At 38.1% G+C, this 287,836-nt stretch overlaps 7 protein-coding genes and 1 long non-coding RNA gene across 27 annotated transcripts; 4 read left to right on the top strand and 4 right to left on the bottom strand.

Annotated features, from left to right (window-relative positions):
* The first annotated feature begins 9,054 nt into the window (after positions 1 to 9,054).
* Positions 9,055 to 15,437, top strand: LOC104605231 (protein WALLS ARE THIN 1-like). 4 transcript variants are annotated; one of them, XR_016085659.1, is made up of 7 exons: positions 9,055 to 9,357; positions 9,445 to 9,507; positions 11,293 to 11,611; positions 11,703 to 11,861; positions 13,958 to 14,106; positions 14,219 to 14,341; positions 15,080 to 15,146. XR_016085659.1 is itself a non-coding variant. In XM_088903793.1 (6 exons), the coding sequence occupies exons 1-6, from the start codon at positions 9,158 to 9,160 to the stop codon at positions 15,198 to 15,200; spliced, it is 894 nt and encodes a 297-aa protein (XP_088759919.1). In that variant the 5' UTR covers positions 9,055 to 9,157; the 3' UTR covers positions 15,201 to 15,437. The 4 variants fall into 4 exon arrangements, 3 of the variants coding, with proteins under 3 accessions (XP_088759919.1, XP_010268212.1, XP_019054607.1); XM_088903793.1 differs by lacking the exon at positions 14,219 to 14,341 and having other exon boundaries at positions 11,410 to 11,611; positions 15,080 to 15,437; XM_010269910.3 differs by lacking the exon at positions 14,219 to 14,341 and having other exon boundaries at positions 15,080 to 15,437.
* An 8,880-nt stretch (positions 15,438 to 24,317) lies between these two features.
* Positions 24,318 to 30,766, bottom strand: LOC104605232 (uncharacterized). Its single transcript, XR_736559.3, has 4 exons — positions 30,363 to 30,766; positions 25,286 to 25,345; positions 25,140 to 25,206; positions 24,318 to 24,841 (listed from the first exon to the last, which is right to left on the bottom strand). It is a non-coding gene; the product is annotated as an uncharacterized LOC104605232 (long non-coding RNA).
* Positions 30,767 to 48,613: 17,847 nt separating this feature from the next.
* LOC104605234 (WAT1-related protein At3g30340-like) lies at positions 48,614 to 52,706 on the top strand. 3 transcript variants are annotated; one of them, XM_010269911.3, is made up of 6 exons: positions 48,614 to 48,897; positions 48,985 to 49,047; positions 49,272 to 49,590; positions 49,682 to 49,840; positions 51,063 to 51,211; positions 52,366 to 52,706. In XM_010269911.3, the coding sequence occupies exons 1-6, from the start codon at positions 48,698 to 48,700 to the stop codon at positions 52,484 to 52,486; spliced, it is 1,011 nt and encodes a 336-aa protein (XP_010268213.1). In that variant the 5' UTR covers positions 48,614 to 48,697; the 3' UTR covers positions 52,487 to 52,706. The 3 variants fall into 3 exon arrangements, with proteins under 3 accessions (XP_010268213.1, XP_010268214.1, XP_088743019.1); XM_010269912.3 differs by lacking the exon at positions 48,985 to 49,047; XM_088886893.1 differs by lacking the exon at positions 51,063 to 51,211.
* A 4,479-nt stretch (positions 52,707 to 57,185) lies between these two features.
* LOC104605235 (DNA mismatch repair protein MutS, type 2) lies at positions 57,186 to 165,838 on the top strand. Of its 6 annotated transcripts, XM_088895898.1 has the most exons (21): positions 57,187 to 57,560; positions 57,659 to 57,787; positions 64,117 to 64,284; positions 64,378 to 64,461; positions 69,933 to 69,983; positions 70,944 to 71,000; positions 71,078 to 71,160; positions 76,136 to 76,259; positions 76,345 to 76,404; positions 90,531 to 90,782; positions 91,814 to 91,894; positions 92,021 to 92,168; positions 99,210 to 99,337; positions 105,305 to 105,352; positions 128,471 to 128,601; positions 128,753 to 128,835; positions 129,886 to 129,989; positions 130,784 to 130,854; positions 139,667 to 139,971; positions 140,248 to 140,328; positions 165,434 to 165,838. In XM_088895898.1, exons 1-21 carry the CDS (start codon positions 57,330 to 57,332, stop codon positions 165,595 to 165,597), a joined length of 2,583 nt encoding a protein of 860 aa, XP_088752024.1. In that variant the 5' UTR covers positions 57,187 to 57,329; the 3' UTR covers positions 165,598 to 165,838. The 6 variants fall into 6 exon arrangements, with proteins under 6 accessions (XP_088752025.1, XP_088752024.1, XP_019054630.1 ...); XM_088895899.1 differs by lacking the exon at positions 64,378 to 64,461 and having other exon boundaries at positions 57,186 to 57,560; XM_088895900.1 differs by lacking the exon at positions 140,248 to 140,328 and having other exon boundaries at positions 57,189 to 57,560; positions 165,388 to 165,503.
* A 3,838-nt stretch (positions 165,839 to 169,676) lies between these two features.
* On the bottom strand, positions 169,677 to 178,941 carry EMB1687 (ribonuclease P family protein / Rpp14 family protein). 8 transcript variants are annotated; one of them, XR_016080944.1, is made up of 6 exons: positions 178,589 to 178,941; positions 172,660 to 172,841; positions 172,410 to 172,547; positions 170,895 to 171,103; positions 170,207 to 170,619; positions 169,677 to 170,126 (listed from the first exon to the last, which is right to left on the bottom strand). XR_016080944.1 is itself a non-coding variant. In XM_010269916.3 (4 exons), the coding sequence occupies exons 2-4, from the start codon at positions 172,835 to 172,837 to the stop codon at positions 170,955 to 170,957; spliced, it is 465 nt and encodes a 154-aa protein (XP_010268218.1). In that variant the 5' UTR covers positions 172,838 to 172,841; positions 178,589 to 178,940; the 3' UTR covers positions 169,677 to 170,954. The 8 variants fall into 8 exon arrangements, 2 of the variants coding, with proteins under 2 accessions (XP_010268218.1, XP_010268216.1); XR_736560.3 differs by having other exon boundaries at positions 169,677 to 170,619; positions 172,660 to 172,846; positions 178,589 to 178,940; XR_736562.3 differs by lacking the exon at positions 170,207 to 170,619 and having other exon boundaries at positions 169,677 to 170,151; positions 172,660 to 172,846; positions 178,589 to 178,940.
* Positions 178,942 to 200,122: 21,181 nt separating this feature from the next.
* On the bottom strand, positions 200,123 to 207,118 carry LOC104605237 (putative disease resistance protein At1g15890). 2 transcript variants are annotated; one of them, XM_088896755.1, is made up of 3 exons: positions 206,877 to 207,118; positions 206,428 to 206,560; positions 200,123 to 203,321 (listed from the first exon to the last, which is right to left on the bottom strand). In XM_088896755.1, the coding sequence occupies exon 3, from the start codon at positions 203,308 to 203,310 to the stop codon at positions 200,377 to 200,379; it is 2,934 nt and encodes a 977-aa protein (XP_088752881.1). In that variant the 5' UTR covers positions 203,311 to 203,321; positions 206,428 to 206,560; positions 206,877 to 207,118; the 3' UTR covers positions 200,123 to 200,376. The 2 variants fall into 2 exon arrangements, with proteins under 2 accessions (XP_088752881.1, XP_010268219.1); XM_010269917.3 differs by lacking the exon at positions 206,428 to 206,560 and having other exon boundaries at positions 206,877 to 207,117.
* A 2,722-nt stretch (positions 207,119 to 209,840) lies between these two features.
* LOC104605238 (mitochondrial ribosomal protein L51/S25/CI-B8 family protein) lies at positions 209,841 to 239,236 on the bottom strand. Its single transcript, XM_010269918.3, has 4 exons — positions 239,097 to 239,236; positions 237,604 to 237,723; positions 213,050 to 213,156; positions 209,841 to 210,242 (listed from the first exon to the last, which is right to left on the bottom strand). Exons 2-4 carry the CDS (start codon positions 237,681 to 237,683, stop codon positions 210,070 to 210,072), a joined length of 360 nt encoding a protein of 119 aa, XP_010268220.1. The 5' UTR covers positions 237,684 to 237,723; positions 239,097 to 239,236; the 3' UTR covers positions 209,841 to 210,069.
* Positions 239,237 to 266,302: 27,066 nt separating this feature from the next.
* On the top strand, positions 266,303 to 277,859 carry LOC104605239 (uncharacterized). Of its 2 annotated transcripts, none has more exons than XM_010269919.3 (8): positions 266,303 to 266,650; positions 274,079 to 274,185; positions 274,987 to 275,051; positions 275,150 to 275,232; positions 275,385 to 275,493; positions 276,278 to 276,291; positions 277,291 to 277,392; positions 277,615 to 277,859. In XM_010269919.3, exons 1-8 carry the CDS (start codon positions 266,606 to 266,608, stop codon positions 277,735 to 277,737), a joined length of 648 nt encoding a protein of 215 aa, XP_010268221.1. In that variant the 5' UTR covers positions 266,303 to 266,605; the 3' UTR covers positions 277,738 to 277,859. The 2 variants fall into 2 exon arrangements, with proteins under 2 accessions (XP_010268221.1, XP_010268222.1); XM_010269920.2 differs by having other exon boundaries at positions 266,313 to 266,650; positions 275,008 to 275,051.
* The last annotated feature ends 9,977 nt before the right edge of the window (positions 277,860 to 287,836 follow it).

Genomic DNA, 287,836 nt, shown 5'->3' with positions numbered 1-287,836 from the left:
GCTCGGGATTTGTTAAAAAAGCCCGGCCCAAGCCTGGCCCGACCCAACTTTTGTATAAGTTAAACCCTAACCCTAAATATTAACCCCTCTCTTATCACTCATCTCTTTTTCTTAGCCGAACAAACTCCCTTCTCGGTCATAGCCTCACATAGCCAAACATTATCAGGAAGACAAAACTAGCACAACCAGTGAACTCCAGTGGTGACTGGTGAGTCCTCTCTCTCTCTCTCTCTCTCTCTTCATTGTTCAGTTGTTCCTCTTCTCATTTCTCCTTCTCACTCTCAGAATCTAAGCTCAGTTCATTTATCAGACGTGAACTCATGCATCGGCGCACGAGTCCTTTCTCTTTGCCCTTTTGTTCTATTCCTCTCTTCTTGTTTGGTCGGCGACGAACACAGACACAAACACAGGCATCGACGGCAAACACAGACACAATCACCGATCTATCTTTTTGTTAGGTTGGGCTTTGGGCTTTTTATTAGGATCGGGCTCGGACCCAAGTTGTAGGCCCGTTAGTAGGGCCGGGCTCGGGCTCAGGCCTAACAAAATCTTGTTTATGAAGAGTAAAAACCCGACCTAAGCCTGGCCTGGCCCAGCCCATGAACATGTCTAATTACAAGGGGGTAGTTAGGCCAAGGTGGGTGGGCTAGGCAGGGGGTGGGCTAGGTAGTAGGTAAGTTCAAGCAAGTGAGCTAGGCAGTTGGGTAATGATGCTAGCACAGTCTGTATGAGTGCTTGTGTGCACTGGGTAGGTTGTGGCATGCGCCTATTCAAAGGTCCCATTTGAAACTTTTGTTGAACAAATAGGGCTCGTTTATTGCTAATGTTGTCTATTTCAAAATTGGTCCATCATTATCATTATTGTTTTTTAGGTTCTTTGTTGAGGAAAAAAATAAAAAGTAGACCAATAAATAAAACAAAAAGAGAAAACATAAAAAATCCAAAGAATTTATAAGTTGTATATCAAATCTATAATTTCTTTCTTTTTGTTATTCAAACTTCTTCCAACATATTGAATGAAGGAATTCCAGTCTGTACAGAGAGACAAATTAACAATGAAAAATTAGAAAAAAAAAACAAAAACAAAATCAGTCTTAAACCCCTCTAATCAATTAGTTACATGATAAAAATAAGTTAAATAACTTAAAAAAATTGGAAGAGATTCAAGGTAAAAAAAATTACTATTTGCTTACCATGCACTTGTGTAGTCTACCAATCTCTGTAATCAATTCAAGACTTTAAAAGGGGGAACTCTATGATGTTAGAAACCAATCAAAGCTCCGATGAGATAAAAACCCACCTGATTAGTTACCACTTTTATGATCCTGGTTGATTGGTTATAAGGTATAAAAACCCACCTGATTAGTTACCACTTTTATGATCCTGGTTGATTGGTTATAAGGTATAAAAACTCACCTGATTAGTTACCACTTTTATGATCCTGGTTGATTGGTTATAAGGTTTTTTGGTATCATGTCCTTCTGGCATCATAGTGAAACCCTTTAAAAAATTCAAAAATATTAACAATTTGTCAGTTTAAATAAACGAATAATCAAATTCATCCAATTCAAGTATTAAACAATTTATCAGTTCTAAACCTTTTGAAATTTGATTCTTCTAGACATTGTTGGCTGTTGGGCAGTGTTGAATCTCCCCCCCCCCCCCAAAAAAAAAAAAAAAATCTAAAAAAAAACTGGTTCTTCATACTTGTAACCCTGGTTCTACAGTTCCAGGTTTTTCTTCTAGGCAATGTTCAAACTGATTCTAAGTGGTTTTGGATCGGGTTCAGGTCCTTTTTTTTTATCCTGACCGTGGCATTTTAGCTAGTGTTAGTGTGCTAATATGGGACAGGTTGGGTCGGGTTCAATCCTTCTAATGTGGGTTCCATTCAAGATCTGAAAGCACTTGTTTCATCCTTCATTTTTCAAGGTGAAATTGAAGGAAGGGGGGTATATCCTTCTTTTTTTAATTGTTGGTTAATTTGTCCTTTTGTGAGAGCTTTTGTTTTGCTAGATTGTCTTTATTTTTTTCAGCTGAGTTCCACTTTGTTCTTCTTTTTCTCAATTTTTTGATTTATTATTCTCCGGTGTGATCAAGATTTAAAATTTTGATATGATACAATGTGTATCATATCATATCTTTGAAGACTTGACATAGAATACAATGGAAAATATGCATGTAGTATCATCTTTTTTCCACTGTACCGTACCCATACTAATGGCATATCAGGCATATCAGAGGGTGTATTGATGGCATATTGGGCATACCAATGGATACACTGCAAAAATATAAGGTAGAAAACTAAAAAAATAAAGGGGCCAAGAAAGAAGGCTTCTTTCTCCTGTAATAAGTCTTTTTTCACCCCCAACAATTTTAAAACTCGAAACCTCATTCCTAGAGTGCAAGATCTGCAAAAATAAAAAATAAAAAAAAAACGCAAGAAACCAGTGTGGATCATCAAAGTTTTTGAAGATTTTTCAAGTTTTAGAAAATATTGAAACTAGAATTTTATAAAGAAATTTAGAAAAATATAAAATAAAAAATTGAATAATGTATCTTTTATTTACCCATAAAGACTTAATAAATTTTAAATCTATGCATGCATGATCTATCATATCCATAGAGCAATTAAAATTTCTTATTTAATTAGTTATTTTTTATGTTTTATATTAGTTAGAATATTATATTTTTATGATCTAATCATATGGATTGAATATCTATATTGTAGACCTATAGATAATCTATCATATCTAGAAATCAATTTAAATTTATTCTTCAATAATTATTTTTTGAATATATTGTACAATATTTATTTATTTTTGATTTTTTGTAATTTTTGAAATTAAAAGATAGATAGTAATTATTTAAATAAGAAACAATTATTAACTATATTTTTGCATAGAACTTGTGCCAATACATATTTTCTGGTTGAATAGGATAATTGGGCCTTTCTCGTCCCTTAAAATTTAAGAATTATAATTTATAAATTATACTTAGACATAAGTTTTTTTTTATGAAAATTATAATTGACTATAATTTATTTTTTCATAATTTCCATTAAAATATATTAATTTAATGTATGCATATCTTATTAATGCCTCATATTTAATATTATTGATGTATTTTTATGATTTATTGAGTATTTATAGTGTTTTCATGTGTATCTTAATTTTTCTCTAATAGATATGTGTATTGAAAGCGTATCCTGATAAGTCTTAAAATTGTCTGTCCAATACTTTGAACATTGGGTGTGATTAATAGTTCTTGGCTAGGTGAGTTATTATGTTGGTTGTTTGCAGATTGGTATTTTATTGAGTAGGCTAGAAATGAAAAATATTTTGATAATTCTAACCCCTCCCCTACAACACTTTTTAGGAAAATCAATGAATGTAAATGTTTTTTTTTTTTTTGTCGATACTGATGTGAAGGGCACTAATGTTCCTATCTGGTTGATTAATTTGGAATTTTTTAGCACAAGGTTTTAAAATTTTGCAATGTGATGGAAGTGTTTTAAATAATTCTTTAGATAGGTTTCTATGGTTTGTGTTTTGGATGGTAGGAAATCCTTTTTTATGGCTGCAAGAGGAAATATAGGTAGTGTGGATAGTCCCTTGGAAGCAAAACCATGGGAGTTGGGAGAAGATGGTGGTGGTTTCAAATTCACAAATTGCTATGAGAATTATGTTTTTGGTTATGTTAGGAAAAATTGAATGATAATTTGAACTTGCTTAAAGGGCAACTTTTTTTTTTTTTTTTGCTAATGATGGATGCTATTACTCAAAGGGAAAAATAATAGAATTGCTATCTCACCGTCTGGTTTGAACAGTTAGCTTGTAATACTTCTGCTTGATTAATGATTCTTCTTTTCCTTTCCAAAAAATTAAAAAAGAGTTATTAATCACATTCACATCCATATGAGCCCCATCTATATTATATATAAAAATGGAAAGTGCAAAGTTGTACTTTACTTATTTTCGGTTGTTTTTTAAAGACATTTATCTCATTTCATTAAACTAATCTTCATTAACTTTTTCTCCTCTTTCTCATTAATCTCTTTACGCCTAAATTTCTTAAATTATCTTTATGGTTTAGTTAATTGACTAACTCTATCCTTATTGTTTGAAAATTAACCATAAGGATAGAGTTAATTGACTAACTCTATCCTTATGGTTTAGTTAATTTTATATAAGGTAAATTGCCCATTAAACCCTTATATAAAATTACATTTTTATCCCTGTTTTAAACTTAACTCAATCCATCACCATCGTCACCGACGGCGGTTGCTGCAAATACCGAAAGTTAACTCGGCAGAGAGGGGAGAAGGCACTCTCTATGCAATGGATTATGGTGCATGAGATGCCACATCCAAGTGGCTTTGTTTTATAGGATTAATCAACTTGAAACAGAGAAATCGATCCTTAGCCACGTTCGTCCGTACAAACTGGAGGAGGTGCAGATGTTTCCTGCTTCCTTCAACAGTGTTACTGGTAACGCCGTCTCGTTCACCGACCATGCCATGTTGGGGGAGTGGAGAAACTTGACCGGTGACTTTTAACTCCAAACAGGAGACTACTCCCTCATCTTTGTTCAACTTTCCTCCTTTCTTTATTAACTGTTGCAGCAACATCCAAGACGATGGCAACGATGGTGGCATGTTTTTTCAACGCCACTACGAGCTGCCTTTTTGTCCCAACACCATCGTAGCTGATCCTGTGATTGCCACCGTAGCCACCCACAAGTACGACAACCATAATGTCAACAACAAACCGATCGACAATGTCAATGCCTCGAACACAAACAACAACGCTGGTCGCAACTCCCCTGAGAGGCAGATACTGCGGAAGAGATCCAGCAAGAAAGATCATCACAGTAAGATTTTTACTTCCCAGGGCCCGGAGACACCACAAGTTCGTCTCTCCCGAAAAACCAAAAATCAGACCGAAGCAAACACACTCTTGTGATATAATAAAACGAACCTGCTAAAACTAAAAAAAATCGACAACCCTATTTTCCGATTGAGCTTCTGATCTGATCGACTGGGTTTATAGATTCGATCTGAAAGAAATTGTATAGCTTAAGAATCGAAAAAAAACTGGGAAAACTAAGCGAGGATTGGTTAAAGAAGAGCTCCTTTCTTTTTCGCTCTACCAGATCTGAAACTCGAAGCCTGGAGCTATGACAAAATCTGGGTGCCATTTATTAATTCGTTTCTGTAGGGCAGTGAAGAGGGGAGGACGGGAGAGGAACAGATTCAACAAGGAATCCCTCTCTCAACAATCGCCATTGCCGTACGTTTCTTTAGCTCCTTTTCTTCTTTGCTCTACCAGATCTAAAATTGGAAGCCTGGAGCTATGATAAAATCTGGGTGCCATTTATTAATTCGTTTCTGTAGGGCAGTGAAAAGGGGAAGACGGGAGAGGAACAGATTCGACAAGGAATCCCTCTCTCAACAATCGCCATTGCCATACGTTTCTTTTGCTTTGGTTGTGGTTTGGTGGACGAGAAGGAGAGATTAGATATAAAGGAAGAAACGACTTTGAAAGAAAGAATAGAGGAGCAAAAAACTCACCGACCTCCGGTGGAAGTCCGTGATGGTTCCAGCGGCATTCGTCGTCGGCTGGAGTCGACTTCCGCCAGACCTCCGCCGTTCGGTATTTGTAGCGACCGCCGTCGGTGACGATGGCAGCCTTCTGAGTGGGACTGAGTTAAGTGAAAAATAGGGATAAACATGTAATTTTGCATTGGAGTATAACTGGCATTTTACCTTTTCCATCCATATTTAACGGTTATGAGTACATTTAGTCAATTATAACAGTAAGAATACAGTTAATTAATTTTTAAATAATAAGGATACAGTTAATCAATAAGAAATTCACCTTTTTTTAATTATTTCTCTTTATTAATTATGTTATTAACTCCATTAATTTGTTTAAAATTCATTCGCTTTATCTATATCTATCTTCATTTCAATTATTTATATACAGTAGAAATATTTATATTAAAATTATAATTATTAACAAAAGTAGATAACTATATCGAAATGAAGATGTTCAATTATACTAACCAAGCATTGAATGTTTGTCCAACCACATATTCTTCCTTTTTGGCAAAGAAGGTAGACTGTTTGGGTAAATTAATCAGAGCTAGAGGGCATATTAGTTGTGATTGTAGTTGCAGTATTTACTTGTGACGCCCTGAATCTGTGGCATCACAAAAACAGTTTCGTTAGTTTTATTGCTTGTGAAATTCAAGCAACTCGGCCCCTCAACCAGGGGCCATGGACCCTCACCAATATACTTGACTCTGCCCCTGGTTGGGTCTATCTAATGGATTTGAATCGATCGAATAATGGTTCTAGTTCTATGATTTTGTCTTAATTAATAATTAAGTCAATTTCGATTTAAACTTGATATTGATTATTTATTAAATTTATATTATTTTCTACTTTTTATGACTTTTATCATATTTTATATTTGAAATGGTAAAATGGACGGATAATATTAGTTAAAAATATTTAATTTATTATATAAATAATTTAATATTTTTTCAATTTTATTAAAGTTATATTATCAAAATTTAAATTTTAAGTTATTATAATCGGGTCAATCAGGTATGGACCCAATAGACCCAACTATTAACTGGGATGGTTCCAAGACTATGATTTTATCCCATTAATAATCTGTTTAGAATTGATTCTATCTAAACCTGACCCGTTTACAGCCCTCTAATCCACTTCGGATCTAGTGCGTTTAGACTCAAAGGAATCTTCTCTTTGAGTCTATTAAAACTTTGCCACGTTATTCATTGTTCAAGTGATCATCACCTACTACCGATTGAAATTTTATGACTGATAACAAAAGCTAATACCGACAGAAAATTTTAAATCCCTCACCGCCTCATGTTCTCGTTCTCAGACTCAAACCTGCTCCCCCCAGCCCAACCATTAATCCTCATCAATGGTGTTCAAAGTTCAAACTGAAACAGAATGGCGTTCAAAGGAAACATGCAACGATCCGGCCAGAATGATAGATCTACATTCTACTTCCTGATTTGTAGAGAGAGAGAGAGAGTGAAGACTCAAACGGAAATAATACATAATTTTCTTGATCTTAACTGGTGAAACGCAAATGGGTTTCTGCATATGGGTCTTCTGGGGATGAATTCATCTTCTGTGAGAGTTGTGTAGTAACGTGAATGGACAGCCCGAAGAACTGAAGCACCGAGTAGGTGCAAAAATGGATGGCTGAGATCTTGGCATACCAAACCTGCATACAAGGAGAAAAAGAGTAGCTGCACAATGTAGAATCCAAGACACCTATCTCTCAAACAAAATGCAAGAGAGAACTGTCAAATCTGGATGGGGCCAAAATTTAGAGATTGCTTGACATTCCAAATTATCTTGATTTGCACACATTTTTGCTATCTTTGTGATAGCCATATATATATATATATATATATATATAGGTCTTTCCCTTCTTTGTTTTGAGGAGGGAATTTAACCCAACTTGTAAGATTAGAGGGAAGACCAAGTTAAGGCCTCTCCAGATTGAGACAAATGTCTCATACATGATCATCCAGTCTAGATTAGGTCAAATGGATATCCATTGACCCAATAAGAGCTGGAATTTTGATCCAGAATAATTCAACAATATTGGCATCCCCATGCATGGAGATAACCATAAAATAATAATCTTCCATCAACATGTGGCTTGTTACATGGCCATTGGATATTCCAACATGTTGAAGATTAAATGAGGGCCTATGGCCACTCTACCAACAAGAACTGCTACCCGAACTCTCAAAAGGCCTTTTCTATCTTGTCCTAGCTATACTTCTGCATATAATTGAAAGCAAGAAGAAAACCAAATTGAACAAAAACCAATATTGAAAAAGAAAAAAAAAAAAGAAAACATTTTGAATTAAACAAGCTTGAACTGACTCACTTTAATGCGAATGTTAGTTAAAGTAGTAGGACTAAATTCGTGTTAACATCAGAGGCATAAATACATAAATATGAAGACTGAAGTATAAAAGAAATACTTGACTGCACTCCTTATCGATTCATCAACGAAACAGCCAATATATAGACTATACAACCAACAGACTTAAAAAAAAAAATAGCATCACATGAAACCACTAACCAATAACAACCTAGCCACTATCTGCAACAACTAAATCCTAAAGAATAAGTAAAACAATACGTGAATAACAAACTGAAACAAACTCCTAAATACTATAATAACATAAATCATCAACAATTCGAAGGATGGCACGGGAGACCCAATAAAGAATTCTTGGATCAGATTCATGGCTGGAGCTGGTATCGGTGCCGGAGATATTTGCGGCATATGAGGATTGATCTTTCTGTGATTAAAATGGGTAATGGATGAATTGAAAAAGGTGGTGATGAGGTTTTGTTGATTAATGTTGACCAACGTGGAGTACACCTTGTATTTATCCCCTGTTATCCTTGTATTTATCCTATTCTTATCTCTACTTAATTACTGTATTTATCCCCTGTTATCCTTATCCTCTGTATCAACTCTATATATATCGGTGGAACATCACTCAATAATACATTGAATTCAAATAAAAAACTCTGATTTCTATAATTAAACAAACAAAAGTAGAGAAGGAAGATGGGAAGAACACCATTGAAGTTGCCGTTAAAATTGTATAACAACGAAAGGTTAATGGTTGGGTCAGGGGAGCAAAGCCTGAGTCTGATAACAGAATGTTTTAGAATTTTGTCAGTATTAGCCTTTTATTAACAATTTTTTTATTTTTATTTATCATTTATATATAAAGCTTCAACGGGTCGTAGGTAATGGCCAGTGGAGCATTGGATTAGTGGACTCGAAGGGATTTTACGCACTGGATCCGGAATGCCTCTAATCAATGTTGGACGGTTGGCTGTTCAAACTTCAAACCGTGTGTAAACCAAAGCATTCTTGTGGAAAGAGGAAGAACCTAACGGTCAAAATAGAAAATCAGAATACCTAACGGCCATTCCTAGCTGCCATGAACAATATAAACTACCGTTTGCTAGTTCTTCACCCCCGCAGTATGGTGAGTGATGAAGAATTAATTGTAGGAACTAAAAAACCATCACTAGCTCTTGAACTCCCCGCTTGTGGAGTTAGAAGAGTGAGCAAAGATGTTGACTTCGTCTCTGAAGAATTGTGCCACAAAGATAGGTCCACATGCTATTATGATCTTTGTTCAGCTAATAGCTGCAGGTTATATCGTCTTAAGCAAGGTTATTGTGGTAGATGGAATAAGCTCCAGTGTATATCTTGTCTATCAATTCATATTAGCCACCGTTTTCATGGCAGTCTTGGCATTTTTCCTTGAAAGGTAAATGCAGTTAATTGAGTAGAGAATTTAATTAGTTTTTGAATTGAAGTTTCACTGATCTAATTAACAAGATGTTGATCATTTCAGAAGGACTAGACCTCCCTTTACAAAATCAATTGCAATGTGGATTTTCTTACTTGCTTTTGCGGGGTAACTCTCTCTCTCTCTCTCTCTCAGACCATCAGAATTGAGAACCGCCAGGAAGTGAAAACAGTTTTTAGCTGGGCATTGCACTTGTCAAAAATGTACAATACGATTATTCCGATATATACAAAGGTCGAGGTTTTAAAATGTAATATACCATGTGCTTTTTTTATTATTTTTTGTTTAATTAAGTCGGAACAATCAAATCAGACAGAAACCGTTAAACCCATCACCTAGTCAGCTATGGAGTCTAGAATTGTGAGGAAGATATAGGCGTCGGCAACATTGCTTGTAGTTTGTTTGAGCTGTGAATTCTACCAGCAGTACCCTCTGGTGAAAAACCAAAAACAGCCATTGATCGAAAGCTAGATTAACGGCTTTCCATGTTCATTAATTAGTATATAGTATGCTTTCTATAAAGCAGCTCAATGAAAACAAGTCAACCAAAGCTTCATCCCTCCCAATGTCATTTTTTAGCACTTTATTTCTCAGAAAAATGAGAGAGAAAAAGAGTGAGTAATGAAAGAAAGAAAATCTACTGAATTCGAAGTTTAGAACCTCACACTCTCAGTGACTTACACAAATGAGGTTAAAATGTCAGATTTGGACATAAATGCATGCTCTTGGAGAGTGGTGTTTCATTTCGTCAAAACCTTTGCTGGAGACAATAAAAAGAATGACTGAGCTTCCAGCCATTAAGGGGAAAAACATGGGGTTGGGGAAGAAAGAATTATGAACTGAAAAAAAAAAAAAACAATAAAGGGTAGAATAGAATCGCTAGAGAGAGCTATTTGTGGATCTTGTGTTACCTTTCAGAGAGATGGTCAGAGTAGCTGCCGAAGATTCAATCATTAGATTGTTACTTCCAAGGGAGATGAGACAGTCGATTTCTTGCTCTGACAAAGCCTGACAAATTTTCTTAGCTTTTTCTTTACCCACCGGGGTCGCACTGTTTTGGTGCAATCCCGCTCACTTTATTTTGGGATCCCACACCTCTCTTGTTTCTCATCCAAAACGCTGTATACAAACAAACAAACAAGGTAAAAGGAAAATCATTCGGGAATATTCCTTATTATCATCCCTTTCTCGGTAAACAAGCAGATCCTAAGAAACCCATTCGGGAAGGCTTTCCTATGTCTTTTGGCTTTGCAAGGTAGACCCCACGTGAAGAATCTATAAGCAATGTCGGGCGAAAATACAAGAAAGTCGAAATTTGCTCCTTTCTAGCCAAAACGATGGTTTTTCTATTGGAACTTCCTTTAGTAGCTTCTCTCATTAAAAGTAGTTAGACAAAAGCTTCAGCACTCCCAAACCAGCCCTAAATTGGGGTGTCGCCCTCCCAGGCCTGATCCCAAATGGCAGCCTAAGGTAGGGAGCGTGCAACGAATTAATGAAGATATATGATACCCTTGGTCTCTTGTCAATAGTTTAAGAAAAGTTTTTCTCAAATTCTTGAAAATTTTGTCAGAACAGATCAAATAACATTTTTCTCACCAAAAAAGAAAGATCCAATAAACAGTTGAGAAGAGAATCACAGAGAGAAAAAAGGTGGAGTTAGAGTGAAATTAGAAGACAAATTTCTTCACAATTAAAAGTTAAGGACATATAGAAATTGATTCTTCACAATTAAAAGTTAAGGACATTTATGGAAGAATGTGGATGAATAATACTTGTTCATTATGTTGTAGTTAGAGTGTAATTAGAAGACAAATTTCTTCAAGTTAGTTTTCCTAGAAAGGTTATTCTTTAATTTTCTAATTTCCTAGAACTCATTCTCTTTGTACTATCTAGGATAACAATTCCACAAAACCTTCTAGTGGGATGCTTAAACTTCATATCCAGCACAATAGAAGCTTCAGTTTTCAACTTGGTACCTGTGTTCACATACATCTTGTCTGTAATCTCAAGGCAAGAAGCACTTGAACTCAACAGATGGTGGGGTAGAGGCAAGATATTTGGAACCCTTTTATCTGTTTCTGGGGCACTCACCCTCATGCTATGGCGTGGATCATCTGTTTCTTTTCTTACTTCAGCTTTGGGTAATTGGTTGCTTGGCTTCTTTATGGCTGTTTTTGGCATCCTTTCCTACAGTGCATGGATTTCGATGTTGGTGAGTCTTTAATACACCAGCTAATTAAAGTAGAACAGTAGAACTCCTCTCTCTCTCTCTTTGTGTGTGTGATGGTAGCTTGCATTTGCAGAGGCCCATTTTGGAAATATATCCAGCTGAGTTCTCGTTGACTGCAATCATGTTCTTCTTTGGAACATTACAAACAAGTGTAGTGGCTTCAATTCTAAGCCGTGAAGCATCAGATTGGAAGCTGAAATGGGATTTAGAGCTCTTAAGCATAGTCTTTGGAGTAAGTATGATATTTCCGAGTTGATAACTAGTTTTAACCATATTTTGAACAAAAAAGGCTGATTGGATCTAGATATGTTAGGTAAGTATAATGAGTGAATACGTAATAACTGTGTGATACATGTTCATTCAAACGTTTTTGTTTCATTAAACAGAAATTATCCATTATTTTATTATTTTTGTCAAAATAATGAAAACCTAAACATATTGGAAGTTGAAACTCATTTACATTTTCCTTTTTCATTATTTTTTATTTTTAATTATTTTGATAAAGATAATAAAAACATTTGGATGAAAAACATTAATTGGGACATATATTACAAGTCTGTTACCTACATCGACACCTTGACTGACTACAAAGCATGATTGTCCTCGTACATTTGCTCCGTTTTTTTTTTTTTCTAATGGTCATTCCAAATTTTTACTTACATCTGTCTATCTATCTGTCAGTCAGACCTACCTTCGAAGAAAAATCAGTCTGACTCATAGACGAAAAGTTTCAAAATAGAAAAACAAAAATAAGAACAAAGAAAAAAAATCTTTGCCAATTATTCTACATTAGAAGATTTAATCCATGACTAAAAAACTTCGTAGTTATAGAGTTGATTAATTTGAACAAATGGGTCACGTGATTTCCTTCCCATGTGGTTACTAAGATTTTGATACAGTTTGTTCAGCCTCTTCTTGCCATAGTGTATAGCTTCTATAATTAAGATGTGAACTTGAAAAGATTCCATTCACATTTTTGACTTTTGAGATTGATGTAAAACACTACGGAAGCTTGGGCTAGCAACGTAGCACATCCATAGAAATCCTTAAAGCCTTGTTTGGTTTGTGAAATTCCTTAATTTTCTCTCAACCTTTTATATTTTTCTTATTTTCCGTCAAACCAAAGGGTTTTTTTATAGTTCACTTCACCTCAGAAATCTTAACTCCACCGTAGAGGTGGATGAATCATGACCGTAGATTGATGATAAATTCACAAGCAGGATGCTGTTTATATAGAGCTATTAGTAGAATAGGAGGAGACTGTAATTTCAGATTTCTGAGATATACTGCAGTCTATTTATTCCAAATAAAAATATATTTGTGATTGAGAACAAATTGTCTTCCTACAGTCATACAGTCATTTAGGCAGCTATCGGGACAAGCCTCTTTTGGTAGCTTGTTAAAATCAACTGAACCAAAGAAAGTACCGGTAGGGTGTCAATTGGGCCAATTTTAGTCCAATCTGATTCAGTCCAATATGAGACCATTACAAATGGTCCACGTCCAATCCAATCCAGTGAATATTCAGGATCATTTTGGAGCAGTCTAATCCAATTCAATGTCTGGACCACTCGATCTTTTCAAATTGATCTTAATTTAGATTGATTCCAACCTAAACTTTGTCCATCAACATCTGTATTTTTATCTTCTATCAATGGACCGGATATGATTGGCTCAATCCAAATCAACTCAATATATATAAATCCCTTACAGATGAACCAAGTCCAATCCAATCCAATAAATACTTTGAACCGGACTGGTCCAATTCAATATGTCTTATTAGTCCATTTAATCCATCTAAAGCAAAATCAATTTGGGCGGGGTCCAACCCCAAAACCAGTCTATTGATAATCCTAAATACGGGCCTATATGGGGCCTGAGTGCTGAAAATAAAGCTTTGGTTCAATTAGGCTGGTTCAGCTGCATAAATGACATAATCCATGCTTATTGACAAGTGGCTTAACTTCCAAAGAAGTTAGAGAAATAATAAAACCGGACAGCCCTTCAACTGGCTGACCGACAGCCACCTCGGCCCCTGGATTTTTCACCAAACATAGCTGTCCAGCAATAAGTTATACTGCACTTGAGCCCTCCCAATGAGGCACTAATTATAAAACTAAGCCCTCCCAAATGAGCCTTAAAACACCTGCGTCCATTTGATTGCACTGGACCCAGATGTAGCAAATTCAGGGCATATGCTGAAGCAATCAAATATCAGGCACTTAGGCTTTACGTGCATTGAGATCAAGTTCCAGTGTACATCAGCAAACTAAAATATTCATTTAAGTGGTGACCAGAATATGGTTTATTTGATTGTACGTGATACAGGGAGTTTTAAACAGCGGGCTGAGTTGCGCCTTGTTAACATGGGCAACGTCTATCAAGGGACCAATTTTTGTTGCTGCATTTACACCGCTAACCTTCGTTTTCGCAGCTATCATGGAGAAAATTTTGGGGTCCACTTTGTACCTTGGAAGGTAATTTCCCTTTTCTTTAACTCGAACATTCAACTCCATGTTTGGGAAGTACTTTTGTTTTGGGTACTCTTTATTTTGTTCTTTAATTCAGGCATTTTCGTTGAGGTCTCAGACACAGTGTCTCTTGGTCCATCTGAAATAGTAAATTTGAAGACCAGAATCAACCCTATTTTGTTAGCATTTACACAGAGCTACAAGTTGAAACCATGGGCAGACCAAAGTAGGACTACCTCAGGTTATTGTTAAGCTTGACTTCTCATCTACACCCTTAGCCAGTCATACATAGATTCTGTTTATGCCTTCTTCCTCTAGTATATAGGTGCTTATGCAGTACTGCAAATCTGAATCAGATAGAAATTTTGCACCGATTCAGTTTTGCATCCGTTTGTTTATATTTATGGTTTGCATTTCTATCTAATATAAAATGTATACTTTTTATCACTAGCAACAGTGCAGATTTTGTCTCATTTGCACCACATCCTTCCTTCTATCAATTCTCTCTCACATAAAATGGGGACTGCATCATCCTGCTTCTTACTTCACTCCCAAACAACACATATTTTTTTGTTCTCACAAACAAATGAAACAAAATCAAGTCTAAGGCAAAAGTATACCAGAGTTTACACCCAGCCTATTTGCCCTCTTATACGTTCACGGCAAACAAACTTCGAAAAGAGTACAAATACAAATACATACAATATTGCAAAATCTTATATATAATATTACTAAATCTTGTATTTGCATTGTATATATTTACATTTGCAATCTTCCCAAACTGACCCAACTACAATTTGAAACACTTTTTTAGTGCAATTACGTACAATGCTTGCTTTCCCATGTCCAGAGACCTTTAGCTCATTTTGTTTCCAATCACATTCATACCTAGAAATCTTTGCCAAGAATAGGCACATATATGAGGATACAAAACAGTTTAACATATTTAAAACTTTAACCTTTTTTTTTTTTTTTGCAGTGTTATTGGATCAATCGTGATAGTTCTGGGGCTCTACATATATTTATGGTCAAAATCAAAAGAAGAAGCGCACAGCTCTATGGAAGGGGACGACTGTATTACATCTTCTCTTCTTCCATAATTTGCCTTCTAACTTTTGTCTGTCCTTAATTAGTTGGGATTGGGATTGGGATTGTTACGTACAGAAGCAAATAATCAGTGGAAATAATTCCTATCATGTAAACTTATGGCAGAATTTGAGGGAAACATTCGATCAAAGGTTTTTTGAGTAAATATGTAATTATATTAAAGGTCTAAGCACGTCATAATCCCAAATGTATGGCCCATATATTTTCTAATGGACCAAAGATATTCTCCACGTCATGGAATTTTCTTTTCTTTGCTTGTCTCTGTTTTTGGAGAAGAAGATTGCATCAATACATTAAAAATTTTGTAAAAATAAAAAGTAAAAAATGAATCTCATTTGTTTTGTAGAGGCAGCATTAGACTAGTAATAGACTGACACAAGGAAGAATAGTTGCGCTGAGTAATACCATAAATCACTTACCTTAAAATCACATTTGCATCTTATAATAAATTGGAAACATGTGAATTTCCAAGATAAAACAATCCAGAGGGTTTGGTAGTGGTGCATTTACTTAATAGTTTTTCTTTGAATCATATAGATACTTAGGGTCTGTTTGGTTTGTAGTTGGAATCGGAATCAAAATCCTTCAAAATTGGAATTGAAATGGTCTATTCTTATAGTTTGTTTGGTTCAGAAAGGAATCGAAATAGAAATTGAAATAAACTGGAATGAGATTTAATTTCCAAGGTTGGGGGAGGCAATGACTACTCCCTTTGTAGATGAGGGAATGCCATTCCACCAAGAATGAAAATGGAATTCCAATTCTCCCCAACCAAACAGTTGGAATCAGAATGACCCATTCGGATTCTCATTATAGACTCCTATTCTCACAAATCAAATGGGACCTTAGATCTGAATATATGTAGGGAAACATTTTGAAATTATAAAAGGAATCATGCGTCTTTTAAATTGACTGCAATGTTTTAAAAAATGACCTAGAATCGGAACCGTTCTAGACACTAGTTTTCAGACCGATGGTTTAACCATCTGGTTCAAACGGATGGCCCATTCTAACAAAAAAATTCAAAAAATAATTAGAATAAAGAAGGGCTAAAACCGTTGAGCGGGTTAACGGTTCGACCGCCTGAGTCAACGGATCATTGACTAATTCAATGGTTTTTTACTAAGGACCGGGTTTGGGGTAAATGGAACCGGTTACCTGTATAGTTTCCGGCCACCCAACTCAACCCTCCAATGATCGCACTTGAGCCGAACCTGAACCACAGTTTTTGAAATGTATTTTTTATAGTATTATTTTGAAAACCCAAGAGTAATTATTTTAATGTCCGTTTTTAATTTACATTGGGATCAGAATCAAAATCCATCAAAGTTGGAAATCAGAATGGCCTCTTCCTCCCATCTGATTCAGATGAAATCAAAACCGGAATCAGAATTAGTTGGAGTTGATTCTTATTCGTAAGGGAGGGGGAGAATTTTGATTCCACCTAACCAAATTCTGATTCCAGATCCTATGAACCAAGCCAACCCTTAAATTGGAATTTGATTAATAGGTTTGAGAGTGTCACTTCCTCCATAGTTAAAGAAGAAAAACCAAACAAAACCCTAAACATCAAGATTATAGTTTAGAATTCAAACCAAATTGCAAAGAATATCCTTTATATTATATGTAGGGGTATTATGACCAGTGGGCCAGATCAGTAAAACCTGAACTCGACTCAAGTTGAATTTATCAAAACCAGCCAAGTAAGCCTGACCCTAACCCAAACCTATAAGGCCAAGTCAAGTTGGGTTTATCGTTTAACCCAACCCATTTAACATCCCTACTTGTTATAGGTGCCAAGCCCTGTCCTATGGTCAATGTTAATTAATGTAAATGAATCAAATTCAGATTTATGATTTACATATCCATCGAATATTTGATAAAATTCAAATATGACATATTCTTATCCAAGGTTCAAAATATCGTAATGTATCAATTGATACGTATCAGATTTCAAAGGTCATCAATAAACTAAAATAGAATAATTGATTTCAATTGTGAGACGTTAATGGGTGATGTGATAAGATCCCTATCAAATTATGAAACAAAAAGAAAAAAAAATAGAATTTCGGTCAAAAGAAACTAGGAATGGCAACAGGGCAGGGTGGGGACTGGGGGTCATTCCCCATCTCCATCCCGATAGGGATCCTCAGTCCTCACCATTTTTTATAATGTCATATTCATTTTATCTTTTATTTTTGTTTCATTCAAAAAATTAAAAATAAAATAATTACATTTTATGATCCTATCAAAATATATCCAAATATATTCAAATACATTCTTACATATTCAACCATATTTTTTAAAATATTAACACTAATTCATGAGAGAAAACAAAAATACTTCATATAAATCCCAAGTTTTGGACCTCAAAGCCTTAAGGTCATTTATTAAAATCCTAAATACCTATGGTTTATATATAGTTTAAAATACATATTTTACCCTCAAAACTAGAAAAGGACCAAATTGAAAAGTAGGGTGTTTTAATCAAGAAAAATATAAAGCTCATTTATTTAATATATAGTAAACATAGGATTTAATAAGAGGGGATAAATATAGGACTTAGTAAGAGTGAATTGAATGAATTTAATATAAGTAATAGTTAAAGTTATGTTTTTTCCCTTATAATAAGGAAGGCCAAATTCAACCCCATGGGGAAGGGAGTGCTCTCCTCTTCCTTGCCTTGTCCACGTCAATGGGGATTGGATGCCTTTGAAATTAAATGTAAAGAATGTTGTTCTGAAATCCAAATATTGAGTTATAAAAATTATAAGTATTTAAATATGTTTAAAGATTTGAGCATTTAAAAATTAATTAATATTTAAAATAATCAATTACTCAACTAAAAAATTTAACTCATAATTCTGTAATTATGTAATTGATAAGTTGAGACTATAATTCATACCTATGTCATTAATTAATTAATAATTATTTTAGTAGGTTCATAACTTGTAAGTAGTACAATACTACTAATTATTTTAATATGTACAATAATACTAATTATATATTTAATTTATTAATAATCAATAATATTTAATTATTGATTATTAATTATTTATAAATTAATACATAATTTCTTTTCAATTAATGAGAATTTAATAATTTAATTAATTAATTAACTAATTACATGCTTAATTAATGAATATAAAAATATCAAAAAATAAAAATAATTACATAATCATTAATGAATTTATTATTAATTATTAGTAATTAATAATAATTATTTATACGCATAATAATTATTATTATCATTAGATATTTATTACATAATATTTAATAAAAAGTGAATAAATAAATAATAATTATTAATAATTGAGAATATAATAAAATGGCCATTAATGGATAATTAAATAATTAAATAATACATATATAATTAATAAGATAAGAAAATGAAATTATAATGATTTCTAAATAATACTTTATTTATAAGTATATAATTAGATAGCTAAATAATTAGGATTAAATATTTAAAGCAACAATTAATTAATTATTCTACTAAAAACATATCTATAAATTATTAATTAAATAATGAATAAGAATACTTAAATATTAATTAGAATTAGATAATAATTGTAATTAAATAAATAACTGATAAAATAGTAATTATTATTAATAGCATCTTTCTTATTTTATTATGTTGTTAATCTTTTTCTTTATTTTAATAATAATTTTAAATTATGCTAGCAAGTCAACTGTTTTACACTTAGGGGGCATTATTTTTTTGGATTTGGAGGGGGAGAAAGTTGGTCAATGGGATTTTGGTTCCCATTGACTAAGAATCTCATGTTCATTTTTCAAATTAATTTGGGGACCATGGAAAGTTTGTTTTCCTGTGTATCACTTACCCAGGAAAGTAATACCCATCTCCTAGGTGGGTAAATAACTTTCCCACATAGGGGGAAAGTTACCAACACTTGAATGGGACAAAAATGCCCCTTTTAATAATAGATTTCTATGGATAAAATGGTCACTGCCTTATTTACTTGAGAAATAAAAGAACATGGATAAATGCACTTACCTAGGTAAATGTTTCCCAGGAAAATCTTACCCAGATAATTGCATTTACCGGGATAAGTAACTTACCAAAAAACCAATGGGGCCTTGATGGCCAGGTGTCTTAAATGGCTTCTTGTTCTTTGAATATTCTGGTATAAATTTTAGTCCAATCAAAAGTCATGATATCATTCAGAACATGTGTAATAATTTGGTCACACCTAAAGCTGCAATTTAGGTGGACCCAATCCAAGCCCATTATGTTTATATAAAATATCTTTTTTCTAATTATATACATCTTTGTATATATAATAGATGTATATACATGTACATTTATAAATAAAAGAGGACGGATCTTGAAGCTTTGAATTAGTTTAAAAGCCAAGAGCTTCTAGAGCCAAAAGCAACGAGAAGTATAAGAAAATAAAGCACGAAAGGAATTAAAACAACTTTTCTAACTTTCCAGAATTTCAATGAAAAACAAAGGTCTTTCTAATGCAAAGCTATATGAAAAGATAGTGGCAATAATCATCTATATTTAACTTCGGCTGTTTAGAAAAGCTTGCGAAAATCTGAAAATCTAAGAAATTTCCCCTTCTGAATTTCTGGTTACCTGCATCTTTGAATCGTCAGTAAGTGGGTGATTTAAAACACCACCTCACAATCAAAGCACCAATGGAGGAACAATAGTAGACAATTATACAACGATATCTCCAGTTTTGCTCCAGTCTGAGAAGTGGGATTCATTTATTTTGAACAAAGTAAAAATCAGATTGTTTGTTTCAATGGAAGATTTCTCAACTGAAAAAGACGTTTGGTGCAACTATTACTTAGTCTTGAACTCATCAATTGAGGGGGAGTTCTACAACATGAATGCTTTTATTTTCATTTGTTCTTGAAATCACCATATCAGCTAAAAACAAGAACATGTTCTTGAACTCTGTTTTTGTTTTAGAAGGAAAAAACAATTTGGTTTTGTTTTAAAAAACAGTATAGGTTTTTGAAACCAACAAAATATTGATTTTTAAAACAAAAACAATTTATTTAGTACAGGACTTGTATGATTTAATCAAAAAACATATTTTTGATTTCAGCTTTGAAAACAAAAAACACACACGATTGAGAACATGTTTTTGAAGTTTTTGTTTTAAGAAACAATCTAGTTTCAAACAAGTTGATTTTGATTTGTTTTTTTGAACCAACAACAACATTGTAGAACACGCCCTAAATTTGCAGGTTGATGTCAATCAATTGAAGATTAACTATTAAGAGTACGCATTAGAGGATCTTATTATATCTTTTAAGCTTTCAAATTTGGATGCACATGTTGCCTTGAGAAACAAAGCCTAATTCAGAAGTCATACAAAGAATTCTTTTTTTTTTCTTTTCTAATTTCCTTCATTTTTCTTTCTTCTCACCGTTCTCTACACATAGACTAACCGGCAGCTATAATATCGATATAACATCATGTTGGACGTCTTCTCAAATTTCCTCTTTGGTCGCAGCCAAGACAATGATGGTAGCCTTGATACTACGGTGGAGGCTCTCGGCTTGGGACACCAAAATGTGTCTCTCGATTTTCAAAAGGGAGGAAGGCAGGTTAAGAATCATGGTACAATCATCATTCCTTTTTCAACACATTTTGCTTGTGTTTGGTACCATTGCCACTTATACTTAGCAACATTTTGTATTGATAGAAATCATCTATCTCATCACATCACATAACCACTACGACTAAAAAAACTAGTCACTTGACTAGGCATCAACATTTATAGTAGAAACACCAAATTTGAAGTTTCCTGAAAAGCAACAATGATAACCAATGTTGTATTGAAAACTCAAAGCATTTGTGGTAAAAAAATATATTCTCATAAAATTTGTATTGACCAACCATTCTGATATATTATTCTATATCTCATGAAATGGCATAAAAATTGGCTTAGGAGATGACAACCATCCTTTAGAACCTATGTTCTCGAGTTTCAATATCAAGTCAGATGACTGAAGTCATGTCATTCAAATCTGTAATCAAATTATGAGTTTCAATTTTAGAATGATTTGAAAATTGGATTAAAAACCATATTCTGATACTATATCTGCAATTAAACAAAATATTACAATCTGAGAGTTGGCAAGGTGACACTTGGATTTCCAACAGAAAAAGACCCAATAGTTGTTTGTCTCTCCACTGGTGTGCCCTCTGTAAAGTTAATGGTGAGTGTAGATATCATTTACTAATTTACTGTCAATTTACTAAAGTCATTTGGGAATGGTTTACTTATTTGTTTGGGTGCAGGTGGACCCTCCCCCGCCCTTTGAATGTGCAAAGCTTATTCACTTCCATGCTGAACTGACCAACAAAAAGGGTTAAGATTATGTGGAAATGTATTAGGGCTGCAGTTTATTGGACTGTTTAGGAGGAGAAATTCACGGATTTTTTTTCAAAAAAGGAGAGAAGCTTGGAAGTAACTTTGGAGGTCATCCATATTAGAGTGATATATTGGTTTAAAACTTTGGCCCTGTTTGTAGAATTCTCAATTGATGAATTGCTAAGAAACTGAAAGGAGATCGCAGAATTAGCTTCAGCTAAGAAGGCCTCAAGCTCTTGTTGGATTCCTCTACCTCACGGTTTTACTAAACTGAATTTTGATGGCAGCAATATGGGTAATCCAGGGCCATCTGGAATAGGGGGAACAATAAGAGATGAAAAAGGGAATCAGTTAGCTATGTTTGCTGGATCAATAGGGGTGGAAGATTTCTTGAGGGCTAAGATACTAGCAGCTCTTGAAGGGGTACAAAAGGTCAAGGACATGTGTATTAATAAGTTGTTCATAGAAGGAAATTCTAAAGTTATGGTGAACTGGCTAAAAGAGGATAACTCTAGGCTCTGGAATTACAGCAATGAAAAGAGAAAATTTAAGTGGCTGACTAAGGACATTGAAATAAAGAGAAGTGCAAACACATTGGCAGATGGTCTAGCTAGGCGAGGGGTGAATAGAAACTCTATTTTTTGGGTCGTGTTGTAATTGCTTTACTTTTGGTGTTCACTGGTTGTACTCGGGAGTTAAGATTGTTTAGCTCCCTTGCTTTGTAATTTTCATAATCTTAATTCGATTCACCGTTATTGATAAGAAAAAAAAGGTGACACTTGAATTTCAAGAATATTCAAGGATTTTTGCAAAGCATACCTAAATAATTTATCCAATACAAGTAACCATGCCGGTTGAACTCTTTGTGCAAAGGAGTGCAATATTAGCTTACCTTGAAATAGGGAATTGTTTTCTTGAAATAATCTGATCCTGGTTGAAAATCAGCATCAAAAATTGCAACAAACCCATAATCACAGCTCATTGTAGATTTCAGGTTCCCTTCCCTTATAGCCTTCGAATAAGTCAGTGTCTATATACGATCCTCACAACCTTCTGTTGCCATTTCTGTACTTCATTCTTGATGAGGAGGAGATAGACATCCAAATCATCAGAGTCATCAAGGACTTGTACAAGCATTCGGTTTCTTGGCTAATCTTGGAAGCATGTTGCTGCAATTGATAGTTGATAAACCCGTGTGGCACCATAGTGAAGCCCATCATCAATATTTAGAAACTTTAAAATTAAAAGAAAATAAATAAATAAAAATTGATCCCTTGAGGAGGTGAATATATGCTTCAACCTCTATACCTTAACTTGTACCTTGAACCATTGCCATGGAATTATTTTTTATCGACACTAAATGTTTCTCTAATATTTTAAATTCCATATTATCCCTTTCCTACAAACATGTTAGCAATTGAACAATAGCATTAAATCTACTTGGAACACTCTATCTCTAGCCCCCCTCTGATCTCCCAATCATTGATCTACCCCCTAAAAGTTGGACACCAATACATAGAGCTTTTGTTCTACTGAATCTGTTCGGCCACTAACACCTCACTACTTTCTATTCCACTGAAGCTTGGAGACCAAACCACAAAGTTTCTTTGGCTCTTTTTCAATTTGCATCAATAATTCAAAACTCACAAAAGCTTGGTAGGATTCTCTTCACCGCCATAACCAGATTGTTGGAACATAGTTTTGGTGGTTAAAGTAATGGCAATGGTTGTATCTCCACTCCATCTATCAAAAAAATGACCGTATCTCCACTCCCTATCTGGTTTTTTTATTTTTTTTTCACTGTTAATATTCTTTTCTTTTTCAACAAAATTTCTTATGAACATAACATAACAAACTAGATAATGACCCTTATTAAGTACAGTAAAGCTATGGTTACATATTTTGTTTCAGACATAGCTACTATCCAAGTGTTAAGTTCACTGAACCTAACCTGTAGGTTTGTCCTAGTTATAGACATAGTAATTAAGTCTAGCTAGAAGCCTGAACCTATCTTGTATGATCCTAGATGAACCCACTTTGTCCTAGCAATTCTTGAGAAAGTACCATTTTTCCACTCTTGTATAGCAATTCTTGAGAAAGCCTAAACCTATCTTGTATAGCACTTTCAAAAGATCAATTTTTACAGCACCTTTGCAACTTAACACTTGTTGTGTTTATTTTGTGGTAGGGTTCCATTAGTTGATGGGAGTTTGATTCTTTATTGATTATTGTGCCTTCATAGGAAAATGGACTAAAGTCACTAAAATAAAAATTAGTGTGGTTTTGAAACCATTAGTTGATGGAGTGCGTTAGAGACAACTACATGATATATGACTACTACAAAGATACTAGAAGATTCAATGAAGAAATGCCCCCTGAGTGTTTCAAACAACAATTTTAATAAAGTTCATCAAAGGAAATATAGTTTCAAAAAGAAAGGACATATTAGTGTGGTTTTGAAACTATTAATTCATCAATTTTGAAAACATTCAAGTCATTTGCCCTACCCCATATGTCCAAGGTCATCAATCGTGCATTAGACTCACTAAAACCCATAAATATTAGATCTAATAACCAGAAAGCTTTCTGATGTCATTAACCAAGTCGGGATTACCTCGTATAAAAAGGAATATATTTCACTTCTGATCATTAACCTAGATAAATGTCATAACAGCCTTTGGAGCACCAATAACAAAAGAACCATCTAACAAGAATAATAGCATCAACGAGGGAGGGTAAGGGAACAAATTGGTTCAACATTAGACCTACAGTACTTAATATTTGTCTTGGGTCATTAGTAGGAGACATTTACAACAACCTCACCGTGAAATCATGTTCATTCTCAATGCAAAGCACAAGTAGAAGGTACAGTCCTAAGGCAAAGCTAAGTTTACTTTCCTCAATGTACTTTCATGTTAGAATATTATATTAGAGCAAAAATGAAACATATATATTGTGAGAAAAAATAATGCAATGGAAAACAGCCCTGTTGGTATCAGGAACTTCAAGGAATTATATAATGAGCATCTTTATCCCTACGACAGCTTGCACCTTCCATTTGATCTCATCATGGTACAATCAAGACATATTGGAACAAAAAAGGGATTCCCAAACTTAACCAAGGGCCGCCTTGATCTTGGTTTTCTGGTCTTCTATTAAGGAACTAGGGAACAGAACCTCGAAGGTCACATATAGATCTCCTTTCTTTGTGCTAAGATGCAACGGCATTCCTTGGCCTTTGAATTTCATCACTTCTTTAGGTTTAGTAATTCCTTGAAGGCCAAAACAGAAAACATGAAAAGAAAAACATTTAGATAGAGTGTCTATCTGATGAGTATGTCAGCAGGACAACCATGGGTTAGGGCCCCATGGGCATTAAGATGATGCTGCCTACCAGCAAAAAATCATCACCACACGTAAAATGTAAAAAATCTAGAAGCTTGAAAAAGGAAATCATAATGTTGTTTATCCTGCTCCCTACAAATATTTTAACCAGCAATAACCATACGGAATGGACTGAGAATGAAGCCAATGAAAAAAAAAAAAAACATAAAAAGTAAAATTGTTTACCAGTGTTATTGTAACGATCATTGCCTTCCTTTCTGAATCGCTCATGTGGTGTAGTACAAATGTGGAACTGCTCAGAAGACAGAAGCTACTATAAGTACATAGTCTATTTCCATATGTTACAAACAGAAACAAGGGAAGATTCAAACCTTCAGATCTCAAGATTTTCCATCTATTATAGGTTCACCATCCTCATAGAATACCACTTCCTGTAAAATGGGGAAATTTAGGTCAAGAGGTAGATTTGTTACTAGACACAATAGCTAGATTTCATAGATGAAACCGATTAACCAATGGAGAATAATTTCAAGCAGAAGTCAGAAGATTCTTAGGATGTTGACATATACAACCAGTAGCTTGAAAATTATGGACATATGAAGATTCATAGAAGGCAGAAAATAATTTTCTCATGATGATGATGAGAAAGGAGATTTAGATACTAAAGGCAACTGAAGTAGAAATCTACAAAACAACTAGTGAGACGGTGACAAACCTGCAATGAAGCCTAGGTTGAAGATATACCTGTGCTTGTCATCGCCGGTGGGTGTCGTCAAAAGAGAATAAAGAGAAAATCAAGCGTGAGCTGAATTTTGAAGGCTAGACAAAGCTGAATTCTGATGGTAGCAACCAAGGAAATCCAGGTCCATCAGGGATAGGAGGGGTGCTGAGAGATAAAGATAGTAATATCTTAGCTTTATTCTCAGGCTTCGTGGGTATAGGAGACTCTATTAGAGCTGAACTTCTAGCGGCAGTACAAGGTATTCAGATTGCAGACCAGTTAGGAGTTTAGAATTTGCTTATTGAAGGAGACTCCAAAGTTATTGTGGGTTGGTTAAAAAATCCAGTTTCAGTTATTTGGTGCTATAGGTTTTCAAGGAACATGACTGTTAATTGTCAGTGGGTGGATAGAACAGCTAATACCATAGCGGATGGGTTAGCTAAGCAAGGGGTACCAAGGGAACATTTATTTTGGGCAGCTCTGTAAACTCCCATTTCCTAGTCTGATGTAGTACATTGTTGTTGTCGAGGAGAGGTACCAACTTGTGACTCTCCTTGGGCAGTCTGTATTGTAATATCATATTGCTTCTTTTGAATAAGATATCAATCATTTATCAAAAAATAAAAAATAAAAAATCAAGTGTGAGACCGATTATAGAGAGAAAGCGAGACAGAGAGAAGTCGATAGTGTGAAGTTCGACTAAGAGAGATAAAGAGATGACAGAGAGAGGAGAGAAACAAAGAGGGAGGGAAAAAGAAAGAAATGAGAAGAGGAAGAGGCACAGGGAAAATTTCCTATTAAATTCGTGCAATTTTTCTAGAGGCAGTTACCTTTTTTCCATTTAGAAAACTGCCGCTAGAAACGATATTTCTTGTCAATACTTGCCCATTCCATTCCAATTTAAGCATCGAGTTTTTCCTCTTTCTCCCATTTCCAACAGTTCACAAAACATTTGCAATGTCTAAATTTTTTTTTAAGATATTCTCTATAAATTTTCATTAACTTCACAAAAAAAAAATCATTGTTGAAGGGACTAAAGTATAGATAAATAAGTTATACTTGACATAGATAATTCCTAAATAAGGTCTTTATCTTCATTAATGAAATCAAGGAAGTAGCATCAAACAAAATTCAATACTAAATTTGCTCTTTTTGCTTTTGGAACATCAACTTGTGGCATATTTTAGCTATAAGGAAGTGTAAACAAGGAATTGTGATAACAAAATATACAAATGCCTACCTTTAGAAAGTTAACAATATAATATGGATTCGCCTGAAACTCTTCAAAAGGAGGCAAGACCAATGGGGTTGAATTAAGAATGGCACTAAGAAATTCTTGTATATGGTCAATAAAACTGACTGAAGTCCTGAACAGTAAAACTTCACCACCAAGTAAGGTAAACAATTCTTGCATAAAAAGCAGTTCAAGAGACCTGGAAAAGTGTAAATAAGTTTATTGAAAATGAACAAAAATGAGAAATGCATTTGATGAAGGGTGGACATTAGTTGAGACTCAAAGTCATTTTTGTTGAAAAGTACAGAGAAAATTCCATTAAAAAAAATGAAAATTGATTACAAACATCACTGAGGTGTTAAGATAACACCCAATCCAGCTACAAAAGACAATAAGGAACACAAACACGGAAGAGGAAATCATAAGAAACCTCCCCAGCTCAAGAGCAGCTAGTCATCTTCAAACATTTCATCTTGCTTGTCATCTTCCTCATTCCATGCCTCTCCTCCTTCCCCTATTATGGTCCTCTTCATTCTCTCTTCCTTCTCCCTTCCTTCTCCCTTCAAAAGCTCCAAAGGCCTGCTAGCAAACTCCTCACTCCCCAATAAAATAGACCTAAACTTCTGCCAACCCTTACACATCCCCATTGATGTGGAATATGTGGAAGCCATCACTATTCATAAAGCTTTTCGGTTTGCTAAGGCTCAAACACAAGTCAATATGTGTGATGAGTAATTGTTTATCTGTTATTAGTTGTTTGACAAATCTGGGTAATCCATGTCCTCGGCAGAGTAGCTCAGCACTTGATGATGCCGGGTTGCTTTCTATTATGAAATTTGATCATTTATCTGAAGGGATGAGAGATCCATCGTATGGACGCCCGAATCTTGCGGAATAGAATGGACGAATTTCAAAAATTTATCTCCTTCCTACTAGGAATCGTATTTCCTATTTCAAAAAAATCTTATTTTTTAAGGATCAATCTTGAACCAAAAACCGAATCAGATCTGAACAAAACAGTAGGAGAGGGATGTACCTGATACGGAGAAACAATATCTCCCAATGAAAGTGTTCACGCCCAAGGAAGGAACCAAAGACTGCTCCCATTGAATATGGCGCAGTGTGGGATGGAGCAGAAGCAGCAACATTTTTCCAAAGAACTAGATCCTTCGCAAGAATCAGCTGGACAGCACGTGAGCACGACTTCCAATCAGCCTTTTCACAAAGAACTGATGTCAAGAACCGTTCTTGATTTCTCCTACTTTGGTGGAGATGCATTGGCAATGGCAGCGGCAGAAAGGAGGCGATAGGGAGAAATTAGCGCAGTCTCAATGGAAGCTGATTTTTCTCTTCTGTAATATTTTCTCTGGAGGTGAGAATGTGAATGTCTGATATCTTCCAGAGGCTGCTGCCCCTTCCTCCTTTTATAACCTTAAAGGGATCAGCTCTTAATCCCATTAGGAGTTGCTGATCCAAATCATATTTGGATCAGAATTCCCTTTAAGTGATAAGGATAAACCCTTATCTTATCTACAGATTAGATCAGCCATCTCCTAATCTTATCAGGAGGTTTCCATATCTAAATCTTATTTAGATATTGGACTCTCTGAGTGGATAAAGATAAGACCCTATCCTATCTGTTGATTTAATCTCAGATTCGCCCCCTTATTTAACTGATCAAATCAGCCTAGTTTGAAATGAGCTTTAGGCCCAATAAGTATATGTGCTCACTTAGCTTTCCAAACTACTGCTCAGTTGGGCTTCCTTGTATGGCGTGAAACCCAAACATTGATCTACACATCAGCCACATGGGTTCGGTCCAGCCTTTATTACAAGGCCTGACCGAATACATTGTTATGGGCAGTGCACCCATTGAAACCCATCACATGGGCTCCTAATGAGCCCAACACTTACACTAAGTGGTCCCTGGGCCAAGCCACCTTGTAACACCCAGGGACTGTAGGCAGATGTAAGATTAGCCCATCAGGCATAACCCTCAATGTCCTTACACTTAACCTCTCAGCCCATAATGATCAAACACTGCCCGACAAGAGATGACCTCTCCCTCGGCTGCAAGGGTTAGTGCTGCACTCTCTGCTCACATGGATCCCGGGAATTAAAACCTTTTGCAAATATATATCAGTATATAAATATATTTTGCAAAACAAAATTTCAACGATTGAAATCGGCTGTCAACAGTCTTGGTTTCCATCAGAGATAGTGCATCCCCGATCATTACCTTTGTCCGACAAAGGGGCTGATCCCGTCACTATGATCACCCACTGAGATGAATTCTCGGACTGTTCCAACATACTCAGTTTTTGACCCCCGCTAAGGATCTCACTGATTGGCATATCAAAGACAGCCCAATCTGACACCTAGTGCAGTATCATAATCGAGTCTAGGGGTCAGGTGTAACTTTCCAATTTTGTCCATCAATCTCCAAAGTCCAGGGCAATACTAAAAATCTGATCCGGTTCAAAAATTTAAGTAATCCTACACTGCATGTGCCTTGGTTCTCACCCTGATGGCTGAGACAGGCTACCCTAACATTTGGCACCACACCAGTGTCAGCCTTGACAGGATAAATCTCCCCAGACTTATCTAACGGTTGTGAACATTCTAAACTAACACGAGTCTCATAAGTGTCCAGTTTAAAGGTATTACACAGAAACACACCACAGGAACATGAATCAAATATATATTTTATTCATTTATAATAAATGTCATAATGTATATCATTCTGATTGGAACTAAGGGCATACAACTGTCTAACATTATCTATTTTATATGTTAGGATCCAAAAACTCCTTGTTACACAAAAATCTCAATCTGGGTTATCAGTTTCAAGAAGTTGTACTTTTCAACTTATTATCCATTAGTAAAAGATTTTAGTTTTGGCTGAAATAAAAATGAAGTGGTTAGGTGCACAATCTCTCTCCTCCACCTGTGTTTTTTTTTTTTTCTTTTAAACTTTTGGGAAAATAAGAAAGCATAAAACATGGAGGTATTTAATCTCACCACGACCAAGAAAACTGAATCTAACAAGTCTCTTATGGAACATGGGCATCTTTGAAGTGTGAACGCCATTCCGGGCATCGCTCAGGTCTTACTAGTAGTACCATATCCAAGCAGTCAAGCAAGACTTCATCTGAAGCTTTAAACGATATGGTAATTGCAATTCAAGTATACTTCTCCGCAAGGCATAACTGATAAGAGTGGCAAAACCTGACTTCAAAGGGCAGGGATGTCTATTGATTAGCCAAGTTTCATCTGAACTCTGAAGCTCTAAACGATTTGGTCATTTATTAAATGATTGGAACCTTCCAACTTCCAAGTTGTTCGTAATTAAATAGTTTCACTTTTCCTCAGAGACTCTATTATTAGCCAGACGGTCCACACCATGTTCATCATGCAGAATGAAAGCAGTAAAAAAGGGCATTAAACCAGTCAATAATACAAAAAAGCAAAAGAACATACGGAAAACCCTAACCTTTTGGTCTAACCAAGTTCGGATCGTCACCGCCATCCAATATGTGACGGAGACGGGAGCTGAGGTCATCAACTGCGTCCAAAATTTCGGAGAAAGTAAAACATTCGTCCCCTTCGTACACCGGAGGATACGAAGATACACGACGGCCAGCTGTGAATTCATCTGACTGATCGTGGTAGAAACCTGACTCGCCATCTTCTCGCGTAACTCCCTGAAAATCCGAGCGCCACCATAGGCGTGTATAACTGCTACTTCGAAGCTGCCCTGAAGAACTCGTGAGAAATGCAACATGGAACTTCTCTTCAATTTTTTCTGCCATCTTTTTGTTTCTGAGAGAGAATGCTGACCATGTGGAAAACCCCGCGCCACAGGGAAAGAGGAACCGAATGCCGAACGTTGGATTTGGCGTTTCGGATCAGCGGTTTTAGTGTAAATACAAACTAGTGAATGACTCGTACGGAGAGCAAGTAATTATTAAAATTTTAATAAATATTTATTTTAAAAAATAGTTTTTCAATAATTATTAGGATAAGGATAATTTTATTTTGTTATTATAAATTGAGAATTATTGATTAATTAAGATTGATAGAAGGTAGGCAGAAATGATTGTCTACGACCACTTTTGCATTTTTTTCATTTTTTAAGAATGAATTAAAAATAATAATAATGGATTATATGCTTTAGGAGTAATTTTTCAGAAAATATTATGTGTCTAGTTTTCCAATAAAATGAAAAGGCCATGCATCTGAATGGTGGGGGATTGTAGCGGGTTGTAGGCTTTAATGTGAATTTCTTAGAAATTTCTATGTATTTAACTTTCTAAAAAATGAGAATACTACTTATCTGAATGTTGATAATGTGATATTGAACTTTAACAACAACTTCTTAGAAAATGACATGTATCTAAATTTAAAAAAGCCACGTATGTGAATGGTGGACACCGCAAGCCTTCTTTACTCCCTTGGTGTGAGATGGTTACTCTTCCATTTATTATTTTACACGTTACTTATCTATAACAATTACGTCTCATATGGGTAAAATCATTAAACGGCTGATTGCCCCTACCCCTCCCCCTGTTATATTTTTATTTATTTAATATAAAAATTAAAAAGAATTTTAAAAATAGATTTGGTTGATCAATTCGATAAAGAGTATAAAAGAAACAGGAAAACCCATTGAAAATAAAACCGTAATTATTTCTTCTTCAATGTTTTTTCCTATTTCTTTTATCCTCTTTTCGAATTGATCAACCAAATCTATTTTTAAATTTTTTTCAATTTTTATATTAAATAAATAAAAAATATAATGGGAGGGGCAATCAGCCGTTTAATGACTTCACCCATATGAGACGTGACTGTTGTAGACAAGTAACGTGTAAAACAGGAGATCCCGACTCACACCAAAGGGAGTGCAGGAGATCCCGACTCCTTCCCAAATCGAGAAGTAAATAGGCTCAATTATGAGAATCCCCAGGGAGTAACTGATTGGAGGAGATGCGGCTCTACAAATGGTGATGCAGGTATGCACAACCATTTTTCCATATTGGCATGCAATTTGCTAATAAAATAATGAGCTTTGAAGATCTATTAGCCAATACGGTGTTATAGAGGGCATACAAGTCAATGGGGACAATAAATGAAAGAATTTGATATTACTGCTTGATGTGTTGCTTATGGTTCCTCTTGAGGGATGCATGCTTCTCTAACTCAAGATGTTACAAGATGTTAGTAACTTTCAAGTGAAAAGAGTTTGCCACACAATGTTTGATCTGCCACACTACATCGATCCCAAGTTATGAGTTTGCAACACCATGCCTTCTTTAAATAGAGAAGAAAATTGATCAAAAAGAGCTACTGCCCATGTTTTACTAGGGATAAGAATGATATTTGCATTTTTATTTCCTCTATATTAAATTGGTCCCAATAGATACTAAGGACAAAACTGTTATTTTCCACTTCAATCTAATGCATGGTTAAGTAAATGAGTTGCAAGGTACTATTTTAGATGTGTTTTAGTAAAATACAAACTATAGGGTAGGTTTTGATAAACCCATTAAACTATAGAAGTGTTTTAGTGGCCCTTTTCTTTTTCTACTTCTTAGAAACAGAATTCAATCAAAAGCTTTTCTAGGAGGGAGAAGGTGGGATCAATGAGGATTGTTGCTTCTACGGTGAAAGGGAAGATTCAAATCATATTTTTATTTGGTATGACTTTTCAAAGCAAATTTGGGATCTACTTTCTAACCCAGATGCCAAACCAATTTTGAGTAATAACTTGATCCTCAGATGGTGAAGACTAGATATTGGCTTTAGGTTAAGTTTGGGAGTGCTTATTTGAAAAATAAGTGTTTATTTTAATAAGAGAGCGTTTAGTGAAAAAGCATAGGGGTAGTATATGTATTTTTTTCGAGACCGGATCTGCTCCTTACACAGAGAGTTATTCACGGGATATGTTTCCAATGCATGTTGAGATGTGCGTGTGAGGTCGGTGCGAGAAGCAGATCCTAGTTCACTTTTTTCAAAATTACATGGCAGGCCAAGATAGGCCAAAAAGGAAATAAGCATTTATTATAAGTACTAAAAAAAGCACGCAAAATTGGGCATCACAAATAAGTGCTTATTCGAATGGAGGCAAAGGAGTTTTTAGATCTGAATGGGAAGAGAAATGGAAAAGAATATATATATATATATATATATATATATATATATATATATATATATATATATATGATGTGAATAAAATGGGAACCTCCTTGAAAGTTACATTAAAAAAAACTTTGATGCATCTCATAAAAATAATGGTGCATGCATGTGCAATTCATTGTGTGGCTAGAGATGTGGCAGGTTGTGTCTTTCTCACCCTTAGTAAAGCTCTTATTAATTTGATCAATGTAATGGAGGCTTGGGCAGCCTTTGTAAAGCTAGCGAAGAATTTCTCTCAAAGGACTGTCATCATTCAAGGAGATCCGAAGTTGGTTATCAATAACCTAAAAGCTTGGATCACCCCGTAGAGCATCACCTGTGATTGCTTTTCAGCCATATAACAGGTGGAAATCCTTACATTCAATTCTCCTGTATGCTTAGAGAGGCAAATTCTGCTGTGGATTTATAAATAATTTAGGTCTTATTTATCCTTTATGCCCTGTTTGCTTTTCGATAAGTCACTTATCCAGGTAAGTGCATTTATCTATGTTCTTTTATTTCCCATTTAAATAAGGCAATGACCATTTTAATCATAAAAATTCTATTATTAAAAGGGGCATTTTTGTCCCATATCCAAGTATTGGCAACTTCCTCTAGATGGGAAAGTTAATTTACCCACCTAGGAGATGGGCATCACTTACCCGGGTAAGTGCTACACAGGAAAATAAACTTTTAGTGATCACCACATAAATTTGAAAAATGAACATGGGTTTCTTGGTCAACTTTCCCCCCTCTCAAAATCCCATTGACCAACTTTCTCCCCTCTCAAAATCCAAAAAACCAACACCCCCTTAAATTCTTATGCAGATTAGTTTTTTTCTTTTCTTTGTTTCAAGTTATTGTTTGTGGAGAACTACCCCGTATTGTATAGCTCACCTTTCTTTTTATCACAACTAAAATGGTTGAAATTGAAAGGGAGATAATTAAGTGAACGTGTACGAATTTAGCATTGATGTCGAGATTGGCCAAAGACGTAATCATGCACACTAAACTAGGCAGAAATATATCAAGAGTGAACCCACATGAGCCTCATGTATCAGTCCGGATGAGCTGGAGACAAAATCATACACATCCGGCTGAACTACCTATTACGGTTGATGCCAGTGTTCACTGTAGACAGTTGTACTGAATACTTGTGTGTTTAACAGTGATAGGCATAGTTCAAAGTATCGATACTGATGCAGCGCGATCCGGTCACTCCTAGCTGGTGGGGGCTTCGCTCCTCTCTGGCAACAAACAACACCTAAGAAGGAGAAGAAGATGAAGGATTATCGGAGAGCTCGCCTAATGGGAATACTCCGATGCTTAAATTAGAACTCTGAAAGAGCTATAGAGAATGCAAAGAGAACTAAGAGTGCAGATAGCGCTAGATCAATTCAAGTCAAGTTCGATTAAGATTCCCTTTACCCCTTGGGAATCGGGACCTTTAAATACTAGTGTTCTTGCCAAATCGGGCGTAACCACCTCTGGCCCCCTGTCGCAGCCGTTTATTGTCAGGGCTACGCAAGTAACCGTTGCAGAGTACTACCCAATCAGATGAGAGACACGACCCGAAGAGGACAGACACGCCGCCACCTGTCGAGAGACGTGGGTACAATCTACTGTGCTGGCAGGGACTGCGCCGTCGGTCAGGGGTCGTGGTGCACTTTGGCGGATACGGTCTTGTCAGATAAGAAGCTTCCTGAAAACGCTTTGTCGCTCAATAGCGAACTGCTTCACAGTGAGACATCTCATTAGCGAGCTGCTTTGTAACAAGCTCCCGGAGGTATCTCGAGGTGATTCCGCCTGAGGTTGCCTTTAAGGCCATCCTTTTGTCTAAGGATTGGAGCGAGCTTATTATTATAGCTCGCGAGTTGGGATAGACTTAGCTTGGAGTGTTCCCTTTCAGCATACCGGGGTACTTGAGCTCGCGCCGTAGCAAGTTGGTTCCTAGGCGAGCTATTATGCAGCGAGCTGGTTCCTTGGGGAGCTAGCATGTAGCGAGCTGCCCTGCGATAGCTTTAGCGAGCTCGTTACACCAAGTTGTAGCCATGCTATCATGCTAAGCTATCACCTATGTCGAGTCATGTCCACGTGTCACCCTTTTAGGGGGTTGGGTCAAATCACCCTCCATCAATTGCCCCCCACTCCTCGGGCTAAGGGTCTTACATTAGCGCGGGGAGTTTATGGAGTGACGGGTGGATTTGACCCAAAATTCAAACTGTGTTGACTGATCGCATTAAATACACACGCGGATGTCAAGCGATTTCTAGACTTTTCGGTCGCCAAAAAGCACGCCAAACGACTTTTAGTTTCGGAAGACGTGCGGCCAGCATTACCGTAATCCTGGAAGACATGCAGCTAGTCATATTTCAGTCTCAGAAAACGTGCGGTCAATTGGATTGTGGGCCATCGGATTCGCCTTAATCTGAGTCGTTGGTTTGTGGGCACAGTGGCTATAAATAGGAGGGCCCCAGGCCTCATTTCTTTAAAGCCAACTTGCTTTGCTTTCGGATTTGAGGTCGCGCCTTTGCCTAGTTGCTCAAGCTCTTCTCCTGTTCACACTGTCCTTTTGGCTTAGCTTTTTTTCTGGTGAGTCCTCTTGTTCTATCAACAATGTCTGGGTATCCACACCGTGTCTTTTCTCGGGGCGGTCATCAGGGTGACGTCCCTTCGAGCTCGTGGGGAGCCTGGGGGCTCCCCAAGGGGCAGGCACCGGAGGCTCGGGAGGCCTCCGGTGATACGACTTCCACTTCCTAGGGTAGGGAACCTGACAGTTTTGGTCCTTCCTCCTTGTCGATGGAGAGACTCAGGATCTCAGTACTCCAGTTTGACCTTCCCAGGAATCTCATCTATTGTCTCCCATCCGGCAACTATCCCTAGGAACACGATCACAACGAAATCGTGATCTTCCAGGAACAGCTCATTGCTGGCCTCCGTCTCCCCCTGCACCCCCTGATAATGGAAGTTTTGAACCACTTTAACGTTACTATAGACCAGTTTCATCACAACTCAATCCGAAATGTGGTTGGGACAATTTCTTTGTTCTATGAGTATTGTCTTCCTCTCGACCTCGCTACCTTCTCCTCCATTCTTTCCATCAAGAATGCCTCCCCCGGAGCGCCTCCAGAAAGGCGTTCTTACTATTTCTCCCCTCGTCCCAGCTTCAAGCTCCTCCACGAGCTGCCGAACAGGATCCCAGCCTGGAAGCGGGATTACTTTATAGTTCGCAACCCCGAGGGGTGGCCCTTCCCGACCCATTGGAGGTGTGCCATTCAGGATTCGGGTGTTGAATTGGAACCCAAGGTCCGGAAGACGCTGCAATCCTGGGCAGCAATTGGCTTCCTTTGCTCGGACTACTTGGCCGAGGATAAGCTCGAGCAAGCCGGCCTGAGCCCCGATAGGTTGCCTTTAGGTCGCGCTCTTTGTTTTTTTTTTTGAGCTGGACTAATGCCTTGTGGTTTTTGGCAGCCAACATGTCTGGTGTAGATGCACGTCACCTTCTATCGAGCAACTAGAAGCGCAAGGCAAAGAGGTCGAGCCCTGACCGAGCATCCACTTTCGAGGGTGCCGAGTTCGAGGCTGCGGACCAGGCCTTCGTTCCACCACTGTTAGAGGTCCCACCGGTCCCATTTGAGGGACTAGCCACGGGAGGTGGCGAACGAGAAAGGGAGGTCCTACCCCAAGAGCAGTACCCTCCGTCTGTGCAATCTCGTCCCATTGCCTTCCCGCGGTTCCCTACCGAGGGAAAGGAGGAAAGCGTCACCAATTACATCGTGGCCACTCGGAGGAGCCGGAAGGCTGTCACTCATGACGAGGTTGCTGACTGGGGAGGGATGGACCCTAGGCAGCTCGCCAGGCTGGCCTCAGCTCACTGCATGGTGGTAAGTAGCTGCTTCTTCCCTTCCTTTCCCTCCTTCTTCTTTCTTTTTTTTTTTTTTTGCTTACCTCGGCTTTTTATTGGCAGTTGAACTCCGCCATCCACGCCATGGGCCTCCAGACTAACATTCACTCCAAGGATGCTCTCACTCAGAGGTCGAACATGCAGAAGCTCCAAGGTGAGCTCGACCCGGCCCGAGATGAAATTCTCCAGGCTCGAAAGGGGGGCGAGGCCCAGGAGCTGCTCCTTCGGGACCAGGAAGCACAAATCGCCCCGCTGTCTGAGGAGAGTGCTCGCTACAGAGAGGAGTCGTCGAGGGTGGCAGCGGAGAGGGAGCTCGTTCGCCAGCAAGTCCAAAATTTGGAGTCCACGCTCCTTGATCGGACTCGGAACTTTGACGTCGCGGTGGAGGCAGAGCAAGCTAAGGTAGTGTGGGACTTTAAGGACTCCCAGGAGTTCCATGACCTCCAGGTGGAGTACGGCTCGAGCTCCTACCATTCGGGGTTCAGACTCTGCCGATGGCTGGTCCGGAAGAAGTCCTCCGGGCTCAACCTTGAGGGCATAACGATGAAGGTCCTGGCCCTAGAGACGACGGACGTGGCGGAGGAGGAGGAGCCCGATTCTCCAGAGGATGATGGGGACATGGAGGCGGGGGAACCTTGAAGGTGGTTGTTCTTGTATTTTTCTTCTGATTTTGGAATGGTTGTTCCTGGGTGTCTGAACCTGGTTTTATGCACTTCTCGATGGACTTCTTTTGGACTGTTAGGACCGATTTTTCTTTTGTTTCTTTTGACGAACTTCTCTCGGGTTGTTAGGCCCATTTTTTTTTTGTTATGAGAACTAGTAATGAGATATTTCTTTCTACTGCTAAGTGTTGTGTGCTCTTTACTTTTTTCCGTTGTGACTTTATCACTTGAAATGTTAGAGCTAGATACGCGAGGTGGGGTTTCTTGGTCATTGTCACCCCGAACTGTTTCCCAGCACTTGGGGAGATTTTATGATGTGCCCCGAGGTGGTTAATCAGCATATGCCCGACCTGCATACATTTGGTTTCACACCCGAACTGCCTGTGCCTTCGGTACTAATACTTAGCTTAAGTTGATGAGGCGACTGAGTTTTATTTGGTGTTGAGGTCCTCGTTAGCTCAGTGTTTTAGCCCTTAGGTTGGGGGAGTGACTTATAGTCCACTCGTGGTGTTCGCCCATGCCATAGAGGCGACTGGGTCTTGTTGTGCCAAGGTCTTCGTTAGCTCAGCATTTTGGCCCTTAGGCTCTGGGGGAGTGACTTATAGTTCACTCCTAGAGTTTGCCCATGCCATAGAGGCGACTGGGTCTTGTTGTGTTGAGGTCTTCGTTAGCTCAACATTTTGGCCCTTAGGCTCAGTGAGCGACTCGTGGTCCACTCAGCTCACTATTTTATAGGTAATATTGCCTTAAGTTGACAATATTCCATGCTCGAGGTACTTGTTTCCCTTCTAGGGTCTCGAGCTCGTATGTTCCTTCTCCGAGCACCCGCTTTACTCGGTAGGGTCCTTCCCAATTTGGCATGAGCTTACCAACACCGGGCTTAGGCACCATAACTTCACGAAGAACCAAGTTGCCGATGCGAAGGTTCCGCTTCTTGACCCTGATGTTATAGTACCGAGCTACTCTCTGCTGGTAGGCCACGGTCCTAATATATGCGAGGTCTTGTACCTCGTCAAGTAGGTCGAGGTTGGTGCATAGTTCGTCTTCATTTGCCTTGTCATCATACGCTTCTAGACGTAGCGAGGGAACCTTGATCTCGGTTGGGATGATTGCTTCAGTGCCGTAGGTGAGGTTGAAGGAGGTCTCAATGATTTTCATTGTGGTCCGATAAGCCCATAGAACACTGGGTAGCTCGTCTGCCCATAACCCTTTAGCTCGGTCCAGGCGTGCTTTCAGTCCGGAGGATAGCTCTTTTCGTGACTTCTGCTTGGCCGTTTGCTTGAGGGGGTGCTACCGAGGTGAAGTTTTGTTGTATCCCCATGTCTTTGCACCAATTTTGGAATTTAAAGTCCTCGAACTACTTACCATTGTCGGAGATCAGCACTCGGGGTAGTCCGAAATGGCATACTATACTCTTTCAGAAGAAGTTTTGTACATTCTGAGCTATAATCGTTGCGAGAGGTTCAACCTCAATCCCACTTAGTAAAGTAGTCGACTGCCACCACTAAGAACCTCATCTGCCCTGTTGCTGGCGGGAATGGTTCGAGTATATCAATCCCCCACTGTGCGAAGGGCCACGGGTTGGTGAGATACTTGAGGTCGGCAGCGGGATGATGGTGGATGTTGGCGTGCTTCTGGCACTTGTCACATCTTCTGATGAGCTCGATCGCGTCTGCCTTCATTGTTGGTCAGTAGTATCCCTGTCGTAGCGCTTTCTGGAAAAAGGCCCTACCCCCCAAGTGTTCACCGCACAGGCCCTCATGAGTGTCGCGGAGCACAAGCTCGGCCTCGGAAGGTCGCAAGCAGCGCAGATAGGGGAGCGTTTAAGATCTTCGGTACAGCCGTTCGTCTATTATGACGTATTTGGCTGCCTGACACTCTACCCTTCTGGCGGCATTGCGATCCACAGGGAGGGTCTCGTGCAGCAGGAAGCTTGCGAGTAGATCGATTCAGCTCGGCTCTGCTTGCATGACAGGAGCGACCTCCTCTGCCCCCCCAAGAATGTTGGGCTGAGGCAGGTTCTCTATGTACACGGTTCTCATGGTATTATCACTGGTGTTGGCTAACCGGGACAGGGCGTCGGCCTCAGCGTTCTCCGATCTCGAGATTTGCTTGATGAAGTGTGATTTGAAATTGAGCAAAGCCTCGCTTACTTTGGCTAAGTAGGCGATCATGGTTGGTTCGCGAGCTTCGTATTCACCTGTAACTTGGTTGACCACGAGCTGAGAATCACTACAAACGACAATGTGCTTGGCGTTTACTTCATTCGACAGGGCCAGCCCGGCTATTAACGCCTCGTACTCCACTTCATTGTTGGATGCTGCGAACTCGAAGCGTAGTGCAAACTCCAGTTTTACACCGCTTGGCCCATACAGAACTATCTCAGCTCCGCTGCCCTGCTGGTTTGACGAACCCTCTACGTGAAGGATCCATGGCTCCTCATTCCAGTTCGTGCTTGGTCTAACTAGGAGAGATGCCGCACTGGTTGCTACTTCACGGTGTTCGAGCTCAACCGACCTGGGAACCTCGGGCTCGACCAACTCGGGAGCCTTTGGTTCGACCGCCGTAGGGATTTTGGAGCTGAAGGTGCATTCTGTGACAAAGTCTGCTAAGGCTTGGGCCTTGATAGCAGTTCGCGGCTTGCACTGGAGGTCGTACTCGCTGAGCTTGATGGCCCACTTTGTCAACCTACCTGAGACCTCGGGCTTGAGCAAGACCTGCCTCAGAGGCTTGTTGGTGAGGATGACAACGGTATGAGCTTGGAAGTACGGACGAAGCTTCCGAGCTGCAATGAATAGAGCGTACGCTAATTTTTTGATCTTCGGATGCCCTATCTCAGCTCCCTACAACACTTTACTAACATAGTAGATAAGTCACTGGACCCGGTCTACCTCTTTTATTAGTATTGAGCTGACTATCTCGCCATTCACCGAGAGGTACAGCTCCGAAACATCACCCTTCTTGGGTCGGGTTAAGACCGGGATACTGACGAGGTACTTTTTGAGCTCGTCAAATGCGAGCTGACACTCTTCAGTCCATTCAAAGCCTTTGCTCTTAATTGCCTTAAAGAAAGGCAGGCAGCGATCTGCCGATTTGGACATGAAGCGGCTTAGAGCGACTATACGACCATTCAGTCTCTGAATCTCCTTCAATTTCCGGGGTGGTCTCATGTCTAAGATTGCCTTGATTTTGTCTGGGTTGGCTTCAATGTCATGCCGGTTAACGATGTACCCTAGAAATTTACTCGAGGTGACACTGAAGACGCACTTATTCGGATTTAACTTCATATTAAACTTGCGCAAAATTTCAAAAATAGAATGCAAGTCTTGTATTAAATCATGCAAAAACTAGGTTTTGACGACCATGTCGTTTACATAACATTCCACTTTTTCGCCGATTAACCACTCAAATAACTTATTTACATGTCTCTGAAAGGTTGCCCCAGCATTTTTTAATCCAAAAGGCATGACCTTGTAACAGTACAGGCTGAGTTCGGTTATGAAGGCAGTATTTTCTTCATTAGCGGGATCCATTCTAATCTGGTTATAGCCTAAGTAGGCGTCCAAGAAACTCAACAACTCGTGCCCTGAGGTCGCGTCCACCAGGTGGTCAATCTTGGGGAGCAGGAAGCAATCCTTTGGGCAACTTTGGTTTAGGTCGGTATAATCAACACACATGCACCATTTACCGTTGGCCTTCTTTACCAGGACTGGGTTGGCTACCCAGCTCGGGTAATGGACTTCTCTGATGAAGTCGGCTACGAGGAGCTTCCCGACCTCCTCGTCAACTGTTCTCCAGCGCTTCAGAGCTAAGTTGCGTTTCTTCTGTCTAATGGGCCTAACTACAGGATCAGTATTTAGCCTGTGAGTTATGATGCTTGGGTCTATGCCGGGCATCTCTACCGCGGACCATGCAAAAACATCTAAATTTTGAAGTAGAAAACTTACTAGTTGAGATCGTAGGGGCTCCTGGACTGAGGCGCCGATCTGGAGTGTTCGGGCTGGGTCCTCTACCAAAGTTGGAACGGAGATTGTTTCTTCTGTGGATGCAGCTCACTCCTCGCATTGCTCTGTAAGTCGCTCCAGCTCGAGGTCGTCGGCCACCTTGGCTTTCCCTTTGAGGGCGGCGACGTAGCATTTGCGGGATTCAAGTTGGTCACCTCGCGCTACCCCAACTCCGAAGTCCATGGGGAACTTCATTGCCAAATAATAAGTGGAGACCACCGCACGTAGGGCATGGGCGATCGGCCGACCTACTATGGCATTGTATGGAGCGGGAGTCGCGACCACTAAAACGTCATAGTGGAGCCTTACTATGCTGGGCCAAGTGCCGACTTCCACAGGTATTGTAATTCTTCCCAGGGGCCTGACTTCCTCTCCGCTGAAGCCTACCAAAGGAGTATTTGCGGGCTTCAGGTCGTTCTCTTGGAGCTGAAGCTTGTCGAATGCGGCCTTGAAAAGGATGTCTACCGAGCTGCCAGAGTCGACAAGGACACGCCTGACTTCAAAGTCATTAATCTTTACCTTTATGATGAGCGCATCATCATGGGGGTAGTGGACTCCGCACGCATCGTCTTCTATGAAGAAGATCGGGTCTTCCGTCCTTGGCTACTTCAGGGGATTTTGTCTTCCCTGGCGGCCTCATGAGTTGACGTCCGAGCTGCAGCCAAGGTACAGCCCGCAACAATCGAACCTCCAACGATCACATGGATAGTTCCCCGAACTGGTCTCTCTTCCGGGGGCTGCCTCGGAGGCTGCTTTGCCTGCTTGTTGCTGGATTTGGGAGCATCTCTACTCTGCTCCCCCTGCCGACCTGCTTTATTATTATTATTACTCTGTACAAAATTTCTTAAGTATCCGCGACGGATGAGCTCCTCTATCTCGTCACGAAGGTTTTTTCTGTTTTCGGTGCTATGACCGTGGTCTTTATGGAAATTACAATACAAATTCTTATTTCTTACACTAGGGTCTGCCTTTAGTCGAGGCGGCCACTTCACATACGGGGCATCCTTGATCGCCATAAGGATCTCGGCCCGCTTTGCATTCAGGGGTGTGTAGTCAGTCCGTTCTGTTGTAGGAGCTCGGAAAGGTTGACCTGGCTTTGCCCCCCAAGCTAAGTCTTTCTTCTTTCTGTTGTCCCCTTGGTTTGAGAGCTCACCTTCCCTCTTTCTTTTCTCGGGCACGCCTTCATTTTTTTGGTTGATCTCCTCTTCCGTCCTTATAAACCGATCCACAAGCTTGAGGAACTCGGTTATAGTCTTCGGTTGGTTGACAGCCACGTGCCACTTGAACTCTTTGTGCATGATGCCTCTCTTGGTCGTTGTGAGCCGTACTGCGGGGTCCAGGTGCGGTATCTGTAGACAAGCATCATTGAACCACTTGATATAACTCCAGATTGACTCCTCTTCTCTTTGGACTATGCTGAGAAGGCTCTCTTGGGTTCTCAGGCACCGCTTGCTGGTGACAAATTGAGAAGTGAAGACTTGCACAAATTGTGCCCAGCTTTTTATTGATCCGGGTGCGAGATTCCTGTACCATGTGTGGGCTACTCCTTTGAAAGTGGTGGAGAAGGCCACGCACATGCAGGATTCACTGGCCCTTGCCAAGTGCATCTGGGACTGCAAGGCATCAACATGGTCATTTGGGTCGAATGACCCATCATACTTGTCCAGGGGAGGAAGCTTGAAGTCCTTTGACATAGGAACAACAAGAAGTTTTGGAGTCAGGGGGACAGAACTGAAAGGAGAGGAGTAGCTTTTACCTCACCTGAGCTTACCTCCTCCTTACCCTTGAGCTCGAGCAGGTTGCGCGTGGCGGTCCGGCGAGCCCGTCAGCGCCTCCGCTATTGCTTCGCCGGCTCAGCGTTGTTACTGCTTGCTTCAGTATTACCGAGCTCGATGGGCCCAGGGAGAGGCTCGGACTGCTGATGATAGTTGTGAACTGAAGGGCCTTGCCTGTAATCCGCGACCAGGACCTCAAACTGGTTTTCGGCGAGTGGGAGCTCGAACTGTGAGTGCTGAGGCGATGCGGGCTTAGTTGGCTGAGAGGTCCCCGACTTGACTACAGGCTTCGAGGCAGGGGTAGCTGGTCTCTCCTTCCTACCGTGGGATGAGACTTGACTCTTTGAAGGATTTTGAGTCTGAGAGGTCTCTCCTTGGCGAGAAGGACGCTCGTTCCGACGGCGAGGCTTGGCCTGCTGCGTGGTCGGGTGCCGAGGAGGAAGCGGTTGTTGAGTCTGAGGCAGCGAAGAAAACTGCTGCTGGTAGTGGTACTGAGAAACTTGATGCAACACTTGTTGCTGATAGAGCTAGAACTGCTGGAACTATTGCATTTGGGCTTGCATGGCCCGCATGCACTGCACCAGGTCCTCGAGCTGGTTTTGGTTGGTCGCCAGAGGAACAATAGAGAGAGGGTTCGGCGAAAGTTGTTTCAACCGAGAAAGGGAGCAGAGTATTCACGGGTGCAATTGTCTGAGGCACATTCAGGATAGGAATTTCGTCCGCAGAGAGGGGAATGGTAAACTGTCCAATACACACCACGGGGACCTGGAGTTGCTCCCCGATAGTGTTCATTTCTGCACTGCGTGCGGCACTACTGGAGGAAGCCATGAGAAACTAAGTCTGTAAGTCTGTAAGTTTGGTGGAAGAAGGCTTTTGGAAGCGTTTCCCACAAACGGTGCCAAATGATATAGCACGATCCGGTCACTCCTAGCTGGCGGGGGCTTCGCTCCTATCTGGCAGCAAACAGCACCTGAGAAGGAGAAGAAGGTGAAGGATTCCCAGGGAGCTCGCCCAATGGGAATACTCCGATGCTTAAGTTAGAATTTTGAGAGAGCTATAGAGAATGCAGAGAGAACTAAGAGTGTCGATAGCACTAGATCAATTCATGTCAAGTTCGATTCAGATTCCCTTTACCCCTTGGGAATCGGGGCCTTTAAATACTGGTGTTCTTGCCAAATCGGGTGTAACCGCCTCTGGCCCTCTGTCGCAGCCGTTTATTGCCAGGGCTGCGCAGGTAACCGTTGCAGAATACTACCCATTTAGATGAGAGACACGACCCGGAGAGGACAGACACGCCACCACCTGTCGAGAGACGTGGGTACAGTCTACTGGGCAAGCAGGGACTACACCGTCGGTCAGGGGTCGTGGTGCAGTCTGACGGATACGGTCTTGCCAGATAAGAAGCTTCCTGAAAATGCTTTTTCGCTCAATAGCGAGCTGCTTCACAGTGAGCCATCCCATTAGCGAGCTGCTTTGTAGCAAGCTCCCGGTGGTATCCCGAGGTGATTCCGCCTGAGGTTGCCTTTAAGGCCATCATTTTGCCTAAGGATTGGAGCGAGTTGATTACTATAGCTCGCGAGCTGGGATAGACTTAGCTTGGAGTGTTCCCTTTCAGCATACCGGGGTACTTGAGCTCGCACCGTAGCAAGCTGGTTCCTGGGCGAGCTATTATGCAGCGAGTTGGTTCCTTGGCGAGCTAGCGTGTAGCGAGCTGCCCTGCGATAGATTTAGCGAGCTCGTTACACCAAGTTGTAGCTAGGCTATCATGCTGAGTTGTCACCTATGTCGAGTCATGTCCACGTGTCGCCTGTTTAGGAGGTCGGGTCAAATCACCCTCCATTAGATACGATATGCCCGATACGAGGCATATCGTATCGTATTTTTTGAGAAAGATACGGTTCAAAACGCCTGTTTTCAGGTATTTCGGACCCTCAATTTTTTTAATAATAAAAAGCATGCTAAAAGCTTTCCAAAAAACAAAAATTGGAAAAAAAAACTAAAAAATATAGAGTTTCGGCAATTTCTAAGTACCGATACCATACGATCAAAACTCATATCGTATCGATACTTTGAACCTTAGCGATAGGTAATTCAGCTGGACGCACATATTTTTGTCTCTAGCTAATCCGCTCCCCTCATGTATATGGAACACAGATATATTCACTGTTGATAAATTGCCCAGCCTAATTTACAACGTTTTGTCTCCAACCCATCCGGTCCCTTAAGCAGTGTTTGGTTTGAAAGAAAAGATAGGAAAAGATAGAAAAAGATAGAAAAAGATAAAAAAACCATACAAGGTCTGCACAAGTTTCCTGTCTTTCCTTTCCTTTCCTTTCCCTAACTTTTCCTTCAAACCAAACATAGCCTTAAAGTCCATCCTATCTGTTCTAATTTGTCTTATGCCCTGCTTTTGTTGTAAAACTGTTATGTATACTTCAACCGTAATGTGCACTGTTATTTCACTCTTTGACTGCATTTGGCATTTCTTATTCTAATAACTTAGTTAAAATGTAACATTGAATTTGTAACTGCAAATATAGATAAATCCTTAAAACAAATAATACCAAATGCAGCCTTAACAACACTGTATTAACAACTGTTGAACCAATAATAATGCCCATATCAGCCATCAAATGCATGCCCCACAACCACTCCAATATCTCAATTGTCGCTGATATGAGGCGTTAGAAAAAAAAAGGGACAAAAAAAAAAAGCTAAGAGAGGATCTGTTAGTAAAAGTTGAGGGGCGGCCAGTACCTTTTAAGTTTTATAAAAAAGGAACTTATATTAAACATCTAATCTGTTCAACCAATTGCTATATGTTTTATATGACTACTTTTGGTCAATTGATCTTTGCTTCTTTGTACGTTTCGCTTGTGATGGTGTAGGATCGATGGTCAAACTAATTCAGAAATTAATTACTCGAGTAGCCACCATTGTGATGATAACTTGAGAAGGATATACTGGTTACATATCACAGAAGACTTTTAGTATTCAATGTGGTATACGGTCATACTCCTTTCCACGGAAGCCGACTTATTTGAACCCACACTGCATGTCTTACGTAGGAATGGTTGGTTTCAACCCCCAGAATCCCACATGCATCGACAGCATCGTGCATGTTCTAATGTAATGCTTAGCCTATTTTTTTTTTCTTTAATATTTAATACTTATATAAACAAATTGTTTGATTGACGGTTGCCTGAGAATCTGAGATTCATATAATGTTTTTAATAGGGTAGGGGTGATCATGCAAAATCAAAAAATCGAACGGAATCAATGAGAGAGAATAAAAATTTTTGGTTAATTCGATCAATTCGATTTTTGAAAAATCAAATGTATCTGTTCAGTTTCAGTTAATTAATATAAAAAACCGGTGATTAATATATTATTTATTAATATATTTATATATATTATATATTTTTTATATTATTTATATATTATAAATAAATATATATGTGCATTATATATTATTTATTAATATACTATTTTATATCTATTATATAATATTATGAAAATATAAAAAATTGAAAAACTAATGAACCAAATCGATGATTAATGAAAACCGATCAATCGATTAATTGATTGGCTTCATTTCAGTTTCGATTATCGGTTTTTCAAAAACCAATACTATCAGTTTGGTTTGAAAAAAAAAAAAAGCCTTACACCGAACTATACCCCTACAATATGGATGTCAGTGGGTTGGGAGTTGGGTCAAGTGGTAAATCTGCATTGTCCTGACACGGGTGATGGTTGGGTTAGTCTTAAACCAAACCGTGACATTGCAGCTAGTGTCGGTGTGCTAATATGGGACTATTGGAACACAGAGACGGTCGGGTCGGGTTCAATCCCTTCTAATGTGGGTTCCATTCAAGATCTGAAAGCACTTATTTCATGTTTCATCCTTCTTTTTTCAAGGTCATGAAATTGATCAGGGGAGGGGAAGGTCCCACCTAGTTATATCTTCGCTTCCATCTTAGATCAACCATTCAACCACGTGCCAGTTGGTCGATCATGGCCCTCTATATTGGGGGTGACAATTAATGGATCAGGGTGGTACAATTTGGCTCAACCTAAATCCGCCCCAACCTAACTTAATGCATCAGGACTATGGATCCTAACCATCGTTTTTAAAATTGGACCAGATTGGATGGTCGGACAGGAAAAACTGGGAATCTGTTAGGTGATCGGTTCTATTTTTCCTTAAAATTGGATATTTGCAAAAAAACATTGATTTGATTAGTAAACCATTGACTTGGTCGTTCAAATCATTCAACGGTTTTAACCATTTTTAATTTTTTATTTTTTATCAAAATAGGCCGACCATTCAACCCAGAAACCAGACCCCTGACCAATTCATTCTCCGGGTCAGTTTTAAAAACCTTGATCCCAACCCTCTCCATCCCATAATAAATTATATACACCCATGATCTCAACCTACTTAACTTGTGTGTACAGTTGTACACAGATATTTCAATTGATGCAATGGCAACAGAACGGGATTAGCATGTGTGTGGGTTCTTGTTCAACTCAAATCAATCCAAAATCCAATTAAGTCTGACCCAACACAATATTCTGAATGGGCCTATTGACATATATCTTTGATGCCTTTTATTTCTATTTTAATATTTTTAACAAATTGATTCAAGTGTCAGTAGTTTATCCCCTGAAAGTCAAGCCCCAAAACATTCACTATAGGGGCAAATCTAAGGGTCGCTGATACAATATATATTGGCCGATACACCCCGATACATTGCAAAATTTCAATGTTTGTCCAATACTAATCCAACAGGGTCTCAAGTTTACCTCTTAACCTGATCCGCTGACACCCCTACCATCAATCAATGTTGTAAAACTTTCGACAACTGTTCAATGGGATGGATCACAATTAATTTGACCGCTTAATTGAACGGTTGGTCTTTTCAAACCGCGAAAACCGTCACTTAACTGTATGTCATCAGTTCCCAATTTTCGTGGTTAACTGTCCGCTCCGATCCAAGTCTTACAACAATTCCTCTAATCATGGGGCTGCTACTGAGAAAATATAATGCTGCACAGACGTGATGCAAGTAAACTCCACCTCACCACAGTCAACCAGAGCATTCTTGTAGAAAGAGGAAGAACCTAACGGTCATAATAGAATATCAAAATACCTAACGGCCATTAGCCGCCATGAACAACATAAACTACCATTTGCTAGCTCTTCATCCCCGCAGTATAAGTGAGTGATGAAGAATTATTGTAGGAACTAAGAAACCATCACTTGCTCTTGAACTCCCCACTTGGAGGAGTTAGAAGAGTGAGCAAAGATGGTGGCCTCGTCTCTGAAGAATGGTGCCACAAAGATAGCTCCACATGCTGCTATGATCCTTGTTCAGCTAATAGCTGCAAGTTATATCGTCTTAAGCAAGGTTATTTTGGTAGATGGAATAAGCTCCAGTGTATATCTTGTCTATCAATTCATATTAGCCACCATTTTCATGGCAGTCTTGGCATTTTTCCTTGAAAGGTAAATGCAGTTAATTGAGTAGAGAATTTAATTAGTTTTTGAATTGAAGTTTCATTGATCTAATTAACGAGATGTTGATCATTTCAGAAGGACTAGACCTCCCCTTACAAAATCAATTGCAATGTGGATTTTTTTACTTGCTTTTGTGGGGTATCTCTCTCTCTCTCTCTCACACACACACAATCAGAATTGAGAAATCAGCTTTGAGTCTGTTTGATACTAATTTTCAAGGGCCGATTATTTTTCTATTAAAGTTACTACTCAATGCCATGTCGTTGGATGCTTATTATTCTTTAATTTTCTAATTAAAGACTACTAATCTTTAATTGTCGATTTTCTAATTTCCTAGAACTCATTCTCTTTGTACTATGTAGGATAACAATTCCACAAAACCTTGTAGTGGGATGCTTATACTTCATATCGAGCACAATAGAAGCTTCAGTTTTCAACTTGGTACCTGTGTTCACATACATTTTGTCTGTAATCTCAAGGCAAGAAGCACTTGAACTAAACACATGGTGGGGTAGAGGCAAGATATTTGGAACCCTTTTATCTGTTTCTGGGGCCCTCACCCTCATGCTATGGCGTGGATCATCTGTTTCTCTTCTCACTTCAACTTTGGGTGATTGGTTGCTTGGCCTCTTTATGGTTCTTTTTGGCATCCTTTCCTACAGTGCATGGATTTTGATGTTGGTGAGTCTTTAGTACACCACCTAAAATAGAACATTAGAACTCCTCTCTCTCTCTCTCTTTCTCTCTCTCTGATGGTAGCTTGCATTTGCAGAGGCCCATGATGGAAATATATCCAGCTGAGTTCTCGTTGACTGCAATCATGTTCTTCTTTGGAACATTACAAACAAGTGTAGTGGCTGCAATTTTAAGCCGTGAAGCATCAGATTGGAAGCTGAAATGGGATTTAGAGCTCTTAAGCATAGTCTTTGGTGTAAGTACTGATCTTTCCGAGTTGATAGTTTTGACCATATTTAGAACAAAAGAAGGTTATATGACTACAAAGCATGATTATCCTCCTCCATTTGCTCCGATTTTCCATGGCAATTCAAAATTTTTACTTACATGTGTCTATCTGGTAGTCAGAGCTACCTCCAAAGAAAAATCAGTCTGACTCGGACGAAGAAAAGTCAAAATAGAAAAAAACAAAAAATAAGAACAAAGACGAAAATTCTTTTTGGCAATTGCTCTACATTAGAAGATTTAATCCATAATTAAAAAACTTCGTAGTTCTAGATGAGTTGATTAATTTGAACAAATGGGTCCTGTGGTTTCCTTCCTAGGTGGTTCTGATTACTAAGATCGATACAGTTTGTTCAGCCTCTTCTGCCATAGTGCATAACTTCTATAATTAAGATGTAAACTTAAAAAACATTACGGAAAGCTTGGGCTCTATAGCAACGTAACTCATCCAATAGAAATCCTTAAAGCCGTGTTTTGGTTTGTGAAACTCCTTAATTTTCTCTCAATTTTCTATTTTTCTCTCTTTTTTTTCTGTCAAACCAAACACGGCCTAAAAGAAATGTATTAGTGATTGAGAACAAATTGTCTTCTTCTACAGTCATTTAGGCGGCTCTCGGAACAAGCCTTTTTGGGTAGCTTCTTCAAAGCAGCTAAAAATAAAGCTTCGGTTCAACTAGGCTGGTTCAGCTGCATAAATGACATAACCCATGTTTATTGACAACCGGCTTAGCTGCCTAAGAAGTTAAGGAAGTTGGAAAATCTTGGCAAGGTGCTCTGTATAAAGTCGAAAAGGCCGAGAGGGGACAACCCTTCAACTGGATGACTGACAGCCAATTTGGCTCCCGGATTTTTCACCAAACATAGCTATAGGATGTCCAGCCAGAAGCTTATCGGCTTCAGCTCTCCCAATGGGCACTATGTGTGAAACTAAGCCCTCCCAAATGGAACCCATGTTTCCTACTCACAGTACTCAGCAGCCGCACATCTCACAATACAAGATAGCAATATGTGGCTGCAATTCAAAACGGGTAGACTGTGAGTAGAGAACAGTGGGCATGAAATCCGGGCATTGGACCCAGATCTAGCTAGATCAGGGCATAGACTGAAGCAATATTAATATATCAGGAACTTAGGCTTTACGTGCATTGACTTAAGTGGTAACCATAATATGGTCTATTGATTGTGTGATATAGGGAGTTTTAAACAGCGGGCTGGCTTACCTCTTATTAACATGGGGAGCGTCTATCAAGGGACCAATTTTTGTTGCTGCATTTACACCGCTAACCTTCGTTTTCGCAGCCATCATGGAGACAACTTTGGGCTCCACTTTGTACCTTGGAAGGTAATTTCCCTTTTCTTTAACTCGAACATTCAACTCCATGATCAGGAAGTACTTTTGTTTTGGGTACTCTTTCTTTTCAGGCATTTTGGTTGAGGTCTCAGACACTGTCTCTTGGTCCATCTGAAATAGTAAATTTGAAGGCCAGGTTCAACCCTATTTTGTTAGCATTTACACTGAGCTACAAGTTGTAGCCAATGGACAAACCAAAGTAGGATTACCTCAGGTTATTGTTAAACTTGGCTTCTCATCTACACCCTTAGCCACTCACAAATCCTTTATAATAATATACAGTAGAAACAGCCCCAATTTTGTTGAAACTTTTCCTACATAGATTCTGTTTATGCCTTATTCCTCTAGTATAGTAGTATATATAGGTGCTTATGCAGTGCAAATCTGAATCAGATAGAAATTTTGCACCTGATTCAGTTTTGCATCCGCTTGTTTGTATTTATGATTTGCATTTCTACCTAATATTATAAAATGTATATTACTTTTATCTCATTTTCACTCGCTAGCAGTAGTGAATATTTTGTCTCATTTGCACCACCTCCTTACTTCCATCAATTTCTCTCTCATATAAAGTGGGGATTTCTTACTTTACTCAATGCAAATATATACAATACAAATACATACAAAATACAAGGTTTTGCATTCTAAATATTTGTATTTATACTCCTTTCAAACTGAGCCTAAGCAAATAACTCTCCTCCTTTCACCACTCTCTTTCATATAAAGTGGAGATACACATCATGTTTGTTCTCATAAACAAATGAAACAAAGTCAAATCTACAGTAAAAGTAAACCAAAAATTTAATTTACACCGAGCCCATGTCCTCTCATACATTCACAGCAAACAAACTTGGGAAGAGTGCAAATACAAATACACACAATGCAAAACCTCATATATGGTATTTCTAAATCGTATGTTTGCATTTGCACTCTTCTTAAAATGAGCCAACTAAAATTTGAAACATTTATTAATGCATCTACGTACCATATATGCTTGCTTTGCCATATCCAGAGACCTTCAATTTAGCTCATATTGTTACCAATCACATTCATGCCTTGAAATCTTAGCCAAGCATAGGCACATATATGAGGACACAAAACAGTTTAAGATATTTAAATCTTTAACCTTTTTTTTTTTGTTGCAGTATTGTTGGATCAATCGTGATAGTTCTGGGGCTCTACATATATTTATGGTCAAAATCAAAAGAAGAAGCGCATAGCTCTATGGAAGGGGACGACTGTATTACATCTTCTCTTCTTCCATAATTTGCAGAATTAGAGGAAATACTTCATACCAAGTAAACTTATGGCAGAATTTAAGGGAATCATTCGATCAAAGGTTTTTTTTAGTAAATATTTAATTAAAGGTATAAGCACCTCATAATCCCAAATGTATCGCCCATATATCCTTTAATGGACCAAAGATATTTTCCACGTCATGGAATTTCCCGTTTGGAAGAATTTTATTTTCTTTGTTTTTTGTCTCTATTATCGCAGAAGAAGATTGCATCAATACATTAAAAATATTATAAAAATTAAAAGTGAAAAAAATGAATATCGTTTGTTTTGTAGAGGCAGTATTAATTAGACGAGTCCCGAGATTTCCTGCACATTTTTCTGTACATCCTACCATAATGTGCCAGTCTCACACAATTAAACTCTTACACGTGTGAATTGATTAACAGATGTTAAGAGAACTTCGCTTCTTTACTTTTATTTTTTTTAATATTAAAAATAGAAAAAAACCAGTTCTCCTTCACTATTGGTTATGAGGACTATTTCTATAAGCTCTCTGTAATAGAGGAAAAATTAAGTAAAATTGATTTCTTTTGCAACAAAGTGTAAATAATAAAATTTATTGTTTATTTACATCATAGAAACAATGAGATCACACAAATATCTTTCTGTGTAAGATACCTTGAAACATGGGGTCTCCTCTACGGAAACAAAATCTATCCTAACTTTCTAAGCAACCACAATAGACAGAACCTCCCATCATATGCTTTAACTTTCTGCTGGGTTTTGGGTCTGCTCTGGGCTTTTGTATTTGGCCAAGGCCATCTCTTAAAGTGCTTGCAGTGCTTCAGGACAATGGAAAAGATAAACTCCAAAACTTGTTTAGATCATTGTTGCTACGTGTTGAGTAGGCTGTAGATATCTCCTTCTTCCCATTCCATTTTTAATGCTTTCAGCCAACCCTCTTGTCAAAAGCCTTTTCACGACAAAAATTGAAAACATGTGCTAAAAATTTTTACATAGATTTAACTTCTTAATTAAAAAGAAATGGCGGTAAACCCCTCGAAGAAAAAGAGGGTTTTCTAATAATTTTTAATGCATACAAAGAATTCTTCTAATAATTTTCTTTTCATTTTCCTCCATTTTGTTTCTTCTCTCCACTCTCTACGCACTTATTTGACTAACCAGCAGCTATATTATCGGTATAACATCATATCAATGGCACAATTAGTTTCATCATGGTGAAGCTCCCATTAGGCCTTAGCTTTACAATTAGTGATCTTTTCATCATGTCGGACGTCTTCTCAAATTTCCTCTTTGGTTGCGGCCAAGAGAATGATGGTAGCCTTGGAGTCTCTCGGCTTGGTACGCCAAAATGTGTCTCTAGATTTTCAAAAGGGAGGAAGGCATGTTAGGAATCATTGTGCAATTATCCTCCCTTTCTCAACACATTTTGTTTGTGTTTGATATTATTGTCGCTTCTATTTGTATTTTTTGTTTTGGTCATATACGAATGTTTGATAAGTTGTCTTGTCTCCGTCACATATCGTATAACCATTTCCCTAGAAAAAATAATCATTTGACTTAGTATTGACATTTATATAGAAACACCAAATTTGATGTTTTTGAGAAGCAACAATGGATATCCCATATTGTATTGAAAATTCAAAGCATTTGTGGTAGAAAAAAATATTTTCTCATAAAATTTGTGTTGACCACCTAAAACGTTGCAAGTAGAAGTGACAATGGTACCAAACACAACCACATATGTGTTGGCATTTCAAACTCAAGGAAGAAGGATCGAAGGATCACCAATGCTATGGTTTCAGTCTAAAAGAAAAAATGATGAAGAAATGCCTTTTTCAAGGGTAATTTTGAAATTTTAAAATATTTTAAGTTGTATATGACATCACGGGTGTCAAATAATTGATGAAATGTGAGCTACTGGATTAAAGTGACAGATTTTGGAAATTTAGATGTTTTAAAGTGTAGGGGTAAATTGTTGAAACCTTCCCTAAAGTTTCTGATTATTATTGAAGCATCCCCTAAAGTTTGGTAATTGCAATTGTTTCTCTTGAACTTTATGACCGTTGCAAGTAGATCCCTTCTAGTAGAATTTTCTAAAAAAAAGGCATAAAATGTCTAAAATACCCATGAATTACTTTTTGCAAAAAAGTTTGTTTTCCAAATTTTCTCTTCACATCAATCACTACCCCAAACCCTTATCTGTTTTCTTAAATTGATTTATTTTTCAAATTTGCCCTTCATATCAATTACTCAATGGTAAAGCTACAACTTTAAATTCTCTTTCTTTTTGTTGTTCAAAAAGCTTGTACTGCTTTTTGAGTAAATTACAAAGACCTTCTTATACTATGGGATTAATGACAAAACCCCTTTATACTTTTAATTTGTGACAAAGACCCTTGAACTTTTATGTTTGACAAATACCCCCTTAGTCGTTTAGTCAAAGACATTTAAATTACCAAAATACCCCACTAGATGTTTTCTATTTTCTTTATCTTCTTCATTTTCTCTTTAAACATGACCAAAAAATACTTCCATTACTTCTCGTCCAGAAATACTTCTACCATCTCACCACTGGTCATTAATGGAAAAGGAAGAAATCTCCGATAAGTTAATTAAAAAAGGGACATTCACTGTTAGAAAAGGAAAAAATCTCTGGTGAGTTAATTAAAGAGGGGCATTCACCTATTGGTCATGGATTTTGAAAACTTTAGGCAGACTTGAAAACTCTAGGCATTCACTATTGTCTTTACTATAGTCATTTCAGTTAACTTCAATGGAGAAGACAATGAATAGTACAAAATGTAAAAAAAAAAAAGCAAGATGGTTTCATAAATTAAAGAAAAATGTAGTTTGAAAATTTAAAGATTTTTAAATAATTAGATGAAAATCTTTTTCGAAGTTAACTCATAGACACTAATGGAGGGGGGTTTTGTCTAACGACTAAAGTTCAATGGGTCTTTGATGCAAATTAAAGTACATGGGTCTTTATCACTAACCCCATAGTACAAGGGGATCTTTGTAATTTACCTTTTTTTCAATAGAAACCAGCCTTAGGGGTGAGTAAAAAAAAAAAGATGAAAAGGAATCAAACCGAAAAAATGATCAAAACCGTGCCGAAAAGAACCAAAGGTACCGGTTTGGTTTCGGTTATCCAAAATAGGACACCAACAATTAACCAAACCGATCAGTATACATATATATATATATATATATATTACATATATTTAGGTATATTATATATATATTATATTTTCTATATATTATAAATTAATAAAAATGCATTAAATAAATATATGTTTTTATAATATATTGTTCAAATTCAAGAAATAAAATTCCTATTTTTTTTCAATTTGTTGTCCACTTTGTATTTTGTTAGGAATTTAAGTATTTTTTTATTTCTTTGTTAGATTTTTTATTTTTCTAATTTGTTCCCAAAGCTTAAAGGAAAGTGAAGTATTTTAGTTTTAGTGTTTACTTAACAAAGAAATAAAAAAATCAAAATGTCAAAAAAAAAACAAAAAAAAAATAAAATAGTTTGCCTTGGTTCGGACCTTGGCCCAAGGCTCGGCCTGCAGCCCAATCTGACATGGCTAGGCCCACAACACGACTTGCAACCCGCCCAACCCAAGCTCACGATACGATCTGACTTGGCATTGGCCTACATGAGCTCGGGTCGTGGGCTGTACTAGGCCTAGACCTGTTCATGGGCCGGGTGGGCCGACGGGTCGGCTCGGCCCCTAGATGGGCTTGAATAGGTATATGGGCCCGTGGGCTTAACCTCGGGCCAAAAAGCTTGACCCGTAATAAATTCGAGCCGGGCTCGGGATTTGTCAAAATAGCCCGGCCCGACTCGACCTATAATTAAACCTAAAAACCCTAGTCAAATACCCCTCTTTTTTTCACCTCTTTCTCTTATTTTTCCAGCCGAACCCTTCTTCTCCTCATCCTCTTTTCCTTCTTTATATTCTTTTTTTAATGTAAATAAATTTTTGAATTTATATTCTTTTTTTTAATGTAAATAAATTCTGATTTATATTGATTATTGAATAGGGAAAAATTCTAATTTTTTTTATTAGGTCGGGCTTCGGGCTCGGGCTCAGGCCCAAGTGTAGGTCCGTTGGTCAGGCCGGGCTTAGGCTCGGGCCTAACATATTTTCATTAATGAAGAGTAAAAGCCCGGCTCAAGCCCGGCCCGGCCTGGCCCATGAACATGTCTAACTAGGCCGACTCCCTAAAGTATCCCAAGGGAGGGAAGCATGACCCGACTTAGCTATATTGTGCTAACCCAACATGACCCGATTTACACCTCTATAACTATATTAAAAAATACAAGTAGATGACTTTAATTAGCAAACTTCAAAGAAAGTTTCAACAACGGTTAGAAACTTCTCAGAGGTTTTCAGCAATTTACCCTAAATTTCATGCACTAAACTAAATGTATCTTATTAAAGTATAGGTACTAACATGCAACTTACCCTTTTGTTTGACAGAATAATATTCCAGAAAATTTTGATAGTTTCTAAAGTCTAAACACATTCTCATGGCCGTGTCGGCCCTCCACCGCTACACGGCACAATTTACATCTCTATAATTATCAGAAACTTTAGTGAAGTTTCAGCAATTTATCCTTAATTACAGACATTAATTAAACTTACCTTAAAAATACAGTTACTAACATGCAATTTACCGTTTTGACAGAATAATCTTCCTGGAAATTTCGATCCTTTCCAAACGCATTTTCACGTTTATCCATGTCTCTGGAGTCTCGACTCCAGGCTATTTTTCTCTGCTCGTTTCATTTGTAATCTCGACCTCACGCAACAGAACTTCGTTGCCACGCCTCAGAATGCTTTCTGCAGCACTATTTGGCAATTCCGTTTCCATCATTTATACCTTGTCAATTCGCTCTGTTCGATTCAAAACACGAGCCTTTGTCAGACCATTGGACGCAAACTCAAATGGACTTACGCCGAAAGTATCCATTCAGCGCGATAGTCTCAGGGTACTGGAATGGGACCAGGTCTGTGATTCCGTAGCTTCCTTCGCCGGCACATCTTTGGGTCGAGAAGCAACAAAGGTTTACCGGAGTTACTCCACGATCTTACATTAGTATTTCTGTTACTGATGTCCTGAGTTTTTTCTTTTCTTATTTTTTAATCTTTTCTACTTTCACAGGAAAAGTTGTGGTCATTCGATCAGAGCTACGAGGAAAGCAGGATTCTTCTATCTGAAACCAATGCTGCTGTGCAAATGCTGAAGCACGGAGGTTGCGGGATGGACTTCAGTGGGATTGATGTCATTCGGGTAAAACTTTCGTGAATTCGTCAGTGGTTTCATTCTCTTTATTTTCTTTTTTAATGGCTTTGGTTTCTGGTTATCAAGAGTTGTATAATTGTCTGGGTGTTTACATCAATTCTTGGTTCAAATCTCTCAACATTTACTAACAATCTACCAAGTAACCACTAATCGATTTGCCTAACCAAAAAAATACAAACAATAATTTAACAATTTTGCTCCTGTGGGCTAATAGAAGTTTTAGCCTGGTGTTCTGTCCATTGGGTTTGCTCCTATTAGGCTTTTAAGTTGCAGGCCTACTCTCCTAACAGAAAGTTGCTTATTAGATAAGGATTGACAAATAAGTACTTACTTTTATGTACCTATTTGAATGGGTACTTATTAGTGTTTGGGAGGTTTTTTCTCAAACCACTTTATACTTATTTTAAGTACTTATTTCTGTTACAGTGTTTGGTCAGTCACTTATCCCATAATTACTTATATTTGTAGAAATGACAATTGTAGCCCTAACTTAACATAATCATATATTGGATGAGCACAAAGGCAAATAAAAAATAAAATAATTAATTAATCCATAAATAAACCTATTTCCACGTTTACTGCAATAGAAGTGTGAGGAAGAGAGGGGGGAAGGAGAGGAAGGGAGGAAAGAAAGAAAGAAGAGAGAGAGAGAGGAGGGAGAAGAAGAAGACAGGGAAATTAAAAAAAATAAATAAAAGGAGAGATAGGCTGTGGTGGTTTGAGAAAGACTCAGTTCTAATGGTGGAGGAAGGAATAGGAGAGAAGAAGAAGGGAGAGAAGGTGGTGGCGGTAGTTCTGTGGAAGGGTGCTCGATCACCGCTGCTGCTTCAGGTCTTCGCTAGAGGAAAAGTGAACAATGATCTTTTGAAGATGGGGGCAGTCCCTTGAAAATGAACAAAATATTGGGGCCAGTCTTGTCCCAAAAAAAGAAATAAGTACTTATTGAATGAGCACTTAAAAAAATCCACCCAATTCTGGCTTATTTTTTAAATGATTATTTTCAAAATAAGCACTTATGTGGGCTTTTTTTGCCAAACATGAATAAATGCTTATTTTTCCACTTATTGTGTGGGTCCACCACTTAAATTAAGTACTTATTTGAATAAGTACCTATTTTAAGTGTTCCCAAACAGGGGCCATGTGGCTTTAAGTCAACAAGGTCTAAGTTGCTTAGTTAGATAAGGCAATCCACCTTGAACCTGGCATGTGCAGTTTTAGCAACAGAAAAACAATGTTTTTGACTCTAGGGCTATAACTATTTTCTTGTTTGTAGAAATCCATAGCTAATTCCATTCTTTCCTATTTACTTAGCACCCGTATTAATGTGATAATGTCTACAATGGGTTTCAGAGCCTAAACATGGGACAAAACTTTTAGATCAGGGTATTCTCAATTGCTTTCTTTTATTGGAAATGGTAACTTCATTAATAGAAAATTAAAATACAGCTGTCAACCCCTAAAAGGTGTTGCCCCAAGTAATATTTATTACAAAACTTCCCAGAACATACTCTCCCTTACAGTCCCTTGTTTAGCCAACATATCAACTAAACCATTAGCTGATCTTTTTGTCCATTTGAAGCAAGCACCAACCTCCCTTGTTATATTGAGGATTTCTCTTATGGACTGTCTAGAAATCCAGGTTCCCAACTTGCTTGATTGCAGCCAATCATTTAACAATTTAGAGTTTCCCTCTATCTCAACTTGGTGTAACCCCAATTGTTTGGCATATCTTACATCTTGAAATAAAGCCATCACCTCCACTCTCAATGAGTCCCCCACTCCTATTGGTCCCAAAAACATAGACACAATTCTTCCATCTCTATCAAAGTTCAATTTCATTCTTTGTTGTGTTGGTGGAGATCATAATTCCTGGATAATAGGTTTTATGGAAGTTGTAGTTGCCACCATTCCCCAATTCCTGTATATGTCCTCAGTTGAAAAGTCTTTAAACAAATCCAATGTTTTTAACCATTGAATAGTCATAATGGTTATTCTTTCTATAGTTTCCTACTTGGATTTCTCCACTCCTTTAAAGGTTCTATTGTTTTTTCCCAAATTGACTAGAGGATAGCTGCTCTTGTGGCTCTCCACATTAATCTTCCACGCCTATTTGGTTGCTTGAAAAAGCTTGGGTCAAGTAGGCTTTCCATGTCTGAGGGAGGCCGGAGGTACCCACCTGCAACCAAAGATAAAGCACGCGAATGGACAAGAGATTAATAGGTGTGTGATCCTCTCATTAGAACTCAAGTAGAGTCTGCAAACATGGGCTGAAAGGCAAAAATGTGGCCTTTTTCTTTGCAACACATCTAGATTATTGATTTTGGAGAACCACCTCCCAACATAAAGCTTGAAGTTTTGGACGTACAGGGTGACACCAAACCTCCTTTGAAGGAAAGTTCCTCGCAGGGTTAGTTGACTGAAGGAGGACACCAAAGAAAGAGGAACAAGTGAACAAACTAGGTGGGGAAGGTTTCCAAATTCTACTATCCAAACAAGATTGATCCATATAGGTTGACCCTAAAAGAGTAACTAGTTCATCAACCACTGCCATTTCCAACTCTCTTAGATCTCTCCTCAATCCCAAGTCCCATAAATTATAATTAAAATCTGAAGAGATCACACTTGTTTTATTTTTTGTTAGTGAATAGAAGTAGGGAACATATCACTAAGGGGAACCTCTCCAACCCAAACATCTTCCCAAAACAACACTTTGTTTCCTGCATAGGCATTAAATTTGAAGTAAGGATGGAAGGCAATATACCATGAATAGTTTTCCAGGGAGAACACCGAGAAGCCCTAGGGTCAATTCCTGCATCCCAACCATTGTCTTCCAATCCATGAATGCTAACAATCAACTTATGCCAAAGTCTATCTTGTTCCAACGGCAATCTCCATAACCATTTACTAACAATGCGTTGCTTCTCAGTTTGATATCCTAAAGGTAGATAGGAAATACACGGGTAAGTTAGCCAGTGTTGACTTAATTAGGGTTATCCTACGGTCCTACCTCCTAGGGAAATGTAGTTTCTCTTCCAATTCGCAAGTCGCTTTATAAATCTCTCAGTCACTAGATACCAGAAGCTATCTATATTTGGATTTCCTCCCAATGGTAATCCCAAATATTGTAATGATCAATCCCCTACTTTACACCCCAATTGTCTAGCTAGCAAATCCACTTCTTTACTCCCTAAATTTACTCCTACCATGCAGCTCTTGCTCCAATTCACTTTAAGGTTGGAGAGCCTCTCAGATTTATGTACTATCCTTTTCAGGTTCATAAGTTCTTCTGCTTCCCCCTTTTGCTTCTCCCTTCTTCTAAACTCTACATATTTGTTGGCAATGAGAATTTGATCCATTATTTGTCTTCCATAAACAAAGGCCCCCTGATTTGGGAAAATCATTGAGGGAAAGACATTTTTATTCTTAGGGCCAACACCTTAGGAATGATTTTGTACATTCTTTGTTGTGGATGCTTTTATTTGGAAGAAATACAGCCGCAAACAACAGCAGTAATGGGCGTAAAATTCAGTGTTCCTATCCTATCTGTTAGCTAAATTCAGTGTCCCTATCTTATCTCTGTTCCTATCTTATCTCTTAGCTAGATTCAGTGTTCCTATCTTATCTCTTAGCTAGATTCAGTGTTCCTATGTTATCTCTTAGCTAAATTCAGTGTTCCTATTAATTAGGCAGTAGCATTATTATTATTTAAAGATAAATGTTGTTAGGAAGTGTTCCTAAAGAAGGACTCTTATCTTCTTGTAATTTTCTATTTAAAGGAGCAGATGATATTCAATAAAATTATCGATATTTTCAGTCAAGAAAGAGCAAAGGAGAGTTGGTGATCTCTTTAACAAATCACCATTAAGGCGCTAAAGATAGGTTCCTCGAGAAAAGGGATAAACATGGGAAAACAAGAAGTTTTCCCCGTTAACCGACCTGTGATGAGATCCTATTCGCGGGCCCTTAACATGCTTCCTATCAAACTTATAGACCTAACGTCCTTTGTCTGGATTACATCCACTTTCTATGGTATCAAAGCAATGAAAGCTGCATTTGCACCTGAGTTAACTTTGCCTCTCTCATAGAATTCATCAAAAACTTCCATCAGATCACCCCCAATTATCTCCCAACAATCTTGACAGAATGCCGTCGTAAAACCATTAGGCCCCAGGGCTTTAGGTCTCAACACTACATTTTTCACTTCCTTAACCTCAAACTTTTTTTCCAAGGATTTCATCAAATCTCTGTTTCCAGACCTCCATTCCAGGCCCTCTAAATCTTTTCTTGATCTCCTCGGGCACTCATAGAGTGCCTTGAAATGGTTCACAAAGGCTTGAGCTATGTCCTCATCTCTTGTCAATACTTGCCCACTCTATTCCAATTTAAGCACTGAATTTTTCCTTTTTTCTCCCATTTGCCAACATATGGAAAAACTGGTATTGCCATCCCCTTCCTTGATCCATTGACATCTAGATTTTTGTCCCCAAGTAATCTCTTTTTTTCTTAGAATCTCTTCTAGGTCCTTGTTCAACCTCCATCTCTCTTCCTTATCTTCCGAACTCAAACTTTTCTCAATTGTTTGACTTCTCTCAATCCAAATATGATTTTGTCATTGATATAGATTGTTTATCATTACCTAGGATTCTCAATTGAATCAGAGGAAAGACACACAATAGAGTTTCAAGGATAGATGGTTTCATGGGTTCTGAGATTCTCCACCAAATGGACATTCCAGTCGAGATTTGAGAACAAAATCTCCCTTGTGAATTGTTTAAATCTCAGATGAGGGACCAATCCGCGAGAAAGTTTCTGGCATCAGCACAATGCTGGGGAAATCTCTTCTTACATTCAACATCCTATGATTTCTTTCTTTCCAGATGCACCAACAAATGACCGAAGGAACTAAGTGGCCTATAAAAGGTGTTGATCAAAAAATATAAAAAAGAAGTGGCCTATAAAAGGTTACCTTTAGACTAGAACCCAAATACTAGGAGGGCCATGATGAGGTAATGCCCCTGGTTGAATGAAGAATCACCTCACCAGAACCAAAAATGCAACAGAAAAATTTCTAAGGGGGAGAAACTGCAGGACAACTGACCAATAAGTGATACAAAGATTTTTTTTTGATAATTAAATAAGTGATACAAAGATTCTTCCATGTGAAGGCCCCTATGGTTCAGGTGATCCAAAGTCAACACCTTATCTAAGAAGACTAACCACATAAAAGCTTTAACGTTAAAAGGAACATGCTTTTCCCAAACACATTCAACTTCCATTGTTCCAACCAAATCTCATGTGAGGGCAATACATATTTTCTTTTGGAAGCAAAATTTTATCAATACATACCAGTTTCAAAGGTTTTTGCAAGGATAAAAGGAAGTACGTCTGACCTTGGACCTAACAAGAAGGTAAGGAAACACACAAATGCAGTCAGAAGACAATAGGAAGATGGCAATCAAAATGAATAAATAGATTGTTGATTTGGAGTCCGTGGGGGGTGTGGTTTTCACTTTGGGTCTAGGGTGTGTGTGGTGGTGGTGGTGGTGGTGGGGGGGGGGGGGTTGCTGTGGGTATTGTATGGGTATTGTATGGGTCTTGGTTTTTGCTTAGTTATTGTTCTTGTGGTGGTTCTTCATGCTTTCTATGGGGTTTGGAATTTGAGGGTTGGCTTTGTTGGGATGATTGGCATATCTGGGTATTTTTAGCTTGAGTTGGGTGTCCTTTGGGTGTTTTTCTTTTGCATTCGTTTCCTTGTATCTTGTTGTTTTTTTGTTTTAATATAATTTTTTATTTTTCAAAAAAAAAACTCTCACTCCCAACTCCTAGTAAGTGATTCACTGATCCTCAACTTTCATTGTTCAAAGCTTCAGTACTGAAAATAATTCACAACGATCAGTCAAAATCTAAACACTTATGGTTTGTTTTACAAGATTAAAGAGTATAGTAATGTATACCTATTTTTTGTTCTTAGAAGGAGTTAAATATCCTTTCTTGTTTGTTGTGACAAATGTATGCAAATAAGTAATTAATAATCTCATTTTTCAAGCTTATCTTCTGAGTTATTGAAGAAAAATATCTAGTATCACTATTGCATCTCCATCTATAAGAAAATAAGATGCTAATCATTGGAGTACAAGGTGTACATATGTTCCCGAGTCCCCTCCCCCTCCCCTCATCTAGGTCAGGATGTTCGCATAGACTATCTGTATATCACATGCTTCTCCGCTGATGACAAAGTTACCTGCTTTCCCTTCTTATGATTCACAAGTTCCAATATGCTTATGTGTATGACCGAATAACTGTACATTTTTGTTAAGGTGAAATCAGCCATACAACATGCATCAAGGGGTTTGCCAGTCAGTGGAAATGAAGCAATTGCTGTTGCTGGTCTTCTACAGTTTGTTGAGACTTTACAGTTTAATTTGAAATCTGCACTCAAGGAAGACGTGGACTGGTATAATCACTTTATGCCTCTTACGGAAGTGGTAATTGTTTTATAAGTTTTCATCCAAGCACTTACAATATGTAATCGCCTCCCATCTATATAATTTAATGTCTTTCTTTTTCATAACTCTCAGATACTGGAATTGGTCATAAACCGCCAACTGATTAAGTCAATACATCAAGTCATAGATGAAGATGGTTCTATAAAGGATTCTGCGGTTTGTTCTTACTAATGCTGAATTTGTCTTCAGAGCACCTTAGAGATTTGGAAACAATTTTTTTCCTATAACCAATGCTAGTGCAGCTATTTAGTTGTAATAAAAAATTTGTAGAACTGATTTTTTGATATTAAACAGAAGAAAATTTTTAAAAGAAAATAAATAGAACATTAGAGAAAGGGTGATGAGCTGACACCCTAGTACACTATCTAAAAATTAATCATGACAAGTTCTGGTAGATTCAGCACCCAGTCCACTTCATCTTTTGAATGTCAGCACATAATTTATTAATACTTTCTGTATTTATGTATTTGTCCTAAAAAATAGGGCTGCAACTTGGGCGGGCTCAATCCAAGCCCACACTGACCCAGCCTGAAATTTTACACAGGCTGGGCTTGGATTTTCGGTCCTCAGGTTGAGCTCAGGCACAAGTAATGCATAAATGCGTATACATGTGTAATTTTTAGAGTGCTTCATTGACCAACCTAAGCCCAGTGCAGACTTGAGCCCAGCCTGGTTGATTTGCACCCCTACTAAAAAAATCCTTCTGTTCCTCTCCTTCTAAATACCCCAGCATATTGCAAAAGTAATGCAGTTCTAAGGACCTGTTTGGATAGACTTTTATAAAGCAATTTTGTGTTTTCGTAATTTTGAAAGCACAAAAGTACAAAAAGCATGATATAGCATTTGTATTATATTTTTTTGATAAATAAATTCATTTCCATTAAAATAATGATTGGATACAAGAAGATCCCTTTAAAGGCATGAGGTGCTGCCTCTCCTAACAGCAAATACAAGAACTATAACAGAGTTACATGAGTGTTGATGCTAAAACAAGAGTTATAGTTGTGCCCAGAACAATGTTTCCCTATTTACCCCTTGTTTGGCCAAGGCATCTGCAAATGCATTAGCTGATCTCCCAACCCACTGTACTGTTATAGACATATTTCTTGTCAGCCATTTGAATTTCTTTTAACTCATTTTTGTAGCCCCACGTGACGTACTCCGGATTATTCAACCAGTCCACCACTGTCTTAGAATCTCCTTCAATCAGAAGCTGTTCCACGCCCGCTTCTTTTGCAAGAAGTATTCCTTGTATTGCAGCAGACAGTTCTGCCCGGATAGAGTTCCCAACACCTAAGGGGCCAGAGTAGAGTAAAATAACCTTTCCAGCCTCATTCCTCAGTACACCTCCCATCCCAGAGGGACCCAGGTTACCCTGGCTACTCCCATCAAAATTCAGCTTCAAAGAACCAAGAGGAGGGGGGACCCAGCTAGTCAAAACCCTTACCTTGTGGGAGGAGCAGCTTGCTACCAATTTCCAATCCTTCCAACAATCAGTAAAGGATGAAAAACCCCAAAAGCACAAAGTCAGCTTTTTATACTTTGTGCTTTTGGCAAAATAGTGCTTTCGTTTTCGTGTGAACAGGTGATCACGTGTGACCCCCCTTTGATAAAACTCTCGATCCTACCTCCACTCACTGTTGCTACAGGTGGGCCGCCATCGCTGGTCTCAAACCGCAAAACCATCGGAAACCATCACCAGATGTACATGCTTTTGCCAAATAGAAAATTGTACTTCTGTTTTGGAAAGCATACTTTTCAAATTTTTTTACCAAAATGGTTTTCAAAGCAAAAATACCAAAGTGAAAGTATTTTATGTACTTTATACTTTGCTTCCATGGATCTTCAACAGCAAGGTAAATGTCATGCATCTACAACCTGTTGTATTTCCCAGTTTCTTCTCTATGATCTATTATCTCTGTGACTTTGCTTAATAATCCAGTAATAAAACAAGGATAAAAAGGAAGAAAGATTTCTGTTGTGAATAGGAAAAGAAAGAGAGAGACGAGAGGAAGAAGAGAAGAAAGAATGGGTCTTAGGTTAGGAGAACATGAACTGTGTATCGTCATTACTGTTGGCCCTGTTTTATTACTTCATAATAATGAATGTCAAATTACAAATATGCTCTTATTTAGGAGGCACTAAAATAGAAATAAGACAATTACTAAAAAGGTCTAACAAGATTACCCAAATACCCCTATTGGCTAGATTAACACTCCCTCTCAAGCTGGAGCATATATGTCATAGAGCTTCAGCTTGTTACAGATGTAGTCTATTCTAGTGCGACTTAGCCTCTTAGTCATAGTTTTCAAGGCGTCTAGGCGATTCTGGGCAACATAGGGGTGCCTAGTTGCCTAGGCGATAAAAGTTTTATAATATAAAAAACTAACTTTTGGTTAGTTCCCTAGTTTCATATGCCATTCAGCATGTATATTAAATGAAAAAAATAGAAACTCTCTTTATTAAGAACATTAAATTTCCTCTAAAAATGTGGCAAATCATCACATCTAAAAGATAAAAATCTTTTACATATATTAATTTCATTATTTTCAAAAATACTACTACTATAAAAGATATTTAATAGAGTAACTTCATATCAATCAGTAGCTAAAGAAGGTTATTAACTTTATATGATAAATATTCAAGATGGAAAGTAAAGTAGAAAAACAAGGATATAGTTTCCGTTTTATTTAATTAGAGAGAGATAATAAAAAAAGAACCTCTTTATAATTCCATTCTTTCTTTCCTGGATCCCACTAAGGAAGATATCAGAATTTGGAACCCCTTCTCCTTGGGTGCCTTCTTTTGTGCCTCTTTTTTTGAAACCTTAACTCATCCTCCTGCTCCTCTTAGGTGTAAGCCCATTCCTTCTCGGGTTGGTAGTTTTTGCTAGGAAATTTTCTTAGAAAGAATCAACACAAGTGACCTGCTTTAGACCAAACCTTTGCACTGCACTACTAAACTGGCCAAGCCAAGCTCACAGTGATTGTTTCAAGCCATAGATAGGCTTCCTCAATTTACACACTTTTCACATCTCCTCTTGAGCAATATACCCAGGAGGTTGCTCCATGTATACCTCCTCCTGAAGATCACCATGGAGGAAGGCATTCTTGATATCCAATTGAAAAAGAGGCCAATCAAAGTGAGCATCCAAAGAAATAATTACCCTCACAGAACCCATATTAGCAGCTAGAGAGAAAGTCTTAGAGTAGTCAACACCATAAGTTTGTGTACACCTTTGCCACTAGTCTCACTTTGTACCTTTCAATACTACCATCTTGACGGTGTTTAACTGTATACACCCAACTATAACAAACGACTTTTTTCTAGGAAGTAAGGAAGTAAGATCTCAAGTGTAGTTAGATTGGAGAGCATGAAACTTTTCATCCATTGCTTGTTTTCAGTGAGGGGACACAAGGGCTTGTTGGACAGAATGAGGAATAGAAATAGAAGAAAGAAGAGACGAACTTTTGGTGGGTGGGAGACAAGTGAGCAAAGGAAACATAACAAGAAATGAAATGGTTTGTACAAGCACGTTTACCTTTGCTAAGCACTATAGGAAGATCAAGTTCTGACTAAGAGGATTTGTCGATGATGAAAACGAAGGTGGTAGGTCGGATGTTGGAGATGAAGCTGATACTAGTGTGGTGCTGGTGTGGCTTCCAGTCTCATTTGGAATACACTCCATAAGCTCCTAAAGGGTAAGAAGGGGAATGAAGATGCCATTGGTATCAGATGGGAGGGGAACTGAGGGGGAAGGCTCCTGTCTAGAGAAGGAGGGGAGTCTCTCAAAGAAGGTGACATTGGAACAACAAAAAACCTTAGGGAGGATAGAAATCATAGCACTAGTACCCTTTTTGAGTGTGAGAGTAACCAAGAAAAACGCACTAGATGGTGGATGACCCGAGAATCAAGTTTTTCAGTCTCTCAAAGAAGGTGACATTGGGAATAACAAAAACCTTAGGGAGGATAGGATCATAACACTTGTACCCTTTTTGAGTGCGAGAGTAACCAAGAAAAAACACACTAGATGGTGGATGACCTGAGAATCAAGTTTTTCATGGATGGGTCCAAGTTGATGGACACAACAAATAGATCCAAAAACACGAGGGAGAGAAAAAGTGAAAACTCCAGAAAGGGTTATTTGCACTTTTTGGTTGCAAGTGGTCTTTGCCTTTGTAGATTCTACAACCTTTAGATGACCTAAGAGAAGGGGCAAGATCCTGTGGAGATGTGCTAGAGCTGCTTTGGTGTGGACAGCGTGGGAGGAGAGAAATGCTAGAATTTTCAATGATAAGGAGAGGAACGAGGACTCTATTTGGGACTGCATTTTAAGTAGGGCTATCCATTGGGCTATAGCTTGGAGGAATTAGGGAGCTGTAGCAAGAAGCTCAAAAATAAAGGTAAATCTGGCTATAGCTTGGGTACCTCTTTTAGAAGGTTTCATTAAGCTTAACTTTGATGGAAGCAGCTTGGGGAATCCAGGGCCCTCAGGAATTGGGGGTGTTTTAAGAAATGCAGATGGCAGTATAGTTACTTTATTTTCAGGTCCTATTGGTGCTGGGGACTCTATTAAAGCTGAGTTTCAAGCTGTTCTGCAGGGGGCGCAACTTGCTAGAGAGTTGAACATTGATAGACTGCTAATTGAAGGGGGCTCGAAGCTGATAATTGGGTAGCTAAGGAATCTGGATACTGTTGTTTGGGCTATAACCTATGAAAAGATTCAAATGGTTGACTTCCAACATGAAAATATGAATTCTGTAGGAAAGGAGATTGGCTAATGGGATAGATGACTGTTTAGCTAAGCAAGGGGTGCATAGGATCATCTTTTCTGGGCTCATTTGTAATTTGGTGCCTTATGGGAAGCTCATTGTATAAATTATTTCTGCTGAATTATTGATAAAATTTATTTCTACTACTTACCAAAAAAAGACCAGTTGGCTGATTTGTAAAACTAAATCTCTTAGTAGACCTAGGCTTGAGTTCATATCTAGCAAGCTGGGACTATATTAAATATGTTCTCCAGTCTGAGGGGGAATGTTAATGGTGTAGTTGATTGCAGCTAATCTTCTTTTATTCTATTAGTTTTTTATGTCTTTACTTGTTTGCCCTTGTCTCTTAAATTGTTGTAATTTACCCCACTTGAGATTAATATAAATCTCTTCTGGCCGTTTGGGAGACTAACTTTTCTCTCTATTTGGCAGCTAGATTTTTCTTCTCCTAGTCTATGCTGCTCTTTCTCCTCTCTTTTCTGTTCTCTATTATTTACCTCAGCTTTCAAGTTCAATTTGCACAAAACACATATGAACAACATTTATGATAAAAGTATGTAGCTGAACCACTATACCCACTATAAGTAAAAATAAACAAAAAAGACTAACCCTGACACTCAAAAAAAAATCCAAATCAATCTATACTAATTATTCTCTACATATTTCACAAAAAATAAAATCAACTGTTCTTTTTATTTATGGAACTTTTCCTTTGCATTGGAATACCACTGCTTATTGGTATTTGGTGATTAGTTTTTATTAATCTTAGATAAACATGGTAAATAATATTTTGAAAGATTCTTCTCTGCATTGTATGTCTTACTTTATTGATAAGAATTTTGACTTTTATTTCAGAGTTCAAACCTAAAACGTTCCCGTGATCAACTGCGGATGCTTGAGAGGAAGGTAATTAACAGTTTTTTTTTTTCATGAAATTGATTTTACCAAAGAAATGAAGTTGGTCTTAGATCTACTTGTTTGTTTCGGTGTAAGAATTTTGAATAATCATTTTCTCTCCAATAAAAACTAATAGGTATCTTAGTCCATCCCAACCTATCTAATTTACACCCCTGCTTTATTAGGTAGAGTGAAAACGGGTTCTAGAGTTTCAAGAATGAATTGACTAGAGCGAGTAATGAACTAATGATGATTTTTTTTTGGAGAAAATGAATGGATTGAGTAATGATGGGTTTTATTGTTACTTCTTAATTTTAATAATCTAATTTAAAAATAAATAACCACGTGTGATAAATGAGAGAAGGAGATCCATATGAGCACTGAGGTTAGAGGACTCTTGGTCTCCCTCTTTATAGAGTTGAAATCAGCCCCCCACAAGATAATTTCCCACAACGTCCCACAGCACATACCCGCCGTGTATTGGGAACATCTCTCGATGATGCCTCATCATTTTTGATACTATCCTCGGGAGATGTTCCCAATACACGGGCGGGGATGTGCTGTGGGATGTTGTGGGGGGCTGATTTGAACTCCTCTTTATATAGTATAGATTGGGAGATTTATTAATCATAGTATGTAAAGACTCATTTTATGTGAAATTGAGAACTGAGGAGAGTGATGAATATCATCTTTGAGATTTTGGTAAACTCTGGCAAGCTAGTATTTGAATTTCCACAGGTTAATACAAAACCTGCATGAGTTCAATGAGCCTTCATTTGACATATTTATAATATATTCTGCATTATAGTGTAGCATCAGTTATTGGTCTTTTTGCTAGCAAAGATACTTGGTACAACCATCCATCATGATGGCTGCTTTTAGTCTTCAAGATATTATTGCTTATATTACCCCCATATTTAAAAATTCTTACATTACTGAAGACTTGATTTGAAATCCTTTTCCATTCAGTTGCATCAGTTGATGGACAGCTTAATTAGGAATGCAATGAATGATACATATTCTCTGGTAAGTATCATCAATCAGAAATGTACTTCTACTGCTCCATGGGTTGTTGTCCTTTGTTAATCCTTTCTTTTTTTCAGGAAATAAGTAATATTAATGGAAGATTGTGTCTGAAATCTGGAACTGATCAGCTTACAGCCATTAAGGGGCTATTACTCTCCAGGTGTCTTGATTATGTTTCATCAATAATGAACTTCTAACTCAATTAACTGATAATTTTCCACATGAAAGTCTTCAATGAATTAGCTAGAATGCTGCTTTTTTGGTGTATTTTCTACTGTTTTTTGGATAAATTACTTATACCTCCCTTTGGTTTTGGTCAAATACTTTTATTATTCCTCGAGTTTACTAATAGTTTATACTCTCTTTGACCACAAAGCTACAGGGGGTTTTGTTAACAGAAGAGACAGAATCAATATGGGAATAGATATAATTTTAGTTTTTCCTCCAAGATACATATTTTGAGATTGATATAAGTACTTTTGTTTATTTTATATACAATTTTACTATCTAGAATTTTTAGTTTAATTTTCCCTAAACCTGTTTTCAACTTTTCATTCCCACCTTAACATTATGGAAAAAAGTTATCCCTTTAAGAAATTAAACAAGGTTAATTTTTGATGTCACATGAGAACTTCCAGTCACTAAAACTGATAGCTTAGTGTAGGGGTGGAATAAGAAACCCAACCCAAACTACAGGGGATGAGTAAGTTAATAGGTAAACCTGAGGGCAGGTCTTAGTATTTGATTGAAACCTGAGGGGCAGTAGAAGTAATTTACCTTATTTTTTCCCCACAGAAATCTTGTTAGATAACTGTTAGATATTTGATCAGACCTGATTTCCTTCCTAAAATAAAGGGAAAATAAGAGAAAGAAGAAGGAGAAGAAGAGAAGAGAAAGAGAGGAGAAGATGAAGAGATGGTTTGGCTGGTCTCCAAAGAGAGAAAATCAGTCTCCCCAGCCAACCAGAACAGTATATATAGATTTCTAATTAAAGTACAATGACCTTTGTGCCCCTCTTTAAGTATGGGACACTCTATTCAATCTCAAACATAATAAACAAACAACCTAGAATAAAATACTCTGAGATGACTCAAATACCCCTGGACTGTTGACTCTAACAGTAGCTTTTTCCAAATAATTTGGATTTTCTTCTTTTTTTTTTGATAAATGAATGGTAATTTTATTAATGAGAGAATAAAATGTACATTCACCCTAAAAGGGGGCACGAGATGTTACCTACCCGTAGAGATGAGAACATAACCACTGTTTTAATAGAATACAGTTATAAGGTTGCCCAAAACAATTCAACCCTTGAAACCTCTTATTTAGCCACTGAATCAGCCATATAGGATTTTCCAATTTGCCAACCCATTAAAATCTGACTGACATATTCCTTGTAAGCCAATTAACTTTCTTGAGAAGATCCCTGCAGTCCCAAAAAACTGTTTATGGATCTGACAACCAACACACACTAGCACCTTAGAATCTTCCTCAAATATCAAAATTTCACTCCATGTTGGTTTTCAACCTGTGTTCCCTGTACCGTAACTAGTATCTCAACCCTTGTAGAATCACCACTCCCATTGGTCCTGAAAATAAGGGTAGAATGTTGCTGTCCTTATCTTTCAAAATCCCTCCTATACCCGAAGGTCCTGGGTTATCTTGACTGCCCCCATCAAAGTTCAGCTTTACCACACCCTTCGAAGGGGGTATCCATTCTACTTGTAGTCTATTCTTTTTGGAGGCTGTGGAGGCCACCTCTGCCCAACTCTTCCGAAAATCATCAAAGGAATAATTCATAAAAATGTTGGAAATTTTCAGCCAAAGAGTTGTCCTTGTTGGTATGCACACCTTTACTTTGGCGAGGCTTCTTTCCTTTTCTTGGATTATTTTGGCATTCCTCTCCTCCCAAATAGTCCACAACATAGCTGCTTTGATAAACTTCTACATTAGTTTCCCCATCTTTGTTAGCCACTCAAAAGTGGATGGATCAAAAAACAGATTTACTTCAAAGGGCAAGTTCCATCCGCACCAAACAACATAAAAACCCCATTCCAAATATTCGCAACAAAGGAACAAGTAACAACAAGTGGTGATAGCCCTCAATTTGCACTTTACAAAATACACTAGTTTGGGGGCAAACGAAAATAAGGTTTCTTCTTTTACAGGTTATCCATAGTATTGATCTTACCATAATAGGCTTCCCAGTAGAAAACAACTATTTTAATGGGGATGGCCCTTGACCAGATTTCTTTACAGGGAACACCCAAGAGGAAGGAGTATAATAGAGTGACTTTGAAGAAAGAGACACAAGTGAAGGAGCCGCTTAAAGTCAAAGTCCAAATTCTTCTATCAGGTTTAGGGGGGTCTAAACAGAGTCCAGAAGAAGAAGCACAAAGAAATGCATCATCCTCTAAACCTCTGTGAAACCCAAAGTTCCAATTTAAAGTCAATGGGGGAACCCAGGGGAAAGGGACCTTAAAATCAAGCTTCTTGTTAGAATGGGAGATAGAATAGAGAGAGGGGAAACAGTCTTTTAGAGGTTGAGTACTCACACAAACATCTTCCCAAAAAAAGAACAGAATTACCAGAGAAGATATCATACAATACAAACATAAGGAATTTAGGGAGGGTGCCAACAATTGCCTTCCAAGGTGTTGTGAGCAAAGCCCATCGAGACACCCAAGCATCCCAACCACTCTCAGAGCAGTCATTTAATTAGGATTTTCTTCTTTTATTTCTTTTATGTCATTATCTTTGATTTTGAACAATATGACTGTCAGGATGTATTATGAAACTCTATTAAGTGCCATGGTTTAAAATGCTGGCATCCCCAAGAGTTTCGCCAAATCAACTTTAGTAGATGAATTTGGGAGACACTTGAAACTCTATTGAACTCCGCCTTGAACCCAACTATTTGGGTTTGGCTACACAAATCCTACTGCCATTATACTCTATGAAGAGCCATGTTTTTCTGTCAAAATGTTAGTTCTTAGATCATTCATTTGATCCATGTTGTAGAAAATAGTTGGTTATATTTGTTTTTTCCATGCTCATATAATGGGGGTTATTAGCCGACCCCATATAGTTGGTTATTAACCTATTAGAATTGGCTACACATCGAATTTTTCTTTTCTTCCCAATACTATCTTTGACACTCTAATTCCTCCTTGAGTTCAGCCCTCAGAAAGGGAGGAATCCGAAAATTAATCTTTGGAGAGATTTTCACATTCCCAATGTTACTAAAACATTTTAGAGAAGGAAGAAACCAATGGTTTTACCTAGATTTAGAAGCTAACAGCAGATTCTAAATTTATAGTTTCTAATTTTTGTGTTTCCAAAGCTGCTGTTGACAGTTTTTTTTTTTTCTTCTAAGGGGTGTCTTTTTTTGAGAAGATCTTCAATTAGTAGTTTACTATTTTATTTGAGAAACTTTTAGCTTATGCCAACTATTGTTTTGCAGTGCTTCTATTTTGAGTTTGTAGTCAGTCTCAATGTCTTTATAGGTGTTTGAGGCATACACCTGGAGGTGCACTTAAACACCCCAAGGCATGCACCTCTGGTATGCCTCATACATGTTGAAAGAAAGAAATAAAGAAAAAGAAAAAGAAAAGAAAAGAAGAGAACTCTTCTTCCTCTCCCTCCTCCTTTTCCTTTCTTCTCTTGAGGAGGCTTACACCTTGCACTTAGGAGGCTTATGTCTCTTGCATCTGAATCATGCCTCATGCCTCTTGGTGGTTGAATGCCTTGTGTCATGCCTACATGTTTAAAAATTTTGTTTTAAGCATCTAGAATATTCTACATGCCTCAATTTTTTTTGTCAATCCCCTTGCCCACTTGTTTTAATTTTACTCTTTTACCATTCAGTGAAGCTTGTTCATCAACTTCCTCCTAATCTTTAGCTTTTCCTTTCTGTTTGCAACCTCCTTTGCATGTTCTCTCTCTCCTCTTCTTCCAGCTGTTTCAACCATATCTCCAGTCCATTTTCACCAACACTGTACAGAAGGTCCATTCTTCCCTTTGTATTAGAGCCCTCAGATGATGCAACTCAATTTTTGTTGGGATGCTGTTCGTATCATTCACCTTCACCAGGATCTGCACCATGTCTATCATATCCCATTTTCTATTCTTATCAAAATATTTCAGGAATATTGTCCACATGTTTCTGGCTGCTCTAAAGGTTTGTCAACACCATGCATAAAAGGGGATCCTTGCAACACAAATCCAAACAGCTTTTTTCCCTGAAATTAATTAACAGCTCCCTGCTGTAGAACCATCTACCTAGTCTAAAAAGCAAGGGCAACCCAGTGCATGAGGCTCTTGCCAATGCGGGGTCTGGGGAGTGACATATGTACACATCCTTACCCCTTGCATATAGAGAGGTTGCTTCCGAGATTTGATCTCTGGTCATCCAGGTCCCAATGGAGCAACCCAACCATTGTGCCAAGGCCCATCCTCAAACCATCTACCTAGTCTAACCGCCATAATTCATTTTTTGTTCATTCTCATGGTCTTAAGACCTAGTCCACGTATTCTATATTATAAATCATGAATAAGAACACCACCCTGTTCAACTTCTGAACTCCCAACACCCTCTCCCGTTTTCTTCTATTCCCTGTTCTCTAGCATCTCTGTCTCTCAGTTGGCCTTTACAACTCTTCCAACCATGCAAGCTTTTAGTAATCCAACTACACAAGCTTTCAATAACCTCAAATCTTTCGAGCAGTTTACCAACTGAACTCATACTTGTGCGGGTGAAAACAAATCCATTATGGAAGCTCACCATACAACAGCCATTATACAAAAAGCTGACTAAAAATCTCTACTGCCTCTACTACCTTTAAGTCTTCCTTTGCATCCTGCATCTATTAGTTGACATCTGATGTGCAAGATGGACTCCCTTTACTGTTTATTTCCATCAGATCAAAGTCTTTGATTATCTAAATTGAATCCAGATTCCAGAATTGGTAACTTCAAGATAAGGAAAATTTCAGACCTGTTTTATGCATGTGAATGCAACTCAATAATGGTGGAAGGATTCGGTCCTTTCTCAATTTATTTGATTAGAATTTCTTCATATGGCAACCATTCAACTATTGATCATTGTATTACTGATACATAGTATTTCTATCTAGTGGTTCAGGTGTGGGAAATTTAATAGAGCCACTTGCTGCCGTTCCTTTAAATGATGAGTTGCAAGAAGCAAGGGCATTGGTAATGAAAGCTGAAGAGGATGTGCTTTCTGCGTTAACAGAGAAGGTTTTGTGGGCTCTATTCAGTTTAAAGTTTTCTTTGTTCTAGTCTCTCATTTGTTTGGTCATTTAATTTGTTTTTTTTTTCACAGATCAGAGCAGACCTTGATGACATTCATAATACATTGAATGGTATAGTTAAATTGGATGTGGTAAGTATCTTATAGTAAACTTGTCATTGTAGGTGGTTTCATGGATTTTGTGTTTTTTCAAATAATTTGCATTTGATCTTTTATAATGCTTGTAGATAAGTTTTCTGATAGATAACAGAAAGCAGCTTTTTATTAAACGAATAATGCTATTATAGATAGAAACAAAAGTGGTTAACCTCGTCTAATCACCAAGAGCATTACAATTGCAATTCCATTTGTGACCAGACCTAATCAGTTCTTAATTAATGTGAAAAATAAGAAGAAACAGTTATCCCCCTCCTCTTCCACTTCTGGGTTTGGGTGGAATTTGTGCTTGATAAGGGCTGTGAGAGACTCAAACCTTGACAGCATCTCGAGTCTTCTTCAACTTCTTGACATTATTTTCTTAGACCCTGCTAAGGTGGACTCTAGAATTCGGACTCCTACCCCCACTGGTTCTTTCTCCTGTGCCTCTTTCTTCAAAGTTTTAAGCTAGTCCTCCATTCCTGTAGCCTTCCTTTTTCCTGTTCATGGTTTTTGCTGGGAAGCCTTTCTGGAAAGATTCAACACTAGTGATCTGCTCCAAGAAGAGACCCAATACTTGTTTGTCCCCTCACTGGTGTGTTCTTTGTAAAGCTGATGGGGAGACGGGTTTTCACCTACTGGTGTCTTGCCAATATGCAAAGTCTATTTGGGAGTGGGCTCTTTCCCTATTTGGGTGTAGTTGGAACCCTCCATCAAACTTGCAAGATCTGTTTTCTCCTTCTTTTCTCAGGTGGCACATGAAAAGGGGCAGGATTATGTGGAGAGGACTGAGGGCTGCGGTTTGCTGGTCCTTATGGGAAGAAAGAAAAGCTAGGATTTTCTCGGAAGTAGAGAAAGTACTGATGAATTGAGGGCTTTGATCCTTATAAGGGTGATAAAGTGGATGAAATCACTAGAGCTATTCACAGATTATACAGTGGATGACATGTTGAGGAATTGGGGTGTGATTGCTAGCAGTACCCGGACCAAAACAGTGATGAATGTGTCTTGGACTCCCCCCTGCGGGTTTCATAAAATTAAACTTTGATGGGAGCTGCAGAGGGAATCCTAGATAATCAGGGGTTGGGGGGTGTTTTCAAGGATGAGAATGGGGTTGCTTCTGCCATGTTCTCAGGCCCAATTGGAGTGGGTGACTCTCTCCGAGCCGAGATCCATGCGGTTATGGAAGGAATCCAGAAAGCCAGGGAGATGAATATCAGAAAACTTGTAATTGAAGGGGACTCAGAGGTGGTGGTTGGATGGCTAAATAAAGACTACAGTGGCTTATGGAATTACAGCAATATGAGGAGGAAATTAGATGGCTGGCTCAAGAAATGGAGGTTAAAATCAGTTGGGTAAAAAGATCAGCTATTTCTTTTGCTGATGGGTTAGCTAAACAAGGGGTGGAGAGGGAGTCAATGTTCTGGGCACAGTTGTAATTATTTTTTCTATTTCTCCTTCTCTTTCTCTTTTTCTTTTTCCTTCTTTTGGGGCTCAAGTTATAGATGGAAGATAAGAAAGTTTGTCTTCCTCTTTGTAATTATCATTGAAAGTTTTAATGAAATTAATGAAGTGTGTTATTGATCAAAAAAAAAAAAAACAGAAGAAACAGTTCTAGAATAGAAGAGGAAAAGGAAAGAGAATGGAAGAGATGGTTCACCAGGAGTTCACAATAAAGATTCGATAAGGAAGGAAGGGTACAGTCTTACTAGTGGGCAATGCAGCTTTCTGGTTTCAAAGTTTCCTTGATGGAGCGGTGTATGTAAGCTGGCACGGTGTATGGAAAGGCACTTTTAGCTACTTGAGGAAGGAATATGTAGCAGAAAAGAAAAGAAATTCTAAAGGCTAGTTTTTGACACTGGAGAAAAAGCTTGAAAGCGAGAAGAAACAATTGATTGTCATACCAGAAGGGAGAAAGCTGGAAGGATGGATTAAGGTAGAAAATGAGATACATTAAAGAGTTGCTAGCAGATGGGCTAGAATTGAGAAGAAGCAAATAGAGAAAGAACCTGTGGAAGTTGGAGGGTTGGGAAAGAAAGAGGAAATGAAGGAATGAAGGAAGAGATTGGAATAACTGGGCACCGAAGAAGTAAATGAAATCCAAGAATCGGTGGCGTGGCTCTTTCTGCATGGGAACCAAAGCTTTTACTTAATGGGGATAGAGGAGATTGGGAGCACAGATTAGTCTTGTCTGCGAAGAACGTGGTGAAGGATTGGAAGGAGATTTTAGAGGAAGTGATGAAGAAGTTAGGGAGCAAGCAAACAGCTATGTTAATACCTTTAGATGAGAAGGAGGCAGTGTTGGATGTGGGGAGGGAAGTGATTGATTTTATTACTGTAGAGACACTGGAAGGAACTATAATGGTTGGAAATTGGTGCCCCTCTTGTAACTCGGTGACAACTAGCGATGGAAATTTCTGGCCAAAGCTCCCAGGTTTACTGTTTAATTTGTATAAGAAGCTTCTCCTTGAGAAGATAGCTGTGGCCATGGGTGGAGTCCTCATCTCCTTCAAGACCTTAGGTCTGAGAACAGTTACTATGAGGATTATGGGTGTCAAGCCTGAAGATACTCCAAGATCGATTAACTTGTTCACTGAGGGGTTCTAGACCAAGGTCTGGGTTCCCTTAAAAGTGGAAGCATTGCTCTGGTGTGGGAGATGAAAGCTCGACAGTGATGATGACGTGGCTGGCTGGGTGACACTTGGAGGAGAAAGAGAAGAGAGGAACATATACATCAGCAACATGTGGAGGAAGCAATGGTAAAAGACATGAAAAAGTCAAAGATACTTGAAGGGTTGCCTTGACTTCTAGAGAAGGAATTAACTTCAAATGGTGGTGTCGAGAAGGCGGGAGCCTTCTCTTATGGGGAAGTTGTAAAATGGGGAGCTGTATCAGATGGAGGGTGGGGTCCGTAGGGTACAAAGAAAAAAAAAGTTCTGTAAATTTAAGTGAGTCGATGGGGTGAACTGGGTGTAATTTAGAAAGACCGGCTCAAGGGGTTGGGAACTGTGGGGTGACACGGAGTTAGAAACATAAAATCTAGAAAGTCTCTTCAACATCCACCTAGATTTTCAAGACCATCTGATTAGTCAGTCGGTTGAACAAAATGTCTAGACGAGTAAGGGTGACACACTGTGCTCTAGAAAGGGGGAACCAAACTAGAGCCAGGAGCAGACACAGGGGGTTAGTTTGGTTATGGAGGAACTAGGCGGAAGAAGAACACTACTCCAAGGAAGGTTAAGGCATCAGCTTTGGGTCAATTCTAGTCCATTGCACCGGAAAGTGATCAGTTAAAAAAATACACCAAGCAGGGGGATAGGGTTGCCGTTACTGGTTGCCCTTCAAGTCAAGTTCCTGCTAACATTCTAGTCCTTCCACAATTTTGTTTTAGTTCCAAAAGCTACACTGTAGCTAATATGGCTAAAACAATGGATATATAGAAGCAATAGCTTTCCAAGGGGATGTGAGAGAACCTCTTAAGCTAAGACCTATGTTCCATCCATTAGGCTATTCATGATTGCTCTTAATGACCTCGTGCCACAATTTATCCAAATCAATGCAAAATCGCCACAACCATTTTCCTAAGAAGGATGTATTTCTTAATGATACTTTACATAGCCCCAAATCTCCAGCCTCTTTGTCCATACAAACTGTTCTCTAGTTGATTAAGTGATCCTTCTTCAAGTCCCTTGGCCCCCATTAGAAATCCTGCATAATCTCCTATTAGCCACTTACACAAGGATTTTGAAAACTAAAAGATAGTAGATAGGGAGGTTACTAAATGTGGATTTAATTAAAGTTATTCAAACCCCAAGTGAGATATAGTTCTTTTTTCAAGTTGCAAGCTTCTTGGGAAATCAATCTAAAAACTGGGTTCCAAAAACTGGAGGACCTTGGGTTCCCCTCTAGAGGTAATCCTAGATATCTTATTGGCCACTGCTCTAGTGAACAACCCAAAATCTCTGCATCTCTCCTTGCTACACTTCTTCAATGTTTGCCCCACTAAGCAACTTTTCTCCAAATTCACCTTTAAATTTGAAATCTTCTTAAAGCATTTCACCAACTGCTGAAGGTTTCTCACACTACCTTCCCCCTTATCTATGCCGAAGATTTTCATATCATCAACAAATAGTAGGTGAGATACAACTTGATCCCTACCTATCTTCCAATCCTCCACTAAACCTAACCTATCCGCCCTCGAAATTAAACCTACTAAGCTCTCTCTTAGCTAGGAAAAAATCCATTTGCTTTCACGTCACCATAATGGAAAAATCCTTTGCTTTCTCTTAGCTAAGCTCTCTCTTAGCTAGGAAAAAATCCTTTGCTTTCACGTCACCATAATGGAAAAATGACATGAATGTAGGCATCCTTGAATCCATTTCATCTATTTTTCAACAAAACCAATTTGGAGAGCACCTCATCCAAAAAAAAGAAAAAAACGATCAACTTAGTTGCAGGCTTTTTTTTCCAAATAAAGTTTGCATACCCAACTCTTCTTTCCCAGTTTTCTTATTTCCTCGACACTTCCATTAGCAATCAAGGTTTAATCTATAATTTACCTCTTATTAATAATTTCTCCTTGATTTTGTGAAATGATCAAGGGGAAGACTTCCTTTCAACCTCAAAATTAAGATCTTTGCTATTATTCTGTATAGACTTCCTAATAGACTCATTGGCTGAAAATCTTTGGGGAAAGATGCTTCTAGGGATTCAGCAATAAGGGTCACAAAGGTGGAATTGGCTCTTATTGTGAATGGTCCTTCTCTCATGAAATTCTTGGGATACTTTCATTAAATCCTCTTTAATAACCTCCCAACATTTCTAGAAAAAATCCTTGTAAATTCATCTGTCTCCAGTGCCAAAGGTTCAAAATATCGACATGATACACCCGGTAAGTCTCCTCTCTTCTCTTTGTATAATTTATGTTCTGGTAGAGATGATGTTCTTCTTCTAGTGTTTCTAGTAAGGGAGTTGTCTTTCCATCTATTGGTCTTTACATGTCTCATGTTCTTCATCTCCTTAGGATGCCTATTAATCTTCTTTTTATTAGTAGTCTTACAAAATCATTAATCTTTTTGGTGGTAGAACACATTTTCCCTTGATTCCTATGCTTTCCAAGATTCACTGATTCCCTGATGTTTTTTAATTATCTTTCTATCAGTGGTATTGTTTCATCAGCATAAAGGTCTGAATATTCTGGCTTCTTGCTGAAGAAAGTTGTTAGTTACAAGTTTCTACTAATAGCTAGGCCTCTTCTAAAATTTGTCAAGGCATGGATAACATCTTATGAAGGACTATTTTGTAATAAAATCAACAAAATGAAATTAATAAGGATATCAAATACACCTCTCATCAGTTATGCTTCTAAAGTATCTTAGCAATTGCCTATTTTTCCCAATTTGTCTACCTGTTGTGTGGAAATTGTAAATTGTCATACAATGCTATTTAGTACATTATGGTGGTGTTTGATAACTCTGCAATCTGAAATCTGAAAAGTGAAAAAGCTATTACTTTAGGTCTGAACTGAAAATCAGCATGTATACTTTTCTGCTTTTTAGAGGCTCTGAAAAGATAATATTGTTTGTATTGGAATAATTCTCCAACATCTAAAACGGTTGGATTTTACTATTTTACCCCTAAAAACAAAACATTTGCTAAATTTGAATTCAAATTAACCCTTGTATTTACTGGAACAATAAAACAAACAAGTAAAATGCAATCAAAGCACAAAAGTGGACTTAAAAAACAGAAGACAGCTTTTTAGAATAATCAACTTAGTAAAAGACCATAAAATTCTAAGAAGAATCTTGGCATCAATTGTCTCAGAAAACCTACAACCATAGGGAAAATAAGCAACCGTCCAACACAAAACATTCCAAACCAGAGAAAGAACATTAGCAGCTTAGAATTTCTTCACCAGTTCAATGGACGTAAAACATCTTTTAGGGAAAAGATTAGTGTTCTGTTGAGTCGATGTTAGTATCTGTTAGGATTGGGCTGATTACACTTGTTTTGTTTTTAAAGTTCAGTTAAGAGTTATTGGGCCTAATGCCCATTAGTTTATGTGTTGTTAAGAGTGTTTTCTTATGTTCTTTATTAGTAGCCGACTTACTAAGGGTATACTTGTCATTGTATTTAGATTTTTTTATGAGTATATAAGATAATGAAAGGGGTGGCCAGATCTGATTTTGGCTTTCTCCCATTCTTCTCTTCTTCTCTCCTCTCCAAAATCTTCTTTTCTCCTTTTCTATCACAAGATTCAAATCAGATTGCTGTTTTTGCACTTTCTACTTGGTATCAAAGCAAGACTAGGGTTTCTTGGAGTTCTTCCATGCAGCCCTAGGTTGCCAACTGCATGAGAAGATTAAGGGATGGTCGATCTACTTTAGACTGACCACTTCTTGGTTTTTTGGTGTGTTTCAGTCATCAAGAGGGTGATCTGTATTTTTGCATCAAAATCAGGAAGAACTAAAGTGCAGGGAAGAGTCTTAGTTGAGTTGGATTCTTCAATTTTGACTTGATATTGTGCAATCAGAATCTTTTGGACTTACTTAGGTTTTCTATAGGGGGCGGTTCAGTTTCTCATAGTTTTAGAGCCATCTGGAGAGATCAATTCACTTTTCTCTCTTGTGTGAGAAGGTAGGAAGAGAGAGATGTCTCCAGATAGGGTTTTCTTCCTCTAGAAAGTCCTACCCTTGTGTGTGATATCGATCTAATTTTAGAATCTTTCTACATGATTATTTCTTGTTTTTGACCTGATTGAAGTCAAAATGGAAGGTTGGAGTACTAAGCAAAAGTCTACTGATGACCTAGGTCTGGGTAGAGGAAGTATTAGTAACTTTTTTGGGTTTGGGATTATTACGATTGTAAAATTGGATGGTACATTTGAATGGGCACAATCAGCTAAGATGGCTATGAGCTCGTGGGAAATTGGGGTACATTGCAAGGTGCCAACCAACTGGTTGGTAAGGTCTCATGTTGGTCGTAGTGGAGACTTGGGATTGAATCCCACCTGCACCTGAGTTGGGGGCCATGGGTTAGGGGATGGGCTACCCCCCGTTGTGTATCCCTAAAGAAGATATTAAAGAAATGGGGTACATTACTAGGAGAAGAAGAAACCTTAACATAGATTCCCTCGGTGGGTATAGGAGAATTACATGGTGATGACTTGGCTGTGCAATTCTATGTTACTTATATAAGCAAAAACTTTTTATGGGATAACACAACCAAGGAGATTTGGGATGGAGTGGCAGAAACTTATTTACATAGTGAGAATGTTGCTAGGGCTTACCGGTTGAAGAATCGGGTGATTGCTACTAGGAAGGGTGACAAATTTATTGCAGTTTATTTTTTCAGCCCTCAAAACCTTATGGCAGGAGATAGATCGCTTGGAGGTTGTGATTTGAGAGAGTAGCAAAGATGCAACCACTTATCAGAAGTTGCTAGAGAGAACATAGTGCTTGAGTTTCTAGCTTGGACTTAACCAGAAGTATGATGTTGTACGACAACATATTCTTTCCCGGGATAGTGTAACTCTTTTTTAGGCATATGCCTTTGTGTCTAGAGAGAGAGTAGGAGGAATGTGATGATGAGAAACCTAAGCCTTGAGTAATCAGCTATGGTTAGCACAGCGAAACTTAATCCGAGTGGAGATAAGGGTGGCAATGAGCCGAGGAAGGAAGACAAGAAGGACTTGATCTGTCACTACTGTAATAAGCCTAAGCATACTAGAGATACCTGCAGAAGCTCTACCTACACCTTATACCAAGCCAATTCAGAATAAGAAGGGTAATGTTAATATGGCAATGACTGGTGTGTTAGGATCACCTATTTCAGCTTCTCTAGAGTCTGTTGCAGCAACTACAGTTATGGCCAAATTGGAGAGGTATGGACAATTTCTAAGTTAGAGAGATATAGCCAGTTCCAACTCATCATCGAGTGGCCAGCAAGATGTAGGTGGCTTAAGAGGTAGCCATTCTACTTTGTAGAGGCAGAATTTCCACAACTGATGGATCCCATGTTTCCAATGCTCGGAAAGTGTCTGTCAATGTAACCGATACCATTACCCTACCCTCTATACTCCATGTTCCTAGACTAAGCACTGACCTTTTATATGTTAGTAGTTTGACAAATAATTTGAATTGTTCAATAATTCTTTCTCTTGGCCATTGTGTTCTGCAAGATCTAGAATCAAAGAAGATGTTTGGGAGTGGTCATGAGGTGAATGGAATTTATATTCTTGATGTGCTTCGTAATCATCAGAGTCATCGTGTTAACAGGGATAATGAGTCAAAATCAGTGGGTCAGATAATGCTTTGGCATAATTGGTTAGGGCGTTTGTCTTTTGCTTCTTTGCGTTTTGTTTTGTTTTTTTTTTTGTTTCCAAAGTTGTTTGAGTTAGTATGGTTTTCCAGTTTAGAGTGTGAGGGTTATCAACTTGGAAAACATTGTAGATATTCTTTTAAAGCAAGCAATAAAAGATGTTCTTCAATTTTTGACATTGTTCATACTGATATTTGGGGACCATATCATTTTCCTTCTATGGGTGGCTACCATTATTTTTTCCAATCAATAGATGATTATTCTTGGTACTCTTGGACATACTTGAATGAGATCCCTTGGTTAGGTGCCTTTTTTGGTACAACAATTCCATTAGATGGTGTTAACACAGTTTGGAATACGTGTGAAAGTGTTTAGATTAGATAATGTCAGGGAATACTTTGAGAAAACTTGGCATCATACTTATTGGAGCATGGAGTAGTCTATCAAAGTAGTTGTGCATTTACTCCACAATACAATGGTGTAGCAGAAAGAAAGAACAAACATATTGTGGAAGTAGCAAAAAGTATGGTTGTGAGCTCTACAGTTTCAGTTCGGTTTTGGGGTGATGCAGTTCTTACAACGGTCTTCTTGATTAATCGGGTACCCTCTCGTGTTCTTGGATACACTACCCCGTTTAGCCTTCTTTTTCCTAAGGGGGAGATGTTCCATGTTCTTTTAAGGGTATTTGGATGTGTATGCTTTGTCCACATTTTGTCCTCACTGCTCAAAGCTGGATCCTAAGGCGAAAAGGTGTGTTTTCCTTAGGTATGTAGGAAACTAGAAGGGACGTTGTTGTTATGGTCCGATTTCAAGGAGTTAGTATGTCACTTTGGGTGTCACTTTCTTTGAGTCCACACCCCTTTTCTCGGGGAGTTCTTCTCAGGGGGAATGTTTTGGTGAAGGAAGTGAGCAATCTGCACCACTTCTTATTCTTGCTCCTTTGCCCACTCCAGTGTCTGACCCACCTGCTTTCCCCACTTTTTTGTCTCCACTATGTCCTACCTCTCAATTTTTTACATGACAACATCTACACTAACACAAGGAGGTTGATCCCATAACATAGGAACCCACACCACTCCCTAATGGCTCATCAGAGATTCTAGGTTCAATTGAAATAGACCTAGGTATGCCACTTGCTCCCTCTAATGGTTTAGTTCCTGTTGATGCTACCACCCCTGTTCCTAACACCATTGCACATGACCTAGACCTCCTACTACACTTCGGAAAGGGAAGAGGAAGTGTACAACTCATTGCATCTCACATCGCCTTTCCTACAGTTGGTTATCGCACTCCTACTAGGCCTTCGTTTCCTCCCTTGACTCTATGTCTATACCCAAGAGTGTTAGTGGGGCTCTCCCCAAACTTGAATGGAAGATAACTATGCAAGAGGAAATGGAAGCAATGATTAAAAATCATACATGAGAGGTTGTGGACTTACCCAATGGCAAGGAGACAATTGGATGTAGATGGATTTATACAATGAAGTACAGGGCTGATGGAAGAATAGAAAGGTATAAGGCGAGGTTGGTTGCAAAAGGGTACACTCAGTTTTATGGGATAGACTACTTGGAGACCTTTGCACCAGTAGTCAAGATGAGTTCAGTTTGGATCCTCTATCTCTATCAGCTATCTACTCTTGGCCCCCCTTCCAACTTGATGTGAAGAATGCTTTTCTTAACGGAGATTTGTAGGAAGTGTACATGGACCTTCCAACTAGTTTTTACAGTGATATGGTCAAAGGAAAGGTATGTAGATTAAAGAAGTCTTTATTTGGTTTGAAGCAATCACCTAGAGTTTGGTTTGATAGGTTTAGGAGTGGATTGATTATATTTGACTATACTTAAACCCAATCTGATCATACTCTGTTTGTGAAGAGTAGGGGATCATTGGTGTCGATGTTTATATGGATGTGGATGATATTGTTGTTAGATAGTGTATGCCCTTAGCTCCAATCAGATAGATGTATAGATACATTTATTGTAAATGAACAAGAGTGCATTGTTGTTTCATATTGATATTGGTATGTTTCTATGAAATTGCCCCTTAAGCAGGACATTTATGAGACTCGTGTTAGTTTAGAATGTTCTTAGCTGTTGGATAGACTGGGGGGTTTATCCTGCCAAGGTTGACACTGATGTGCTACCAAAGAAGTTGGGACAGCTTGTCTCAGCTACTAGGGTTAGACCCAAAGCACACGCAATGCGCATTTGGTTGAAACACTGGACTTGGACCATTTTCCAATTATGCCCTAGACCTTGGAGATTGATGGGAAAAATTGGAAAGTTACACATAACCCCTAGACTTGATTATGGTACTGCACTAGGTGTTGGATTGGGCTATCTTTGATATGCCAATCAGTGAGATCCATTGAGGGTCAAAACCTTGGTATATTGGGATAGTTTGAGAATTCACTTAAGTGGGTGATCATAGTGATAGGATCGGCTCCTTTGTCGAACAAAGTGAATGATAGGGTTTACACTCTCTCTAATGGAAACCTAAACTGCTTGTAGTGATTTCAATTGTGTTTGAGATTTGGTTTTGCAAAATATATTTATTATATATATATTATGCTTTATTAAAAAATCTTTGCAAAAGGTTTTAATTCCCGGGGTCCATCTGAGCAGAGAGTGTGACATTGCACCTTATAGCCAGGGGAGAGGTCCTTGGTCCTTCCCTGTCGGGTAGTGTTTGATCATTATGGGCTGAGAGGTTAAGTGTAAGAGACCATTAAGGGCTGATTACCTTATAGGTTTTATCTTACTTAAGTCCATTATCCTTGGGTCTTCATAGGATGGCTGAATTCAATGATCATTTAAGTGTAAGTGTTGGGCCCATATTGAGCCCATAGTGATGTGCTCAGTGGTTCATTGCGTTTAATAGTGAATTTGACCAAACCTTTTCTTAGAGGCTAGGCCAAACTCATGTGGACTTATGTGAGGTCATTGTGGGCTCCCACGCCATACAAATTAGGCCTAAGATGGCCATGCAACACCCTTGGGTCGTGAGCCTTATAGCTGATGGGCCTAAAGCCCATAATTAATATGATTAATTAAGCTGTCACATGACAACTTAAGTTGCCATGTGACATGGGGCGAATCTGGGTATGGAGCACCTAATCTTATAAGAAGATAAGGTATATCTCTAATTAGAGTCCAAATCTGGTTTAGATCTGGATTATCTCCTTATTAGATTAGGAGATAGCTCCATAATAAATTATAAAAGAGGAGGGGGCGGATCAGTCCAAGACAACTTCATATTTTGCAGTTTTTGGTCCTCTCTACACCCTTTCGTCTCCCAGTTTTTTCCAATTTGACCTCAGCTATTTGGGACTGATATAGGTAAGTTTTTTCTTTGATTTTTGCAAGAAAAATCCAAAGGAATTTCGTTCTCAACTCCCCAGTTCGAACTAAGCAGTTGGATTGCAGTTTTGTTGAAAACTGCGTTGCTGAATCGGCTTCAGGAGTTCACTGTGCCATCTTCAGTGGAGGTCGGTTTTAAGATTGATTTGGGCGTGAACTTCTACCTTGAGATCTGCATTTGTGGTATCCGTATCAGGTATACATCTCCCTCTTTGATTGGTTTCAAATCTGGTCCGGTTCAGTGCAAGGTCGATCTTGAAAACTGTAGTTTTTCAAAACACAGGGAATTCGATTCCCAGAAGGATTAGGAAATTTTTGAAATTTCGCCCAACCATCTGGCATGGTTCAGCCATCCATATGATGAATCCTAACCCTTCCTTCAATTGTAGTCTTAGGAAATGACTTGAGTGAGATTGATACCTTGAAGAGGAACCTACACTAGGAGTTTGAGATTAAGGACCTTGGGGAGCTGAAGTATTTTCTAGGCATTAAGGTGGCAAGGTCCAAGCAAGGAATCTTCATTTCATAGAGAAAGTATGTTTTGGACCTATTGTAGGAGATAGTAAAACTTGGGGCAGGGCCAGCTGATACACCTATTGATCATAACTATAGGATGAATGCTTCAAATGGTAAGCTATTGAAGGATGTTTGAAGGATCAGAGATTGGTGGGCATATTGCTATTCTTATGCATGACACGACTAGATATCTCTTACGCTTTTAGTGTGGTAAGTCAATACATGCATGCCCTACGAGTTCAACACTAGGAGGCTATTGATAGGATACTTGCCTATTTGAAGGGACACCTAGGTAGAAGCATAATGTTTGCTGATCATGGACACTTGAAGTTAGAAGCTTACATAGATGTTGATTGGGCAAGGTGCCTAGATGACAAGAGATCTACGTCAGGAGTTTGCACTCTCGTTGGAGGTAATCTGGTTTCATGGAAGAGTAAGAAACAATCAGTTGTAGCAAGGTCAAGTGTAGAATCTGAATATAGAGCTATGACACATGGTGTTTCTGAGCTCCTCTACTGGTCCATGCTAGGGGAGATTGGAATTGAGGTGGAAGAACCTATGATGCTATATTGTGATAGTCAAGCAGCAATTAACATTGCCTATAACCCAATTCCGCATGATAGGATGAAGCACATAGAAGTAGATAGACATTTTATAAAGATAAGGGCGATATCTGGAGAAGTGTGCCTACCATATGTTGCATCTGACTTACAACTAGCTGATGTTCTCATAAAAGGTGTTGCAAGAAACAAGCTTGGTATGATCTACACAAGTTGGGAATGTGTGACATCTATTCCCAACTTGAGGAGGACTGTTGAGATTGGGCTGATAACACTTGTTTTGTTTATAAAGTTATGTTAGAGTTATTGGGCAATGTTTTCTCATGTTCTTTATTAGTAGCCGACTTACTAATGGTATCCTGGTCATTGTATTTAGATTTTTTTATGAGTATATAGTATAATGAAAGGGGCGGCCAGAGCTTATTTTGGCTTTCTCCCATTCTTCTCCTCTCTAAAATCTTCTGTTCTCTTTCTTTTTTTTTGATAAATTCTTTTTTCTTTCTTTTCTATCACAGGTTTTATTTCAGATTGCTGTTTTTGCACTTTCTGCTGTGTTGTCCAAATCATCCTCCACATAGTTGAAGAATTTGACATCCACAATTTTGTTGTTGGCGTTGACAACATATTATTTGGGTTGGCATCATTGACATCCATCGTCACCATGGAGCTTTGATCATCCAAGTCTGTGAAGACTAAGTTGGTGATGGCTTTATCTTCACTTTTCTCTTTTGGAGACGGAGAAGAATAGCAATGCATGATGAATGCTGATACAACATTGGAGTTGTATCGGCGTAAGAACCCAATCAAGCAGAAACAAGAGGAGCCATTTCCCTGTTGAGATAGGTGTCGATGCTAGGGTTCGAAATGGGTACATTAAGAGCTAATATTGGTCTTTTTTGAAGTATTTAGGGGCATTTAAAACAATAGGCAACATCTTAAATTTGTCTGAGCGCGTTAAGTTACTAGGCGAGCTCTTACCACTTCAGATCTGAATTAGTGGTTTAGATCTTCTAATCAGACCTAAATCCAAAGCATCTGTCTTCTGAAAAGCAAAATTTTCAGATGTCAGACATCTGATTAGTGTTATTGACGAGGCTGAAGTCTCTATGATACTACAGGATTGAAATGTTCTTGATGTAGCTCCTGATGCTTGGTAGAAATTCTTCCATTTCTACTTACTGAGGGCTTTTTAAAGATTCTTGTAAAATCTGCTTCCCTTTGATCATAAAGGGAACTCCAAGTTCCAAAGTTATAATCATCTTAGTGCATGAAATTCTGTTGTTTGGTCACCATCTTAAATGTTGTTTGATATTTCACTATTTTAGTTGGTGATATAGTTATGTAGTATAATGTCTTTGAGATGTAGGTCAATGCTCGAGCAAAATATAGTCTTTCATTTGGAGGCACATGCCCTGATTTACTTTTCACAGAGGATCAGGGTGGATCTTTCACTTCTGAGGAATGTTACCCACAGAATAAGAGTTTTGAGGCTACATCATCATACTCCACTAAGCAGGAATGGACATTATATTTGCCTAAAGCTTATCATCCTTTATTACTTAAGCAGTATAAACAAAATTTGCAGAAGGCCAGAAAGGATGTCAATGAAGCTATTGCTGTAAGTTTTTCTTGATTTCATTTTTGTCATTGTAAACAGTAATATTTATTCTGACCTCTGGAAACTTATAAAAATGTTGCTTGTATGCCCTTCTACTTTTGTCCATGGAGAGTTCTGGCCAACCCTTTCTTCTTTGTACTTTATTTTCCATCTATTACAGAATTTTTTGTGCTTAATACAATGAAGCTTCATCCCATCCATAGTTTTCAAGGCGCCAAGGCGAGGCTAGATGACAGGGGGGCACCTTGTTGCCTAGTCACCTAGGCGATGTATTTTTTTTAAGTAAAAAGCATATATCCTAGGGTAGTTCCCAAGGTTCCATAACCATATTTCCTTTATAATTATCCATAATTTTTATAAGAAAAGTAGAAATTTCATGTCAAGTATAGAAAATCAACATATTCTTAAGAAAAGGAGGAAAGAAAAGAAAATCCAAAAAAATATGGGGGCTGAACCCCTATTTTATTATAGGGAAAAAAGAAAAGAAAAATATGTGGAAGAAGATAATGAGTTGATTAGACACGATTTTTAAGTTCTTTGAGGGTTAAATACGGTATTTAGCAATGTTTGCGTTGACTAAACCCAAACAAACAAGAAAATAATGAAAAAAAATTAGTATATAAACACAAAATGAATATTTAGTTTAATAATGTCTATTTTATAATTATAATCTCAAAACACTAAGAATTCCTAGTTCCAGTCTAAATTGGTTTCTTTGTATTTTAGGCTATAAAAGGGGCAGAAGCCTTGTATACACAATTTTGGGGTAGTAGAATTTGAATAAAGATTGAGTTTTCTTCACTTTCCTCCGTAGCCTTTTGATTATTCTTTGTTGTTTTAATCAATATTCTCCATATGGTTTCTGGTAAGTGCTCTTTCTACTATTAGTTTGCTGTTTGGAGGATCTTTTGTTGCATTAAAAGTGTACACGGTTTGTGTATAGGATTATGATTATTACTAGTTTTATTTATCCAAGCTCAAATAATTGTTCTTCCTCCTTTGTTGTATTAGCTAAACCGTTATCACTTCAGGAACTCAGGAGGAGAAAGTTTCAAGGAGAGAATATGGCATCTAGAAAACCTGATGTACATCTTGTGTCCTTACAAATGAAGGTGCAGTCAAAGATGGACTTACTCTATTGGCTTCTCTGTATAGATATTTTTAAAGGAAGCTTGTGCATTCTAAAGATTCCAACAGCTTTGTGTTTCTCAGGGATATTTTTGTTCATATTACTTCAGGTTGCTAAATTGGAAGAAGCTCATCCTGTTGCAGTTGATTTTTTTGTTACTAAGAAAACAAGAGTTCTGGTTATTACTGGCCCCAATACAGGGGGGAAAACGATTTGCTTAAAGACAGTTGGCTTGGCTGCTATGATGGCAAAATCAGGTTGAGTCTAATATCACTGCTGCTTCTTTCTTGTTCATTTTTAACTGTATTCTGGTTGGAGATTTTAGAATTCTATTTGCGGTAAATTAGTAATTTAAAAGGTGTGCCTATGCACATAGGCAAGCCAAATTTCAAGGTCTGTGTCTTGCCTAGGCGGTAGGTCCAAATGCAGCCCTTTTAAAAGGCATCTACCTTTTGTTCATTTTAACTATATTCTGGTTAGAGATGTCAGGATTTTATTTATGTTAGCTCAGTGATTTAAAAGATGCACCTACACACATAGGTGAGGTGCATTTTAAGGCCTGTGCCTCAGCTAGGCTCAAGCACAGACTCTTAAAAGCTGTACACCTGGTATGCCTTGCACCTCAGTTAAGTTTTGCATATTTTTAAGCATGGTGGCTAGACCAGGGCATCCACCTTCAGACCCCCGACCAAGCCCCTTGCTCCAAGAATCCCCTTTTTTGCTAATGCTGTTCATTCATCTTAATACAAGACATGTTTTTTTTTTGAAGATGAGGAACTATATGTTAGAATGTTAGAGGGATGTTCGGCTGATAAGAGTTCTTATTAGCCCATTCTTATGTTTAACTTATCTTGTAACTGGGCTTGTGTTAATGGGCCTAATCCTGTTTAATGATTTAAGTCATCTGGGTGTCCCATCACTAATCAGGGGCATCCCAGTAATTTCTTGTACTTTCTTGTACCTTGTACTATATTCATCTATAAATAAAGAACTGGTCGACTGGCTAGTACAGTTCGACATTTTCAGCATCTCTTCTTCTTCTCCTCTTCTCTGCTACTTCGACTACAGTGGTTCAGCTTTCATGGTATCAGAGCATTGAGCACTTTCCTGGTTACTACCGACGCCATCTCATCTTTCTTGCTGTAGTTCACCTTTTTTTTTATCTGGGTTGCTGCTGTGAAACCCTAGGGTTGCAGGAGAACAACACAAGGTTCGACCTAGGGTTTCCCTTGGTTGTAGGGCACAAGGGAGGTAAGACCCTGAAGCTGGAGTCCTACTAATTTCTAGTAGTTAGCAGCTATTCAGCTGCTAAGAAGAGGTCTGTATAGGACAGACCTAGTTGAGGACTGATTTCAGCAGTCCTAGTGTTGTCTGTAAGGAGGGAAACTCCCTTTACAGTAGCAGTACTCGAAGTGCAAAGTGGAGTCTACATAGCACAGGTCGGTTATCAGCCCAGAACATTTTTTACTGCTGTAACAGAGCTGCTTCAGAACTGTGACAGTCTTGGCAAGTCTGAAACTGTGTTGCGAGTTGTCAGGACCTGCTGAGGTTACTTCAGCTAATCAGAACCTGCATCAGAACTGGTTCAGAAAAACCTTTACAAGACTGTGGCAACTTCAGTTACTGATCATTTCCAGGTCGGTTACCAGCCCTACTCCAGCTCTGTGAACTGGTTCAGTTACAGAATTTTTTTTCTTGCTGCTGTACCCGAACTGGTTTAGTCCAAGTGAAGCCTATCCTGTGTGCTATCAGTACTGTGAACTCTGTGACTACTTCGGCCAGTCCTAACCAGAACCACCAACAGTACTGTAAACAACTCCTTGACCGAAGTTAGGATGTCATCACTATCCAGTGAAGTTTCTTCTAAAGATAACAGACCTCTTATAAGGTCTTCAAACCTGGAGAACCCTAATCTGCATAGCTTGCAGATTACAAGTGTGCTATTGGATGAGTATAACTTTAGAGAGTGGTCTGTCTCAGCAAGACTGTTTATTACCTCTCGTGACCTCACTGGCTATTTGGATGGAGACAAGAAACAACCAGAAATTGGCAGTCCTGAATACACCGTGTGGCGTAAGGAAAATGCCACAGTCATGTCTTGGTTGCTGGCCTCTATGACTCCTAGGGTGGCCAGAACTGTTCATCACTTCCCCACAGCTGCTAAAATTTGGGAGAAAGTATCCAAGACATATGGCCAGAAAAAGAACAATGCTAGAATCTACAGGCTGAACCAAGACATTGCAGCCCTAAGGCAAGGAGACATGTCCGTGGCAACCTACTTTGCAACACTGGAAGGCCTCTGGGAAGAGCTTGACCACCATTTGATTTTGGATTGGGAAAATGCTAATGATAAGGGGAGGCATGATAAGCAGATTGAGGAGGGCAGAGCCTTCAAGTTTCTGGCGGGTCTTGACCCTGTATATGAAGGTATAAGGTCACAGATTCTAGGGAGAGATGAATTACCTGAGCTTCACCATGTCTACTACCTGGTGAGGAATGAAGAAGTAAGGAGAAAGGAGATGCAAGTTGACTCCCAGACACAGTCAACAGAACAACCTGGAGAGCATTCAGCCTTAGTCTCCACTAAGGGGAATAGATTTTCAGACAAGAAGTCCCTCAAGTGTACACATTGTGGTGGTGAGAAACACACAAAGGAGAAATGTTGGGTCCTGTACCCTCATCTGAAGCCAGCTGCTCTGAGAAAGGACAAAAGGCAACAGAAGGGCCACACAGCAAGTGGGAATCTTGCCACCAACAACAGTAGTGACAACTCACAGAGTATTCAGACAGTGTCATCTTCCACCGCAAGGCAGGCTGCTGACTCCTCTGGACCAAGTACTTTGGGCTTCACAGCTAGTGAGGTAGAGATTCTCAGTCGGGCATTAGCCCGTCTGAAGAACAATTCTTTAGCTTCCACCTCTCTTGCCAAATCAGGTACAGCCTCTGCATTTAGTGCATCTAGTTCCATTAATTCTACCTCTTGGGTGATTGATTCCGGAGCCATTGACCATATGACACATATGTCCTCCTTATTCTCCACATATCATTTGTTGTCTGGCCAGGATAAGATGAGAGTAGCTGATGGGTCCCTCTCCACCATCTCTGGAAAGGGGGTGGTTGACCTAAGCAAGGATCTCTCTCTTAAATCAGTCCTACATGTTCCTAGTCTTACCTCAAATCTGTTGTCTGTTTCAAAGCTTACAAAAAACTTGAACTGCAGTATAACTTTCTTTCCTTCTCATTGTGTCTTCCAGGACAGATTGACGAGGAGAACGATTGGGAGTGGTCATGAGTATGGGGGCCTCTACTACTTTGATGAAGATGTCAGCTCAGCCATGCAAGCTTCTACTACTAGTCCGGAGAGTGTGGAGTCAATAGCTAGGCTGCCCTTGTGGCATGCTAAGCTAGGTCATTTGTCCTTTTCTTCCTTAGCAATGTTGTTTCCCGAATTATGTAAGGGTATTTCGAGTCAAAGTTTAATTTGTGATGTGTGTCAAATGTCAAAACAATGTAGATCAATGTATCCAATTTCTAGTAATGAAATTCAAGCCCCTTTTGACTTGGTTCATTCTGATGTTTGGGGTCCTTCACCCATTGTTTCCATTGATGGCTTCCGTTACTTCATCAGTTTTATTGACCATTATTCTCGGTGCACTTGGATTTATCTATTGAAAGGACGTGAAGAAGTTCCCCGGATAACTATGATGTTTTGCAAGATGGTTGAAACACAATTTGATAAAAAGATCAAGCAATTCCGTTCAGACAATGCAGCCGAATACTTTGAAAGATCCCTGAACTCATTCATGGAAGATGCAGGCATGTTACATCAATCATCGTGTGCTTACACCCCTCAGCAAAATGGGGTCGCTGAGCGCAAGAACAGACATCTATTGGAGACAGCTCGAGCCCTTCTTTTCCAGCACAATGTGCCCAAGCAATATTGGTCTCAAGCTGTTCTCACTGCATCATACCTGATAAATCGGATGCCATCTAAGGTACTGGGTATGAAGACCCCTTTCTCTGTTTTGTGTCCCACTCTTCCAGAATTTCCTCTTCCCCCGCGGGTTTTTGGTTGTACATGCTTCATACATGTGAAAGATCCAAAGAAGACCAAGCTGGATCCTAAGGCTACAAAGGGAATATTTTTGGGGTACTCTCCTACGCAGAAGGGGTATAAGTGTTATGATCCAGTCTCCAAGAAAAAATATGTCACCAGGGATGTAGTCTTTTTTGAGTTTCAACCCTATTTCGAGTCTTCTCAGAATCCTCTTCAGGGGGAGAGTAGTGGGTTGGGAGAGGATTCTCATTCTCCCTTCCTTTTTGTTCCCATTTCAGCACCTTCCACTACTACTAGCTATAACATTCCGGGTCAACCTAGTGAGACTTCCACTGTGCCAGTTGCTTCTCCAGATTCGGCTGATACTTCTGAAGGTTCCAGTAAACAAGAGAAAGAGATACTTACATACAGTAGAAGGAAGAAGGCCCCTCAACCTCATGATTGCAACCAGTTGAACTCAGATCAATCTGTCTCTGCAATCCAAGGTAATTCTGATTCACTCAATTCAGATTTGGATCTTCCTATTGCTCTCCGTAAGCCTGTTCGTTCTTGTACCACTCGGCATCCCATAGCCGATTATGTTTTTTACTCACACTTATCCCCTGCCTATCATTCCTTTGTGTCTGCTCTTTCCTCTGTATGTGTCCCTTCCAGGTATTTAGAGGCGGCATCTGATCCAAGGTGGAAAGAAGCCATGAATGAGGAGATGAAAGCCCTAATGAAAGCAAGGACATGGGAATTGGTGGACCTGCCAGAAGGGAAAGGCACTGTTGGGTGCAAGTGGGTATTCACAGTAAAGCACAGGGAAGATGGGTCAGTTTAGAGGTACAAGGCCAGACTCGTGGCAAAGGGGTTTACACAAAAGGAAGGAATTGACTACAAGGAAACCTTTGCCCCAGTAGCAAAGCTCAACACAATCAGGGTTCTACTGTCACTAGCAGCAAAATTCTCTTGGGAACTTCATCAGCTGGATGTGAAGAATGCCTTCCTAAATGGTGATCTTCATGAAGAGGTATTCATGGAACCCCCACCTGGATATGATGTTGGAAAGAAGGTATGTAAACTAAGGAAAGCATTATATGGTTTGAAGCAATCTCCCCGGGCATGGTTTGAGAGACTTTGTTTGGCCATGAAGAAAGTAGGGTACACTCAGAGCAGTGCAGATCATACATTGTTTACAAGGAGACAGGATGACAAACGTACAGCACTCATTGTGTATGTGGATGATATGGTGATTACTGGAAATGATGTGAGAGAGATGAAGAGGCTGAAGGAGTTATTAGCTTCATAGTTTGAGATCAAAGACCTGGGAAATCTGAGATACTTTCTTGGAATTGAAGTTGCTAGATCAAGAGAAGGAATCTACATATGTCAAAGAAAGTATGTGCTAGATCTCCTAGAGGAAACAGGCATGATGGGGTGTAGGCCAGCAGACACTCCAATAGAACCAAGCCATGGATTACAAGAATCAATGGGTGAGGAATACTGTGATAAGGAAAGGTACCAAAAGTTGGTAGGAAAACTGATATACTTATCCCTTACTCGGCCAGACATTGCCTATGCAGTGCATGTTGTCAGTCAATTCATGCACTCACCAAAGACCCCTCATATGAGAGCAGTGGAAAGAATCCTCAGATACTTGAAGACTTGCCCAGGGAAAGGAATTTTATTCAGAAAAAACAGCAGACTTGAAATTGAAGCCTACACTGATGCTGATTGGGCTGGGTTTGTTGGAGACAGAAAATCAACCTCAGGTTACTGTACATTCTTGGGAGGAAACCTAGTCACATGGCGTAGTAAGAAGCAGAATGTTGTGGCTAGATCAAGTGCAGAAGCAGAATACCGGGCTATGGCACACGGGGTTGCTGAACTCTTATGGCTCAGGACTCTCCTTAATGAGCTTGGTATCAAGATAAAGGGTCCTCTCAAGCTGTATTGTGATAATAAAGCTGCTATCAACATTGCCAACAATCCTGTGCAGCATGACAGGACAAAACATATTGAAATTGATCGACACTTTGTCAGAGAGAGAATTATTTCAGGAGAACTCTGTGTGCCTTATACTCCATCAGAGATGCAGATTGCAGATGTATTAACTAAAGGGCTGGCATCAACGAAGTTCAGGGACATACTTGGCAAGCTAAACATGATTGATATCTATGCTTAGCTTGAGGGGGAGTGTTAGAATGTTAGAGGGATGTTTGGCTGATAAGAGTTCTTATTAGCCCATTCTTATGTTTAACTTATCTTGTAACTGGGCTTGTGTTAATGGGCCCAATCCCTTTTAATGATTTAAGTCATCTGGGTGTCCCATCACTAATCAGGGGCATCCCAGTAATTTCTTGTACTTTCTTGTACCTTGTACTATATTCATCTATAAATAAAGAACTGGTCGACTGGCTAGTACAGTTCGACATTTTCAGCATCTCTTCTTCTCCTCTTCTCTGCTACTTCGACTACAGTGGTTCAGCTTTCACTATAATTAAAATTACAAACCAATCATTTATGTATGGATTAAGAATTTAAGACCCTGGCATGGATTTGTTTGGGCTTGCCTCATTGGGTTACAGAGTGGCTCAGAGAATTAGGGAATGCGGTTAGGAAAGAAATAGAGATTGAAAGTTTCATGTCCTTGAATTGTTGAGTGCTTGAATATGTTTTATATGCCATGTTTGATTTTATTTTTACATTTTCACTTTGAATTGTTGAGTGCTGGATATGTTTTATATGCTGTGTTTGATTTTATTTTTTGTTTTACATTTTTACTTTGATTTTAATTGAGATAATAGGATTTTTAAAATATTTAGTTCAAAACTTAAGTAAATATATATTTTTTTGTATTTATAGTTTTTGCATTTTTTTGAAGATTTTAAAATATTTGCACCTCATTTCAAATGCACGTGAATCTTGCCTTCGGCACAAAAAAATCCCTCTGCGCTTTTTTGGCACCTTGCGCTTTTAAAACTTCATTAACTCTTTATTTCCATAGTTGATTGAACATTTGAACCTTGGGTCTACACTAAGTCAAGAATCATTTACAAAACTATTCTAAGTTCCTCCATGCCAGAATGCATGGTCATTTAGTATTGCTATCGTTGTTAAGTTTTACAATTTAAACAGTGAGTTGGATTGTGAGGAAAGTATTTTCAAGTAATCTTTTGAAAAATATCTTGTGCATCATTCTGTTATGGAAAGTTTTTCATCCCACTACATGACCTTTGGTTCAATTCTCATGGTGCAGGACTTTATGTCTTAGCTTCTGAACCTGTGCAAATGCCATGGTTTGACTTTATTTTTGCTGATATTGGTGATGAACAGTCCTTGTCCCAATCTTTGTCTACATTCTCTGGCCACTTGAAACAGATCAGTGTAAGTTGTTTTTTTTCTATTATTTATTTTGAATGCCTTGTCATGAATGCTTCCTTACATCATTACATTATTGCAACAAATAATGAGTTGCCTCCTACATTACAGAAAGATGTATAGGAGCCTAAGAGAATTCATATTTGATGATAGGACCCAGTCAAGGTCCAAATTTTCAATACGATATGCCCCGTATCGGGCGTATCACATTGTATCGTATCAGTGGCTATCTAATACTTGAAACACAGGGCAAATGGCTTTTTGACCCATTTCAGGGAGTAGGAAGGCCTAAGACTTACCCCCTCACCTATTTAAAAAAAACCTTAAAAAAGCCCCAAGTTAGGTATAAAGTACCGATACACCCCTTCTGGTGTATCAGGGTGTATCAATACTTTGAACCTTGGACCCAGTAGCCCATAATGACCTATCAAATGGAGAAGACTTTTCTTGCAGTTTGACATGAGATTGGTTCGTATAACATTGTGACTATTTCATGTTATTTTGTTTGTATTTTTAACACCATGAATATTTTTATAATTTTCTCCTCATTTCTGTGGATCCAACCATTAAGTTTTGTTTAGGTCATCATTTATGTTCCTTCATGTTTATTTGGTGCTATTATGATGAAAAACAAAAATAATGTGGCATCCCAAATGCTCAGATGGGCTGTCAATTTGAAGCCTGAGATGAGATTGATTTTTAGACCTGTTCTTAGTAAGAAACAAAAGGGTGACACAAAATCATTTGGACTCATGTGGTAATCCAAAAGATCTAATGGTTTAATAGTACAACTAGAAGATATTAGATTTGTTAAAATTGTGGAACATGTTACATAGAAGGGCATATGGGATGGGACATGAATAATTCCCTTATTGTAGAAGAATGTCAACCATCTGCAATTTTGATTTTTTACACCTAGATTAAACTATGTGGAGAAAATGGAGGAATTGCTTCTCATGTGATCTGATGCTCTTGCATCAATGATTCAAAGAATGGACTGGCAAGAGGTTGCATGATGAACAAGGTAGATAGCTGACTGACCAAATATAAGAGATAAAAATATCAGCGCTCCCTTATGATGTTTCTCTAGCACAAGGAAACAACCACTCTAGAACTGGAGGATGAAGAAGGTAAAATGGAAACTGTGGTCTGCCATTGGGAATAGAGAGAAGACAAAACAGGAAGAAAGAAAGGAAGACATGTATTATGAAAGAGAAGACTGGTGAGTGTGGCAGTACTCCACTCGAATCTTTTATTTAGTGTTATTACAAGAGACAAAATTATAGATTATGCTCCTAGGCCCCAATAACTAAAGAATTACAACAGTTCTTTGTGGCACAAATTTGTTACTCTTTGTAAAGACATCAGCCGCTTTCTTCTTGGAGCCAACAGAAGGCAGACATATCTCACCCTTATCCCCTTTCTCACATGATTCTCATGTAGTACTTAATCTAGAACAACTCTTTCTTTCTTATTCCATGTCACTAGTTTTCCTTCATCAAATTACAATAACCTGTAGTTGATCTATGATAATCGATAGATCCAACCCAATTTGTACTAGCATAGACCTCCACTTTGACATGCCATGCTTAGATTAAAGGATCCTTTTTCTAAGGCGATTCTTCAAATATTTTAAGACATATTCCTTTGCCTGGAGGTGTGATGTCCTAGTAGAATTTATATATTGACAGACTCCAACAACATAACGCAATATATGGTCATGTCATGGAAAAATATAGTAGTCTCCCCAGAAGTTTCTTAAACTACATGTCATCTTGATTTACCTCCCCAGTCTTTTTAAAGTGTTGTTCGGTTGCATTTAACTCTGACCTATGAAAAACAAATCACCTCTAACAAAAGTTTTGTGAAAAGTTGGGATTCTTTTTAACTTTTTATTACATGCAAAGAATGTTCTGAAATTTGAGTGTTGAGTTCTGAGAAATGACAATTGGCAGTTTTTCCCTGGTAGTACAACGAATGGTAATAATTGAAAAACAATTAAACTGTTAATAAATAGAAAATACTAATTCATTAATAGTTAGTGATAATAAATAATAATAATAATAATAATAAAGATTAATAGTAGTAATTAATAATAATAATAATAAACAATAGTAATTTAGAATTCATAATAAACAAAAGATAATAATAAAAATACTAATTAATTGTTTTTTTATGAATGAATGGTATTTTATTAAATAGAGATGGAAATAGTACAAGCATGAAGCACCCTAAGAGGAGGCACGAGGTGTTACCTCCCCTTAAAGGTGGTTCCAAACCCAACTCTTTTCATATTACAGTTACAAAATAGCCAAAAACAGAGAATCCCTTGAAGTCCCTTGTTTAGCTAAAGAATCTGCCAAAGCATTTGCCTATCTACTAACCCACTGAAAGCTAACTGACACGGTTCTCTTAAGCCATTTGACTTTTTTGATGATGTTCCTATATCCCCAAACAACAGTTTCTGGGTCTGACATCCATCCCACTTTCACCTTAGAGTCTCCTTCAACTATCAAATTAGTCACTCCAAGTTGGTTGGAAATCTGTAGTCCTTATACCACAGCTAATATCTCAGCCCTTGTAGAGTCTCCATAACCCATTGGACCTGAGAATAAGGACAGAATGTTGCCTTCCTTATTCCTCAAGATCCCTCCTATACCCGAAGGTCCTGGATTGCCTTGACTGTTCCCATCAAAGTTCAACTTTACAACTCCTTCTAGAGGGGGTAACCAACTTGCTTGTGTTCTATTTTTCTTGGATGAGGTGGAGGTTACTGCCGCCCAACTCCTTCGAAGGTCATCACTAGAGTAATCCGCAAAGAGATCAGTAGTTTTTGCCAAAGGATTGCCCTTGTTAGTATACAATCCTTTAATTAGTAAATAATAGTAATATATAATTAATAGTTAATTACTAATAATTAATACATAATTAATAATCATAACCATTAATTAATAAATCATATAACAATAATTAGGAACAATTAATGGTAATTAGTAATAAGAAATAATTGTAATTAATAATTAAGAAAAAATAAAAAATAATACAACATAATTTAAAATGTTTAATAATTAATAACAAATACTAATTATTTTAAAATAAGTAATAAATAGATATTAATAATTTAATTAACTTATTAGTTAATTAATTGATTAATTAGATAATTAATTATTTAATATGTATATGGTTGAAATGAAATGACAAACTCTACTTTTTATGGAAATAGTTTGTGAAAAGTGATGTGTAGTACAATTTGCAAATTTAGGAAACAACCAAGGGATAAAAATGTCATTGGGTCACATTTGAAAAGATATTAAAAAGGATGTTTTGTGAAACAAGGCTTTGAATAGGGGGAGATACCGAATGTCCTGAACTTTGTGAACTTTTTTGCTTTTCAAAGTTCAATGCTTTTTCAGCACAAATGAATGAGCCCTAAGTCTATGATTAAGATCCATTGGTGCATTTTAGACCCAAGCTTCTTTTTATCCTGAAATCCTACAAAAGGTCTAGGACATACTTCCTCTAGGAAATGAAAATGCCTTTCTGTGATCTCTACCTCCTAGTATTTTATTACTATTGTCCATATACAGTCTTAAGGCTACAATCTAATCTTGTTCCTTATCAAGTAAACTAGGTTTGAACTTATTAGGGGATCTTATGTCACCAGGAAGGCCTTCTCCTACCATTCCCTACTAAGCATATTGGGTCTCACAACTTCATACTCTGGTCTAAGATGCATTAACAAGTGCACTATCTTTTGCCTATCAAAATGCTATTTCATGAACTTCATACAACAATCTATAGGGTTCTCACCCAAATGCACCAACTCATATTTTGTCCGTAGATTAACAAACTTTGCATAATACTCCTGAATCTTCTTCTCCCCTTGACAATAGGAGAATATATAATCCTCAATCTAATACCATCTAGAAATATTCAACTCTTGATAAACCTTCTCAATATACTGAAACATTTCATATGCAGTTCGATACCCATGCATGGGAATAGCAATACCCACCTCAATCGACCCAATAATCCAAGATGCAATCTTAGGTCTTGGCATTATCTACTTTTCACTGTTGTAAAGCCTTTGTATTTGATTCATTAAACTTAGAAACTGATCCATAAATAACCCCCAAGTCCTTTGCCTTCAACATGAAATTGGAAGCGAAACTTACATAAGGCATAGTTAGTTTCATCAAACTTGATGAAGAGAAAGTCGGTCTTCTCCAATGACAATGTAGCAGGAAATTAATCAACCAAAAGAGCTATAACAGCAGTGAATACCAATACATGTTACTCCACAATTATTCATGAGATCCACAACAAAATATGAACCAGCACTTGAGAGAGGATTCTCAACCGTCCAAACAGAAAAAAAGATTACCTCCTGAAATAACTTGTAGGAGCAGGTACAATAGACCCTAAACCTCTTTTGAAAAGCAACCTGAATATCCAATGGTAAAGAACACAACTAATGAAGCAAAAAAAAATCCACAACCTGTCCAAATATGGAAACTGTAATAGGATGCCTCTCAAGAAAGAGATGAAAATTCTTCTCAGATCTGATCCAAACCAGCAGCAAACCAAAGTGGTATGAAGATGATGATGAAAAGAACAGGTCTTGAGATAAGGTCCCTCTAACATATCTAATAATATGGTGCAGTGTTGATAAGTGCGGCTGTCTTGGAGAAGACAAACTGGCTTACAACTTCCATTGCATATGAGATATCAGGGCTGGTCATAGTGAGGTAAATTAAGCTGCCCACTAATTGATGGTAGAGAGTAGTGTCTTCTAAGAGAGGACCACCATCCTTATGAAGCTTGAAATTAATATCTAAGGGAGTGTAAACTAGATTAAAATTAGCGAGATGAACCAACTTAATGAGATTTGCTATAAGTCACTTGAATCAAGTCCTTTATCTTAAAGGATTTACTCAAAAGTTGCTTCAAACTAATAATCCTCTCTTGATCATACCTGGTAATGATAATATCATCAACATACAGTAAAATTTGAGTCAATTCGATGCAAGGAAAAAAAGAGAGTGATCTAAGGAACTCTGTATAAAACCAGCATTGGTAATAACTGAGCGGAATCTCTCAAACCAAGGCATAGGAGCCTATTTAAGACTATATAAGGATTTCTTGAGATGACAAACAAGTTGGGGATTACCACAGTACCTAGGACAAGGTTTCATATAACAGTTTGACATCCATTGATCCCCCATTGTTTAACTACAAAAATAACAAAAATTAAATGAATAGTAGTCATCTTTGCTACTGGAACAAAATTTTCTCATGGTCCATCCCAAACTCCTATTTATAGGCTTGAACAACAATATGAGACTTATAACTATCAAGGATCTCATTTGATTCCAACTTCATGGAATAAACCCATTTTCTACAAATGATAGATTCATTAGGAGGAGGAACAAGCTCCTAGGTACCATTTTCCATAACAGCCTGAAGTTGTGTCCATGGCATCTTTCCAATGAAGGATGGTGGCAGCTTGTTAGTAAGACTTAGGAATATTTGTAGAAGACAATACAACAAAAAAGGACCTAGTTTGAAGGAAAACTGTAGAGGTCAAGAGGTCAAGAAACTGTAGAGGAATGATGCAAGGTAGGAGGATAAGACCCCAATCCAAGCCCAACCAGAGTTGGGGTCAAGCCCCAGCCCAAGATCAAAGCCAAAATTTCTAAATCCAACTCATGCGAAAGCTCAGGTTAATCTGGGGGCTGGGCTCACTCAAAGCCTGCTCATGTGCACCTCTTAAAGTATTAGATAGGATTGCCATGCGTAGATGTAGAGACTAGATAATGATGTCAGATTGAAAAGGAATATTATCAAATGAAGAAATTATTGCTTTCTTGCTTGCGTACTAGATTTGTAAGTTGGAACCTTTGTGCTTGACAAGTGCACCTATTTTTATTTTTTATAGTGCATGCTTTATATGATCTGTACAATATTTTGCAGGCAATTCTGTCACAATCAACAAGCAAGTCATTGGTGCTATTAGATGAAGTAAGTACTGTTATGATTCAATATTTGTGATTGCTTCATTATAGTAGGAATATTGTTAATGGTCACATGACTGTTCAGTTGCTTGCCTCAGACAACTATACCATCGTGTTGTTAATATTTTAAAATGACAGATAAGCAGTTGAGACACAATCCTCATCAGAATGAAAAAATGATCAATATATGGGAAAAAGTTTCCTGATTAGTTCAACAAGGTTTCTTGTCTAAGGCAGCATTTGGTGGTGATCTGGAAGCACCTTTCTTGTCTAAGGCAGCATTTGGTTCTGTTTCCTTATGAACAAAGTATGATCTGCACCACTTTGAGTGTATCCCACTCTTTTCATGGCTCCACAGAGCTTCTCAAACAAGCTCAAGGGGACTGCTTAAGACCATATAATGCTTTCCTCAGTCTACACACTTTCCCATCAAAACCATAACCTAGTGGAGGATCCATCAATACCTCTTCATGTAGATCGCGATTTAGGAAAGTGTTCTTCACATCCAACTGATGTAGCTCCCATGAGAAGTTTGTAGCTAATGACAATAGAACCTAGATTGTGTTGAGCTTTGCAACTGGAGCAAAGGTCTCTTTGTAGTCAATCCCTTCCTTTTGAGTAAACCCCTTTGCCACTAGTCTGGCCTTGTATCTTTCAATGGACCCGTCCTCCCTATGCTTTATAGTGAACACCCACTTGCATCCCATAGTGCTCTTCCCTTCTGGTAGATCCACTAATTCCCAAGTCCTGGCTTTCATTAAGGCTTTATTTTCTTCATTCATGGCCTCTCTCCATCTTGGATCAGACACTGCCTCTGAGTACCTAATAGGGACATGCACGGAAGAGAGAGCAGACACAAAGGAATAATGAGGAGATAAATTTGAGTAAGAAACATATTCAACAATGGGGTGTCGGATACTACAAGAACGGGTAGGTTTACGAAGAGCAATAGGGAGATCCATATTAGAAGTATGAGTGATAAGATTACCTGGAGTTGTTGAGACAGATGATTCGAGTCCTATTGGTTGCTGCCATGAGTTGGAGGGTCTTTTTTCCTTCTGTTGTAGGTGATTTTCATATCTTTTTGTTGCCACTAGTGTCCTCAATTACATATGCAACATCAAAAGTGGTAACATGTTCAATGGGAGCCTCACTAGATTCACCTGGGATGCTACAACTAGGAGGATTAGGAGGAGAAGATAGAATGCCCGAAGCTGAAAGAGGCATAAAAAAAGAGGGAGAAGAAGAATCTTCTTCCATCCCACTAGTCTACCCCTGAAGAGGATTCTGGGAAGAATGAAAATAGGATTGAGACTCAAAAAATACCACATCCTTTGTGATGTATTTCTTTTTAGTAACGGGATCATAACACTTGTAACCCTTCTGTGTAGGAGAGTATAGAAAGATTCCTTTCGTAGCCCTAGGATCCAACTTGGTCTTCTTTGGATCCTTTACATGAATAAAACATACACAACCAAAAACTCTAGGTGGAAGAGAAAAGTCTGGAAGATTAAGGTAAAGGACAAAGAAAGGAGTTTTCATACCCAACACCTTAGATGACATCCGATTTATCAGATATGATGCGGTAAGGACTGCTTGAGACCAATAGCGCTTGGGAACCTTGTGCTGAAATAGTAAAGCTCGAGCTGTCTCCAATAAGTGTCTATTTTTGCGCTCAGCAACCCCATTCTGTTGAGGGGTATTAGGACAAGATCACTGGTGTAGCATGCCAGCATCCTCCATGAACAGGTTCAAGGAACTTTCAAAATATTCAGCAGCATTGTCTAAACGGAATTGCTTAATCTTCTTCTCGAATTGAGTTTCATTCATTTTACAAAATGTCATGGTTATCTGTGGTACTTCATCACGCCCTTTTAACAAGTAGATCCATGTGCATCGTGAATAGTGATCAATAAAACTGATAAAGTAACGAAAACCATCTACAAAAGCAAGAGGTGAAGGGTCCCAAACATCAGAATAGACCAAATCAAAAGGAGCTTGAATTTCATTACTAGAAATTGGATAAAGTGTTCTATATTGTTTTGACAACTGACACACTTCACAAACTAAACTAACTTGAAATACCCTTGAATAATTCAAGGAAACAACCGTTGAAATGATGAAAAAGGTAAATGACCTAGCCTAGCATGCCACAAGTGTAACCTAGCTATTGACTCCTCATTATTCTGATTATTGGCAGTAGATGATTGTAGGGCCGAACTGATGTCTGCATCAAAATAGTAGAGACCTTCACACTCATGACCGCTCTCAATCGTTCTCTTCGTCAGTCTGTCTTGAAAGACACAATGAGTAGGAAAGAAAGTTATGCTACAGTTTAAATTCTTGGTAAGCTTCGAAACAGATAAGATATTGGAAGTAAGATTGGGAACATGTAGAACAAATTTAAGAGAAAGGTCCTTGCTTAGGTCAACCCCCCCTTTCCCAGAGATGGTGGAGAGAGAACCATCAACAACTCTCATCTTATCTTGGCTAGACATCAAATGATAAGAAGAAAATAAAGAGGACATGTGTGTCATGTGGTCAGTTGCACCAGAATCAATAATCGAAGAAGTAGACTCTATAGAACTAGTTGCACTGTAAGCAGAGACAATACCTGATTTGGCAAGAGAGGTGGAAGCAAGGGAATTAGTCCTTAGACGGGTTAAGACTCGGCTAAGGACCTCTACCTCATCTGCAGTTAAATCCAAGGACTCGGATGTGTGGGAATTAGCAGTCTGTCCCATTGGAGGAAGTGTAACTGTAGATGTGTTCTTTGGGCTCTCACCACTGTGACTAGTAACAAGGTTTCCACTTGTTTGATTCCTCTGAGGCTTCTTGTCTTTCCTTAACGCAGATGGTTTCAGATGAGGATAAAGAACCCAACAAGTCTCTTTACATGCCTTTCACCTCCACAACACTTAAGATGCCTCTTGTCTGACTGCTTGCTCCCTTTTTGGTTTGAAAAAATCAAGGCTGAATTTTCAACAAGCTGTATTTGAGTGTCAACTTGCATCTCTTTCCTCCTAACCTCTTCACTCTTTACTAGATAGTAGACATGGTGTAAATCTGACATTTCATCCCTTCCCAAAATTTGAGACCTTATGCTCTCATACATTGGGTCTAAGCCAGCCAAGAACTTAAAGGCTCTACCTTCTTCAATTTGTTTATCATGCCTCTCCTTGTCTCTTATATTCTCCCAACCAAGAATAAGATGATGATCAAGTCTTCCCATAGCCCTTCTAGGGTTGCAAAATAAATTGCAACTGTCATATCTCCTTGTCTCAATGCAACAATGTCTTGGTTTAGCCTATAGATTCTTGCATTGTTCTTTCTCTATCCATAAGTTTTAGACACTTTCTCCCAAATCTTAGCAGCAGTGGGAAAGTGTTGAACAGTCCTGGCTACTCTTGGAGTCATCAAAGCAAGCAGTCAGGACATAACAGTAGCATTTTCCTTACGCCATATTGCGTACTCCACACCACCCACTTCAATCCATCTAAATAACCCGTAAGTTCCCGGGAAGTAATGAAGAGCTTGGCTGAAACAGACCATTCTTTAAAGTTATACTCATCCAACAATACACTGGTGATTTGCAAGCTGTGCAGATTTGGGTTTTCCAGATTAGAAGACCTCCCACCAGTTCTATTATCCCTAGAAGACACTTCTCCTGATATTGAAGAAATCTCCTTCCTCTTACAGTGATCACAAATGAAATCTCAGTACAGAGAACACGATTTCAGACTTACCGAAGCTGTTACAAGTCTGAGAACCCCCCGTAACAGGTCTGAAACCAAGAACAATCCACCGCTGTACTGTACTGAACACTTCTGGACCGGGCTTTGACTTCTGTTGTTGTAGCTGTAGCCGAGGGCAACACCTCTTTGGCACCTCCGGTGGTCGAACCTAGACTGTGACCACCCTTACGATCTGTACTAGGACTGTCTAATTCAGTCCTTCCACCTAGATTTGTTCCACACAGATCTCTCTTAGCATTCAAATGGCTACTACCTGTTGCAGGGTTTCTAGTAGGGCATCAACTTCTGGAACAAACTCCCCTTGGGCCCTACAACCAAGGGAAACTCTAGATACCGACCTTGTTGTGTTCTACGATCAGTGCTAGGGTTTGTTCACAGTGGCCAAGATAGGAGAGAGAAAAAAAGAAGGAATAGAGAAGTGGAGAAAAGAGGCGGTGGTGACCAATCAGACCGATTAGTGCTCTGATACCATGTTTGTTGGAGAACAGCAGTTGAAGAAGAAGAAGAAGAAGAAGAAGAAGAAGAAGAAGAAGAAGAAGAAGAAGAAGGAGATCTGAGAATGGAGGCAATAACACTTCAACCGGCCCTATAATCTTATATAGATGTTTACAAAGTAATGTTACAAGAATGAACTAGTATACCCCTGATTAGTGATGGGACACCTAGACATAAAAAAGAATAAAACAAGTTTAGGCCCAATAACTAAGAACTTAAAAAATAAATAAGACTAACTTAAACACTAAACCAATTGAACCAACAAATACCATACATTTGAGTGTATCCTTTAACAACCAAACGGGCCTTAAATCATTCAATAGTACCATTTGAATGATACTTGATAGTGAACACCCATTTACAGCCAATCGGTTCCTTTCCCTCAAGCAAATCCACAATTTCCTAGGTATTGTTCTTATGCAAGGCATGTAATTTGGTCATCGTAGCATCCTTCCATTCTGGTTTGGATAAGGCTTCTAGGACAGATCTAGGAGTCACATGTGTGGAAACAGAGGCGAGAAAGGAATAGTAGGAAGAGGAAAGAAGGCTGTAGGACAGGTGTTTGGAAATGCAACGAGTTGTACATTTCCGTTTGCCTTTGCAAAGAGCAATAGGGAGGTCAAGGTCAAGGAAGGCTGACCTGTTACCTCAGTAGTGATGGAAGGTGCAAGAGGCTCATCTGAAGGTGTGGAAAGAACTTGAACATCCCTGAGTCTTTGTCTCTGGTACCACCTTTGGACAATAGGATGGGAAGAAAATGTTGGAGCATGAGCAGGAGGAGGAAGGGGGAGCAAGAACATGAGAAGAAGACCAAATAGAAGACTTGATAGGAGGAGATTCAATAGAAGACTCAATGGGAATTGAAAGAGGGACAGATGGTGACATCACAAACAACTCCTTTGAATGCTCCTCCTTAGGAGAAGTACCAAAGAAAGGAACAAACTCAGCAAATGTGACATCTCTAGAAACAAAGCAAGTGCCACAAACCGGATCAAAACAACAATACCCATTTTGTGTGGAGGTATATCCCAAGAAGACACACTTGTGTGCTTTAGGCTCAAACTTATGTCTCTGATGACTGTGAACATGAACATAACAAGTGCATCCAAACACTCAGAGAGGAGGAGAGAAGAGATCTTCATTTGGAATTAGAAGGCAAAAGGGGGTTTTAAAACCTAGAACTCCGGAAGGCATCCAGTTTATCAAGTTTGTATCTGTAAGGACAACATCCCTCTAAAACATAACAGGAACATGAGAAGCAAAACGGAAGCTCCTTGCAACCTCAACCACATGTCAGTTCTTCTTTTCTGTCACTCCATTTTGTTGTGGAGTGTAGAAACAAGAACTCTGATGAATAATTCCAAAGGTATCAAAGTAAGAGGAAAGGCTCTTCTCAAAATATTCCTTTGCATTATCAGATCAGAATATTTTGATCCGGGTATTAAATTGGGTAAGAATAAGTTCATGAAATTTTTGTACAATATTTGGCACTTCATCCTGGGACCTCATAAGGTAAATCCAAGTGTAACAAGAGAAATCATCAATGAAAAGGATGAAATACTTGTAACCCCCCATAGCAAATAAGTGATATGGCCCTCACACATCAGAATGCACAATATGGAAAGGAGAAACTGATCTTTTATTATTCATTGAAAAAAATTGTCTACAATGTTTTGCAAGTTCACATGACTCACAATGAAGATTCGATAGGGATATTCCCTTAAACATTTCTAGAAACAAATTACTCAAAGCTGAAAAAGACAAATGACCAAATCTCAAATGACATATCATGACTCTATCAACTGACTCTGATGAGATAGACTCCAAGGCTACTCCACTAGGTGGTCCAAGACTTTGATCAGAGATATCCAACAAATATATTCCATTCGCCTCTTGGCCACTCCCAATCGGCCTTTGAGTTTTCAGGTCTTGAAAAACACAATGAGTAGGAAAGAAGGTTATGCTACAATTCATTGATTTTGTTAAGCTATTAACAAATACAAGGCTAGTGCTAAGTTTAGGAACATGAAGGACAAAGGACAAAACAAGGGAGTCAGAGGCTCTAATATTCCCTTTGCTAGAGATGGAAGCAAGAGACTCATCAGCAACTGAAATCTTCTCTCTGAGAGGAGTTGGTATGAACAGAAAAGGTGCTGGTCATATGGTCTGATGCACTAGAATCTTTAGTCCAAGGATTTCTACGATTACCTGAGGCTGTAACATGATTTGCAGAATCATGAATACCTGAATAGGCAAATGCAGATGAAGAGATGTTGCCTGAGGAGGAAGCTACAACAGTAGTCTCCAAGTGATTAATTTTTTTGATAGATATCTCCAAGTGATGAATTAACCTCCCATATCTCTCAAATCCTGTCTTCACTACTAGTTTTTCCAGACTAACCACCTTTCTTAAAGTTGTTGTTGTTCAGAAACTTCTCTAGAAGAAGATCTAGATGAAGTTTCCAACAAGTATTCTTAATATGTTTCGATTTCTTGTAGTATTCACATATCTCTTCTTTCTTCTCTGTTGATCCCTTTGGTTTTATTCCAGCATGTGAAAAATGTTCTGAAGGTGGTGGACCCTATAACTGTACCTGTTGTCTGCTGTCTTCATTGCTCACCATAGAATATGCCTGAGCAAATGTTACTTCATCTTTGGCCAGAATATTTTGCCTCGTAATATCAAATTCAGGGTTAAGTCCTGTAAGAAACTCAAACACCTTGTTTCTTTCCACAAATTTCCTAAATGTCTCTACATCCTTGGTGGTTTCCCATACAACTACTTCCATAACATCAATCTCCTACCATAGTGACTTCAACATTGAGTAGTAGACAACTACACTCTTCTCCCCCTGTTTTAGATTTTTCACACCATTCTTTAGTTTGTAGGCCCTTGCAACATTCAATTTCTGAGAATATGTTTTTGTAACACTATCCCAAATCTCCTTGCTCACCATAGAACATGCCTGAGCAAGTGTTACTTCATCTTTGGCCAGAATATTCTGCCTTGTAATATCAAATTCAGGGTTAAGTCTTGTAAGAAACTCAAACACCTTGTTTCTTTCCACAAATTTCCTAAATGTCTCTACATCCTTGGTGGTTTCCCATACAACTGCTTCCATAACATCAATCTCCTACCATAGTGACTTCAACATTGAGTAGTAGACAACTACACTCTTCTCCCCCTGTTTCAGATTTTTCACACCATTCTTTAGTTTGTAGGCCCTTGCAACATTCAATTTCTGAGAATATGTTTTTGTAACGCTATCACAAATCTCCTTGGCTGAAGTCATCCAAAGATAATGTTGACTTATGTAGATTAGTCTCTTTAGATTTCACCTTACTATTGGTGAGAAACCCTAGTTTACCCCTACTATATCTTTGTAGATTGTGCCCAAGTTAAATAATTTGTTCCATCAAGTTTGATTGTAGTCACTCTTGTGAAAATGTAATCTACAGGACCAACCTCCGACACCAAGATTTGCTTCATCTCACTTCCAAATTTCTCAATTTATCAAACGAAAATCAAAATACAATGTTTTCAAACTTCATAGACCTAACTGAGGTCAGTTTAGCACTTAAAAATCCCAAAACTAGGGTTTCACTATACCTTGCCTCTAGGGAGAAAGAGAGAAGTAGCCGCTCCAACCAGAGTTTCTTAAACTTCTTCCAACTACAACTGCCCACTTTTGGAGATCAAAAGGAACCCTCTAAGCCTTGAGCGCCACACCCAAACAGTCTCTTTAACCTGTAACTGGAAACTCTCTAGTTGGCTAGGGTTTTGTGTAAAAAATCAGCAGCCCCACTTTCTTGGCAATCTATAGCCAGATTCTGACTCTCCAAACCCTCTACCAACTAGGCATACAAGTTCTCTGAAGAATCAACAACTCATCTCTCCATACACCTTTTTATTAGAAGTGTATGGGAAAAGAAAAACAAAAGAGGAAGAGAAGAAGAAGAAGAATGGAGAAGGGAGAAAGAAGAAGTTCGATAATCTCCTCTTTCTCCACTCTAATCTTTTATTAATCTTACTAAGATTACACTAATTGCAAGTCTGCCCTTAAGTGGGCATCCACCCCATCAGCATACTTAGAAAACATAAAAAAGTATTAAAGGCCCATTAAGAACAAATAACAAGAAAGAACTAATCAATAAGATAATAATGGGCTAGGGCCCATTTGGCCCAGTCTCTCTACACAACAAACTAGGCTCCTCTCCAAAACCCTAAGATTACAGTGAGCATCATTTGTTGTGTTCACAAATACCTCCTTCATCTGCTCCCTCTATTTCATAGGTTGGGTAGCAAACTTAAAAGAATTTCTGCTGCATTGTTCTCAAATCTTCAGGCTGGGCTCCTCCAACATTTAACAAGTGTGCAAGTGAAAATGTTAAAATTTCCACATTGCCCTTAAGGTTCCATTTTTGAATGACCTAAACTATCCATCATAAAATTTTAAAATCACCTATATAATCCATAAATAAAAATAGAAGACTTAAGCTTCCTAGAAAACTCTCAGTAGGGACTTATCAAATTGGACATTTCAATAAGGACCCAGTGAACATTTTCTTGTAGTAAGCAATAATAGACATCTCTCAAGTGATCTACCCTATTTATGCTATGTGATGGGATGATTTGCAATGTTTCCACTCCCAAACCACATGGCATATAACAAAACCAGATATTGGAGCCATTAGTGTATAACTAGGGGAATGTAGTCTTTTCATTTCTTTTATCTTTTGTTGATGTTACTTAAGATCTGTCCTTTCATTTACTTTGAGAAGACTATAAATAACAGCTGCCTGGTGGGGAGAGTATTCTTTCCTCTCCCACCTTTCTCTTTTTTCTTGTCTTCCTCTTCTTTTTTCTTATTATACTCAAGTATAAAACATGGTATCAAAGCACTAGAAAGTCCTGCAATTACTTTTTGAAGACAGATTAAGACTGTTGCTTAGTCCGGAGTGTATGTTGAGAGTTGATAGAATTGATGATTTGGTGCATTCTTGATGTTTCAAGTGTGAGAAGTTTGTTTAAGTTTATTGTAATGAAGTTGAACACTCAACAGTCGTATATGCTGTTTGTTCATTACATCCTTTTATATTTTCTCCATTGAAGTGGCTGTAAATCATTTTCAGAGGATTTCATTTGTAGTTTGTGAATGAAAACTGAAAAGCATTATGAAAATGCATCTCAGATTTATTAGCTAAATTTACAAGTATGGCAAAATTCCTTGGTTGTTCCAGCGCACATGAAGTTCTTCCTCAATGTGAGCTGAATGGATAACTACAGCCAAGACATATTGTCATATAATTCTCCTACTCCCATTTGTATATGTTGGCCCACTCTCCTTGAGCTCAGCAACTCTGCCATTTAGGTACCCCAACTTTCTTGTTCCCCCTATGAACAACTTCACACCCCTGGACCACTACAAGTATTTTAATCCATCAAGAGTGATGGAAATTCGGAAACTAACATTCTCCACACCATTACTGATGATTGGCTGAACTATAGAAACCCTAGATATAGATGAATCCTCAGTTGCCATGGCCGTACAGTCAACTCACTTCAATAAGTTGCACAACAACAGTCACTAGCTTTAATAGTACAGACTTCACGTCTTCACCAGATTCAAGAATGGCCACACTACACTAAAACAAAACTCCTTGAAGTAGATCAGATGTCTATACATCTGTCCACTCTGACACTGGTATACTGTTGGCAAAACACAGGTCTACACAGGCCTAAATCTGTTTAGGTTGCTTAACTAGACCATGTGTCAGTCAGTTATCCGTTTTATCAATCAATTTCATACCTGTAACTAGTTTCTAGCACTTCATACACATTAGCATCCACCCAGAAGCAGATCTATAGTTTCAATTCCTGCTTCCTAGGGACACCCTTGCACTTTGCACATACAGAAGCAGCAGCAGTACACATCGGGTGATCTGAGGAGACAGATCAGTACCTTCTTTCTAGGCTATTATACCTCCATCTGATGGTTGAGATACCCAATAAAATGTCCTTTGCTGCCATGACCAGGGATATGAATGTTACATAAATACCCCTTATTATATGACAGATTACAAGATAGCCTATATACATCCTATTGTAATACAATGAGAAGCACCAGTACAATACAAGAATAAAATAACAATAGCATACAACTCTTTTTATCTTCCCCCTTAAACTGATGTGGAGACAACATTAGTTTTCCCACAAGGAACTCTTGGAACACAAGAGTCATGGCTTTAGTGAGGATATCATTGAGTTGAAGCTTAGATGAAATGTGTGGAAGTGTGATTGTGCATGCTACAAATTGACCATGAAATGGCAGTCAACCTCACTGTGTTTGCTGCATTCATGTAAAACTGGGTTGGAAGGAATGCAGATAGCACTCATATTATTAGCATAATATGGTGTATGCATTGTTTTAAAAGGATTAAGCCTTGAGGCGAGGCACTCAGATTTTGCCTCAAGGCTTAAGGCTCACAACTTTGGTTTGAGGCTTAAGCCTTTGTCGGAATGAGGCGTAAGCCTCAAGTCTCAAGGTGTGAGGCGTTACATAAGACGCCAAAGCCTCAGATATCAACATTATTTAGTGATTTCATGCAAAAAATATATTTTTATGTATTTTCTATAGTCCAAAATATATAGAAAAAGCACTTTAATAATTATGGGCCAAATAAAAAGAGTAGAAATGAAAAACCAATAGCACAAATCAAGTTCTATCAGTTTCTCTTAGTATTTCAGCCTAGGAGAGTTCAATGCAAAAAAAAGGGGCCAATCAAGTTATTAGTTTCTCTTGGATAAATCAAGCGGATTTTTGTTCCTAATGGATTTATTTTTCTTTTTATTGATTTTTTTGCATAAATCAAATCAACTACATTGTTTCTTTTTTTTTTCAGAATTGTTGGATGACCATAGATCTAATGCCCATCATATAGATGATTCTTCATATGAATAATTTCATAAAATTTCATTTTGAAACATAAAATGCAAAATGCTTATAATTGTTAGATGATTAATTATTATTTTATTTAATGCTCAAAAGTTAAAAGTTATTGCTTATAAACTTTTATTTTATGGATATTTGTACCTTCCATCATTCTAACTTGGTATATTATATGTTATTTTTATCATTTATAAATTTTCATTACTTTTTTTTCTTAATTGTTGAGGCTTACGCCTCACCTTTTTGGGCCACTACACCTTCAGCCTCTTAAAATCTTGGGTGTATGAACATTGAAGGGAAAACGAAGTTCCTAAAGAAGACCCCTCAACCAAACAATTTCACTGTGTGCAGTAAACATGGCCCTATATTCAATTTCAGTAGATGATTTGAACACAGTAGTCTGCTTCTTAACTTCCATGAGATAAAGGAGTCACCGAGGAAGATACTCCACCTTGTTGTAGATTGTACATCTAGACGCCCTGCCCAATCAACATCAGAATATGCATGGAGATGGAGCAAAGATGAAGGGAAAAACAATCCATAATCAAGAGTCCCATGGAAATACTGAATAATCCTAGGAACCACAATGAGAATGAGGTGAGGATGTCTAGGAGCAGATATAAATTGGCTAACCACTTGAACATTGTTAGCGTTGTTTGGACAAGTCACAATGAGATAAATTAGACTCCCAACCAGCCTATGATACATAGTTGGGTCCTACGGGAGTTCTTCATCACGAGACAGTTTCACATTGAGTTCCATAGGAGTGTCAACCTGCTTGAAGTCAGTGAGAAGAGCTAGCTGAAATAAATATCTAGTATATTTTCTTTAATTCACAAAACAACCCCAAGAAGAAGATTGCACCTCTAGAACAAGAAAATGAGTCATAGCATCTTAGATTATTCTTCTTAAATGAACATTGGAACAAGAACTTAAGCCATTGTATTCTTTCAAGATCTATGATAAGAATACCATCCACATAGACAAGAAAAATGGTGGGACCACGATCAACATAAGAAAGGGAGAGAGATGAATCATAGGCTCTTTGATGGTAACCAGCTTCTAGAAGAGCATGATGAAAATGCTGAAACTAGTGACAAGGAGCTTAGTGATTTCTTAAGACAACATATTAAGTGTTGGTTGGTGAAGTATCCAGATGGAGGTTTCATGTAAACAGTTTTCTTTGAATTGCCATGAAGAAATGCATTGGTGAGATCCATCTGAAAAAACTAGCCATCCATGAATGGCGAACAATGCAAGAATTAGATGCACAGTTGTCATTTTGACAGTTAAAGAAAGGGTTTCTTCATAATCAACTCTATACTCCTTAACCCTTGGCAACCAGATGAACTTTATATATATTAGTCCTATCATTGGATTTTAGTTCAATAAAGTATACCAATCTACTACCAATAGTTTCCACATTAGGAGGAAGAGGCATCATCTCCCATGTGTCATTCTCAATCAAGGCATAGATCTCAGTATCCATTGCTTACTTCTAACAAGGAACAAAAAAGGCTTCTCGATAATTCTTGGGAATATCTATAGCCCGAAGAACAACAAAGAAGAACTATGGTGGGAAGGAAACCCATAGCAGTCAAGAGGATGAGATATATGAGAGAAACAATGCAAAGGATGAGGTGGAGGCAGGTGTATTTACTAATGATGGAGTGATTGATGGACCACCCACAAGAGGAGTTGGAGAAGTGGCAATACGTAGACATCTCAGACAAATTTGTAGAAGGTTGGACCTTAGTAGAAACCGTTGGTTCAGCTGATTTAGTGTCTATGTTAGTCATATTTGTGTCTTAAGTCATTAGTTATTGGGCCTAAACTTGTTTAATGTTTTATTTGTCTAGGTGTCCCATCACTAATCAGGGGCATTCTAGTCCATTCATGTAACATTATTTGGTAAACATCTATATAAGATTGTAGGGTTGGCTGAAGTAGTTGAGCCGTCATTCTCAAACTTTCTTCTCTTATTCTTCTTCTTCTTCTTCTTCTTCTTCTTCTTCTTCTTCTTCTTCGACTGTTGTGTTCCAGCAAACATGGTATCAGAGCACTAATCCGTCTGCCTGGTTACAGCCGCCACCTTTCTGCTCTTCTCTATTCCTTTTTTTCCTCTCTCTCTCCTATCTTGGTCGCTGTGAAGAAACCCTAGGGTTGACCGTAGAACACAGCAAGATCTGTATCTAGGGTTTCCCTTGGTTGTAGGGCCCAAGGGGAGTTTGTTCCAGAAGTTGATGCCCTACTAGACACCTTACAGCAGGTAGTAGCCATTCGGCTGCTAAGAGAGATTTGTGTGGAACAGATCTAGGTGGAAGGACTGACTTCGACAGTCCTAGTACAGATCATAGGGGTGATCACAGTCTACGACAGCAGAAATCAGCACAGTACAGCGGTGGATTGTTCTTGGTTTCAGACCTGTTATGAGGAGTTCTCAGGCTTGTAACAGCTTCGGTAAGTCTGAAATAGTGTTCTTTGTACTGAGTTTTCAATTGTGATCACTGTAAGAGGAAGGAGATGTCTTCAATATTGGGAGAAGTGTCTTCTAGGGATAATAGAACTGGTGAGAGGTCTCCTAATCTGGAAAATTCAAATCTGCACAGCTTGCAGATCACCAGTGTGTTGTTGGATGAATACAACTTCAGAGAATCGTCTGTTTCTGCCATGCTCTTCATTACTTCTCGGGAAATCACGGGTTATTTAGATGGGCAGAAGAAGGAACCTGAAGTGGGTGGTGTGGAGTATGCAGCATGGCGTAAGGAAAATGCTACTGTTATGTCCTGGTTGCCTGCTTCGATGACTCCAAGAGTGGCCAGGACTGTTCAACACTTTTCCACTTCTGCTAAGATTTGGGAGAAAGTTTCTAAAACTTATGGACAAAAAAAGAACAATGCCAGAATTTATAGGCTAAACCAAGACATTGCTGCATTGAGACAAGGAGATATGACGGTTGCAACATATTTTGCAACCCTAGAAGGACTGTGGGAAGAACTTGATCATCACCTTATTCTTGATTGGGAGAATGCCAAAGACAAAGAGAGACATGATAAACAAATTGAAGAGGGTAGAGCATTTAAGTTCTTGGCTGGTTTAGACCCAATGTATGAGGGCATAAGGTCTCAAATTTTGGGAAGGGATGAAATGCCAGATTTACATCATGTCTATTATCTAGTAAGGAATGAAGAGGTTAGGAGGAAAGAGATGCAAGTTGACACTCAAATACAGCCAGTTGAACATTCAGCCCTAGTTTCTTCAAACCAAAAGGGGCACAAGCATTCAGACAATAGGCATCTTAAGTGCAATCATTGTGGAGGTGAAAGGCATGTAAAAGAGACGTGTTGGGTTCTTTATCCTCATCTGAAACCAGCTGCGTTGAGGAAAGACAAGAAGCACTGGAAGAGTCAAACAGCAAGTGGGAACCTTGTTACTAGTCACAGTGGTGATAGCTCGAAGAACACATCTATGGGTTTCACTGCTAATTCCTCCCATGGAATAGACTGCTAATTCCTTCACATCCAGGTCCTTGTGTTTCACTACTGATGAGGTAGAGGTCCTTAGCTGGGCTTTAACCCATCTAAGGACTAATTCTCTTGCTTACACCTCCCTTGCCAGATCAAGTATTGTCTCTGCTTATAGTGCAACTATTTCTATTGACTCTACTTCTTGAATTATTGATTCCGGTGCAACTGACCACATGACACATATGTCCTCTTTATTTTCTTCCTAACAATTGTTGTCTGGTCAAGATAAGATGAGAGTTGCTGACAGTTCTCTCTCCACCATCTCTGGCAGGAGGGGGGTTGACCTAAGCAAGGATCTCTCTTAAATCTGTTTTACATGTTCCCAATCTTCCAATCTCTCATCTGTTTCAAAGCTTACCAAGAATTTGAACTGTAGCATAACTTTCTTTCCTACTCATTGTGTCTTTCAGGACAGATTGACAAAGAGAACGATTGGGAGCGGTCATGAGTATGGCGGTCTCTACTATCTTGATGCAGACATCAGTTTGGCCTTACAAACATCTGCTGCCAGTAGTCAGAATAATGAGGAGTCAATAGCTAGGTTACACTTGTGGCATGCTAGTCTAGGTCATTTACCTTTTTCATCTTTGCATGGGTTGTTTCCTGAATTATTCAAGGGTATTTCAAGTCAAAGTTTAGTTTGTGAAGTGTGTCAGTTGTCAAAACAATGTAGAACTCTTTATCCAATTTCTAGTAATGAAATTCAAGCTTCTTTTGATTTGGCCCATTCTGATGTTTGGGGCCCTTCACCTCTTGTTTCTGTAAATTTCGTTACTTTATCAGTTTTATTGATCACTACTCACGATGCACATGGATCTACTTGTTAAAAGGACGTGATGAAGTGTCACGAATAACCATGGCATTTTGGAAAATGATTGAAACTCAATTTGACAAGAAGATTAAGCAATTCTGGTCAGACAATGCTGCTGAATATTTTGAAAGATCCTTAAACCTGTTCATGGAGGATGCTGGCATGCTACATTAGTCATCTTGTGCTAGTACCCCTCAACAGAATGGGGTTGCTGAGCGCAAAAATAGACACTTATTGGAGACCGCTCGAGCTTTACTATTTCAGCACAAGGTTCCCAAGCACTACTGGTCTCAAGCAGTCCTTACCGCATCATATCTAATAAATCGGATGCCATCCAAGGTGTTGGGTATGAAAACTCCTTTCTCTGTCCTTTGTCCTAATCTTCTAGACTTTCCTCTTCCAAGTGTTATGATCCCGTCACCAAGAGGAAATATGTCACAAAAGATGTGGTATTTTTTGAGTCTCAATCCTATTTTCATTCTTCCCAGAATCCTCTTCAGGGGGAGACTAGTGGGATGGAAGAGGATTCTTCTTCCCCCTCCTTTTTTGTGCCTCTTTCTGCCTCGGGCCTTCCATCTTCTCCTCCTGATCCTCCTAGTTGTAACATCCTGGGTGAACCTAGTGAGGCTCCCATTGCGCCTGTTACCAATTAGACTCGGATCATTCTGTCTCAGCAATTCCAGGTAATCTTATCACTCATACTTCTTATTTGGATCTCCCTATTACTCTTCGTAAGTCTACCCGTTCTTGTACTATCCGACACCCCATTGCTGAATTTGTTTCTTACTCACGTTTATCTCCTCGTTTTTATTCCTTTGTGTCTTGTTAGAGTTAGCCGAATAAGGGTAGATTAGTCAACTCACCTTTGTTAAGTTATGTGCTTATGTGGCAGTCTTATTAGAGATTCTCTATTCCATACTTAAGTAGGGGCAGTTTAGTCTTTGTACAATTAATTAAAGCCTAATCACTATTAAGAGGTCGACTGATAGGGTTTAGCTATCAGGTTCGACAGTTCTTTCATCTTTTTCTTCTTCTTCTCTTTCTTCTTCTCCTTACTAGTTCAGACTACTGTAGCAACAGTCGAAACATGTCTGCTCTCTCCTCCGTGCATGTCCCTACTAGGTACTCAGAGGCAGTGTCTGACCCAAGATGGAAAGAGGCTATGAATGAAGAAATGAAAGCCTTGATGAAAGCAAGGACTTGGGAATTAGTGGATCTACCAGAAGGGAAGAGCACTGTGGGATGCAAGTGGGTGTTCACTGTAAAGCAATTGGAGGATGGGTCCATTGAAAGATACAAGGCCAGACTTGTGGCAAAGGGGTTTACCCAAAAGGAAGGGATTGACTATAAAGAAACCTTTGCTCCAGTCGCGAAGCTCAACACATCCGGGTTTTATTGTCATTAGCTACAAACTTCTCATGGGAGCTACATCAGTTGGATGTGAAGAACGCTTTCCTAAATGGCGATCTACGTGAAGAGGTATTCATGGATCCTCCACCAGGTTATGGTTTTGATGGGAAAGTGTGTAAACTGAGGAAAGCATTATATGGTCTTAAGCAGTCTCCTCGGGCTTGGTTTGAGAAGCTTTGTGGGACCATGAAGAAAGTGGGATACACTCAAATTGGGGCAGATCATACCTTGTTCATAAGGAAACAGAATAGCAAACTTACAGCACTCATCATCTATGTGGATGATATGGTGATTACTGGGGATGATCTGGAAGAGATAAAAAGATTAAAGGAGTTCTTGGCTTCTGAGTTTGAGATCAAAGACTTGGGTCATCTGAGATACTTCCTTGGGATTGAAGTTGCTAGGTCACAAGAGGGAATCTATATATGTCAACGGAAGTATGTCCTTGACCTTCTAGAGGAGACAAGTATGATGGGGTGTAGGCCAGCAGATACTCCAATAGAATAGAACCATGGTCTACAGGAATCAGTGGGAGAGGACTACCTTGATAAAGAGAGATACCAAAAGCTGGTAGGGAAGTTGATATATCTGTCTCTCACTCGACCAGATATTGCTTATGTTGTACATGTTGTCATCCAGTTCATGCACTCTCCAAAGATCCCTCATATGAGAGCAGCGGAAAGGATTCTTAGGTACTTGAAGACTTGCCTAGGAAAAGGAATTCTGTTCAAAAAACACAATAAAATTGAAATTGAAGTGTATACTGATGCAGATTGGGCCGGTTTTGTTGGAGACAGGAAGTCAACTTTTGGGTATTGCACGTTTGTTAGGGGGAATCTGGTTACATGGCGAAGTAAAAAGCAGAATGTGGTTGCTAGATCAAGTGCAGAGGCTGAATATCGAGCTATGGCTCATGGTGTTGCTGAACTACTGTGGCTTAGGACCCTTCTTGGCGAGTTTGGGATAAAGGTCGAGTGTTCTCTCAGGCTGTACTGTGACAACAAGGCTGCCATCAACATTACAAATAACCCAATGCAACATGATAGGATGAAGCATATTGAGATTGACCAACACTTTGTTAGAGAAAGAATAGTCTCAGGGGAACTTTGGATTCCTTATACTCCTTCCGAGATGCAGATTGCAGATGTGCTAACAAAAGGACTAGCTTCGACGAAATTCTTAGACTTACTTGGCAAGCTAAACATGACTGACATCCATGCTTAGCTTGAGGGGGAGTGTTGGTTCGGCTGATTTAGTGTCTATGTTAGTCATATTTGTGTCTTAAGTCATTAATTATTGGGCCTAAACTTGTTTAATGTTTTATTTGTCTAGGTGTCCCATCACTAATCAGGGGCATTCTAGTCCATTCATGTAACATTATTTGGTAAACATCTATATAAGATTGTAGGGTCGGCTGAAGTAGTTGAGCCGCCATTCTCAAACTTTCTTCTCTTCTTCTTCTTCTTCGGCTGCTGTGTTCCAGCAAACAGAAACATCATCTACCTTTGAGTTAGGAACATCAAAATCATGAAGAATAATAGAACTATTTGGACACTTGGCTACTTGTTTAAAATAGGAGACCTATTCAAGAAAAATAAAATTTCTTGAGATACACACATGATGAAGAGTTAGATCATAACAAAGACCCTTGTGATTACAATTGTAACCTAAGTAGGCACACATAGTAGATTCAGTTGACAATTTGATGTATTCATGTATAGGGAGGTGAACAAAACAAACACAACCAAAGACATGTAGAGCTAAGTAATCTGGAGGACGATGATATGACTGTTGAAAAAGAGAAACATTGGAAAGAGTAAGAGAAGGCCGACTATTTAAAGATATATCAAGGTAGCTAAAAGATCAACCTAGAAAGTAGGGGAAACATTGGAACCCTGAAGACTGACTATTCACTTTGCTATACCATTTTGTTGTGGTATGCTAGGACATGGTTGTTAAAGAAAATTGATTGTTGGGATAGAAACCATATGAGCTCAAAAGATCTTGAGATTGATTATCCATGTAGTCTACCCCTAAACTTGAGCATGATTTTAGAAAAAAAAAAATGAGTCTCAAGCATAGACAAAAAGAAAAAGTAAAATAAGGAAGAGTTTCACTTTTCTTTCTTGAAAAACCGATTCATGTAAATGAGTATTTTACTCTTCTTTTCTTTCTCAACCATACAAAATATTTGAATCCCGTTCGAGATAAGATGAGTATTCTACTCTTGCTTATAGAAACATGTAATATAGGATTTTGTTGAGGACTCAAAAGGGGGTAATTTACTCTTCTAAAAAGTAGAACGAACAACTGCAGCTAGTTTATTGGTACAAGGGTGATGCAAACAATGATGCCAAAGATGTTAAAAGGTATCATGAAAAGTGAAAAAGAAGCAAAAAAACAATCATTTGATGAAGAGTTACAATCAAATTCCAATGTAAAGATACGTCCAACCTTTAGACTCCTCCATGTCACTCTCTCAATGAGTTAGTCCTCAATCAAACAACCACTACATGAGAAATGAGCATCATACCCATTGTCAACAAGCCGTTGAATAGAAATCAGATTGGTAGTGAGTTTAGGTACAAGAAGTGTGTGCTTTATTGACAATGAGCCAAAAGGAGTACTAGAAAGGGTCAAGTGTCAATAGCAATTTGAAGTTTATCATCATTATTAGTGACAATTTTATTATTACCAGAATAAGGAGTGTGACCTGGCTAGGTGAAACACATGTCGTGATTTGATGCTCCAGAATCAATGATCCAAAGAGGACTAACAGGAGAACTAAAATAACAAGGCTTACCAAAAAGTCGTGCTGTCAAAAGACCATAGATGCTTGAGGAATATGCCTTGAAGAGGACCAAGAGGTTGTAGAAGTTCCAGAAGAAATGCGTTTCATCTATAGTGGCCTGATATTCTTTGTATCCCTTCCTCCCCTGAAATGATTTGGCTCTGCATTCCATTCACCACTTTCCCTACCCAAAAATTCCATTTCTTATAGTATGAAGCAATGTGACCATATTCTTTGTATTCATGACATTGCACGCGAGAAAAATCTCTAATACTAGTTCCTTTGCCATTAGAAGTTTGTGCTAGAAAGGCTACATCAGGTTCCTTCAACAATTTCCTGAGAATAGCATCCATATCATCAATAACACCCCAATTGGGTAGGTGCAACTGCATAGCTTTTCATTCCTTGTTAATCTTCTAAAACTTTTGGTTAAAAATAAAATTATTAATGAAATATATCATCGGTAATTTTCTTATCCCTTTGAGTATGCATTAATATTATCATACTCCATCTTGAACTTCTTTTTATTGGAAGATAAATAAAATTAAATTAAAACCAAAAATAGGATACAAGAAAAGTTGATAAGCAATCACCTGAATGAAAAGATACAACACCCAGAGAACGTCCGACTAAAGCTTAAGACACCCAGATATGCCAAACCATCCCATCAAAACCAGACCCACAAAATCAAACCCCATACAATGCGGAATGAAACGACATGTAACAACAAACAAGCACAAACATACACCCATACAATACCCAAAGCAAAACAAAACTATCCCCAACTTATACCCATAACGAACCCCAACGAATGCTGAATCAGCAAATCTACTTGTTAGTTTTTTGATTATCATCTTCCTGTTGTCTTCTGACTGCACTTCTGAGATTCCTTACTTTCTTGTTAGGTCCAAGGCCAAATATTCCTCCTTTTATCCTTGCAAAACCTTTGAAACTGGTATCTGCTTTTGGCTTCTCTTACTCTTCTGCGTTTTGAATCTTCTAACTATATTTAAAGTTCCAACGGCTTCTTTCATCTTCCCCTTCTAATTCTGACCCCTAACCGTAATACCCTCCCTCTCCACATCCTCCTCCTTGACGTTATTCTCATCGCCTCCATCATACTTTTCCACCCCTTGATTTATTAAATTACTTGAATTGCAATCAGCCACTGTATCTTATTGATTTTCGACCTCCCCATTTCTTTCCTCCACAGACTTGAAGGCTTCCTTCGTGTATTCTTCCCCTCCTAAGAAAAATAGACCCAGAATTCTGCCAGCTTCCACTTCCTTATTCACTACTTTTTCAATGTCACAAGTACCCTCCACCTTTTGTGTCTCATCTATCATCGGATCACCCTCACTTTCCTCCCCTGGGTCCTCCCCTGAATACAATTTCAGTCCCCTTTCTCTGTTTTATTCCAAGGGAAAAGTTCTGTATCTTTTCCTTTTCAACATTCTGACCCCACCCCCGCTATTGTTTCCTATCCCCTTGCTTCCCCCTCCTCATTTCCTGCTCCTTTCTCCACTCCAGATGGAACTTCTGGGCCACATATGTTTGCTGATATACTTTCTTCAAATTATCCACATGGATCTCGCTGTCTGAAATCCCCAAAGTTGATAGGCAATAGTCATTATCAATTGAACCCCACAACCAGGAATCAGTTTGAGTATTATTAGCCTCCCACTTTTCTATTTGCTAAGCAGACTTCTCATCAGGTTGGGCCTTTGTCCCATCAAGTAATTCCCAAAGCCTTGTACTTTCACATAAAATTGAAACTGGAATAGGTACATGATATAGTTCTGTCCATCAAACCGAACTGAGATAAGTTCAGACTTGCCAGGGGTCATTTTGGGTTCCAAATCTTGCTAAACCAGGCTGAAACTCTAGTCATTAGGGCAAATATTTATCATGAGGGATCAGAACTCTCAACCTGATTGTATTTCAGTTCTTAGAACCCGGAATAGTAAGGAAACATCACAACTAGAGTTCTAAAAACAAATCTGGTCCAAACCAGAAAATTCTGGTGTCAAATATGCTTCAATGTGGAGTCTATTAAACTCCTACAACCAAAAAGTATCGAGCTTGCACAAGCGTAGGCTGAAAGGTCATAAAAAATGGCATGTAATCTAGATTTTCCCCCTGAACACTGAGATATGCAAGGAGATCAGAACTGCCCTTCTAAATATCCTGTTTCTTGGCTGAAAGAAGAAACCACAATAGAACCCCAAAGAGTACCCTAAAAATTTGACAAATATATGTAGTTTTCTTAAAATACCTCCTAATAAATCTTTATCAACAAGAAGACTTCTCACGAGGATCTAAACAGCTTCACTCAACTTGGCGTGATCAACTCTGTGAACAATAACAGCAAGAAACCTAGAGCAGAATGAACAACTTCTCTTGCTTCCTCCAAGTCACATATCAGCAAGAATCATGGACAGATTACAAGAGCCTTATCATATGGGCATATTACATAAAGAAGAAGGATACCCCCATCCCCAAAGAGCACATTTTATTGGACATGCCCAAAGCTATGTGCAATTATATATCCTTATCATATGTCATATGGACAGATTACAAGAGCCTACATGCATCCTATTGTAATACAATGAGATCCACCAATAAAATACATGAATGAAATAAAAATAAAATACAACCCTATTTACAATGAAAAAGAAAAAAAAAGTCTTCTATATGATCAGTCCAGAAAGAAATACAAAAATTCACCCAGTTTCAGTTCCCAACCAAGATGCAGATATGCAGAAAATAAAAATTTGAGGGATCAATCAGATACATCCTCTATCCTGTTCTCATACCATGTAGTTTATTATGGAAATATTAGAGAAGAGAGAAGAGGGGAGAAAAGAGAGATAGACAAGAGAATGAAAGAATCTTTGTTGGACTGGTGTTGTCCACTCTATTGTTATATTAGGGTGGCTTAATAAAAGGTAAAAAGATTACTATACCCCTCCATGCGATAAAGTACAAATTCAACAAGAACTTTTAAAATATGAAAATGATTATTACAAATTATACTATAAAAAAACTAAGTATAATTGAAATTTAATTAAACACAAATTTTGAGAAATGACTTTTAGCTTCAAGAACTCAAGATAAACTCATAAAATAATCATTACATGGGATACCCATGTGTGTATCCAGGATTTTATGAAATGGAGGGCCATATCCCCGTTTCCCATATTCATGTCCCTATCGGTATCCATATCTGGCATTATGGGTATTTACTTAGTCCATGGACTTGAGTAGGCTGGACAACAGCTGACTTACCTATCCTTTTCTTTCTTCTTTTATCTCCAAATGGAGTTTTCAATCCCTTTACTGCTATTGCTTATGATCCTTTTCATCCCTTTTTTTTGTATCACTAGGTTGGTGCTGGCACAAATCCACTAGAAGGAGCAGCACTGGGAATGTCACTTCTGGAATCTTTTGCTGAAACTCGTGCCTTATTGGCAATAGCCACAACGCATCATGGCGAGCTCAAAACTCTAAAATATAGGTATTTGATGTCAGTTCTGAAGATGGTGCTGTTGTTTTGAAAAGTCCCTGTACATCTCATTTGAAGATGCTGTTTTGAGCATTTGTTTCCAGCTGGCAGGCTATTATATAGGCTGTAACCTTGAAGGTTTACAGTAGCTTTTCTTTTACAGTAATGGTGCCTTTGAGAATGCATCTGTTGAATTTGATGAAGTGAACTTAAAGCCAACTTATAAGATACTCTGGGGAGTTCCAGGTTCTCTCTCTCTCTCTCACATACACACATACACACACACACACACAACATTGACTATGGTTAATTTGTGCAATACTGGGTGCTTTGAATGTTATAAATGCTTAAAATATCTAAGTTTTTCAATGATACTAGATTGCATATCAACTCCTCTTGTACGTATTTGTGACATCTGAACATGCTTATTGTATCTGTTATCTCTAAAATTTGTTTTATATGCAATACTATTTTCAGTTGGGAATGATCACAAGTCTAGTCATTATAATCGTGGTTTAAAATGTCCATAAGCCTCCTAGTATTTCCATGACATATTCCCAATCGATAGGTACTGAAACTAAATTTACTGGAATAGACATATTCCCCAGGGAAAGCTACCAGTGCCATGTGGAGTAGCTAAGTTATTGCCCACCTAATATACCTGATTAACACTTTGAAACAGGTCAAAATTCTTTTCTATCATGAAGTTAGATCTTAGTTTTTTATTTGTATAATATATTATTTGGTTGAGTATTTGGAACAAGGCAATAATTTAAAAGGGTCTACCTATGCCTCTGTATCATTACATAAAATAGCATAATAGCATTCTATATTTTTACATATCACAATGCTTCCACTATGTTTACAATTTTTAGAATATTTCCATATGCGTTTTCTGATATTTCTGACATGTTTTCAATATTTTGACAACTGATATTTTCCACTGATACTGACATTTTAAACCTTGATTACAATATATGCTGAAAACTTGTAAGAATCATCAAGAAGTCAAACTTATTGACGTGTAAAAACTTGAATTCATGCTATCATAAACTTGTGCAACTTGGGATGAATTTGTGACCACTGGAATTTGCATAGTTTCCAAGAAAACTAAACTTTCTGCTGTTTCTAATGTTGGTACCCACACAATCATATATTTTATATTTGCATTATACAAGTAATAGACAACTTTAAATTTATATGTTAAGTTTCTTACAGTTAGATGCTTCTTATTGAAAACAGATAGCCTCTAGCTCTCTTTTTTACGAAAGAATTGATGATGAGTTTTCACTGCAGGACGTTCAAATGCAATCAATATTGCCAAAAGATTAGGACTACCTAGCATAATTATAGAAAATGCTCGTGAACTATATGGAACAGCTAGTGAAGAGATTAATGGGGTAATGTTCAGTAGTTTATGGAAATGCTTTAACACCTTTGGTGCTTCTTAATTACGAACTGCTAAACAAACATTAGATATGAAACCATTGTCCCTCATTGCAATCTAACTTAACCATCATATTTATATTGTAGGATGTAAGGACACATGAAAGCTACAGCTATAAGTTTTTGAAATACAAAATAGTGAAAATTTTGCTAATGTGCCTTTTTTATTGTTTGCACTGATCATAGATGAATTGACAAACACATTCAAGAAGCCCCATGGTGCATGTTGTTTGTGGATGGCATTGTTTTAACTGATGAAAATAATACCAACTAATGATGACTCAGTTAGCAAGGTCCTTGGCTGATTGTATCAGAGGCATAGGATCAAATCCCACTGTTATTAAGGTTGGGGGACCATGGTTGTGGGTGACAAGCTACCCCCTATTGTTTAATGAAGGATTGAATGCAAAATTAGGTATATAACAAATACCTCAGAAACAAGAGGTTTTAAAATAAGTAGGAATAAAACAGAAAATGTGTTATGTAAATTTTAAAATAATAGGAGTACAATTCACGTCAGAGTCAATTTGGAAGAGACAAAGAAATCTGAAAAGGGTGTGTCAAGCATACCACACGCCCAAAATGATTTGAATTATATATCAGAGAATTACATAAAGGATAAAGGACCATTGTACCCTTCTCAAATACAAAAGAAAAGACTATGAAAACAAAATATGTTAAGTTACTAATCCAAAAGAAACTAGTGTTATCCTTTAATGATATGTTATGTATCCTTTACTTCATGCAGGTAATAATTGATATGGAAAGGTTTAAGCAAGATTTTGAAGAGCACATTCGTCAAGCGCAACACTATCTAAAGTAAGAATCTTATTGGTTTAATGGCATGTTTGAGAAGAAACTAATAGTGTGTCATATAATGGTGTACTAATGCTATGTGATAAGGATAATGCAGTTATTTGGAAATAAAACAAAATTGTGTTGGAAATATGCTAAGGAAAGACTATTTGACCTGGCTATTACGGAAACACCTTTGCTTGTCTGTTGATTAAAGGCATCCAATCAGCTTGTTTGTCTAGTGGGTCCTACATGGGATTTATTGTTTCACATTTCAGTTCAAATTTTATAAACCATGTCTACTTGTTCTCTCAAACACACTATATACTACAACACTTGCATTACAAAAGCGACTGAATGCTTATGGTACATGAATATGTATAGGCAATGGGTTTTTGTAGCTAGGCCATTTCATGATCTTCCCTAAATGACCTAGGAGTCATCCATGTGGTAAATTATTTTGGAGTGCAAAAGGAGTTTCCATATTCCTCTTCCCAGTTCCTACCCTTCATTCATGAAAAGAAATTTCCATAAGATACATTGCCACATTCCAAATAAACCCTCTTCCATGAACAACTTTAATTGAAAGCAATGTTCTAAGACTCAGACTGGACACAAAAGTGGAATCTTTACAGGGCCACAGGTCAAATGGTTTGACCATGAGTCACATAAAAACCATATATAATAGATTTTATAAGCTAAAATAGACTTGTAAGTGGCGACTAGATGGTCGAAGTGTTTTTTTATCTGATATAAATGACTAGGGTTCAAATCTTTCAACTTGAAATTTTTCAAAATTGGGCCCTCAACAAAACAAACCAGCCCACTCAACACTCCCCCCCAAGTTGGGAGTAAATGTCACGCATTCCCAACTTGCGTAGATCATGCTCCAGCTTGTTCTTTGCAACACCCTTTGTGAGAACATCAGCGAGCTGCAGATCAGAAGCAATGTATGGAAGTCAGACTTCTCCAAAAGATACCCTTTCTCTGATAAAATGTCTATCCACTTCAATGTGCTTAGTTCGGTCATGCTGGACTAGGTTATGGGCAATGTTAATTGCTGCTTGGTTATCACAGTATAGCATCATGGGTTCTTCTGCCTGCACACCAATTTCTTCTAACAGAAAACGGAACCAGAGAAGTTCTGAAACTCCATGTGCCATGGCCCTGTATTCGGCTTCAGCACTTGATCTTGCCACCACTGTTTGTTTCTTACTCTTCCATGAGACTAGGTTACCCCCAACTAGGGTGCACACTCCTGAAGTTGATCTCCTGTCATCAAGGCATCATACCCAATCGGCATCTGTACAAGCCTCTAGTTTCAACTGTCCATGATCAGTAAACAATATGCTTCTTCCTAGATGCCCCTTCAAATAAGCAAGGATCTTGTCAACTGCCTCCCAATGCTGGACTCGTGGGGCATGCATGTATTGACTTACTACACTCACTGCATAGGAGATGTCTGGTCTTGTCATACACAAGTATAGCAGCCGACCCACAAGTCTCTGATATCTCCCAATGTCCTTTACCGGTTCACCTTCTATTGCACTGATTTTATGGTTCTGATCAATAGGGGTGCTAATTGCCTTTGTTCCAAGCTTCCCTGTCTCTTGAAGAAGGTCCAAGACATACTTCCTTTGAGAGATAAAAATTCCATATTTTGATCTTGCAACTTCGATGCCTAAGAAGTATCTCAGTTCTCCAAGATCCTTAATTTCAAATTCCTTATGTAGGTTCCTCTTCAGACTATCAATCTCACTCAGATCATTCCCAGTGACAACAATATCATCCACATAAACAATTAGAACTAACACCAGAGATCCCCTGCGCTTCACAAACAAAGTGTGATCAGATTGAGTTTGAGTGTAGCCAAAAACAATCAAGGCCTTTCTGAATCTGTCAAACCATGCTCTGGGAGATTGTTTCAAGCCATATAGTGACTTCTTAAGCCTGCATACCTTTCCCTTTTCAGTATCATTGTAGAAACCAGCAGGAAGATCCATATACACTTCTTCTTGCAGATCCCCATTTAGGAAAGCATTCTTTACATCCAGTTGAAACAAGGGCCAAGAGTATGAGGCAGCAAGGAAAAGGAGTATCCGAACGGAGGTCATCTTTGCAACTGGCGCAAAGGTCTCTAAATAATCAATGCCATAGGTCTGTGTGTATCCTTTTGCGACAAGTCTTGCTTTGTACCTCTCTATACTTCCATTTGCCTTATATTTTACTGTGTAAACCCATTTGCATCCAACTGTCTCCTTGCCTTCTGGTAAGTCCACAATGTCCCATGTCTGATTCTTAATCAAAGCTTTCATCTCTTCCTGCATAGCCGTCTTCCACTCAGGTTTGGAGAGAGCCTCACTAACACCCTTGGGTATAGACACTGAATCAAAAGAAGAGAGAAAAGCACGGTAGGAAGGAGAAAGTCCACTGTAGGATAAGTACTGTGAAATACAATGGGCAGTACACTTTCTCTTCCCTTTTCTAAGAGCAATAGGGAGATCAAGGTTATTTGTAACAGAGTTAGTAGGATCAATGGGAACTGAAATAGTAGCAGGATCAAGAGGAATACCTGAATTCGTATTAGTCAAATCTGGAGTCTCCAAGGGATCGACAAGAAGTGATGTGAGTTCTGCTGTAGTGGAATCAACCGCCTTGTGAAGTCTCTGTCGTGAGTAATGCTGAGAAACAGAGCGCAAAGGAGGTGGCAAGGTAGGTGGCACCGGGTGGTGGTCAAGCATAGGAGGTGACACAGGGACTGGAAATGGAAGAGGGATAGACTGCTGACTTACTTTCCCAAAACACTCCCCCTGAGAAGGATTCTGTGAGAAGAAGTACGTGGATTCAAAAAAGGTGACATCCATGGTAACATATCAATTCCCAGAGACTGGATCATAGCAGCGGTACCCTTTTTGATTCTCTGCATATCCAAGGAAGACACACTTCTTTGCCTTGGGATCAAGCTTCGAGCGGTGAGGACCAAGGATGTGTGCAAAGCAGACACACCCAAACACTCTAAGAGGAACATGAAACATCTCCCCCTGAGGAAAAAGAAGGCTGAATGGAGTGCTGAATCCAAGTATACGAGAAGGCACCCTGTTAATCAGATATACTGCTGTGAGAACTGCATCACCCCAAAACCGAACCGGAACCGTAGATGTGATCATCATGCTTTTTGCGGTCTCAACAATGTGTTTGTTCTTCCTTTCTGCAACACCATTCTGTTGTTAACTGTAGGAACAGCTGCTCTGATGGACAACACCATACTCTAACAAGTACGAGGCAAGATGTCTTTCAAAATATTCCCTGGCATTGTCAGATCTAAACACCTTTATTCTTGTTCCAAACTGTGTTAGTACCATCTGATGAAATTGCCGCACCAAGGATGGTACTTCATCGTGGGATTTCATCAGGTAAATCCAAGAGTATCGAGAAAAATCATCCACAAATAGGAGGAAATAGCGATAGCCTCCCATAGAAGGAACATGGTAAGGACCCCACACATCCGAATGAATAACATAAAAAGAAGAAGAACATCTTTTATTACTAGGTTTAAAAGAATGTCTACAATGTTTTCCAAGTTGACAACCTTCACACTCCATAATTGACAGACTAACAGACTCAAAAAGTTTTGGAAACAAAGTACTCAAAGAAGAAAAGGACAAATCGCCCAAACAATTATGCCAAAGCATAATCTGACTCACAGATCCTGACTCACTGTCCTTGCTAACATGATGACTCTAGTGTGGGGGAACATCCAAGAGGTAGATTCCATTCACTTCACGACCACTCCCAATCGTCCTCTTTGAATCCAAATCCTGCAAAATACAACGTCCAGGAGAAAAAATTACTGAGCAGTTCAAATTCTTAGTCAAACTACTAACAGATAACAAATTTGTGCTCAATCCGGGAACATGAAGGAAAGAGGGTAAACAAATAGAATCATTAATCTTGAAAGATCTCTTCCCAGCAATAGGAACATGGGATCCATCAACTGTGGAGACCCTATCTCTGCTAGAGCAGAGCTGGTAAGAGGAAAAAATAGTGAGCTTTGGGTCATGTGCTCCGAGCCTCTAGAATCTATAATCCAAGGAGGTCCTTCCTTACCTGAAGTGGAAACATAATTTGCAGTGACGTGTGAACTACCTGTGTGAGCAAAGGAGGTAGAGTGAGCTCCACCAGTGCCACCCAATCTAACTGTAGTAATGGTTCCAGCACCCCCTCCCACTGGTCTCATTTCACTCCTAGGCTTATTTTCAACTCTATGGCCCTCCATGCTTCTCAAAAAGGGTAAAGAAAATAACTAAAAAATGCAGCAAGATCAAACAAGACACCCTTTGGAACCAACAACCCTTTCTTGGTGTCCTAGGCTTTCTTCCCACAAAAAAGGAATTTTTTGTGGGATGGGAGAAGAGAGAGAAAAGACAACCGCCCTCTCTAGAAGCCTCCAAACCACGTGGGACTTGAATCACCCCTTACAAAAAACTCCAAGGAACCCTAAAAAACTAGGGCGCCACTTCCTAGGTCAAAATTGAAGAGTCCAGCAAAAACAAGACTCTTCCCCTTTCTTTAGTTTTTCCTGATTCTGATGAGAAACCCTAGACCAGCTATAGGGCACACAGATCCATCAAGAAAATCCAAAAACTGGGCTTACCTAAGAGCTTCGATCAGCCTCTCATGGACGCCCGGATCTTGCGGAATAGAATGGGCAAATTTCAAAAATTTCTCCCATTCCCCCTAGGAATCGCATTCCCTATTTTTAGAAAAATCATATTTTCAATGATCAATCTTGAACCAAGAACTGAACCAAATCTGAACAAAAGCAGTAGGAGAGGGATATACCTGATACAGAGAAGTAGTATCTCCCAATGGAGGTGTTCATTCCCAATGAAGGATCCAAAGACTGCTCCCACTGAAAATGGCGCAGTGCAGGATGGAGCAAAATCAGTAGTGTTCTTCCCAAGAACCTAATCCTTCGCAAGAATTAGTAGGAAGGCACGTGAGCACAACTTCCTATCAGTCCCTTCACAAGAAACTGGTATCAAGATCCAGTCTTGATTTCTCCCATTGAACTGGAGATCGAACTGGCAGGTGAGGCGGCGGCAGGAAGGAGGCGGCAAGAGAGAATTTTCGCAGGTGTGCTGAATTCTCTCTTCTGTGATTTCAGCTCTGAAGATTTTGTGATGTCTAAAGGCTGCTGCCCCCTCCTCCTTTTATAAGCTCAAAGGGATCAGCTCCTAATCTCATTAGGAGTTGCTGATCCAAATCATATTTGGATCAGAATTCCCTTTAAGTGATAAGGGTAAACCCTTATCTTATCTGCAGATTAGATCAGCCCTCTCCCAATCTTATTAGGAGCTTTCCAGATCTAAATCATATTCAGATCTAGACTCTCTGAGTGGATAGGGTTTAGACCCAATCCCATCTGCTGATTCAATCTCAGAATGGGCTTTAGGCCCATTAAGGTATGTGCTCACTTAGCCTTCCAAACTGTTGCCCACTTGGGCTTCCTTGTATGGCGTGGGACCCAAACATTGATCTACACATCAGCCACATGGGTTCAACCCAGCCTTTGTTACAAGGCCTGGCCGAATACACTGTTATGGACAGTGCACCCCCTGAAACCCATCACATGGGCTCTATGGGCCCAACACTTACCCATAGGGCCAAGCCACCTTGTAACACCCAGGGACTGTGGGCAGATGCAAGATTAGCCCATCAGGTATTACCCTCAATGGTCTTACACTTAACCTCTCAGCCCATAATGATCAAACACTGCTCGACAAGAGAGGACCTCTCCCTCGGCTGCAAGGAACAGTGTTGCACTCTCTGCTCACATGGATCCCGGGAATTAAAACATTTTGCAAACATTTCAAAACCACAACATATATATATATATATATATATATATCTGTATATAAATATATTTTGCAAAAAACAAATTTCAGCGATTGAAATCAACTGCCAGCAGTTTGGTTTCCATCTGAGAGAGTGCATCCCCGATTATTACCCTTGTCCGATAAAGGGGCTGATCCTGTCACTATGATCACCCACTCAGATGAATTCTCAGACTGTCCAAACATACCCAGGTTTTGACCCCCGCTAAGGATCTCACTGATTGGCATATCAAAGGCAGCCCAATCCGACACCTAGTGCAGTATCATAATCGAGTCTAGGGGTAGGGTGTAACTTTCCAGTTTTGCCCATCAATCTCCAAGGTCCAGGGCAATACTGGAAATCTGGTCCGGTTCAAAGGTTCTATCAATCCTACACTGCATGTGCCTTGAGTCTCACCCTAGTGGCTGAGACAGGCCACCCCAACAATTGGCAGCACACCAGTGTCAGTCTTCGCAGGATAAATCTCCCCAGACTTACCCAATGGCTGTGAACATTCTAAACTAACACGAGTCTCATAAGTGTCCAGTTTAAGGGTATTACACAGAAACACACCACAGGAACATGAATCAAATATGTACTTTATTCATTTACAATAAATTCATAATGTACATCATTCTGATTGGAGCTAAGGGCATACAACTGTCTAACAAGGGCTGCATGAGAGAACAACTTCAAGAACCTTCAACTTGCTCTGATACCAAGTAGAAACCACTATTTGCTTATTCAATCAAGCTTCTTGCAAGAGAAAGAGGGGGAAGGTGAAGATTTCAGCAGTAGAGAAGGATGGAGAAGAAGAAAAGAGTAGGAGGTCAACTAGAGTTATGAGAAAGTTAACCCTAGCCGCCAACCCCTCATTATATTTATATTTAACTTAAAGATGAGATATTACAAGGATGCCCTTAGTAGGGCGGCTACTAAAACTGAATAGTCACAACTTTAAAAAATAAAAACTAATGGGCCAAAGGCCCAACAACTTCCTAATTAAATAAAACAAACAAAAGACAAATCGGGCCCTCAACAAAACAAACCGGCCCACTCAACAAAAGTAAAAGAGAACTTATTAGAAAAATAAAAGTAAAGCTTTAGAGTTGTACTACCTAGGAAAAATCTTTAAAACTATATAAAGGCATTAGAGAGAATACTCATACAATAACCAAAAAAATGATTCCTAAGGTGAGAATATACAAAATTTCGAAAGACACCTATTAGAACCTATAAATCATCTCAGTGGTCCAGTTTAAAGTGTTTAGAGGTTGGGAAGATTTAGTGAAGAATAAGAGGAAGAGAAGATAAGAAAAGAGAGATATGAAAGATAAAATTGTTGGGTGTAGCCCTCTGATTAGCATTTATATAAATGTACATAAATTGCAATATAACGCTTAATTTCCATAATGACTAAAATACCCTTATAGTAGTGGTTCTTAATTCTTCTCCTAAAGCTGAGCATAAATGTTATATATGCCCAGCTTGCATAGGTTATCTTCCAACTTGGACTGTTGGACACTCTAAATTCATCAAGTTGAGCTTTTGACTTCACAATAGGTATGAAGTGCTTATCTACTTCAATGTTTGATGCTATCATGTTGTACTGGATTATTGGCAGTATTTATATAGCAGTCAAATTATCAAAGTATAACTTCATTGGGACTTAAAAGTTTGCACCCAACTTAGAGGAGTTCTCAACCATAACTTAGAAACCATATGTTAACTCTATACTCAGCTTATACTTGATCTAGAAACCACAAATTGTTTCTTGCTTCTCTAAGAAATAACATTACCTCCTACAAAGGTCCATTAACCGAAAATAGATCCCCTTTATCCTTTTGTATAGGATGGAAATGCAAAGGACCTGTGCACATACAGGTACATTTTTTATATGCAATTGAGGCTCCTATCCCTACTTTCTGAATTTTATTACAATCGCTATACCATTTATAAAAAATATGAATAATGAAAAATCAGGTTTGTTCTAGATTTAGGATGTAGTGGGCATGATGTTAAGAAAATGGAAATTAGTGCAAAGAGTTCACTTTACCATCATTAGTATCATTAATTTTTTGTTAATTTCCCTACTTTATTCAAGGTTTTCAAGAAAACTTTGATGACTATGACAGTTTGCCTTCCCAGTGATTTAGAAGGTGCACCTAGGTGCACAGTTGAGGTGCATTTTAGGGTACACACCTCGCCTAGTTCCTAGGAGTAGCACTTTTGCTCACTTTGCTTGCTCACCAAAGCTCCGAGAACCCCCTATTTGCTAATGTTGTTCATTCATCCATCCTAATAAAATATCTTCTTAAAAGTCAATTAAAATTGTAAAATCATTATTTTTTGTGTGAGAATTAAAAATTTAAGACCTTGACATGGATTTGTTTGGGCTTGCCTTAAGACCTATGGTACAAAAGCAGCTCGTAGAATCAGGAATGCAATACGTTTTACATCACATTAGCTACTTGAAGTAATGCATTTGAGGGGAAAAAAACATCACATTAGCTACTTGAAGTAATGCAATTGAGGGGAAAAAAAAAAGAGATTGTGGGTTTTACATGCCTGAAAATGTTTTATATGTTTGACTTATTTTTAAATTTTCATTTGAATACGATTTACATGTTATGTTTATGTATTTTAATTTTAGATAATAGTTTTTTTAAAACATTTATTTTAAAATTTTAAGTTTTATTTTTTATTAATATTATGTTTAATATTTTATTTTTGGCAATTTTCTAAATTTTCTGGCGTTTTTTTTATTTTTTTGGCATTTTTTGCATTTTTCTGCCTTGCTTCAAAAAGGCGTGTGCCTCGCCTTGCACCTTGGGCGCAAATTGCCCCTTACACTTTGCGCTTTTCAAACACCAATGAATATGTCCATCTTTTACTTTTAGAGTAGTATGAAGTTTCTCTTAAAGCTTATATATGTAATCTGTTGTGTTTGTGATTTTAGCCTTTCAAGAAAGCTCAACAAAGATCTATTGGCAGCTAAAAAGAAGATCACAGAACATGGAATTACTCAAAGCTACCAAAAGATGCATGCTATCTCTGATGTTGCAGCAAGAGCACGCTCTCTCCTTCATAAGAAATTACGGCAGCTTCGTGTATCTACCATGCAACCTTCACAGCATACTGCAACAGCTAATGGCCAGCATACTATAGAAATTAATGATCAGCACCAGGCAGCAGATAAAAGTCAGCATTCTACAACAGATGGCAGGGAAAGACCTGATTTATGCCTCAAGCAATCCCAATTAGGTATATATCCCCACTCTCTCTCCCTCTAGGGGTCATTGCTTGGTTTTATGGTAAATCTCAATCTGACAAGCATGATAACATGAATCAATATCCAGGCCACTTCTCCCAATGCCCCAAATAGCTGGGACCAACATTGGGTAATGGTTAGGGGTGATCATGGGCTGGGCTGGGGGAGTATGCCCCAAAACAAATGATTCCTTTGAAGCTTCCTGTTTTGCTAGACCATCAACCAAGAAATTGACTGATCTCTGGATCTGTCTGTTAATTTCTGTGCAGAACTGCAGCTTTCTAGCCAGCTTCCCAATCTCCCTTATAACATGTCTACTTATCCAAGAGCCTGTCTTTCTTGCTATATAGGTACTATCTTATATAGTTGGTGAGAACAGCTTATCTTGTAGTGTAGCCATTTTAAAAGTGAAAATTGTCTGCCTACCACCAAAGTTTAAATTAAGGAACTGAGATTATGAATCAAGTTTTTAAAAATCTCAAGTTCTGGTTTGTCTTGTTCTGCGAAAGGAGAAATAGGTTCTACAATGATTTTACAATTTCTTTTGAGTATTTCATTAACCTGAATAATATCCTGAAATTTTGGACATATTGCTATAAAAATGCCATTTTAATAAGAAATCAGGAAAGAAAAGAAGGGAAAAGTGAAAAAAGTGAAAGGGGTACAGAATGTTATGGTCCTTCCACCCAAACGATTGTAATTTATATTAAAGCAAATAAAGGTATTTATATACAAAGACAAGAATCCCCCTGAAACCTATATAAAAGAAAGAAAGAAACAACCATTAATAAATAACAGCAATAAATAGTGGGACCACAAGCTTAATTAGCTACAACTCTACACTCCCCCTCAAGTTGGGAATAGATATTAGTAGTTCCCAACTTCCGTAAATCTATCTCTAGCTTGACTTTGGTAACTACTTTGGTGAAGATATCAACTAGCTACATATCAAAGGCAACATAAGGAAGGCATACTTCTTGGTCAATTGATCTAATCAAATATCATTTCTCATCATCATAATATCATCAACATACATAGGCAAGAGAGTCAAGGAACTTAATAAAGAGTGTTGTCAGGCTGAACTTATACATAGCCAAACTTCTCCAAGGCAAGTCTAAATTTGTCAAGCCATACTCTTGGAGATTGCTTCAAACCATACAAAGCTTTCTTCAGTTGACAAACTTTCTTTCTAGCATTTGTATCATGAAAGCTAGGTAGCAAGTCCATATACACCTACACATCACCATTAAGGAAAGCATTCGTAACATCCATCTAGAACAATGGCCATTAGAAATTTGCAGCAAGGGACAATAATACTTTGATGATATTCATCTTAGAAACTGGTACAAAGGTTTCTAAGTAATCAATACCATAAATCTGTATGTATCCCTTAGCAACCAATTGGACCTTGTATTTGCTTTAAATACCCATCTACACCCAACAAGATTCTTCCCTCTTGGCTGATCCACTAAACCCCAAGCATCATTTTTAATAAGGGCATCCATCTCAACCTCCATTGCTTGCTTCCACTCAGGCACCACCAAGGCTTAATGTACTGTTCTAGGAATGAGTATAACAGCAACGGATGCCAAAAAGGATTTATAAGGATGGTAAAAGATGGTCATAAGGAAGAAATTTGGGAGATGCAATGGGCAGTAGATGTGGTACAATGACGCTTCCCTTTGTGAATTGCAATAGGGAGGTCAAAATCATTTGAGGGAGGTTGAGGCTCAGTGGCGATAGGTATGCCATCTGTAGTAGTCGTGGTAGTGTGTAAGGGAGTTGTAGTACCTGGATCTAGCACTGCAAAGGAGACTAGAATTGACCTAGATTATTCATGACCGAAACCAACTTGCCTCCATTGCCTATGAAACACCCTCAACTCTTTGTACTTCTGACAATTCTCTTCACACTCCCCATCAATGACCGGAATAAGTAACGAGACTTCCAGGGAAAAAATACCCTTCTCACTACTCTCCCCCTAAGATGAAACCCTAGGATAAGTACCATTTCTTCTTTCTTAGTCCCTTTTGATTCTACTTCCAGCTTTGGGTGGAATCTAGGGTTGAGGAGAACAATAAGGGATACGGATTTGGGTTGCCTGTCGTCCTTACTATCCACCCTTGAAAATGTTTTCTTGGACCCAAGTAAGGATGACTTCAGAATTTGGACCCCATCCCCCAACGGTTCCTTTTCCTATGCGTTGTTTTTTGAGACTTTGGTCCAACCTCCTGCTCCCTCTGGGCTATCTTTCCCTATTAATGAGATTTGGAGTAAACCCCTTCCTCCTCGTGTTGGTAGTTTTTGTTGGGAAACTTTCCTAGAAAGAATAAACACAAATGACATGCTTCAAAGAAAGAGACCTAATTCCTATTTACTTCCCAATAAGTGTGTTCTTTGCAAAGCTGATGGGGAATCGGCTTACCACCTTATGGTTACTTGCCCGGTTACTAAAACTGCTTGGGAGTGGGCTTCGTCCCTTTTTGGATGTACTCGGAATCCCCCCGTAAGTTTGCAAAGCTTGTTCTCTCCTTCATTCTCAAGATGGCCTAAGAAAAGAGGGAAGATCATGTGGAGAAGCATTAGGGCGGCTATGTGTTGGTCCGTATGGGAAGAGAGTAAATTTAGACTTCTTTCAGACAAAGAAAGATCTATGGAGAACTTAACTGAATTGATACACTTAAGGGTTGGTCACTGGCTGAAATCTTTGGAGCTTTTTTTAGTCTTGGCAATAAATTCGATTGAAATATGAGGAAGTAGAGAAGAGAAGGGAAGAAGAGAGAAGAGAAGAAGAAAGAAAGGAAGAAGAAAAGGTTTGGAGCAATGGAACAGTACTGGCAGTGCCAGCTTCTATTATATTATATAGGGTGGTAGAAACAAGAAGGCAAAAGACTCTTGTGCCCCTGCTGTAAGTGAGTACAATAACAGAAAAAAAAAGGCTTTAACTAGCCAAACAGACCCTAACACAAATAACTAAATTATTTCAACACTCCCCCCCCTCAAGTTGGAGCATAGATGTCAATCATGCCCAACTTGTCACACAAATCATTGTGCTGCACATGATGAAGACCTTTGGTGAAGATATCTGCAAGTTGTTCTTCTGAGCTGACATATGGAGTACACACTTCTCCATTTGCAGGTTTCTCTCTAATAAAATGCTTGTCCACTTCAATGTGTTTCGTCCGATCATGCAAGACTGGATTAGTAGCAATATTGATGGCAGCTTTATTGTCACAGTGGAGTGACATAGGGTTGCTCACTGCAAAACCCAGTTCACCTAACAAATTTCTTATCCACATGATTTCAGCAATCCCATGAGACATCGCTCTATATTCTGCTTCAGCACTAGATCTAACCACCACACTTTGTTTTTTACTTCTCCATGTGACCAGGTTTCCTCCTACAAAGGCACAATACCCACTAGTAGACTTTCAGTCATCAATTGCTCCTGCCCAATCAGCATCAGTATATACTTCCACCTTTAAGCGTCCATATTTCTAGAACAACAAACCAGCTCCGGGAAACTTTTTGAGGTAGCTAAGGATCCTCTCTACAACTTCAAAGTGAGTTGTCCTAGGATTGTGCATGAATTGACTAAGGACAGCCACTGCATAAGCAATATCAGGCCTAGTCATAGACAAATACAAGAGTCTCCCTATGAGTCTCTGGAACTTCTTCACATCTTTCAAAAACTCTCCCTGACTGTCTCCCAGCTGATGATTAGATTCAATTGGTGAGTCAATTGGTTTTACCCCCAACTTGTCTGTATCTTCTAGTAGATCTAGTACATATTTCCTCTGGGAAATAAAGATGCCCTTGTGAGAGCGGGCAACTTCAATTCCAAGGAAATAACGTAAGGGGCCTAGATCTTTCACCTCAAATTGAGTGGCTAAGAATTTTTTTAGTCTCTGTATTTCAGCCTCCCAATCTCCTGTGATCACTATGTCATCCACATGCACAATTAGAATTGCAATTTTCCCTTCACCTTTTTTCACAAATAGAGTGTGATCTGATTGGCATTGTTTGAACCCCACCTGTTGAATTGTTAAGTGGAACTTACTAAACCAAGCCCGAGGTGATTGTTTCAACCCATATAAAGATTTTTTTAACCTGCACACTTTTTGTTCACTGCCTTTGGCACAAAAATATGGAGGTTGGGTCATGTACACTTCCTCTTCTAAGTCACCATTCAAGAAAGCATTTTTCATGTCCAATTAGTGAAGTTCCCAGTCAAGATTTGTTGCCAATGAAAGAAGAATCCTGATAGAGTTCATCTTGGCTACTGGAGCAAAAGTCTCTACATAGTCCACTCCATATACCTGTGTAAAACCTCTTGCTATCAATCTAGTCTTGTACCTTTCAACAGTTCCATCAGCCTTGTGTTTCATTGTGAACACCCACTTGCAACCCACTGGTTCCTTCCCTTTAGGAAGATCCACCAACTCCCAAGTGCCATTTTTGTGTAATGCATCAATTTCTTCCTGCATTGCATCTGTCCATTCAGGTTTAGATAAAGCTTTTGCCTCATTCTTAGGAACGGAGTCATTGTCCACAAAAGAGAGGAATGCACAGAATGAAGGTGAAATGTGATTATAGGAAACAAAATTAGAGATAGGATGATTAGTGGTACAAGATCTAACACTCCTTCTCTTAGCAATAGGAACATCAAGATCATTGATGACAGGGGAATCAACTTTGAGAGGAACAGGCATATCAATAGGAGCAAGTGTACCTGGCTAATGAGAAGGATCTGCCTCTGGCGAATCCGATGATTTTGGTTGCATAGTGTCAGGTTCCATGGCTCTTGAACTCTACTGGCTTTATGGCGACGATGAAAGACACAGAATGGAGGAGGATCGGGTAAGGGAGGTAGTTGAGTTTGAGCCACCTGTTTCTCCTCAACCCTACTCTCCCCCTGAGGAGAAACTGAGAAGAAAGGTTGATTCTCAAAGAAGGATACATCAATGGAGACATAGTACTTGCGAGAGGTAGGATCATAGCAACGATACCCCTTTTAAGATAAAGGGTAACCAAGGAAAATACAAGGAATAGCCCGAGGATCAAGCTTACCTCGAGTAGAGGACAAGTTATGGACAAAGCAACGACACCCAAAAACACACATTGGAATGGTGGACAATAGAACTGTAGGAAACAGAAGCTGATGTGGGGCCTTATACTCTAGTAACCGAGATGGCATACGGTTGATGATGTATGTAACACACAAAACTGCATCCATCCAAAAACGTTTTGGCACATTCATATGAATTAATAAGCCACGAGCTACTTCGAGAAGGTGACGGTTCTTTCGTTCAGCAATACCGTTTTGTTGGGGTGTCCTAGCACAAGAGCTTTGTTGAAGTGACCCACTCAAAGCAAAAAAATCCGTGAGATCACTATGGAAGTATTCCTTCGCATTGTCCGACTGGGAGATATGGATTTCAGTTTGCAACTGAGTGAACACCATACGTTGAAAGTCTTTCACAATTTTTGGCACTTCATCTCTAGATCGCATAGGGTAAACCCAAGTGTATCTAGAGTAATCATCAATCAAGGTAATGAAGTACTTATATCCAGCCCCAGTAGGTAGAGTAACAGGACCCCAAACATCAGAATAAACAATATGAAATGGAAATTCAGATCCTTTATTTCTCAAAGGAAAAGAACTTCTACAATGTTTATGTTGACAGATGTTGTTGTACACAGGTTTAGTACCACAGGGGTATTTCTATAATTTTTCCATTCTTTATGTTGTACGACCAATATAGTATAAATAACAACTACTTCACTTGCCTGAAGCATTCTTTTGAGGCATTCAGTCCTCTCGCCTCTCCTCTCTTCTCTTCTTCTCTTTCTCTCTTCCTTCTCTCTTCTCTTGTTCAACATGGTATCAGAGCGGGTTCGTCCAGGCCTGAAAACAAATTAGTTGAGGTCATTCTCCAATGCCGAGTAGGTTGCCTCTTCATCTCCTAGAAGCTGTATCCCTGATGTTCGACTTCAAGAAGGAAGAAGGTGCTGGCCTGACTGTTCAGCTTCCTAGCACAGAAAAGAGTTCTGGTACAGAGTCTTTTCATCTTCCAGCCCAGATGCTGTTTTCCTTGATTGCTCGGCTGCAGAGAGGTTGTCACCTGATGTACGAAGAGGATGTTCTGGTTTGCAGAGAGGCTGGCGTTCAAGAAGGTACTGTCCATCTACTGTTCGGGTGCCCTGGTATTCAACTGAGGTTGTTTTTTTGTTGTTTTCTTCTTGCACCCTTCAATGGACTGTTGATGCCCTAAAAATCTGAATGTGGTGTTCTCCTCATGTGTGTTACTACTATTCGGCTACATTGTTGATGGACTGAAGTTTTTTTTTTCTCCCATTGACTGTTCTTGCTGTTCGGCTACATTGTTGATCTCAGTGACTGTTCGGCTACCCTGAAGTTGGTATCAGCCGATTAGGTGTGTGGTGAACTATCACCTTGCATCTTTCTTTCTACTAAAGAGTTGTATGAAAACTGTAAAACCATAGGTCATACAGACCTGGTTATATACTGCAATTGTAGTGTTTGTATGTTTGTTCTTTGGATTCCTACAAAATTGTAGGTCATACAGACTAGTCCAAGTGTTGCAGCAACAGTGTTTGTTCTTGGCTCTCTGTGAAACCGTAGGTCAGAAGTACCTAGTTGTTTTGGGTAATTTAATCCATCAAGTGGAACAACAGCCATAGGGAAGGATAGGTCGCCACCCCCACTCATTCCATTCAGCATTGTGGAGATTCCAGATGTGGCTGAATCTTCACTATTCATGATTTCAGGTTTAAGAACACACAACACCCAAGGCACACTGCCTCACAGAGCTGCTACAGAAAAGGGATCTTATGTCCTTCAGTCCACAAAAGAAGAAACACTTGCTATATTAATGGAAGAATAGGCTATATTAATGGAAGAATCAAAGAACCACCCCATGGGAATGCTGAATATGATAGATGGGATCAGGAGAACAGTATGGTAATGTCTTGGCTCTTAGTCTCCATGAAACCACAATTAAGAAAGAACTTCATGTGGGCTGAAACTGCAAATGAGATCTGGGAACAAGCAAAATCCACATATTCAGAACTACGACACTATGCCAAGATCTATCAACTGCAGGCAGCATCATCTACTTGTCGACAGGGAGAGAGAAGTTTATCAGTATATTACTCTGACTTGACCTCTGTCTGGAAGGAATTAGACCATTACCAGAATGTTGATTGGAAGTGTAATGAGGATGCCAAACTATACAAGAAACTTGTCTCATAGCAAAGAGTGTTTGCCTTCTTGCATGGTCTAAATCCTATGTATGAGTCCATCAGAGTATAAATTCTTAGTTCTAAGGATCTTCCATCAATTCAAGAAGTCTATGCTCTTGTTCAATCTGAAGAGAGTAGAAGGAACTTGATGAACAACACTGGTGGGGATGCAATTGTGTTGGCATCAAAAGGGGGTGTCTCTACTAGTGTGGGATCTTCTTCCAAGAGAGGGGATCTCCAGAAAAAAACAGAAGATAAGGAAAAATTGTGGTGCACTAATTGTCAAAAACCCCGACACACCAAAGATACCTGTTGGGATCTCCATGGGAAACCAAAATGGGCTCAAGATCTGACTAAGAAGCAAGGCTCAGATGTGAATAAAAGGTCCGGACAGCAAGGTACAAAGAAACACCACATGGCCAACATGGTTACTCGGGAGAATCAGCCCCCCATTCCTACTGTGACTCAAACACATCTCTCTGGATCTGACCCAAGGGAGGATATTGTAAACTCCTTCCTTGACCATCTAGAGCTCTATGGTAGAGCAATTCGTCAGATGGATGCTCCTCCCACAACCTCATTTGCATCCACGTCAGGTAACCCTGCCATAGCTTTCCATGTTGCTTCTCACAATCTTGACTCTCCATGGATCATTGATTCTGGAGCATCAAAACACATGACTGGTATGTCCTCTTACTTTCAAACCTATCACCCTCTTTCTAGAAGAGACAAGGTGAGACTAGTTGATGGATCATACACTTCCATAGCTGGTCAAGGAACTCTCTCTCTTCCTCTTGGTCTTACATTTCCTGATGTTCTTCATGTTCCAAAATTTCCCATGAATTTGTTCTCAGTTAGTAGTGTTACTAATTCCTTAAACTGTTCCGTGACCTTTTTCCCTTCTTATTGTGTGATTCAGGATCTGGCCTCGAGGAGGAAGATTGGTAGGGGATGTATGGTTGATGGACTCTACATGCTAGAGAATACAGTTGGTCTTCATGTTAAAGAGTCTATGAATCAGTTCAGAAAGACTAAAGTGTATTTATGGCATTGTCGTCTTGGTCATTTGTCTTTTGAGTCCTTGAAAGTTGTATTCCCAGAACTGTGTAAGTCAATGTCCGTTTCTGATTTCTCTTGTTAAACGTGTCAGTTAAGCAAGCATTGTAGAACTCATTTTCTTCAGAAAATAAGTAAATCTGAGTTTCCTTTTCACATTGTTCATTCTGATGTATGGGGCCCTGTTACTTTACCTTTTGAGAGTGGCTACAAGTACTTCATTACCTTCATTGATGATTATTCTAGATATACTTGGGTATATCCAATGCGAACCCGGGAGGAAGTACCAAAAATTATCCAAGACTTTCAGCAGATGGTCTTCACTCAATTTCAGACTGAGATACAAATTTTTTAGTCAGACAATGCAAAAGAGTTTTTTCATAGTGATCTCATGGAGTTCTTTGCTTCACATGGCTCACTTCATTGTAGCTCTTGTGCCCGCACACCACAACAAAATGGTGTGGCTGAACGAAGAACCGACACCTCCTTGAAGTGGCTCGGGGTTTACTACTTCATATGAATGTCTCCAAACGATTTTGGTTTGAGGCTGTCCTTTGTTCTACATACCTCATTAACCGAATGCCCTCTCGTTGGTTAAAGTACAAAGCCCCGCATCAGCTTCTCTTCCCTAAGGTCCCTCTTCTTTCTATCCCTCCTCGTGTATTTGGTTGTCGATGCTTTGTCCAAAATCTGTCTCCCACCCGTGGGAAATTGGATTCCCGTGCTATCCCGTGCATATTTCTTGGTTACTCTTTCACTCAAAAGGGGTATCATTGCTTTGATCCTGTTTCTCGGAAATTCTATGTCTCCATGGATGTTACTTTCTTTGAAGATGAGCCTTTTTTTTCCTGTTTCTCCTTAGGGGGAGTGTAGGCATGAGGAGAAACTGGTTCAACTTCCTTCTCTTCCTGATCCTTCGCCATTGGTTCAGCCCCCTTCTCTTCCCGATCCTCTATCTTTCCGTGTCTTTTCTCGTTGTCGCAAAGGCCAACCAAACTCAAGAGTTGTGGAGAATCCAGAAGTTGTACCTCAAGTGCCATCAAACTCCTCGGGGTAAGATCATATCCACTCAGGTAACTTGACTCCCAATGATGTTCCTGACTCCTCTGTTGCTAATGATCTTGACCTTCCTATTGCCCACAGGAAAGGTGTTAGGTTGTGCACCACTAAACATCCCATTTCCAACTTTGTTTCCTTTGAGAACATTTCACCCTCATTTCGTGCCTTCCTTACCTCCATTGACAGTGTCCCTATTCCCAAGAATGTGGCAGAAGCTCTTTCAGTACCAGAATGGACAAATGCCATGAAGGAAGAAATTAGTGCCTTTCATAAAAATGGCACGTGGGAACTTGTTGATCTTCCTAAGGGAAAGGATCCAGTTGGATGTAAATGGGTGTTCACGGTCAAGCATGGGGCTGATGGAACCGTGGAGAGGTATAAAGCTCATTTAGTGGCAAAGGGGTTTACTCAAGTATATGGACTTGATTATGCAGAAACTTCTGCCCCTGTTGCCAAGATGAACTCTATTAGAGTTCTTTTCTCTCTTGCTGCTAATCTGAATTGGGATCTACATCAGCTTGACATCAAGAATGCTTTCTTGAATGGTGACCTTGAAGAGGAAGTTTATATGGTTCAACCCCCCGGTTTTCTGGCTCAAGGCAATGAATAGAAAGTGTGCAAGTTAAAGAAGTCTTTATATGGGCTGAAGCAATCACCAAGAGCTTGGTTCAACAGATTCCATGCTGTAGTTCAGCAAAAGGGATACAAGCAATGTCAATCAGATCACACACTGTTTGTGAAAAGGGGAGAAGGTAAAATGGCTGCCTTAATAGTATATGTGGATGGCATAATTGTTACTGGTGACTGGAAGGATGAAATTCAAAGGTTGAAGGGTTTCCTTGCCACTCAGTTTGAAGTAAAGGATCTAGGACCTGCCAAATACTTCCTTGGAATTGAAGTTGCTCGATTAAAAAAAGGTATCTTTATCTCCCAAAGGAAATATGTCCTAGATTTGCTTCAGGACACTGGAAAGATGGGGGTTAAGCCAGCTGACTCTCCCATTGACCCCAACCATAAATTAAGTGACAGTCAGGGTGAACCTCTTAAATATGTGAAACAATTTCAGAGGCTTGTAGGGAGATTGTTATATCTCTCTATGACCCGTCCAGACATTGCATATGATGTTGGTGTCCTTAGTCAGTTCATGCATGCACCTAGGTCCACTCATCTTGAAGCAGCAGAGAGGATACTACGACATCTTAAGAAGTTTCCTGGTGCTGGTTTGTTATTTCAAAGGCACGGGCATTTGAGAGTTGAAGTTTATACAGATGCGGATTGGGTTGGATCTCAAAGTGACAGAAAGTCTACTAGTGGTTACTGCACCTTTGTAGGAGGGAACCTCGTTACTTGGAGGAGTAAAAAGCAAACCGTGGTGGCTAGATCCAGTGCTGAAGCTGAATACCGTGCAATGGCCCACAGAGTAGCTGAAGGTATGTGGATAAAGAATCTTTGAGTGAGTTGGGTTTCCCAGTGGACAAACCCATAACTTTATTTTGTGATAACAAAGCAGTTATAAGTATTGCTGCTAACCCGGTGCTACATGATAGAACAAAGCACATCGAAGTTGACAATCATTTTATCAGAGAGAAAATCATCACAGGCGAAGTATGTACTCCCTATGTTAGCTCTGAAGACCAACTGGCAGACATCTTTACAAAAGGGCTAAACTATTCCAGACATCATGATCTCTGTGACAAGTTGGGCATTATTGATATCTATGCCCCAACTTGAGGGGGAGTGTTGACAGATGTTGTTGTACAAAGGTTTAGTACCACAGGGGTATTTCTATAATTTTCCATTCTTTATGTTGTACGACCAGTATAGTATAAATAACAACTGCTTCACTCGCCTAAAGCATTCTTTTGAGGCATTCAGTCCTCTCGCCTCCTCTCTTCTCTTCTTCTCTTTCTCTCTTCTCTCTTCTCCTGTTCAACAGTTTACTCAATTGACATGTCTGACACTGTAACTGACTCACTAACAAGGACTCAAACAACTTTGGAAACATAACTTTTAATGACTCAAAAGAAAGATGACCAAGACGGCTGTGCCATAAATAGGCTTAACTCTCATTGGACAAACTCATGGACTTTGTAGCCACAAGACCAGCTTTATTCTCCAACACGTAGAGACACATGAAGACGGAAAGAAAGTGACTGAACAGTTCAAGGAGTGAGTTATACTACTAATGGACAACAAATTTATAGGTAATTTCGGAACATGCAGTACATTAGAAAGGGTAAGGCCGAGTGGGAGAGATATGGTACCTTGGCCAGCTATGGTAGAGAAAGAACCATCAGCTAGTCTCACCTTATCTCTCCCAGAGAGAAGGTTATGTGTCTGAAATTAATTTGACTTACCGGTCATGTGGTTTGAGGCTCCGGAGTCAATAACCCAAGGAGAATCAGTGGTATGAGATGACACATCGAAGGCAGTGGCAGCATTACCTGATATAGACATGAAAGAGGTAGAGGGAGTAGGACCAGAATCCATGTGGCGGAGAATCCTACCATACAATTCCAAATGGTCATGAAAGGAGTCGATAATTTCTTCCTTAGGGTCAAAACTGGGATGCCTCTCCTGAGTTACCAATGGACTAGTCTCTAGAGATGCCATATTAGCTGAGTTATACTTTTTCTGATTCTGCTGACTTGGTTTCTTGCCCTGATCAGGTGTTGACTTCTTACCCAAATCCTGTGCCCATTTAGGTTTTCCATGGAGATCCCAACATGTATCTCTGGTGTGTCTTGTTTTCTGGCAGTGAGTGCACCAAAGTTTACTCTTATCATCTGTTCTCTTCTGAGAGTCACCTTTCTTAAAAGCACCTCCAACATTTGTATCTGAATTTCCCCAGACAGTTAGGGCAACTAACTCCCCCTCTACACAATTCATCACACTTCTTCTACTCTCTTCTGACTGCACTAAGGCATACACCTCCTAAACTGATGGCAAGTCTTTACTACCCAAGATCTGCACCCTGATGAACTCATATGAAGGATTCAGCCCTAGGAGGAAGGCAAAGACCCGTTGATGAGATACAAGTGACTTATACGCCTTTGCATCTTCATCACACTTCCAATTCACATTCTGGTAGTGATCAAGTTCTTTCCATATCGATGTCAAATCAAAATAGTACATCGAGAGACTCCTCTCCCCCTGCTTGCAAGTAGAGCATTCAGCTTGCAGTTGGTATATCTTGGCATAGTGTTTCTGCTCTGAATAGGTAGACTTTGCTTGTTCCCATATCTCACAAGCAGTTTCAACCCACATAAAAAGTCTTCCTTACCTGTGGCAGCATGGAAATCAAGAGCCATGACATCACCATACTATTCTCTTGGTTCCACCTATCATATTCAGCACTTCCGTTTTTCGGTTCCTTCACTCTCCCATTGATGTATCCTGTTTTCCCCTTAGCAGTGATGTAGAGTTTTATTCCCCTAGACCACTCAAGGTAGTTCAGACCATCAAAGGGAATAACAGCCGTGGGGAAATTCATATCCATTCCCCCACTCACTCTATTGTGGCTCCCTGAAATCTCTGAAGTAGCAGAATTCTCAGACGACATGGTAAACACAGTTTTTTCAATCTAAACTCTCAACTTAGGATCCCTCCTTATATCAATAAAAGCTCCACACACAACAATTCAGTTCTGGACTTAATCTGAGCAAAAAAAACAGTACCATTTTCCAAAGAAAAACTATGATGAGACTGATTTTCAGATCTGCATGAAGAACAGTTCCAGCTTACTAGTTTTCCAGTAAGTTCCACCACAGCATTAATCAATAAGAGAGATCCTAACACACATGAAATCAGACTAACGAGCAGAGAAAATAGGTCATCTATGACCTACAGTCACCTTTTCACAGGTACAGGATCACACGATCCAACAAATAAAAGAGATATAACCCTCACAAAAGTCTGCCGACATTCAGTGGTTTGGATTCATTTGTTCTCCACTTGGTACACAACCAAGGAAAGAAATAAAAGAAGAAAGAGAACTTTAGGGTTGTACCAGTTGCAGATCTGATTTGATCAGCCCAGATTCAATCCTCTGTTCCGCCCAGATTCAGAAACTTGAAGAGAAAACTTGGTCGCCCAGATTCAACAGCCTTGCTCTGATACCATCTTGGCAATAAATCCGATTGAAATATGAGGAAGTAGAGAAGAGAAGAAGAAAGAAAGGAAGAAGAAAAGGTTTGGAGCAATGGAACAGTACTGGTGGCGCCAGCTTCTATTATATTATATAGGGCGGCAGAAATAAGAAGGGAAAAGACTCTTGTGCCCCTGCTGTGAGTACAATAATAGAAAATAAAAAAAGCTTTAACTAGCCAAACAGACCCTAACACAAATAAATAAATTATTTCAACATTTAGATTATTCCATGGCTGACCTTTTGAGAAAGTGGAAAGAAATAGCTACCTCAGCCTGGTGCAAAAGGACCTCTAGACCTTCTTGGTCCCCCCCACCCTCCTTCAAGATTCATAAAACTGAATTTTGATGGATGTAGCTTAAGGAATCTTGGGCCTTCGGGGATTGAGGGAGTTTTCAGGAATGAGGTTGGGATTACTAATGCCACGTTCTCTGGCCCTATTGGAGAGGGCTCTCTTAGGGCTGAGATTTTAGCAGTTCTGGAAGGAATCAAAAGAGCAAGAGAATTAAACATCCGGTGCTTGGTCATTGAAGGGGACTCGGAGGTGGTGATTAGGTGGTTGAAGGAAGATAGCAATGGCTTGTGGAGCTACAGAAATGAAAAGAAAAAATTTAAATGGCTGAGTAGGGATATTTAGGTGAAGTACAGTTGGGTGTAGAGAAGTGCTGATTCCATGGCTGATGGGTTAGCCAAGCAAGGGGTGCTTAAGGACTCTTTGTTTTGGGCTAATTTTTAGCTTTCTTTATTGTTATCTGTTGTGGGGGAGTTAAGATATTTTACCTCCCCTTTCTTGTACTTAAAGTTTCACAATTTTTATAATCTAATAAAGCATTTTGTTATTGATCAAAAAAAAAGAAGGGACATCCTTAAAGAAAGTAGCTCCTATAGAGTATAGACACAAAATGAGTCCCAAAGTAGCTCCTATAGACACAAAATGAGTCCTCAAAGAAAGTAGCATACCCAAAAAAGTACTCTTTCTCAGTTCTTGTAAATGGGAGTTCCTGTGGGGTTGTTTAGAATACCTAGGGGCCTGAGACAAGGGGACCCACTTTCTCCCCTCCTATTCATTTGCGTGACGGAAGCTCTTTCTAGAATGGTAGAGAAAGCATGGGCGGGAGGACTGTTGGAGGGCTTTAAAGTAGGTAATGGGGAAATGGAGATTGCACTCCTACAATTTGCAGATGACACTCTTTTCTTTTGTGATGCCTCGTGGGACCAATTCTGGACTGTGAAGGAAATCTTAAGGTGGTTTGAGGTGGTGACAGGACTGCATACCAATATCATGAAGAGTGAAATCATGGTTGTCGGGGAGGTGGCAAATTTGGAAGAATGGGCTGATAATTGGGGTTGTAAAGTTGGTAACTTCCATCTAGGTATTTGGGCATGCCTCTGGGGGAAAATTACAAATCCAAATCCATATGGGAGCCCATCTTGGAGTAGGTGGACAGAAAACTTGCCTCATGGAAGACAATATACCTATCCAAAGGGGGCAAACTCACTGTAATTAAGTGGGCTATCCTCCCTCCCGGTGTTTTTATCTATCTTTATTTCCAATTCCGATTAAGTGGGCTGAAGATTTGGAAAAAAAGGATGAGAGATTTCTTGTGGAGGGACTAGGAGGAATTAAAGTGTCATTGGTTTAACTGGAAGAAAATCTGCTGTTCCAAAGAAAATGGAGGTCTTGGAATCAGGTCATTGAAAGATATAAACATTGCCTTACTTGGAAAGTGGTTATGGAGATTTAATTAATAAACAGACAGTCTATGGCAAAGGCTAATAGTAGCCAAATATGGGACCAGCAGCAGATAATGGGAAACAGAACAGGTACGATCAACTTAAGGGTGTTCAAATTGGAAGGCAATTCAGTAAACTCGAACTAAGTTTGTAAAGGGTATAAAGTATAAGGTGGGAGGTGGCCATAGGGTTCTGTTTTGGAAGGATTACTGGTGTGAAGTTGGACCATTAGCGACTATATTCCTGGGGCTGTTTGAAATAGCTATAAACAAGGATGCAACAGTAGCAGATTATTTGGAACGGCAGAATGATCATTGCATTTGGTGCCCTCAATTTAGGAGGAACTTAAATGATTGGGAGGTGACATCTCTAATCAACATGCTTCAGGCCTTATATGACTCAAAGACATCTGGTCTAGAGGAGGATAAAAGAAACTAGACGTTTCAGAAATTGGGAGCTGTAAAATCCTTTTTCAAACATATATCAAGGGAGAATACCACCCTCTTTCCTTGTGACAGAATATGGATCAGGGATTCAGGGGTGCACATCCAGACTGGCATTCTTTGTATGGTCAGTGATGCTGGATAAGATCCTAACAAAAGAAAATCTTAGTAAAAGAGGTTTAGAAGTGGCAGATATGGTGTGTTCCTTATGCAACAAAAATGTGGAGTCATCTGGGCATTTGCTGATCCACTGATTTTTCTCAATGGTTTAAGTAAGGCTGGAAAGGTTGCATGGAGCTTCATTCTTGCAGTAGTATTTTGGGCTAGATGGAGTGAGAGAAATAGTAGAATTTTTGAAGGCAAACAGTCCTCAAAGGAAGAAATCTTGAACAAAGTATTGGAGATGGTTCATTCATGGTTGGAAACTCATCCTTTGTTTTGGTTCAGACATTCTAGATCATTTTTTTTATTTTGATTTCCTTTTTGCAAGGATTGGATGGTCCTTTGTTTTGGGGTTTCTGGTTGCAATGGGCAGAATTATCCATCCTATATTAAGCTTCTCATTGTATAGGGGTTTCTTCATATTTTCTTTTTGATTTTAATGAAATACTTTACCTTACAAAAAATGTACACTTGGTTTCCTTAGGATCAAATTTAAAATAAAATATTGAGATCCAAGGATTTGAACAAAGCAAGTGCGCCCAAAGGTCTCAAGGGGAATAGCAAATGTCTTTATCTGGATACAACAAGTTAAAGGGAGCTTTCATATCTAAAACTTGTGAAGAATCCTATTGATGAGATACACGGTTGTGTAGATGGCATCCACCTAAAAACATATGGGAACATTAGAATTCTGAATGATGCTTCTAGCATCTTCCAAGATGTGTTTGTTCTCTCTCAACTACATTTTGCTGAGGTGTATAGGGACAAGTACTTCTAATGGATAACTCCATACTCAAGGAGATATGAAGCCAAGGGTTTTGCAAAATACTCCTTGGCATTATCAAATCTGAAAGTTTTTATTCTAATTCCAAACTAGGTTATAACCATCTAGTGAAATGCACGAGTCACAATAGGGACCTGATCTTGAGAATGCATAAGATAAACTCACAAGAATAGTCATCAACAAGCAACAAGAAATATCTATATCCCCCCATAGCAATAATGTGATATGTCCCCTAAACATTGGTATGCACAATTTCAAAAGGAATGTTACTTCTTTTATTACTTATTCAATAAGTTGATCTACAATGCTTTGTAAGTACACAAATTTCACAACTTAAATTGAACACTTGGACTAATTCAAATAAAGTAGGAAAAAGACTCTTCAAAGACCCAAAAGATAAATGACCCTGTTAAGATGTGCCAAATAGGGGTAGTTTAGTCTTCTTCTGTTTGTTAAGTAACTTGCTTATGTGGCAGTGTTATTAGAGTTACTCTGCCCCACACTGGATGGGTTAACCATCAGATTTTCGACAGACCCTTCTCTTCTCTTCTTCTTCTTCTTCTTCTTCTTCTTCTTCTTCTCTTCTTGTTCGGACTACTGTAGCAGCAGTCGAAACATGTTATCAGAGCCATGCTCCTGACCTACTTCAGTTGGTAAAGCACCTCAGCATTGTTCGTGACTCTTCTCCTTCGTTTCTGGTCAGTCAATGGAGAGAACTGGTTCGCCCTAGGTCAGAAACATTACAGCTTGTCTCTCTCTGCTGCGCATAACCTTCTTCAACAAGGAAAGTGACTTCAGCAGTGAATGGTTGGTTGATATTCTCAAAGGAAGGCCGGTTCTCTCTTCTTCTATTGTTACTTATATTTCTGGGTAGAAACCCTACAAGAAGCTGTGAGTATTGATTAGAACCTAGAGAACTAGGTTCATTGTTGCCCTAGGAAGGGCTGTGTGTGTGCAGTAGCCGAATGGTGTAGGGCTGCTGTAAGTTGTTGAATGAATGGTGTAGGGCTGCTGTAAGTTGTTAAGTGGTGTTAGGGCTGCTATAAGTGGCCGAGTGGTGTAAGGTGGAATGCAGTGACCTTGCCGAGGTCCTTGTGGTTGTGTAATGCCCTCTTAAGTGTGTTAAACAAGTCTGAACTGGGTGCAGCAGATTTGACTGTGTTGTGGTGCTTGTGATGCACAATTTGTTTTGAGTGGTTGTAAGAGGGCCTACTTGTGATTAGTGAGTGGTAAATTGATGCTTATGTGGGACGTAGGTGTGTGAAGCCAGCAGTAGTGTGAATAAGAACAAGTGTGTGCTCCCACTGTTGTGTTTAGGGGCTGCAATAGGTGTTGAAGTATCAAACTATGAACAACATCAATCAGCTTGTAGCTGAGAAGTAAGGTTAGAGGCAACTATGAAAGATTACAATGGCAGCAATAGAAGATGGCTACAATGATCAGAAACCTAGTGTGGTAATTTCCCCCGACTACCTACGGGTACAAATGACCTCAATTAAGCTGAATGGGGAGAACTATGTTCCATGGGCTAAATCAGTGGAAGTTTTTCTCAAGGCAAAGAAGAAAGTAAAGCATGTAAGAGATGAGAAGCCACTGGTTGACTCTCCAGGGTTTGATGATTGGGAACAAGAAGATGCTCAAATCATGACTTGGCTGTGGAATAGTATGGAACCCAAAATCAGTGCCAACTTCATGTTCCTTGATACGGCTAAGGATATATGGGAGCATGCTAAGAAGCTATATTCTGGACAAGATAACACAACGAGAGTATATCAGCTTTATTAGGAGTATTTTGATTTACAACAAGGAACCAAAACACTAGAAGAGTACTATGCCTGCATGAAGAATATAAGGAATGAACTCAATGTCTATCATCCCCTTACTCCAGATATTCAAGTTCAGCAACAGCAAAGAGAACAGCTAGATGTTACAAGATTTTTAGTGGGGCTGAAGTCGGAATATGAACCAGTTAGAGCTCAAATATTGGGGGGCTCTACTCTTCCTACACTTGATGAAGTATTCTCAAGACTTCGTAGAATTTCTTTGGAACAGACAGAGAACCCCACACAGTCTGATAGATCAACATTTGTGACAGCTAGAGGAGGTGGACATAGTACAAGAGGGGGAGGTCATGCTCCCAGAGGAGGCCGTGGCAATTCCATGATTGGTCGGGGTGGCCGTGACTCAGGGGGAGGCCGTGGCAGAGGAAAAAATAACTCTACAAGGAAGTGTACTCATTGTGGTAGGGAAGGACACATAGTGAATTTCTGTTATGACCTACATGGCCCTCCCTCTAAATGGGCTAATCATGCTGTAGCAGGCGAGGTTGTTATTAGTGACAGTAAACTGGCAGACCGAACACCTCCCACATCTACATCTACTTCTGGGAGGGAGATGGTGAGTGTTCCGCATGATGAGTATGAACGGTTCCTTCAAACTACTTCACAGCATACCACTGCCACACTTGCCCAATCAGGTATTGCTTGCATGTCATCTAAAACTCCTTCCTGGATTATTGACTCTGGAGCCTCAGATCATATGACCGGGACTCTAGGTGTGTTTTCTTCTCTTTCTGAAACTAACACATCACAAACTGTTACACTTGCCAATGGGTCCTCATCTCCCATCTGTGGTGTTGGTAACGTTGACATGGCTTATGTCCCCTTATCATCTGTTTTATATGTACCTAAGTTTCCATTCAATCTAATGTCTGTTAGTAAAATAACCAAAGCTCTTAACTGTTCTGTTACCTTCTTTCCTTCCACTTGTGTTTTTCAGGATCTCAAGACGGAGAAGAAGATTGGTGGGGGGCATGAAGCTGGTGGATTGTATTACCTTGACGGTGGTGGATCTTCAATTGCACTTTAGACTTCCCTTACTCCTCTACAATGGCATTGCCGACTGGGACATCCATCTCTCAAGGTTCTCAAGATGTTGGTTCCATCATTGAGTCAGTTGTCAGTTTTACAATGTGAGTCATGTCAGTTTGGTAAACACGGTCGTGTGTCCTTCAGTCCAAGAGTTGAGAGTCGTATGTTGAGTCATTTTTCTTTGGTTCATTCAGATGTTTGGGGTCCAATCAAAATAGAGTCTTATAATGGGTACAAGTATTTTGTCTCCTTTATTGATGATTGTTCAAGAATGACATGGATTTACTTAATGAAAGAAAGAAGTGAATTATTTTCCATTTTTCAAAAATTTCATGCTGAAATACGCACACAATTTGGTGTTCCAATCAAAGTTCTCCGTTCAGATAATGGTCGTGAATACTTTCTTACTTCATTTCAACAATATTTAGAACAGCATGGCATTATTCATCAGACCTCGTGTGCTTTCACCCCTCAACAAAATGGGGTGGCTGAATGGAAGAATCGTCAGCTTCTTGAAATTGCTCGGTCTATGCTTCACCACATGAATGTTCCTAAACGGTTTTGGAGTGATGCTGTACTCACTGCATGTTTTCTCATTAATCGGATGCCCTCTTTTATTCTTCATGGTCGGTCCCCCTTCTCCATCTTGTTTCCCACTTTATCTTCGTTTCCATTAACTCCTCGTGTCTTTGGTTGTGTGTGCTTTGTTCATAATCTGAGTCCTGGAATAGACAAGCTAGATGCACGCTCAATTAAATGTGTCTTCCTTGGCTACTCTCGGACTCAAAAAGGGTACAAGTGTTATAATCCCATTGCCCGAAAGTGCTATGTCTGCCCTGATGTCACCTTTTTTGAGTTTGTACCCTTCTTCTCCAGTCATGAAGCACCCTTGTCCTCACCCTTACCTCCTCTTCCTCTTCCTGTCAGTGATCCAGTTCCAGAGGCTGTTGTTGGAGTAGATTCATCACCTCATCCAGTGCAGGTCACCACTGAACGACCACCGATCCGACAAGTGTATACACGTCGAACGACACCGGCCCGTCCTCCAGCTTCTACCTCATCTGCGGATCCTCTCATGGCTCCTATTGCTGAACCTTTAGACCTTGACCTACCCATTGCCTTACGGAAAGGTAAACGCAGTTCTACACTCCATCCCATTTCCAATTTTGTTTCATTATCTCGTCTTTCTACCTCACATCGTCAGTTTGTTTCACTTTTGTCCTCTATTTCCATACCTAACAATGTTCAAGAAGCTCTTAGTTCACCTGGATGGCGGCAGGCAATGGAGGAGGAACTTTCTGCTCTTCAACATGCTCAAACGTGGGAACTTACTACTCTCCCACCTGGGAAGCATGTTGTGGGCTGTAAATGGGTGTATACTGTGAAATACTTGCCAGATGGTAGTGTGGAGCGTCTGAAGGCCAGACTTGTTGCTAAAGGTTACTCACAGTTGTATGGTGTGGACTACATGGAGACATTCTCTCCGGTGGCTAAAATCGGTTCTGTTCGTGTCCTAATTTCCTTGGCAGTTATGTACGATTGGCCTCTCTTTCAACTTGACATAAAGAATGCCTTCCTCCATGGTGATCTAGTGGAGGAGGTATATATGGAGCAACCATCTGGGTTTGTTGCTCAGGGGGAGGTTGGTAAGGTGTGCAAGTTGAAGAAAGCAATTTATGGGTTGAAGCAATCTCCACGTGCTTGGTTTGGGAAGTTCAGCGAAGTGGTGAAGAGTTTTGGAATGAAGCAATGCCAGGCTGATCACTCAGTGTTCAGCTATGACTCAGAAGCTGGGAAGATTTTATTAGTGCTCTATTTGGATGATATTGTCATCACTGGTAGTGATAAATTGGGGATTGGCAAACTAAAGGTATTTCTGCAAAATCATTTTCAAACTAAAGACCTTGGAACATTAAAGTATTTCTTGGGAATAGAGGTTGCCAGGTCAAAACAAGGTGTGAATCTGTGCCAAAGGAAATATGTCCTTGATCTATTGGAAGAAACAGGACGGTTAGGTGCAAAACCGGCTGAGACCCCTATGGAACCAAATGTTAAGTTGAGCAGTGATACAGGAGAAGTATTTGAAGATCCTAGAAGGTATAGACGACTAGTGGGAAAGCTGAACTATCTGACTATCACGAGACCCGACATCTCCTTTGCAGTCAGTGTGGTGAGCCAATTCATGCAGAACCCTCGTATACCTCACTGGGATGCAGTCCTTAGAATTGTGAGGTATCTGAAAGGAGCTTCAGGCTGTGGGCTATTGTATAAACCAGGAGGAAAACTTGAAGTAGTTGGGTATATAGATGTAGACTGGGCAGGCTCAGTGAATGACAGAAGATCTACTACAGGCTATTGCACATTTCTTGGAGGAAATCTTGTGACATGGAAGAGTAAAAAGCAAACGGTTGTGGCCAGAAGCAGTGCTGAAGCCGAATATAGGGCCATGGCTCACACTACCTGTGAATTAGTGTGGCTGAGGAATCTCCTACAAGAAATTGGGTTTCACATGGATAAACCTATGAGATTGTACTGTGACAACCAAGCTGCACTCCATATCTCATCCAATCCTGTCTTTCATGAGAGAACAAAGCACATAGAGGTTGATTGCCACTTTGTGAGAGAGAAGGTTCTTGCTGGAGAGATAAATACAGAACATGTGGGCTCAAATGACCAGTGGGCAGATTTGTTTACAAAAGCTCTAAGCTCAGGGAAAGTGAACTATGTAACAAGCTAGGATTATATGACATATATTTTCCAGCTTGAGGGGGAGGGTTAAGATGTGCCGAATAGGGGTAGTTTAGTCTTCTTCTGTTTGTTAAGTAACTTGCTTATGTGGCAGTGTTATTAGAGTTACTCTGCCCCACACTTAAGTAAGGGCATTTCTGTCTTTGTAAACATTATTAGAATCTAATATAGATTAAGGGGGTCGACTGCATGGGTTAACCATCATATTTTCAACAGACCCTTCTTCTTCTTCTCTTCTTCTTCTTCTTCTTCTTCTTCTTCTTCTTCTTCTCTTCTTCTTCTTCTCTTCTTGTTCGAACTACTGTAGCAGCAGTCGAAACACAATTGATTATGCCAAAGCATAACTTGACTTACAGGATAAGAAACAAAAAGACCTTCCAATTGCTTTATTCCTCCAAGGTGGATGCTCAAGCAAGTAAATTCCATTTGTTTGATGGCCAGTCCCAATCACCTTCTTTGTCACCAAATCCTGAAAAACACAACCATCAAGTAAAAATGTCACCAAAAAATTCTAATTTTTAGTAATAATAGTAATTGAAAGTAGATTAGTACTAAGCTTAGGATCATGCAAGACTAAGGACAAGGAAATGGCATCAGACACTTAGATGTCTCCCTTACCAAAATAGAAACAAGAGATTCATCAGCAATAAATACTTTGTCTCTACTAAAGGACAAATAATAAAAGGTGAATAAAGAAGATAAGCCAGTCATATGATCATAAAGGCACTTGAATATAATCCAAAAAAGACTAGTGTCACTTGGGGCTAAAGCATGATAGGCAATAGCCCTTGTACCTAAGTGTGCAAATGCTGAGGTAGGAGTAGGAAGTATGGAAGATGACTGAGACGACCCAATAATACCAACATCACTTTCTAGATGATTCAAAGAAGCTCTAACTACAACTAAAGCATCTAGAAAAGTGGATCTAGTGCTCATCATGGATGGAGCCTCTATAGTAGCAACAGCATGGCATTCCCTTTTTTTATTTTTGAGCCTTGCTAGAATAAGGTGAGGATGAAGCTTCCACAAGTGTCCCTGGTGTGTTTTGGCTTCTTATAGTAATCACAAAGTACTTCCCTCTTCTCTTCTTCATTTTCTTCTCTGTATCACCACCAAGCTTTAGCTTTATAGTTGTTAAAATTAATTCCATAGGCAGAATCTGTAACATAACCTCCCTCCTACTTTTTTCACTATGTACCAAGGAGTAGGCTTGAGATAAGATGACACTGTCTCTAGTAAGAAGTTATTGCCTCACAATGTCATAATCTGAATTCAGTCCAGCATGTAACTCAAACATCCTATTTGTCTCAACTAACTTTTTATATGCTGTTGTGTCCTTTTGACTCTTTCACTCAATTGTCTCCAAGTGATCAATTTCATTCCATAACGGTTTCAAGGTAGAGAAGTAAAGTGATACAGGTTACTCCCCCAGTTTAAGATTGGTCACCTCACTCTTCAACTCATAAGCTTTAGCAACATTAGGTGACTGAGATAAGTTTCCTTCATATTATCACAAATCTCCTTAGTTGTCTTTGCCAAAAGGTAATTTCAACTAATATGAGACCACATGGAATTGCACAACCAAATCATGACTAGATAGTTTTCTTGAACCCACTTAGCATGAGATGGGTCTTCCTTGGATGGTGTCTTTGTATCTCCAATGGCATATCCTAATTTTCCCCTTCCTCCAGTGGCTATCATGGCTGATTAAGCCCATTCCAAGTAATTAGTTCCATCGAACTTAACAGTGGTGATCTGAAAGGAAATTGTCAGATACACTTCCAACCCCCATAAGTTCTTCCCCATGTGATTTAGATTCATTCCCAGCTGTCTCCATAATGTACGTACCACTAGGAAATCACAAAACTCAAGGAAGAAAGACCTATTTAACTGTTCACGAGGCTGGAAATAACTGTATGGCAACCAGTAGCAGTCCTCAAGAGAAAAGATAATGGGCTGAAAACAGAGCTGAATGGTTTCCAGAGAAAAAAGATCCCTAAAATCAGCCCTGGAGAAATTTGTTTTCACCAACTGCTCCGCCCAGAAATATCGAAAACCCTTCTACTAGCTGTCAATCTCAAGAAGGATGCAAAATCTACCCAGAAAAACTGAGTGCGACCTCCAATCAATGGTTAACCCCTAAACCTCAATCTGACCTGATTTTTCGGGCTCTTCCTAGTCACTGGGCAATCTCCAAGATCTCACAACACCTTGGGCACCAACTGGAATCTCCAATGGTCTCCAAGAAGCGATAAGTGCTATAAACTCCAGCCCTAGATAATTCTCATGTAACCAGCTGGATCAAGTCCACATCAAAACCCTTCTCAATCCTAAACTTACTCTGATACCAACTTGGCTGAAATAGAAGGTAATCAAATCTGGTTTTGATCAGAAATCAGCAAAGAAAGAAGGAAAAAGTGAAAAAGTGAAAAAGAAAATTCAGAGAAGAATCTTATGGTCCTACCACCCCAATGATTGATATTTATATTAAAGCAAATAAAAGAGTATACAAAGACAAGAATAACCCTGCCATCTATATAAAGCAAATAAATGTCTTTGCCAAAATTTTCCGAACAATCCTAAATAAAAAAAGGGCAGCCCTGTGAATGAGATTCCCACCACTGTGGGGTCTGGGGAGGGACAGATGTACGCAGCCTTACCCCTGCACATACAGAGAAGCTGTTTCCTAAATCATTAGAATAATAGTCTTTAAATTGAAAATTTGATGCAAACAAGTTTCAGAGGTTGAAATTATGGGTGTAATTGATTCAGGTGGAGTTAAAACATTTACCTAGAATTTTGGCGGAAGCAAACCTTTACCATTATAATCTTCACGTATAAAACAGAGTTTCAGTAACTGTAGAAACAATCATCTGAATCTTATATATCCTAGCTAGCCATTAGCTCATGACCAGATCTTTAAGTTTGGACTTTGCAGTCATATGTGTTCATATGCAAGGACATCAGTGTCATTGTAGATTTTTTATACTATAAATACTAATTATCTGACTGCCCAAATTTGTCATTGTAGATTTTTTATACTATAAATACTAATTATCTGACTGCCCAAGTTTCTCTTGCTCTCTTAAACACGGGTTCCTTCCCTACTTCTTGGACTTGACCAAACATTCAACTGCTAGATACATTAAAGCGTTCAGAGCAAGTTAATATCATTTTATCCTGCAGATAAGAGTAAGGAACTCCCCAAGGTAGGTGATTTGGTACGTGTTTCTTCACTTGGTAAAAATGCAACAGTGATAAAGGTGGAGGCATCTAAAGAAGAGATCATAGTTCAAGCCAGCAACATGAAATTGCGCTTGAAATTAAGTGACATTGAAACCTGTAGGTAAGTACGGATGTATGGATATGTATGACCTAATGCCAGCTTGGCTTCAATGTATATACAGTTTCCCAAGGTCAAAGTAAGCAAGTTCAAATTTCAATATTTCCCTAACTATGCTAAGGTAAGTTTAAATGGTGGGAAAATCTATGCTGCTAGAAAGACATGATGCCGGTAGAGCTTTGACCAATCAATTCGGCCTGTAATTTTGATAAATACCACCTGATCGGGTTATCACTTTTATGATTCTAGTTGATTGGTTACAAATTTTTCCGACCTAATGCCAGCTTGGCTTCAACGTATATACAGTTTCCCAAGGTCAAAGTCAAGTTCAAATTTCAATATTTCCCCAATTATGATCATGTAAGTTTAAATGGCGGGAAAATTTATGCTGCTGGAAATACATGATGTCAGAAGAGCTTTGACCAATCAATTTGGCCTGTAATTTTGATAAATACCACTTTTATGATACTAGTTGATTGGTTAGAAGCTATTCTGATATCATGTCCTGATATGATAGTCGAACCCTTGAATAGTTGTCTTAAATGTAGGAGTAACGAGAAAGATAAGGAGACTACTTTGAAACCCTTGAATAGTTGTCTTAAATGTAGGAGTAACGAGAAAGATAAGGAGACTACTTTGAAAAAGAAAAAAGGTCAAATAGACAAATTTGAATTTCAATATTACCTTAATAATGCTATTTTTAAGTTAAATGATTGCTTTAAAAGTAGGCGTTAGTTAGAAGTTATCGTATGAATATAGGAATTAATGAAGATGACGAGTCATACAAATTTGAATTTTAAAAGTTGTCATAGGAATCAATGCGAAAGTAATTATAGGAGTTATTATTGAGATATCTGAGCTTTGCAACAATGTGTATTAAATAGCACTCTGGATAATGTTCCCACACCCCGCGGTGTATTGGTAACATCTCTCATGGATAAAAAGGGAGATATTTTCAATGCACAGCTGTCATGTCATGTGGGTTGGTAAGTGGGAACAACTTGCTGCTAGCAGATCCGAGCTCATTAAATAGTAGTTGAAACTTTTGTGTTTCATACAATATTTTCAATCTGTTGTTAATCTGGCCAATCAAATCGTTTGACCCATTACTCGGACAGGATTCTAAGTCCAGTCAAACTGTTGACTCATTCAACCCAGTCAACCCAGTCACTGGGTCATGGGTTATATATTCAGTGTATCTAAACTTTCAAAAGACATAACTTTGCACTCTGATGTTTGATTGGGATGCTTTTTTTGTATTTTGGGCAACTTTTCAAGATCTATACATTCCAGGTAGCCATAGGCACCTTGCCCCGTTATTTTTGCAATAAAAAAAACATTCTTTGGCCTTAAATTACAATTTTTAATATCTTTTATAAATAAAAAAATTAAAAATATAAATTAAATATAAAAAAATTGATACAGGTTCAATACAGTATGATACGACTGATACCAGTTGGCACATGTAGAACAAGTAGGAGCTAACCCCTTTTCCACCATTATCACAACAATTGTCAAAATAGAAATGAAAAAAGGTATATTGCATTGATATTTTAATCTTTTCTTTTTTATTTATTATGGGCTTTAAAAAAAAGAAAGGAATTCTAAATAGATATATAGACCTAATTACAGATATGCATGAAGCCATGAACGCTTGTAGCATATATCAAATTTTACAATTTCAATAGATTTTCACTAAGGTTCAACATTTTGCTTTCATTTAATTTCACTGATCGTATATGAATTGACTAAACATATTTTGGAGGTGGTTCCATGTTACATGTTTGTTGATGACATTGTTTTAATTAATAAAACTAATAAAGGATTAAGTATATAATTAAGCTTATAAACGAATGTCATAGAAATAATATGTTTTCAAATAATAACTAAAATAAAATATATGATATGCAAGTTCAATAATGATAAGTGTGTAAATTATAATATATTTATGATTAGAGCCCAAGAAATCTCAATATGACATTTTTTTGGTGCCTTGATTTGACAAGTCATAATAAGAGAGATTGTGGAAGATGAGTAAAACGGAGGGGTGCATTTGGAATTATATGTGATATGCAAATACCACTTAGATTATAAGGAAATTTTTATAAAATAGTTGCAAAACAACCATGTTGTATAGAGTGTTGGGTAGTCAAGAAATGTCTAAAAAATAAGTGTGTTAAAAATGTGTATGCTGAGATGAATAAATAGATAAAGAGAAAGTAAACTAAAAATGGGTTGGTCATGTTCATTGAAGAACTTAGACAACACCCATAAGAAATGATCTATATCAAGTTGGAGCCTAGAGGGGCTATAAGTGCTAGGGATAGTCAAAAAGGGACATGGTAAGTAGTAAAAAATGTTTTTTAGATATAGTAACAAATGATTTAAGCACCAACAATTTAACATTGGATATGACTTTAGACAGAATGGAATGGCAATACAAAACTGACCCATATGGTTGGGATAAGGCTTGAATGATGATTTTTATGGTTGGAATAAGGCTTGGATGATGATTTTAGAGTTCACATCAGCCCCCCACAAGGAGGTGCCCCACAATGTTCCACAGCACATCCTAGTATGTATTGAGAACATCTCTAGATGATGTCTCATCATTTCTTGTACAATCATGGAGAGATTCCCAATATACGGCTGGAATGTAGGGCACCCCCGAGCTGATGTGAACTCATGATTTTAAACCTTGCTTTTAGTGGATAAGTAATTAAGTGGGTTGCAACTGATTGAATGGTGCGTTGAGTTGATCATACTTGATCACACCCCCTAAATATTTTATATATAATTTGAAAAAAAAAATAATGGGAATTTGATAAATAACCACCTGATTGGTTACCACTTTAATGATATCAGTCGATTGGTTATAAATTTTTCCAATATCATAGTCGAACTCATAAAAATAATCTATACACCAAGCCAGCACATTAGAATTTAATTTTTTTTAATTCGACCAAACCAGAAGTTGCCCATTAATAGGGAGGATTGAAGATGTTAGCGCAAAACACCAAAAAGTGTACATTGTGTATATCAATGGTGGTTCATGATCCTGTATGCATGCTTCAGACAGCTCAGATAGCAGTTGTTGGATGGGGCTAGAATCAACCTTCCCAAATGATTCTATAGGTGTAACAGGAATATTTTATTTTTGGCTTGGGGTGCAAGGTGCCCGATTAAAGTGCTTATAGGAACAGTATCTCCTAAAAACAAAAATTCTGAAAAATCTTGAGAATCCAGTTATACATTGGAAACATCTCCCCATAAATTTTAATTTTACTTTCTGTGTATTACTCATGTTACCATTAAATAGGGCCAAGTAGCAGCCACTTCTCACCCACTCTAAGACTTAACAAATATGAGACTAAGAAAAGAAAATGCTAATATGTGGAAAATACCCCCCTCCCCGTATTGGCATGCATCCCACTTTATGCCACCGGGTCCCACAAAGTTAGGAGGTTGAAGTTTGTGCCATAGCACAAAATCCAGTGTTCTCCACAGGCTAGTAAGACTCTGAGAGATCTAATTTCTGAGATACCTACTCCCTGGGGGTTTCAAGATATTCTTATGGCTGTGGGTGGGACCGCACTGGGCCAAGCACCGCTCCATCATATGAATCTCATGGCTCCCAATTCCTTGTTTAACACTCTTGTATTTGCAATTGCAAGACTTCTCAAAAGAACCCAATGTAAAAAGCAACTCCCGAGTCCCAAGTAAACTACCCCATGTTAAATAGTCCCTTTGACAATTTGTGATAGATCGTTTTAATGGCGAAAGCAGTGTTGTTGCTATCCAACTCAGACCACACCAGATAGTCTGAGTCTGTCGTGAAAACCAAGAACGGGCTGACCATCGGGTTAACCAGTAAACCATGATACCGAGAATTCTGATTTTTAGTCTGGACTGAGATAAAATATTGGGCGAAAGGCCAAAATGAACGACGACGAAAATATAGATCCAGAATCCAAACCCCATCATGGGTGCTTAATGGCACCCAGACAGAAAAATAGAACTAACAAGTAATAACCCCTAAATTATGATTTTGCTTACGCGGCAGCTGTTTTAGCTTTCAAAAACAAATTATCATGGTCAACACCCCCCTAATTTATGAATCCTTTCAAAGGGGCTTCAAAAAAATTAAAATGCAAAAACAATATCAGATTCAAGCATTACATCCAAGAGGTAACCTAGTAAAATTTATTTATTTATTTATTATTTTACATGCCCAGATGCTTCAGGGCTAAACCTAGGCCCAGTTAACCGCTACCATTGGAAGTTAGGAAAACTCAATAAGCCTGGATACAAAAGAGGCTTCTTTTCTGTTTACGACTTGAGAGTGAGACGCAACCCAGAATGCTGGATGAGGATTCACTTGTAAACCATTGTCACCAATTCTTCTTGGTCTGTTTTGTCGCAGGGGCTTTGAGAGTGCTCTGCAATCTCCCCACCTAAGAATCCTTGTATGCGCCCATAAACCTGCCGTCTGCCAGGGGGTGGGGGTCTTAACAAAGGACCTAATGTCTATAGGACCTGTAAAAAGTAATGAGCATATCTCCTACATGCAGCACAAAATTGGTTTTTTTAAAACACGTAGAAGTGAGACACCATACCTAATTTATTTCATAAACCCCTGACAAGCAGCTTCAGGTTTCAACTGTGTCCATGTGAATAGAGGGCTTAAACATCTCCTAGAGACCTCAAATAGCCGGAAAGCAACTTTTGGTGAATAACATGGAGTGACAGAGGTGGTTGTCTTTCAGGCATTGATCAACAGCTCTCACCTCGAGCTTCTTTTTGTAACTTATACCTAGCTCTCCGTGTGTTTTACTACAAGAATTATTCACACGTAGGATAAAATTTCTTTTTTCTCTAGGAAAAAATTGGATCAGATCGAATGATCCAAAAGGGGTTGGGAAAATCATTTTATAAGAGGAATGGACATCAGGCTGAGAATCTTAGTCGAGTCAAACATGATTTGCCTGTAACACGTGCTATCCTTTGAGCAATATGCCTTCAATATTTGCTTCATCCGAGCAAGAAAAAGGATTTCAATGGACCATAAAGTAGGAAATAAATTAGGCACAAGGAAACCATATATGCAGGCAAAAAATTAGGCACAATAAAGTGTGCAGTCTGAGGGTTTTCAGATTGATTCTTTCCCCGGTGCTAGGCATCTAAAATGGGGCATGCATTTTACAACAGCATATATATCTATTTGTCATAACTAAGATGGAGAGGAAATGCAGATTTCCCTTTTTTTTAATATAGAATCTTAAACAAGGGACTAAGGCAACTTACAAAAATGTCTATGCAGTAGCAACACAGAGTGGGCTGTGTAAAATATCGCCCAGAATTTGATCAGTGCTCCAATATTTTGATCCTCTCAAGACAATTATGCATTTGCTGAGTGATCTCTGGTGTAAGCTGATCTCCTGCCACAAGCTTATACTGTTCAAACTTTGCTTCATCACATTTCAAGGCAGCATTTTTACAAGCTTTAATGCTTCCTGAAATAAACAGACAAGAAATATTAATTCATGAAGACAAAAAATATATATAAAAATAAACCCACTTATTCTATGGATATATCAAGCACCATTTTCATTCAAAGAAATTAGTTGAACCAACAAATTATAATGCAAACTAAGAAGACAATTATGTATTTCAGGACTCAAACGTGCATGTCAATACTCACTTTCTCATACACAGAAAAGAAAAAAAAATTAAAAAAATAACAAAGGAAAATATTTTTGAATTCAGGAAATTTGACATTTTACATACATTCAAAATATTTTCTAAAATCAATAATACAATAACATTTTCTTACACAAACAAATGAAGAGAAATCATTTTCCTACCAGTCATGGAAAACTGTCCTTTATCACCTTCAGAAAATGTCAGGAATGTAATCTTGTCTTGTAAATCAAAAAGGTAGAAGTTAAAAAAATGCTCATTTACTTAGACCCCTCCTATGGTTTCATCTATTTACTAAAGCCTACCCTGTAGTTTGCATATTACTAAAACACCTCCATAGCCTACAACCATGTTACTTGATCAACCTTTCGTTAGGAACTGTTTGTATTTCCATCTAAGAATAGCCACATAACCTCTTAAGACAACCCTAGTAGTTCTCATATCACACACACTCCACACTTTCTCCAGACCAAGTTATTACGTGGAGTGAAGGTTTTGTTTCTAAAAGGTTGATATAAGAACTACTACGGGGTATTTTTCAAATAAAAAAACCAGGACCATTTTCAGTTGGAAATACAAACTCTTCCAGAAAGAAGGTCAATTAAGTAAAGCACTTGCAAACTATGGGTAATACACAAACTAGAGGGTAGGTTTTAGTAAATGCGTGAAACTAAATGACCCAAAAAAAGAATAAAGACTCATGGAGCAATGCAACTTTGAAAATATAACAGATGGTTAGAAAAATTCCATTAGCAGTTCCACAAAACATTACCAGCTAAAGAAGTTAAAGACAACTCTATTGAGAAATGTTTAAATAAGTGATTGTTAAAACTAAATACTAATTGATTTTATTGTAATTACACAAACTAATAGATAATTATTTCTTATTATGAAAATCAAGTCACAACATTTAGTAGGTTATTCCCTGGATAATTAACAAAACCACTTTCATACATTTAGTGGAAGTTCTGACTAGGAAATGCTTCAAGACATAATTACCCGTCTCAATATATTAGAACTTCTAGTAAGCAGAGGGAGTTACTTTAACTTGAAAAGTTGAATCATAAAAAGCTAGATAGGGAACAGAGTATCTTCAAGAGTTCTGCACTATCTACTCACCACTCAAGTTAAGCAAGTTAAACAGAACAGGGCAATTTCCGATAAGCCTGACCATGGTCATTGCAGACCATACTTTTCGGTATTCCTCACGTGAAGCTCTTATGATGCACAGCTTGGTTATAGGGTTGACATATTTAACTGCATGTAGATTGCTAGTTAGAGATTGAATGAAAGTAACTACTACTGGAAGTCAATGTCAATGTCTAACAACTAGACTACAACTGATTCAGGGCTGAATCCCAAATATTACCCTGGAATGATCCAATTGATGAAGCTAGTCCACACTCTCCAAAGTTTACAAGAATGCTTTCATTGATTGCCTTGGAAATATTAAGTTGAGTGATGATAATAGGATCATTACGCAGAAGCTCTCTGTTTGGATCTAAGAAAACCTCCATTACCATGTATCTATTTTTGAATCCCACCATGATTCTTCACTTTCACAGGAAAAGAACAATATGTTAGATAAATAGGATACTGAATGCAAGAATAAGACGTGCATTTTTTGGATGCATTGATAGAAATGGCATCCAGATATATGATGGCATTTCAAACCATGAATTCATGAATGGTTAACCAACCAGGTACACATTTGAATCCCCTTTCATGATTAGCTGATTGAAATTATGCTACCTGCTAATATTATTATTTTTTTTTTTTTGTAAAAGGTAAGGTATTTTATTAATTCAACTAACAGTACAAAGGAGCCTAGGCAAAAAAGAAGCTGCATAGAAACACCTCAGATTACAAATGCATCCAAGACTGAGAACTAAACAACAATCGCATGTTCTGATTTTTAAATTCCTCCGTTACCGACACCCAAGACAGTAATTTGCCCACAGCTTTCTGCACCATTTCCTCTAGAGATTTAGCTTTACCCTGAAAAGTTCTGTTGTTTCTTTCAGTCCAGATAGTCCAAAGTACCGCAGTTGGAACAGTGTTCCAAACCAAGGTTCCTTTCTTGCTAAGACCCTCAATTCTCCAACAATACAGCAGATCCTTCATAAAAGTTGGCATTACCCAACTGACTTCCAAGGCCTGAAGGAAATGCCTCCAAATATAAGCCAAAACTGGGCAATGCATAGAAAGATGCTCAATAGTTTCTGCTGACCTACCACACAAGCCACATGACATGTCCAAAACCCAGATGCCCTGTTTCATTAAATTAATTCTGGTTAGACACTTATTTAAAGCCACTGTCCAGATCAGAAACTTCACTTTAGAAGGACTATTAGTGTTCCTTGCCTAGCCGGAAAGTTGACATGACCTGAACTTATCAACTTACTGAACATAGACTTTAAAGTGAACCAACCATCAGCTTCCCATTTCCACCTCCAAGCATCCTCCTTGTTCAAGTCAACCTTCTGATTATGAAGCAAGCCCAGCAGATTCACATACTCTTCAACTTCCCAATCAAAGAGGCTTCTCCTATAAAGCAGATTCCAACTACTAGAGCTACCTGAAACAATGAAATTCTCAGCAACCGAGGATTCCTGATTTACAGAAATTTGATACAAGAGAGGAAAGGCATCTTTCAGACACGCTTCAGAGCACCAAGAGTCTTTCCTAAATTTAATTCTTTCCCCATTTCCCAATTTATAACCGATTCCTTCCTCAAATAAGAGTAGAGATCTTCAAGATACCTGTCCAAATGGAACTTATTCCTCTTGCAATAGGACCCTTGGACCTCCAACCACCCCAATCCACCCCATATTTTATCCACGATAAGCTTTTTCCACCATGCATTCCTTTCATTTGCAAATCTCCAAAGCCATTTACAAAGGAGAGCAGAGTTGAACATCTTCAATTTTCTTATTTCCAACCCACCATCCTTACGAAGACGCACTTGGTCCCAGTTTACAATATGAACTTTCTTTTCCTCCTCCCAACCTCTCCAAAGAAAGTTCCTCTGTATTTGCTCCAATCTATTTGCAACTTTGGTTGGAATAGGGAAGAGGGAGAGGAAATAAGTAGGGAGGTTAGAGAGAGTGCTCTTTATCAATGTTACTCTCCCCCCAAAAGACAAATATTTAGCTTTCCAAGATGCCAATTTCCTCTCCATTCTCTCAATCACTAGAACCCAAATCTCAAAGGAAGTACATTTAGCCCCAAGTACTTGACCAGAAGATGGGCAATCTGACAAGCCATCACTTCTGCACAATCATCTAAATTTGTAACATGACCTACAGGAATTATTTGAGATTTACTCAAATTTACCTTGAGGCCAGACACCACCTCAAACCAACTCAAAATTCCAAGCACCACCTCCAGCTGACTTGGGGAAGCATCAACAAAACATAAAGTGTCGTCAAAAAACTAAAGAATATTAACTTTTTCCTTACCCGTCGCAATTGCAAAGCCCTCCCAAAGCCCATTCTCAGCAGCCTTCTTGCTAAAAAGAGTTAGAATTTCCATGACACAAATGAAAAGCAAAGGAGAAAGAGGATCACCTTACCTCAAACCTCTAGAACTCCCAAAAAACCCCATCGATTGCCCATTAATTAAGATGAGAACTTAGGGGTCTTGACACAAACTCTGATCCAGTTTCTCCAATTCTGCCCAAAATTCGTTTTCTCCAACACCAGGTCCAAGCAATGCCAGTTTACATGATCATAAGCTTTTTTAATGTCAAGTTTACACATAACACCTAGGGTCCCCTCTCTTCTTCTGGATTCCAGCAATTCATTAGCAATGAGAATTGAATCAACCATCTGTCTACCTAGGACAAAAGCACTTTGGTTGCAAGAAATAACACTGCCTAACACACATTTCTTCCTTTCTACAAAAACTTTAGTCAAGATTTTGTAAAAACTGTGCAAGAGACTAATGGGCCTAAAATCCTTTATATTGACAGCCCCCTCAATTTTTGGAATGAAAGTGATGAAAGTTGCATTCAGACTTCTTTGAAATGAGGCATTAGTATGAAATGCCTAGAACACCTGCATCAAATCATTATTCACAATATCCCAGCATTTTAAATAAAATAAATTAGAAAACCCATCCAGTCCCGATGACTTGTCACTTTCCAACTTCTTTACTGCATCCTTAATTTCCTCTTCTGTAAATGGTCTCTCAATCCAGAAATTCTGCTCTTCATTTAGTTTATTGAAATGTAGCTCGAAAGGGAAAGGTCTCTGAACCCATCTCTCTTTATAAAGGTTCTTATAAAAAGAAGTAGCTACAGATTTAACCTCGGAGCTAGACTCACCACTCCTGTCCTCCCACACCAAATTACTGATCGAAGAGATCCTAGCACAAGCATTTGCCATTTTATGAAAGAACTTTGTATTTTAATCACCCTATTTGAACCAAATAGATTTAGCTCTATGTCTCCACTTCATCTCCTCCTCTACTGCCATCTTATCATATCTGAGTTTTGCAATTGACCTCTTAAGTCTCAGATCTTCAGTCAAGGGACCCGCCTCTTCAGCTCTGTCAATCTTGACAATGGTGCTCAACAAAGCCTTTTTTTTCAGTATCCAACTTCATATTCTTCTCCATGCTCCAAATTTTTTAACTTTCCCATGATGGCTTTAAGTTTTGATGCCATAACAAAAAAGCTAGAACCCTCCACCTGCAACTCATTCCACACATATCTGATTAAAGGGATAAGATTTTTCAAATTTAAAAGGGGATTTGAATGTCTCAAGGGTACATTTGACGATATGAATCACTTGAAACACACAAGCTGAATAGGACTGTGGTTGGACACAGGTCTAGGAAGGGTAAGCTGCCTGAAATCAGGAAAAAATTCATCCCAGTTTGAGGGTACCAAAAACCTGTCCAGCCTAAACAGAGTTGGGACTGATTGATTATTAGTCCAAGTGAATCTATTACCCTGAATTGGAACATCCATTAACTCCATACTATTAATGAAGCCAGCAAACATGTTCATCAAGCTAGTTCTTCTATCCCTTGTATTCTTCTCATCCACCGAAATAGTAGCATTAAAGTCACCCCTGATTACCCAAGGATAATTCTGAGGATCTCTCAAGTCTGTTAATTCCTCCCAAAAAGCCGCCCGAAGATTTGAGTCAACAGGACCATAAATATTTGTAACTTGAATAAGCTTTCCATCTTGTAATTTCAGCCTTAGATTGAGAAGTTACCAATTCTGCTGGAAACCAGAGAACAGAAAGTAGGGTCCCAAAGGCTCACAATACCACCGGCACTACCAGAAGCAGCCAAGGCCTCCCATCTGACCTGACCCTCCCCCCAGATACTTCGAACCGTAGCAGCATCAAGACTCTCCAGCTTAGTTTCTTGGAGCAAGACTATCTTAGACTTTGATTGTTTCAGAGAATCACATACCATCACCCTCCTCTTATACCTTGTTAAACTGCTCTTAGCTCTTATGAAAAAAGAAAAAGAAAGGGAAAAAAAACTGATCTTAGCTCTGCTATGGTGGATTTCAACTAGGTCTAGCCTGTCAAGTTTCTTTTTAGAAATCCAAGAGTAAGGGAGTAGGAGGTATATATGCCACCCAATGTTTTGAAACATGGAGCCATGAGGCGACGGGTTCCATTACCTGGAAGCATGACGAGTAATTGAAAATGCAGGAGACATAACTTCATTCAGCATCTGTAACGCCCAATCGGATGGACTGTTTACCTTTGACCTTCGCTCAGCAGCGTGGAACTGGATATTTTTGCTGATGGGAATTCCTACCTTGCCAGGATTGCAACTTCCATTGAAGCTTCCCTGTGGATGGAAGCTCACAAGGAGGAAGCTGGGTCTACTACTGATGGCAAAGTTCTGTAACAGTTGGACGAAGGATTCAGGGAAGGGTCTGGCTCAGTACTCGCTGGCAGAAGGGAGGAAGGTATGGAGAGGTTGGAAGGAGATGGAGGGGAAGAGGAAGAGAAAATTCCAAGGAAGGTAGCAAGTGGTGATGAGGATAGTTCGGGGGAGGAACAGGAAAAAATTGGTTTTTATAAAGAAGCATAGGAAAAGGAAGGAATTGAATAGATTGAAGTTAATGGAACAAAGTTTTATAACGAGCATTGCTACTAGAACAACTAGTGTTGATGGGATGAGTCCGAGAGATGTTCTGGACTCTGGGGATCTATCAATATGACTAGAGTATTGTTACTAGCACAAACTAGTGTTGATGGGATGAGTCCGAGAGATTTCTGGACTTTGGGAATCTTTCAAAATGACTAAAACACTGCTACCAGAACAACTAGTGTTGACGGGATGAGCCCGAGAGATGTTCTGGACTCTGGGAATCTATCAAAATGACTAGTGCATTTCTTCTAGCACAAAATAGTGTTGACCGGATGAGTCCAAGAGATGTTCTGGACTCAGGGAACCTTTCAAAATGACTAAAGCATCACTACTAGCATAGCTATTGATGACTGGCTGAGACCAAGAAAAGTTCTAGACTCTAGGAATTTTCAAAATGAGCAGTGTCATTACTAGCACAACTGTTGTTGACAGGTTGATTCCGAGAAATGTTCTGGACTCTGGGAAAGATATTTTCTGGTTTATATACTACATGTATTTCAGAATCATAGGAAATCCAGAAAAATTATCAATTGTGAAACAAGTTCAAATCAGCCCTCCACAATATCCCACAGCACATCTCTGCCGTGTATTGGGAACATCTCCAGATGATAATACCAGAAATGATAATGTCATCATCAGGAGATGTTCCCAATACACGGCAGGGATGTGCTGCGGGACGTTGTGGGGGGCTGATTTGATCTCTTGTGGAACAACATATTTTAACATGATGTTTGGTAAAACTCATGGTGAAGAATGTTAAACTTGATTCCAATATCCATCAAACAACATTTTTATTCATCAATTGCCTAGTTTAATATCTAAGTGTATATGCGGAAAAGCATAAACAACATTATCATCTGAAGAATCATTATTTCTACAGTACAAAGGAATATGTCTAACAATCATCTTGGAATTTCACTGTCAAATAATCCATAATATTTGATTTTAATCCACAGAAAGATTAGTAGAAATGAATGTTAATTCCTACTACACAATCAAATTAAAATTCTGAAGATTGAAATACTTGGACCACAGAAGGATGAAAAGCTTTCTGGAACTAAGAAATAGATGGTTTGAAATACAGCAGCTTATAAAATCTATTTACGCATCCCATTACTGTGAGATAGAACTAAAAATAACCACAAACAATGGAAACCGTGAAATTAGCACACCTCAGAACGGAGATATGGAACAGATATGATTGATTCAAGAGGGAGAATGAACAGAACAAACACCAAACGACGTCTGAGGCGATGGAGAGGCGGAACAATGTCTATCCTTCGCTAGAACGGGAGAGGTGAACCGTGAGAGTTTGAGAGTGGAGGATAGTGGCGGAGAAATCTTCGAACCCTACGTCAACCTCTGAGAATGGCAGAGAATGGCGGAGAAACCTTCGACCTGAAAATGGTGAAGAATGGCAGAGGATAGCATGAGGAAACCTCGATCCTTAGTTTGAACCCTGAACAGGGACCCTTAAACCTCCAAATGGGTACACTCGAGTCAACCTCACCCAACCCGTTTCCATTAAAGTTAATTGATCCACAAATAGAATTGGTGGATGCAGTACAAACGGGTTTTTTTTTATAATAATCTGAAGGGTAAAATACATAAACTTCTTCTATAGTTTCACTTTACCAAAAACCTCTTTTCTATTTAAAAAAAAAAATAATGTGCATCACACCCTAAGCCATTTCCAATGACGTTAATTGATCCACAAATAGAAATGGTGGATATAGTAGTCCAAATGGGTTTTTTTTATAATAATCTAAAGGGTAAAATACATAAACTTCTTCTATAGTTTCACTTTAGCAAAAACCTTCCCTCTTTTTCAAAAAAATTAACAAATACCTCCCTTCCATCAATGACCATGACGGAAAACATTAAAAAGATGATATTTTTCAAAATACCTATTTTACCTTTTATGAATTAATGTGCATCTGCTTTTATTAAAATAACCCTGTTTCAACAATTCCGTAATCTGCTCGAGTATAGTTCATCTTCTTTCTCATGATGCACAACACCAGAATGGCAGTACACTCCATAATCTGCTCAAACAATATTCATCTTATTTAGCAGCTTCGCCATTAAAGCGTTCATGAAGTCTCGCACGAGAAATCTATAGGTTCGTCTCATGAAAAATCTGTAGGTTCTTCAACTACTTCGCCCTTCCATCAATGACCAAGACGGAAAACGTTAAAGAAATTTTACCATCTGATTAGTGATTCGGAACCTCTGCTCTTCTAACCCGTTGATTTGTTTTGGGCAGAAAAGATGGGTGTCAGCAATTTTTTGAAGCGTTCTCCAGTAAATGTCGTAAGGAGTGAATCCAATGGCTCAATTGAACATCAGACTATAAGTTGACTCACAAGACGATCAACAAAGCTAGAGATGTTCAAGATTTCTTTTGCTACATCAGGGTTACAAGTGACAATGACATGAGTCTCTCCGATATTGAAAACCATGAGCTGACTAGCTCCGCATTGCTGCCAACTGGTGGTGCACGAGGCCAACCATAAGATTCATGCTTCCAAACATAGGGAATCCTCTCGGCCTTGGTATTGGCTTGGCTCTAGTTCCTTTCTTCCACTAGTACCTTCCCCAGGCAGGTCCACCTAGGTAAGCCCAGTAAAGAAGAGCTACTATTAAACAAGCACTGCAATTTTGCAACGAGAGCAAAAACCCAGAAGCACTCTATTTTTGTTTCCATAGTTGGTGGGCGAATTTTGCTTTGGATCCAGAGGGAGAGGAAGGACCTACATATTTCTCGTGTGAGACTCCGTGAGAAGAACCTATAGGTTTCTCGTGCAAGACTCCATGAATGCTTTAATGGTGAAGCAATTGAAGAAGATGAACAATGTTCAAATGGATTATTGTGGAGTGCACTGCCATTCTGCAACTATGCATGTAAGGAAGAAGATGAATAGTGTTTGAGCAATAGGGCTATTTTAGTAAAAACATATGCACATTAATTCGTAAAAGGGTAAAATAGGTATTTTGAGAAAAATGATCATTTCTTAAATGTTTTCCTTCTTGATCATTGATGAAAAGGGAGGTATTTGTTAATTTTTTTCAAAAATAGAAGGGATGTTTTTGCTAAAGTGAAACTATAAAGGAGGGTTTTATGATTAGGATAAATATAAATACCCCTATTTAATATGGGGTCAATGACAAAGATGCCTTGTACTCTAATTTACACAAAAATCCATTGAATTTTTACCATGCAACAAATACCTGCTTACCCTTGATTAAGGTGGAGTGGATTGGCAACGATATATTCAATTTCAACCCACACCACCTCAATGCCATGTGTTCGGTCGGCTGTAGTCCACACTGTCTCATGGATTGATCCACACCATAGCCCATTTTCTCATCCACAAGTTTATCTCATGGAAGCATCTACGCCACACCATTTTGCATATGGAATAATGATCCCATACTTCACATGGATGTTTAACCCTAGTATAAGACCTCTTTTCTTTTTACTATTGCAACACTTCTTTGTGAGCTCATTGTTATTCTTCTCTACTCATCATTGCTATTCTTCCTTATTTGAACTATGGTTGTAATCGGATTGGACTCAGATCAGATGCAACAAAGCCCACATTCAATCTGATTATTCATAACTTACATCTGAATCCAATTGGCTTGGATTTGAATTCAAATCCTAACGGACTCGGATCGGATCTAGATTTAATTCGATTTTGCTATAAATTTTCTAAAATACCAAAAAATAATATTTATTTATTTTTTAACTTTATATATAATAAAATAATATAAATATAACATACTAAATTATTATATATAAATTCATATAATATAATATATAGAATATATTTTTATAATTTTAAATATAATTATATAAAATTTATATATTAAAATTAATAAATATTATAATAATTGGTTTCATATTTTAATCAGATCGGTGAGGTCACATCCGAGTCCAATCCAATTATTAATTGGATGTAGATTTTAACATCTGAATCCAATCCGACTAAATAAATACATCATTTGAATCTAAGATAATCGGATTGGATGCTAGATCAGGCTTTAGATTTTCGGGTATTACTAACAAACCTAGTTTGAACCACTCACCACTCCTCCTCCAACCACTAAATGGTAACTAGTAAGTATTCATCCTTTGTTTATTCCCATGCTATATTACTCTTCTCTATTTGAACCACTCACCACTACTACTCATGTTTATTAATTAATATTGATATTATTTTATTAATTTTTCAGCTTCAAATATTACTTTTATTAATATTAATTGTTATTGTTATTACTAATAATTATTAAATATTATTAAATTTGTTGTTAATACTATCAATTATCATTAATATTACTACTCATTTTTAATTAATATTAACGTCATTATTTGTTATTTAATATTATTAATTATTACTAATATTATTTTTATTAACTATTAAAATCCTTAGCAATTTACTAATATTTTTCTATTGTGTATATTACAGAAAATAATATTATTTTTAATGATTAACGACATAGATTATTTCAAATGTTATAGCTGAGATGCATGGAATCAAATACAATGTGCAGATTGAAATATGCCACACCTTGCAGAATGCCCATGGAGGTGTGGTGTGGATCAGTCTACACATTTTTGTCCATGGTGTAGAACAACTACCTTGTTGGGGTGTGGTGTGGATGAAAACACACTACCCAATTTCTTATCTACGTTATAGAACACCTCCTAAATGACAGAATGCACTAAATTATCAAAATACCTACTTGAACTTCCTTTATTATTTTTTTCATTGCCCTTTTCTTTTAAAACCTAAATCTAACCTACCTATTTTATTTGCAAAGTGCATTGATCAAAATAGAATATGTCACAAAATTCAGATCACAACCTTAATCATATGATCATAAACCCCAAAAGCACAATCTATATCATGGTTTTTGCAATGCCCCAAGTATTAGAATCAATGTGGCTTCTTGGAATTTCCCCTTCTTGCACAATAGATTGATCATTGAGTGTTAAAAGACTAGACCCATGTTTGGTATCACTTAAAATAAGTGGTGGGACCACACAATAAGTGGTAAATAAGTATTCATTACTGTTTGGCAAAAAGGCCAGGAATAAGTACTAATTTTGAAAACAAGTGTTTAAAAAATAAGCAAGTCCAATACTACTTATTTTAATTACTTCAAGATAAGTGCTTATTCAATTTTTATGGGACAAGATTGACCCTAAACATTTTTCAAAATACCAATACTACCCCTACAAATGGAGAAAACCCAATCATCTTCTCCATTCATGTAGGTGACTTGTGGCTAGAGTGTACTAGAGGGGTGACCAATGGCTCTTGTTTGTGATTTTGCTCCTATGTATGGTGTTTTTTCACATTTTTCCTTATTCCTTCATTGTAGGGGTGGCTACGAGCCAAGCTCTTCATGAGCTATTCGAGCTCTACTCGTGAAAAGCTTGGCTCAGTTCGATTTCAACCAAGCTCGAGCCCAATTAACAAGCTTGTTTATCAATCGAGTCAAGCTTGAATAGCTACATGCATACATATATACATCGATACATGCATACATATAATAATAATAATAATAATAATAATAATAATAATAATAATAATAATAATAATAATAATAATAATAATAATAATAATAATAATAATAATAATAACAATAATAATAATAATAACAATAATAATAATAATAATATATATATATAATATTTTTATTTTTATATATAATAATAACTAATTATTATAATTCTTAAATTTTAAAATATCAAATAAAAATATTTTTTACATATAAACATTTTAATCTTTATAAAACATTTTTCTCAAGTCTAGCTTGAGTTGAGTTGTCCTCGAGCTCAAGGTTCTAGCTTGAGCTCAAGCCTTGTACTGCCTTGGCGAGTTGAGTTCGAATACACCCCTACTTCATTGTTCCCATGTCATTTCTTCTTGCTTCTGCCATTTTTTTTCATCTAAAACCATATTTGTGCCCTTTCTTTTGCATAGATCCGAGTTTGGGATAACCTACACACATCCTACTACTGAGTGCCGACAAATCGAGGTAAATTGATTTCTATTTTTTTTTTTTTTTTTGCTTTCATAGTGAAATATGAATCATTTGCCTTTTTGCATATTATTATGAGTAATATGCGATTACCCTTTTTTACAAAAATTTTGGGATATTTTCATTATTTTTACTTATGATGTTGATTCTACATACTATTAATAGTAATATATTGATATTTTTGTTGTTAACAGAAATATTATTATTATTAATCTTAATTTATACAAAATGTTCTGGTTAATAGTAAAATAGATAATTGAAATATTTATTTTTATCATTATAGTTAATGATATTATCATCATTAATTTAAAACTATTATATTATAACTTCATTAACAATATTTGTTATTGTTGTTGTTGTTCTTGCTATTACTATTACTATTATAGGTAAAGCTTTGAAAGTGCTTTTGTAAAAGTACTTTTTGTAGTAGTTTTTTTTGAAAATTACTTTTTATAGAGTAATTTTATGTAAGTACTTATTGATAGTATTTTGTAAAAGTAATTTCTAAAAGTACTTTTTAAAAAGTAATTTTGTGAAATTACTCTTTGAAAATACTCACAAAGTACTTTTTAAAAAGTACTCCTGTGAAATTACGTTTTTGGAAGTACTTTCAAAAAATTGCTTTTTTATGAAACTAATTCCATGAAGCACTTTTTGATAGTAATTTTCTAAAAGTACCTCATGAAAGTAATTTTGTAAATGTGCTTTCTTGAAATAATTTTGTAAAAGTACTTTTCCAAAGCACTTCCATAAAGTGCTTTTTGAAAGTAATTTGTGAAATTATTGGTGCTATTGTTATTATTGTTATTTATCTATTATCTATTATCTATTATCTATTATCTATTATCTATTATTATTATTATTATTATTATTATTATTATTATTATTATTATTATTATTATTATTATTATTGTTGTTGTTGTTGTTGTTGTTGTTGTTAATCATTTGTTTTTATTATTTAAAATGAACATATTTTAAAATAATATTAAAAAAATACAACATTTATATACATTTATGAAGTATGGGCTAAAAATGCCATTTCTACAAAAAATAAGTACTTATTGGTCAAGTGGCTCACTAAACAATGTAACCCTCATAAGCAAGGTTTTTAAAACCGACCTAGACAACAAACCGATTAGGGGCCCGGTTCGCAAGTCGAACGGTCTCACCATTCGAACCGAACAGACGACCCGTTCTAACAAAAAAATAAAAATAAATAAAAAATGGTCAAAACCGTTGAATGGTTCAAATGGTTTGAACAGTTCAACCGCCTGGGTCAGTGGTTTGTTGACAAAATCAACTTTTTTTGCAAAAATCCAGTTTTGGAACCTGATCGTTCTCGATTTTTTTGGCTTAAGCATCCAGTCTAGTCCAGTTTTAAAAACCATGCTCATAAGTGCTTCAAATAAGTATAAGTGATATGGGAAAAGACACACCAAATAGCAAATAAGTACTTAAATGTAAACACTTATGAAACATAGCCTAGGTTTGTACTTATTTCTCAAACTACTTATTCACAAAACATAGCCTAGGTTTGTGCTTATTTCTCAAACTGCTTATTCACAAAACATAGCCTAAGTTCTATCCCACTCCTCAACATCTATTTACACACATTTTGGGAAGTTTCAATTAAGGGTGAGTAAATGGTAGGTTCTACTTGGAACTAAATGGAATTAACCTCAAATTACCTTTAAACTAGCCCTATCCAATCTGTTACAGGGTAGGGTCTAGTTCCAAATTCTTGGAACTAACCCCCACCCAAACCAGTTTTAGGTGCTTACCCTACCCAAACCGACTTGATGAACTGACCTTGCTTGGCCTTGGTGGAACCGACCTAGATCAAACTTGCCTTGAAATAAACCCCTAAATAATTTTGGGGATGTGAAAGATTTGAAAGCACTCATGGTTATAAAGGTCATAATCTCACTTGATCATTGAGTTACCTAAGTCATTTAATCATTTGTTTTCATTTTAATATTTGAATATGTACAATTAATAATGCAAAAGATAATATTTACAAAAATTAAGTTTAAATTTAAATTATAAGTTTTGAACAATATAATGATAATCTACATATTAATGTTAAGTTTTGATATGAACGAGTTTTATTTTAAATCTTTTTGGCCAAATCAAATCCATTATTGGGTTAGTCGAGATGAATGAGTTTTTAGTTTCCTAATAAAACTCAAACGATCCAACTTGCTTATAAAATATAAATAAATTAATATTAAAATATTATAAATAAAAATATATTCTGAAACTCTATATTTATTTATTTATATTGCAAAAAATAATATTTATTTATATTATAAAACTATATATTAAATTTTAATATTTTATTATTTGTCAATTAGACTCACGAGCTACTTTAAGCCAAGTATTATGAAGCTTGAATTCAGAATCCAACTAGACTAACAGTTTACTTAAGAGAAGCATGAAAATGTCATTGTCAATTTTAAATTATATCCCTAAATAATATTAGAACCTTGTTTATTATTTACATATATGTTTTTCAATTTTTATTATTTATATTTTACCTATTTTTATATAGTTTTTATTTTATTTATGACGCCAATGTTGATCCATTTAAATTATATTATACCCAAAATACCCCTTCTCGCCATCTTTTTTTCTCTACTCAAACATTTATCTTTTTGATTTCATGGACCGAAGTCAAGTGGCACCACCTTATCGCCACGTTGGTGTTGTTTTCTCACCTCCAGGCTCCAGCTCTGCCATGAAACAAACGTCTCTCGCTCGCTCCGCTCCTCCTCCTCCTCCTCCTCCTCCTCCTCCTCCTCCTCCTCCTCCTCTCTCTCTCTCTCTCACACACAGACGTCTGGCATGAATTGGGGTTTTTGGAAAGAGACCCCCTCTTAGCCATGAATCATGCCTTAATCCGTTTCTTTATTTCTTATACTAAAACGCATTAAAGCCCCATTATTTGTAATTCAATCTTACTCATCGATACAACCATACTTATAGCCGTTCATGACTCTGTTAACAGCATCATCCAATGCTAGATTCAATCTTCCTTCTCCCTCCGTCCGTCCAACTACACTGCTCAAACCATCTTCAGTACGTGCTTTTGGTGGGGCTCTCTGTCTCCGTGCCTTCAAAGTATCAGGAGGGGAGAATGTGGGGAGGAGGAGGGCCCTCTTCGTCTCCGTCATTACCAGCCACCACCGAGACATAGAGGAACGAGGCCATTATTGGTTGAGGCGGCGGCCGCTGAGGATAAATTTGGGAGGATTCTATTGTCAGATGTGGTGGTGAAGCAGAGGAGGGTCTGATTTGGAAGGAAATGAAATTCCCTCGATGTGGCCACGACAAGGGTAGTGTTGGCGATGCATGTTCCGTGCTTATTTGCGCTTTTTACTTTCAATTGGGGAGTGTTCTGGGTGACTGTTGTGTTCTATGTGGCGACGGTATTAGCCAGTATTAATGGCGAAGAGCAAGATGAGGAAATGTTGATACCGGTGTCAACCAGTATTAATGGAGGTTTTTTTCATAAAAAGTTTTCCTTTAATCACCAAGCCTCTCTCTGTCTTAGCTCTCTATGCCCTATCATTCTTAAAAGACTCGTGAAATCTCACAAGGTCGGTCGATCCTTAGCTTCTATCGGACCCAAAGAGCTTGAAGACCACCGATCGTTTATATATACAATTATCCTAGTGCCAAATAGCCAGACGGTTTGGCTTTCTCAAATTTTAGGTTTGGACAAAATTTTAGGTTCGTGGGTTCGAGTTCGAGGCTTTCTCAAATAACACTCGCCCGATACTATTATATATATAAAAAAGTACTTATATTATATATAATAAATAAATATATATTATTCAATTAATATAATGTTAGTTTATAAAGGTATACTGAAAATATGACATCTTATATACAAATCAAGCTTTGGGCTCAAGTTTGAGCATCGGGCTTTATATGAAGGTTGGGTTCGAGCTCAAGATCTAGGCCTGATGGTCAAGCCAGGCTTAGGCTTGGGCTTGCACATTTTTTTTTTATAAAGAGGCCCGTATTAATTATAAAAATATAATTTTTTATAATTAAAATTTTTATTTAATTCTAGTCTAGTATAAAAAATATAACATTTCTATATATATTAATATAAAATGTGTTGTTTAAATATTATATAATAATATTTACCATATATGCATATAACTTCCAAGTTGAACTTATTAGGTGGTTGTTTAGCTTGAGCCCCATTTGCTAAATCCACCATTTCTGATTATCCCTGATAATATGTGGGCATGGTGCATATTTCAGCTAGACCTAACTCAAAAGAAAATAATTGCTTGGGATTGTAAATTTATAGATGTAATAGGATTAGGTTAAGTTATAAATGATTTCTAACTTTCTATTATTAATTATTAAAATATTATTAGCTATAAAAATATTGCAATTATTAAATTAATGTATTTATTTACAATATAGTAATTTCTGGAAATTATCATATTTTTAGAAATATTGCTAATTTCTTGGCTGAAACTAATTAAATGTAATTTTTTGATAATTAAATGTAAATTTCAACTACTTATAGCTTAAATTATAATTACTGTTAATTATATTACTATTAATTAAAATACATTATTTTTTCATTATTATTCAGATTTTTTGCAATAAAATACAATTAATTTAAATTTTTAATTATTTTTATAATTTTACTCAAGCTTTAGGTTTTTCATAATTTCTAGATTTTTAATTAATTTTTGGTGTTTTTTCATTACTATTTAGTAATTTCTGCATATTTTTCAATAATTTTCAATATTTTCATCATTTATATTTGCATATTAGTAACTACAAATTTAATTTGCATTTGCTTTCAATAAAAATAAATTAAATGAATAAAAGAATACCATAGTTAATAGAAAACACAACTAACTTTCAATAATTTTTGGCTTGGGTATTTTTTAATATTTTTATGGTATTTTTAATAATAAAATACTATTAATTGTACTTTTTAATTATTTTCAGTAAATAGCCTTAATATAAAATTTTGTTCATTTTCAATATTTTTAATTATTTTTAGTATTTTAATTATGTTTAGGTTTTTTAGAATTTTTTGGATTTTTAATTAATTGTTGGTATTTTAAAGCTATCAATTAATATTTTTAATTAGTGTTTAATAAGGTCTTAACTCAAGAGTTATCTAATAATATTATTAAAACTATCAATTAATATTTTTTTATATTTAAATTTCTTGTTTTTATTAGCGTTTATTAAGTTGAACTTTTAACTGGAATTGAAACATATTTTTAATATTTACTACGTTTTGTGAATATTTATTTTTAGTGAAACTTTAGTGGATTTTTAAATTAATAATTTTTTATTGTTTAACCTCAACCTATTTATATTATTTAATTTATGTCATGGTTTTTAAAATTGGGACGAATCGAAAAAATCGGGAACCAGTCAGGTGACCAGTTCCGTTTTACCCCATAACTATTATTTCATCAATAGCTATTGATTTGGTCAACAAACCATTGACCCAATTGGTCAAACCATTTGAATTGTACAACAGTTTTGGCCATTTTTTTAATTTTTTATTTTTTGTTAGAACGGGTGGTTTGTTCGGTTCAAACAGTTGAAACGTTCGACCCAGGAACTGGACCTTTAACCAGTTCATTGTCCAATTCAATTTTAAAAACCTTGATTTATATTATTACTATTCTCTCTCTTAAATGTAATAATAACATGCATTAAAATAAGAGGCCTTAGAAAACCCAAAGGTCTCTCTCTAATAGTATACAACTTTGTTAATCTAATCAATATAAGCAATGCTTACTATTATATTTTTAAAACAAAAGAAAATAAGAAGAAAAGTAAAAATGGAGAAAATAGATAAATAGCTTCTCTCAAAGGAGAGACACATGGACTATGCATCACACAGGTTCCCGCTAGGGAGCTAAAGTTTATTAATAAAATATTATATTGACATTTAAAGAGGAGAAAGGGTTAGGGAGGAGGAGTTTATACATTAATGGAGAGAATTCACATATCTATATCTATACTACATTGAAAAGCACGAATGGCCTCAAGAATTATTTTGGAATTTTCTAAGGACAAAATTTACCCATCTAGATTTAAATTTATTGATAAAAATGTGGGTAAATAGGGTAACCGATTATTGATATTAAATGAGTAGGAAAGATGTAATTTAAAGATATTCAATGCATTCAATTCTCTCTCATTAAATCTAACATTTAAGTTATTAATTTGCATTCATATAAGTCATTTTTGTTTATTCTCATCATTAAGTTTTATTAATTGAATCCATACTTAATAAATTAATAATTCTAATAACATAAAATATTATACTTTTAAAATCTACCTAGCAAAAGTAGTGTGTTCATATAGGTGGTAGTAAGAAATTAAATCATTTTGGGTCAAATGGGTTAATCCATGTTGCCATGATTAAATAATAAAATTAAAAATAGATAAAATGAAGAAATAGAAATTAAAAAATTAGAAACATTTTTAATATACATATTAAATAATAATAAGTATGATAAATAACAAATGTTTTTATTAATGATGGGAATGGAATGTAAATTTTAAAACCAATTGGAAATAAAAATGTTTTCCTATTCTCTCTCATTAAATGCTATATTTAAGATATATTTTTCTTATAATTAAATCTACAATATTAATTTTAATAGTATAAAAATAAATATTTTGAAAAGTAATTTGAAAACAATACCATTTTCTTCCCTCCCGGTGGTGAGCAAGCAATTCAACCATTTGGGATCAAATGGATTAATAAATAATGCCATAATTAAATAATAAAAAGTCAAAATAAATAACTATATGAAATGTAGGAAGCATTTTTATTAATGATGAAAATAGAATGCCAAATTCAAAATCTACCTAGAAATGAAATGATTTCATAGTCAAATAATAAAATTTTTAATAATAGAAAATACAAAGAATCACAAAAATAAAAAAAAGATAGAAAAAATCTTGAGCACATATCTAATGTTATATATTTATAAAAAATAAATATGGGGTACATCCCTAATATTATGCATTCATTATATTGAATAAGAATAAGTTATATACATAAGAAATAATTTTATCAATGATTGAAATGTGAAATCAAACTATTTTTCTTTTTAGATGGAGGGTTAGTGGTTTGATTCAAATGATACAATAGACAAACAAAAATTTAGTGTGATGAGTAAAAAATATTTTATATAATGTAAATGAAATATATAATTTAAAGAAAAAATTATAATCAAAGTCAATTGTACATTTAAAATTAGTTTGCAGGTTGGTCCAAAAACCAACACAATTTTGACAACTGACTCTAAATTTCAAATTATAAAAATCCCCCGCCATGTCATCGGAGGCTTGTCTGGCTATTGCCAACACGAAACTATTAGTCCATGTTGGATGCAACAAAAAGCCTATACCAAAAATAAGTTTTCAGTTTCTCTCCCACTCCCTTCGTCTCTCGATCTCCCTCCCTTCTCTCTACTCTCACATTCATCTCTCAATCTCCTACTTCCTTTGTCTCTCCCACTCTCTCAGCTTCAAACTGTAGCCAAATTAAAACTTCTCTCTTTCTCTCTCTATCATTCTCCCTCAATCTCTATCATTCTCCAATTGGTGTAAATTTCATACTCAAGAGTTTCTTATAAATTTCTATCAAATTGGTGTAATGATTTTTGAACCATACCAAGTTGGTCCCATGTTCCTTTATATGATCTAATTAATACCATATAAGTGTGTAAGAACATTAAGAAAACGAGAGAGGGAGCGGAAGAGAAATTGAGAGAGAATAATAGAAATTAAGGGAAAAGAGAGATCAACCAAGAAAGAGAATGAGAAAGATTGATATAGAGAACGTAAATATAAAAACCAAAAACCATTTTTATTTATTTTTAAATCACATAGTCGTTAAGCAAATAAAGATGATTGTGAATGAGAGAGTGTGAGGGAGATTGTGTGTGTGAGAGAAAGAGAAACTAAAAACCCTTTTTTTATTTTCCAATCACCCAACATTAAAGGGAAATTTCGGTATAAGCTTTTTGTTATATCCAACGTGGATTAAGAGTCCCATGTTGGCAACAACCACATAAGCCTCCGATGACATGGCAAAGGTTTTTATGATTTAAAATGTAAAGCCAAATGATACAATAGACAAACAAAAATTTAGTGTGATGAGTAAAAAATATTTTATATAATATAAATAAAATATATAATTTAAAGGAAAAATTATAGTCAAAGTCAATTGTACATTTAAAATTAGTTTGCATGTTGGTCTAGAAACCAACAAAATTTTGACAACTGACTCTACATTTCAAATTATAAAAATCCCCCGCCATATCATCGGAGGCTTGTCTGGCTATTGCCAATACGGAACTATTAGTCCATGTTGGATACAAAAAAAGGCCTATACCAAAAATAAGTTTTCAGTTTCTCTCCCACTCCCTTTGTCTCTCGATCTCCCTCCCTTCTCTCTACTCTCACATTCATCTCTCAATCTCCTGCTCCCTTTGTCTCTCACACTCTCTCAGCTTCAAACTGTAGCCAAATCAAAACTTCTCTCTTTCTCTCTCTATCATTCTCCAGTTGGTGTAAATTTCATACTCAAGAATTTCCTATAAATTTTTATCAAATTGGTATAGTGATTTTTGAACCATACCAGGTTGGTTTCATGTTCTTTTATACAATCTAATTAATACCATATAAGTGTGTAAGAACATTAAGAAATTGAGAGAGGGAGCGGGAGAGAAATTGAGGGAGAACAATAGAAATTAAGGGAAAAGAGAGATAAACCAAGAAAGAGAATGAGAGAAATTGATATAGAGAATGTAAATACAAAAATCAAAAACCATTTTTATTTATTTTCAAATCACATAGTCGTTGAGCAAATAAAGATGATTGTGAATAAGAGAGTGTGAGGGAGATTGTGTGTGTGTGAGAGAGAGAAACTAAAAACCCTTTTTTTATTTTTCAATCACCCAACATTAAAGGGAAATTTCAGTATAAGCTTTTTGTTGTGTCCAACGTGGATTAAGAGTCTCATGTTGGCAACAACCACACCTCCGATGACATGGCAAAGGTTTTTATAATTTAAAATGTAAAGCCAATTATTAGAGTTTTGTTGGTTTATAAACCAACTTGTAACCTAATTTTAAATGTACAACCGGCTCCGACTATACTTTTCCCTAATTTTAAACTAATCCAAAAGTAAAGCTATTTTCTTATCTAGATAGTGGGTTAACGATCTAACTTTTCAAAGAAACCCATGATGTCCTAATTGAATAATAAATATTTAAGTTTATTTTTAATCATATTGTTACTTTTGTTAATTTTCAATTTCTATCTTAATTATGATATATCTTAAATTCAAGTAATTAATATGAAGAAAATTTTCTCACGTGCAACGTATATGCTTAATTACTAGTTACTTATAAAAGTGTGAATGGATCTTATTTTTAGGAATTTTCGTTGGACAGGATTTACCCCTTGATATTGAGCTATCATGGGGCAAATTTGTATTTTAATAAAAAACTTTAATTGAGACAATAAGCCAAATGAACAACATTTATGAATAGAAAATTTAAGAACTTGTTTATATATATATATATATATATATATGACGCAGCGTGGAAGCAATGGAAAACCGGAGCTGGCTATGCAAGCACCGGGCGAACCTAGTTTCTAGCGAAACTACACGATTTCTCTAGGAGAGAGAAAATGTGGCAAAAATTGAAGAGGAAATCTGAAGAAATTCTGAAGTATGAATTGATTAATAATTCTGGGAAATAGCAGTATTTATAATACATTGAGAAATTGTAAAAGAACTAGGAAAAGAAATTAAATTTGATCTAAACATCTCAAACTTGTAGATAGGATTGAACTCTTCTTGACTTGATCTCCCCCGTCCGATCTCCCTTGATCTTATCCATGCATGAATCTTGGATTATCTAGAATTCTTGAACTCTTGATGAGTCTTAGATTCTTTGAATTCTTGATGAGTCTTGAATTCTTTGAATTCTTGATGAGTCTTGGAAGAGTCTTGGTCTATCTTGATTTCTTGGATCTTGCTAATCTTGGATTCTTGGTTAGACTTATCCTTATCCTAGGAGCTGCTGCCCCTAGGGGTGAGATGGGCCTCCATCATTCTCCCCCACTTGGAGAGAACTCGACCCCGAGTCGTGATTAGGATAGGCAAGTGTGATCTCTGGCAAATACCGGTGAAGGTCAGCAACGTTGAAAGTCTTGGATATACCCATCTGAGCTAGTAGGTCCACTACATAGGCATTGTCATTGATCTTCTTCACGATCTTGTATGGATCATACTTCCGAGGCTTCAACTTGTTATAAGTACCTACGAGAATCCTTTCCTTCCTTAAGAAGACCATAACTTCATCACTTACATCAAACACCTGAGGCCGGCGGTGCTTGTCTGCGACCATCTTGTACTTGGCGTTGGTTTGCTCTAGCTTCTGCTTTACGGCCTCTTGGACAGACTGGATTTGTTCTGCCATCTGCTCTGCTGAGATACTAGCGCTGGGTACTTTGGGTAGCTTCACTAAATCCAGTGCATGGTTAGGGACCTTCATGTATACGATGGAGAATGGGGATCTGCCTGTAGAACTGTGCACTGCATTGTTATAGGCGAACTCAACCTGGGCAATGGCGAAGTCCCACTGTTTTGGCCTCTCCCGGCATATGCTACGGATTAAATTCCCTAAGGTCCGGTTTACCACTTCTGTCTGCGGATGGGCTGTACTGCTGAAATTAAGTGATGAATCAAACAACCTCCACAGGGTCATCCAAAAGTGACTAAGGAACCGTGTGTCACAATCTGAAGTGATGGTCTTGGGTACCCCATGCAAGCGGATAATCTCCCTGAAAAATAATTTGGTTGTTGCAGATGCATCGGCTGTTTTCTTGCATGGGAGGAAGTGAGCCATTTTTGAAAACCTGTCAACCGCTACGAAGACGGAGTTCATGTTCCTCTGGGTCTTTGGCAAGCCTAGCACAAAATCAATGGACAGGTCCTCCCATATAGCAGTAGGAACGGGTAGGGGCATGTAGAGACCTGTGTTCTGGGTTTGTCCCTTAGCTGTCTGACAAACATAGCACCTGCTTACAATGGTAAACACGTCCCTTCTTAATTTTGGCCAGTAATAGCGCCCTTTAACTGCTTCTACTGTTTTATCCCTTCCCAAGTGTCCTGCCAATCCACCCCCATGCAAATCCCTGATGATCTTTTCGCGGAGGGAGGTGCAAGGGATACACAATTGTTCCCCTTTCATAAGGAACCCATCATAAATAAAGAAATCCTCTGCTGGCTACTTATTTACACATTTCTCCCACACCTGTTGGAAGTCTTCATCATAGGCATATAAGTCTTTTAAGCACTCAAAACCCACAATCTCAACACTAAGGGTCTTGATGAGGGCTACACGCCTGCTAAGTGCATCAGCCACTTTATTTTGCTGTCCAGTCTTATACACAATTTTATATGGGAACTTATCTAGGAATGCAGACCATCTAGCATGCAAATCACTTCTTAGTTGTCTCTGCCCACTAAGATATTTTAGGGCTTGGTGGTCAGTGTAGAGAACAAATTCTTTTGCAATTAAATAGTATTCCCATGTCTTCAAGGATCTAACCACAACATAGAACTCCTTGTCATAAGTAGACCACTTTCTCCTGGATTCACATAATTTTTCACTGAAAAAAGCAATGGGTCTTTTCTCTTGGGACAATACCGCCCATATGCTAACTCTACTGGCATCACATTCTACTTCAAATAATTTATCAAAATCTGGCAAGGCAAGAACATGAGCAGTACATCATTTTTCCTTTATGAGAGCAAAACTTTGCTCTTGTTCTTCTCTCCATTGAAATTTACCCTTTTTCAAACACTCAGTAATGGGAGCCATGATACTACTAAAATTTTTAATAAAACACCTATAGAAGGTTGCCAACCCATGAAATCGCTTGACATCTGTGACAGTGGATGGGGTCGGCCACTCCCTAATGGCTTTCACTTTTTCCTCATCTACTTTCACACCATCCTTGCTTATAATAAATCACAAGAATAATAATTTATCATTCATAAAGATGCATTTCTTCAAATTAGCATATAATTTATTTTCCCTCAACGTTTTCAGGACCTCCCTAATATATCCCACATGCTCAGTGATAGTTGTGCTGTATATCAAAATATCATCAAAATAGACTACTACAAAGTTACTAATGAAAGGGCGCAATACCTGGTTCATCAGCCTCATGAATGTGCTGGGTGCATTGGTTAGTCCAAAGGGCATGACTAACCATTCGAACAAGCCATCTATAGTCTTGAAGGTTGTCTTCCATTCATCTCCGGGACGGATCCTGATCTGATGATATCCACTCCTGAGATCTATTTTTGAAAAAACTATAGTTCTACTGAGTTGATCCAGCATGTCGTCCAACCTAGGAATGGGGAATTTGTACCTAATAGTAATTTTGTTAATGGCCCTGCTATCGACACACATTCTCCAACTGCCATCCTTTTTAGGTGTTAATAAGGCAGGTACTACACAACGACTCATGCTGATTTGAATGTGCCTATTTTTCAATAATTCTTCTACCTTTTCCCGTAAGATTTCATTCTCCTTAGGACTCATCCTGTAATGTGGGAGGTTAGGTAGGCTGGCACCTGGAACAAAATCAATATGGTGTTGTATATCTCTCATAGGAGGGAGCTCATTTGGTAATTCCTTTGAAACTACATCATTGAATTCATCCAGTAGTCCCTGTACTTCTGTTGGAATTTTATTTTCATCATTAACACCTTCTCCTTTTACTACTAACAAATGTACCTCATGAGTATCCTTACATTCTTTAATAAATTCAGCATGATGATGGGTGATGGTAAGGAAATTCTTCTCATGTGCCTTCGGAGCATTTGTAATATTTTTTTTTCAGCTATGGGTAACAAAGTATAACGTGTACCCTCTTTTTCAAGTTGGTAGGTATTTTTCCTACCCATGTGCCTTGCATCTGTATCAAATTGCCAAGGCCTCCCTAACAAAATATGGCAAGCATCCATATCTACAATATCACAATATACTTCATCATGGTACTTACCAATAGAAAAAGGTACATTGCAGCGTTCTTCCACTCGTATGCCGCCTCCTTCCTTGATCCACCTAATTGTGTATCGGTTGGGATGTTTTTCAGGAATCAGCTGTAATTGTTGGATGACATCCCTGCAAATAATATTTTCTTGACTGCCACTATCAATAATTAAATTAAATAATTTTCCCTTGACAGTACATCTGGTACGGAATAATCTGTGCCTTTGAGAAGTATCATTATTTTTCTGGGACAACATTAATTTTCTTACCACACAAGTATACTCCTCATGTTCATGGACCCTTTTCATCATTTCCATCAGGTCCACAATATACTTCCTCCTCAATATCTTCTTCCTCCTCTCTTTCTACCATATTAACTGCCTTCCTCCTAGGACAGTCACTAGATCTATGTCCCACCTCATTACATTTAAAACATTTAATAGGAGCAGGCCTTGCATAAGGGTTACTGGGTTTAGGAGGGTTGGAAGGATTACCTTGAGTATGTCCTCCTGTAGTATCCTTACCAGCGTTACTTGTGCTTGCCGGGTGAGAAGGTTGTACTGCCGGGACTGATTTGTTTCTGTCGACAGTTGCCGATCTGTTGTCGCTCCCACTGTACCGGTGATAATTATCACTGTGTGCCTTGTCTTGGAACATTAATTCTGCTTTCAAAGCTAGGTTCCTTGCTTCTTGCACACTGAGAACTATCTATACACCAATTTTGTCCCTGATGGACGGCCTCAACCCGTTCAGATAACGGGCTGCCTGCTGGTTATCGCTTTCAAACAACTGGTTTCTTTCTGCTAATCTTAAAAATTCTGATGTGTACTCATTAACACTACGTGAACCCTGCGCACACCTCTGATAAGATTCAAACATATATTGTTCATAGTCAGGAGGTAAAAATCTACCTCTGATTAATTGTTTCATGCGCCTCCAGGTTCGAACAGAACCCCTTCCTTCTCTCATTCGGGTCTCTCTCATCCGTTCCCACCAAATAGATGTGCCTCCCTTTAATCGGAAAGCTACCAGTTTTACCCTTCGTTCCTCTGGTATCTCCATGTAATCAAAAAACCTATAAAGCTACCAGTTTTACCTTTCGTTCCTCTGGTATCTCCATGTAATCAAAGAATCTATCAACTTCTGTGATCCAATCCAGAAGTCCCTATATGCCAAGATCTCCACTAAAAGTAGGAATATCTACCTTGAGTTTAAATTCATCATTATTCCTACGGGGATTGAGAACTGGAGCACCACCAAATTCAAAATCATCATCACTGTTATCGTCAAGAATTGGACGTCGGGACGCAATAACGACAGGTGGTCTATCGTGGATGTCTCCTTCGATCTGCTGTGGATTTTCCCGGTTCCGTGGGATAACCTCCCGTAACAAGGTTTGCAGTTGCTCAGTCACCTCTGCCAACTGTCGTTCGCTGTTACGTGTGGCTGTACGCTATTCTTCAATTGCTCTCCAAACAGCTGGAAACCCCTGATCTCCGTCACGGGGTGGGTTGCGACTGCTACCGTCTGGGTTGGACATGACTGGGCGAATTCCCTACTCTGATACCACCTGACGCAGTGTGGAAGCAATGGAAAACCGGAGCTGGCTATGCAAGCACCGGGCGAACCTAGTTTCTAGCGAAACTACACGATTTCTCTAGGAGAGAGAAAAGGAGGCGAAAATTGAAGAGGAAATCTGAAGAAATTCTGAAGTATGAATTGATTAATAATTCTGGGAAATAGCAGTATTTATAATACATTGAGAAATTGTAAAAGAACTAGGAAAAGAAATTAAATTTGATCTAAACATCTCAAACTTGTAGATAGGATCAAACTCTTCTTGACATGATCTCCCCCGTCCGATCTCCCTTGATCTTATCCATGCATGAATCTTGGATTATCTAGAATTTTTGAATTCTTGATGAGTCTTGGATTCTTTGAATTCTTGATGAGTCTTGGATTCTTTGAATTCTTGATGAGTCTTTGAAGAGTCTTGGTCTATCTTGATTTCTTGGATCTTACTAATCTTGGATTCTTGGTTAGACTTATCCTTATCCTAGGAGCTGCCGCCCCTAGGGGTGAGATGGGCCTTGTGATGGGCCTCCATCAATATATATATATAAGGATAGAAATGTAATTTGAGCAACCACTTTTCTCCTCATTCAAATCTCTCTCATTAAGTCTTATGTTCAATGTATTAACTCTCACTATTTCGTTGAATCTTATATTAATTAACCATATTAAAGAAAAGTGAGTGTGATAAAAAATAATTGTTTTATTGGTGATAAAAATAAAATAGAAATTTAAAAATAACCCAAAAGTAGAGTTGTTTCCTTGTTTGATGGAGAGTTAACAGTTCAATCTTTGATATCATAGTTAAATAATAATAAACATTTAATACAAAATATGAAAACACAAAAAGTATAATAAATATAAAAAAAATTCATAGGGCACATCTCTAATATCAAATATTCATCATAGTGTGACAAATAAAAATAATTTTTATAGATATAGAAATATAAAGAAATTGTAAAAATTTTGGAACACATTATTTGTTAACATCATCATCATCATCACAAAAAATTTTGCAACAGATGTGCTTAATTACTAGTTACTTATAAAAGTGTGAATGGATCTTATTTTTAGGAATTTTCATTGGACATGATTTACCCCTTGATATTGAGCTATCATGGGGCAAATTTGTATTTTAATAAAAAACTTTAATTGAAACAATAAGCCAAATGAACAACATTTATGAATAGAAAATTTAAGACCTTGTTTATATATATATATAGAGAGAGAGAGAGAGAGAGAGAGCAACCACTTATCTCCTCATTCAAATCTCTCTCATTAAGTCTTATATTCAATGTATTAACTCTCACTATTTCATTGAATCTTGTATTAATTAACCATATTAAAGAGAAATGAGTGATAAAGAATAATTGTTTTATTGGTGATAGAAATAAAATAAAAATTTAAAAATAACCCAAAAGTAGAGTTGTTTCCTTGTTTTTGTTGGAGAGTTAACTGTTCAACCTTTGATATCATAGTTAAATAATAATAAACATTTAAAACAAAAGATGAAATCACAAAAAAGTATATTAAATATAAAAAAACTCATAGAAACCATTTGGACGCATCTCTAATATCAAATATTCATCATAGTGTGACAAATAAAAATAATTTTTATAGATATAGAAATATAAAAAAATTGTAAAAATTTTGGAACATATTATTTGTTAATATCATCGACATCATCACAAAAAATTGCCAGATGCAAAACATGTGCATACCTAAAGCCTATTAATAAAATATTATATTTAATAGCAAAATTATTGCATGTTTTCAAGACCGTACATTTGCATTAAATGTTCAAATCAAATAACAAAAACACCCAAGAGAAATTCCAGCTTGAGAATTATAGAAATGAAATAAATAAAAATTTAAACGGTAGAAGGATGTAGGCATGACATAATTATAAATAGAAAAACTCATTGCGGCAAATTTGAAATGAAAAAATATAACCATGAATGAAAGATCTTGTAACAAAGAATGTGAAACTGTTCTTTTTATTATAGGTATATGGATAAATATCAAGGTAACATGATTACATATAGACATTAGACCTTTATGCCTTTATTTAGAGCAAGCTCAAAGACTGTGAAACACGAGTGACAAATATTAAAATTGATTACAATTACCAAGTCCATGAAATGCACAAATGCACCAAAAAAAAAAAAACACGCAGATTCATGAGTTTTATTAGGAATCCCCTTAAACAACTTCAGCTATTACAAGTTCCTTACCTCTCAAATGAAGTGACAAAAAGGTCGTAGTTGTTCTTTTATACTATCATCTTGCCACATCAATGTTTTCCACCAATCTTCACTCCCTTCAATCAGCTTTAGCTTAGATGCATTGTCACCACTCAAGGGTAAATTCTTCAATTGCATGCACCTTTTGATCTCAATTCTTTCTAGAGATGGCCAATCCAATGTAATATCTTGACAAATTCTAGTCAACTTGGGTAGATCAAAAAGTTGTAAATTCTTCAACTTTGGAAGTAGTGCATTGGACTCTAGTATTTGGTTCTCTGCTTCAACAATAATCTCTTCAATCACAGAACAATTCTCTATTCTCAAATTTTGCAACTCAGAGAGTTTTGAAATCATGTTTCCCGAGAAGATCTTCTTTAACCTTGGACATTCATTTAGTACCAAAGTTGTCAACCTTGTAAGAGTTTTTGATTGCATAGAACCTTCGAAAATTTTCTCCAATTTTGGGAGGTTAATCAAGTATAATTTCTCCAGGAAAGGAAGTGCACTATCTTTGCCTGCATTGTCACCAATCAAGCTTTCCATATTGTTGCATTCCTTAATGAGACACATTTTCAACCTGTTCAATCTCCCTATGCCAAAATCTGATAATTTATGAATACTTTTATGACTAACTAGTTCAAATGCATAGGCTTGACTAAGAACCTCCGAAACTGCAGGAGGAGTTTCTTCTCCAGCTGAAAATATCAAACGCCGCTCCATTGGATATTCTGTGCTACTGTCATGCTTGTCATTGTAAGGACCCACATGAAATTTGAATGATCTGAAATTATTATTCTCCCATGATGTGCTATTTTGAATGAAAATCTCAAGACCCTCCGTTCTTGGAAAGGAGAAAAAGAGGGTACTTAATTGCTTCAAATTGGCCACTTCCTTTGCAACAACATTTACTATATGAGGATCCACATTGATTTTCAATTCTTCCAACAAAGAAAGCTTTGAGAATACATTTTGAGGAATCATCACCCTGTTCGAGTTCCCATTTGTATGATTGTGATTGGCAATACTAGTGAAGGATGCTCGGAAACACTTGAGGCCAGTTAATTCGCCAATTTCAATGGGCATGTCACTAATTCCAGTTTGGTCAATATCAAGGACCTCAAGACTTTTGAGTTCTATTAATTGGATTGGAAGTTCCACCAATTGTCTACAACAATATAAGTATAGCCCTCTGAGGTTTATCAAACTGGATACAGACGATGGTAGTGACTTGATTTTAGTTTCACTTAGGTCTAAAACTCTAAGGCTACACATATAACCAAAAAATGATTCAGGGATTGTGTTTAGATCAGAATTACTTCGCAAGAATAATGTTGAAATCATACAACAATCTGGTCTTTCTGGTAGAGTGCATAATTGAGTAGACATCAAGGAAATCCTTTTTGCATGTTTCCATTCTTCCTCTGTTGGAGGCTCTCTTATACCTGCTTTTACTAATAACCTAGCACCTTCTCTATTAAGGGATGTGATTCTTAGTGCTGGACCTCTGAATAGCATGGGCATCTTAACACATTCTACTTTGTCGCTTCTCTCTAGTAAACATCCATCTAGGAGATCCTTTAGTATAGCTGTTCCATTCTCACGTGCCTCCCTCAAATTACCTGCACGACTAATAAAGCCTTCGTTGTTCCAACACTCCATCAAATAACTTGTGTCAATATCATGGTCTTCAGGATACAGTGCTTCATATAGAAGGCAATTCCTTCTATCATCATCACTTAACTGTTCATAACCAAGTTTGAAGGTCTTGAGTACCTCTTCCCAATGCTCCATCTTAGAGAAACTTGGACATTGCAACTGCCTTAATGTATGCCTCCATAAATCTTGATTGTTATTTTTCCTCAAGATAACTGCTACAACCGAAATCATCTGCGGTAGTCCACCACACTCCTTAACCAACAATTTAGCCAATGGTTCCATGTCTGGATGATCAACAATTTCACTACCCACTTTTTCCCTAAACATCTTCCATGCATCATCCTTAGACAACCTCTGTACCTTAATTTCTTCATCGGTTTCCATTTTATGACAAACATTTTTGTTTCTAGTTGCCAATACCACCTTGCCACCACTATGGTTTTTCCGGATGCCTATATCATGTAAATTTACCACTGAAGTGACCTCATCAAGAAGCAACAAATACTTCTTGGCCTGCAATTCTTCAGAAATAATTGTTGCAACTTGATCAATGCTGCCTTCCACATGTAATTTTAACCGTTGCACAACTTCCTTTTGCAATTGAAATTCTCTTACACCTGACTCTTTTGATACGGTCACCCAAATAACAATGTCAAACATTTTGTTTAGGTCTCCAGCATCATTCAAGTTTTTCATTATTGTAGTTTTTCCAACTCCTGGCATTCCCCAAATTCCAATTCTTTTTATGCTTTCATCTCTTAGGTATTTCAATATCTCCTGAAGGACCCCATCATGTGATGGTATATCTTGTACACTTTGCACATGCTTCTTCTCAACTGTTCTCCTTTCTCTCTCAGTCAGTACGCCATTTCCAAGGATGCCTTCAATTTTTAGATCATAAAGAATGTTTGCCATATCTTCAAGATCTTTGCTGAGTTTGAAGAGCGACCAAAATGGACACCATCCACATAGACATTTACGGGCCTTATCATATCTTATCTTTAGAATGGTAACTTGCTTTTCAACATCCTCCACTTTCTTAAGCCAGGCTTCACATTCTTTTGTAGGAGTCTTTTGAACTGCATTTGTACTGATATCATTCTTTACATCATCTCTCCTATTAAAAAGGTCACATGCTTTGTCTTCAAATTTGCGGAAATTCTTGTCAATGTTTTTGACATGACCAAATTGGTGAATAATATACTGAAAAACACTTTTTCCAGCTTCTAAAGCTAGAGAAGTGGCACCCCCAGCTATTGCAGCATCCATCTTTATGTATTCTGCAAAACCAAAGAAACAGTAAAATGTAAAGAAAATGGTTCTTTTTTTTTATTTCTGTAATGAGAAGTAACTGAACTGCTCACCATAACAACAAAAATAAAACTAAATGACTCAACTCTTTCTGTGTTAAGAAAATAAAAATGAAACAAGATACAAAGCCAGAAAATTTAAGAAACTAGTTGGTCGACCAGCAAATAGATGTCTACCTGAAAAGAGAGAAACACAAAAAAAAGCAACATCTGGATGATTATTAACATCCAAACAATCAAATACTCTTTTCATTGTTAAATATATATACTTAAAAGATCAATAATGTTCATTTTAAACAGATAGGGGTACCTTTAATTTCCTATCAACCAGTACCATCATTGGCTGCCACCTGTAAGATTTTCTACATCAAAGGTCATCTAATTTGAAGGATCCTAATAATCCAGTCACTTAGAAATTCTTTAACAGACTACAGTAAGCTCTGGTGTGATCCCGTGAATTCAATAATCTAGAGACAGAATTTATCCTCCTTTCTCTTTATAATAAAGAGAATAAGGTGCCAACATAAGAAATAAACTGGGCCTGAGTTAAGCCCAATAATGAAGGGAAAAATAACATACAGACCAAATAACTAAAATCTGTATAGTCAAATAATACATATATTAAGGGGGTTTTGCAAATGTGTGTGGTTTCCTTTTCGAAAACATAGGCAACTGATACAAGAGCTAAAGGGTAGTAGACATTCTGTTATAAGTTCCCTTTAGCTCTGCTTCAAATGGAGAGTGCTAGGGCTTAGATCACATTGAGTCAGACAAGAGAGTGTTTCTGAATGATGAGGGTAAGTTTGATGATGGGCCTTGATCATATTGATCAGCTAGTTGGAGGCAGAGGAGGTTGAAGGGTTCAGTCCGGCTGGTGGTGAGATCTTGACATCTGAGAGAACTTACAAACCATATCTGGTGATTTCTGAGTTGGAGGAAGAGTGTGCTGGTGGTGAAGATGCCAAGATTAGTTCATCTTTAGTGAGTACTGATGATGTGGAAGAATCCCAGATAAATTCAATAGGGTTAATGTTAGCATCAGAGGCATTGTCCATAACAGAGATGTCAAATCACAAGATAACAAATCATAGACAGGGATCTTGTTCAAAACTGCAAATGCAGGGAGTTGAGGGTTGTTATGTCTTGTCCTTTATGTGATTTAAGAGATCCCATGATGACCAACACCATGATGCCTAGCATCTGCCATAAGAAGGTTGAGTTGGACTTAGAAATCCCAGTTGACACCATTGGGGGGGGGGGGGGGCAAGGAGTTATTCTTTCTTCACATAACTATAACAAAAAGATAGAGAGGCTAATGGTAGATGAGAGAGACTCTACATTTAATCAAGTGGGAGGTGGTAATCAAAAGACATTAGAGAGCAAGATTGTGTAGAGGCAAGAAATGACTGGTGAAATCTGGATGGTAGTGGGCTGTGGGGGTTAGGATGTGGCAGAAGGTTGACTGCTAAGGTAAATAGATGGCCTTGTTGTTTAGAGAGATTGTGGGGGACAATGGATGAGATTTTGTAGCCCAACCCTTCTTGTCATTGGTTGTTTGAGTTAGTAAGGTATATTTTGTTTTGTCATCTTCAACATGTTGGTGGTTTGGCAAGGTGTTGTTTTTTCAGTTTTAGTAGTTGAAGCTGATGTGTTTGAACACTTTGTATAGGGTGTAGGTTTGGTAGGGGGCATCTTTTCTGCTCTATTTGCTGCTCCTTTTCTTGGTATCCATTCTCTCAGCTTTTCTCCTTTGTTTTGCTTGGGACATAAAGCCAGTATATGTCTTGTATACTTTCCTTATATCCTTCAATAGATGTTCTACTATAAAAGGACATCAAAGCATTTTTTAAGTAGATGGCAACTAAATAGAAACTGAAAAAATGTATACAAGAAGTATACAGGTCAAAACTCCACAATAAAAGAAAAGGAAGCAGTGAACTCAAAAAGGACCAAGTCTTTTTCAACAACCCATACCAGCCACAGTACAAAAAGGCACCAAAACTCCAACCAAGCCGCCCTAAACCAAATTCTGTACAAGCTACCAAGAAAAAATCTGGTATTACCTAACTGAGAACCAGATAAGGAAGAAAAAACAGCTATTCAAACAGACCATGCATGTATCGTTAGACTAATTTAAAAAGCTGACGATAAACCTCTTTAAATTCTCTTCCCTTTGTTAGCTCTTCCCCTTCCCCTAGCATACGCATTGTAGCATAATGGAAAGTAAGCACTGCTCTTTTTGATAAGGTAGGGTAATGCAGGAGCATACCAGCACCTTAACCCCTAAAAAAGGTTGGGTTCAGGCTCACAAACTAGTCCTTAAGCAAGCCTATAATTAGAGCATCAGACCTTTATTTGGCCTTTTAAACCTGTCCACTACCTATGCCAAGATTCAAACCAAACTCAAGCTCATACCAAAGCCCAATACCATAACGAAGACCAAACCCATAGCCAGGCCTATACTGCTCTCCAAACATATGTCCATATACCCATATCAATTTATATCCAAAACCATGCCTGACCCATACCAAGAACCTAGATGCATGACCAACTGACGCAGTATAATTTGAAAGTTAATACATACAAAGAATAAATGCATGTTGCATGAACCTTGTTTTGTAGTTGATGAAGGAGATCTTGGAAAGTGGTAGCATTAATTCAAAACTAGGAAAGTTGCAAACGTTTTTTTTTTAAAAAAAACTTGGTGTGCTACACAAACCGAGGGGTAGCACTCCCCAGAAAGTTGCAACGTTAACAAATGCAATGGAAAACTAGAATTGTAGTTTCCACATAGAATGTTTAGGAGGTAGTGATTTAGATTTAACGCTGCCTATCTTCTCTAGTAAGATAGCTTTGCCTATATAAAGAAAAGTACTTCTACCGGTGCAAATCGAGTTGGCCCGAATTAGCATTTTATACTATTCGGGCTCAGGACTTTGGGCCCATTCAAAATTTGACAAAAACCCTCCACCCAAATTGCACCCCCAATTACTTGTTCTCATCAAAGACTCAAAGAGAAGATTGAATTAATAGAACTGTATAGGAGTATTTTCAGTATCACCAAGCAATTCTGTACCTTGGTTGTATAAGTCTATCACTTCTTCAGAGGATGTGACTACTTCAACTAATTGGTGTGACTATTGCCCTTCCCCTAAATCCTACTCCATACCCGACCTTTCTCAGTTTGCAACCTGGGGTTTCTGACCAAGCTGCACCATAGCACAATAATCATGATAATTCGAAACATAATCCAAATAACGCAAGATCCTAAATTCCTAATACAACTCATGCAAATACCAGACAACAAGATGACATGGTAAAATAGAAGAATTGGTTTTGGAGCCATTTCACATTCCTACTCAAGGGCAAGATAAGCTAATGACACTTTTTCCCTTAAAATTTCCTTAGTTCCATGATGAGAAATTAACATTTCAAGAGTATCTTGTACAGATGTATAGGAGCTTCAATCATTATTGCAAATGAACTAATACTGAGCTACAACAAGATAGAAATGGTAGAACGTACCCCGCTAATCCTGATGATAGACTGTAAACCACGTCAACCACACAGTCAGTGCTCAGTGACAAGGGAAGATCCAAATTATATTCTGAGAAGCAAACCTTGGACGGTTTCTGCTTTCCAGTTCCGATGAGAGGGAGAGATGCCCCTTCTTCTGCAGATGGGAGCTTCCTCTTGCGTGTTGTATACTTGAAGTCAAGCAACCAGCTTCCTTGAAGTCACGAACCCAAGTGACAATAGCCTTCCAAAAGAGAACAGAGTCAACGGACGAAAAATTATCGCGAGTGCAAGACATGGGACCTGCCAGTTGTTCAAAACTAGAGCTCAAATTTCGGACCAATGGCTCGTAGCCACGTGGTAAAATGATAAATTTTCTAAATTATTAAAGGGGGGCTATGGCCTAATTCGTTGCGGGTTGTAACAGGGAGAAATTTCCATTGGCCGACTCGATTTAGGTAAAGTGTAAAACGGGCCTTGCATTACCAACCCGCGGGCTATGCCACCCTTTTCATAGGATAATTTAGGGATTGGCCCGGTATGGCTCACAGCCTAAGCCCGTGCGGGTCCGTATTATGTCATGCTGTGCCACGGGCTGGATTGGTTATCGGCCAAGTCTTGGCTCAGGTCAGGTTATAGAACGGGTCAAAGTTGGGCCAGGCCGCAAATAACACGGCCCGATTTATACCTTTAGATTTAGGTGGGATCTACATTTTTCATGGGTATCACAGAAATTGTTACCCTTCTCCAACTTGAAAAATTGGTTCTCCCAAGTGGAGAATAAATTCTCAAATTACAATCACGTAAAAACACCCATTAAACATTCTCTTAAAATAATTTAATCCAAAAAACATGGACTTGGGCCTAAAGGTAAAAAATGACAAAAGATGAAAAAAAAAACAATTACCCAGGAAAAGTGGGTGAAACCAAAGAACACGGAAAAGTTGAGAAGCCTTATTTATCTGGGTAAACTTAATAAAAAAGAATTAGGTAAGTGCAATTACCTGGGTAAATGACCTCTTCATAAATGGAGGCTTAAATGAAAAAAAAAAAAAATTGAAAATGTTTTCTTCAATTTAGACTTGTTTAGTCAGGTTGGCTTCGAATTTAGTCACTCCAATTCGATTGCAGCGTTATTTGTACAATAAATTTAAAATTTCATTCTTATATTAATTTATATTATTTTAAAAAATGAGAATGACTTGGGTTTAACCTAAATCCAATTTGAGTGCCACAAATTCAATTGGATTTCGGATCAAATTTGGGTTTTAACGTTTTTTAGTCGATTTGGATTTTTAGATTTTGCTGAATCCAATTTGATCGCATCCTTATTTATGTTAGTATAAAAGTAATTATTCATATAAAACTAATTAATTTTCCTTTTTAAATGAAATTGGACTATATCGAAGTCCGGTAAGATTCAAATACGACCCAAATATGTTAAGTAATACTAAACTTATTATTTATGATTGCAAAAATACTATTTTGAGAAATTAATAAATTAAATAATCTAATTTAGTTGAGTATCTTAATTTAATAGTATAGTTTGACTAAAAGGCATTTTGCAAAATAAATGATGTTGGGCTCAACTATGATAACAGAAAGATATTATATCCAAAAAATTTCTGACCAATCAATTGATATCATAAACATGATAGCCAATCATGTATAATTTATCATAGATTTTCCCTATATAGTTATATTTCTCAAGTAATTGCAAAAACAGTGAGATGGAGAATTTTTAAGTACTCATCCAAAAGACCTTCGTATTACCCCCCCTCTTATTTCTCACTCTCAATGTCTCTTTAACGCATTTCTCTTCTTGCAAATGTTGAATATGTGAATGGTGAGAGAGCAACGAAGACTTAAGCCCTACCCTATGATCAACGAATGGCTTTTGCGGAAAAACTGAACAAGGGTTCAAGTTCTTTACCTTTCGAACCACCTTTGCTAGGGCTACATGGAGCTTCAATTAGGTGAAGAACTGTGACTAATTAGTATTTCCCAATTTGCAACATGAATGAGCCTGGTTTGGTGGTAACCATACTCTCCATCCCGGACCCTAACTTTGAAACAAATCCACCATGGGTATGCCTATAAGTCTCTTAAAAGTGCCTTTGCTTTTACTACATTTGAGTGGGCATTGTACATCTGCAATGGCTGTTAACTAGATCCGAACTCCACTACAACGTATGCAAAACACCGGCATGTTCATTTGTGATTGGTCATGTAGTAGGCCATCACACAGTGTGCAAGCAACAGATCCGACCCGGGCTCATTACTTGGATATGAAAGACTTCATTATCTTTCTTTTAGAGATCGGTGCTTGTTATAAGTGATTACGTTGCCAAGACAGGCATTTTGTGGGATTGTATAACTCATTTAGCCAACTTGTATCCAAAATAGAGGGATAACAAATGAGAAACACCACGGCTGTGTTTTCCTTGACAAAATGTAAGAAACAGAAGTTGGGGGAAAATGATTAAGGAACTTCAGAAATTTTGTTAAGAACTTCCCTCAATTTTCTGCGCCTCTTATTTTCTATCAAACCAAACATAGCCTCCATAAAAAGAGCAAGTTTGATCGTCAACCAACAAGAGCGTAAAACAATCTGGCATTAGTAGTTTCTTCACCTCTAGGGCTTTCATGCAGCACCTTCTAGCATTACGAGATAGGCTCCACATGGAAAGCCATGAGAACTGTTTGGTGAAAAACCCAGAAAGCGCAAAAACGCTTACATTTAACTCAGAAATCTAGTTATTCTAAAGCTAATTTTGGTAGCTTCAAGCAGCTCAGTCAACACAGTGCAATCAACACTTGAGCCCACCCAAAGAAGCCCTAAAACATGAATAAATGTCTGCGGGTGAGCCATGCATAACCATTGTATTTGTACAATTGTACCCATCGCCAGAGGTTTCTAGTTCATAACAAGGTTATGAAGCAAAATACTCGGTAAGAAACACAATACCCAAATTCTTTTCTGGCAATTCATTTTTATTATTTTATGGAGGTAAAACTTAAAAGAGTGAAGTGTTTCCTTAATATACGTCCTACAAATGGCAAAATATATTAATAAACACCTCCGTGATGTAGAATGCTATTACCATAGAAAGAGCAAAATGTGCATGCTTTTGCTGAATGGTATACAGCCAAACTCGCAATCTGTTACCACAACTAAAGGTCATACCATCTGTCCTGGGCCTCAAAGTTTTAAGTCAGTTGTCCATGTACCTTGGACACTGGGGTGCTTGGTTACATGTCTGGTTTTCAGCTTGACCACTTTTCTTCCTAGGGCATTCCTTAGCCTGGTTGCATGTAGAAGTATGTCATCCGGGTTTAGATTCTTCACACATATCACCCGCTGATTCTTGTTCCCTGTTCGTTAAGCAACCAAAGAAAAGATCAGTAAAAGGGTAAATTCTACAAGTATCGCACAGCTAGAAGAAACAGAAGATAATGGATCATAGGTCTATTGGACCTTCCAATCTTCCATGAAACATAAAAGAAACACAACAGGTAAATATTTGTACCAATTCGTAGTACAATACACAGTTCCATGATTGGAGTGGTCCAACAAGATTTTGGAACAGCTTGATTTAAGAACTCACCTGCTATAGAAGATTTCTTCGTGAAGCTAATAATGGAATCTTTCTTCACTTAATCCTGTTCTTTTTTCATTGGCATTTGGTAGTATTTTGACTATTTTCTTTTCTTTGGCTCCAGAAGCTTTACTTGGTACAAAAGTTTTACGGATAGAGTTGGATATGAAAATTATACTAGAACTTTTAGTACCCACCAGGACATGACACCCTTGGATAGGTATCTTGGTATAATTGGTTTCCACTGGGCAGCTCCAACAGGAAAATTAAGATGATATTCAGACCAGCCTTATTCTCACCAGCCAAATTATGGAATCTTTCTTCACTTAATGTTGTTCTTTTTTCATTGATATTTGCGCCTTGTTTGTTTATAATTTTGTAACTTACCCAGGTAAGTGCACTTGGGTAACATTTACCCAGGTATGTTCACTTACCCATGTTCTTTTGATTCCTAGGTAAGTAATATAATTACTTTTTTATCCACAAAAAACTAATGTCAAAATGGGCAAACTTGTCCCATTATGTTTTATAAAATTTCCCCCAGGTGGGAAAGTTACTTATCCACCTAGGAGATGGGTAAGTTTTACCTGGGTAAATGAGGCTCCCTTTACCGTGGGGCCCAGTAGTTATTGCAAAAAGAACGCTGTAAAAGATTTTTAATTAGTGCTATGCATCTTCATTCCACAAGACCCCCCCTTTCAACTAGTGCTATGCATCTTCATTCTTTTTAATATAAAAGAATTTTATTAAACACAGAAAAAATAAGAAGTCTTCCCCCTTCCTCCTCATCCCTCTCCTCTTTCGCCTCCTTGTGCTTGGGAGGCTTACACCTCTTACATTCTGAACTATGTCTCACGCCTCTGTAGTGGAACGCCTCGTGTCACACCTCTGCATTTCAAAACATTGATTCTTGGATACAGCTAAAGAAATATGAGAACATGTGAGGAGATTGTATTCAGGCTATGACAACCTGACGAGAGTGTATCAACTCTAACAGGATTATTTTCTTTTTTTTTTTTTGATGAATGAAGAAATTTATTAATTCAGAAAAAAACAGTACAGGAAACACTGAAGAGGCATGAGCTGTTACCTCTTCAGAAAAGTATTACATCAAAGTAAAACAGAATTAACCATGAATAAAATTACAAAAGAGCCCAAAATAACTCTTAAACTAGGTGACAATAACATAGAAGACCACTAGTCCCCCCCTCCATATGGATCTGAAAATTATTGAAGTTGAGAGGCACTTTGTCAGAGAACGTATGACTGGATCTGTCTACCAAATGTTGGTTCAGATCAAGGTTCAAAATTTTGATATGATACAGGGCATATCATATCATATTGGGAGCTCTCTGATACCCTAAATAAGGGTCGTTTGGGATCTTGAGCACTTTCAGGGGGTAGGCATGCTTAAACAAACTAAAAAAATAAAAGAAGTTATTAAGTATTGAAAAACCCGATACACCTGTTTGTGTGTATTGACTGTATCGATTCTTTGAACCTTAGTTCAGGATGACAGCTAGCCGATGTGTTCAGCAAGGGTGTCAATAGAGCTAGGTACGATCATCGTATAAGAAAGCTGAGCATTTACATTACTGCTGCCTACTTAATGGAATTCTTGTTATTTTATAGTTGTAATTATTCTTGTTCAAAAAATCATTTAAGCAAAAGGAAGCACAATCCCTAAGACAGTTTTTCCCTTCTTTCATTTAGTTTTCTTCCCTTCTCTCTTTCTACTCAGTTTCCATCATTCTTGATTAGACAAAAAAAGAAATAGGTAATCAAAAGAAATGATCAATAGTTAAGTAACAAATAAATAGAGAACAAATTTAAGAATTGCATTCACAGAATTCAAACTAATTTCTAGAAAACATTTCAGTTGAAATTTCATATGAAATTATGAAGTGCACAATCAATGCAAGCTTTTTACCAACCAGCTGGTTGGCACCAGCTGGGGGCGGAGGAGTTAGTCTCAGACTTTGAGTCATCCTCAAACAAGCTTTTGGTTAGCAGTAACCTGTGTTGAATGAACCCTAACAGGTAACAACTGAGAAGACAATAAAATTATTCACTCTTTAAGTATACATTTATATCAATTCAATGAATCAGTTTTTTATTTTGATAATTAGTGAATCGGCTATATGTTAATATTGTTAACAAACTTTAAGAATTATTAAAGTTAAAACAAGTTGCCCACTTAGCCCTTTTATACACCTAGGTGCCTGTGGCGCCTTCAGTAAATTATTCATGGCAACTAGGTAGGACATCCATTGGAAAGCATTTAGTCACCTAGGCATCACCTTGACAACAATGCAGGTCAGTTAGGGAAGCTCCCATGACAACCCCACCTATTTTTCCTGTACCCAATTCAATTCCATCAAATAAGGGACCCTCTGGTTTAGCCACATATTCATTCAATAATTCTCATCAACTATAGCTAACCCTCTTGTATTGGATTCTTCCTCTAAGTGATAAAAAACACTCCTAAGTTTCAACATATGGTTTATTTTAGCCAGATGGCAAGAGGTTTAAGCTGAACGGGAGGGTGGAAAGAGACAGAGAGAAAGAGAAAGAGAATCTTACGGTAAAAGCCCTTCAAATGTGGATGTTGACCACGGATGACTTCAGCAACCACCTCTAGCTGAGGATTATTTTCTTTAAATGCTGGCAAATAAGACTCCATAAATGCCCTGTCATATCCAATATCATACTATTGTCAGAAATTTCTTAGACACATGAAAGTCAACCAATCTGTTATCAGAAATTTCCACGACCCACAGGAAGGTTTGGGTTTTGGAAGTTCATAAAACCTTGAAAAATCAAACAAATTACAACATTCACAATATGCTAATACTTAATAAACTATCTGTCTTAATCTGAAAAGGAACGACTAAAATACAGAAATGAATTAGCAAAATGGTAGAGCTGTTAATAACATACTTCAGCACTGTCAAACAAAAAGAGTTGAACCATGGATGACTTAATGTTAAAATTCATTCTTTTATGGAGCATGTACCAGGAGAAGACAGTTGTTCTGTGCAAGAACTATGATTTAGTTTTAAGGGGTGTTTCGGTCATTCTGTAAAAGGGGAGCCAAGCACATTGTGAATACCAATTCTTTTATTCAAGTTCAGTAAAATTTAAGTTTATCCATCCAAAAAATGTACCAGAAGGAGGCATGGAAGGGGAAGGATTCTTGCTGGAAACCAAGTGGAGGAGATTGTTCTAACATAGGGTGAAGAGGTTCATACTTGAAGAAATGTCAAGCAGCAGTGGACTGATTTTGAAGATAAGGGAAGCAGCTAGAAGGAACCATTCTAGCTTGATAAAGTTCAGACCTGCACTAGAATTCTGTTAGAATTAGAGAAAGATTAGAGGAGATAGAAGAGAGAAGAAGAGAAGAAAGGAGAAGGAGAAAACTGGTTCAAACAAGAGAGAAAAGTCACTCTCTAGTCGGCCAGGTAATATTTATATGTTTCTATTAAATAAAGCAAAAGGCTATTATGTCCCTACTTAAGTATGGGACACATCACTTAACATAAACATTACACATCAGCATAAACATAAATATAAGGACTAAACTACCCTTATACAGTCGACACTAACACTCCCCCTCAAGCTGGTGAGCAAATATCATAAAGTCCCAACTTGGTACATATGTAATCCACTCTTCCTCGACTCAACCCTTTGGTGAACAAGTCTGCCCATTGACTTCTTGTGTTAACATATGCAGTATCTGTCACTCCACTAAGCACCTTCTCTCTCACAAAGTGATAGTCAACTTCTATATGCTTTGTTCTCTCATGAAACAATAGATTAAAAGAGATGTAGACTGCAACTTGGTTGTCACAATAAAGTTTCATTGGAGTGCCAATCGAATATCCCATCTCTTGTAGAAGATTTATCAACCACACTAGTTCACAAGTGGTATGTGCCATGGCTTTGTATCCAGCTTCTGCACTGCTTCTTGCCACATCTGTATGTTTCTTACTTTTCCATCTCACCAAATTACCCCCAAGAAAAGTACAATAACTTGTAGTGGACCTTCTGCCAGATACAGAACCAGCCCAATCAGCATCGTTGTATCCCTTTATTTCAAGATTTCCTCCACTCTTGTATATCAAGCCACGACCAGGAGCTCCCTTCAAATACCTTACAATCCTTAGAACTGCATCCCAATGTGGAACTCGAGGTTTCTGCATAAACTAACTCACCACACTAACTGCAAATGAAATATCTGGCCGAGTAATGGTTAGGTAGTTTAGCTTACCCACCAACTACTTGTACCTTCCAAGATCTTCAAACTCCTCACCCATATCACTACTAGGTATTTGGTTCCATAGGTGTTCCAGTCAAGATGGCACCTAAAAATCCCATCTCCTCCAACAAATCAAGAACATACTTCCTTTGGCACAAATTAATACCGTGCTTAGACCTTGTTACTTCTATCTCCAAGAAATATTTTAATTTACCAAGGTCCTTTGTTTGAAAATGCTCCTACAGAAAGGCCTTCAGCCTATCAATCCTCAATTTATCACTGCCAGCAATGACAATATCATCTACATATACCACCAATAAGATCTTCCTAACATGTGAATCATGGTTGAATACTGAGTGATCAACCTGACACTGTTTCATACCAAACTTCTTTATCACTTCATTGAATCTACCAAACCACACACGGGGGGACTGTTTAAGTCCATAAATGGCCTTCTTTAGTATGCAAATCTTACCATCCTTCCCCGGAGCAACAAACCCTGGTGGTTGCTCCATACAAACCTCCTCAAGGAGATCACCATGTAAAAAAGCATTCTTGATGTCAAGTTGAAACAGAGGCCAATCATACATAGCAGCTAGAGATATCAAAACACGTATGGAACCAATTTTAGCAACAAGAGAGAAGGCCTTTGTGTAGTCAATACCACATGTTTGGGAATAGCCTTTGGCAACCACTCGAGTTTTCAGTCGCTCTACACTACCATCAGGTAAATACTTAACCGTGTATACCCACTTACAACCCACAACATGCTTACCAGGAGGGAATGTGGTGAAGTCCCACGTGTGATTATGAGCCAAAGCTGAGAGTTCTTCTATTGCATGGAGAGCCACCTTGGAGAGGCAAGGGCTTCTTGGACATCCATAGGAACCGAAATAGAAGACAAAACAGAAACAAATTGACGATGGTAAGTAGAAAGGTGAGATACAGAAACATAGTTGGAAATGGAATGAAGTGTACAATTGTGTTTACCTTTCTACAAGGCAAGAAGAAGATCAAGGTCAGAAACAGGAGGTGGAATCGGCGGGGGGTCAATTGTTGGATCTGTCGACGATGAAGAAGCTGGAGGAGTTGGTACATGTCGTCGATGCGTATACACTTGGCGGATGGGTGGTCGTTCAACAGGAAGTTCACTGGAGGCGAAGACTTAGTCACAATCGGAACAAGTGGGATGGGGTCCTCAATAGGAACTAGAAGAGGAGGTGAGGAAAAAAAAGAGACATCACCGGACCCAGAAAAAATACGGAACAGATTCAAAGAAAGTAACTTCAAAGCACACGTTGCACTGGAGACGAAGACTTAGTCACAACCGGAACAAGTGGGATGGGGTCCTCAACAGGAACTAGAAGAGGAGGAGGTGAGGAAGAAGAAAAGACATCACCAGACCCAGAAAAAATACGGAACAGATTCAAATAAAGTAACTTCAAAGCACACGTTGCACTGGAGGCGAAGACTTAGTCACAACCGGAACAAGTGGGATGGGGTCCTCAACAGGAATTAGAAGAGGAGGAGGTGAGGAAGAAGAAGAGACATCACCGGACCCAGAAAAAATACGGAACAGATTCAAAGAAAGTAACTTCAAGGCACACAAAAGAACAAGAACTAGGATTATAACACTTATACCCTTTCTGGGTCCGGGAATAGCCAAAGAAGATACACTTGGTGGATAGTGCATCTAATTTGTCCACTCTAGGTCCAAGATTATGAACAAAACATACACACCCAAAAACACTGGGAGCAAGGGAAAAAGGAGAAGGTATGAAACAAAGTGGTGAAAGGAGAATGACCTTCAAGGATGGGTGTGGGCATCCGGTTAATGAGGAAACAAGTCGTAAGCACAACATCACTCCAAAAACATTTGGGTACATTCATATGATGCAAAGGGGACCGAGCAGTTTCCAAAAGATGGTTGTTCTTTCTCTCAACCACCCCATTTTGTTGAGGTGTATAGGGACATGAGGTTTGATGGATAATGCCATATTGTTCCAAATACTCTTGAAACGGTGTATAAAAGTATTTGCGGTCATTATCAGAACGAAGAATCTTAATGTGTACACCAAATTGGCTACGAATTTAAGTATAAAATTTTTGGAAGATGGAAAACAATTCACTCATTTTTTCCATTATGTAAAGCCACGCCATCCTTGAATAATCATCAACAAAAATAACAAAGTATTTGCAACCATTGTATGACACTATTTTATTTAGACCCCAAATATTTGAATGAACTAAAGAAAAAGGACTCGACATACGATTATCAACCCTAGGACTAAAGAAACACAATGAAAACAAAAAAATGACTCAACAATGGGGTAAGTGATTTTGGTGCTTTAAGTGATGGATGACCAAGCCTACAGTGCCACTGAAGAGGAGAAAGAGATGTCTGAAGAGTTGTTGATGAAACACCACCACCATCAAGATAATACAGTCTACCAGCTTCATGTCCTCCAACAATCTTCATCCCTGTCTTAGGATCCTGAAAAACACAAGAAGAGGGGTAAAAGGTAATGGAGCAATTAAGAGACTTGATTAGCTCACTAACAAATATAAGATTAAAAGGGAATTTGGGAACATACAAAACTGAGGACAGGAATAAATGGTCTATGTCAACATCACCAACACCACAAATGGAGGATGTGGAACCATAAGCAAGGGTAACAAAATGTAATGTGGAGCACTGTAAAAGGGAGGAAAACACACCTGGAGTCCTAGTCATATGATTAGAAGCTCTAGAGTCGATAATCCAAGAGGTGGGTTTGGATGAGAGACAAGTCATACCTAAATGTGCGAGAGTAGTTGTTTTCTGTTGAGAGGTGGCCTGGATAAACCGCTCATACTCATCACGTAGGACACTCATCATCTCCTTAGCAAAGACATCCGTAGATGTAGAGGGCATCATATCAACTTGTTAGATATCCTGTATTGAACTACCATCACTGGCCACTACATGATTTGCCCAAGTTGAAGGTGGGCCATGCAAATCATAACAAAAGTTAATGGTGTTCCCTTCCATACCACAATGTGTACACCTCAAACCATTACTACGTCCTCTGCCACAAGCTCCCCTGAATCTTGACCTCCAATACATCCACCACCACGACTATACATGGGTCCACCACCACCACTACAACCATACATGGATCCACTGCTACCACTACGACCGGGCTGAATCCCCTAAGCTCCACCTCTAACACCACGGCCTCCCCCTCTCATCACTACAAAGACAGACCCGTCAGAGATATTAGAATTCTCTGTGGGCCCAACAGAAATCCTTCGAAGACGAGCAAACACCTCTTCTAGAGACAGAAGAGCTGACCCTCCTAGTATTTGTGCTCTCACTGGTTCATATTCAGATTTCAGCCCTACTAAAAATCTGGTCGCATCTAGTTGTTCTCTTTGTTGTTGCTGAATCTTACCATCAAAAGTGAGGGGATGGTACACATTCAACTCATACGAAGGTTCCTCATGCTAGCATAGTACTCCTCAAGACTCTGATTACCCTGTTGCAAATTAAAGTACTCCTGATAAAGCTGATACACTCTAGTAGTATTGTCTTGTCCCGAGTATAATTTCTTGGCATGGTCCTAAATCTCCTTGGTTGTATCTAGGAACATAAAATTCACACTAATCTTGGGTTCCATACTATTCAATAACCAGGTCATAATCTGTGCATCTTCTTGTTTCCAATCACTATACTCCTGAGAGTCAGCAGAAGGTTTTTCTTCTCTTACATGATTCACTTTCTTCTTAGCTCTAAGAAAGACCTCTACAGATTTCTCCCAAGGCACATAATTCTCCCCATTCAACTTGACAGAAGTCATCTGAACATTCAGGTAGTTGGTGGGAACCATAACACTAGATTTGTGTTCACTATTGTCTCCCCTATCTGAATTCCTCTTTTTTCTCGTAGATCAAACTTCTAAATCACTTTTCATCACACTTCACACTAGTGAAACCACCTACAGTCACAATACCCCTCGCTGATTTCTTCACTTTCAGCACCACACAATTACCTGAATACACACCATAGCACTACCAATTCACCAGCCACTCGATTCACACTGAAACACGCATATGTCCCACCTATTTGATGACCAAAAACCAACCTAACACTCAACTGTCCACTGCACCACCTGAAACAGTCCCCTTCGTACCATCAATTAGAGGGCTTCCTACAAACCACCACTAACACCCAATAAACCACTGACAGGAGGCATGAAAACCTCCAAAGGGAAGGGGCGATCACTCCTTTTCAGCCATTTTCCCTATCTCCAACGGATGATGAAGAAAACTGTAAAACCCTAGGCTGAATGGCAAAAGAACAGAATTCTGGGCAGATCTGATTTTGTCAGTGGCTCTGATACCATGATAAAGTTCAGACCTGCACTAAATTCTATTAGAATTAGAGGAAGATTAGAGGAGATAGAAGAGAGTGGAAGAGAAGAAAAGTAGAGAAGAAGAGAAGAAAGGAGAAGGAGAAAACTGGTTCGAACAAGAGAGAAAAGTCACTCTCTCTAATCGGCCAGGTTATATTTATATGTTTCTATTAAATAAAGCAAAAGACTATCAAGTCCCTACTTAAGTATGGGTCACATCACTTAACATAAACATTACACATCAGCTTAAACATAAATAGAAGGACTAAACTACCCCTATACAGTCAACACTAACAAAGCTGATGGAGTGACTTAATCTGGTTCAATGAGTTTGTTGTCTTGACAGAGCCTCCTATATATACTAGAATAAAATATGGAGCAACACAGAATGGGGAGAAAAGGTAATGGACAAAAATATGTAGTCAACAGAAAAGAAAACTGAAAATGAAGATATCATAGTCTCACAATTTTTTGCAACCAACTATAAGCAGATTAAGAGAGGAAAGCATCAGGGTGGGAGAAGTTCTCTAACATCCTCCAACAGTTTTTTGAAGATCTTATGTTTCCTGGAACTGTAACACACCAAGATAATAGTACTGAAAACTCTTAGCTTGATACAGCCAAGGTTCAGAATATCAACACAATAAACCCGATACAGGGCATGTCATCCATATCCAAGACAGGTTGGGATCCTCTGTCTATGCAGCCTATCCAGCTCAATGTCCTACCACTATGGGAGTGACATCTGTTATATCACACGGAGCTACCTACTTTTATTGTATGGGCACAAGATGGAGGCTTAACCGTCTCCATTTTCTTTTATTTTCCCTTTAAAAAAATAAAACCAAACATAAAAATTAAAGATTTCACTTCCCTTCTACTCCCTTTCCCACTGTTAGAATTCAGGTCTGCCTTTGAGTTCTGCCTGTCTGAGATCAGTTATGTAGAAGAAGAAAAGGTGAAAGAGAGAGAGAGAGAGAGAAAGAGAGAAGAGAGAATTCTGGTTCGAACTGAAAGAGTCAACCTGTCTTCTCCCAGTCGGCCAGGAAGTATTTATATTATTATTAAAACATAACTGAAAAGACCTATGTGCCCTTACTTAAGTTAAGAGCACTTGTTCCAACACAACATTACAGATCAGCAACATTAATCTAGGTATAAAGACAGAAATACCCCTACGCTAACACTCCCCCTCAAGCCGGTGAGTATATATCATATACTCCCAGCTTGTTACATATGTAGTCCACTCTTCCCCGACTCAAGCCTTTTGTAAATAAGTCAGCCCACTGATTTCCTGTATTAACATGTGTAGTGTCTAGCTCTCCATTCAGCACCTTCTCCCTCACAAAGTGACAGTCAACCTCAATGTGCTTGGTTCTTTCATGAAACACTGGATTAGAGGAGATATGAACTATAGCCTGATTATCACAATAGAGCTTCATTGGAGTGTTAATGTTGTACCCTACTTCCTGTAGAAGGTTCCTTAGCCACACTAATTCACAAGCGGTGTGCGCCATAGCCCTATATTCTGCTTCTGCACTGCTTCTTGCCACAACCGTCTACTTCTTACTTTTCCATGTCACCAGGTTACCTCCCAGAAACGTGCAATAGCCTGTAGTAGACCGCCTATCAGACATAGAACCGGCCCAATCAGCATCAAAATACCCTTCTATTTCAAATTTTCCCCCACTCTTGTATATCAGACCGCGACCCGGAGCCCCTTTTAGATACTTCACAATTCTCAGAACTGCATTCCAATGAGGAATCAGAGGTTTTTGCATGAACTGGCTTACCACACTAACTGCAAATGAGATGTCTGGTTTGGTAATGGTTAGGTAGTTCAGTTTGCCCACAAGTCGTCGGTATCTGCCAGGGTCTTCAAACACTTCACCCATATCACTGCTTAGCTTGGTATTTGTGTCCATGGGTGTTTCAGCTGGTTTGGCACCCAACGAGCCTGTTTCTTCCAGCAAATCAAGCACATACTTCCTCTGGCACAGGTTAATACCATACTTGGATCTCGCTACCTCTATCCCCAAGAAGTATTTCAGTTTACCCAGATCCTTTGTCTGAAAGTGATCCTGCAGATAAGTCTTCAGCCTATCAATACCAATGTTATCATTCCCAATAATAACAATATCATCTACATACACCACAAACAGTATTTTTCCTCCCGGAGAGTCATGACTAAATATAGAATGGTCAACCTTGCACTGTTTCATACCAAACTTCTTTACCACCTCACTGAACCTACCAAACCATGCTCGAGGAGACTGTTTAAGCCCATATATAGCCTTCCTTAGTCTACACACCTTACCATCCTCCCCCTGAGCAACAAACCATGGAGGTTGCTCCATGTAGACCTCCTCGAGTAAGTCACCATGCAAAAAGGCATTCTTGATATCAAGCTGATATAGTGGCCACTCATACATGGCTGCAAGAGAGATCACAACACGAACTGACCCTATCTTAGCAACCGGTGAGAAGGTCTCTGTGTAGTCAATACCATAGGTTTGGGAGTACCCTTTTGCAACTAATCGCGCTTTCAGGCGTTCAACACTACCATCAGGCAGATACTTAACCATATAAACCCATTTACAACCAACAGCTTGCTTCCCAGGAGGAAGAGCAGTGAGGTCCCAAGTATGATTATGATGAAGGGCTAAGAGTTCTTCTTCCATGGCACGGCACCACCCTGGAGAGGCAAGGGCTTCCTGGACATCTTTAGGAACAATAACTGATGATAACAAGGTAACAAACTGGCGATGGGAAGCGGAAAGGTGAGTAAGAGAAACATAATTAGAAATGGGATGAAGGGTGCAAGTACGTTTACCTTTCCGCAAAGCAATGGGTAGATCAAGCTCAGATGCTAAGTACGGGTCTGGTGCCGGATCCGTCGACGGAGATGTAGCCGGAGGAGTAGTAGCTGGTGCGCGTGGGCGATGTGTATACACATGACGGATAGGTGGGCGTTCAACAGGTGGTGGCACCGGAGGCAAGGATTTGGTCACGACTAGAACAAAGAAAGGAGGATCGACGGCGTGAAGTGGAAGAGGAGGAGGTGATGAGAAGGAAGAAGCATCACCGGACCCCAAAAAGAGTGGAGTAGACTCAAAGAAACTGACATCAGCACACACAAAGGACCGTCGAGAACCAGGATGGTAACACCTATACCCTTTCTGTGTCCGAGAATAGCCAAGGAAGATGCACTTGAGAGAACGAGCATCGAACTTGTCATTACCGGGACCCAGATTATGGACGAAGCAGACACACCCAAAAAGTCTCGGCATAAGAGGGAATGGAGACAAAGTGGAAAACAAGACCTGAAACGGAGAATGACCATCAAGGATGAACGTGGGCATCCGATTAATCAGAAAGCAAGAGGTAAGCACTACATCACTCCAAAAAGGTTTGGGAACATGCATGTGATGCATTAGGGATCTTGCTGTTTCAAGAAGATGGCGATTCTTTCTCTCAGCCACCCCATTTTGCAACTAATCGCGCTTTCAGGCGTTCAACACTACCATCAGGCAGATACTTAACCATATAAACCCATTTACAACCAACAGCTTGCTTCCCAGGAGGAAGAGCAGTGAGGTCCCAAGAATGATTATGATGAAGGGCTAAGAGTTCTTCTTCCATGGCACGGCACCACCCTGGAGAGGCAAGGGCTTCCTGGACATCTTTAGGAACAATAACTGATGATAACAAGGTAACAAACTGGCGATGGGAAGCGGAAGGTGAGTAAGAGAAACATAATTAGAAATGGGATGAAGGGTGCAAGTACGTTTACCTTTCCGCAAAGCAATGGGTAGATCAAGCTCAGATGCTAAGTACGGGTCTGGTGCCGGATCCGTCGACGGAGATGTAGCCGGAGGAGTAGTAGCTGGTGCGCGTGGGCGATGTGTATACACATGACGGATAGGTGGGCGTTCAACAGGTGGTGGCACCGGAGGCAAGGTCACGACTAGAACAAAGAAAGGAGGATCGACGACGTGAAGTGGAAGAGGAGGAGGTGATGAGAAGGAAGAAGCATCACCGGACCCCAAAAAGAGCGGAGTAGACTCAAAGAAACTGACATCAGCACACACAAAGGACCGTCGAGAACCAGGATGGTAACACCTATACCCTTTCTGTGTCCAAGAATAGCCAAGGAAGATGCACTTGAGAGAACGAGCATCGAACTTGTCATTACCGGGACCCAGATTATGGACGAAGCAGACACACCCAAAAAGTCTCGGCGTAAGAGGGAATGGAGACAAAGTGGGAAACAAGACCTGAAACGGAGAATGACCATCAAGGATGAACGTGGGCATCCGATTAATCAGAAAGCAAGAGGTAAGCACTACATCACTCCAAAAAGGTTTGGGAACATGCATGTGATGCATTAGGGATCTTGCTGTTTCAAGAAGATGGCGATTCTTTCTCTCAGCCACCCCATTTTGTTGTGGGGTATAGGTACACGAGGTCTGATGTATAATGTCGTGTTGGTCCAGATATTCCTGAAATGATGAGGATAAATATTCGTGGCCATTATCAGAACGAAAAACTTTGATGTGGGTACCAAATTGGTTACGAATCTCAGCATAAAATTTCTGAAAAATGGTAAACAATTCACTTCTTTCTTTCATTAAATAGAGCCACGTCATCCTTGAAAAATCATCCACAAAAATGACAAAATATATGTATCCATTATATGACCACTTTATACGGACCCCAAACATCTGAATGAACTAAAGAAAAAGGACTCGACACACGGTTATCAACCCTAGAACTAAAGGGAACATGATGGTGTTTCCCAAACTGACACGACTCACAATCCAAAACAGAAAGCTGACTCAAGGACGGAACCAAGGACTTCAAGACTTTTAGCGACGGATGACCAAATCGGCAGTGCCACTGGAGAGAAGAAAGAGATGACTGGAGAGCTGTTGTAGTTCTACCACCACCACCGTCAAGATAATACAGTCCACCTGCTTCATGCCCTCCACCAATCTTCATCCCCGTCTTGAGATCCTGAAAAACACACATAGAAGGATAAAAGGTAATGGAGCAGTTAAGTGATTTGATCAACTTACTAACAGACATAAGGTTAAAAGGCAATTTAGGAACATACAGAACTGATGAGAGGGATACAGGATCTAGGTCAACATTACCAACACCACAAATTGAGGATGTGGAACCATTAGCAAGGGTGACAGATTGTGATGTTGAGCAATGAGATAAGGAGGAAAACACACCTAGAGTTCCAGTCATGTGATCGGAGGCTCCAGAGTCAATGATCCAGGAATTGGGTGTAGATGCCAGACAAGACATACCTGAGTGAGCAAAAGTCGTCGTGTTCTGCTGTGATTGGATAAACCTCTCATATTCATCACGGGGAACACTCACCATCTCCTTCATGGGACCATCTGTAGATGTAGGAGGCATCTGATCAGATGAATGATTCTCCTGTCTAAAGCTGGAACTTGAGTCACCGGTCGCGACATGATTGGCCCAGGTTGAGGGAGGACCATGTAGATCATAACAATAGTTGATGGTATGTCCATCCATACCACAATGAGTGCACTTCCTCGGGCTTGAGCTACGTCCTCTACCACGAGCTCCCCCTAAATCTCTGCCCCTAGTACGACCACCACCACGATTATGAGTAGACCCACCATTGCCACTTCGGCCATACGCAAAACCACTACCACCACCACGGCCAGACTGAGCTCCCCTAGCTCCACCTCTAACACCACGGCCTCTCGATGCAACAAAGGCAGATCTATCTGAGATATTAGAGTTCTCAGTAGATCCGATAGAAATCCTCTGGAGTCGAGCAAATACCTCTTCTAAGGACGGAAGAGCTGATCCTCCTAATATCTGAGCCCGTACTGGTTCATTTTCAGACTTTAGTCCCACCAAAAATCTAGTCACATCAAGCTACTCTCTCTGTTGTTGCTGAATCTTGACATCAGAAGTGAGAGGATGATAGACATTCAACTCATTACGTATGTTCCTCATGTTGGCATAGTACTCCTCAAGACTCTGATTGCCCTGTTGCAGGTTAAAGTACTCTTGATAAAGCTGATAAACTCTGGTTGTATTGTCCTACCCCGAATACAATTTCTTTGCATGGTCCCACACATCTTTGGTAGTATCAAGAAACATGAAGTTCACACTAATCCTGGGTTCCATACTGTTCCACAACCATGTGATGATCTGAGCATCCTCTTGCTCCCAGTCTTCATACTCGTGAGAGTCGGAGGAGGGTTTCTCCTTTCTAATGTGTTTTACCTTCTTCTTTGCCTTCAGAAAGACTTCAACGGATTTAGCCCAAGGCACATAATTCTCTCCATTTAATTTAATGGAGGTCATCTGAACATTCAGGTAGTCTGTAGGCACCATCACACTAGGTTTATAATCATTATTATCTCCCATTATGTTATCATCGATTTTGCACACTTGCTGAATTCTATTATCACTGAGATCTGCACACTACACACCACTAGGTCACACCTGTCACACTGATTGCAGCACTTATTGTTGTTGGAATGTGTCCTCTTTACACCACAAACCCTAGATCACACCTGTCACACTGATTTCAGCACTTGTTGTTGCTGAAAAGTGTACTCACACCACAAACCCTACTCCTACAACTACCTGAAATCTCACCACTATATGATCATATCTCTTCCTTTAAAATGCACAAAGAAACCAGCACAAACCCTAGCACATTACTGTCCAAAACCCTAGCATATGGTCTGAAACACACTTCCTATTTAATCCATAACAGATATCATGCACTGAAATCTCTTACCTTGTCACTGAAGTAACACCCATACGAGCAGGAAAGCAGTCCACACACGACAGCCACTGCACACACAACAGCCACACACGACAGCCACTGCATACACAGTTCGGCCCTCTATTCTTCCTCTACTAGGAGAGGGCGATCTCAGAAATCACAGCAACCGACCACATACAACCTGACTGAAGGCATAGAAACCTCCAAGGGAAGAGGGCGATCACTCCTTTTCAGCCCTTTCCCTTATCTCCAATCGAACACAGAAAAAAAAAAAGAAGAAAAACCCTAGATAGGGTGCACAGAGAATAGAAACCTAGGCAAGCAAAAATCTAGGCAGATTCAAGTTGCTCTGATACCATGTTAGAATTCAAGTCTGCCTTGGAGTTCTGCCTGTCTGAGATCAGTTATGTAGAAGAAAAGGTGAAAGAGAGAGAGAGAAAGAGAGAAGAGAGAGTTCTGGTTCGAACTGAAAGAGTCAACCTGTCTTCTCCCAGTCGGCCAGGAAGTATTTATAATATTATTAAAACATAACTGAAAAGACCTATGTGCCCTTACTTAAGTTAAGAGCACTTGTTCCAACACAACATTACAGATCAGCAACATTAATCTAGGTATAAAGACAGAAATACCCCAACGCTAACACCCACCTTATATTTTTCTCTCCTCCGCAAATACCCTCTTCCCTTTCCTTTCCAATTCCCCTTCTATTTTTCTTTCTACCAGCACCATTCACAGCAACTTGGTTTCCTTCTTACTCTCTTTCTACCAAATACTTTCTCCTTCTCACAACCTGGTTTCCATTGCAGTCAATGATTTTTCTTAACGATTTTGGCCTTTCAACTGAGAAACATATAGAGATAAAAGGAGAAATTTGAACCCATCAATGTTCCTGCATCAAAGTATGAAGCTTTTTTCCCAACCAGATTGATATAAACATAAATGAAATGAGAACCATTAGAGGTTCTTAGCCCAATCACCCGAGAATCTTCTTTGAAGATGAATGAGAAAAAATTCAGAAAATAGAAATAATAAGAAAAAGAAGATATGAGAATGAAGGGCAAGTCAACTATCACTATTAATCCACAGTTTCCATCCTCTAATTTTATCACAATAAATTTGCATACCAGGCAAGATCAAAGATTTTGGCCACCAACTTAAGCAGATCTAGGAAGCTCATATCTATTTTTGTTCCTTTTCCGTTAGAAAACAGTGATAGGTGTGTTTGTTCCTTTTCCATTTACCTTGAGCTTAAATTGACATAAGAATGGTGGGTTTTCTGGTGTTTAAAGTTCATGACATGGGAACCTAATAGGATTCCAGAAATTAAAGTAAAAGTGAGTTACAAATTACAAGTTAGGAGCAGCTACAAGGAAACAAGAGTCACCCAATATTCTTCAATTACACCTCCATAGGTTAACTCACACCCATTCCAGCTTCTCTTCCCATCCATCTGCTGTGAATTAATACCATACTGTATTCACCTGGGTAAGGATACTGTCTATAATGCATTCTTCTCACTATTAAGGGTTTTTGATGGATCTTGAGAGGGAGAAGGTATTTGGTAGAGAGAGAAAGAGAGAGAGAGGAAGAAATCAGGTTGCTGCCGTGAAGGTGCTGGTAGAAAGAAAAATAGAAGGGAAAAAGGGAAGAAGGTATTTGGAAGGAAGAGAAAAGTGAGGTAGAAGGGAAAGTTGAATCTTTATTTTTTACGTTTGATTTTCTTTTTTTTTTCAAAAGTGAAACAAAAGGGAACCAAGAAGGTTAACCCTCCATCTCTTTGCGTGCATGGCAAAAATGAAGAGCTTGTGTGATATAACAGATGCCACTCCTTGTGTAGGACATTGAGACAGACAGGCTGGGAAGACAGAAGAACCCAACCCTCCAAGGCAGGGGGCATGTGGCATGGGTGGATTGGACATGGTGTCAAACATTCCACATGTGCCCTTATGTTATAGTACGTATCACATTGTATTGATCAATACAAACCAATACAACATGACACTGAGCTTTTTTTTTGATAAATAACATCAATTCCATTAGAATAATGAATAGATACAAGAAGATCCCCCTAGAGGCGCGAGGAGCAGCCTCTCCAAACAGCAAATACACAAACTACAACAGAGAAAACAACATGACACTGAGTTTGAGTTGGTGGAATCTTTTTTTTTTCAGTATTCGGCATGGTTTATAGTTTTTGGTCCTTGTTCCAACCATATGGGGTTTTTTAATGCTAGTAGAGATCAAATTACAATTACTACTTTTTTATGGGAAACGGTAACTTTCATTAATTCTTTAAAAGACTTGGTACAAAAGCTACCTTCAAAAGCAAGGTGACCCCTCAGCAAAAATTACAAACACGCCCAAAACAGTTCTCCCTACTAACTCCTTGCTTTGCTAGACTATCGGCCATTGCATTGGCTGATCTCCTAGTCCATTTAAAACAGACTTCAAGCTCCCTTGTTAGTTGCATAATTTCCTTTACAGATTGTCTAAGGGACCAGGTACCCAACTTGTTTGTTTGCATTCAGCCTATTACCAATTTCGAATCTCCCTCCACTTCCAATTGCTGGAAACCCAGCTGTTTAGCTGGTTTGAGCCCCTGTAGGAGTGCCAAAACTTCTGCTCTAAGAGAGTCCCCCAAGTCTATTGGGCCAGAAAACAGGGCTAAGACTTTTCCTCCCCCATCTCTAAAGACACCCCTAATTCCAGAGGGACCTGGATTACCTACAGAGCTGCCTTCAAAGTTCAGCTTTACACCTACAGTTAAAGGGGGGACCAGTCCTCTTGAATAGCTAAAGAGGGGCAGGAAGAACTTGCTATTATGCTCCAGCCTCTAATCAAAGCATCTATGGAGAAGTCCTTGAACAGGTCCAGCGATTTCAGCTAATGTATAGCCTTGATGGTAATCCCTTCTATGACTTCATGTGCCCTTGAAAGATTCTGTAATTTCTCTCTTCCTACACTGCCCAAATAACTGCTGCCCTCGTTGTTCTCCACATTACCCTTCCTCTTTTCTTTGGTTGGTGGAAAAAGCTAGGTTCAAAAAGATCTGCCATGCTTGAAGGAGGAACCCACCTGCACCCAAAGAGAAAGGAGAACCAATCCCGAATAAGATTAACAAAAGGACAGGAGATTAGTAGATGATTTACCATCTCACCACTCTTCAAGCAAAGGTTACAAACACGCGGGGTTAAGCACCAATTTGGTCTTTTTCTTTGAAGCATACCCAAAGTGTTGATTTTTTGGAGAACCACTTCTCAATAAAAATCCCTCACCTTTGGAGGTACAGGAGCACACCACACTTCTTTTGCAGGAAAAGAGTAAACCAAATTGGAAAAGTGCACTAAAGCATTGAAGAAAGAAGAACAAGAAAGCCAACCGGAGGACTCTTCTGTCCAAATTCTACTATCATGGCAGGATTAGTCCAAAAACACTGAATCTAGAAGAGAGAAAAGATCATCTACCAACCCTATTTCTAACTCCCTCAACCCTCTCCTGAAACCTAGAACCCACGACTCTCCAAAGACATGAAAGGCAGAGATGGCTTTAAATTTGTTCAAAGAGAGGGGGCAGAGGGTCGGGAACCTATCCTTAAGAGGTTGGTCCCCAATCTAGATGTCTTTCCAAAAAAGAATCTTATTACCCAAACAAGCATCATACCTAATGAAAGGAGAAAAGTCAGGGAGGATACCAACAATGTCTATCCACAGACAAGAAAGAAAAGCCCTTGGGTTGAGACCAACATCCCATCCATTAGCTGCCAATCCACGTATGCTTTCTATCACTCTACGCCATAAGCTTTCTTGCTCCTTGGGAAACCTCCATAACCAATTATTTAACAATGATGTGTTTCTTAGACGGACATTTCCAATCCCTAATCCCCCTTTTCTCCCAAAAGTCATTATGTTGAATCTCCCCCTATACAACAAGATCTCTCCGATAGTCCTCTAACACTCCCAGGTTCTTCTGAAAACTCATTCCTTTCTCTATATGAAACAAGCCTATATACATTGACTAAAACCCACTTAACATTATCTTCTAGGTTCTTTGGTTTCAATAAATTGAAAAAGTTACCCATCAGTTCCTCCAAACAAGTTACCCTATCCACATCCCACGACAATTATCCCTCCTAATGCTCCCCTTTCCAGCATATAGATCAACCTTCCATTCCTTGCACTTCATATACTTGCTGCCCATCTATGGTCAAACTCTGACCACTTTAAGTTCAGGGGAATAAACTCTTCATCTTATTTTAATTTATGATTTTTCATGTAGAAAGAGTTGGGATATGAATTTTCTTTATTATCCCTCCTAATACTCCTCTCCGACACAAATCATCTACCTTCTATTATCACCAAATTGTTCCATAATAGCAACAAACCACCCTTTAATGTCCCTCCTCATTTCAACTTCATACTTCTTTCCAGCCAAGCTCACTAAACTCTTCCATCCCTGTTTTTTTATGGAATGGACCACCCAATCCATGAAACCCTTCAGCCATCCTAGGGCTGCAAATGAATCAAATTGAATTCAGTAATGGGTCTATCCAATTTGATTCAATAAAATTTTAGAGGGATTCAAATTCGATATGAACCCATCAGATTTTACAAATTGTCATTCAAATTCAATTCATTCTATCTTAACAGATATCCGATTCAAACTGATAAGTATCCTTGCTGAGAAAATTTTAACATCTAAAGCAAAAAAATTATGTAGATGGAACCTATACTGATTGATTTGTTTGAGATAAAAAGAACAAAGGATGGTATCTCATTGTTGGATCCATTTCTTGTCTGATATGGTTGCTATCATTGTATCATTATCCATTCGATCACCATTTACACCACTTAATAGAGCAGTCAATGGTTACAGAGAGAGAGAGAGAGAGAGAGAGAAGAGAAGGCTTATTGAGTTAGAGTCGACCATTGGTTGTAGCAGCAATGGCTGAGTGGCAGATGGTTGAGCCAAGCAGCAACGATAATGACTGAGCGACGGTGAAAATGGAAAACTGTTGGTGAATGAAAATGGAAGAAGAACATCCATTGAGATAGAACAAGAATGAAAATGGAAGAAGAATATCCAATTTGGCTAGGGTTTTGGCCTTTGCTTTTGGGTTAGATTGTTAGAGGAGATGAGGAATAGTGGTGGGTGTAGGCTGCTTGCTTGTAGCGGTAATGAAAATGGAAGAGGAACAGCCTAATGGGTGAAGGGTATAAATGCCATACAAAATTACTTTAAAATATATATATAAATTAAAAGAATATATATATATATATTAACGAACTGGATTGGATCATAGCGGATCGGATCGGGGTATATTCGAATCCAATCCGTTGTTAATGGATTGACTTTTCTGATTTGATTCAATTTGTTAGGATCAATGGGGGTATTCGAATTCGGCTCTTCGGATTCAAATTAGATCAGACCCGATTTATTTGCAGCCCTAAGCCATCCAACCACAACTATGAAATGGTTGTTCTATTCTCTTCTCTGATTTTCGCTGACCACTTCCTACTATTTCTGCATTCTTCAAATGGAAACTTTTTGGCTTCTATCTCCAACTCTCCCTTTCTTTCAACTTCTCTATCATCGTGCCTGGAACCAAGCTATGTCTCTGCTCAGATATAAGGGTGTCAATGGACCGGATTTGGATTGGACCCCATCAAGTCCAAAATCAATTTGGACGGATTGGATGGACCAACCAGACATATTGGATTGGACCAATCTGATCCAAAATGTTTATTAGATTGGATTGGACCTGGTCCGTCCGTAATAAATTTATATTGGAGTTCGATTAAGCCAATATCTGGTCCATTGATATAAGATAAGAATATGCATGTCAATGGACTGGGTATGGGTTGAAACCAATCTAAATCAAAATGAATTTGAACAGATTGGATAGTCCAAATATTGAATTGGACCGGCCCAAATTGGTTCAAAATATTCATTGGATTGGACTGGACCTGGTCCGTTTATAATGGACTCACATTGGACTGGATCAGGTTGGACCAAATCCAGTCCAATTGACACCCCTACTCAGATAGAATCACCTTCTCCATGAATCATGACATAAAGAAGAAAATAAACAAAAATAATAATACACTGCTTTTGACAGTAAGAAGTATCTTTTATCAAAAAAAAAAGACAGTAAGAAGTACCTCCAAAACACAAAAAGGAAACAAACCCTATTAAGAAGTACCCCCAAAACTCTTTCCTTTCCAATTCTGAAAAAGGTCATTTCTCTGCATCACCAACATCTGGATTAGATCCTACAAATTTACCCACCAGATACACATTCAGCAACTTTAGCCTATCAAACACCTTATCAGCAGCTACCTTCACAACCACTAGAGCGCCTTGGCCTCTTAATCATATCTTTGTCCAAAAGTATAATGTATGCTTTAAGACCTCATTATTTCTGTTGTTGATACTGCCCAATTTTCCAGCATTGTGTTTTTTCTCTAGAATCTATCAACATGCTCCACCCTTCTACTAATTCAGAAAATCAGATTTTATGGTCTGCTGGCAGGTATGGTCATTTCTCTGTTTGTTCCCTCTGCAATCAACTAAGGGGGAAGAATGAGAGCAAAGTGGCCTGGAGTTGGATTTGAAGATATAAAGTTGCATCAAAGGTGATTTTCTCCATGTAGACAGAAATCCTGGATTGAATCCTCACTTTGGATCATCTGCTGCTGAAAGAAATTGCAGCCCCCAATCATTGTTGCATCTTTTGTCAAGCAGAAGAATCTGTTCAGTACCTGATTATCCACTGTGAGGTCACATATAATGTGTGGAACAACTTTCTTTGGCTGTTTAGTGTGCAGTGGGCTATTCCAGAAGACCTCTCCACCTTATGGTCTGCTTGGTCTTTCAAGAGCCTTAACAAGAGATGTTTTCTTCTATGGAAGATGGTTCCTTTTACTTCCGCATGGGGGATATCCGGATATGGCAGGAAAGAAACAGCAGAATCTCCAAAAGTGCTCTCATGACAAAGGAGAGGTTGATCAGGCACCTGGAGAGACAAGTTATTTCTTGGCTAAAGGCACACAAAGTTTCTTAACTCCAGTTCTTCCCTTTTTTTTTATTGGAAATGGTGACTTTCATTAAGGATATCAAATTACATCTTGCACTATCAACCACTCAAACAAAGAGTGTTGACCCCAACATGACATCAAGAATTACAGTACAGCCCAAAAGAAGTTTTCCCTGAAGGTCCCCTGTTTTTCCAAGCTATCTGCCACAGAATTTGCTGATCTCCATACCCATTTGAAAGCTACTCCAACTTCCCTTGCCGAGAAGATTATTTCCCTTATTTGTTGTCTAAACTTCCATATACCCTAACTCTTTGTTTGCAGCCATCCTATTATCAATTTAGAGTCCCCTTCCACCTCCAGGTTCTGAAATTCCCATTGTTTTGCAAATCTCAGGCCTTGTAGTAGAGCCAAAATTTCAGCTCTCATAGAGTCTCCCACTCCTATGGGACCAAAGTATAGTGCCACCATTCTGCCCTCCCCATCCCTAAAGACTCCCCCTACTCCCGAGGATCCTGGGTTACACATGGAGCTTCCATCAAAATTTAATTTGACATTTTGTTGTGCTGCAGATGTCCAAGAAGGCTGAGGGGCAGGCTGTTTGGTTGAAGAGTTTGCCACTGCTGGCCATCCCCTATGTATATCATCCACTGAAAAGTTTTTAAATAAGTCACTTACTTTCAGCCAATATATGACTTTAATGGCTACACAGTTAATAATTTGTTCTGTTGATATTTGTGCCCCTTGGAATATTCTGTTATTCCTTTCTTCCCATAAAGACCAAAGAATGGCTATTCTTATTGCCCTCCACATCACTCTCCCCCTTTTCTTTGATAGGAGGAAGAAGCTTGGGTTGAAAAGACTTGTCACATCTGGAGGAGAGGTCCACTTGCAGTCAAATAAGGAAGAGAACCAATTCCACACACAAGAAGCAAAGGGACAAAAAAGTAACAGATGTGTAACTTGAAGGGATGAGAGATCCATCCTATGGATGCCCAAAGATTGCGGAATAAGGGGCGAATTTCAAAATTTTTTCTCTCCCTTCAACTGGGAATCGTATTCCCTATTTAGAAAATCATATTTTCAAGGATCAATCTTGAACCATAAACTGAACCAGATCTGAACCAAAAGGGAGTGGGAAGGATTATACCTGATACGGAGAAGTAATATCTCCCAACGAAGGTGTTCACGCCCAAGGAAGGATCCAAAGACTGCTCCCACTGAAGATGGCACAGTGCAAGTGGAGCAGAATCAGCAGTGTTCTTCTCCAAGAACTCTGTCCTTCGCAAGAATCAGCAAGATGGTACGTGAGCACAGGTTCCTTTCAATCCTTTCTCAAAGGACTGATGTCAAGATCCAATCTTGACTTCTCCCACAAGTGGAGATCGAACTGGCAAACAGGGCGGCAAGAACAGGGAGGCGGCAAGAGAGTATTTGCAGGGAGCAGAATTCTCTCTTGTTGATTTCAGCGCTAAAGAAAACCTGATGATCTGTATGTTGTGTGTCTAAAGGCTGCCGCCCCCTTCTTCTTTTATAATCTTAAAGGGATCAGCTCCTAATCTGATTAGGAGTTGCTAATCCAAATCATATTTGGGTTAGAAGTCCCTTTAAGTGATAAGGGATAATGCTCATCTTATCTGGAGATCAGATCAGCTATCTCCTAATCTGATTAGGAGGTTTCCAGATCTAAATCTTATTTAGATCTTAGACTCTCTAAGTGGATAGGGTCTAAGCCCAATCCTATTAGCTGGTCCTCTTCAGATTTCGCCCCTTTATTAACTAAATAAACAGCCCAATTCGAAATGGGCTTTAGGCCCATTAAGCTTATGTGCTCACTTAACCCTCTTAACTGCTGCCCAGTTGGGCTTCCTTGTATGGCGTGGGACCCAAGCATTGATCTACACATCAGCCACATGGGTTCGGCCCAGCCTTTGTTACAAGGCCTGGCCGAATACACTGTTAAAGACAGTGCACCCCCTGAAACCCATCAAATGGGCTCTACGGGCCCAACACTTACCCTAAGAGGTCCCTAGGCCAAGCCACCTTGTAACACCCAGGGACTGTGGGCAGATGCAAGATTAGCCCATCAGGTATTATCCTCAATGGTCTTACACTTAACCTCTCAGCCCATAATGATCATACACTGCCCGACAAGAGAGGACCTCTCCCTCGGCTGCAAGGAACAGTGTTGCACTCTCCACTCATATGGATCCCGGGAATTAAAACCTTCTTGCAAACAATTTAGAAACCATATATATATACTTTTATATCTTATATAAAATATATTTTGCAAAACAAATCTCAACGGTTGAAATCGACTGCCAGCAGTCTTGGTTTCCATCAGTGAGAGTGCATCCCCGATCATTACCTTTGTCCGACAAAGGGGCTGATCCTGTCACTATGATCACCCACTCAGATGAATTCTCGGACTGTCCCAACATACCCAGGTTTTGACCCCCACTAAGGATCTCACTGATTGGTACATCAAAGATAGCCCAATCCGACACCTAGTGCAGTATCATAATCGAGTCTAAGAGTCGGGTGTAACTTTCCAGTTTTGCCCATCAATCTTCAAGGTCCAGGGCAATACTGGAAATCTGGTCCAGTTCAAAGATTCAATTAATCCTACACTGTATGTGCCTAGGGTCTCACCCTGGCAGCTGAGACAAGCCACCCCAACCGACTTGGTGGCACTACAATGTCAGCCTTGTCAGGATAGGTCTCCCCAGACCGACCCACTGGCTGTGAACATTCTAAACTAACACGAGTCTCATTAAGTGTCCAGTTTAAGGGTATTACACAGAAACATACCAAGGGAACATGAATCAAATATGTATCTTTATTCATTTACAATAAACTCATAAAGTACATCATTCTGATTGAAGCTAAGGGCATACAAAACTGTCTAACATAACTGTCTCACCATTTCCCAAACAAAGGCAACAAACATGAGGGGAGAGGTAATGATTTGGCCTTCTTTTTTGTAAATTATCCAGAGTATTAATTTTTTGGAGCACCATCTCCCAACAAAAGGCTCTTATTTTTGGGGGGTCCAAGACTACACAAGACTTCCTTTGTAGGAAAGGAGCCTCCTGGGTGCGAGGAATGAAGGAGGGCGGAGAAAAAAGAGGCACGGGTATAGCAGCCAAAGGGGGACTCTAACCAGATTCTGCTGTCCTGGCAAGAGAGGTCCAGGAATGCAGTATTAAGAAGGGAAATTAGTTCATCTACTAAGCCCATTTGATGTTCCCTTAACCCTCTCCTTAATCCTAGATCCCAAGAGTTTTCATTAACAAGCAATGAAGAAATCACTTTCCCTTTATTGAGGGACAAAGCAAAAAATAGGTGAAAATCTGTCTTTGAGAGAAAATGTCCCAAGCCAGATATCCTCCCAAAAATGAACTTTGTTACCCATACAAGCATCATACCTGACCATCTGAAGGAAAGACAGTAGCAAATTGTGAATTCCTTTCCAAGGAGAAGCCCTTGTTGCTCTAGGATCAAGGCCAATCCATTGTCTGCCATGCTATGGATGCTTACAATGACCTTATGCCATAAGTTCTCTTGTTCCAAGGGAAACCTCCACAGCCATTTACCCAGTAGTGCCAAGTTCCTAAGTTTAATGTTTCCTACCCCTAGGCCTCCACTATCCCTACTCCTTAAACCCACCTCCCATTTTACCAAATGATCTTTTTTTGTATCCCATGGCTCCCACAAGAAGTCTCTCATCAGTTTCTTCAGTTTATTGGCCACTTTTAAGGGGATCCTAAAGGTTAATAGGTAATAGACTAGCAAAATCAGTTCTTCCCATTATAGTAATCATTGGAATCAGATCATGACAGATAATGATTTTGTGGCTATATCTAGCAAGATGTATATATTCATACTCTTGAGCTTTGATGCCCTTCTTTGTATAGTTATATTTGGAGGGGCCCTCTCCCTCCTTTTAACACAAAAGTCATCTCACTTCACAAAAAAAAAAAAGAAAAAGAAAAAGAAAAAAAGAAGAACAGTAACAAAAATGCAAGAATACAAACAACAAAAGCATTCAAATGTACACCAATGCTTCATGATATTATTTTGTCTTTTGATATCAATGCCCAGTCCATTATGTATGAGAAAATGCCTCTCAAATCCTCCTGATATTATGAAATAATATATATTAAATCTTCTCCGAAAGAAACAATCATGTTTTTTATGAGTAAAAAGAAACAATTATGTTCAAAACTAAAATGATACAATGGATTTAAAGAAACTGTCTAACATGCAAAAACAACTGAAAACACATCTGTGGATGTAAAGAACACACATTTCCTAATTAAGATCTCTTTAAAGGTATGCATGTGCTGAAATATTATAAGAAAAGAACAAGATAATCCTATTTAACATCTATCAAACTGTAAGGAAAATAATAACAAAAGAAATATGCATTACAAGGGAAAAAGGAGTCTAAGAATAAAAAGAAAACAAAGAAAGGAAATGATGAGAAATAAAGATACATTATACTAGTGGTTTCTTCTGTTGTAGATGTTCATGCACAGGTATAACATACACAAGCTCAACTCTTTGGGTCCGACTGCTTAGTTTCACTGGTAAAATGTTCCTTTCGTTTTATTGCAGAGGAGCATGCATACTACCATAGGTTATTTCATTAGGAAACTTACCTGATACCCCGACTGCTTCCACCCCAATCACAATAGCTCACAATCAACTTTTGGAGTTGCCAAACACCTCTCAGAGCCATCCCACTTACAAATTAATTTCCAAGTTCTAGAGAAACCTTCCTGTATGAAGAATGCAAAATAATTTGTTTTAGCAATCAACCCACATGGCAGTATAAGAAAAAAAAATTCCAAGGTAGATGAATCTTAAGAGCATGTATTTGATTGGCAGAAGCTTGGCTCAGGCCTGGAGACACAAGACGTGTATTCCAGTCCAGGGCCCTATAACTATGTACTTGTCCCCCATTAAGAAGGTGCCAACCACCAAGATTGAACCTGCAATTTGATCACAGCTTGGCATTTCCACTGTTTATATTTGGAAGGTTAGAAAAAGCTCCATGACATCTCTTGAAATGCACAACAAGATAATGCACAAATCATATGGCTAGAAGTTATCTGATCAAGCATTTTTGGTGTAGATATCATTGGATGGGTCCTAATACCCTCAATATACAATAGGTTGTAAGTCATAAAGTTACAGACCCAAACTGTCCAGTTTTCCCAGACCCAAGCCCATCTCTATTCCCTAACTGAATTAGACATTTAATGTCCCTCCTAACTCTGCCTGGACAAAGGAGAGGACTGTGTCAGGATGGCAACCAGCATTAAAACTTTTGCCAAGCTTTTATGGTCATAGATTTAGTGTCCTTCCTAAACATATCATAGAGATGGTCCTCTGCAATTGATCAACTTGTCAAAATCAAAGAGTTAAAAGGTGCCTATTAGCTTGTAAAAAGATGAGAATGAATTAAAATTACATTACAATAACGGTTCCCCAATGTTGAGGCAATCCTATACGTGTGCCAACCACAGTCAATTGCAATTGGGGCAGACAAGTCCCTTCCATGATTGAGAACTTTTATGTGGCTCTTAAGATTCTCATAGGTGATCAGTCTTATGTAATCATTTCTGATGAAATAAAAACTGGAATTAACTCAAATGGAAAATATTTCTTTGCACCAAGTGCATCCAGTAACCACCTATGACAAGTGGCTCATCAGCTCAAAATATCTAAATCTGCATACCATGTGGTTCCATTCCAATCTCTCTTCACATAACCCCCGCCCCCAGATTCGAATAATTTCCGGAACATCTTTCAGAAACATCAAAGCATCCTTTCTTATATTAACATTCATCTTTTCTAATGTGTCACTTGGATTCTTAAACTTTTGAAGTACCAGAATCGCAAACATGTTTTTATTTCTTTCGTCTTTCCAATTGTTGCAGAACTCTGCAAATCATGCAAAAGGGAAGTACAAAGTTTTATGGCTATATGATAACCTGAAACCTAGAACAGTAGAATCAGTTCTCTACTCTGGTTAGCGCTACAACCCGAGACCCCAGAGCCGTATAAGCCGAGACTCAGCTCTGTGGAACAGAATACTCGCATTGAAAAGAGGAAGAAAACAGATAGAAAGAAATAGAATTTAACATACCGTAAGTTGCCAAAGAAGGGAAGAGTTGGGCAAAGTTTCTTCGCACACTGAAGTTGTTGCAGGCGGGAGAGTTCTTGTGATGAGCGGCGGAGCGAGACTTTTTCAGCTTTTCATCATCGTTTTTAACCGGATGAGCTAATAAGCGCTGATCAGTATTTTGTGAAAATGAATCAGGGTTTGCTCGGCACACAGCGCAGCTCACAACGACCTTACAAGTTACAACCCTATCCCACCGTGTACTAAGAAACATCTCTACTCGGCCCGCACCCCGGTCGGGCTTGGTCATGTAATTAGGCCCGCGGGCCTGATCTCGGGCCTAACATAATAAGCCCGATTGTGTTTCGGGCTGGGTTTGGGATTTGTCAAAAAAGCCCAGTCCAACTCAGTATTATATATTTTATAAAATATATAATATGTATTTTATATATTATATATTTTATAAAATATATATTTCTAATTTAATATATACATTTTTATTCTTTTCTTTATAATTTCTCTCTCTCTCTCTCTCTCTCTTCAGCTGCTTCAGCAGTAGTAACAGTATGGGCTAAATTTCGGGCTCGGGCCCAGGCCCGGGCTTTGGGCTTTTTATGAGGGTTGGGCTCAGGCCCAAGTTGTAGGCCCAATGGTCGGGCCAGGCTCAGGCTCGGGGCTTAGAAAAATCTATTAATACAGAGTGAAAAGCCTGGCCCAAGCCCAGCCCGGCCCGGCCTATGAACAGGTCTACCTATTAATAAAAATACAGTATTGGAGATTCTCGATGTGCGTCTAGAGGCGTTGTGAAGTTAGTGTGAGAAGCACTTTACGAGGAACAGATCTGGCAATGGGGCGGGTTCGGGGCGAGATTATATTCCCCATCCCCGACCCCGATGGGGATGGGTTCCCGAGACCCAGATCGTATTTTCTTACTTACCCAATCCATGTCCTTTTTAATCATCTTCAACTATAATTATCTTAAGACTTCTAAGCAATTAATTAGAATGACTTATATTACTAATTACCTTTTTAGTGATTATTCAAATTACAGAAACAATAGGCATAAAACTACAAATTTTTCATTGTAAGCCATGGCTTTCAAAACCGAATTGAACCAGATGATCAAACTGAAAAAACTGGGAATCGGTTAGGGGATCAGTTCCATTTTACCTCAGAACTGTTATTTCACCAAAAACAGTTGATTTGGTTAGCAAACCGTTGACTCGGGCATTTGAACCATCCAATGGTTTTGGTTGTTTTATTTTTTGTCAAATGGGTCGTCTGTTCGATTCGAACGGTCAAACCGTTCGACCCAGGACCCAGACCCCTGGCCAGTTTGTTGTCTGGTTCGGTTTTAAAAATCTTGTTGTAAGTTGATGTTCCTGACACCTCAATGGTATTGTATGTTTGGGACAAAAACTGTAAAAGTAAATTTTTCATTCAGTGATAAATAATATCAAACATGAGGTTATCTCACTAGCAAACTAAAAATTTTTAGTAGTTCTATCTTGAAAAAAAATGGGGGGAGGAAATTAAAATCAAAACAAATTTATCATAACCCTTTTCTCCTTGAAATGCATTAATCAAAAATAAGTATAAGAAGATGAGGTTGTTAGACTTACCAATATCTGTTGATGAAACTTGGAAGTTTCAGATCTGTTGATTGTTGTGGAGATTTCTATTTTAGAGGAAACAGAGTTACATAGAGGAGGTTCGTTAGGTTTGTGGAGACTTGAGAGAGAGAAGACCCTTTGGCCTAAAGAGTGGAAGTCACAAATAGTACACCAAAGATGAACGAAATGAATAAAAAGAGTAGAAGAGAACAATTGAACACTATGGAAAATGAAAGAAAAAAAAAAGTAGGGTTCAGGTTCTCACTTTTGTTGAGTGTCCACTAAGATGTATGGACATTTTTGTTAATTTGTTTAGTTAATTAGTTTTGGTGTTTAGTGAATTACTGTTTTGTTAATTAAGTAATTAAATTTATGATATTTAAAATAAAATTATAATATTGTTTAAAATATAAATAAATATTATATATATATATATATAATCAGAGTTCGGGTGGGGCGAGGATTGCATTCCCCATCCCTGTCCCCGAAACCAACTGGGAATTCAAAATTAGCCCCATCCTCACCCTCGACCTAGCCAAAGCACTCCCCATACCAAACACAACTGGGTTGGGGAGTCTAGGTACCCAATAGGGACAAGGAAAATTGTCATCCATCCAGACACCTTTTGTATTAAAAAAAAAGTCTAATGAATTGATTATGGTTTTGAAAACTGGACTAGACTAATGGTTAGAGACCTAGGAATCAATCATGGCTCCAAGTTTGGTTTTAGAACCCAAAAACATCTTACCGAGGTTTGAACTAAACAATTGGACCATTTAACCCGAAAACCTATGGACAAAGCAGTTTCATTTCCTAAGTTGGTCTGTAAAACCATGGAAGTAATATAAATAGATACATCTACTCATTTGGAAACAAAAGGGAAAATCTATGATCTAGGAAACATATGGTATCTAAAGAGTTTTCACCAATTAAAACCTATCTATGAATTTTGATAAATAACACCTAATTTATCACTTGATGCCCAATTTATATGATAGACTTCACTCGTTACAAGCCCAAACATAGGTGGAACATGTCGGTCAAATCATTATTAAAAATGACAGAACACAATGGAGCATTCACTACATTTAGGTTTTTTTTAACAAAAACATTAGTTATGAATGGGAAAAACCATTGAAACATCAAATAAAGATGCAATCTAGATCGTCAAATATCTTGATGTTCTCCTTTTTTTGGCCAAAAAATATAACTCATTCCCTTAACTTTATACTTGATAATCTAAAAAGTAAGGGGTTGTTTGGCAAGACTTTTTTGAAAGATCTTTTGAAAGTTCAGACAATTAAAAGTCGATGTGAGATTTTGCATCAAGATCTTAGCAATTTGAAGACCATATGGTTAAGGCGCATTTGTCTGCACGAAGATGAATTGGAAAAAAAGGTGAAAAGCTCCATTTGGAGGTTCCCAAAAATAGCCCAAAAAAGTTCTTCCTACATCTTTTTGTGGATGCAACTTTTGGCGGCTAAATCTTTTCCCAACCAAACGGAAAAAGACCAAAATGTGAGCTGCTAGACATCTAAAAATATGACACTCCATGCAAAAAGACGTGCCAAAAGGGGCCTTTAAGTTAAGTGGTTGGAGAGCTTCTAATCTATCTCAAATAGGGAAGTTGGTCCTGCTAAAATCAGTCCTGATCATGTTATGTACATCTTTCAATTGTCAGCTTTAGTTAATAATAACAAATTGATCAATTCAAAAGGGAATATTTTGTAGAATGGGGCCAATAATTCCAAAAGTTTTAGATAGGCCAATTGGAATTTCAATTGTCCTCATAAATTTGAAGGTGGTATAGGTCTTCGAAATGTTGTTGAGTTGAATAAAGCTTTTCAGTGGAAGCTAGCATGGATGTTTCTTAATAAATTGAATGCACTATAGGTTCAGCTTTTGAGAGTGAAATATATTTCTAATAAGCATTTGTTTCCTTTTAAAATTAAGTAGGATTCTATGATTTGGAAAGATATATATAATTCCTTAAGAGATGTCTTTCGTTAAGTGGGATTTTAGTTTTTTTTTAAATTAACGTGTGTGTGGAACAAGGTTTTTAAAACAAGACTAAATAAGGAACCGTTTTGGAGACTCATTTCTAGGTCGAACAGTCTAACCGATTCAAATGAACAGCCTATTCTAAAAAAAACATAAAAAATAAAAACAAAAAACTGCCAAAACCATTGTTTGAGTTGACAGTTTGACCACCTGGATCAGCAGTTTTGGGGTGAAACAGAACCAATTAGATAACCAATTCCTAGTTTTTTTGGTCTGATCATCTGATCTAGTCCAATTTTGAAAACATTGGTATGGTCCCTTGGATTCAAAATGAGCTGGATTTCATTGCTTCGATTGGTCCGCCTAATTATAGGATGGAAATCTGGTTATTGCAAATCTATTGAATTTTGATGGATCTTGGAGTTCTCTAAGGTTAGAGACTGATTTGGTTCTCCATGGGTTAATCTCGTTCTTAGTACTCATGTTTTTAGTAGGAATGGTTCCTTCTCTGTTAAGGGGATTATCTTTTATATTTGGAAATATCATGTTGTTTTTCTTTTTGCTATTGTGATAAATTTGATTAATAGGGAGTGGAAGTAAAAGTTTTTGCCCAAATTTAAACTTTTTATGGAGGGTGATTAAATGGTTTGTTTATGTGGCTTTAGTTATGGAGAGTAGGGGTTTTCAAGTGCATCATTCTTGTGCGTTTTGTGGGCAAAATGATGAGGAAGTGATCCATTTGTTCTCTAGATGTCCTTTGGTGAGGGTTGTGTCAAGATTTGTAGGATGTTTCTTCTTATGTTTCAATGGTGGATTTAATTTTGTCCTTGTTGTCTTCTCTTAGTTCATTTGAGGATATTAGTCTTTTTTTTATGAAAAATGATGAGCTACACAAGACGACTTACTATCTTGATCTTGACAACTTAGAGCCCTTCGGGCTAACCACCTACCATTTGATTTGCTTCTCAGTACGTATGCTTGAAATTGATGTCCAAGTTGAAGAAGTCAATAAGCTTGAGACACTCATTGATAATGCATTTCAATCTCCAGGGAGGAGTGATTCTACTATTAAGATAGTTTATGACAATCTTTAAATCTCCTTCGATGGTGATTTGCTAGTTATTGTAGTTGATCGCTATATTTATAGCTTTACAAGCCGCCCACACTTCACCAAGGTTAATCATCGTTGACCCAATCCTAAGGGCCTTGGTTTCAAGAACTTTGCCCTTGATGATTCCTACCAATGCATCCAATGACACAAGTTCCAATATTAAAACATGTAGCATCAAAGTTTATTTTAATTTAGTCGGGTTTAGGTTTGAGCTATTCAACTTGCTTCCAAGACTTACCTAAGACTAACTCATTAACAGAAATGATTTCTTTAATTTCATTCCAATAACTTATTGCCCTATTAATGATAATTTGGGAATTATTGGACTTGCCACTAAAAACATTTTTCATTCATGTAAGTTATTTTCTCTTTTATGAATTTATCCCTAAAACAACAATTATGGTTACCTAAACTAAATCACCACTGCTTTAAAGTTACATCATAGGATCTTGACATTGATAACACTTCAACCATCATATTCCAAATTTGTTTCAAAAATTCACACTTAACAAATAAGTAGTCAGTATTCTCCTCTTCCCCACAATGAACAAATGTTGGGTCAATTCTACAACCCCTCGCTATTAGTTTATTTTTAGTGGTAAGTTTGTCATTTAAGAGAAAGAAAATGAAAGTTTTAATTTTTGAGGGAATCAAGAGATTCCAAAAATTATTTCATAATTATTTGACAAACAGGCTCCCTCATTAAAGTGACATTACTCAAAATAAGCCGATTTAATTGAATAAAATTTCCACCAATTGTTAATTCCACACTCTCTTATCCTCCATATCATCATGGGGAAGGATATCTATTTGATGCATTATCAAATCTTAGGGGAGGCAATCATTTTAATTACATCCTCCATCCAAACCCTTTTTTCATGGTCAAATACCCTTCTAATTTGGAAATCCATGTTGTTCACATCAACCTGGTTATTCAGATCCAATAGATGGCAATTTCTAGGCCAGGTATCCTTCCAAAAAGAAACCTCCTATTCTCCAAGTGGATCCCCTTTTAATCAGGTCTCTAGAGACCAGAATCCCCTTCCAAGCCCAAGATACTCCTTTTTGGGGGCTGACCTCCCAAAAATTGTTTTTTCTTTAGATGTTTACTTAAAACCACTCTAACCCATAAATTATCTTGACAATTAATAACTTTCCAACCTAGCTTAGCAAGCATAGCCTAGTTGGTCCATTTCGGATCCTTAACTCTTAATCCTTCCCACATTTTGGGAGTGTAAACTCTACTCCAATTAACTAAATGGATGGGGTTCTAACTTCTTGTATTTGACCATAAAAAATCTCAAATAATGTCCTCAATTACATTGTTAGGAATTTTAAAGGCTTGCATGACAAACTAAGGAACCACAGACGTAGCAAAATTAATTATAGTCAATTTTCAAGCTAAAGAGAGATTTTTTTTTCAACTAACCAATTTATTGGCCATTTTCTCTTTAATATATTTAAAAGTTTCCTTAGAAACTTTACCATCAATGATGGGTGCCCCAAGATATGTTTTATTTTCACTTTCAATGGGAATCTTAAGAATTTTGGCCATGATTTTTTGAAAGTGATTAGGAATGCTTTTAGAAAAAGATATGACCAACTTAAGGTAATTAGAGAACTAACCAAAAGTTTTAGAAAAATTATCCAAAATCTCCCTAATTTTCTAACAAGCATTGATTAAGGCCTTAGCAAAGATAATACAATCATTCACAAATTACAGGATGGGAATGGATGGACCTTCCCTAGAAGCTCTACATCCTATAAACTTTTCACCACAATGAGCCTCCATATTAAGTTTGAAAGTTAGGGCCTTAGCACATAGCACAAATATTTAAGGAGAAAGGGGGTCCCCCTATCTAATGCCCCTACTAGCACTAAAGGATCTAGAGGGAGAACTATTTATAACTGTGCTAATACATTCTATCACCCAATTTATCTAATTAGCATGGAACCCATATTTCTCAAGAACCTTTCTAATAAAGCCCCATTCCAACCTATCATATGTATTTTCCATATCGATTTTGCAAGCTAACATCCCTTGTTTGCCTTTCAAGTTCCTCATAGTGTGTAACATTTCATACGTAATAAGAATATTATATGTGATTTGCCTATTGGGGATGAAACCACTCTAGAATGGGGAAATAATATCATCCAATAATGATTTAATTTAATTAACAAGAATATTGGAAATGATTTTGTAAATCACATCGCATAGACTAATTGGTTTGAAATCATTAGTTCCCTTCGAATTATCGCATTTAGGGATGAGAGTAATGAAAGTTTTATTCAATCTACTATTCATTTTCCCCAAATGGAAAAAGGCTTTGACAGTGCTACAGACAAAATCCCCAATAATATATATTCAAATGTTTCTTAAAGAATAGAACATTAAGACCATCAAGGCCAAGCACTTTCATGTCCTTCATAGATAGAAGGTATTGTGAATCTCCTCATTAGTAACTTTGCTACAGAGATTACTATTCAGATCTTTGGATGCACAATAATCAATATTTCGCAATGAAATTGTCAACATCCATAGTATCCTCAGTCTTGAACCTCTTCTCATAATTACTGCAAAATAGTTCTTTAATAGCATCAATTTCCTCAAACCAATTACCATCTCCTTAATCCTTTTGATTTTGTTTTTATTTCTATGAATTGTTGCACTAGTATGAAAGAATTTGTTATTCTTGTCCCCATGATTCAACCACTCAATTCTCGAATCTTGTGCCCAATAAATCTCCTCATGAGCAAGAATATTGTTGATGAGCTTATAGAGGGGTTTCTCATGATTAATGAGACTTCTATTATTTGGATCCTCCTCTAAATTTTCTTGAACTATTTTAAGATTCGAAAGGATATTTTCTTTCTTTTTTCTAATATTCCCAAAGTGGTGCTTGTTCCAATATTTAAGCTCTCTAACTAAATTATTTCTTTTTTTTTTATAAAATTGAAAGGCCCTAGAGCCTTTAACATTAATATCCCATGCTCTCTTAATCACATCATTCACACTAGGATCCAAGCACCACAAGGCTTCAAATCTAAAAGATTTAGGGCCATTGGAGGAGACAGAGTTAGTATCCAAAATCAAAGGGGTGTGATCCAATGACAAAAAAGGCAGACTTAGAAGTTTACAATTATCAAACTCGCACCTCTAATCAAAATTTGAAAGAACCCAATAAATCCTTTCTTTAATATTGTTATTTTTCCATGTATATTGAGTACCCTCCATTTCCATTTCTATTAGGTTACAGTAATCTATCATTTGACTGAAATTTCTGGTATGAAAAAGCAATACTTTCATGCCACCTTTTTTATTATCACTCCTTCGAAGAGTGTTGAAATCTCCCATAACACTCAATGCCCCTTGGGTATTATCTACAATGTTTTTAATCCAGTCCCACTCTCTAACTTGATGGGATTTACAAGGGGGAGCATAAACAAACGCGTTAAACCAGTTTTTTAGGGATTCTGATGGTTGCTATATTTTATTACATTTGGCTCCTTAGAAATGTTGTTTGATTTAGGGGTGATTTTATAGATCTTCATATGTTAGTTTTGGTTGTCTTTTGTAGTTGCATTTCGAACTATATGATGCTTCTCCTGTGACTTGGGCATTTTTTTCTTTTCTCATTCTTCCTTGATGTGGATTGATGTGATCTATTTCTATGACGATAAAGTTATCAATGACAACTATGGTTCTGGTATTGTTGATTTTAGTAATTAGTCTAATGCTTGTTTCTTTTTGTTGTAAGATGGAAGTTTATGATTAGGTGGACCATGCAGTGGAGGCTGAATGTGAGCTTAAGAAGGATTTAATCTTGGCTATTGAAAAAGGGTGTCATTGTGTGGTGGTGCTTTTAGATTCACTTTGTTGTTTCAGCCTTGAATGGCATTAGGAATTGACCCAATTAAGCCAAATGGTTGAACTATATACTTTCCACCCAAACAAAAGATGGTTTCATTTTTAGGTCGATTTTAAAATTATAGGTTTTTACACTATTAAATTTATTGTGATGGATTTAATTAGTGGAACTAAATGATGAGAACCAAAAATACGTTAAATATAGTATTCAATGAAAAAGAATGTGAATTAATACATTAACCATGGAAAATATAATGAATATACAAACACACATGTTTATAGAGAAGCAAATTACATCACAAATCATTATCATTATCCTGACCTTATCCCAACTATATGGGGCAGGAACAACGCCAATTTGTTCTATTTAATGCATACATCCATTGTTAAATTAGGGTGTGATCATCCAAACAAGATGATATTTAGCAATCTAGAAGAACTTCAGTTGAATGTTAAAACAACATCAGGAGCAAACAACATAGATATTCCTTGCATATGTACGCAATTAGTTTTAGTTCAAGCATTTTAAACTTTTGTGATTTGTAATATTATGAGCCAAAGCCCTATTAGTTTTTCAAAGAGGCAAGGTTTTATGCACCCCATCATATGTCCTGATTTTACTTAATTTAATAAAACTAATGTTTGCCACACACCCCTTGACAAAGAGACAATATATAGATAGATAGAGAGAGAGAGAGAGTTGGGAGTTTTTTTTTTTTTTAATTCGAAAGGCCTGAAGCCAACTTTCATTCACCTATAAAATCTTAGTCTACCGTCTATAGTAGTCTCATCGGGAGACAAATCAGAATTAAGTAGAAGAGAAATACACCTAAAAGTAATGACCATTGACACCAATTTTAGCAAGTTTATGAGCAACACAGTTGAAGTTCCTCTTGACATGAAAAACCAAGACTGAATCAAAGCAGAGGAGAAGCTGCTTGCAATCCATAATATATGTGTATGGACTATGGTGAGAGGGAAGATTCCTCCAACAAGCACTGGATAGGTTCCATAGCATCTCCTACTAAGATAACTTTTCGGAGACCAAGCGACATGGCCAACTTGAATCCATAGAGAAGAGCTTGAGATTCCCCCAAAAGAGAAGAGCACCGAGGCTAGCCACATGATTACCAAAGGAATCACGGCAAACAATATCAATTCCATATGAAGAAGTAGCAGTTGCAGCATCCACATTCACTTTCACCACACCATGAGGGGAGGTTCCTAAGATCTGATATCTATAGAGGAGGTGGAGGTCGAAGGGATCGACCTTTTAACATAGACATGACTGCTAAAATAATGGGAAGAGGGGTGTGTGGAAATATGATTAAATTTCCACTTGTTACGCACTTTCCAAAGTTGCCACATGATTACAGATATGTCTTCAAATGTGGAATGGGCCTTTGCATCAGTAACATTAGCGAGGGAAAGCCAATGGAATAACCATTCAATTAAGGGTCCAGAAATGTTCTTAGATCTCAGAGAAAGTTGGAGGCCCACCACATAGCCTTAGATACAGAGCAATAAAGAATCAAATATTCTAACGACTCCTCTTCTAAACAAAGTGGACAAGCAGGATCAATCCTAATGCTTCGTTTTTCCATAACTGCACCAATCGATAAAGAGTTAGACATGCATCTCCACATAAAAGTAATCACACGAGGTGGCCGAAATTTGCAAGACCAAGGCTTCTTCCATAGAACAGAATGTGCACCGATAAATGAGCTTGATCCTCTTTGCTTAATCAATTCCATGTAAACAGACTTCATGGTGAAATTACCCTTTGGAGTAAGTAACCATACAAGGATATCTGGTTCAGTGGTCTCAAACTGTAATAAAGGAAGCTCGCAAATGTGATCAGTGCTTAAAGGTTCAAAACGCTCCATAACTTTGGTGCGGTCCCAATCTCGACCTTCATTGGCAAACAAGGAATTCATTGTAGAAGAATCTGAGTCATCAAGATGATGCGAAGGTCGAAATCCTTGAATAGAGGGAACCCACGGGCCATGGAACATTTGAACCTTTGACCTGGCCTAAATCAGGTCCATTGAAATCTACCTTAACAACAATAAAATCAGATTGTCTTTCCTCTTGTTTTGAAATTCTTTCCATTGCAGATCTAGAATTGAATTCTATCTCTCCTTCAAAATTCAAATGATTAGGACCTCTGAGGAATTGATGGCATATTATACATACTACTTAAATGGATATAAGAGCACAAATACAAATATATTCAGTGCAAAACCTCTTGTAAATAGTGTTTCTAAACCTTGCTTTTGTGTTTTACATATTTGTATTTGTACTCTTCTCAAATTGAGAGTAAATCCTGGTTAGGAACAAACCAAATAAAGACTCATTCACCGGTAATTGATTCTAGTCCCTCCAAACATTCCATTCTTTCCCAACATTATCTTTTAAATCATAATTAAATAAATATCAACATGACAAGAAATAATCTTTCTTCAAAATAAGCTGTAGTCAATCAGACAAAATTCTGACTGTAGACATCCTTAATCATCTAGATTTTGTATATAAGAAGGGAACCGTAGTTAGTCAAATTGAATATTTGATCTTAGATGGTTTTTAACTTTTTATTCCTTTGTTCTTTATTTTTATTCAAAGGGAATCATAATCAGCCCTTAGGAATTAGACTCTAGATAGTTTAATCCCAAACCTATCTTGATAGAGGGATCATAATCAACCAAGTAAAATCACCTGGTCGTCGATGGTTTCTTTCCCTCTATTTCCTTCCCTAAAATCAGCCCTCCAAACATTCCATTCTTTCCCAACATTATCTTTTAAATCGTAATTAAATAAATGTCAACATGACAAGAAATAACACTAATGAAATAATGAAACTCTTGATTTGCCAACAAAATAACTTTTTCTTTATTGTAATTCTTATTACATGCTTCTATTAGAAATTCTCAAAAGCAATTGAAAGCATGTTTACATCTTGACCTTACCATCTTTAATATGAAAAGAAAAGTAATAGAGCAGCAAGATCAAACTCTGTAGAAAGATGAAGCAGTATGAAGAACCTGAACATGTAGCCTTGCTGTTGTAATTTGGATGATTCAGGGAGCTCCTTGAGGGTCTAGGGTTTCTGCATATAAGAACCTTAAACCCTGTTTTTCATTCTCAAGTAAGTCAATATTTATAGAGTTCAAGCATTAACTAGCCTAGAAACCTCTATGCTTCCAAGTCTTAATGTAGTAAATTACTTAAGTAACTTTCTTTACTACTCTTAGAATGGAGTTTGTGTATATTTGGTGGATGTTTTCTACTTTTACTATTACTCAAAAAGGTTAGAATAAAATATTTATGAAGTTTGGATATCATTAGATATTATAATAATTGACATTTATTATATCAGGCTTTTGTGTTTCAACTAGAACTATTAAGATAGAGTTTGCATGTATCTCGTGGTCCTTTTGTTATTTTTTGCATTGTGTCAAAGATCATTACAAGGTGACAAGCTGGAGCATATGTGATAGCGGTTTTCTGTTTTCCAATTGGTAAGCATAATGGTTTATCTCTGTATTGTTTTTTCCCTAATATTTTAGGGTAAATTACACAGACCACCCCGCGGTATGGTTTGTAACAAAGATCCCTAACTGGTAAACCAAATGACAGAATGCATTAAATTACTAAAATATCCATTTTAAACATTTTGTATTTTCTTTTTATTGCCCTTCTCTCTTAGACTATGTTTGATTTGAAGGAAAAGGTAGAGAAAAGAAGGGAAACATAGGAAAACCTATACAAGGTTTGTAAAGGTTTTTCTACATTTCCCTTCCTTTCCCTACTTTTTTATTCAAACCAAATACAGCCTTAAATCCTAATCTGACCTAAATTCATGTGTTGCCTTCATTTTCTCGTTCCGCAAATCAACAAGCAAATCAAACACTAGATTTGCAGAGAATCTGGCTGGCTGATTCCATCAATCGTTTTCTCGTTCTACAATCTGCAAATTTGCATATCTACGGATTTATGACAAACAAAAAACTAAAAAAGAAAAAATGTTACTACAAACATGACCGTCGGAGATTCGACACTAACCAAAAGTGAAGACAAAAAAGGGAAAGATAAAAGAAAAAAGCAAGCAATTGAGTATATTGAGGTGGAATGAAAAATGAGAAAATGTACCTGAAAACGAAGGCGGAGACTGGAGAGGAGAGATTGCTTATTTCATTGAATAACGAAGAACGACCACATTTAAAGCTAAAGCAATGGAAGAATGAAAAACGCTGGAAGATGTTGGCAGCATGAAAGAACCCAGCCAAATGAGCGCCCCGAATATTGAAAATCGAGAGAGAGAGAGAGAGAGAGAGAATGGACTTTTCCATTTTTCTAGTTTTTGTTTGCTGGATGGAATGAACCAACGAGAAAATGAAGGTAACGTAGGTTTGCAAATTTGCAGAACAATTTACGATTTACGATTTGCAGATCTATAGAGTTGTAGGTTTGCTTATATGATTCACGATTTTTGAGAAGCCGTTGTTGGTTTGCTTCAATAACTTACAACGAAGATGATTGGCAGGTGGGAGCAATGAAATGGCTTCGAGGACAAAGGAGCAATACAAGAAGTCAACGAAGATGAGATTGGACTCGCCGTGACGGAGGAGGATGGAGATGGTCTGGGCATCCAGGCAGGTATTGATGGTGTTGAAGATGGCATCGACCATGGGGACGATGAAGTGGAGCTCGTACATGGCTAAGACATTCGAAACTATGATACGTCTCCTCTCTTGATGTTGAGCGAAGTAAGGGCTGTGTAAAACAAAGTATAAAAATGATAATCAATGTAAAATCGTTCGAATAATTATAAAATGGTAGTTTGGAGATAGATTTAAAATTCTTTTAATAGTGAAATGATAATCTTTTTCCACGATAACTGACGGAATGGAGGGGGGTCTTTGTAAAAGACCCATAATAAAGGGGTCCATATAATTTATCCAATATTATATATAAGAATTCATAAGACTACTATATAATGTAATTAAACACCAACAATATTCAAGGCTCTACCCATGACACTTTGCAGCCGCACATCACATACTTTGTATGCTATCATTGGTGTGGTCATAAGTGAGATGTGTGGTTGCAAATTGTTGTAAATAGTCTTATGGAAAATCCAGATTGTAGACATTCTTATAATTAATGTTTAAATAAATAACTCCTAAAATCTAATAAAACCTTAAAAAACAACTTTGTTCAATAATAATATTCTATCTGCTAACATTAATAATTGATTAATTTTTTTATATTGTCTACTATTAAATATTACAATATATTTATTTCATATTTATATGGTATATATGGTATTTCCTTATATAGTTACTTAATACACATGAAGTAAGCTTAACTAAAAACAAGTAAATTACACATATGCATGAATAAGTTCCTTAAGAAACATAATTAATTTACCTTGCCTTTCTAGAAAAGCATATTGTCCTTTATTTTCTTAAAGATTGATATCATAAAATAATAAAATAAATTGAAAGGATGACTACCCATTTATCTTGTATGCTTTATCATCAATGTTGATGAAAAGAATTTAGGAAGAGATAGAAAAGTATTTTGTATTTAGAAGACCCGTAATTTTGTGCCTTTATACCCACTTTTTCTCCTTAGTAAAGTTAGTGTTTATTGCTATTAATTTTATAGTATTTTACATGATCTAGGAATAATGATCTATAGTGGGCCCAACCCCTCTTTTAAATTTGAAAAAATAAAACATTCATTAAAAATGCTCATAATACAATCTAAGACAAAACTTGTGACAAGGAAACATAAAGAAAACTCGTAAGAGAGAAACTGCTCAACACTGGGAGATAAAACTCGTGAGTCCTTTACAAGCAACACAAAAGTCAAGATAAGGCCAAGAAAAGAAGATCAAAGGCCTCCAATAAAGATCTATACTACTTTAAAAAGCACAAATGGTCTCAAGAATATTTATGAAATTTTTTGAGGATAAAAAATTGGGGCAAATAGGATAATCGCTTATTGATATTAAATGAGTTGAAAAGAGGTAATTTTAAGATATTCAATGCATTCAATTCTCTCTCATTAAATCCAACATTTAAGTTACTAACTTGCATTCATGTTCATGAATCATATATTTAAGTCAATTTTGTTTCTTCTCAAGTCCTCATCATTGAGTTCTATTAATTAAATCCATACTTAATAAATTAATAATCCAAAACATAAAAGTTTATGTTTTTAAAATCTACCTAAAAAAATAGTGTTTTCATCTAGGTGGTGGTAAGAAATTAAACCATTTTGGGTCAAATGGGCCAATCCATGTTTCCACGATTAAATAATAAAATGAACAAAAATTAGAAATTAAAAAAATTGGAAACATTTTTAACATACATATTAAACAATAATAATATGATAAATAAGAAATATGAAGAAAATTTTCTCACATGCAATGCATGTGCTTAATTATGAATAATACTAAATAAGATGTTAGAATATGATAGACTTGTAACTGAGATGGTTATCTCTGATAGCTATCTTAGATAACTAATCACCTTATCTCATTCTCATGTAACTTCCTAGATAAACTCTAACTCTGTAATTGTTATCTTCTATACATAGTTGTCCTCTTGTAACTTCTCTATTTAAATGATTCAAGAGACCAGTCATTTCTAACTGGGTTGTTCCATTCTCATTTTTCCAGTATTGCTCTTATATGGTATCAAAGACATTTGACAAACGTCATGGCTTCATAAACAAGCACCACTACTCATGCCATTTAGAGACAAATGCAACCTGGATCGACAGATGGTTGAACCATTATGGTGGTCTCCCTTTCCAGTTTTATGAATGTAGTCTCAGTAAAACTGGATCGTACTAACTTCCTACTTTGGATCTCTCAAACTACACCAGCTCTCAAAGGGCATCGTTTATATGGCTATGTGGATGGATCTTTTCCTTGTCTTCCACTCTTCTTGGAAGATGGCAATAGCCAAGGATCCAACCGCAACAACCCAGATCATGCAGCATGGATCGAAGAAGACCAGTTGATCATAAGCTGGTTATTATCTTCATTAATAGAACCAATTCTGGCTCAAGTAGTTGGCTTTAAGACATCCAAAGAGGTATGGGATCGACTTCATGTTCTCTTTTCTTCTACTAGTAAAACTCGAATCGATGATTTGAAATTAGAATTAGCCTATCTGAAGAAGGGTACTCTCACTGTCACTGATTATGTTCAGAAAATTAAAAGTTTATCTGATGCTTTAGCTACTTCTAGACACTTTCTCATTGATGTAGATCAAATTCATTATCTTCTTGGTGGTTTACCTACTGAATATGATACCTTTGTGCTCTCTATGACTACTAGACTAGATAGTCTTTCTTTTTCTGAAATTCAAAGTCTATTACTTACCTTTGAAAAGCGCTTAAAGTGTCACTCTTCACAATTTGTGTTGGATTCTCCTTCTGCTAATTTGGCCAATGAGAAGAAAACCTTCAATCACAATCAGTCCTCTTCTTATAAGCCTCGACAATTTAATAACGATGGTGGTTCTGACAACTCCAAGAAAACTTCCTATAATAACAATAATCGCAGCAGATCCAATTCCAAGAATGCTACTGTGGTTTGCCAACTTTGTGAGTATCTTGGCCATACAGCAGCTACTTGCCGCCGTTATCTAGAACTCATTGCCAATAAGCCTACCAAGTAAGCTCATACAACCTCATCTTTATGATCTGCTCGTGATGAAAATTGGTATCCTGATTCAAGAGCAACCAATCATATGACTTCAGATCTTGGGAATCTTTCTCTTCACGATGAGTATCATGGAACAGATCATATCCTAGTCGACAATGGTACGGGTCTAGACATTTCTCATATTGGCTCCATTGTTTTGAATACTGATCTTGGGTCCACTGTCTTGAATAATATTCTCAGAGTTCCTAATATATCTAAGAACTTGCTCTCTATCAGCCAGTTTTGTAAGGATAATAATGCTACTTTTATTTTTTACGCTACTAGCTTCTCTGTTAAGGACAAAGCGACCAGGAAATTCTCCTCCAAGGGCCGATTAAGGGAGGGCTCTATCAACTGAAGACAAATTGCACATCTACATCGCCATTGGCATTCATTGGTGAGAAAGCATCGGTTTCAGTATGGCATCAACAGCTAGGACATCCCAGCAAGCGAGTAGCTGCCCACATCTTATCTTCATTTCAGCTTCCAGTTTCAAATAAGGACATCTCTTTTTGTCTATCCTGTCCACTTGGCAAGAGTCATACCTTGTCGTTTTCTAGTAGTACTTTTGCTGCAAAGTATCCATTAGAACTTTTATTTTCTGATGTTTGTGGACCAGCCCCTATCTCTACAAAACATGGTTTTCGCTATTATTTGATTTTTGTTGATGCTTACAGCAAGTATATATGGATTTTTCCTATGACCTATAAAACTTAGGTTGTCTCTATTTTTGTTGTTTTTAAGAAGAATGTGGAGAATTTACTGAACACCTCTATCAAAACTCTGCAAACAGATGGAGGTACAGAATACAAAACACTTCTCCCTATTCTCTCTGATTCAGGCATCACTCATTGTCTCTCATGTCCTCATATTCACGAACAAAATGGGGCTGTAGAATGACGCCATCGCCATATTATAGAAATGGGTCTCACCCTCCTGGCTATGGCTTCAATGCCTAAACATTACTGGTATGATGCCTTTGAGACTGTAGTTTTTTTAATTAACCGACTCTCTTCTCCAATATTGGACATGAATTCTCCTTTAGAGTGTCTATTTGGCACTAAACCTGCTTACACTATGTTGCACACTTTCGGATGTGCTTGCTATCCGCATCTCAGACCCAATAACCGTTCTAAGTTGGACTGTCGTTCCAAATGTTGTTTATTTTGGGGTTACATTTTACATCACAAAGGGTACAAATGCTTGGACTTAACATCTGGGCATCTATATATTTCCCGTAATGTGGTTTTTTATGAACATACCTTCCCATGCACTTCTGGCAGCCCAACTACATTTCCCAAAACGGCTACCGACACTATGATTGGCCCTCCTATCGTCACATATCCGTGTCCTTCTCCTCAGACCATTCCCATACCCATTGGCACCACCTCCCCTAGCCCACCTATTATCTCTACTGGTGTTAGTTCTGCTGACTTGATTCCATCATCATCAACCCCATCAGATACACCCTCTTGCTCCACTACGACCCCACTTAATGCTTACCCCATGATGACACAGAGCAAGAGTGGCATTCACAAGCCAAACCCTTGGTATGCTTTGGAAGCCTCTGTTGACCCCGATGTTGAACCTCTTGCTACACTATTGCCAAGAAAGATCCCCGTTGGGTACTCGCCATGGAAGATGAGTACAAATCACTGTTGCGCAATGATACCTGGGATCTTGTACCTTCACCTCCTCATAAGAACATTGTGGGAAGTAGATGGGTTTATAAGATTAAGAGACGTCTGGATGGGTCCATTGAAAGATACAATGTGTGATTGGTAGCGCAAGGTTTTACTTAACAAGCCGACATTGACTTTGCTGAGACTTTTAGCCCGGTGGTTAAACCAACCACTATCCGGTTAATAATATCTCTCACAGTTCACTATGGCTGGAATCTTAAACAACTTGATGTGAGCAATGCCTTCCTTCATGGCTACCTCAGTGAAGAAGTTTTTATGAAACAGCCCATGGGTTTCATTAATCCAACACGGCCACATTTTGTATGTCGTCTTAAACGTTCCCTTTATGGTTTGAAACAAGCCCCGCGGGCCTGGTTTACTCGATTAAGGGATCATTTGGTTCACCTTGGTTTTCTAAAATCCCGAGCAGATAGTTCTTTATTCATGCGGTGGACTGGCACTGATGTCATATTTCTTCTTGTATATGTGGATAACTTATTGATCACTGGATCTTCTACTTCTGCACTTACTCAACTCATCTCTCAGCTCTCTACCACTTTTTCTCTTCGAGATCTTGGGGAAGCTCATTACTTCTTGGGTTTGAACTGCATCACAGTTCAGATGGGGTGCACCTATCCCAACATAAATATATTCATGATCTTCTCATCAAGACCAAGATGCATGAGGCTAAACCGGTTCATACACCAGTGGTAGCATCTACTAGACTTGATGTGAGCAATGGTTCTCTTCTTCCAGATGCCACTGAATATCGTAGTGTGGTAGGGGCACTAAAATATATTACCCTTACTAGACCAAGCACCAACTTCTCTGTTAACAAAGTTTGCTAGTTTATGAAAGAACCCACTGATGTTCATTGGAGTGTAGTAAAGAGGATCCTCCGTTATCTTAAGTCCACAATTGATCATGCCATTACTTTTTGTACTTCTCCAGAATTGGCTCTCGAAGCCTTTTTTTATGCTGACTGGGCTAGTTGCCCTGTTGATCGTCGCTCCCAAGGGGGTTTTTGTGTTTACCTGGGCTGTAATCTGATTTCATGGAGCTCTTGTAAACAGTCCACGATTTCTCGCTCCAGCGCAGAATCAAAATATCGTAGTCTTGCCTCTACTGCCACTAAAATTCTTTGGCTCCAGATGTTACTCACGGAGCTTGGATTGAAGCTCCCCCGCCCACCTGTCATCTGGTGCGACAATTTGAGTGCCAAGTTTCTCTCCTCCAATCCTGTCCACCATTCTCGCACCAAGCACATAGAATTGGATGTTCACTTTATACGGGAAAAAGTTGTGGCCAGCCTTCTACTGATCAATTACATTCCCAACCATGATCAGATTGCAGACATTCTTACCAAACTGTTGCCATCAATAAGGTTTCATGACCTTACAACCAAGCTTACCATCTCCAAGAGACCACTAAGCTTGCGGGGGGATGTTAGAGTATGATAGACTTGTAACTGGGATGGTTATCTCTGATAGCTATCCTAGATAACTGATCATGGTTATCTAGGATAGCTATCCTAGATAACTAATCACCTTATCTCATTATCATGTAATTTCCTAGATAAACTCTAACTCTGTAATTGCTATCTTCTGTACATAGTTATCCTCTTGTAACTTCTCTATTTAAATGATTCAAGAGACCATTCATTCCATTATCATTGTTCCAATATTGCTCTTATATAAGAGAATCTCCCTGAACAACCAAACAAAATTAACCACCATAGCCATATCTACCCTTTTAAGGGATTATTTTTCTTATGATAAATTTTAAGGATAATTGAAGTGCCATTTAAGCTTTCGGAGATAAAATTTAAGATACAAAAAAAATCTATTTTTAGGGGTGGTGTTAACTTGTTAAGCCCCCTTACATGCCTTATTAAACCAACCTATACTCACTAATATCTCAAGTAAGTCTAGATATTTTAAGACTTGAAATGTTAAGAACTTAAACTACGCTAACATGCAAATTTAGCAATTAAACAAACGAAAGACAATGACCATTAAGAAACTAATTTATCTAGCACATAAAAATTAAAAACAAAGGACAAGTGATTACTAAAAAGCAATCAAACAATAGACAATGACAATAGAAATTAACTTTAGAGAGAAAATAATAATAATCTGAATATGGTAATTAAAATCTATATTTATATTTATATTGCTATAAGAAGTTTTGAATAAGCTATTAAGGTTTATGGAGTTTTTTCCTAATAAAAATTGTCCATACTTTTGGAGTTGTCCCCATTTAAAGAGGAAGGCAAATATGTCAATTTGATGGGTTGTAACATTTATTTTTAAAATATATTATTGATAAATGATGCCGTTAACTTTTAAGTTACCCTTAGGTGGGCAAAAATGTGAATTTCAACTAATAAGGCATTTATTTCTTAGTTACAAATATAGGTTTGACTCATTTGAGTGGAGAGTTTGACATGGGACCTAATACCAAGGGGTTTTGTCTTGTTAAGATTGCCTCTTTAATTGGCCCTGTACACTAAATGAATAGGATTAATAGGATGTATTAAGATAGTTGAGGTAGAATGATCTAGACACGTGTTTGAAGGCTGGTGAATGTTTTATATTATAGAGTGACAGGAAGCTATTGATTGACTGTATTATGAACCCCTTGGTTGGGTTGGCCAAAGGAGTAATGTACCTTGTTGTATTCTCATATGTGCAAACTTGTGGAATGTTAATCATAATACCTTTATAGGGTGAAAATGATAATTTTTCAATTTGAAGACACCTTTTGTTTCATAGTCTTTTATAAGTGAGATTCATGAACTTCTCTACTCTTTAGCAAGTGAAAACTGAATGGAGCTATTCAATTAGTGGCCATTGGATCTTCAATATGTAACAATCAAGGCCAATGCAAAATTATTCTAAATTGGGTTGGGATCTTCGGCTCTATTTGGTAGTATTTAGTGCTTTGTACTTTTAACAATACCAAAATACAAAGTATATGGTATACTTTTAATTTCGTATTTTTATTTTAAAAAACATTTGGATGTAAATTTTTTAAAACATGTTTTTCAAAATAGAAGTAAATGATAGTGTTTGAATACAACAAAATGTTTTATATGCGAGCATGTTATGTGGTATCATATATGAGTGCCACATGGTATCTGAATGAAAATCAATAATATGGGAATGCTATGTGGCATTTGAATATGGGTCGTTGTCATATATGCATGCCACATGGCATTCGAAGATAAGTCAATGATATTACATGCCATGTGCTAGCATGAATGATTGTCACATGACATGTAATTGTCATTAATTATGTTCAAATGACATGTGGTGGTATATATGCAACATGGCATCTGAATGTTTAATCGATGACATGAATGCCATGTGGCAACATAAATGAACACCACATGCATGGAATGTAAAGATAAGTTAATGATATTGTATGCAACGTGTCTTTGAATACATTAATATGACCATGCTTCTACGTGGCATTCATATATGCTACCATGTGACGGGGTGCATAATATTGTATGCAACGTGTCATTGAATACATTAATATGACCACGCTTCTACGTGGCATTCATATATGCTACCATGTGGCATAAGTATTATGCATGTAGTTGGTGCACACGTTTTAGAAGGTATAAAGTATATCAGATGGCCAAAAATCACAAAGTATCAAAAACAAATTTCATGTTTTTTGTATTTTTTTGTACTTTTACTTCGTATTTTTTAAAAGTAAAAAATACCCCATACAAATGTTTCCAATACTTTTTGTACTTTTATACTTTTGAAAGTAAAAGTACCACCAAATAGGGCAAAATCTCTTCAAAACCTTTTTTATTTTGGCCATTTTGATAGGTAATGTGGTAGATTTACACCACCCATTGAGAAGGAAACCTCATATTTATTTTTTCTTGAATAATGTTAGTCACATTTTTTTTAATTAAAACTTGGAAAAAACAAGTTTTTCAATGATTGAATTAACATGGATGATAGTCAATTTTCCAATTTTCAAAACATTTTAGCCTACATAGAAATGTAGGATTATATCTCACCCATGTTATTTTGAATAGAAATTTATGAAAATTGTAGAATATTATAAAATATCTAAAATTTTGGACATGATTTTGCAATAGTGTTAATATTGTAGAATATTATATCCTATCCATGTTATTTTACCTCTTGTAGATAGAATCAGGATTAATACCTATTTAAGCAAACATCCATAACTTAAGTAGGGAGACTCAAAAATTGATGTCCCGAATTTTCTCTCTCCTATTTGCATATGGTGTAAATTGTATCATTAGGTAATAGAAACACCAACTTGTCTTTTGTAGAAATTATACTCCACCAAGCCTTCCACATGAACAATTTTCTTTTGGCAACTAAAAGAATGATATCATAACACTAACAAATTCACAAAGTTCTTTACATTAGAACCCCTTTAGGGTAGGAAGTGTAAGATAAGAAATATTGATAACTTGTTTAGCAACAATATGAGTTGGAATATTATATTTTCTATATACACAACAAAAAGAAAAGGAGGAGAATTCTCGGAGTCACTCCTTGGTCATATTCAAAAGCCAAAGGCATGACCAAAGGAGAGAAGCCTCCAATTGCAAAGCTTGCACTACCATCACAAAGTCCAAATAGTAAATAAGAATAAAGTCTGGATCTGCTCCTCATAGAGTGTAACTCACATCCACCTCACAGCATGTTTTGGCCGCACATCAGGAACATCTGCCATACTTGGATTTATTATTCATGGGGAGATGTTCCCCAATACAGGGTGTGATGTGACTGTAAGGCCGGTGTGAGGCACATCCTATGAGGAGCATATCCCAATGCATAAGAGCATGCCTTCCACATGAACACCAATATGCATATGTAGGTTGGTCTTTCACTCCTAAATTTAACAAGGTGGCTACTAGTCTAATTCTAAACTATGACAACTCTATTCTTCATGCTACAACTCATGATGTTAGAGACGTACAAAGTGTAGAAGCTAAATGATGGGACATAATCCATGGATTTGCATGTAGGGATGGAAATTTCTACCCTATTCGATGGGTACTCACCCCTACCCTCTCTGACAAGGTAGGTTTTGGAGTGGGGATGGGTTTTTGGATTCTACAATCCATACAATTACGAGTAGGGTACGGTATTAGGCTAAACATGACCCTCCCCGACCCATGTATTGTTGGAAATCATATGAACTTTATGTACTAGGTGTTGAATTTAATAGTATGTTGAATTTTATGTGAATGGTAATTGATGGTTTATGTGTTTTCTACATGTCTTAATCAAATAATTGAAAATTGTGTTGTATATTTGTGTTATTTTTCTTATTTATTGATTATATATGACAAGAAATAATAGGAAATTAGATGTGAGTTCCAAACCTAACCCGCATCTACCCTTGAATGCGGGGAGGGTAGGATTTGGAAGGGTTTTGCATTTTCATGTGCAGGGAGGGTTTAGATTCTCAAAATCCAACCCATTATGGGTTTTGGGGCAGATACAAGTTGGGAGGTTTAGGAAGAAAGATAAGGCTTAGAATTTACAAAACCCTCCCCAAACCCACCCCGTTGCCATTCCAACTTACATGCTCAAAATCTCTCTATCAGCCATGTTGCTTTTGTTTATGACTTAATTGCTATTGTAAAGAGAATATTAGACGCAATCTATGAAGGAGACTAGAAGGAAAAACCATTAAAGGAATAAGTTGTGCTACATTTCTTATCTTTTTTTTTAAGTAGTGCATATATATCATACACCTAGATCCAAGAATGCAATGGCTTATATAATAACCTATAATGCATGTAATATAAATATAGTATATATGGTCAAGGCCACTTATACTAGAGAACATTTGTTGTATTTTCATACCATAGCAGTTTTAGTTGTTGGCTGAAAAAATGTTGATGTTGTTGAAAATAACTTTATTTCTAATTGCCCAAATATTCTAGATTACGTATGCCCATTTTGAAGACAAATCCTTTAAATAATTTAACTTTTTTAGAAAACCATGATGAATGACTTTCTCAAGTTTTGAACTAATATTCAATTGATCAACAAGAATCCAACATTGAAAGATAAAAGGATATGTCATAAAAATATGATCCTCAATTTTGTAGACAGAATTAGGGTTGTACATAGATCGGTTCGATTCGTTTTGGTTGTACACAATTTTGCCAATTGAATCGAACATCTCGGGTTGACTATTACATCAACCAACGCTAACCAAAATAGAACAAGAACCAAAATATTATAGGATGTATCAGTTTGCCGGTTTGATCGGTTTATCCCAAACCGAGTAACTCTTTACCTTGGTCTTGATTTGATTTGGGCCCACAATGCAAGTAAATTGACCTGTTTAGACTTCAAAATATCTTCTTTATAGTAAATAACTAAATATTTTAGGGGTTTTTATTGTTCAGTCCACCCCAATAAATCTTAGCTCTACCATACAATTGGGGTAGGTGTCAACTCGGAATTGATGGCAATACACAAGCGGGTATTGGTGTTAGACATTGTATGCCCTTAGCTCCAATCAGATTGATGTACAAATACATTTATTATAAATCAATAAAAGTATATTATTGTTTCATGTTTTCATTGATATGTTTTTGTAAAATTATACTTTAAATTGGACACTTATGAGACTTGTGTTAGTTTAGAATGTTCTCAACTATTTGATAGACTTGGGGAGTTTATCTTGCCAAAGCTAACACTAATGTGCTGCCAAAGAAGTTGGAGCAACTGTTAGGGTTAGATGCAAAGCACATGTAGTGTGTGTTTGATCGAAGCGCTGAACTTGGACCATTTTTCAATTATGCCCTAACCCCTGGGGACTGATGGGAAAACTGGAAAGTTACACATAACCCCTACACTTGATTATTGTATTGCATTGGGTGTCGGATCGGGCTATATTTGATATGCCAATAAGTGAAATCATTTGGGGATCTAAACGTGGGTATGTTGGGGCAATTTGAGACTTCACTTAAGTGGGTGATCATAGTGATATGATCGATCCCTTTGTCGGACAAAGTGAATGATTGGGACTACACTCTCTAATGGAAACCTAAACTCCCGGCAGTGGATTTCAACTATGTTTGAGATTTGGTTTTGAAAAATATATTTATAATATATGTATATATATTATATTTTAAGACAAGTGTTTGTGGAAAGGTTTTAATTCATAGGACCCATCTGAGCAAAGAGTGTGACATTGTACCTTGTAGTTAAGGAAGAGGTTTTCCCTGTCGGGCAATGTTTGATTGTTGAGGGTTGAGAGGTTAAGTGTAAGAGACCATTGAGGGCTAGTTACCTGATGGACTATATCTTACTTAAGTCCATTATCCTTGGGGCTTCATAGGATGGCTGGATTCAATGATCATTTATCTGTAAATGTTGGGCCCACTTTGAGCCCATAATGATGAGCTCAGGGGTTCACTGCATTTGGTAGTGAATTCGACCAAGCCTTTTCACACAGGTTGGGCTGAACCTATGTGGGTTTATATGAGGTCATTATGGGGTCCCACTTCATACAAATCAAACCTAAATGAGTCAACAACACTCTTGGGTTGTGAGCCACTTAGCTAATGGGCCTAAAGCTCATGATTAATATGATTAATCAAGATGTCACATGACTGCTCAAGTTGTCGTGTGGCGTAGGAGAATATGGGTATGGAGCACCCATTCTCTTAAGAGGATAAGACCTATCTCTTGATAGAGTCCAGATCCAAATAAAGATTTGGATAAACTTTTTAATTCGATTAGGAGTGGTGCTTCATAAAGGATAAAAGAAGAAGAGATTGAACTACTCTAGATAACTTTACATTCTCTCTCTCTCTCTCTCTCTCTCTCTCTCTCTTCTCCTCTTGCCGCCCAAGAAACCCTAGTTCGATCTCCGTATTTGGGATTGATCTTGATAAGTTCTTTCTTTGTATTTTTGCAAGAAAAATACAGAGAAAAATCATACTCACCTCCCCAGTTCGATCCAAGGTGTTGGACTGCAATTTTGCTAAAAACTACGTTGTTGAATCGGCTTCACTTCAAGCTATGTCATCTTTAATGGAAACTGATTTTGGGATTTGATTTGGGCGTGAAATACCGCCTTGGGAGCTACATTTTTGGAATCCGTATCAAGTATACATCTCTCTCTTGTTTGGTTTAAAATCTGGTCTAGTTTCAATGCAAGATCGATCCTAAAAAAATGTAGTTTTTCTAAAACAGTGAATATGATTTCCACAAGGTTAAAGAAAAATTTTTGAAATTTCACCCAACCATCTTGTATGATTCGTCCATCCATATGATGGATTATCATCTTCCCTTAATTAGTGTTATAGGTGGGGATATTTTGAATTTTGAATTGTTATAGGTCTGCAGTGAAATTTATAATTTTGAGGTGGAGTGCAATATAGTTTTTACAATATTTTATTTATTGTTAATAGTTTAGACAATGAGTAGAGAGTACAACATATACACCCATAAAAAAACCTAATTTTATTGCTTTATAATTAAGTATTGTTTAATTATTAATCTCATACACACACTCTCTCAAAACATTATTATTATTATTATTATTATTATTATTATTATTATTATTATTATTATCATCATCATCATTTTTAAAGGTAAATCAAGAATTAATATGAGATATGAGAAAGAACAACTAATAGGTTTGACTGTTGATAGAGAGAATAATTATGCCTATGGACTCGGGGTCAAATCACTTCTCACTTTTAGGCTTATTCGTTTCCTCTTAACTCTTATCTTTTAAAAGTAATCTTTTAACTTTAAGAGAAAATTGGTTGTTCATTTCTTCTTATATTTTATCTCTTAAAGTGCAATCATACAACTTTTTGCTTTCCAATGGTACTCCCAAAAAGACAAACAAAAACTATCATATATGGGTCAAAATTGATATTTGATAGTTTTCAGAATTTAGAACAACATTTTCTGCATTCAGAATTCAAAAGAAAGAAAAGTTCACTAATACCAATATATTGAAAAATGAGAATTGAGACATGAGAATGATTTAGCTAAGGTCACATGCATTATTAACCTATACTAGATTTGGTTCGATTTTATTTTAATTTGCAAATTTATAAACTACAATTGAACTGTTCAGTCAGATAATGCTTATTTCTAAACCAGGTTATTTGAAAACTGTTCAGTTAGTTCGAATTGAATCAATTTGGTCGGTTCTTTTTTTGACAAGTGAACAGCCCTAGTCAGAATTAGATATAATCCACAAGAAAGGTCAATGTTCATACCTCTTTTAGTAGAAACTTTTCTCTAAAAGAAACAAAGTGGGATATGGCTGTGAGGAGCAGATTCCAATTCGTCATTCAGCCGATTGCAAGTACCAATTCAGCATAAATGTTACTAGACTCGAAGAGAAAATCCCTTCGAGTCCAACGCTACTTGCAATTTTCTGAGAAACGAAGGGCATTATGGAAGGTATGATGGTGAGTAGTTCATAGAAAAAGATTCTCTCTGCGTTCTTTGCCTACAGCCTACCAGAGTTTCGGATAGAACAAATGGAGTTAGCCGTTAAGATTTTCTCCATGGGTTTAAATCCTAAGGTAAGTCATGCTCTGAACTCAAAAACCAAGTATCCTGATTATATGGTGATTACTCAGATAAGGATTCTAACGGCAACCTCTATGGGCACTCTTGTGGTTCTGAATTTGTTGCTTGAAGTTTTTCTTCTTTCTTCTATTTTACGGAGAAGTACGGATTTGCCCAATGCGTATTTTTTATTTCCACTGCAGAGCTATAAACATTCTCCCTCTATTTTATTGTCTGACAAGAACTTACTTCCTTTCTCTTGGTTGTGTTCGTCTCGTCTGACTGGTTACTACCTGAAGTATTAATTTGTTTGTGTGATTTGTGGATTTCGTTACTTCATTTGGAGTGTAATTCTTTTCTTCTTTTAGGGGTGAATTCGAGCCGAGTCGAACCGAATAGGTAGCTATTCCAGTTCGGCTCGCTGAAACTGTGTTTAGGCTCGGGCTCGAGCTCGAGCTCTCGATTCGAACTACAAACTTGAACTCGAGTTCGACTGCAAGCCAATTTTTTTTCTAAAAAATAAAAAGTATACATATATTTTTTTTATTTTACATACAAAAAATTAAAAATTATTTACTATTATACATAAAAAATAAAAATATTATTATTTATATAAAAAATTACTTATTATATATATTTATATTTATGTGTATGTATTTTTTATTTATTATTACTAGGCTCCCGAACTGAGCTTCATTGGGCTCGAGCTCGGCTTGATTAGCAAACAAGCCTATATATCAAGCTCGAGCTAAACCGAGCTTCGAGCCGAGCTTGAATAATAGCTCATGAAAATCTCGGCTCGTGGCCACCCCTAACCGAGGCCGTGGAATTTAGTTTATTTTTGACAATGCATTAAGAGTTAAGACTAGAAACAAAGAAAAAAGTTGACATCCTTTTGTTTAATTGTTTCCCTAGCATGAACTTATATTGGATTTACAAACCTAGAGGGAACTCTTGAGAAGGAAAAGTGATAATTCGAAATTGATAAGAATTTGATGAACTTCATTGCATTCTCAGAAAATTTTTCTATCAAGTTGAGGGCCTTGCAAGATGCATAACTCCATAATACTAGTGGGTTACTTGCATATGGAGAAGTTTTGAAAAATTATGTTCTTGGCTTTTAAAACTGCTCTAAACCACCCCATCAATTCATCCATTTAATTGAGAGGTTTTAATACGTTTTTGCAAAGGCTACAACATATCTTTGAGGACTCTTCCATGGCCTCCCACCTTATTTGGACATAATGACATATATGTTGGTTATAAGAGCTAAACCAAGATGGTACAAGGATTTCAATTACACTATCTAGGGCTTACATGGATGATAGTCACATCCCATTAGTCAGGTGTGCTCCCATGAATTTGTCTTCCTTCACGTAGGTCTTACCTGAGAATCTCTTTTGTGAAATATCTGATAGTTCCATCTGAAGAGAGTTTCATAAAGCTAACTTTGATGGTAACAGTTTTGCCAAATCAGGCCCCTTGTGGGTTGGGGGAGTTTTTAGGGACAAAGATGGGAATATAGTAGCTTTGTTTTCAGGTCATGTTGGACCTGGAGATTCAACTAGAGCTGAACTGTTTGCTGTCCTACAAGGGGTTCAAAAGCGAAAGAGATGATCATAGAATGGCTGGTTATTGAAGGGGACTCTCAAGTGGTGGCTGGTTGGCTGAAGGATGAAATGGAAGCAGTATGGACTCATAGAGATGTTATAAAGAAGATCAAATGGTTAACAAGGGATATGCCTGTAAGACTACATTGGGTTCCAAGGGGTGCAAATAATTTGGCTGATTCGTTAGCCAACAAGGGATCAAAAGGGGACAGTTGTACTAGGCTGCTTTGTAATTAGTTGTTTAGTTGAGAGGCAAATCAAAAGGGGACAGTTGTACTAGGCTGCTTTGTAATTAGTTGTTTTGTTGAGAGGCAAATACTTTTATGTCTCCTTGGGATCCTAATGTGTACACATTCTGTTTATGTTAATGAGATTGTTACTTGTTACTTATCAAAAAATGATGTGACATTGTTACATTCAAGATTATCAATGGTCCACTTAATTTCATCAAGCTAAGAAATAAAATTTATGGCACCAAAACAAAGCAGAACAGAACTCAGAAAATAAATTATTTTTCTTAAAGTAACCATATCATCATCATCATCATCCCCATCATCACTAAAGTGTAGCATGAACCAGTGGATTGTCAAATTTGTGGAGAACTAGAGGCAGATGTACCAAATTCATTGTTTCATGTACATCTTTGTCTTCTTGCTTCCAGAGTGATGCAGGAAAAAAAAAGAAAAAAAAAACTAGTATCTAAGAATAACCTGCTTCCATATATTTCAAAATCTTCTCTTTTTACTTTTTTTTTATCAGCAAAAAGATTTTATTAATAACAGAGAAATATTGAAATACAATAGATATAGGTTGCAGAAAGCATTAACCCAATCTGCAAACACTACAAAGCATTTACAGTTCTGCCCAGTACAAGGTAGATCTATTTGCCCCCTGTTTTGCTAAAGTGTCCGCCAACCCATTTGCAGTCCTTTTGATCCAGTCAAACTGAGTGTTGAACTTCCTTGCAATTATGTCAATTTCTCTGTATTTAAATTTGAGCTTCTAAGGTGCTGATGTAATGTTTTTAGCCCAAGAAATGACCAGCAGTGAGTCTCCTATTTCTAAGTTTGTTGTACCAATCTGCTCAGCCATCTTTAAGCCTTGAAGTAGAGCCAATGATTCAGCCTGTATTGAGTCACCAAAACCTATTGGTCCTGAGAAGAGTGCCACAACTTCACCTAGATGATTTCTAATAACACCTCCTATACCTGCCCTTCCCGGGTGGCCAAAGGAGCTCCCATCAAAGTTTAGTTTTAATTTGTTCAGTGCAGGTGGCTTCCACTCCACTCTCACAACTTCTTTAGGAGCATCTGTCTGTGCTATTTCAGTCCCGCTTCTGAGAATCTCATTCGTGGAGAAGTTTTTGAATAGATCCATGGTCATCACCCAATGTGCAGTTCTGATTTTTAGGGTTTCAATGACTTCCTCCTTTGATTTACTTTTTCCAGAGAATATTCTTTGGTTTCTTTCCTCCCATATAGTCCAAACCACAGAAGCTCTTGCTGCCTTCTATAAGCACTTTCCTCTTTTCTTCTATTGCCTCAGGAAGGAGGGGCTGAATAGACTTACCACATCCTGTGGGGGAGCCCATCTTTTTACTTTCTACTCAAAGAACACCAGAAACAATCGTAATTAAACTCAATACCTTTTGCATATCCTCAGTAAAGCCAAAGTCAAATATAAAATCTTTACTCTCCTTTATGTGGAAACCAGCAAGGTTCCATGTGTATCCTTTCAATCATTTTATAGCATCCATTGTAGGTTTTGGAACCTGGAAGTAATGCACCAAGGCATTATTTTTACCTCCAGATATCTTTCTTGACATTCTCATCTGCTGGGCAGAGAGCTTCATTATTCCTTTCTACATATTAGTCCTAGGAAAGACAGTTTCCTCCTGTTACTGTCAGGCCCATTAGCAAGAAAAAAGAAGAGCTCCAAGATGGTCCCAAGGCTTGGCAAGAAATGCCTCCTTGAGCACTGATTACCAAAGAGTTCCTTTAGAGGTCCTGCAAAAGGAGGGGAAGCATCTATTCTAGAAGCTTTCTTGTCTTCCCCAAGAAAAGATTCTGAAGGAGGCCATGGCCACAAGAGTGAATCTTGCTAAGGTTGACCACCTGGGATTGACAAAAGGCAAAAAAAAAAAAGGCTCAACCAGGATAACTGAGGTTGTACCTCTGAATCATTTGATTCCATTCTGTTTAAAGATCAGTTTATATATTCCTTCCCTTATATGTCCATTATTTATTTGCTTTTTGCTGTTTGCTTGGGGGTGGGGGGTGGAGGGTTATGTGTTTTCAACCTTGTTCCCATTCTACTGTTACTTTTATAGTTCTTTGGAGGTCAATTTGATTTATGATATATTCTAGCACAGGTTCAACCTTTTTTTTTTGTTTCTTTCCAGTACCTACTATTTGATCTTTTTGTCCTTTTGCCCATTCCTAGGTTTACAACCTCTTCTTGTGTTGTCTCTTTTTATGTGTATTGCTATTTTTCTTTACTGTGCATCACTTATTGGTATATCCTTTTAACCATCTATAGTTTTTGTTTGACTAAGTTGATCTGTTATCCTTTTTTTTTATAAGTAACTACAATTTTATTAGAGAGCCAATATATACATCATTACGTTGCACCCCAAGAAGAGGTGCGAGATTCACCTCTTTAGGAAAACATTAAAAAAAAACTAACTAGAACTTAGCCCAATATAACTGATCCCTATTGTGAGCATCCAAATTATTGGGGCTCACTTCATGGCTGAAAATGAAAAGAGCTGCCACCCTTCAAAGTGATAAACATGGGAGTGATGGGCTTCCCATGTTCAAGAAGACAAAAAATAACTCTAATGTCAATGTAGGCCAACCTAGATACACTTCAAGGGGGAGAGAGGGAAGGTGTGAGGCACCCCTATCCCGTATTTGATGTAGTACCGTTCCCAAACGCAAAATTAAATGTCTAATCTCGAGATTTGCCACATTTCAGCATCCAATTGTTGAAACCCTCTACATTGTGAAGGTGTAAATCCATTGGGACCTCACTCCATAATTCCTTTCAGAAATCCTCCTTGAAGCAAAGAGAAATCGAGATATCCTCTTATTCTCTTTTTTATTCAAAGAGGGCCTCCTACCAGCTATGCTTCTTTTGAAATTCCTAGGGAGAAGCAAAGTGGTTGAGAGATCTCCTCTCAATCCTTTTTTTTATTCCCCACCTAGGCCTTCTATTAGTGAGCACATTGAAGTGTGCAGTCCCCAAATTGGACCTCACAAGAAGGTTCAAAGCAATGGGAGACTTCACGAAAAAGAAACAAGCAAAGTGGAAGGGACTAACACAAGCAAAGTGATTGAGAGATCTCCTTTTTTTTTTTTTGTCTGTGTAGGGGGGGGGGGGGGATGGGATACAGCAGAATGATGACTGAAAGAGGGGAAGAACGAACTCTAAAATGAAGCCAAACTCCTTTGTTCTTCCTAAACTAAACCCTCTTTCTCTTCTAGCTTTCTCCCTACATCTCCTTTTGTTCTCCTTTCTCTTTATCAGTTCTCTCAACCTACTCTCTTATCTTTCTTTCTTTCTCCCTCCTTTCTCTCTATTTGAACCACTCCTCTTCTCTTCTCTTTGAAAACCCAAAGCCTTCCGTCTTGAATTTGGTCCTTGGAGAGGGAGGCTAAGGCTGGAAATTGCCCAAAGAGGTAAGGGCGAACTAGGGCTTTCAAGAGGGAGCTCTTAATCCAAGGGTGGAGGTTTTAGGGGTGCCCATCTAAGGGCTAGGGTTTTCTAGGTGTTTTAGGGGTATTTTGCAATATTAAAAGATTAGGAGGGCTTGCAAACAAGGGGCTTTAGGGTATTTTGAGAGAAAAGGAAAAAGGCAATGGGTAAGGGATGTCTAGGATTTAAGGAGGGCTTCAAGAGTGTGATCCAACGGCCCAAGTTTAAACCTATAAGAGTTAGGGTGTAATCTTGATGTTAGGATGGACCAATAGGATTCCTTGAAAGGGAATCCATGGCCCTTTGGGGGGGGAGGAAGGGTATTTTTATTTGAAAATTTCTAGGATGAAGGTCTAAGTGGGGCCATGTTGTTTGTAGTTGTTAGTTGTGCTAGAGGCATTGTGTTAGGAAAAATGAGCGTCTAGCATCTGGGGGTACGAGATCAAGTCAATTGGAATCCTTCTTGATGGAAGGGTAAGATGGGGATTTGGGGGATAAAATTTGAAAAGCGAATTCCAGATGGTTTCAGAAAGGTGATGGGGTTTGGTTGGCCTAGATGCCAGACTAAAAGGGAGGTTTTGAGTTTGAAGGGCTATAGCCAATGAGGAGAGGTAAATTGAAAATTTTCTTCTTGTTGGAGGGGTGAAACGGGAAATTAGGAGTTGAAAACTGGTGACTGGGTGGTTAATGCTCTCTGGAAATAATGGAAGGAGTAAAATGGGAGGTCTCAGGAGTCAGGCCCTGGGGAGGTTTCTGGTTTTCAAGGGTAGCAACCAATGAAAATGGCTGAAATAAAATCTTCTTTAACAAAGGAGTAAAATGGGGTGTTTTAAGTTGACATTTGGTAGCAGGTAGTTAATAGTCTTAGGAAGGTGATGATAGGGTTGGTGACCTTGAAAATCAGACCATAGGAGAGGTTTCTGATTTGAAGGGTTGTGGGCAGTGAGAATGGCTGAATTGGAATCTTTTTTGTTTGAGGGATAAAATGGGAAATCTTGGCTTAAAACTTGGTGGGTGAGTAGTTGAGGGTAATGATAAAGTCATAGTCAGGTTTAGAGTCGGAGATCTTGGTTTCGAAGATTTCCACTAATAAGGAGAGTTAAAACAGATTCTAGGCTTGATAGTGGATGAAACAGTGGAAGGGGAGAGATTCCAGGGGGAATCTGATGCTTATTTTTTTTTCGATCAGTGAATCTGATGCTTATTGTAATATTGACAGCAATTGCTGTCCCTCTTTTCCTATTTTTCTTTGTATATTTGTTCAAATAATCAATAAATTTGATCTTTGTTACTGGTCAAAAAAAAAGAAAAAGAAAAAAGGATATTTTTTTTCTTCCAAAATCTACAAGAGATGGCCTTTCCCAGAATCCATGTGTTCATTTCATCTTTTCCACCATGGAAACATGATTTTAATCAATCATATTATCTCTTGTTATTTCATTTATTTCCTGGTTCTTTAGTGATGCTTTTTGAGTTTTGTTTTGTTTTTGTTTTTTTGTTTTTGTGTGTGTGTGTCTTTTTGATCAGTAAACATGTACTTTATTTAAGGTTATTGTTGAAGCAGTTTACAATTTGTTGTTGGGAATGTTATTCCCATTTAAGTACACTTACCTGTCCCAGATTACAATGTAGCCCAAAATAATTGCTGCCTCAGTGCCCCTTGTTTGGCAAGAGAATCAGCTAGCCCGTTTGCACTCCTTCTGACCCATTTTAATTCAGCCTCAACCACTTTTGAGTCCCCTTCTACCTCAATGTGCCTAAATCCCACCTCAATGACCACTTTTGTTTTGTGTGTGTATTTACATTCTTTCTTTCTTGTTTCTTTTTTTCTTTTACATTAAATGGTTCTTTGAGGTGTATAGTAATAGTTAGTTTGGTTTATGAAATGATGCTTCTAGAATTTCTTAGAATTTAGGCCATGTCCTTGAACCTTCTTTTTTTGGTAATTGTCCTTGAACCTATTTATGGTCCTTCTATCTTTACCAACAAGAGATATTATTGTATCATTCATATATTTCTATCAAGACTATAAAAATGTATTTTTTTTTATGCATCCTTTAAAATCACCAATAATAGAATCTTCAAGTGAATTGCTTCTATAAGATGAGTAATAAAGCTATCATGATTTTGGTGCAGACAATAGGTTACAAGAAAACAGTTGATATCTACATTCCAGAAATTTCCCCCCAAAGAACATATTGCTCCCTTTGGATGAGAACTAGTAAACGAGAATCTTTTGCAAGGTGAAAGTCACTAAGCTTTGTTGGGCATATTAACAGATGAAAACAAAATGTAGTTCTGATCAATCCAGAAGTTCAAATTTGACTTGGTTTTGCTTAGCACTAAGTTGAAGTCCTAAAAGCTCTGAGGGGATTGTTCATTGATTCTTCTGTTTTATATCAAATGCATCAATTGTCACCAAGTAGAGTAGAGTGAAATCCTAGTACCAAATTAAAGGTAGTCTGGGAAGGACCTTGCTTTTGAGTTCACTCATTTACTTGAAAGAGGGTTATCTAGATTTTCATATTGGTAACAAAGCTTTAGTTCTTTTTCCTTTTTTTTCTAGTTACTAAATACTGATTGCATTTACCCTTTTGATGTTTATTTTTCCAATCAATATGATGGTACTAGATGTCTTCTAGCAAGGTTGCCCTCCATGAACATGACTATAAGCTTTTATGAATGATTTTGTAAATCAAGCTTTTAGTACTCAAAAGTAATTCAATTTATGAGACTTTTGTGTTGAATCTTAGTTGATCATTCAATTTAGGCATCTAGTGTTATCACACTAGAATTGTTTATTAGGTATATTATGAACCCTCTGATAAATTGAAGTTAACTAGTAAATAGTAATAGACTAATTATCTTATGTAAACTCAAGTATCTGGTTACATACTTGTACTTTTGCAAGTGTAAAGTTACTTTCTTACTTTCAGTTGACTTGGTTCTTAATTGAGTATGATGAACTTCTTATGTTTCCTAGTATTGATTTGGATTTTATTATATGCGTTTTGAAATTCATGATATGCCTGATGTGGTATCAGATATTTACTTCCATTTTACAGGACAAGTCACAGATCTTTTCCCACTGCTTGTGTTGTATCTCCAGGTATAACCACTTGAATTTTCACTCCTCCAATCAGCTTTAGAATAATTAAAGAGGTGCTACTACTGTCTTCTTATCTTTCTCTTTCCTTCTTAATTTAGATTTAGAAGATGCTGGCATTTCTACTTCTCTGTTTGATGATTTTTCAATCTCTGCTACTAATACCAATGCTAGAGAGATTAAGGTAAGAAGGGATTTCCATTTCTTGGTCCTTATTTCAAATTAAATACTTGTAGTTTATTGAATGCAAAAGATATTAGGATAAGATTGAATTCCAATCTAGAAAGAACAAGAAAGATGTAATAAATTCTAAACCTAAAGTGACATGTCAACCAGATGAGAATAGATGTATCTGGAGCCAAAACACAAGCTATTTTTGATGATGTTTTCTCCAAGATGGTTGCTGCTGCACAGCCTATTCCAGGATTCCGGAGAGTCAAAGGAGGTAGAATTTTCAAACCTAATAGATAATTTCTAATATAATTTCTTGTTTCCCACAAAATGACGGACTATCAGTTATGATCTTGGGGTAGCTAAAAGTTTTGTGGGTTGGGGAAGGTAGATTGGAGAACTTGCCCTGCCCTGCCCCCATTGGGACTGTTCAGTGTATCCTTTACTGGGTTAGGGGTGGTCTTGGGTTATGGAGTTTCAACCAAGAGTGGGTTCATGACATATTCCATTCCTAGATTGCCATGCCATATATTTCATGTGTTACTGTCTTTTTTCCCTATTTTATTTATTCTCTCTAAGAATACTTCCCTCTCTCTTATATTGCCCTACTCTATGCTCTGACCTGGCCCACCTATTCATGGGTTGGGCGAGTTTGGATAAGATTCAGGTTAAGCTCAATGTGTACCAAATTCATGCTGTAGGCATCCTTGCTTACTGGTTTCTTCTAGGGCTATCAATGTTCTGATAGAGTGGGCTTCACTGCCTAAGCAGATAACCTGGGCTGCATTCATCATTTATCTAGACTCTCTCCTTATCTTTTCTGTTTCTAGAATTTGTTTCTTTGCTGTTGGTAGTTTAACTCCTTTGTTTTTGATAATGATCAATTTTCCATCTATGGAGGCTTCTTAAAATTGTTCACTTAATTCCTTGTATTTGAATACAATGGTTCAACATGAATGAAGGCCATTTCCCAGTGATGCAACATGAATACTAATATATTTTTTTTTCTACTTGATTACTTCTAATTTTGTTATGGCGAACAACTTGTGCTCTATCAGGAAAAACTCCCGATGTAAGTTTTCCCTTCCATATCATTTATTTCTATCATGTTATGCATGTTGACTGGATCTTTTTTTATTCTTTTCCTTTTTTTTTTCTAGTGAAAATGTTGGTTGGATGTGAACCATTGCTTGAGATAAAGTTGTATGAGCCAATTTTATACATCAAACATGTTATATTCATTTTTTTCTGGCTGAAAAGCATGTACATATGAAATACATGATCTTTGCTTTAGACATGCTCTCTTTACCAACTCTAAGATACCTGAAAAGCAGATTTTTATGTTGTGTTTATTGTTGATCTCAAACATCTGATTTGATTGCAAATTCCCTAGGTAGTAGAGAGTATTCTTTCTAGAAGTCAATATTTAGTTAAGTCAAGCTTGTTTTAGCTATAAAATTAGAAGGTTGCTCCTTTTTATTCTTTAAATATTTGACACCATTTCATATTAGAATTCAGAAACAGGCAGACATTTCAGACAAAAACTTGACTTAGCATGTATGTTGCTTTCACTGTGATCTATATGACATTGATATAATTCGATGTAATTATCTTTTTTTATTAATATATGTAATTAGCTCATTGTAAACATATTCTTTTCATATTGCTCATTTACATGAATAAGACGTGTTTCATTTATATCTCACAGATGTATGAAATAAACTTTACAGATGTTTGTAATTTAGACTTCCCAAGGTTGCAGACAACCTCTTGTTGCTGGAAGTGTTCTCGTTACATGTATGAAATAATGTGGACAAGCACATGTATCACTAATGTTGCCACAGAGCAAAGCTGTCCATATGATAGGAAGAAATATAAATATTTGATTAGCATCTTACTCAGCTTTATAGAGTATCTCTATAGAAATATGTCCATTCCTAGTATCTTCTGACCAAAGCATTTCCAGCAGTATCAAAAGTGTGGATGTGGAATATGAAAATTTTAATGGAGTTCTTGATTACATCCATTCTGTAATGTTTGCTAATTATGTTCTCTTCATCATGTTCCGCAGATTCCTAAAGACATACTCTTGCATGTCCTTGGACCATCAAAAGTTTACATGCAAGTAATTAAAAAGATAATCAACTCTGCTATTTCTGATTATGTAGAAAAGGTTAGTGGCATTGGAGTTCATACTGATTTTATAGTTTTCAGTCCATTTAGCATAGAATGCTTCTGAATTCTGATTAACAAATTGCAATTTTATTGACCACTAAAAGCATATGCACGTTTTTACATTCACTAGGTTGTATAGTATCGGAATTTGTTTTCCCCCTCATTATAAAATGTATGGTTACCTCCAAGAAAAAACTAAATTTTGTTCAAATGTATACAGGAAGGCTTGAAAGTCGGTAAGGATCTAAGAGTTGATCAGAGTTTTGAAGAGCTTGAAGCATCATTTGAACCTGGCGAAGAATTTGGCTTTGATGCAACAATTCAGCTTCAGAAGCAAAATTAGCAGTGTTAACTTTTTACGGTTTGTTACATACGTAGAATACATGACACTATTTAATAATCATTAGTTAACGGAAAATTGATTTTTTGAGGTAAATTTACAGGTGCAAATTTTGGTTTTTTTTATTTTTTTGAATTTACAAGAACTGACGAGCCCAGATCTCCTACTAGCAAACATTCTGCGCACATGGCGTACAGCCGCACATTGGGAATATCTCCATACATGTATGTTAAATTCATGGGTATACCTCCCGTACATGTATGCTTGCAGAGTGTGAAATGTTTTTGCTTGCAAAGAACCAGGTTGGAAACACTGGTTCACGCTGGACTTGGGCTGGAACTCTGCACTTTTCCGCCCACGTAATTTTTTCTGAGCACTATGGTCATGACCCATAAAGTCCATATCGAAATGCATGCGTATTTAAAAGTATTTGTGATCATATCTATAATACTCGGGGGTAAGAACTTTATTTGTTTTACATACAAAAATGACAAGGAATAATAACTAAAGATTTCAATTTGTTGCCATTGGTTTCACCATAATCTTTCCACACTGTCTTGTAGGGCTAGAATAGAAGATTTTGAGTTGCAGAAAATGAATGTTGAATCCGAGTGATAACTATTCTCAGTCTCTCACTATGGTTTAATCAAATAAAGTAATGGAGAAATGGGCCTTTCCATATTGTCTTTTCCCAACATTCAACAGTTACATGGGATCCATGGATGTGTATGTAAGAGCCACCTCCAACCCACCAAAAGAAGGAGACAAAATATTCATTTTCATACCTTTGATGTAGTTTTTAAGTACCCTCAACCATAATAAAGATGTTCCTTTTTGGTTGATTAATACAAATTGGTGAGAAGTATGCATTGTCACATGAGATACAAGAGTCACTTCAACTAGAATGATTAGACTTCACCCCCCCCCCCCTTCAAACTATAGGTGTAATGTGGTTAGGGGTGATCATGGGCTGGGATTTGCATTTATGATAAGGTCTATAGTTTAAGCCTGGGCTGGGCCGGGCCGGGCCTGATTCCGGGCCAATGTCACTCATATATAAAGCATTATATATCTATATATTAAATGACATAACATGCATATAAACTTATTTTATACATTATATAATATAAAATATTACATATAATATAAATTATACATGTCATTATATAATATTTATATATAATATATATAATATAATGTAAATTAACATGTATACATATGTATACATTATACACAAAATGTGTAAATTTAAATATATGCGGGCTCGGATGGGCCTGGGACAGGCTTGAAGTATTAAGCCCAAACCCGGCCCTAAAATTTGTAGGCCTGATGTGGGCCCGGGCCCAGGCTGAAATGATCACCCCCAAATGTTGTCCATGATGGGCCTGCATGGCATATTTTTGTCATGATGTTTGCTTCTATCATACCATGCCAATATGATACAACAAAGCGGGGAGGGTAACCCGACATGATTTTTTTTATGAAGGAAAAATTAAAAAAAAAAGAATAAAATTTTGAAGAAAAAACTTAACAAAATGGACAACAAATTTGAAAAAAAAACTTACAATTTATTCCATATGAATTTTTATGTATACAATTGTTCATATATGAAATAATAAAACAAAATTAAAAAAATACAATGAAATTGGAATGAAAAAAAGTAATAAAATAAAAAAAATAAAAATTTACAATAAAATTCAAACAAAATCATTGTAATTTGAGAATAAAATTAAAATTCAAAGTTTATAATAATACTAAAAATTTTGTACAATTATTGGCTCTTTAAGTCTCATCTCATTCACTTGAATTTTCTATGTTCCGTTGGATGAAGTGTCATGCCGTCATCGATCTTGTAGTCTATCATTTGCATTTAGTGAATCTTTGAGAGGTATGCATATTTCAAAATTCCATTTGTCATATGACTTCTCTTGTCATCAGATACCCTATTATCAACATTAAAGCAACACTTTAATGTGACCATGGACATTGGAGGGATTAATAGATCATGTGTCATGGTAGTAACACAAGATGAGAGGAAGTTTGTAAAATAACTTTGTAAATAAAATTGAAATTAATTAAATGAACTTGAAAAAGAAGAGCAAGCAACTTGTCATTTAGATAGTAACACAACTTGTTGTTGCTTGCTTCTATCTATTCACAACTACCACTGCTACCAAATGGTGGCATGCCATGTCATTTAGATAATGAGTTGTTGCATACGTTTGTGACTATATGTTGTGTTGTTGTGCTCCATTGCCTTGTCAACATGTCATTGCAGGCAGGGACTACTTCAATGATGCACTAAATCGCCTGGACACTAGTGCCTAAGGCTCAGTTTGGAAGGAGTACAAATATAAATTTGTAGAGTACAAAGCATTACATTTTATATTTGTACTGTACACATTTAGTTTGTATGTATTTGTACTGTACACATTTGTATTTGTACTCCTTCCAAACTGAGCCTAAGGTAAGCTCGATATTTGCAACGTGACAATGATTCAGTGTGTCATGTTGCAAGTGTAATTGTGCATTGTGGTTTGGGTGCTAAGTGAGATCTTTAGGCTGTTAACTGTCTAGATGTTGGTGCGTTGTGGGCACTTATTTGAGTATCTACAACATAGTGTCCGTGGGACTTGAATCCATGGATATACACCTTGCATTTATTAAAATGAAGATTGAGAGAGTTTTTTCATGGGTTCAAAATAAGTACTTGGGAGCTTCTTGATCTTCAAAGAAAGCAATGTAAATGATACGAAAGCGATGCATGGGAATTAATAACTTAGGATTGGCCAAAACAACCTTCTTGGAAATAGGGGAGACTGATACAAACTTATGAGAGACTGTAGGAAAACTTCTCAATTTTGAAAAGCAGGGGAGAGTATACATACTATACGAACTCAGGGGAGACTATAGGGGATAGTATACACACTCTTCTCAATCTTTCTTTGGCCATAGATGGAATGGGAATGGGAAGGAATATGAAGGATGGGAGTTTTGGATAGTTTCCTACTACATCATGACTTAGAATTGTGATTGATCATGAATGTTCTTGAGTGATTGAGGTGGGGTTGGGAAAGGGAGAGAGGCTTGCTAAGGTGGCAATTGGAAAAGGGAAAAGGGTCTGCTGAAGTGGCAAATTGGGAAACTTATGAAAGAAATAAGGGAGAGATGCTAGATACATAGGGTTTGAGGAAGGGAATAAAAGAGAGACCATATGAAGTGGTTAGTTTTGTTATGTATATATATGGGATGTTTGATATGGCTTCTATTTATTAAATAAATGTCTGCTTGAATTGTCTTCAAAACTGAGAAAAAGTGGTTGATAAACATTTGACAGTTAGGCGCCATTATGTGACGGTTCAGCCACCATCAGCGCCATCAGCACGCCATCTAAGTGTCTTGGGTTGGGTCATTGTACTCTTTTTGTAAGGGGGGTATGCCAATGGCAATTATGTAAATAGTAGTATGAATGTACAATATTTTGATGTATCATTTTGTCACTCCCCCAAAAGCTTAACGTACTCTTTGAGGGGAGGTAGGTAGTCGAGTGAGCTCATAAGCGTGTAAAGGTTAAGCACGAGATCCCCTCGACACTGTACTGTGTGCTTGTGCTTACCACTGATTAATGCAATACAAGTTGCCTTTTGTCTAATTTGTGTGCACTCTTGTTTCCTTTTGTGTGTTGTTATTTGCATTTGTAGGCTTTCTCGACCCCAATCGAGCGCCGCACGGGGCCCCGTCGATTAGCCCCGTGATAGTTAATATCAGAGCCTCGTTGACACTAGCGGTTGTCAAGCGCAACGAGTCCCTTTCGTGCCCCGCAACAACACCAGCCGGATGAAGAATCATGACACGCGAGAGGAGATCCAGGAAGGGATCTCACGGGTTTATGATGAGGACGAGCCTAGAGATAGCTCTCCCAAGGACAAAGGCGTCAGCTCAAAGCATAGCAAGCGTGACAAGTCAGTTGATAGGCTTGCGACCATGGACAAGCGCATCATGCGCTGTGAAGCAGTGGTTGGCGAAACTCGTGACCGTGTGGACGAGCTTCAAATCAACCTTGAGACCATAGCATCGGTCGTGGAAAGATTGGAGGACCAGTCCGGTGACAGCTCCAACCGGCCAGATAACCCACTAGAAGACCTGGTGAAGTGCCTACAGATCCAGCTTGAAGACTTGAAGGGCGAAGTGACCCTTCTGAAGAGGTTGATGGCCAGTACAGCCAGCACACCTGCTGCTCCAGCCCCTCCAAAGATCAAAGTCCGCGAGCCTACCTCATATGCAGGGACCCGCGATGCCCAGGAGCTTGACAACTTCCTGTGGCAAATGGAACAATATTTCACTGCTGCCGAACTCGTCGAGGAGGCGGCCAAGGTGGGCACTGTTGTTATGTATCTTACTGATGTTGCTATGTTATGGTGGCGCAGGAGATGTGCCGATGCGGAGCGAGGATTATGCTCCATTAATACTTGGTCCGTGTTCAAGAGCGAGATAAAGCGCCAGTTCTATCCAGAGAACGTGGAGTATCAAGCCCATCGGAAGCTCAAGAACCTAAAACACACGGGCTCATTGCATGAGTACGTGAAGGAGTTCTCTGCACTATCGCTCGAGATCACGGACATGTCAGACAAAGACCTTCTCTTCAACTTTATGGACGGCCTACAACAATGGGCCGAGCTCGAACTCCAGAGACGAGGTGTGAAGGACCTCGCCACAGCGATGGCCATTGCTGAACAACTGGTAGACAACAGGCGACCAAGCAAAGACAGCCCCAAACCCAACTCATATCAGGGCATAGGCAAGACAGGAGGTGATAGGAAACCTTACTACGCGCCCAAGGGAGACTCTGGGCCAAGTAAACCCAACACTTTTAAGTTCTACAGGAGACCCGAAGGAGACACTGGATACAGGGGTGGCCAGTTTGTGAAGAGAACACCTCCGGCACCATGCTTCATCTGTGAGGGAAAGCATTGGACTAAGGATTGTCCTAGTCGGGGGAAGCTCAATGCCTTGCTTGCAAAGCTTAGTGATGATGAGCATAGCGAGGAGGAGAAGGAACCAGGGGAGACAAGAATGGGGGCTCTACGAAGACTCAATGCAATGAAGAAGAAGACGAGCCCACAAGGAGCATCGAAGTTCAAGCCGAAGGGACTGATGTATGTAGACATTCGCTTGAATGGTAAGCCCACAAGAGCCATGGTGGATACTGGTGCTACCCACAACTTTATCTCTATGGAGGAGGCATCCCGAGTAGAACTTGCACCTACCAAGGAAGTCAAATGGTTGAAGGCTGTGAACTCTAATGCCAAACCCATACAAGGTGTAGCTCATGGGGTGGTCTTGCAACTTGGTGACTGGGAAGGGATGATAGACCTCTCAGTCGTGCCCATGGATGATTTTCAGGTTGTTCTCGGCATGGACTTCTTAATTCAAGTAAAGGCGGTGCCCATGCCCTTCCTCAACAAAGTGTGCATATTTGAAGATCAGGCTCCTTGCATGGTTCCAGTTGTGCCAGATACCACGTCCACCCCCAAGATGCTTTTAGCATTGCAACTCAAGGATGGAGTGCGGAAAGGAGAGACCACTTACCTAGCCACATTGGTGGACTCCGACCTGCCTGATCCACCAACCGAGCATATCCCGCCAGCGATTACAATGGCACTAGAAGAATTCCAGGACGTCATGCCTCCCACATTGCCGAAGAAGCTTCCCCCAAGGAGAGAAGTTGACCACAAGATTGAGTTGGAGCCTGGAACCAAACCACCAGCACGCCCGCCATACAGAATGTCTCCTCCTGAGCTGGCCAAGCTACGTAGACAGTTGAATGAGTTGTTGGATGCTGGATTGATTCAGCCTTCTAAGGCCCCTTTTGGAGCACCAGTCCTGTTTCAGAAGAAGCATGATGGATCTCTCCGGCTCTGTATTGACTACCGAGCTCTCAACAAGCTCACCATCAAGAACAAATATCCCATACCATTGGTGGCCGACCTCTTTGACCAGCTCAGCAGGGCCAAGTACTTCACCAAGCTAGACCTGAGGTCGGGGTACTATCAAGTGCGTATAGCCGAAGGAGATGAACACAAAACAGCTTGTGTTACCCGTTATGGGTCCTTTGAATTTCGTGTCATGCCCTTTGGGCTTACCAATGCTCCAGCCACCTTTTGTACATTGATGAATAGAATATTTCATCCCTACCTAGACCAATTTGTTGTTGTGTATATTGATGATATTGTAATCTACAGTAGAACCTTGGAGGAACATGTTGACCACCTCCGCACTGTTTTACAGGTCTTGCGGGACAACAACCTATTTGTTAAGAAGGAGAAATGTTCTTTCGCCACAGAAGAGGTGGCCTTCCTCGGTCATATAATCCGAGCAGGCACAATCAGTATGGATCTAGCTAAAGTCAAGGCCATTCAAGATTGGGCACCGCCCACCAGGGTCACCGAACTTCGCTCATTCCTTGGCCTCGTGAACTACTATCGAAGATTCATCTCTGGATTCTCAGCACGAGCCACTGCCCTCACCAACTTACTGAAGAAGACTAGTATGTGGACCTGGAGTGAATGTTGCCAAACAGCTTTTGATGATTTGAAGAGAGCTGTCTCAGCAGAACCTGTCCTCGACTTGCCTGATCCAAGCAAGCCGTATGAGCTACACACAGATGCTTCTGATTTTGCTATTGGCGGGGTCTTGATGCAAGAAGGACATCCCATCGCCTTTGAAAGCCGCAAATTGAATGATACAGAGAGGAGGTACATTGTACAAGAGAAGGAGATGACAGCCATCGTCCACTGCCTCTGCACCTGGCGACACTACCTGCTTGGCTCCAAGTTCGTGGTCAAGACTGACAACATAGCTACTAGTTACTTTCAGTCTCAGAAGAAGTTGAGCCCTAAGCAAGCTCGATGGCAAGATTTCTTAGCGGAGTTTGACATGACTCTAGAGTACAAGCCAGGCCCGATGAACAGGGTTGCTGATGCACTTAACAGGAAGGCTGAGCTTGCAGTACTATCCACAGGTGAAGGTCCCTCTCAAAGCCAAATCAGACTAGACCTCATCAAGCTCATCAAGGAAGGACTCCAGAAGGACCCCATTGCTCAGAGCCTATTGACAGCGGCTCGTGAAGGGAAGACTAGGCGGTTTTGGGTTGAAGAAGACCTTCTTTTAACAAAGGGAAGGCGGATATTTGTGCCGAGAGTTGAAGACTTGAGGAAGACTCTCCTACGTGAATGCCATGACAGTTTATGGGCAGGACATCCTGGGTGGCAGCGTACCTTGGCACTTCTACAACATGCCTACTATTGGCCTCATATGGAGCAAGATGTTCGAGAATACACAAGGACATGCCTGATTTGCCAGCAAGACAAGCCCGAACGTGCCAAGCCTCTTGGACTCCTACAACCTCTTCCAACTCCCTCACAACCTTGGGAGAGTGTTTCCATGGACTTCATCAGCGGTCTTCCTAAAGTGGGAGACTATACATCCATCATTGTTGTTGTTGATAGATTTTCCAAGTATGCCACTTTCACCCCAGCACCAAAGCACCTTTCAGCTGAAGACACGGCATACCTTTTCTTCAAACACGTGGTGAAGTATTAGGGAGTCCCACAGAACATTGTTAGTGATCGGGATCCCCGATTCACTAGTGCTTTCTGGACAGAGCTATTCAAGCTTCTTGGCTCGAACTTGAACTTCTCCAGCAGCAGCCATCCAGAGTCAGATGGGCAGACAGAGAGAATGAACTCCCTCCTTGAAGAGTACCTCCGCCATTTTGTATCAGCTACACAGAAGAATTGGGTTCGATTGCTGGACATTGCGCAGTTCTCCGTCAACACACGGAAGAGCTCCTCTACCAATCAAAGTCTTTTTGAAGTCATCATCGGCCAACTATCAAGATGTCCGCACAGCATCGTCAACGACCATCAAGGAAGAAGCCCTCGAGCCTTCACTTTCACCAGGGAATGGAAAGAATGCCTTGACATCACTCGAGCCTCCCTAGAGAAAGCCTCTAGAAGAATGAAGAAATGGGCCGATTTGGGTAGACGACCCGAGAACTTCCAAGTAGGTGACCTGGCCTTAGTAAAACTCCATACCCATTGCCTTAGGTTCTTTCGAAGAGTTCATCCCGGGCTTGTGAGAAAATATGAGGGACCCTGTGAAATCCTAGCCAAAGTAGGAGCTTCAGCCTACAGACTCAAACTACCTCCATGGCTAAAAGTACACCCTGTCTTTCATGTAAGCCAACTTAAACCCTACCATGCCGACAACCAAGACACCTCCCGAAACCAAAGTCAACGCCCACACCTATCCTACCAACCACCTAAGAACCGATCCCTTGACTCCATCCTCAACCATAGGTTGTCCCAATCCTCCCAAACATCAGAATGGGAGTACCTGGTGAAGTGGAAGGGACCTGCAGAAGAAGACACTTGGGAGCTTGCAGAAGACCTCCTTCCGTTTGCAGTGAAGCTGGACGAGTACCTGAGGAAGAATCTTCGAGGACGAAGATTGAATTGAGTGGGGGAGACTGTGACGGTTCAGCCACCATCAGTGCCATCAGCACGCCATCTAAGTGTCTTGGGTTGGGTCCTTGTACTCTTTTTGTAAGGGGGGTATGCCAATGGCAATTATGTAAATAGTAGTATGAATGTACAATATTTTGATGTATCCTTTTGTCACTCCCCCAAAAGCTTAACGTACTCTTTGAGGGGAGGTAGGTAGTCGAGTGAGCTCATAAGCATGTAAAGGTTAAGCACGAGATCCCCTCGACACTGTACTGTGTGCTTGTGCTTACCACTGATTAATGCAATACAAGTTGCCTTTTGTCTAATTTGTGTGCACTCTTGTTTCCTTTTGTGTGTTGTTATTTGCATTTGTAGGCTTTCTCGACCCCAATCGAGCGCCGCACGGGGCCCCGTCGATTAGTCCCGTGACAATTAGGCACCACATAAGTAGAACAGTAAATAAATATCTCTGTGTTAGGGAAAACATTAAAATGAACCTTTCCCCAATGGTTAATTTGCACATAAACCGATACAAATGTTTACCAGGTAAATTAGCCTACCAAATAATAATTTGGGACAAGCACCTACATGTAAACTTGCACTATTTATCTAATAAATAGAAGTGATACCAAACACCATCATGATTTTCTAATATATTTTAGTTGCATAACAAGTTATTTTACCAAACAAATTTTGTGCACGCCAACATAGAAAAACAATTTTTATGCACTATACTAGCTTCATTTACTATGAATGTTACTTTTGTCAATTAACTAATCTATTATTGAATAAGTTATTACCAATCATTGCTTATACAACTATTAATTTTGCATTTTTGACAAGCTCTTCAACGAAACCCGAAGCCTTGCCAAATGGGGCCATATGTTTTTAGCCTTAGCTAGGGGTGGCAATGAGTCGAGCTTTTCACGAGCTGCTCGAGCTCGGCTCGCGAGCCGAGCTCGAGCAGCTCGTGAAAAGCTCGGTTCAGCTTGGTTTCAGCCAAGCTCAAGCTCGGGCCCAATTCAGTGGCTTGATTATTAAACAAGCCGAGCTCGAGCCTATTAGAGCTCGGCTCATGAGGCTCGCGAGCCGGCTCAAATATCTCTCTATATAATAAAATTGTAGAAAATAAAATATATAATAAAAATATTATAATTTTACTTTTTAAATATAAAAAAATTATGTATAATTTTTATTTTTATAAAATATAAAACAAGTCGAGCCGAGCCAAGCCGAGCTCAAGCTTATGAACTCTTGACTTGAGCCGAGCTCGAGCTCGAGCCTTGTAGAATAGTCTCGAGCCGAGCTCGAGCCTAGTACTATTCGGCTCGAATCCACCCATAGCCTTAGCCATTTCCCTGATCTCATATTTAGAGTGAAAAAACATACCACTTTAAGGAAAAACCAAACTAGAAGAGGAATGCTTTAAGCTAGGGCTAGCAATTTTGACACCAACCCACTTGGCCCACCCAAACCCACCCATTTGAATAGTGGGTTAGGGTTGATTGGATCAAGGATTACCCATTGACCCTTTCTTTGGGTTGGATTTATTCTCCTCAAACCATCCCTCTCCCTCTCATTCTCTTTCATGTCGT

Source organism: Nelumbo nucifera, chromosome 1 (genome assembly GCF_055504915.1).
Source record: "Nelumbo nucifera cultivar China Antique chromosome 1, China Antique-T2T, whole genome shotgun sequence".
NCBI classification, from domain to species: domain Eukaryota; kingdom Viridiplantae; phylum Streptophyta; class Magnoliopsida; order Proteales; family Nelumbonaceae; genus Nelumbo; species Nelumbo nucifera.
The sequence above is the reverse complement of the archived record's forward strand: the minus strand, read 5'-3'. Positions and strand labels throughout refer to the sequence as shown.

Bases quoted from the DNA above. Each gene is read 5' to 3' on its own strand.
- LOC104605231 (XM_010269910.3), top strand. From the start codon at position 9,158: ATGTTGACTTCGTCTCTGAAGAATTGTGCCACAAAGATAGGTCCACAT. The intron at 9,508-11,292 runs GTAACTCTCTCT...TGTACTATCTAG, and splicing joins TTCTTACTTGCTTTTGCGGG to GATAACAATTCCACAAAACC. The intron at 14,107-15,079 runs GTAATTTCCCTT...TTTTTTTTGCAG, and splicing joins TCCACTTTGTACCTTGGAAG to TGTTATTGGATCAATCGTGA.
- LOC104605234 (XM_010269911.3), top strand. From the start codon at position 48,698: ATGGTGGCCTCGTCTCTGAAGAATGGTGCCACAAAGATAGCTCCACAT. The intron at 49,048-49,271 runs GTATCTCTCTCT...TGTACTATGTAG, and splicing joins TTTTTACTTGCTTTTGTGGG to GATAACAATTCCACAAAACC. The intron at 49,841-51,062 runs GTAAGTACTGAT...TGTGTGATATAG, and splicing joins TCTTAAGCATAGTCTTTGGT to GGAGTTTTAAACAGCGGGCT.
- LOC104605235 (XM_088895898.1), top strand. From the start codon at position 57,330: ATGCTTTCTGCAGCACTATTTGGCAATTCCGTTTCCATCATTTATACC. The intron at 76,260-76,344 runs GTTTTGTGGGCT...TTTTTTTCACAG, and splicing joins TTTCTGCGTTAACAGAGAAG to ATCAGAGCAGACCTTGATGA. The intron at 130,855-139,666 runs GTAAGAATCTTA...TTGTGATTTTAG, and splicing joins CAAGCGCAACACTATCTAAA to CCTTTCAAGAAAGCTCAACA.
- EMB1687 (XM_010269916.3), bottom strand. From the start codon at position 172,837: ATGGTGGGATTCAAAAATAGATACATGGTAATGGAGGTTTTCTTAGAT. The intron at 172,548-172,659 runs GTAATATTTGGG...ATCTACATGCAG, and splicing joins ATCAATTGGATCATTCCAGG to TTAAATATGTCAACCCTATA. The intron at 171,104-172,409 runs GTGAGTAGATAG...TGTTTATTTCAG, and splicing joins TAACTTGCTTAACTTGAGTG to GAAGCATTAAAGCTTGTAAA.
- LOC104605237 (XM_088896755.1), bottom strand. From the start codon at position 203,310: ATGGATGCTGCAATAGCTGGGGGTGCCACTTCTCTAGCTTTAGAAGCT.
- LOC104605238 (XM_010269918.3), bottom strand. From the start codon at position 237,683: ATGGCTCTGAGAGGTGTTTGGCAACTCCAAAAGTTGATTGTGAGCTAT. The intron at 213,157-237,603 runs GTAAGTTTCCTA...TGGATATGACAG, and splicing joins GGAAGCAGTCGGGGTATCAG to GGCATTTATGGAGTCTTATT. The intron at 210,243-213,049 runs GTAAGATTCTCT...CTTAACGAACAG, and splicing joins ACATTTGAAGGGCTTTTACC to GGAACAAGAATCAGCGGGTG.
- LOC104605239 (XM_010269919.3), top strand. From the start codon at position 266,606: ATGGAGTTAGCCGTTAAGATTTTCTCCATGGGTTTAAATCCTAAG. The intron at 275,233-275,384 runs GTAAGAAGGGAT...CATGTCAACCAG, and splicing joins CCAATGCTAGAGAGATTAAG to ATGAGAATAGATGTATCTGG. The intron at 277,393-277,614 runs GTTAGTGGCATT...AAATGTATACAG, and splicing joins TTTCTGATTATGTAGAAAAG to GAAGGCTTGAAAGTCGGTAA.